Source organism: Dreissena polymorpha, chromosome 9 (assembly GCF_020536995.1).
Source record: "Dreissena polymorpha isolate Duluth1 chromosome 9, UMN_Dpol_1.0, whole genome shotgun sequence".
Taxonomy (NCBI): Eukaryota; Metazoa; Mollusca; class Bivalvia; order Myida; family Dreissenidae; genus Dreissena; species Dreissena polymorpha.
In genome coordinates this window covers 4,552,443-4,782,597 of record NC_068363.1, presented here as the reverse complement: position 1 = coordinate 4,782,597, position 230,155 = coordinate 4,552,443, and the positions used below count along the sequence as shown (strand labels likewise).

The 230,155-nt window shown below is 36.0% G+C and overlaps 5 protein-coding genes across 11 annotated transcripts; 1 reads left to right on the top strand and 4 right to left on the bottom strand.

The window, feature by feature from the left end:
- Nucleotides 1-29,876: 29,876 nt before the first annotated feature.
- LOC127844909 (uncharacterized) lies at nt 29,877-101,370 on the top strand. The gene is made up of 13 exons (XM_052375455.1): nt 29,877-30,574; nt 52,891-52,959; nt 56,244-56,356; nt 56,954-57,108; nt 57,446-57,630; nt 58,491-58,690; nt 60,151-60,319; nt 61,393-61,422; nt 66,755-66,919; nt 67,428-67,637; nt 69,296-69,436; nt 69,774-69,962; nt 101,125-101,370. The coding sequence occupies exons 1-13, from the start codon at nt 30,565-30,567 to the stop codon at nt 101,244-101,246; spliced, it is 1,758 nt and encodes a 585-aa protein (XP_052231415.1). The 5' UTR covers nt 29,877-30,564; the 3' UTR covers nt 101,247-101,370.
- Nucleotides 71,141-104,189, bottom strand: LOC127844910 (uncharacterized). 6 transcript variants are annotated; one of them, XM_052375459.1, is made up of 3 exons: nt 103,683-104,182; nt 72,564-72,794; nt 71,141-71,997 (listed from the first exon to the last, which is right to left on the bottom strand). In XM_052375459.1, exons 1-3 carry the CDS (start codon nt 103,948-103,950, stop codon nt 71,747-71,749), a joined length of 750 nt encoding a protein of 249 aa, XP_052231419.1. In that variant the 5' UTR covers nt 103,951-104,182; the 3' UTR covers nt 71,141-71,746. The 6 variants fall into 6 exon arrangements, with proteins under 6 accessions (XP_052231419.1, XP_052231417.1, XP_052231418.1 ...); XM_052375457.1 differs by lacking the exon at nt 103,683-104,182 and adding an exon at nt 80,398-80,935; XM_052375458.1 differs by lacking the exon at nt 103,683-104,182 and adding an exon at nt 73,041-73,471.
- A 15,839-nt stretch (nt 104,190-120,028) lies between these two features.
- LOC127844052 (zinc finger protein 341-like) lies at nt 120,029-134,775 on the bottom strand. Its single transcript, XM_052374020.1, is given in 13 exon segments — nt 120,029-121,688; nt 123,868-124,068; nt 124,639-124,799; nt 125,085-125,281; nt 126,574-126,750; nt 126,752-126,768; nt 127,290-127,416; nt 128,038-128,261; nt 128,723-128,987; nt 130,170-130,295; nt 131,442-131,641; nt 132,301-132,384; nt 134,639-134,775. Coding segments are annotated over 13 exon segments (3,063 nt in total). The 5' UTR covers nt 134,670-134,775; the 3' UTR covers nt 120,029-120,435.
- A 1,468-nt stretch (nt 134,776-136,243) lies between these two features.
- LOC127844051 (serine/threonine-protein kinase Nek11-like) lies at nt 136,244-171,925 on the bottom strand. Of its 2 annotated transcripts, XM_052374018.1 has the most exons (14): nt 171,293-171,925; nt 170,906-171,071; nt 167,556-167,704; nt 166,797-166,958; nt 163,239-163,388; nt 162,237-162,315; nt 159,509-159,597; nt 157,171-157,299; nt 156,268-156,343; nt 152,490-152,592; nt 150,749-150,952; nt 149,496-149,735; nt 144,404-144,485; nt 136,244-143,870 (listed from the first exon to the last, which is right to left on the bottom strand). In XM_052374018.1, exons 1-14 carry the CDS (start codon nt 171,454-171,456, stop codon nt 143,669-143,671), a joined length of 1,995 nt encoding a protein of 664 aa, XP_052229978.1. In that variant the 5' UTR covers nt 171,457-171,925; the 3' UTR covers nt 136,244-143,668. The 2 variants fall into 2 exon arrangements, with proteins under 2 accessions (XP_052229978.1, XP_052229979.1); XM_052374019.1 differs by lacking the exon at nt 150,749-150,952.
- Nucleotides 171,926-212,419: 40,494 nt separating this feature from the next.
- On the bottom strand, nt 212,420-216,166 carry LOC127845694 (uncharacterized). Its single transcript, XM_052376779.1, has 2 exons — nt 214,143-216,166; nt 212,420-213,552 (listed from the first exon to the last, which is right to left on the bottom strand). Exons 1-2 carry the CDS (start codon nt 216,115-216,117, stop codon nt 213,395-213,397), a joined length of 2,133 nt encoding a protein of 710 aa, XP_052232739.1. The 5' UTR covers nt 216,118-216,166; the 3' UTR covers nt 212,420-213,394.
- Between the last annotated feature and the right edge of the window lie 13,989 nt (nt 216,167-230,155).

Here is a 230,155-nt window from a genome sequence, read left to right as displayed (position 1 = left end):
ACGAGAATTAATCATGTCGTTATTTACTTCGATATTTCGTTCGTGCTCGTTCTTGTAACACACTACAGTTAGTCAGTGGTTTGGATATGAGTAAATTTATAACAACAAGATTCAATTCCTATTACCAATTTATATCGCGATGTGCACAAGGACATTTAAATTGATCGGGTAATGCATTAAAAGCATTCTTAATTGCGTCAACAGCAGTTAAAATGCAATACTTAACCTTCGACGAATGGCCCATTAATCGAACCATTCGTTTATGTTATCACTAACCAAGCCTTTTATCAGGGAATTAAGAAACACAGATATTAATTTGTGTTCAGTATGTTTTGCGTATTTCATCATTAAGGTCACGTAACGCAAACAGACTGTGGAAGCCGTAGCAATGTACCAGCACCCGCTGAGCCACCAAGTATGTGTCAAAGAGGCCCCCCGGTGAGGTTACAGCGGAAGCCGGTTCATTAACATCGATTTGCTTTTATGGCACTTAGTGGTATATAGGCATCTTTTATCTAAAACAATTCTACCATTAGTTGAAAACGTTAGCCTAAAATACAAGTAAAACATGCCGATACTCAATATAGTGCATGGTGGGTATTTGATGTTATTACAGTTGTAGAATGATACAAGCGTACAGGAATTCTTTTCGACTAGAAGCATAACCGAAAACTTTAAAGATGCAATAAATAGTAATGTTCTGTTTACTATGCAGTCATGGCATTTAAAACGTGTATAACTATTGTGATTTTCAGTACAAATTTTCAGCAAAATAGTTGAGCCTCGCTCTGTGAAATGGGATTTAATGTATTTGCGTAAACTGTCGTCCCATATTAGCCTGAGCATTCCGCATAGGCTAATCAGGAACGACACTTTTTGCTTTTATGGTATTTTTCGTTTGAAGAAAGTCTCTTCACAGCAAAATCTAGTTACGTCGGAAAGAATCGTCCCATATTATCCTGTACGAATTGCACATGCTAATCGTGGACGACACTTTACGCACGTGCATTCTACCCAGTATTGACAGAGCACGGCTAATTTATAGTTCCAAAGTTAAAACAATAAAAATATTATTTTTGTTGTCACCTAACTGAAAAAGATCAGATTGAAAACTGTTTTGTTTTTCTTCGATCGTAAATGAAAATATTCCTTTTAATAAATAGTTTAGTAAATACGGCACAAAATACAGCATCAACAACATACACACAACTCGTGTTATGCTTTATATTATGACAATTTTGTCAACATCAATAATATGAAGTGCTTATTGATGTACAGTAAACAGTGTTTAGACGGCCATTACAAGTACAATTGTACAGAACAACTTTGCATATCACGCTTATATTTGTGTGTCTCACAATAGGAGTATATTTCACCGTAACAGACACAAACAACGTGTACATTTTGACTATCAAACGCTAAATGCAGAAATACTCTTCGTATTTAATTGGCGAAGCCATGTTATATGATACTGCATTATTTTCCATATTGTGTCAGCTTCATATCCAGGACAGTCGGTCATTTGTTCAATGTGAATGTTTAATTAAGTAACGCAAATATTAACAAAATACAGGCTAGCTACGTGTTGTCATGTTACTTAAATGTGTCAATTAGGATGAGAATAGTATTCGGTTATAGAATATTTTACACTGCTTCTTACCCCGTATGATGCGATACCGGGTAATAACTGTATGTTGGGGCATAGCTATGTTCTCGCCCAACAATAAATATATGACCAAATATCATATCGTGTAGGGTCAGTAATATCCATGTTACTTATATTTCAATTGGTTAACTTTCATTTAATGATACCGTTCATAAAATGTTATAGTGTTGCTTCTTTAATGGAACTCAAACATACAAACCATTTTACTAAAAATCCATAAATTATGAGTGTTCTTGATACTCCCTTATAGGTTTAAACACATTAGTGTTTTTAATTGACAGTTCAAAGTCGATGACATAACCTTTATTCACGCATGGTCGTTGGGTTATGTTGTGCAGCACCGTGCAATTAGATAAAATGTACATTTAAACATGTTTAAGCTCAACAGCATCGAAAGCCGATATCTTATCTGAAACCTTTCGAGCCGCGGGAAAAAAACCCAGAACAGAACCTGGTGTATATTGAGATATTGAGAAAGTTCCCTGTTAATGTATCGAACACGAGGCCTACTTACAAGTACATGACCTCAAAGTAAACGGCAAAACGACGGCCACTGCGTCCGATAACTTAAGAACCTCGTGCGGGTAATTTGATTTCTTTCTTTCTGGGTATCTGGAGATTGACTTTAATTTCACAGCATCCTCTTGGTTATTCCACTGAACAATGGAGACCACTTAATCGATGCTGTAATCAAAACGCCAAACAGCTTTTAAACCTTAACCTTTAAGTCGAGATTTTTATTTAGAAGCGCCTGTCGTTTGAACCCGGAGCTCTGAACCGTCCTTACAATATGACTATATCAACCTTATTAAGAATAAGAACGGAATCCTTTGGTTCAATATGAATATTCAATAGGTTTTTGGTGCTTATATATCAATACAATTATCACGTAGGATGAAGAAATCGTTAGTTAACTGAACGTATAGAATAGATTTTGATCAGAATATAATGTTTTAAGAATATGACGTTAGCTATATGTGAAGAACGGTGTAATTATGAAGGCGGTAATAAAGAACTCTTTTTGAAACATTATAGCGTTGACCTTGTTTTGGCGTAAGTAATCACAAAAACAATTTAATATCCATAAAAGTAATTGCTCTACCGCTCTATAATAAAAATGGCACTTGTTTTTACTAAAATTGATTAATATAATGGCATGGAAGTTGAGAGAAAGACTTCAGTCAATAAAATCTAACTAGTGTGAGCACGGTTTTATAGATGTAAAAAGAACACAACAACAATTACTGGGAAAAAAATGGTAGCTAAGGTGCCCTTCGTAATTAGCATTTCAAACTATGCTATCATGAAGTATGAGACGTCATGGAAAGAAGTTTTTGTAATGGAATTTTAACTACATGTACTGTATGTACATATAAACATTAAACAACACTGCTTCAATAAATACTTGAGCCAAAGTGCGCACTTGTTAACGTAACGCTATGCACATTTTTATATTTAAATATTTAACATAAGATATGAAGATGCTGTATTTTATCCGTTTTCGATTGACCTTTATCAAATGTTCACTCTTAGAAATTTGAAGAAATAAAGACCAGCTTAGGTCCATGATCTTTTTCCTGTCTGAGCTAATTTTTCTGGCAACTTATAACGAATAACTGGACATATCAATACATATTTTTTAAATAAAAACTCACGTTAAATAATCAGTTAAACAACGCATTTTTGCAAAAATCAAAAGCTTTAGTTTTATTCGTAGAGGAAAACACAAATACGCTTTTAAACTAGTTTCACAGCTATATCACTTAAATGTTCAAGGAACTTTTCAAACAAAAGTAAAAAGTGTCATTTTTCATATTTATATTACATGTGTGAGTGTTCAATCGGGAAAGTTCCTTGTATGTTGGGAAACTATGATTGATTTACGTCCAATAAATCCAAGTGGCTATCAAAGGCATTCAATTTTCGCGCATTGAACCGTATTGTCACCTGCTGACACCATGCTATATTATCTGGAAAAGCTTCTTCATTCGCTTCAGTTTAACCCCCGACGCACAACAGATACGCAGATATAGGCAGTTGACTCGGTTAGTGCCTGAGTGGCTTTTATAAAGAAGTGGTTTGCTTTGGCTTTGGAGACTTAGTTACAGTGATCTGCTGGACGTTTATTCAATAATGCTAAACCTCTATATTAAAATGCATGTCATCGTGCTAATGGCGTTCCTATCGCGATCTCTGTGTGCTATTTTCCAAAAACTGGGTTCAAATGGTGAGCCAGATTTTCGGAATTTTTCTAAATCTCTCGAACTTGTGGTTAAACATGAACTGCTATGCTCAAGAGCGTGTTTAATGACTGCCGAATGTGACATGCTGGCATTCAACAGAGCAAATCGCACGTGCATCATTGGTACCAACACCACAGAGATATCGTTTACACCATCATTGGTAGAAACGGCTTGGCGCGTTTATGAGGTATCTATTACAACAACTACACAACTCCGACAACTCCTCTTCCTCCGCCTCCTCCTCCTCCTCCTCCTCCTCCTCCTCCTCCTCCTACTACTACTACTACTACTACTACTACTACTACTACTACTACTACTACTACAACAACTACTACTACTACTACTACTACTACTACTACTACTACTACTACTACTACTACTACTACTACTACTACTACTACTACCACTACTACTTTTACGACTATATTCAAACTTACGTTTTCAAAATTGAACTATTTTTATTGAAATTATGTATTTCTGGATATCAAGGCGTATGTGAGCAATATGAACTGATTCACATTCACTGTTTCCTGTTCGATTGCCTTGTTTTCAAACATTTCGAACATTTGCGAATCAGAAACAACTTTTCTTAATTTTGTCAATTTACCAAAACGTGAAAAGGCCCCTTTAAAGGAAGTTCATCATTTGAAAACAATGCAATCGAACAGGAAACAGTGAATGTGACTCAGTTAACCATGCTCTAAAATATCCGTTATATGCTTCCTTTGACCATTTAAAAGCCTGAAATTTTTAAAGCGGTGCAAAGCGAAACGATTTAATAATTTGGAGAGTTCTGTTGAGGTTATATTTTGTGAAAGTACGATGATTGCTTATATAAAGTATAAAATACTTTCTAAATTGTATGAGCACGGATGGCCGAGTGGTCTAAATGGTAGATTTTTACTCCAGGACTCCAGGGGTCAGTGGTTCTAGCTCCGTTGAGGGTTACTTTTTTTTCTTTTTTTAAATAGTATTCTTTTTTTACTGGATCTTTGTAGATACAATGTTTACATTTATCAATATAATGACAAACGTCAATACATGCCAAAATCTGTGAAAAGGCCTCTTTAAGTGGTCATCAGTTTGTGATAGTTGCATATAAATATGATATGTTTCATAAGTTCGTTCAATATCTAAATTCGACATGGCTTTTTTATTTGTGAAAACGTATCATTACAAGTGAAGCTGTGATTTACATTTGGTGCGCTGCTACTAGAATATGTTCCTATGTTTCGATAAATGATGCATACTAAACAATTTTGTGTTTCCTTCTGCTGTTTAAAAAGTTTAACTGACTTATGAGTAGAAATTAATATTCTTTTATGTTTTCCTGCATTGAGATAACAACAGTTATTTGCTTTAACTTTATTTATTCCAAGTGTTACACCTCATTTACTACCATATATGCATATATACTCAATTTATGTTAAACTTTATACCAAAGACAGCTTTCTATATCCATACTTAAGTTCATAAGAGTGCAATTTGTAAGAAAATTTCTATGAAACAAATAAGGAAACAATATTGAGGGCTGGCAATTTTGAATTGGTGGTTATCTCCCTTGTGTGAGCAAGTGTTTGTTTTTTCTTTGAAAGTAAAAATATAAGAATGCAATAGGATTTATTAAGTTTAGTGTTGGAAAGTTGGTGATAATAAAATGAGTGATATTGTTTCATGGATACTGGAGGGTGACACACAAGGTAGGAACATAAATAATTAGTTATAAATGAAGAAAACAAAACCTTATTTAAAAAATTTGAAACATTGTTTATACACTATTCAAAAACGATATGGCAACACAGACAACTCAGTCAACGGAGCCAAGTGAAAGCTTCCTAGAAAAGTCAGAAGTATCTGATAGACACCAATAATGTGATAGTCAAGATAGTCAAGACAATACCAAACGCAAATACATAAGCAGTGTTAGAGAACATAAACTTAGTATAAGTGAACCAAAGCTGAAAGCAAAAAACAAGCAAAGAAAAAGGCAAAACACGAAAAACAGAAAGTAGAAGATACCAAAGATACAGAAAACATTAACATTGTTGATATCTCAAAACAATTGAGAGAAATAAATGTCAAGCTGTCCAAAGTGATGCTTAAGGATGACAGCTCTCTAAAAAATATGATAAAAACAATTGTAGGAAAAATGAAAAATAGCCTTCTTTACAGAATCGAACTGCTTGAACATAAACTGTTCGATTTCAAAAAACGGAAAATGATAATCTTTAGAAGGATATAGACAATTTGCAGAAAGAGCTTGTTTTTGAAAAGGGATCAAAGAAACAGATCATGTTGGAGTTAACAAAAGAAAAAGAGTCAAACAAAGAAACTCTCGATGACCTTTAACAATACAGTCGAATTTACAATCTAGTTTTTCATGGCCTTCCTGATCAAGATAAAGCCGAAACAACAGACGTAACCATTAAATTAGTAGTAGAAACCATCAAAAAGCATACTGGAATCGAACTTGGTGAATCTGAAATCGATTAAGGGCATAGGCTTGGAAGATTTGAAAATGGCAAGAGCAGACCAGCTGTTATAAAATTCATTTCTAGATCTAAGAAAATCCAAATTCTTAAAATTAACAAGCAACCCAAACAAGTTAAAATCTATGCAAGCGAACACCTAACACAGTTAAACCAAACAGTTTTCAACTCAATCCGCTTCAAGAAAAAAGACACTTTATAATCAGTATGGAGTAGAAGCGAAAAGATTTTCTACAAGAGCCGGTACGGAAGCATCCACAGGGTCCTTTATAAGGATTATTATTTTTGGCTTAGTCTACCATGGTCATAGACATAACAATTACAAACGTTCCTACCTTACTTGGGAAAGTATACTATCATTAACTATTGTCCATTAATCAAGGTGCAATGAAGACGAAGGATTAGTGGTCATTCAAGGATTAGTGGCCATTCAAACTACCATGACAATCAAAAGCACAATACAATACAGTGTATTAACAAGTAAGCTATTAACAAAAGCATGTGTAAACAATGCAAAGCAAAACAATTTAAATGCATGTTTTATATCGGTGCATATGTTTGAAAACACTCTTAAAGGAAAACACCATTGACTAGTGTTACATGTTATGCGCCATGCATTATCTTTCTATATGTACTATTATAAACAAGGTGTACTGAAAGGTTATAAACACTTCTGGTTGCTAAAATCACTTTCACATTAGAAACAAGCCAAATGTACTGTATATAAATACGTATTTACATTTTTGTAATGCAGTCAAATACTCTAAAACGATGTATTTGTCTCTTGCTATTTTAGCTTTCGTAGGAAAAGATGAATCCAATAAATCAAGTGTTACCACTATCCTTGACAGTGGTCCTTATATCGTATAAGGACAACTCTTGTGTTTAAACTGTTAAAATATTAGCATTACATGCAAAGACCCACACGTGACAAATGAATCATTAAATCTAAAATGAATGGGAAGTAAACATTTGTCCCTCTATGTACATTGTTTTATCATGATAGAGGTTTTTCCCTAACCCGTTATGTTAAATTGAAAAGATGAAACTGAATATACTATACATTTTTTCTCTGATATCAAGTGACAATGCTGGTCAATATATGTATCCCGGAAAAAGCATTTTTTTTGGAAAAAAAAACACTTATCTGCTGGTACAAATAAACATGACCCATTTATAATCCTTTCAAAATCACACACCGTATCAACCGTTATAATTTAAAGTAAGCTATCATTGGTTGATTTAATGGACCAGCGTTGTTTGTACCGGGGTGATTAGTGGGTTTTTCTAAACTTGTGCTTTTCCGGGATAGATCTATTAAATAATTAAAAACGAATTCATAGAATTTGGCTTTTTTTAGAACGCAATTGATAGCTCGTTAGTGAAATGGTTAGAAATGTGTGTCTTTATTATTGAATACTTAGACATGTCTTACAAATGGGTTAAATAATCATTTTTCATTAACCGTCTAAAAACATATAAAAGTGCAAAAACTATTTTAAAAAATTGTTGTTGACAATACCGTAAATAATGAACATGAATTACACTAAAGCAAAACATATGAATAATTATTAATGTATAAAAGTATACTATGTTAGACAGTTACACATAAGAATGCATATGATTATAAAACAATTATTATACACAAAGCAAAATTGTAATTAATTAATGGATCAACTCTGTAAACTGTTTTAAGTGTTCAATTCGGTTGATTTCTTTGGTAATTTAATTGTTATTTATTGCATTTAATGTTATTTCTATTGTTTTTCAAGCAACATAATATTTCCTATTGATGGATCAACTCTGTAAACTATATTAAGTGTGTAATTCTGTTGTTTGCCTTGGGAATTTAACTGTTATTTACTGCAATTAATGTTATTTCTATAACTTTACTATGTAATACATAGACGTTTGAAGAGGCTGTAAATTTGCTGCACACATAAAAAGCATGTGGGCAAAGTAGGAAATGTCGAAGCATTACTGTATTTGTTGTATCATACTTCCAGTAGCTCATACAAAATGCATGTACAATTTGACGTGTATGCCTATGTCTATATATGTACGGTATTTGCAGTTTAATACTTAACACTTTTGGAAATCGCATAGTCAAATTATATAGTATATTTAAATAGCAAACAAGACAAAGCAGTTATATTGATATTAAATGTTGTTTTATATTTATCTTAGGAACATTAAATATACATTTAATTCTACCGCTATATTTGTATGGGCAGACGAATATAACACAAAAAGTCTAACTTACGAAATCTATCATTTGTTTGATCATGTTGTATCATACTACCAGTAGCTGATACAAAATGCATGTACAATTTGACGTTTATGCATATGTCTATATATGTGCGGTATTTGCAGTTGAATACTTTTAACTCTTTTAAAAGTATATTTCCTAATTAAATTAAATAGTATCTTTGAATAGCAAGCAAGACAGAGCAGTTATATTGACATTAAATATTGTTTTATAGTTATCTTAAGAACATAAAACATACATTTAATTTTGCTGCCATATTTGTATGGGCAAACGAATATAATCCAAAAAGCCTCACTTACGATGCAATCTAGCATTTGTTTGATCATGTTGTATCATACTACCAGTAGCGCATACAAAAAACATTTAAAATTTGACGTGTATGCCTATGTCAAAATTTGTACTGTATTTGCAGTTGAATACTTTTTAACACTTTTGGATATCGCCTAATAATATGATATAGTATATTTGAATAGCAAGCAAGACAGAGCAGTTATATTGATATTAAATATTGTTTTATATTTATCGTAAGAACATAAAATATACTTTAATATTGCTGCCATATTTGTATGGGCAGATGAATATAACCCAAAAAATTGTTTTAATTACGCAATCCTTCATTTTAAGAATACTCACTTTGAACAAAAAGCAACAATAAATCAATGTAACCATGTAACTATTGTAAACTATATGCATGTCATAAATACCTGTGCATGCAGTGTTTTAATTGCCTTTTTGTATTACTTTTTGTTTGTGTTGTGTTTTTTTCTGTGTAAATGTGTTTGCACATATCTTTATTAACGATGCACACTTATTGTTCACCATTACTTGAACTCACCTCTCTGTATCTACCTGAAATAAGACTACCTTTCCAACAATTTCTAACATCTATCAGGCAGGAGCTATGATTTTCTCTCGTTTTTTGTTTGTTTGTTTTTTTCTAAACTATGTGATATTTCTTTTTACTTCATTTCTATGGAATATTTATCTTTTTGTATCCCTAATTTTTGTTTTCTATTTTTCTTTGTATGTATGGACATCTTATATCTTATAACAGAGACCAACTGGATATATTTTAAAATAGAAACTTACTGGACAAACACACACAAATTATCATTTACATCAACATCCATCTCTTTAAATGATTAAATTATGTACTTTGAATGCAAAAGGGCTAAACAATAAAGACATACGCACACAAATCTTCAAATGGTTACACCAAAAAGGATATGCCTATTACAAAAAAGTCACTTGACACAGTCTTTAGCACAAACCTTAAAAGATGAATGGGACGGAGACATCTATCTCAGTGGACAACATACTCATAAACAAGGCATTGCCTTTCTGATAAAAAATAATAAAGGGATCACAGTCGATAACTTTAACGAAATAATAATTGGCAGACAAGCAAGTAAAGATATCAAAATACACGTAACACAATTAACATTAGTCAACGTTTACGGCCCTAACTTAGATGATTCCACATTTTACAAAACAGTACAATCCTTTATAATTAATAACCAAGATAAAAACATTATAGTCGGTGGTGATTTCAATACTGTTCTTAACCCATTATTAGATAAAAAGAAGGGAAACCTTTATACGCATCCTAAAAATAGAAACATTTTGAATAACATTATTGAAAACTACAATATGATATACATCTGGCGTACAGTAAATCCAAACGAAAGCAAATTCACCTGGCACTCAAACACAAAACCAACAATATTTTGTAGATAAGACTATTTTTTTTATAATCTGAGTCACTTTGCAACATTATTGACACATGTAGTATAAAACCAGTATTTATGACTGACCACTCTCTAGTTGAACTTAAACTACACAAAATACAACCTGAAAGAGGCCCAGGATACTTTAAAATTAATAATAGCGTCTTATTAGATACACAATATCAAACACAAATAAAACAAGAAATATTCAATACAATTCAAAATAATAAAGATGCAAATCCAAACAACCTACGGGAAGTAATTAAAGGAAATTTACGTAATACAACAATTAGATACACATCATTTAAACATAAAAAAACACACTTGAAACTGAAACCATCAAAATCATTGAAACACTTAAAAAACAATTACCTGAAACAAACACAAACGATACCAAGGCCATATAAAATGAAATTACATCAAACAAACAAGTATTAGAAGGAATTTATCATACACAAATGCTAAATGGAATAATACTACGAGCACGTGCACAGCATGTTGAACACAATGAAAAAAAATACAAAATACTTCGCAAACATCGAAAAACATAAAAGTGAACAAAAAAAATTAGTAGTCAATGGCGGAGATATAACAAACGGAACACAAATCCCAGATGAACAACGTTTATTTTTCGAAACCCTCTATAAACGAAACATGTTGAAAATAACACCCTTTTTAAAAATACACATCATGCTCTAAATCAAGAGGAAAACCTACTGTGCGATGGATTACTTAATGAATATGAATGTGGATTAGCACTAAAGGAAACGCAAAATAACATTAGTCCAGGATCTGATGGTATAACAATCGAATTTTATAAAATATTCTGGAATGATATTAAAACACATTTAATTAATTCACTGAACTATTCATTTAACAACGAAAACTTAACTACGCTACAAAAACAAGGTATAATAGCACTCATTCCAAAACCTGGAAAAAACTTAGAATCCTTATCATACTGGCGCCCGATTAGTTTACTGAACAATGATTATAAAATTGCAACTAAAAGTATATCAAACATAATTAAAAAATATATTACCATCAATCATTTCAAGATCTCATCTGGTTTCATTAAAGGACGTTACTTTGGTGAAAACGTACGTCTGATACAAGAATGCATAAATTATTTCAACCAACCAAATAATTCTGGCCTAATTTTCTTTGCAGACTTCGAAAAGGCTTTCGATTCACTAGACCATTCGTTGATGTTCTCTTGCTTAGAAAATATGAATTTCGATGAAAGTCTAATTAAATTGGTTAAGCTATTTTATACCGATATTAGCAGTATACTTATACTTATAAACAATGGCTTTTTCTCAAACAGTTTTAACATCGAACGAGCGGAAAGGCAAGGATGTCCACTCTCATCCTCGCGGTGTATTGTATGCATCGAGTATCTATCACACTTTATCCAATCAAATAAACATATAAGGGGAATATCGCTAGAACCTGACGAAGAAATTTAGCAGTCCCTTTTTGCTGACGATGCAACTTATTTTTTAAATGACAGTAGTTTCTCGTTCAATAATCTTATAGAATAGCTAACCATTTTTGGAATGGCATCGGGTCTTTAACTGAACAAAAGTAAATGCACTGTGCTACGAGTAGGTAAATTTAAACAAAGTAATATTCATCTTAAAAAAGAAGTGAAATTCAACTGAACATCAGATGAAGCAACAACGTTACGAATAACCTTTACAAACAATGAAAATGAAACAATTCTAATAAACATATTGCCTTAATTACAAAAATTCAAAAAATTGTTTAAAATCATGGCAGCATCGTAAACTTACACTTATCGGAAAAAACACCGTGTTGAAAACGTTGCACTCCCTAAATTAATTTATACACTAACAGTTCTCCAACCCACAAAATGATATTATTGAAGATATTAAATCAGAAATATTTAATTTCATATGGGACAATAAACCTGATAAAATTAAGCGAACTCAATTTATTCAATCAGTAGAATATGGAGGTATCAGACTTACGGATATAGATTCATTCCTGAATGCAATCAAATGCAGTTGCGTTAAATTATATTTAGATAATATCAATACAAGTAAATGGTAATTATTCTACCAGAAAATTCTTAAAACATATGGTGACTCTTTACTTTTGAATAATATCGACAATTATATCTTAGATGAAACTTCAACCAAAAACATATTTCAATCGAATGTTCTATCGGCATGGTGTAAAGTTACTCATAATTTAGAAACCAAAATAAACAGTAAAATATTCTTTGGAACAATAAAGACATTACTTCTAGCAATAAAACGTTTTTTCTATAAACATTGGTTCGAACGAAACATAAAATATGTAGATCAATTGTACGACTACAGAATAAACGACTTCTATTCTTTTGATAACTTAATATGCTTTATATTCGTAATACCCACAAGTAATTTCCTGATGTACATTGATCTAATGTATACCAATACATATTAAAGCTGTTACCAATATAAATAACACACCATGTACTCTAATTGAAAAACAAAACAAAACGAACAAACTATTTTACACACTTCAAATTAAAAACCCTGCCGAAATCTCTAAAGCTCAAACTAAATGGCAAAACATTCTTAGAGAAAAAGAATTTAATTGGAAACAAATATTTGTCACGCCATATAGATCAACTACTGATAGCACACTGAGAAATGTTCAATATGAATACATCCAGAGAATCATAGCTACAAATAAATATCTTTTTAAGTGCAACCTATCTAACACAAATCTATGTGATATGTGTAGTGAACGTATTGTAACAATAGAACACCTTTTCTGGGAGTGTAAACATACTCAATCTCTATGGAATCAATTGACAATCTTTCTAGAGAAACAACAAATAAATGTTAAACTGTCTCTCTAAGACATCAGTTTAGGTGTAAATACTTTCAAAATACAAGAGGTTAATAACGCTGTGAATTACATAATTATATTAATGAAATATTTTATATTCAGCATAAAATACAGAAAACAAACGCCGACAATGAACTGTTTTATCAATTATTTAAAACTGAAGATTCAAATAGAAAAAGAAATAGCCCTAAACAATGATACACTTCATATATTTGAACTAAATGGAAACACATTAAACTTTCATAAACAAGTCCAGTATGTTTTCTACCAACTTAATGCAACTCATTCCTTATTCTTAACTATTCTGCTATTTTTCTTTTATTATTGCATAAACTCTATCTATAATGCCCTCTGGCGGGGTGCAGAAACTTGGCAAAAGGAGGGCTTAAACGAGAGAAAACGTGTATTAACAATGCGATTCACGTGCCTTTCAAGCCCTGTTATGTGTTTTTCATATCCATAATCTGGTCCACGCGCAGTTACTTCCCTTCTCCAGCCTTCGACGACTTTCCAAGCATAAATGGGGAACTGAATAAGCACCAGTTTCCTCATGCATGCAGGGATAATGACTATTTCAATCCACTTTTCAAGTTATACCATCTGCACTCTCTTGACAACAGCTTTATGTTATTGGCAACGTCAATGAAGTTAAGGTTATTTACTCAACACTTTCAATAGACTATGCTGTAAATGTAAGTGTTTATGTACCTTCAACGTTCCTTCTGTGAATTCCAAAATAATTCCTCATTTCTTACTTTGCGCGGCTGTATTTCAACTGTGCATTAATCCACTGTTTAAACACATTTTAAATCGAAAACTGCCTATCCGAAGGGAAAGGCTCGTCATTTCGGATGATGACCGAGTGAGGCATATGTAAAACACAACCTTTAACTGTATTGAAATAATCGAATTTTTTTTGTCGATGTCGAATGAACAAAACATATTGATTGCACTGTTATTTAAAATTATGTTGGTATGTGTGATTTGTTTATGCAATAATAGCGAAAATACACATTTTCTCGGACATGATCATCTGCGGGCGCTCTCATAATCCGTTCCTGCCCTCGTGCTGCGCACTCGGGCAGGAACGGATTTTTCGAGCGCCCGCAGATGATCATGCCCTCGAAAACGTGTATTATCCCTATAAAGAAAAACACCTATCACAAACAACCAAAGGAAAAATACATATTAACCATTTTTGTTTTTAATCAGAAGGAAACCACAAGGTCAAAAAGTATATATTAGCATATCTTGTATAACATGTTTGAACATTATTGCTGCTACATGTTATCACTTTGTTTTATTATCATATACATGTATACATCGTATGTTTTATATTGAATAAAATATATAAAAAACTGTGAATGTCAAAGAATCCTTAATTGTTCGGGTGTTTTCTTGTATCTTAAACGTTCATTTTGGATACAATATACCATTGCATTCGGAAACATGCAAGAAAAAAACAGAAACAAACGGAGTATTAAATTTCTAAAACCTTAAATAAAATACGTGTTTGATTACTTACACTAAAGCTATGTTTTAACAAGAAATTATATCCTCGTTATACTTCTGCAATATCATAATCCCTATATATTAATGTCCCTGTAAGTTCGTTCTTGTATTTGCAGTTGCTGTGTGACCCTCCGATGGTAAAATTCCGGCACGCATGCTACTACAGATCCAAGTCCGGTCGCCAATGGTTAGATGCCAAGTCAGTGTGCGAAACTATGGGGGCGCATCTTCTAGTGGTCAACGATGCCGCGGAGAATGACTTCATATACAATGTACTCTTTGGGGACTGGCCCACGTTTGCTATTTTTACCGGCGGATTTCGACTTGTGGAAGAGTCGACTTACAAATGGATAACCGGTGAGCCTTGGACATTTGCCAACTGGTATCCAATCGAACCGTCGTTTGAGGTATGGAACACAGGTGAAAAAGAACAATGCATGTGCATAACAGGCCAATACAACTGGACGGATATTCCATGCAACCAGACTCGGGTGTTTGTCTGTGAATTATAAGTACCATGTTATCAGAAAAAAAAGCAACAACAACAGTTCATCCATTGCATAATTTTATGCAATTGAACGAACACATTTTTACAAACAAACGCTTACAATTTGTCAGTGTTCGAAATTTGCATTCGAAATAAATAGCCCGTCTGGCTTTGAACATTACCAATGTTGATAGTTCAAACTTAAAAAAGTGAAAGTGAAAGAGGGCTTTCGGATTCAAAAATACGATTTTAGCATATTTTTATCACATAATTGATGACGGTGGAAAGCGTTGTAAATACGACATTCGTCTTTGCTGCGGGCATTTTCACCAGTCAGCTTTGTTAACGATACCTCTTTGGACAATTATACCGTTATTCTCCGGAGATCAGCGAGATGATCTGATAGCATGCCACGACTAGGTGCGCAGTGACGTTTTCTAATGGTATCCACGCGTTTAGAAGTTGTTGATGTTTGTTGCGTAGTATTATCGAAAAATAACCCCGTCATAATATTTTGGTCAACACCATTGTTATTTTCGTTGATGTTTGGTTATTCCGTTTTATTTTCACTCACAATTGCCAACAGGTGAGTGTGAATTTCGAAGGAAAATAAAAGATATGAATGAAAATCTATTGATGACATTTTATTAGATGTAAATGCAGTGTTCAATGTTAGGGGATTTGATAGTTTAATGGAAAATTTTCAATTTCAGATGTGTATTTTTTAATGCTTCAAACGTAAATGATCACAAAGTTAAAAACGTAACCGTTTGATATCGGCATGTGTTATTCCAGTTTAACATTTGTGGTTTTCAAATAATATTTTACCTCCATTTCATTTGTTTGTACAGTTGCACGAGTATATTCACAACAAAAACGCTGCAATTATAATTTAACAATATTACTTCTATGAACAATAAATCCGCTTTAACGCTGACACAACATTTTTTCTAGTACAGAATAGTATAAAAACATAATGCATGTGGACGTTCGGTAGCAATAGCAGTTGATATAGAGAATTGACTTGTATTTTAGGAAACTTTAATTAATCCGTTGTGTTGACGAAAGTTTGTAATAATAATATGTCATTTTTAGTTTTGTTAAGGCCATTTTTTTATCTTAAAGTCTATTTTAAATAGTTATTTGTTTCAGGGGTAATATTGTATTGGGTTCAAATGATTTATTGAATTTATTGAACTGTTTATTTTGGTTTCAAACTTTTGTTTGATTTTTTCTAAATTGATGTCATACAGAATTCCAAAACTTAACAGATGTTGCTTCAGATATCAATATGTATTGTCTCTATGTATCTAGTAATAAAATTGATAGCGCTTATCAGTATTAAATAATGTAAATCAAAGATTTATTTTCAGTCCAAAACATTTTGAGAACTCATGTAACATGTCTTTTGCATTATTAATAGATGATTACATGCCGTCAATTAGTAAAGAGGTGCCATCAGTAAATTTGGTTGTTTTGTTTTCTATGTGATTGTTTATATGCTATACATGTTTGCTATCTCTTATTATGCATTAGTTTCGGCATATAAAATAAAACGGTAGCGCTTATCTGGTCATCTAGAAGACATCTAGAAGACAGCCCATTACCATGCAGAAGAACTCTGACAAAACTCCATTCATTTTAACAGAATCACGGTTCAGTATCAGAACATGGATACTCACGAGCGACACAATGGGCCAAACTTAAAATATTTAAATCTTGTTTTTATTAATTGGACAGACAAACTATCAACTACCTTTTCATATTCAATTATCATTAGTAGTTTATGTACATGATTATCGTTTTAATATTTGATGACGTCTTTGAGTAATCTAGTGTTCTTACCAATAAATGTTCATTTCGGAAACAAGTTTTATATTAGGACTTATAATATCAAGAACTGTTTAAGGCTTAAGCAATCTCCACATACGAAAGTTAATAAATAACATTTAATAGCGTAAAACGTTTCAAGTTTTTAAAAAAAATAGCATTTTTTGGTCTTTGGGATGCACGCTATTAGTCCATGTGTTTGAGTTATGTACATTGCAATTATGTTCCTATCATAATTGATTCCTTTAACTGCAAATTGAGTTTTCCTAGTCCAAAGAACTTCACAGAAATCTGCGGTTAAACCGTCTGAACCAGGAACACTTGTCGTTAGTATTTTTAAGAAGCAACTTAATTCATTTATCACATGCTATACCCTGTTTCCCATGTAATACAACCATAACATATTATTTTTTTTATTACACATGTGTAATACAACATTTTAAAGCGTTTTCATTGGCTTAGTTTTCGTTTATTGACCAATCGTATTTTGTTATTTTGCTGAAATGACGTTGCAAAGTCAAATGACGTCGTGAAATGTAAACAACATTCGGGATTTATCATTTTGTTTTCGTAAATATTTATTTAATTTGCTCATTTAAAAGCATGTGATAAAAAGATCTGACACTCGTTGTCATATCATACTATACTTTATTAAACTCGTCCAGGAAATTCGTTAGTAAGCTCGCCACAGGCTCGCTTACTAACAAAATTCCTAAACTCGTTTAATAAAATATGGTATGATATGACAACTCGTGCCAGATCCTTTATTTATGAAAAGTTTCCTTCTAAAGAGTTGAGATTGTGTTATGATTGTTTTGGGTACATTTATATATGCTTATTGTGTATTTATCTTTTTTCGTGAAATCGACGTCATGCTCTGGCATATTGAATATGACGTTTAGTTTTCGAGAAACCTATTGACTATGATGGTATACAATGGACACATAATGGACACCAATGAATTTCATAGACGACCCTTTCAGTCGATATTCATCAATTATATTTTTAATTCGATTTCTATTTAGATTTGCGTGTGATTACAGAGGACTGAATCTCATTACAATATAATAATATCAAAAGAATAAAAGCTGAACCTTTAAATTAAATATGAACATTCAAACGGTTTTCTATGCGTTTATAGCAATACGGGAATAAACAATAAAAACAACCACACAAATGATCCTTTGTCAAAGTTAATAAAGTAATCTTCTACAAGAATAGCTTTCAATCTTAATTCAATGTATTTAGAATAAACATATATCGAACGGTATAATTATAAAGAAATTATTAATTCACTCTTTTAAACACAACATCGTTGACCCAGCTTTGGTGTAAGCAATCAGAAAACCTTTTTAAAATATATCACAAAAACCGCGTTAACGCTCTATAATCAAAACGGCAATTTTCTGTATTGCAATTTTTTAAAGGCATGCAAGTTAAGAAATAAGCTTTCAGTTCATATATGGGCATGTTTAATATAAGTCAGTCAGGAAAACCAGCATTTAATATAAAAGAAGTAACTAAGGTACTATCAGTTCTGAACATGTCCAAGCACGTCATCGAGAAAGATGTCTTTTCTTATTAAATTTACAACATGTTCTATCGAAACACTCAACAGCCACGCTTTCTCAATACATACCTGTGTAAAAATGCACACGTGTAAAATGGTAAATGAACATGTATTTATTTGTATATTTAACATATGATATAAAGACGCTGTATTGTATAAGCTTGCCACCAGAGAGATTAAATACCCTTTCTCAGATTTGTGTTTCTGCCTATTAAAAATAAATGTGTTGTAAAAGTAAGACGTTGCATTTGAAGCTCGACTTTTCTATAAAATAAAGAAGAAAGTTTGGCCGTTGCTTTTTGCTAAATTGAACGAATAACTAGACACGAGATTATTTAAAAACATTGTAACACACAGTAAATCAACTTTGTTTTTCTATTATTTTGTTTGAAAACATTAATTTATTCCGAAAACGTCAATAGACTTTTAATATATTTATAGATGCAAACACCAATACGCTTTTAATCATAAATTGGGACGCCATGATTGACTTTCGTCCAGTAAGACCAATAAGCAATAAAAAAGGCTCTCAATAGACGCTATTTGAACCGTATTGTCACATGCTGTCACCATTAACTATATTCTTGAAAAAAGCTCAAATCGATCAACTTTTGTTATCACCGACGTTTAACAGATATGCGAATACAGAGTATTAACTCAGTAAGATTAGATTAGTTTTGGATACAGCCTGCCTGACTGACAATTAATTAAATAACTATAAGAACAGCAAAAACTAACATAGAAATTGATACATATTTGTATTTTACCTATATGTTTCATTATGTCATTTACATTTTTATAAAAATGTTTATATACAGGGACACTATTATAATAATAATAATAATTAGTATTATTATTATTATTATTATTATTATTATTTTTATTATTATTAGTAGTAGTAGTAGTAGTAGTAGTAGTAGTAGTAGTAGTAGTAGTAGAAGTAGTAGTAGTAGTAGTAGTAGTAGTAGCAGCAGCAGCAGCAACAGTAGTAGTAGTAGTAGTAGTAGTAGTAGTAGTAGTAGTAGTCGTAGTAGTAGTAGTAGTAGTAGTAGTAGTAGTAGTAGTAGTAGCAGCAGCAGCAGCAGCAGCAGCAGCAGCAGCAGCAGCAGCAGCAGCAGCAGTAGCAGTAGCAGTATTAGTAGTAGTAATTATACTTAATTATATTAATTATACTTAATTAATTATTATTATTATTATTATTATTATTATTGTTATTATTATTATTATTATTATTATTATTTATTTATTTATTTATTTATTTTTCTGTTTTTATACAAAAATCCTTGAACAAAATAACAAAGTTCCATTCGGTGTGGAAAAGTTCATAAGTACAAGTGTGCTGTACTGGCGCGCCACCTAGCAGGAGATGTTGCACGAAGACCAGGACTGGGAAGAGGTCGCCGATCACCACAAATTCGTACAAATACGTGCCGTTCGCCAGTTAAGGGGAGTATTTCTATTGCGTACCATTTGGGTCGAAAGAACAGAATTGTACTTCGCCGTACAGTTTTTACCGACCCGTGAGTGTTAGCCAATAAGAATTCGCCTTACATCTGTTGCTTTTAGAGATATTTGACATTGAACATTATTATTATTATTTATAGCAAAATATGCGTCTATCGACCGCTAACTCATAGATATTGTGCGTATTAATTAAACATCAGTATTATTATTTTTTATACCAAACTATGCGACCATCGACCGCTAACTCATTGATATTGTGCGTATTTATTGTACATTATTATTAGTAGTAGTATTTATACCAACATATGCGACTATCGACCGCTAACTCATAGATATTGTGCTTATTTATTGACCTGGCGTGGCGGAATTAACCTCTGACTTATGCAAATTATGGTTAGTACAAAATACGACCAAACCGGGGAGGTCATTATAAATTATTAATCCCGTAATCGTTTAGTAACTGTTTGGTTACCGTTGGGAATTTCCTACAGAGTAATGCGCTGAACCGTGATACTCAGCCCCGCATGGTCAATAAATACTCACCATTTGCTGGATAATTTGAATTTTAAAAAAGTTAACCTTCAATCTTCTTCAAATTTGTATACAATCTATTTCAATGCATTAAATCCTTGAAACCTCTATGTTTTTGCAATTTTGATATTTTATTAATTTTGTCATCAATTAAAAAAGATATTTCAAACATTTATTAAAAATAAATCTGAAGGAAAAGCGGCTCAAGAGACGAGTGTTTTGATTGGCTGTTCAGAAAATTTGTACGTCGAAGAACAAACACGTACGTCGAAGTACAAATTGTACTTCGACGTACAAATATATACTTCGAAGTGTATTGCATATGTGTACGTTGACGTACATTTTTTGTACTTCGACGTACAAATTGTACGTGTCGAAGTACTATTCTCTTTTTACCTAGTAGGTCTTGTTGACTTTCAACTCAAATAGTACGTCATAGATAAGGGCATATGGGAACTACAAAACGTTATATATCCTGACGGGTTAAATCGCAAAACATCTTTTTTCCTCTTATTATAAATCAATATTTAATTAATTTGAAAAATCACTTTCAGGAAAAACCTGTATGTTTGTAACAGCTCATGCATACTCACAGAAATTTCAAAATCTACCCGCATAGCACAACATTCTTCAAGTAATACACACATAATAAGATAATACAAGTGATTCAACCGAGATTATAGAAAACATCTCGAATGATCGTTAGATCAAAAACATTCATTATATTATCACGGACACTTAGGCCAGCATTTTTTTATTATCTGTTTTACGGGAGCGACCGACCCTATTTTTCGACAAATACAAATAAAAATAAAAGTCACTTTAGTTTTTTTTATTTACATTTCTCCCGCAGACCGAGTATTTTATCCAAAACTAGAAAAATAATTGCGCAGATTGCCGAAAGTATTGTTCAAAATTTGTTTATAATACGGGTTGTTACGTTGTGCCAATTCGACTTGTAAAGGGTCAGCGATTTTCATTGGCTATTGCAGCCAATACCACACGCTATTAGCCAATCGGTGAGTATTTAACAAATGATTTTCATATTGCATTTCCGAAATGGCGGACATAAACATCAACGAGACAAATGTAGCATATTTTAAAATCAAATTAACTAAAAACGGAGCAAAAACAATTTCAATTAGAAATGATAATCTTCAGAACACCATTGTTGACATCATGCCCATATTATGTGATACGAAATTCAAAATAATAATGAGTTTTTGCAGATGATGCAGAGGTGTCGCCATCGATAACTTTCGGTGTGTTAAAAAGTTTTGGGTATGTTTAATAAATATGCGTATTTATTAAAATGCATATCCTGTAATATTTTTATAGATAAAAATCAACATCCCGAAAATGTCCAAGAAGTACTACTTAACGTTTCTTTATTATGAACATGAGGACTGAACCACAGGTACTTGCATCAATAATCCCATTCCCCACCCACCCATATAAATTCTTAATTTAGAAAAAAAAGTATGCAACACAGCTTCTGAACAAAATAACATTGGGTCCCGATGTTCGTATGTCCGTCAAAGTCACAAGAAAGTTTTATTTATTTTTCTTGACATTATTTTTCAAAAATGAGTTATTATTTAGCCGAAATATGATGTTTTCTATCAACTGTAAATAATGTTTTCATACTGCAAGATTTGTACTGCAAGGAATGCAAATAAATTTATCACACCTCAGGCCCTGTTGATAAATGTGCTAAGTGCCCTCGTTTGGCCGTTTTTGGGGCCGAAATTCGGCCCCATTCCCACCTTAAAATAGTATACTTTTTTCCCCTATTTCACCTAAAAATTCCCCCCTCCAAAACAAACAAAAAAAATTTTTTTTTACTTTTATACCTTTGTTGCCAGCTGGTATCTTGCTTTAAAACTTTGATTAAATGTATATTTATGTAAATTACATTAAAATAGAACAATATTAAGTGTTGAATGATTGGTGAAAAGATCTTGTAAAATTCCCCTTTTCGCCGAAAACGACGTGAAATCCCCCCCCCCCTCTAAGGGCCCCGGCCCCAATCCCCCAAAGTGTAGCAAGGGCCCTGGTGCTCAATCGGCTCTTTGTATTTGTTCCAAGGGTTATTATTATCTTCACATTTATATAGCTCTCTCTGTTTATTATTATATATCCAAAACATGTTATTGCTGTTTCTCCTTTAAATAATACAGACAACACATTCCATAGAAATTTTCATTTGAACTTAAACTTGGAAAAAGAGAGGAACAAAATAATATGTGCAAAAGTTTACACCATTTTATTTTGACAATACTGTGAGTCTTTTACGAAATTTTTAAAATAAAATACTATTTCAAAATATACAATTACATAGTACAAAAGTTGTGTTCTATATATAATTAATCTTGCGAGTAAGTTATAAACAGTCAGTAGAGTAATTCTACTAGAACAATTTAAATCCTTGCTACATGTGCTATTTAATTCTTTACACGGCTTTCACTTAAGAAAATGGTCAATGAAATAAATCTATGTTTCTATGTATTTTGTGTCTTTTACCTCAATATTTTGTTTAGGCTAATGTGAAGCCAATGGACATGATACAAAACTTACGAAGATTACCGCCATACAATGTCACATACAAAATAATTATCACCTAACCCATGCGTTTTGAGAGAATAATATTGTTTAACTCTTTATTATATAAGTAAATATTAAGCATGTGAAACAAGGACGGGTTATTTTTAACTCCAAATGTATGATTTGATCACACCTAGAAGAAGAAAACACTAACATGTTACACACCAAATATTGAACCCCTGACCCTTACGGTGTCTGTGTTGTTAGGGATTATCAAAGACATGAATCTATATAAATCAGTTGACCCCTGAAGCGCAAACAGTTTTGACCACGGAGACATGCTTTGAGGAAACTTAGCAAAAACCACTATATGGTTGGCATGCAACGCAACAAACCAAAGGGCCTTGCGGTTTTAGAGAATGATTATATTATTTATATTTATAAGCAAAACAGTAACCCCTAGGGAGTGCAAATTTTCTGCATGATTTGAACAAACTTCAAAGAGAACCTCATAACAATGTTACACACCAAATATTGTAGTCATGCCTCTTGTGTTCACTTTACATATGTAAACACTATAAATCTCTCTGAATATAAAAGGAAATGCAGCACATGTTTTTATAAATCTATAACTCACGGTTTCTTTAATAAAAAATATTCACATTTCATGTACTAGAACTTTCACTGCACAAAGTTTGGATCAAGATCAATTCAAGCACAGTCTGATCAGGATCCAAAGTGTTTGCTTAACATCTTTAGAAGTACTGACTGAATGACTATTATGTTGAACAGTTTGGATCCTGATCAGACTGCTCTTTTGGAGCCAAAACGGTCGCAATCGCCCTAAGGTCCAATTTCCTGTTATGTCGCTCATTTATCTCATGATTGATACAAATTATCATGATTTAGTCTGTTGTATATTAAATAGTATTTTTTAGTGTGCATATTCCATCCATGGATGAAAGTTACAAAGTTGGTTGTTATTTAAAGCTATTAAACAATTTAAAAAAGTTTTCAATTCTTTTTTATTTAAGTCAAATGCATGCTATATTTGTTAGTAGTAGTTGTATATTTTATTAAAGTGACGCATAGTACATAAATATTATTGGTATTTACAGCAATATTACGATATGTATATATATGTATATATATATATATATATATGTACAAACATTGTACTACCCAGCCATATAAATTGCTTACGAGTAACTGAGTTGACATGTTATCGGTGAAGTCATAAAATCACATCAAAATAGTGCAGGAAAGATCACGATAATAAAAAAAGAGTTAAATTGTTTAAAGTATAAACATGGATAGTTTATATCAATAACTTCTGTTCATTATAAACAGGTGGACTTAAAATATTAGTATTGCAAGTTCATATAGAAATAACTAATATTATTTACATAGGTTATATAATTTACATAATGGTTTGTTTTAATTTATGTCGGATACATATAATGCTTCCTGATCGTTTCATATAGCAATCTTGAATAAACAATGCAGATTTATAAATAAGTCGTTTATCAGTCAGCATACATGCTAGCCTCTCGCTATACGGGATGGTAGTTATGTTTGGTTTAATATTTGATATACAGTTATAAAATGATAATCTTAAAACAAGGTAGAAAGGACATAAAAACATACATATGATTAACACTCAACAAAAGTTTAACGATCACTATAATACACTACACACCTGGCGTGGTTAATGTTCTCTATTGAAGCAATATAGTATAAGTATAATACATGCGAAAGGTGCTTTTACATATAAATATATAAAAAATATGTTTACTATTATTATAAAAAGCTTCTACAGCAGTGTAATGAGATATATAAAACACTTTAAGGTTTATGCAAGTATACATAAGGTTAAATTGGCTTAATTTTAAATTTTCAAAAATAAAAAAATAATCAGTTTAGACATTTTTTATTTTTATTTTTTTGTAGACTGCTCACTTTTCATGATTTTATTTTTATCTTTATTTATCCCCCCCCCCCCAACTCATTTTTTTTTTTTTAATTTCCCGTAAAACAAATAAAAAAAATGCTGGCCTTACTTGTGAATAAATATACATCGATATTTTGTTTATGTCTTCGAGATTAAGAAAATATGTTATTCTTCTAATGTACGTAGTTTTTTATATAAAATATTTTCAAAAGAGTTTTATTTTTCATCGTCACAAGGACATTTTTTGCAAATGCATTAAGCCCGGATTCCCAGAGCGCGGCTAAAAATAAAATTATGCAACGGCGCTCAAAAAATGCGCGTTGCCTCGTTCCCCTACACAAAGTAGCGATTTCGTAGCTCAGCACATATACTGTCTTATATATATTAGGTTTTTAAGGGATTGAAGCATCATATTAGCAACAATCTGCCGCGTGTTTGCGAAGTTTGAAATACCGGTAGTTTTAATTAAAAAGTGAAATATAAGTAGAAATTGCTTTTAATGGATTCCCGATTGACGATTGTACATCAATGGCCCTTTATAAAAAAAACTTGAACTATAAACTGAACATTTCATAAACATAAAGTGACGTTTTGACTGGTTAGAAATTGGTTTGGCATTCCGAAGTACGTAAAAAGTAAGTTTTTCAAGTAATTTGAAGTGCCTAAGAGAGTTTGTGGATTAAGAAACTCTTACTCTCATCTTAAAACAATTTAGGCCTTTAATTGCACTAGTTATTTTTCATATACAAAAAAATGGAAATGTCCCAAAACAAAATCATTCTAAAACGCTGGATGACAAAAAAATGGCTTTAAAACATGGTAGTTAATGTTGTATTATAAAATGCACGTGTTCACTGCTTTGAAACGTTTTGCCGTTCGATTCGCGATAATACGTAACACCGGAATTTATTTATAGTTGTGAAACAAATTACCTTATTTAAATCGTTGTTTATACACTCTTTACTTCATTCCGTGGAAATTTTACAGTTTACGGCTGCACAGTAAATGCTCATTACAGACATTTATATTAGCAAAGAACTTCCTAATTTTCATATTATTAGTATAAAAGTATAAAAGGCGTGTTTACATATTACGTTAAAATACTTAAATTATTACACGCGCCCTTGATTAAAATGTATAAATAAAACAGTTTCCCAGTTAAGACTGGTGTTCATTATTTCACTGATTCCGTAGACAGACCAACAGTTAAACAAATGCTTTCAAATGATTATTTTATGTAATTATAGAAATCCAACTCAATGTTCATTTCAAACATCTAGGATTATGGGATACTCATAGAAAGTGGTAAAAATTGGAATGAGATTTCCTGGCGCCATGTCAGATGGGGCGCTCAATCCTAATGATTCTCTTGTTAACGTATGTCTATCAGTGAACATTTGCTGCTGTTCACAAATTACATTTTATTTATGGTAATTACAACTTCATCTCAGTGTTAAGTATAGAAATACACGCATAGACAGACATTAATAACAGACTCCTACAATCTCCTTAGTGTAAAAACTCAATAAGTGCTTGTTTTGTTTTTTACTTGTTCTATTTAGTGTATTTTTTGGCTCTAAGATGTCAAACCTCATGTTAATTGGTTCATAGTCCTTATCATAGTGACATGCAATATCATTTGGTTGTCTAGACTTTTTACCAAGTCGTTTAGGATGCAGACCGTAATTCTCTTGTATCGCTGGTGTGCTAAACGCTGTTGTTAACCGTTCATAATGCATTTATAAAATAGGGTCAATAAAACCAATATGGTTACGCTAATTGTTGTAATGGTGGAATTTTATGTTTTCTTTTAGGTAATATTTAAAAAAAATGCAATTTTATTGCATGTATTTTTATTTAAAAAATATATCTTTCATGTGTCCTGTCCCGTCTGGGCGTATATTGTTTTTTTCTGCCTCTCAAACTTCATTAAAATCTTATTTTGCTTGCATTAAATATGTATTAACAATGTTGTGTTATCGGATTACAACTTGTTGTTACAGCGGGACGGATATTGTCTCGCGCCGTCAAAAATGGATTCCTTTTCTTCGATTTCCAATTGGTATGTCAAAAGACGGCTCAACTAGGGGAGACAAACATTTAGTAGAAAGTGGACGTATACAACAATGTTATTTCCCTTTAAAACATATTTTGGAGGAGCCTTGTGTGATGTTCTTTTCCAAAAAGAGTTAACAATGAGTACAGGTCTCGCACTACTGTTAACGGCCTCGGGCTGGCGGGGTCCGGATTCAAACCGACTTCACGAACCAATAATGAAACTTACTGAGCTAACTGGAGTCAGCCAATGACACTTTTCAATACATGCCAACGTATAAAAGCCGCTAAAACTGAACCTCCCCCCAAAGATTTGAAGTTCAAATCTTACGCAGGTTAGTGCATTTTTTATTTTATTGAAATTTCTCACTTTGATAAAAATAAATCCATTTATGTGACGAGGAAAACTTTCCTTATCTGACAATGTATGTCTCCACAACTGAGAAGAGCGAATGGATAAGCCTTTGTGCGAGATACAATTTTAATTTGTGAATTCATTTCGTATAGTTTTATGTATTTTGTACATGACTAAATAGTCAGTGTTTGCATAAGAGCGAAGCGTTGTGTCGTCGTCGTTGTTTTTGTTGATGTTTTTTCAAAAGACAATCAGGATAAATAAGTTACCTTGAATTTTACTTTCACTCTGGCTTCTAACATATTATCAGATATGAATAAATTAAGAACGCAGTTTTATTATTAAAAAACAGCGCCATTTTAGTTCATCGAAACAAATGCAATATAATGATGCGTGGACAAATATTGCGGTTCATGGCTCGCAACATAAACCAAGATAGAAATAAATTAGGAATGCTGATATATAACAACACGCAAAACAACTTTCTTCTATCAAAAGAACTTAAAGTTATCAACAAAATCAAAAATTAAGAAAACTATTCCGTCAAAAAAATAGTATAGTCATTGCTAGAAGTTCCACTATATGAAAGCATATCACATTTATAATATCGGTGAATCGGATTTAAAAGAAAATGTTTATTCTGTATTATACTTACCATTGATTTTAATTTAAAGGGACCTTTTCACAGATTTTTGGCATGTATTGAAGTTTGTCATTACATTCTTTATTATGATAAATGTAAGCATTGGATCTTAAAAGTTCCAGTAAAAAAACAAGAATAAAATAAAAGAAAGAAAAAAAGTATTGTATTTTGTCAATTTCCCAAAACTCGAAAAGGCCCCTTTAATTGACATGAAAATTAAGCTGACTGCAGCCCATACCACAATTTCCATCAAGGGATGTAATTGGTCAAAATTACGTTCGCGTTGATGAGCAATATTAATGTCGTTCGGATTTTCTCGGTAACAGGGCTATCCCAGTAATATAAGTATATGGAGTGTGTAATGTACGGTATGTGTTTAACCCATTTATTCCTAGTGGACTCTCCCATCCTTCTAAATTGGATCAATTTATTTCCAAAATTAGGGATGTCTAGTATACTTTTTTCGATATTTAGAATATTTCTTACAGAAATTCTTTTAAGCAAACAGCGCAGACCCTGAGAAAAGCCGCATCATGCGGCGTCTCATCTGGGTCTACGCTGTTTGCCAATGCCTTTTTTCTAGACGCTAGGTATAAATGGGTTAAGGTAAAACGGTCACTATTTATCGCAAGTGTTTCAAACACGACGGTGAACTTTTGGGAAAAAATAACATTAAACTAATCAGATTTTTTAAATACTGTAACAAAACAGGAATGTTTGATTATAGAGCGTTCATGACTATATGGACAATTTCTTTGTTTTGTTTTTCTTTATTTATTTAAATTACAAATACTAAAAATATACAGCGTGTTCGTTGCGAATAAGTTTGATAAGTCACATAACCGTCGTACATCATCCTTTTGATACACTATACATCGTTCTAAAAAAATAATTCATGTACTTACGTATAGCTTTATGGTAATAAAGTTGTATATGTACATGAATTTGAATACTGATTAGACTATATATTGGCCGTGCTCTGTGAAAAGGGGGTTTAATACATGTGTGTAAAGTGTCTTACAAGATTCGCCTGTGCAGTCCGCACAACCGAATCAGGGACGACACTTTCCGCCTGTGCGATATTTTTCTCTTAAAGAAAGTTTCTTCATCGCAGAAATCCAGTTTAGGCGGAAAGTGTCGCCCCCGATTAATCTATGCGAACTGTACAGGCTAATCCGGGACGACACTTTACGCACATTCATTAAAGCCACTTTTCACAGAGCGCGGTTCAATTATAATTTACACCGAATTTTATTTTAACAGGTCAAACTTACACCTTTTTTGTTTTCCAAAAAAAAAAGGAAAATCACTACAGTCATGTGTGTTTTTGCGTGCCTAAACATCATTTAAAATTCTTACATCTATCTTAATTTGTGATCTCTGCAATAATCAAAGTTTTCGGTTATTAGTAAGCGTTATCGTATGGCATGTATCAATAAATCCGTTGATACGCAATGACGGCACGTTAGATAACCGCATCCCCTTGGCATGTGACCACGCCCACCGAGATAACCGCAAGGTCTCCTTCATAATTGGGGTCGGCTCTAAGGAAAATGACTTGATTACCCTGGCGAACGTAGATCAAATTTAGTTGATCGTGGCACAAACTGTTCGAGTGGTTCGTGCTAATTACTGAAAAAGAAAAACGTCTTTATCTTCAGAATCTTAATAGAGTTCGGTCTTTAAAAATTAGCGGAACAGTTGTTTAACGGATTACACGGATAAAAACATCATTTCACAACTGCCAAATATTTTCGAAAACTATTAAAGACCGCATGTGATGTACGTTTTTACACAATTTATGTGCTTTGCTTTTTTGTTATTTCCATTCGAAACATCCTGTGAAATAATCGCGTTCGTGTTTTACAACGTAATTACTCTTGTCAAACGTAGCAACCCCCACGTGCAATCCGCATGTGTTGATTGGCTACTGAGTTGTAAAGCTCGTCAACGATTGGTCGCCGCGATACCCGAAGCAACATACAGCTCGGATACGGGGAAGCAAGAAAGCACGTGGATTTTCGTGCTTTAAAACTGCCTGTATCCTCCGAACCAGCAGATACCCTATGATCATGGCAACATAAATTCAAGAAACGTATTATATTGTTGTCAACGATGTTAGGGTGCTTAAAGTACAATAAGAACGCCCGTAAGCTCTTGTGATCAAACAATGGGTTCTTTACAAGGGGCTTAAGCTCTTTATGTGTAATGTGCCCAAAGGACTCATTAATCTTTATGCATTTGCTTGATTGAACTGTGGAACTCCAAGTGTAACATGTGTCTGAGGATTGCGCAATAAATACAGCATAGCCCTGTGAAAGTTTTACACGTGTTTTCTCATTTCATCTGAATAAGAGGACATTATGCGACTAGGTGAGTAAATTATTTACATATTTTGAAGAAAACCAATAGGCAAACATTGATCATGGATTATTGATTGTTAGTTAGTACACGTGTTTGTTTCGTACTGTTAATTTTATCGTACTTATCTTCCCAGGATTTTTTTATTACAAGAAAAAAAACACGTTTGAATGCCTTTGAATAAGATATTTGAAGAAAAAAGGGATAAACAAGTGCCTTTCAAATTCAATCTATTAAATCATTCATATTGATGGAATCTAGTTCTAATAAAGAATATAGTGAGCTCTAGTCAATCACCATCAGCACTGCTGGAAGCAAATCTCGTGTTGATCAGTGCTAACATTCATAGGTCTATACGAACTCTAGTGTATCCCCATTTACAGCGATATAAGCGAGCTTAGTGAAGCATGGAAAACACTGTTGCAACGCGTTGAGCTCAACAGCTCTATGTATGAGACCAAATGCTTATTGAAACCAGCGAATACTAGTACACTGTTCCATGTTAGTAGTTTACCGAGAAGAGTTTTGACTAAAATGTATGAATAGCGAACTGGGAAAACTATGTTGCCAGTGTGGCTTATAAAGACTTTTCGACTGTGGGTTAAGCAAGCTAAGCTTTTATCATTGCTTGGAACCTCGCTCGTAGAAAAAGGGGCTTTTTGTATGTACACAAATTCCGCACAGGCTAATCTGGGACGACAGTTTAAGCCTAGTATGGATTTTTAATTAGAAGAGACTTACTTTAAACGAAAGATTCCATGAAAGCGGAAAGTGTCGTCCCTGTGAAAGCGGAAAGTGTCGTCCCTGTGAAAGCGGAAAGTGTCGTCCCTGTGAAAGCGGAAAGTGTCGTCCCTGATTTTCTCAGAGCGAAGCTCATTTCACTCACGATCACCGTCTAGTTAATTTACCAAGTCAAGTATTGCCAAAATAATCGAATAGTTTATATTTCGTAATTTCCTGAGACCGATATCTTAAAATATGTTTTATTAGCAATTGTCTTTCGATGATCAAGACATCGTAATCCTAGATGGCCATTTACGCCACGGGATTCCGTGCTTAATTCCGCGCGTCCAAGTCCTAATTTATTTCATGAGAACCGCAAATCCGCCAAATATTTATGCGCAACGATTAACCGCTGTAAATATTACTATAATATGCGCGTCAGTTTGTTTTCATTACTACAGCAGATGTTAACGGTTCGAAAACAAATATTCGAACTTGTTGCGCGTTGTTTATTGAGCCATTTGTACGGTCTATCTTTTAAAAGAGCCATTCGAGAAACATTTAGCATAAAGTTTTACAACAACAAAAGCCTTGATGCGCTACATTTTCGTTAAGGGAATTAGCATAATTTGATCCAATAATGATCTGCTTGCATACAAAACGTCTTCGCGTTTATTTACGTTTAACGTATCGTTATTATTCTTAAACCTTCTATATTCTTTACGCACATACATTAAACTCCCTTTTCACAGATCACGGCTAAAATTTACAAAATTATATTTATTCACGTGAGATTTTTTCTAATATCCCACGCTTCAATATAATATCACTGTATTTATATACTTTCTTAATTTTGAAATCGTTGGACTTTTATAATTTTTCAGAATTTGTTTTTTATTTCTATTTACAGCTTAAATGGAAATGAGTCGTCATTTGTTTGAGGCAAAAAAGTAAAAGAAAACGACGTCAAATCCCGTCGTTGTTAGTCACTTAAGTATAATGTATAAACAATTTAGTCTAAATATGTCGACAACGAACACTATTTAAAATGTAGCATTAATGTACTATATTACGCCGGCTTGTGAAACTAACTGACAAATATCGGAGGATAATCTAAATTATCACATTCCATTATTGTGTAACATATTCATTATCCGTGTTATACTAACGGACAAACATGATTATGCCTGAGTTATTTATTTAAAAAAGTACGTTTACATTACTGCGTTAATTTATGTCAGTATTGATTACGTTTAATAGAGATGCAAAGTCTAGTTAAGGAATATTACTCGTTCGATAATAATAAAAATAACTGACAACCTTAATACCCATTGGATTTTAAAAGAAAAAATATTTCATAATACGATATCACAACAACTTATGCGCAACAATCACCTACGTGTACTGTAAATATCAGGAATTGAAACAGGAATGCAAATGAAAGCCAAATGCTTATCAGTTTTAAAGGTTTTTATTCTACGATATCGTACTATTTTAACATTATGAATAAAGCAACTAAAACCATTTCCAATCATCAGTATTTTGTCGGTTATCATAGAAAACGTAAACGAATCTTGTGTTTATGCATTTTAAAGGGCCACATATCTTTATGGATCAATATATAGAGTGTTTATTGCCGGCTTGTCTTCGATTTAGTTTTCAGACAATAATATGTTTCTGTTTGAAATGCATTATGTATCGTTTGTGTGTTTCTGTTGTAAGTGTGCATGCTTGGTATAGGTGGCCTTCGATGCCGTCAAGAGATGCAGTTGGTTGTATGGACTTTGTATTATTCTGCTTATAATATACACTGGTAGAGAAAATCTCACAATATCTCTGCGGGACTGGGTGTTTTCAATGGAAAAATATCTGCAAAACAGTTTGTGCAACCTTTTATAGTACAAATCAATACAAAATGTATTTTAGACAAAAGTCGCTGAGAAAAAAATCTCATATTGTTCTCAACTTATTATTTACTATAACAAATGCAGTGGTCTGAGCGACACGAGCCTTTTTTCCAAAAATAAGGCCACGGAAATGACGAAAGAATGCTGAACAATCAATCTGTAAATTACCAACAATCACTATTTGCATTTCTAAGTAACTGATAACATCGCATGCACCTAGTGCTTTCTCCACGCGCCTCTCTTCCGCGTGCAGTCAAGTGTGGATTGATGGACGCAGCGTGTGCACGGTCAATGCATGGGTCAGTCTCTAATGACCAAGTGTCCGTTTCAAACGTGTTCTTAATGAGTGTGAAATTGTGAGCAACGGAATGTTGTGTATTCATGTCTTCTGGGTCATCAGACGATAATGCAGTACTGAAGTTGTACAATCATTTGCATTTTATTTTTCAAAGTGCCAGAAAACATGTTGTTTCCAAAAGCATTATTAAGTTAACTTAACCTATATCGTTTGTATCATAGTATTAATCAACTCACCAATATGCCCCCCGTAATAAGTGTTTCATATTTATATCGATCAATATCAAAAATCCGCACAGGCTAATCAGGGACGACATTTTCCGCCTAAACTTGACTTTTTCTAAGAAGGGACTTTCTTGAAACGAAAAATATCATAAAAGCGGACAGTGTTGTCACTGATTAGCCTATACGGACTTCACAGGCTAATCTAGGACGACACTTTACGCACATGCATTTAAACCCTTTTTCACAGAGCACGACCCATTTATAAAACGTACCTAGTATGTTTGTTTGTATTTTGTTGGCCAGGAGAGTTGTTTTTTCTGTTTGAAATTATGGCATACATTCTTTTATAGCTCTATCACAAGTTTGTAGAACATTTTCATTTTTTTTAATGTTGACGTGCATTCTTTGGTTTATAAGAATTTGTCCAGGCGAAATAATAAATACAGGACGGCCTTGTAATAATGCACTGACTCAGTATCCTCCAAACGTATTTTAAAACGAATGGCATTTTAAGACAATACTGCAAAATTTAGGTTATGGTCTCATTCGAGTATAGCATGCAGATCTCAGCCAAAATATCACGGAATACTTGATACTAATATATATTACTAATATAAAACGATTATTATGCAAATGCAAGTCCAAGACATAATTGGTTCCTTACATAATATCTGTAGATATAATCTAGTTCTGAGAATCGGCAATACTTCTCCTTTGTGTCTTTATGTAACGACATATAGAGTATACTCTTACATAGCTTTGCACAATTGGATGCATTATAAATATTGGATTCACGCCATGTGATTTTCCAATGTTTGCCAACGATTTACTCTATTCACATACATTTTCACAATTATTTTGAGTCACTGTCGAAATTAATAACGTGGTATCGGAAACAACAAATAAACTACCAATCATGTGCCGCAAAACGCGTATTGGCTTTATATAGCTATTGTTCCTGTTCAAAAGACAATAATTTAAAGAACAATTGAAAATATGTAAAGACATAAGAAGAGTGAAGTTAGCTACGCTATACATAATGCTTCTTAAGAGAATGTCATCGGCGAAAAAAAATACAAATTCGTAAAACAACAATAACATCTTCTTGCTAACAACACTTTAGTATGATTTTTGGTCAAAAAGTAGGGTACTTAGATTTTATTCACGCTAGTTATTAAAGTTGATGCTTTTATGACTCCGAAGTGATGTTCTCTTTGGTTTTTCTTTCCCATCGAGTGGTCTTTAAGTGTAAAACTGCAGATTATTTAACAGCGAGTGCAGATGTCTGCAAAGTCATGCAAGTAGAAGATACTCATCGTGAGAGAATATAAAACCCAAACATGTCTACAATCGTTCCTCGAAGATGATTGCCGAAAGAATGGTTGGCATTTTAAAGTTATAAATGGTACATTACATTCGGCATCTTTGATTGGTCTTTTATAGGTCGGATGGGTTTGGGCGGCGGTTCTTGAGCACGTGATGTGCGCACTTAAGCACTTTGTAAAGTAATATAGTGCGCATTGACGGCAAAATAACAGTGCTATTATGTAAGTTCTGAGTTTTATGTCAGCTAAGAGCTACCATACCCATGAATGCATATGCAATAAACAGTTTTTCGTACTGATATGTAAGATTTATGCAAGTATATAATTACTAGAACAAACGCGCTTAGCGATATAAACTTACCGTTATAGTATGTTAGGCATATGTGAGAAGAAAAAACTGCGAACAATGTTTGCAATTCTAATAAATTACATAGGCAACCTGTTTTGATTAATATGATTGTATCAATGATTAATGCGTTCGTATCTTCGCTCCTATACGAAAACATTATAGTCTTATACTGAAATGATACTTAAATTACAACGACTTGGAAAGTCAATTTGAAGTTATGTTTGTGCCCTATGTTTAATTCAAACAGCATTATATTGCTGTCTACTATCTTCTTTCAATGAAATGTCTCAACTTATAACTGATACAAAATATAAAGTATACATATATACACAGCTAAGGTACACATAAATTTGATTTAATATGTTTATATCTGATTAAATGTGTGCGGCTCATGTTTATAATGTTATCATAAATTGCAGATATGGTATTTTGATATATACAAATCTTCGACTATTTTAGTTACGCATTCCCCAAACTCGAGTATATAAACGCCAATGACGCGATGTTTCAACAGACCTTTACCAAATACCGTTCCATTCCACTATGCCATCACCTTCTGCATATTTGAGATGGCATCCACCTGCTTTCATCGCTCTGAAATGTCTTTTTAATGGACTTTCCACTTCAATGTTCGTTTTGTGTTGAGTGGGTTGTAATAACGAAATAATCTTCATGTACACCATTGTTGTTTCTCAATATCTCCATGCGCGCAATTAAAATACATAACGTTCTTATAATGAGTCATGTGTTGTTAACCCATTTATGCCTAGTGGACTCTCCCATCCTTTAAAATTGGATCAATTTATTTCCAAAATTAGGGGTGTCAAGTATATTTATTTCTATATTTAGAATATTTCATAAAGAAATTCATTCAAGCAAACAGCGCAGACCCAGATGAGACGCCGCTTTATGCTCATCTGGGTCTACGCTGTTTGCAATGTCCTTTTTTCTGGACGCTAGGCATGAACGGATTAAGTACGCCATCGATATGCACATTTGTGTTCTGTCTCTTTGTATTTTCATTGGTAATTTCATACAAACGGTTTTAGTTTCGTTCGTTGAATTTGACAAAGCTCGCTTCAAAACGACTTTGTTTAGTATCCTGACAATATCTACAATACATGTTTCGAAGCAACTCTTCGGAGCAACTTGATTCAATATGGAACGAAATTTAAAAGTAAGCTAATAGCAAATTGAGGAGTCAGACGACCACGCCAGAGGAGTCGAAATGCTATAACTGAACTGCTCATTTGCATCTCTATAGATAGTAATATGGTGTGTGGAAGCAAACGGGAGAACGGTTATAGAGATTATGGCATTTTGCTGCCGATGCCGTTTCGATTACAATGTTCACCTGTCGCGCTAATATTTGCGTTTATTTTTACATTTATCTTTAATATACTTTATGGCATACGTGAATTCAAGTATAATCTAATTATAATCCAATTTAGTTTCCATTTATTTATCTTTATCAAATAATCACGGATCTGTCTATGCGTTAATATTTATTTATGCGTACTCACTCCGCAATAGACGGAGTCGTATGATGACTGAGCATGTTTCTAAATGTGTTGATGCAATGAAGAACGCTCCAATCTTCCAACCATTTGTGGCTTGTTCTGAGAAAACGGGGCATAATGCATGGGCGTAAAGTGTCGTCCAAGATTAGCATGTGCAGTATGCACAGGCTAATCAGGGACGACACTTTCCGCTTTTATGACATTTTTCGTTTAAATGAAGTCTCTTCTAAGCAAAAATTTCAATTTAGGCGGAAAGTGTCGTCCCTTAATGCATTCAGCCCAGTTGTCTTAGAACACGACTCGTTTACACTGCTCATATAAATAGTTTTGTATCAGAGATGGAATTATTTTCTTGGATCTGACATGACAAACACTATTTAAATAATTCATAAATATCTAAACAACCATTGGTCTTTATAAAATTATTAAAATTATGTAAGACTTTGTATGTAATCTGTGCTATCCATTACGACTATACCAGAGCCTTTATCAGCAGGCCGAATGACAATTTCATCGTCGTTAAGAAGTTCTTTCAGAGCGTATTCTTCAGATTTACTCATATTGAGCTTAAACCTTCTTTTGAGACCATTGATGATGTCATGCAAAACCCGGTCCCTTCAGAAGGGATTGCAACCTGCAAGACATTTTAGTACACAAGAAACACAATAGGATGTTCTTCCGGAAGCCCAACATGAGCGGGCCCTGTGGGGCGCAGAGGTGCGCCATTTGCCCGTACATGATGACGGCGGACTACTTCACAGATCCCAGCGGCAGAAAGTACAGCGTGAGATACAATGTTGATTGCAAATCATCCAATGTTGTGTACGCGGTCAACTGTCGTCGCTGTCGCAAGTACGTGTATGTGGGAGAGACCGGCGGAACTCTGTATCAGCGACATCTGTTGAATCTGTCGCGTATTCGCACACAGCACAGCGACCCGGTAGCTGAACATTTCTACACAGACGGACACTCCATGGACGATTTTCAAATAATGGGACTTGAAAAACTAAACGGGTCGGACGAGTATCGCAAGACCATTGAGCAATTATGGAAGGCAAAACTAAGGACATACCGACCATATGGCATCAACGTGCAAGAATAAACAGACATGAAAGGGCGCGAAAACAACGTTGACGCCGGAAATGCACGACGTCATATCCGTACATATTTGAAACATCTTGAAATAAAAAATGGCCGCTGATGAAGACCGTGAGGTCGAAAGCTTCGGCACAAAATAATACAGCGTTTTTGTTTAAATACAACAAGGCTAATAGTGACTTTGTTATATATATATATATATATATATACACACACACACGTATTGAGCAGTTCATGTCAATGTGGTTTAATTAGTTGTACGTATGTTTTAACATGACATCAACAATAATTCAACAGAAAATCATTATAAAATATGTTTTCTCGTAACACGATGATGAATATTAAAATCTAAGTCTAAATCGACCCGCGACTACCATGCATATTACTCTTAGGAACGGGACGATGGGTCTGGCCTCTTTATCGTGCCAATGATGACACTATCAGACCCAGTCTGGGGCACGGGATTTAAACACATCCGGGGTATTCAGGCGCTGTATTAAGTGGATAGTATGCGCGATAGGTGTTATTTGAAACTGTTGATAGTGGATAAGTGCAATTAAATTGGTGTTTGGTTGCTATTCGTTAGGTCAGTAGAGTCAAACGTTTAATTACATGGTCATCGCATCGATATCCATATCAACAAGAGATAACAACACTCAAACACGTCGCATTTTATTATTGTTGTCGCTGATGAAGGTGGGAGCAGACAACGACGCTTCCTGGCGTATAAGAATTGAGATTGGATAATCCGGAAACTTCTCGAGCCAGAGCTGAAAGTGAAATTGATAACATTAAGCATCAGGAACCCGAAGTGAAAGACGATCTCTTGTTGGTGCGGTCGAAAAAAAAGAGGAACATTTTAGTTATTGATAATATTATAAACATACTGAAACAAAAAGAAATTTAATAAAAGAATGGTCAATCCGTTAATAAAAAATTATCCAGGGCATTGTGAAAGCCATGACCAGTCCAACCGAAATGCCCTAACGTTTTAGAATCTTCATTGAATTATTTGAGAATCTGTGTTCACCATTAATAACCATTGAATTATCTTTAGTCCTGTTAAAATAACAAATTGTTCGTCAGAATGCACGAACTTCGGTTTCAGATTTCTTGAATATCAGTAGAGTATTATTCGTCTATATATTTTAAGAATCGAACATTTTCCGGTCATATTTGGTTCAAGTTGAACATCTATACTATGCTGATCAGAATGGGATTTGTTTTATTGTATTGTTTTTTCCAGTAGTAATAAAATGATTACTTGCACATAGACAAATCAACGAGTATTTAATAATATTGAACATTTTACTCTGCACATGGATTATTCATTTTAATGGTAAAACTAAATTACCACTTCCTGAGTGTGAATGGTATGCGGAATCGAGTGTAAATGTTATTTCTTACAGAAAATAAATAAATAAGCGTAGAGGTGTAGTGTGGGTGTAGTTTTGTACATAAAAATCGAATACAGCGACTGTGTTACAGTGGATAAGATATTATTTTGATACGATAATCTGGGTGAAACGATATTTACATTTTCATCAGTCTGAAGATATTTATTTAGCAGGAGTAGAATATTATCAATGTTGATTTGATTAACCTATTACAACTTGATATTTGTTTATCTTAACCTCGTGGACATGTATTTTTAGCGTTTGACTTAATCCCAGATAAAAAGGATAACATTATCTTTGGCAAGTCAATTAAGTCAGATTTCGATAATGATGAATATCTTTCTGTTGGGTTTTGAATTCGAGTTTTGTATACATGTATATTTGCACACGTAAACGTTGAAATATATTGTTTTCGATCAAAAAAGCTATGTAAATATATGCACATAATTATCTTATATGTTTTCACGGGGTTACACATCTGATATTGTATTTGATCATGTTACGCGAAACATGTATGTGTTTAAATAAGATAATAAAATTAATATATTTAATCTCGAATATTGAATTGAAAAGTTTGGACAACAAATTTCATTAACCGTTAAACATTTAAAGCCACACAACTTATTTGGCATAGTAAATTTAAGTATAAATAAGAAACATATTTTATCTATGCCAATTAGAATATATCTGGTGGTAACAAAGTCGAAATCCGTCCTTTTTTGCGCTTTTAAACTTAAAAATAATCGCGTTTGTCGAAATGGACGTATACGTACAGAAATCCTACTTTCGGTTTTAAAAGCGGTACCGTTTGAAAAATAACACATTACTTGCTAACTAGGCTATAGATTTAATTTTAAATATGCCAATTACAATATATCTGGTGGTTAAAAGGTACAAACCCGTATTTTATGCGCTTTAAAACTTAAAAATAATCGCGTTTGCCGACGTATACGTATAGAAATCCTACTTTCTGTTTTAAAAGCGGTACCGTTTGAAAAATAATAACTTACTCTCTAACTAGGCTATAGATTTAATGACAATTTTTCACACTTTAAAATTGCATCTATGTGTATTGATTAACATGTATTTCATTTCAAGGTCAGAGGCAAAGCGTGTGGCTTTAAAACAAAACTGACACGATATGTAAGACGGGATGTTAATTTAAATAATCGTTTCATCTTTGAATCTTGCGCTACAAATAGACGCGCGTAAATTACAAGTGAATGACACTATCCCGCTTGAAAGTTTTATTTCTTGCTTTTAAGATGCTGTACCGAAGCCATCTTACGCCCTTGGTAGCCGATTCCTCTGTTTTCGTGCCAGCTTGTGCGATAATAAAAAGGTTATCGACACAATAATAAAATACGATGTTAATCAATATATTACGGTTAGGTATTCTTTTAGTTTTCACTTATTCTTGGGGTCAGCTTCGATACCGAGAGATAATGTTCTCATCGTCAACAGGGGTGAAAGTGTGGCTGTTATTATATTCGCCTCAGTATACGCGATATGACAGCAAACATAATTTCGTTTATACGCTATACATAACACATGTCGTGATAACTCTTATTCCACTTTTACATATCTGTTTTTGAACAAAAGAAGAGTTTTTATAAAATTGAAGTTTCGATAAAATAATTGACGATTTCGCTCCTTCATTTCTTAAGTTTAACCCATTCCAATGTTTTTCTCAGAAAGTCATTTTAAATTGGAGTCCACTTTCCGATGTGAAAACAATTTCTCATAATCACACACAAGTCAAGGGCAACGACTTGATGAAGGTTAAAAAACTAAAAAAAAATTACGTTATGATCGACTTTTGCAATATACTTTAACATCCGAAATCTCTATAGTCCTTTTCCCGCCATGTTTCCATTCGATATCGCAGTTGACTTCCGTGCGCATAACTGCACAGGCTAACCTAGTTTCCAGTATATCGGAGCGATATTAACCCACAATAAACATGATAATTCTTGAAAGTTCTTGGCAGGATACAACTTCATATCTCGCGATAGTCGCGAATACGTATCGTTTTATTTTCTTCGAGCCAAACGATCGGAAAAGGCGACATGTTCTGATTGTGGCCATTTATCTTCTGGTGTTAATCTCTGCATTTGAGACGATAACGCCCAATTCAGTCGCATTAGCTTTTTGTGTGCAGATCAGTAATCATTTCAAACTAAGCGCGTCTATGATCTTGAGCTTATCTGTGTCCCAGATATTATTTTTGTAATTGATTTCAATTGACGATATACTTAATTTGCGTTTCATACGCATTATAGATAAGAGGCGAAGTTGCGCTTGTAGTGATAATGATTGATGGTGATAGTGTAGTGGGGGAAGATTAAAAAAAACATTTTTTATGATAATGACACCCAAGATGATAACTATTGAAGAAGAAGTAGTATAAGTGTCAATAGAAGAATTATTCGTATTATTATTTTATTTTATTTTTCAATTATTATTATCATTATACTCCTAACCTAACGGTTTCACCGGAGGTGACTTATGGTTTGCGCCCTGTGTGTCCGTCAGTCCGTGAGTCTGTCAGTCCGTGAGTCTGTCACACTTCTCTCTATCCTGCGATAACTTTAAAAGTTCTTAATATTTTTTCATGAAACTTGAAACATGGATATATTGCAATATGGACATTATGCATGTCATTTCATTTTGTTCCTACGTCAAAAATTCTGGTTGCTATGGCAACAAATATATATTAAAAAATAATTATGACAATGGTGGAGCCGGTAGGGGACATAGATTGCTTGGCAATAGTCTTGTTATTATTGTTATTATTATCATTTATTTATTTTTTTATTATTATTATTTTATTTTGGAATAGGACCGCGAATAATATAATGAAGGCGATAACAGCGACTATGGTAATATATTGTATCATTATAATTATGATAATGATGTTTGGATATAAAACATGTAATATAATATTACATCGGAAATAATGTCTCTAACCAACAAACAACGTGGTAAAGTCATCAATCTGCTCTAACAGCGCGTAAAGAAAAGTTATACAATGTTGGGAATGAATAACACGAAAATACAAATGATAAAATATGTTGGCATTAACACCTCTGACAAAATGACAGATCCGCTTCAATTTCTTCAAGAGTCTCGGTGAAAAAAAGGTCTATTAACAAGTACTTAGATGCGTTTTTTGCCTTTAGATTGTTTTCATAAAAAAGCAGGAGTTGGCACTGCTTAAAAGACGTCTTTATTTTCGTCGTTCAACGCATGAGTTCGACCGAAACTTCTGATGAGCACCTAAGGTGCGTTGATGAATCTATTTGTAGACTAGGAAACGCTGGGAACATTTCGCTGGCAAACTTGTGTAGAGAGAGAAGTTTTTTATGACCTCACAACTTTACATTTTCAACTGCCAATTATCAGTAATCAGTAGCCGATTCTAGTAAATAACACTGGGTATTTCACATGATTTACAAAATTCTGATTTGACCAAAAATTATTTGAAAACAAGGGCTCGATAGCAAAATTATGTGTTTAGAAGCCTGTTTACTACAATTGGTCAAGAAAAGAATGGAAAAATATACAAAGCAGTCCGCACAGGCTATTAAGGGACGACACTTTCCGCCTAAACTTGATTTTCGGTAAGGAGGGACTTCCTTGACACTAAAAAAGCAATAAAAGCGGAAAGTGTCGTCCCTGATTAGCCTGTGCAGGACTGCACAGGCTAATCTGGGACGACACTTTACGCACATGCATTTTGTCCAGTTTTCTCAGAACACGACTCATACATTCTCATTGTTATCATTATAATAGTATTACGTTTCAACTAATGTATTTCTGGGATCAATCAAAGATCAAGGCTAACAGTGCCAATGGTATTTTATATATTATAATATTAAAGCTTCTAAAGAAGATTTTTTACTTGAGTTGAGGATTGCTCAGTGAATTTTTTCCAATATCTACACTTCACACATTCAACATCTGTAAATACCATAGAAACGTCCGTAATACCCAAACACACATATTGCATTATATTGAAATATTAGTTAAATATATTTTAATTATTTTATGTGTTTCATATTATATTTGATATTTTATATTATGTATGATATATTATATTTTATACTTTATTATATATAATTAGATAATATATTATATTGTATTTTCAATAACAATATGCATATTTTACTCTGTGTTGTTGTAGTTTTTGTGGGTGTTCATTTGTTATTGTATACATGTAAAGTTATTGCCATTTTGATCTTTCTAAAGACTCTAACCCATAATTTAACAGTTTTGGTAAAATGAAAAAAAAATGTGTGTGTGTGTACCGTTATATTTTACATACTATGTCATGAATTTGTTTAAATTAAGAAATGTAGTGCTGGTATTATCAAATAGTATCGTATTATTATTTTGATAATGCGGAAAAATCATCGACAGCATTTTTTAAATAACAACGAGTTGAACCGGAAATTGCATGAAATATTTTCTTGAATTTCAAAATCACGTGTAAAATCTCTATCTCGTTCTTATCACGTCCATCATAGCTTAGATATTCATCTGGACAATATATATGTATAACTCCACCTTGCCGGGACCTTATCTTATTATTTATTTGTTTGTTCTCGCGGAGTTAAGACTTCGATAAGATCTAATGCTGTCCATTTACCAGACTCCGGCGTCTGTCGGTGTCCAAAATAGCCTCCATACATCAAGATTCTCGTGCACAGGGTGACCTTGGGGCCGTTCAGTCCATCTAGCACCACCGTAAGTATGGTGCAACAATTGTACCAAAAGATCACATAAAGACGCTTAACACGAAGATCAAATTCACATTATATTAATCCGCTTATTGCTTCTTAGTAAAATACCACATTACATAGATGGAAGGAAATAAAATGGTCGGTTTGACGATTGAACCGTCAATATAAGAACATGCATATAATTATGTATGTTTGCATTCTGAAATCATTAATGTGTTTATTTTTTTGTGAACGTGTACATTTTGAAAAAAAGCGTATTTACAAAGTCAGGCGCGAATGTAGAACAAAATTGACAGCTCAATGCACCGTTAAACTATTGCTTACACTATTTTACTTTTGGCACACATAGTAAGCAACCACACTGCCAAACAAGCTGACCCACGTGGCACACCATACCACGTGTTGTGAAAAGGAAGCGTCTTGACCGCGTTTTATCTGTGATGAATTTCACCCATCCGAGAAAATCAAAGTTAATGGAATCCTTATCTTATAAAGTGGCCATTTTTCACAATTTATGCCTCATCATTATTTTTGGATGACACCCACCTGTCAAAAATATATAATTGTATTAATGATTTTTTTTTGGTTTAGTGGTGTACACACAAAATGAATCCCGTATACCACTGAGCTTTTCAGTTGATCTTATCTGCTTCCGATATCCGGAAAATACAAACTACTTTGGTTCATTGTCAAACACGTAATTGGTTCAAAAGGCAAGCGCATAAATGCAACAACAATAATGCAACGACCGGGTTGGTTTTTGTTGTTGTTGTCGTTTTTTCCGTCGTGTAATGCATGTATAACAAATATCCCTCAATACAATCTCACGATGAAATCCTCTCGAATACCAATTCACGTAAAGAAAAATAAACGGTTAATATGATCCTCAAAACTGCAGGTTCGAGTAAACTGTTTTAAGCCATTCATTCGCCGTATAAATGATTGATGACCCTGGATAAGTGCAGCAGAGTAAGCGATGCCGTTTGCTGTGAATCTCACAGCTAATGTAGCGTCTCTTCAGTTCTAAAATAAATTCCTGCCAAGATTTAATATAGTTTATCTCAAAACAGCCATATATCTGTCTAAAAGCACTTGTATACAAACGAAAGTGATCTGATCGCTCAAACCAAAGGTAGCGTAAGCTCCATTTTGGGCTCTGTTTAACATGTTTTTCCGTTTCGTCTTTCGCAAGTGTCACAAGGGTGATCATTCGAAATAGCGAACTCTCCGCTTCTTACACGTTTAATGAAGGACACACGTTCAAATGTCTAAAATGTTATATTAATTAATAACTGGGGTGTCGAATTAAATCGTTATGTTCTTGGTAAACTGGGTTCTGCTTCTATTAATTAGCTCGTGTATGGGATATTGAAAACTACTTATAAGAATATTGTTTACTATCATGATGTGATTTCTGAAAGCAGCCTGTTAACGTGAACACGTCAAACGGTTTAATTGTGAATTGCTTCAGTGTTGTCTGCCTTTTTTGTTGATTCGAATTTTGATTATAATGCTTGCATAGAACGATAAATGTACATTCTTAAAATATTATATCGGTCGTTCTTTTAGTCTAAGCCTCGCCTTATAATTAAATTACGCAATGGTAGGGCAGTAACCTGTTATTTAATCCATTTATGCCTAGTGGACTCTCCCATCTTTCTAAATTGGAATACTTTTAGGGAATTAGGGATGTCAATTATATTTATTTCTATATTTAGAATATTTCTTACAGAAATTCCTTTAAGCAAATGCGCAGACCCAGATGAGACGCCACATCATGCGGCGTCCCATCTGGGTCTACTTTTTTGCCAAGGCTTTATTTTCTAGACACTAGGCATAAATGTGTTAATATGTATCATTACACTACATAGATATCTGCCCGATAAATGGGTCTGATATTATGTTGTATATCAATTCAACAGGGTTTATATCAGTCCGTGTTTAAAGTTAGTTGTTATTACTCGGAATCACTTATATACAGTCGTCATTTTTGGTAAAATAGAATCAGATTTACCAATACAAACAAGTTGATACAAATAAGTTATATATTTTTTTACACGTTTAGCAAAAAAAACCACAGCAAACACATTTTATACAAATATATAGGGAAAGTGATCACAACATCATTTTACACGTCAAACGTCATACAACATATTCATTCCAGCTGTATGCAGCGTCGTGGCGATTATAGATAATCATTACTTTTAAAATGGTGACGTATATGGGTTTAAAAGAAAATTAGCAAAAATGAACAATTCGAGTTTGCAGATTTATAAAAACAAACATGTTACACATGTTTAGCTCGTATTTTATAAAGGCGATTTACTGACGCTTATTGAAGTTTTTTTTCTTGAAATGTTCATTGTTGTTTGATAATTAATCGGATATTATATCCGATGCCACGTTTTACTCAGTGAAAATATCTATCCAGTAATTTCTATTTGTTCCACATGGGGCAATCGTCCACTGAATACAATATATAATAGATCCATGCGTCTAGAATCCTTAATTGCTTTTACTTTTTGAAATTACCTCATGCTAGTTTTTGCTCAAATGTCGTTTATCACGGGATGAGAGCTTGAGTTTTATGTCTCTCGCTCACTCCATGGCTGATACAAAATGTCTGAATTATTGCTCTTTAACTTCACGATTATACTTCGCCGTACATGATTAGACTCTTAATAGTTTAAGCAAGACGATTCGTTTATAAAAATGTACAACACTACTGTAAATGAGTTGATACATTGAACAACACTTCACATGTAATGGCAACGAAAGGCACGTGCGGAACATCTCGCGCTGCGGGGTATGGCGCATGCGCAAAGCCCAGTTAATGCGCAGTAATTGGGAAATATAGCTGTAAAAAAATAAAATAATTCATCTTTAAAGAAGTAAATCACACAGGATAAAACTCAAGATCAAATTACACCATTCCAGTTATTTCTTATTAATTTCGGATTTAGCTGACGGTTTAAACCTTTTTAATAGCGTACTTGTGTTCTTAACACTAGTGGACCCATAAATCGCTTCAAGCATTTAATATCATTGTTAGGCATTATGATAAATTAGTTTCATTGAGTAATATAAATATAAATATAACAATCCATAAGTACAGATAAAATAATAAGACATGTTTATAGAATGTCGACACTTTTGTATCAATGACTCTACACACAGTACTAGTATAGCGAATATTAATAAAATCAGTTCTCGCATATGTCAAACCATTTTCCATTTCTCTTACTTAATTTGCACAGCATTTGACACGAACTAAATGCATCTCTTGCAGCGTGCATCATTATTTATCACACATGCGAAACGAGCACTGTCTAACAGCAGCTATTAAAGCTCTTAAACGCATATGACTCGAACATAAGAAAAGACAATAAGGTGTTCAGGTCGTTCATCGGTACTTAACTAATTTCATAATCTTTTCCGCGGGATTATGGTCGACAAGAGCGTTTATGCTGTCTGACTTAAAAGGTGTATGGGTATCAGAGAGGCCCCGGGAGGCGGATGTGAAGAGGGCGGGGGACGCTCGTGCAAATGAAATACCTGGTTAACTGCTGAGAATTCAAAACATATGTGCGGTCTCAAGTAATGCAAGTTGCACATCAATAATTGTGTAAGTTCGAGTTCCATGCAGACAATGTGCATATCGCGCAAACATGCACCGAAGTATCCTGTATATACTAGAAATTCAATAATGGATATTTACAAATACTTATTAATACGTGTTATTTAAGTCTAATAATGTTTTTACCCAACCATTTACTGATCCGCTTTACCCTACTAAAATACTTAAATTTATTTTATGGGCGACTCTTCTGTTCGTGCTTGCAACAATATAGTAATTACTTGAATCGAACTATATGTGTCTTGTTCTGAGAAAACTGGGCATAATGCATGTGCGTATAGTGTCGTCCGAGATTAGCCTGTGCAGTCCGCACAGGCCAATCAGGGACGACACTTTCCGCATAAACTTGATTTTCGGTAAAAAAGGAATTTCCCTTTAAACGAAAAATACCATTAAAGCGGAAAGTGTCGTCCCTGATTAGCCTGGACTGCACAGACTAATCTGAGACGACGATTTAAGCACATGCATTTTGCCCGGTTTTCTCAGAACAAGACACATATTATAATGGATAGTGCTAAATTTCAGTGATGGATAACAGTTTCCAATGTTGATCTCACTTCGCGGCTAGCAAAAACAGTTTGCCACTGCCTTTTTCCACTAAGTAGGTTTCTTAAATGATTTGCTGATTACTCTTGTCCACGATGGGAATGATAAAATAGCTGAAAATCGGAGATTCTGACACATGATTTATTGACTAAAAACTTCTTTCAACAGAAACTGAAGCACCGTTTACATCTACGCCCGTTTTGTTTCCTCAACTTGTCAAGTGCGCATGAGCCACATATATCACGCGGTGAATAAAAATGCAATTTGCCAAGGAAAATGATGCAAACAATTATTCTACCGTACGAACACATTTCTCGTGGTAAATTACGGAAAATGGACAGGCGTCTTTATTTACATGTTAATCATTGTTCGGCTCGTGTTTTACGTGTAAAAGAGTGCATGTAAAACATTCTATACCGACTTGGAGCCTATCCGCCATGTGCTTTGGTCATTAAGGAGTCCCGGGGGAGAATTACAATGGAATTAACAGCGAAAGTTAATTGAAAGGACTAGGCGGAACGGATTGTGGGCTTCGACTGAAATCTAAAACATCTCGCGATCGTTTAAACTGTTTGCAAAACTATCAAAACTCTGATCTTACAACCCGGATCGTCACGTCATATCACCTCTGGAAAGAAGAAATCAGTTAGCAAATAAGATATGACATTCGATTAAGCGGTTGAAAATAAAGAAGAAGCCAAACTGCTTATCATATGACATTTTAATGCGAGATATCGTTACATTTTGATGCGCGGTATCATACTATGATATACTGAAGTGCAAGAAAGTCACACTTATCTTAGTAAATTTTACAACAGTGTCCCTCATGTTTTATTAATATTTTCTTGCCAAACAATAATGCCGTTGGAACCTCACTGGGGTATCGAGGATTGTATTCTAGAAGTGACTTACCATTCATTGAACGCATGAACAATTAGCACGTTTTGGGTTCGAACCTACGCTGAAAAGCGCATACGTTTCATAAATCATTGAATACACGTTTCAAGTGTTATGTGCATACATCCTATAAACGTTTATGTACGTGATATGCCCAGTAATTTTAATTATGAATGTGATAGGTGCTTGCATAATTATGCATCACAAGCATAGCTAACATCATTTAACAGTTTTGCACAAGAGTGTTAAATGTAAATAAACGTAAATAATTTGAAGATTGCACTAACCAACACGTGTTCAAATATTGCATATGGAAAGTTAAGTCTGTGTATTTTAATACCATTTTGTTGCTCGAATTTGCATCATTCTAAACTTTATTTTTTAAATAATGTGAATGCCGAGGTATGTCAAAACACTTTGAAAAATACTTCAAATGGTTCAAATCACTTCTCACCGGGGATGCTTTCTACGGAATATCTGACAGCGGGTTTTCTTTGCTGCTTTGCATAACTGCAAGAATAATTGACCAAAACCTGATCACAACAATATCGTCAATATCAAAATTAAACATGCATATAATGATAGTTTATTTTAAATAAGAAGTTTTAGTTCGCATATAGGTCTTGACGAATGAAAGGCTCCTCCCGGCTACCATGCATGGGCGAACCTGTTGTTTTGTCATACTGACGCAACAAACGTATATGCTTTATATCCCTATGCATTGTTTTGCTGAAGCAAAGCGAGTGATTGTTTGTCAACATTTGTGTGCAACAAAAGTGTACGTGTTTGTTTGTTTGTTTGTGCTTTTTTTTGCTTAGGCGGTAGTCCATACTTTTAAGCTTTAGCACAACAAAACTGTATGCTTGTGTTCCTTCTTGTGTTTTTTTAGCTCACCTGAGCACAAAGTGCTCATGGTGAGCTTTTGTGATCGCCTTTGTCCGTCGTCCGTCGTGCGTCGTACGTTGTCCGTTGTGCGTTGTGCGGCGTCAACATTTGCCTTATTAACTCTGTAGAGGCCACATTTATTGTCTAATCTTCATGAAATTTAGGCAGAAGGTTGGTCTCAATAATATCTTGGATGAGTTCGAAAATGGGTATATTTGCTTGAAAAAAATGGCTGCAAAGGGGCGGGGCATTTTTCCTTATATGGCTATATATGGCTATAGTAAAATCTTGTTAACACTCTACAGGCAACATTTATTGTCTGATCTTCATGAAACTTGGTCAGAAGATTCACCCCCAATAACATCTTGAACGAGTTCGAAAATGATGCCAGTTGGTTGAAAACATGGCCGCCAGGGGGCGGGTAATTTATCCTTATATGGCTATAGTAAAACCTTGTTAACATTCTAGAGGCACTCATTTATTTCCCGATCTTCATGAAACTTGCTCAGAAGATTTGTCCCAATGATATATTGGATGAGTTCAGAAATGGTAACCTATGCTTGAAAAACATGGCTGCCAAGGGGCGGGGCATTTTTAACCAGGTTTTCCGAAGGAAAAACTGGTTATTAGATTGGCGAATGTCGGCGGGCGGGCAATCTGGTGGGCTGGCGGGCGGGCGGAACAAGCTTGTCCGGGTCGTAACTTTGTCGTTCATAGTGAGATATTAAAATCATGTGGCACATTTGTTCACCATGATTAGACGGTGATGTCGCGCGAAAGAATTACGTCGATATCTCCAAGGTTAATGTCACACTTTGAGTTCATAGGTCAATAATGGCCATAAATGAGCTTGTCCGTGCCATAACGTTGTCATTCGTTGTGAGATTTTAAAATCATTTGGCACATTTGTTCACCATCATTGAACGGTGTGTCGCGCGACATAATTACGCCAATATATGTAAGGTCAAGGTCGCCACGACTAAAAATAGATTGATTTTGAACAAGGGGATAACTTTGTACAATCAGTAACAATGCACATTGTTGAGTTGGTCTCCCTTTATCAGACTTTTTTTCAAATTGAAATTAAGGTCGCCACAAGTAAAAATAGATTAAATCTTACACAAGGGGGTAACAATGCAAATTTTGAGTTGTCTCCCTTTGTCAGACTCTTTTTTTTTCAAATTAAAAACCTGGTTTTGTGACAATTTTGTCCCTTGTTCCTAATTTGGCTATATATGGCTATAGTTAGAATCTTGTTAACAATCTAGAGGCCACATTTATTGCCCAATCTTCATGAAACTTGGTCAGAAGATTCATCCTAATAATATCTTGGACGAGTTCGAAAATGATGCCTGTTGGTTGAAAAACATGGCCGCCAGGGAGCGGGGCATTTTTCCTTATATGGCTATAGTAAAACCTTGTTGACACTCTAGAGGCCACATTTATTTTCCGATTTTCATGAAACTTGGTCAGAAGATTTGCCCCAATGATATCATGGATGAGTTTGAAAATGGTTTTGCTTGAAAAATATGGCTTCCAAGGGGCGGGACATTTTTCCTTATATGGCTATATATGGCAATAGTAAAATCTTGTTAACACTCTAGAGGCCCACATTTATTTCCAATCTTCATGAAACTTGGTCAGAAGATTCATCCCAATAATATCTTGGACGAGTTCAGAAACGATGCTCTTTGTTTGAAAAACATGGCCTGCCAGGGGGCGGGGCATTTTTCCTTATATGGCTATAGTAAAACCTTGTTAACACTCTAGAGGCCACATTTATTTTCCGATCTTCATGAAATATGGTCAGGAGATTTGCCCCAATGATATCATGGATGAGTTCGAAAATGGTTACGTTTGCTTGAAAAACATGGCTGCCAAGGGGCGGGGCATTTTTCCTAATATGGCTATAGTAAAATCTTGTTAACACTCTAGAGGCCACATTTATAGTCCGATCTTCATGAAACTCCGTCAGACAATTCATCCCAATAACATATTGGACGAGTTCAAAAATGATGCCGGTTAGTTGAAAAACATGGCCACCACGGGCGGGGCATTTTTACTTATAAAGGCTTAAGCTATATATGGCTTTAGTAAACGGGGCATTTTTACTTATAAAGCTATATATGGCTTTAGTAAAAACTTGTTAAGACTCTAGAGGCCACATTTATTGTCCAATCTTCATGAAATTTGGTCAGAAGATAAGTCTCAATGATACCTTGGATGAGGTGAAAATAATAATGTCTGCTTGAAAAACATGGCTTCCAAGGGGCGGGGCATTTTTCCTTATATGGCTATAGTAAAATCTTGTTAAAACTCTACAGGCCACATTTACTGTCCGATCTTCATGAAACTTGGTCAGAAGATTCATCCCAATAATATATTGAAAGAGTTCAAAAATGATGCCGGTTAGTTGAAAAACATGGCTGCCAGGGAGCAGGGCATTTTTCCTAATATGGCTATAGTAAAACCTTGTTTACACTCTAGAGGCCACATTTATTTTCCGATCTTCCTGGACTTTGTCAGAAGATTTGTCCCAATAATATCTTGTTATCTCAGGTGAGCGACTTTAGGCCTTTCAGGCCCTCTTGTTTACAGATGCGTGTTCATCACTATAAAAAAATCTACTTCAGGAAGACTATGTGTTTGTTTTTTTGTTTTCCTTACTTGTGCAGAACTGCTGTCAATATACTGGTGTGTTTAAGACGAAGCAGGCCATTGCTTTTAGACAGTCTGGTGCAACAAAACTGTATGCTTGCTTTCTTTCCTATTTGCAGAAGCGGGCCCCTTGTTTATCAGCCTCCTGGTGGCATGTATCACTGCCCTGCAGAATGGGATCGATCATGGTGAGCAATTGCACGTGTTGAAATATTCTAATAAATCTTAATTAGATACACTCATATTCTAATAAATCTTAATTAGATACAATCACAATTATGCAATTTACTTACTACATTTCAAGTTTCATCCGACACGTACGTTTAGACAGAATACGATTCAAACTCACGTAACGACCGAATATAGAAACGCAAGATTATATACAAATTTTGGAATATTTATTGGTTCATCAAAATATTTATAGAATCTTTACCGGAAATTACGTGTTAAGTTCAGCTTCTTATTGCTGCATGTATATCACTCGCAGTGAAAATGTTGATTACATTTTATCAATACCCTTAAACGCAATCGTGAACGTATTTCATCCTTTCAACGCTCAAAGGCAAGCGTGGATCTGCGGTACTTATACTTAACGCATAGCTTGGAGATTTTCATAGCCCATGCCTCGTTTTCGTTCTCGTTATTTTTGTCATTGACTTCGCCATTATGCGATTTAATAGTGTAATCGCATTTTATATTTGCATTTTAGCATAATTATTAACGAATACCCCGTCTGCTTATAACGGACGACACTTTGCAACAACAACAACAACAACAAAAACATTTATTCAGCAATTAAGCTTATCGCGCTCATAGCCTCCATTATATATGCATTATACAATTTATAAGTAATGGTAGAAGAAAGAGGTTGGACGATTGTGTTATGAACTGATTAACATGGTAAGTTATGAAGGGAATAAATAATTGCAACTAATATTGCAACTGTACATCTTATATTAATAGTTTACTTACAAGACATACAATTAGAAGAATTTGCATCAATCCCAGTTTTTCCCACAACACGGCTCTATGACTTTCCACAACACGGCTCTATGACTTATCCGTTTGTCGGATATGTCAATTACAAGAAAATCGGTAGCAGGTTTGAAGCAGATCTAATCCATTAGTCTGTTAGCGATCAAATTTATCAACATGTCTTACTACGTCCCAGACAGTTGGCGGGATTTTTATAAAAATTATAAATATACATAATAAAGCTGAGGGTAATTGCGCTTCGGAACTTAATTACGGCAACAAGCTCTCATAATAAATAACCACTCGTATAAAATGCCCAATGCATGTTGAATAAGCAAACACACCAAGCGTATACATGTGCACATCTGGCTCAAGGGAAGTTCGTAAAAATATTTAGCATGCATAAAAGTCCATTAAACTGTCAATTTATCTCTATTAACGTCTACGCTTGAAAACAGTATTCACTTCACAAGCCATGAAATGAAAAGTATTCACACACACATCATATTAAACATCTGTCTGCAAAAAATATTGAACGACAACTAGAAAAAAGTGCGTTAATTCGTAAACACTTTCTTGTCCTGTATGATCGTCTTCTAATTCATTAGTTAAAACAAACACACGAGATAACAGCTTTGTGTGTTTGTACTGGTTCTCGGAAATGCCCACAGTCAAAATTAAAAAAAAAATGGTATGGTGTTTTAAGAAATTAATTGTATAATTGTGATGACAAATAACAATTGAATATTTTTGTATAATTATACAATTATTTGTTACCGGTATTTAAATGGGATAAGTACAATGTATAGTGGTCATATGTTCTTGCATTTTAAATACTAAGTTCGGTTTGTTGGTTTGTTATTATACGTAGTATCATTGAATTTAATGTACTTGAATAAGTTACTTGATGGCAAAACGTCTAAAAACTCACATCTTTAAAGTTGTGCCTGTTATATTACTTAATAAATAAATAAAAAATAAGTTCTTAATATTTGGATCTCCCAGATGAAATACAAATATATGATGAAGAAAGTCATTATGTACCTGTAATGACACACCTGTCTACGTATTTGCAATTCGAACTGTTGCCATAATGACTACGTTGATTGAAGCCGTCTACAGTTACCAGCCCCATTCATAGTTCTTTGATAGACATTAAACAGCATTGCTGTGTATGTGTGCTCATTTGTCAAATGCTTTCCGCGAGTCAATTAAATGTTCATTTAATGCTGCCACAGTTGAAGTGGGTAAGGCCCACGGTCTAGCTCGCAATCAAAGAACTTCTTGTAATCTTGATAGACACATGGGGAGCATTTCATAAGCTAAATAACAGAATCATTGGTCTCAAATTGTTCTTTGGTGCCGGCTGCTAAGTGGTGTATAACAAAACTTGAGTGTGCTGAATTGTTAATTTTGCGTTATTATTATAATTATATGTTTTTCTTCAAAAACATTAGTCTTTTATGTGAAATGTGTGACACGATGTAGCATCTTGCATATTTGATGAGTGTTTTATACTTTTTGATAATAAAAACATTTGCAAACAATATCAACATTAACATGCAAACAATATCAACATTAACACTATCTATCATGAATCGCCTTGGTCTTCACATTTGACGTCACAAATGAAAAAGCATTTCGATTATGTCTGTCTGTTACTGTACCAGGGTGCAGATTCAACGGGGTTTTCATGAGTTTACACACGGGCTTGTAAGAATATACACACACCGTTTAGAACTTTATTTTTGCAAATATCTCAAGTTATTGAAATCCATGTGCAGAAATCACATTTAAGGTCATACAAAACAGTTTTTTCTTTCAGTTTGTGCCGATATCTGAAGATTTAAGAATACATTCTAGAATACGTCTGAAATCGATGGCAAAATTTGACGTTGCGTGCTGCATAACCGTTTAAATGAATTCTGTATATATCGAATTTTTGTGCAAGAACACATGCTTAGTAAATAAAGCAATTCTGATGTATTTCACATTGCCATGACTGCATATTTTTTATTATTTTGCGCCCAAGTTGATATTCTTAAGAAAAATTGACTCAAAAAGTTATTTGAAATAAAGCACCACTTACCGTTGTGTTTACATCCATTAAAGTTAAAACTGGGAATCCCACAAAGTCAAGTGATCCCGCACCCTGTGTACTTTATTGGAAACGTTTTATTATGTGTGCGTGTGTGAAATAAAGTCCCAAACGGTTTATTACTATCATCATGGCTTAAGCGATACAAAAAGCCACACATTCTCACACATATGAAACATGCACAGCATTTCAGAAGATGCTTTTAAAATTATATTTTATATAAAATTTTAATGCCATATGACTGAATCGCAACAATTGACATGCATATCATATATTGCTAGCTTTCTAATTTACTTTAAGTTTGATTAACATAGACCTTCATACAATGCCCATGTTTCTTTTCCTTGCAATGGTGTATCCCGTCTCTATTTTGTGTCAGTGTATTCATACGTATTGCAGGTATAACAATGTGTCGCCAGGAGTCGCGGGGTACAGGTGTCACCATCAAGGTCGAGAAGGGAGACTTCGGGAAAATTGCCTCCGAGGGGTATCCCACTAATTTTTCAACGACGGTACATGTTTATTTTTTAAATCACGGAGCGAATGTTACAAGCTTAATGATGAAACAAGCGGTTCTTTTTTACAGATAGTTTGGGGAAAAACACATTTCGAAAGCTATAATCTGTATAAAAAAGGTATGATAAAATAAGTATATGTGTACCTTTTGTTTAAAGAGGACTATCAGACTTTTTTGTTTAAGAATATCATTAATATACAGCATTCGATGTTTTTATTTTCTCAGTTGTGTCAAACATGGTAAGAAGCACTATTAACCCTTTACCACTTAGAAAGTATGTTGACGCATGTTTAGTCCCTTAGAAAGTTAAATTTAAGTAAAGGCCTTTCTTACTAGATTTAAGTTGTAAAGCTTTCTTAGCCAACCCTTAGATATTGATGAGTAGCAAACAGCATAAAACCTGAACAGACTGCGAGTTACTCGCATGCTGTTCTGGTTTTATGCTATTTGCACATAGCCATTTTCACGTTGCTTCTGATGGAAACTTGTATGTACTCGATTAAATTATGTATCGGACCCAGAGTAATTAAATACACATTTAACAACCAGTAATTAAATAATAATTATCGAAAATGTAAACATTTTGTCCCAGGTGTACCACGGTCATCTCTGCAATGTGGAGTTACAAGCTTGCAGCACGTGCAAAATACGCCTCAAATTTCTCGCAGTGAGGTTCCCCGCGTGTGAGGTACCGCTCCCTCTCGCGGGGACACAGTCAATCGGCCCTCGCAGCGTCTGTCTCATCGGGTACGTGCTTAATAATGTGTATTTCGAGAATCCGTTTTGTGTGGTGCGTGTTTGGCCGTGCACTATTGCCTATAGGTAACGTTAATTATGCACTGTTACCTATTGGTGTCTTATATTAAGTAAGAGAAGAGAACATTCGATCTTACTAGTGTTGTGTTATATCTTCGTTTTCTACATAAAATTGAATTAATATAATGGTGATCCTATGTCCAGTGTGCTTCTTTTTTTCAAATTATGCAATAAGTAGATTTGCATGCAGCAATATATCATTTTCATGAAAAAAAAACTTTTAATAAAAATATTGGTTTAAAAATACTGTTGACGTCGTCAAATTTAGTTGTGACCACCTCCGCATGTTTGAAGCCGACCAGCCGTACCACAGCGCGACTGAGCGAAACTACTTTTCTGACGCAGAATCCTCCCTTTATGAAACTATTTCGTCTCGTGTAGTGATACAACATTGCATGTCAAACAGTACGGCGGAAGACGGAAAACGTTTTCTCATCGAGTACGAGGTAATTGGTACGTGCTTTAGACATTCTTACACATTAATACTTCTTCCATTTAATGTAAAATTAATGATCATTTAATAAAGATTTTTTTTTTATTGAAAAGTACAGGACATGCAAATCTTAAGTTTGGAAACAACACTAAATTTTTTTTTAATTAAAATATTTCTTAACACGGAGAAGATAATCAGCCCGAAGTTGTGTGACATAACATGTGGAGCAAAAGCTTAACAAGCGCCTTTAGCTACTAAAATGATTACAACGATTTGATTGACAACTAATCCGAAATATCAGTTCATGTCATTCTCATAAATTGTCGTGCTCTTGGAGAAAATTGCCCGAAGTTCGCATTAAAGGGGCCTTTTCACAGATTTTGGAATGTATTGAAGTTTGTCATTAAATGCTTTATATTGATAAATGTTAACATTGGACCTAAAAAGCTCCAGTATAAAAGCAAGAATAAAATTTATGAAAAAATAAAAAAGTAACCCTCAACAGGGCTCAAACCACTGACCCCTGGAGTCCTGGAGTAAAAGTCTACCACTAAGGCCACTTGGCCATCCGTGCTCATGCAATGATGTGTTTTTTATACAACAACAGAACTCTCCAAATAATTCAATCGTTTCGCGTTGCAACGCTTTATAATTTTCAGGTTTTTAAATCGTCAGAAGACGCATATAATGGGTATTTTAGAGCATGGTAAATGTTCAGTTTATTGTTTCTTCACAAATATCACAACTACAAAGAAAATTTGCGATCCTGAGACAAAATTTTTTTTTTGTCAATTTAACAAAACGTGAAAAAGCCCCTTTAATCATTTTGTGATGGTCACATAAGTTCGCTGTCATACAATTAGTGCTGTCTGTTTTGCAGATAAAATTCAGATCATATCAGGGACAGTAACTGCTCCACTCTACAGCGTCTCCAATGGTGTGATTACCTCCCCTAACTTTCCGCACGGTTACGCGCTGAACGGCGAGACTTTCACTTACATGATTCAGAATCTGGACCCGTATGGGCACGTGCAACTCGTCTTCGACGACTGGGACTTGGCAGAGGAAAGTCATATCCAGGTAAAACATCGTTACAATGCGGCCATGCGATGGTGGTTAACCATATGAATTTCGTTGAAGGCTTTGCAGTCCGATAGTTTTCTCGTGTCTTAAAAAGGATATTATTCTTCAAAAGTGTGGAAAATGAGGTCACATTCTTTACAAATCATACTCATTATTTCCTCATATAATGTGTGAAGTATGTGATCACATTCTTATGGTGATATGCGTTAAAGCATATTATCATTTGATCCTGACGCTCGTTACTGGACGATCGCATTTTGCCAATAACCATCAAGTTCAACATCAAAACACTGATAGCGGTAGAAAGACAGCGGTAGAAAGACAGTTGACGAGAAAAGACACTAAAAGCACGTGAATTATGATTGTGTTATTAATTGAGGAATCAATAGGCTTCATTAAAGCCAGCATGTTCATTAGATCATGTGTACAAAGTAAATTTCACACATCGTCATTATTCAATTCAGTTTAATTACTTGATTGAGGCGCGTGTATTGTTCCATGCTTTTAGACACAGTGATCTTGCTATCATTTTGTTGAGTACAGCAAAGTTAATAGTTGTGTGTATGCTCATTCATGGCCTTACGAGATGTATGTAAATTTGATTAAATATCTTTATTTTTATTTTTATACCACAATCCCTTTCCATTGGTTAATGCAAATATAAATGAAAATCGAATGCATTTTAATAACAAAATCAAATACGTTATGTAGTTAAGCACAGTTTAAGCAAGCATGCTAGCTGTTAATTAATATTGTTGCAATATTCTGTATTAAGAATGATAAGAAACCCTATAAATGGCTGCTGTACCAACTCTGACCATTCTTTGTATTATGTGGTATTATTTGTAACACTATATAAACATATGAAACCAACGTTTAATATCGGCACATAGGTTAAAACAGCATAATTATCGACACCAATGAGTCGATTTCTCTTTCAAAGTCTGTTTACAAGCAACAAACGAGAAATTTCATTCTCTGAATTGTAGCGTAATATATCCAAAGTGATTTGAGATTTCCCTCAAGTACTCTACCTAAGACACCAATTTAATTACATTCAAAACCTGATGAGGAGAATTGGATTTTTTTATTCTTATTTATACGCAAATAGCATCTGCCAATCGGACGTAGAATAAAGAGATTAATAGTTTAGCTCTAAGTCCAAACTATTCGTATATTTATGGCGTTTAGATATCATCGATAACCAAAAATTTGCAGTTGCAAAAGTTTTAAAAAATGAAGATCCCTCAAGAGAGATTTCCGTTAAGCACAACTAACGGTAATCAGTTTGGCTTGCGAAAACACGTTTTCCTTAGTTTTGCATACTTTCAAATGCGACCAATTAGATCCTGTTCTTCGCAAATAAAATTTCGTTTTGTGAAAAATTATGATTAAATATGTTCCTTGCGAACTAGAGTTAGCTGATATTGTCACAGTTCACGTTCGTTCTGTTGCAGGTGTATGATGATTTATCGGGTAAAAACATCGCGACAATTTTCGGCAAACGGAAGCGTCCCACGATCTTGTCGAACGCCAATACTCTTGTGCTCGTGTTTAACGCAGGAAAGGACAAGTGCGTGTACTGTAACCACATCGGCTTTAAAGCGACCTACACCTTTGTATCAGGTATATTCTGTTGTGACTTAAAGTGCTGAAATATACTCAAGAAAAATCGCTTTTAAAAGCTAACAAAACGAAAAAAACTGTATTATAAATATAATTTTGCATTCCATGCTCTTTTGTTTTAATTGTTTTGGGATAACAAATGAATTGGTGTAAAAACATCATTATTTGTATGCAGATTTTTGCGACATTTTAATTCTAAGATTATCTCTATCAAAAAACAATTTATCAAAGTACAAGTTTGTAACATATATTGACAAGTACATGATTGTGCAGTCGATGGGTTGTCCATTCAACACAAATTCAACACGTATTCGAATCATCAAAGGGTTGCCGTTTAACAGTATCTTTTTTCGACACAAAAAAAGTAAATCAAAATTAGGCGTTTCCGTTGGACATAACACGCGATGCTTACTGATTCAAATATAGTAGAATGTGTAACATTCTGACCATAAAGGCGAATTTTGTTAAGGCAGTTGAACTCTGAGTATATGATCTATATCACTGTAGTAAGGAATGTATAGGCAGTTTTACAAACGAAATCACAACAACCGATAAACAACACTCCTTGTTTGTTAGAATCGTTAAAATCAAGTACTGTGCTTATATGCTTGTATATGCTTTTAAAGTGTATGGGGATAAGGCTGGTTTCTCTATGGCTTCCCTGCTAAACATTTTAAAGACCGAATTAACTTGTGGCCGGTTTGAGTTGTTTTTCATTATTTTTCCCTGAACTTGTTTCTTTACCTACATTACTGGTGCGTAATGAGCCGTTCTAGACGGGAAAAACAATAAGAAAACAGTTTGACAAATCAAACTAAATCATAAACAGAAAAGAAGAAAGGAATTTTATAAACAATATTTGTACATAATTGAACGAAATTGTTCTTCAATCAGAGTTGCAATAGTACATAAACGCGTTATCACCAAATTATAATGATATCTGAACGTACATGTGTGCAATACATAAAGAAACTTGTTTAGTGCTGCTCAGTGATACAGTTACCTTTAAATACTTATACGTAAACTTAAAAAAAAGTGTTTCATTATATTTATAATGCTTTTTATCAATGCAGATGACACGTGGACACAGCGACCAAGAACAGGTAAGAAATCTCAATACATGTGTTTCTCTAAGTGTGTATTTGTGATGAATATTATTAGATAGACACATGATTATTTCTGCCGATTGTAATTCGGTTTTGTAACTAACAAATTTACAAGCATATTTATCGATGAACACCCAGGTCCCTAAATACGATAAGAAGTTATAATGTTTACATTTATCAATATAAAGCATTTCATGACAAACTTCAAAACATGCCAAAATCTGTGAAAAGGCCTCTTTAACTCAAGGTAAAAAAACGAATATAAAAAATCGATGCTAAAGGCTTTACTCGTTAAACATTGATAACTCTGCAGAGGTGTTGTCCTTGACGGATGGGTGTCGTAGCATGTTTTATCTTACTGGCTTTAAACGTTCACTAAAGAAATAGCAGCCGCTTGCAGTAAGTATTTACGTACGCGAAGTTACAGTTTTATTTAGTTTGAATATATTGTAGTCCGCATATATTTCGTTTATTATTACGCGGTACGGTAAATGCTCAAACGTTGGGCAGTCAAAATACTGGTTTTGTTACATATAAACGTATATCGAAATTAAGATCAATGTCGTTTATTTTATGTAGATGTTCTTATAGTGGTTTTTTTAATTTGTTTAAAAACACATTATTCTATGAATTAGTTTACTCACAGGGCATTGTGTTGGTCATAATATATTTGTAATCGTTGTTTTGTATCAGCTTTTATATTAAAGGACACAATGCGAGAATTCAAACAGCACATGCAGTTTTGAGATAACTAAAACTGTTTACAATTTGAAAAATATTCCTTCTCAATATGTGTGGTTCATCCATTGCAAATCAAATATATATTGCCAGTGTTGCCTAAAATAAACATAGTAAACACGCGTTCTTGTAAATCAAAAATATTTGAACAAAAGGTACTGTGTTGTAGAACGAAGCGAATTCTGCGTAACGACGTATTTCATAAATAAAAAAATTTACGCAAACGCCCAAAACATGTCATGGATGTTTACAATGCTGTCGTGATACATCACGTTACCTGCACGAAGTCTACAAATATTCCAGTTGATAAAGTACAGACTTACCGGCGTGTACATATATAAATTGCATAGTTCGTAGTAACAAAGTTAACGCCAACCATGCACCTTCAGAAGAAGAGTTTGTGCCTGATTTTGCACGTGATTGTCGCCACGTGTGCACGAGAACCTTCGAGTCCGGTTTGCTCGAAATACGACTATGCAGAGCGTTTACTAGAAAGAGTCCTTAGAAACGGTTTGGCTTTAGAAACCACTCTCAATGAAATACTGAAAACGAACGCCAAAGTTGTAGATGCGTTAAAACAGTTAGAAGATGAAAAAGCGGAAGCGAAGTCAACGTTGGCAGTTATGGAAAAGAAACAAATCGATATGGAATCAAGACTGAGGGATTTTGTTAACAATGCATCTCATTTTATAAATTTGACATTAGCTGCAAATGTTGATGCAATCATCGACGCTTCATCTTTATTAAAAGAAAATGCAACAATGACGGTGCAGCAACTCGTTAACGAAGTCCAAATCCTCAAGGGTACGTACAACAATCAGGTTTATATCACGCACCTGTGTGCTATAGGTGATTTTTCATGTAATGTTCAATGTCTTGCAAGATCGCGCGGCCAATTTAGTTTTCTCTCAAAAAATATAATATAAGTGCATACAGATTCAAATATATTATATTTGTTTATTTCGTAATCAACTCGTATTTACTATTAACAATTTAGACAAACACTGTTTTATACTCTTATGAGCGGAATCGTCATAGTAATGAAATGCATGGATAAATTGAGGATTTTTGTTGTTACGTTTGGCGTATGGTCTAATTTTAATTCACGAGAGTTTATAGAAACAATATGTGAACGAGTGTATTGAAAATATAATCTTTTTCTACAAACACGACTTAAATAAATATAAAAGTAACGGTCCTGTAACTCAATCATTTCGGCTAGTCGGGCCTGGATGGAATTGTAGTCGACAAACATTTCACGGTGATACAATTATGATATAGGTTAAAAATATCTCGATGAATTCAACTTTAAAGAGACACAAACCGTTAAAAGTTTTAAAATATCACGTCTTAATAAAAGGGAACAAGGCTTCATTGTAAGCAGTGTTACATCATATCCGTGAATTGATAATACGATCCCTCATTGAAATGTGTGATTATTGCGGGCTTAAATATACCTTTCCTGTTCATGCTTAACTTTGGAAAAATACGCGTTCACCTCTTAACAAATAACGCCGGTCCATTTGATCCACCAATGATAGGTTAATTAAAATTAGCAGGGCTGATATATTGTTTTGAAAGGATTAAACATGGTTTGGCATTGTTTTGGTCAGCGGATAGGTGGGGTTTACATTCAAAAGCCCGTTTATTTCCGGATGCCAATACTTCTGTTCGACTCTTATCAACGAAATGTATCGAATAATAATTTTCAGCAATTTGCAAAAATAAAGTATAATTCCCCAGCATAGAATGTTATCCACATTTCATAATAACGGCAGAAACATATTATATAGACGCAGGAAATATGAGCTGATTTATTGCGTGTCTATATCTAGGGCAAAAACCGTTTGTATGCAAATTGAAAAAAAAACTTACTTGATAATCAGTTGGAGACCAAACAGCCACGTTAGCATGAGTTATTTTGATTTATTGGGATTCCGTCATTAAGAAATACAGTGTTGTGGCATGGCTAAAAAAATATCCAAACGTTTAATATTGAAAAAAACATTTCGTAAATATATATTTGTCATTTGTCAGTTAATTAGAAATAACTGTTGCATTCTTCATTATTGTATAATCAAAATCAATTATTTTAAATCAATTCATTAGTTTACAGGATAAATTTATATATACCATTTAAGAGCTATTATATACTTTTCATATTCACATAACGTTAACAGTTTTTGTAAAGATCATAAGTTCTTTTTTTTTTCAGATCAGATAAAACTCCCACCAATCTACTTCCTTGCACGCCTTTCGTCCAACACAGATTTATCAAGTAACCAGGATGTAGTCTTCCCGACAGTGGAGGTCAACGAAGGTCAAGGTTATGATCCTGCAACTGGAAAGTTCACAGCCTTCGTCTCCGGAATGTATATATTCTCGGTCCAATACTGACCTCAATATAGTAGACGTACTCAGCTTGAAATCGTTCACCAAGACAAGACAATACAGAGGTCTTCTCACATAGATCAAAACGGAAATTATGTATGTGTGACTATGCAGGCATCTACATTGGTTGCCATGGGAGACGAGGTCTGGGTTCGTGCTACGTATATGAGCTCGTTGTATACAGATTAAGAATTGTACACGGCATTTTCTGGCACATTAATTCATGTATAACCAAAATATGCAGGCAACTGCAATTCGTGAATTAGGCGATTCCTGTATGTGCCTTCTTCGAAATAAAGTTCTCTATGTTGTCTATGTTCCGACTCTATGGAAATGTTTTAATATGATAACAAATATCTGATATCTATCAATGCTCTTTCTGTTGATTGAATAAGGACATCTGTAAAATGTTATACAAAGTACATGTATGTATAATAAATTTTAAGCACTTCCTGCTGTTTACTGTAGTATTTTTTATCTATGTTTTTCGTATTTGGATTTGTTGATGTTTTCAACTAAAGTTGATAAATAACTTATCATAATAATACAAAACACACTGAACATATATTCAAAAAGAGAAATATCTATGTGCTTTTGTGATGAAAGTTTAAATCACCACTTTTGTTATTTGCGTAGTTTTGTTAAACAATAGTTCTGTATTATAGTTTTAAGCGTTTAGATTTGTAAATATGTTACATGTACATATTTATGTTTGTTTATGTTTAAGTATATATCGAAATGTCAATATAAATGTCTGAACAACCTGTTTGTGCTGAAAATGATATCATTTCTACATGTCCTTCGTTTTGAATTCGGAGCTAGGTTTTGCTATTACAACTATTTATTCAATGCTTGATAATGAATATTTCATAGTGAAATAACCGCCCGTCAGGTTTGATAACCGTTATTATGATATGCATTGATCGCACTCAACAATCCGATTCGGATACAAACCATAACGTGACAATTCTGGAAATAAGAAATTGCATTATAATATAATACGGGTTATAACAGGGCGTGTAAAATGTATGTTTGCCACTTGCCGTGTTTACCTCTCCGCTCATTGACGGTACATATGAGTCGCGTTCTGAGAAAACTGGGCATAACGCATGTGCGCAAAGTGTCGTCCCAGATTAGCCTGTGCAGTCCGCACAGGCTAATCAGGGACGACACTTTTCGCCTTAACTTGATTTTTGATAAGGAGGGACTTCCTTGAAACCAAAAATATTATAAAAGCGGAAAGTGTCGTCCCTGATAAGCCTGTGCGGACTGCACAGGCTAATCTGGGGCGACACTTTACGCACATGCATTAAACCCAGTTTTCTCAGAACGCGACACATACCGTCTACATTCCGGTACCACCACATTACTATAAAATATTCGGCGCCATCAATAGTTCATTGAAAGAGGATGAAATGCAGGTACATATTCTTTTATCATTGTTTTGCTCAATAAATATTGATGCAAACGCAATCGTCGAAATTTCGATTTCATCAATGGTTTTTTTTTGTTAACTTTGTGAATTGTACGCTGGTAAATGCAGAAAGTGTTTTCGTTTTTTTAGTTATCCATTATTTTTTGCTATATTTATCGTTATGCAATCAAATTATCGGTGCTTTCCAGATTTCATTCGAGGAGTATGCAAAATGACATACAAATTCACTTGGCAAACTTAACTTGATAAAGTATATGCATAATTAAAACAGCTTGAGGCATAGTCCATCCAACATACTTTTTGACGATGCAACACTAACTCGTTTGGTTGTTTCTTCGTCAATTTAAGTGTGTGTATACTATTTTAATATTATTTATACTTAAATTGCGTTATTTTTTAGCGGTCTTTAAAAGTATGTGTCGGAGAGCGATTATCACATGGTCAATTTGGTTGTCATTCATTCAAGTCTTTATAAGTAAATGTCAGAATGTCGTTGATTTTATCCAAATAAAAAAGGAGCTCACATCCTATTGCGGTAATGTGGAGCAAATTCTTACAAACTATAGAATGTTTGTATATTTTGTTTAAATCTGAAGTCATATATTTTTCAACCTGTTCCTAAATGTAACTCAGCCTTTTACATAAGACTGAAACTTTGGTAACACAGCAAAACAACCTCATTTTATTGCAATTATAGGGACAAATAATACCGACTGTACATGTAAACAGAAAGATTTAAAGATTTAAATATAAAATGCTTCTTAGACTGCAGCGACACCTACCGGCTGGAGACGGGCGGCGTGATCGAATTCCGGACAGACCCGAGCGCCTTGCCGCAGTGGTACGACTGCGTGTGGACCCTGAAGAGAGTCATGACCAGCTTTCCGGACGCCGTCATGCTCAGAATCGAGGCTGTTAAACTGGGCAAAGGTGCGGACACTTATGGTCTTCGATACATTTAAAATGTGGCCCAAGTTGTTAAATGACCATATTTTATTTTCTTACGCACATCGATTTAGAATTTCCATGTGAAAAATTGTACTAAACAAAATAAGACTAAGTGTTATATTCTCTCCTAACGAAATGTATTGCCTAACGAAATGTAAGTCCATGAAATAAAGAAAAAAATCAAACTTCAAAAAATGGTGAATGGTGAAAACAACGGTTTAATTATTAAACAAACCAAGTCGTGTTAATCAGTAAAATACATTAACTTTGGAAAATTGAAAAAAAACAACATTTGTTTCGCGAAACGATTGAATGATTTTGAGTGTGTGTTTCCCTTAAAATATTTCCTCGAACAAGTCCCTTAAATGTACTTTTTCCCATATACACACATTGCATTTCTCAAACTTCTTGAATATGTAATTCTCACATACTGTTTTCAATGCTTTGTAAATCAAGCGCATCAAATTTGCCTCTTTGATCGTTCTGGCAGGTTGGCAGGAAAGTGGAGTGAACTCTCTTGAAATATACGAAGGAGTTACCTCCCTTGGCACAATGATAAAAAAATACACTACGGACAATTTCACCGCGGGCGATATGCTGTACAGCAGCGGCGAAGGCCTCTACATCCGGTTGAAAGGCGTCTTCAATATGGCTGATATTCTTAAGATAGTATTTACCGGTGTGAATAATTACACAAACAGTAAGTAGAGTATAATAGTTATATTTTCTGAAAAAGCATGCGCATAGACATACTTATACGCACATAGTTTATTATTGAATCAAACTGAATTTCTACAGATTATAAGGTGAGTGTTGGAAAGAGATGGAAGATTGGCTCGAGACTTGCCGAGCGCGGAAATTTAAAGTGCCTATAATGATAAACTTTATCTGTGTTCAATATCAACAACATACTCTAAACAAAAATAACTGTTGCTACCCAGTTTAAGCGCTGCTGTTTTGTTTGATTAGAATTAACTTCAACGTGATTGTTCACATGAAAATACTTAGTGCTTTGTTGGTTAACAATTGATTCACGTGCATTATGAACACATCCGGTCATGTTATCTAATGCGTATTAGAGTGATATTATGCGCATCTAACAGTATATGCTATGTTTATAGTTGTCTATCGCAAGCGTTGTTTATTTTTGGTGTTTTCACTTCATATACACTTATATTTGTTAATGCAGCATCAACATACTAAATTAATATCCCGGAAAGAGAAAAATAATGCATTTGAATATCAGTTTGACAACTGATCATACATGTACGATGTGAATCTTTATTAGTTTTAGTGCAGATTCGTTCATACGAAACAAAGGCACAATTTTGTTTTACGGATAATTTTAATGTCCTGCAACGATATCAATTCATACGACACAGGAACAATAACTCCGATCCTGGTAAAAAGACAGTTCCGCTCGGCTTAAAGGACTGAGACAGTCATGTAAAATATCGAATATAATAAATTTTTAATAAACAACTGGTTGCAAGATGAGTTGCAGATATTTGATCAGTTACCAAATTTTAACTAACTCTTTTGACTTGTTAATTCTTTTCAGCTCAATTCAACAGTGAAAAATGCGCATAATATCCCTTTAACATTCAGGTGTAGTTATTGTATATTTAAAGGGGCCTTTTCACAGATTTTGGCATGTATGGAAGTTTGTCATTAAATGCTTTATATTGATAAATGTAAACATTGGATCTAAAAAGCTCAAGTAAAAAAAACAAGTATTAAATTAAAGAAAGAAAAAAAGTAACTTTCAATTGGGCTCGAACCTCTGACCCCTGGAGTAAAGGTCTATAGCTTTGACCACTCGGCCATCCATGCTTATACAATGAGTGATGTATTTTATACTTTATGTAAGCAATCCTCGTTGTATTACACAATATAACGACAACAACAGAACTCTCCAAATTATTCAATCGTTTCGCGTTGCAACGCTTTATAATTTTTAGGTTTTTAAATCGTCAAAAGATGCATATAATGGATATTGTAAAGCATGGTAAATGTTCATTAATACCGTTTCCACACAAATATCATAACTTCAACGAAAATTTGCGAATCTGTCAATTTACCAAAACGTGAAAAGGCCACTTTAACCCATTTCTGCCTAGCGTCTAGAAAAAGGCCTTGTCAAACAGCGTAGACCCAGATGAGACGCCGCATCATGCGGCGTCTCATCAGGGTCTGCGCTGTTTGCTTAAAGGAATTTCTGTCAGACATATTCTAAATATAGAAATAAAATAAATGTACTAGACATCCCTAATTTTGGAAATGAATTTATCCAATTTAGAAGGATGGGAGAATCCACTAGTCATAAATGATATAATAACCTGCATTTCGCCCCTGCAGACGGATGCCCGGTGCTGGCGGGATTCCTCTGTGACAACCACTGGTGTATCCATGACGACCTAACGTGTGACGGAGTCAACCACTGCGGCGACAATTCGGACGAGAACCCCGTATTCACCTGCCCCAGGTTTGAACACATAAGTAAGTGTGGCACTGTTTACGTATCGTGTAATTAATTTAAAAGCGTATGTATCTGTATTAATATTTAAAATATTGAAATAGCGCACTCGAAGGAAAAATATATATATATATATATATATATATATATATATATATATATATATATATATATATATATATATATATATATATGTAATATATATCAAAAACGCAATATCGATAAGTGTTTGTTGGAGGATAGTTTTTCGAGACAATGTCATTTATTGTTTACTTAGGGGGTAAATACTAGTGCCTGATAAGGATTCCGACATAAAAGTGTTTTAATCGATGTTCATTGAGACCTTCCTTATAATTCCAGTTTCATCAAAAAAGTTTCAAACTCGGGATAAACACAAATATGTCACGCAGCAAATGCCGTTGCTAACGACTACTGAGATATCGTGTTTTGGCCGGTTCCGTTGCCATGACGACTCCGGATGTATTGACACGAGACTCACGTGCGACAAAATTGCGCATTGCAAAGACCAGTCCGACGAGAGGGGTTGTGGTAAGCAGCAAATATATGTTATGCTCAAATAAAAAAAAAGCTTACATGTATGCAATCCATCGTGAATATCTTTAAGTTACATTTACGTCGACAGTAAGTTTGTTTATATTGCCGCTTGTGGACTACATGGTAAAAAAAACATATTCTTTAAGAATCTATGTACGTTGAAATGATGACAATACATGTATATATTTATTGGTACGTAAAGATGATACAATGCAATATCTTCGGAATATAACAAATTTGAATTTCAATCACTTTTATTTAGCTTTTTAACTTTTTCAAGACCGATATAAGAACATACTGTTTTTTTATTGTTTATATTGAACATATAACATACTACCGAAAAGAAATATTGATTTATTATATGGTTCTTATGTCCACTTCTCATTAGACGGAATCATAGACAGTTGCTTGAGTAACACAAGCCAGCCGGTTATATCCGCGGCCTCTTTTTTTCATGCAGTGCTTTGATTATTTTTTTCGTTTCAGCTCTATACATCTTCAAAAGTAAGGCGTGGAGACCTGGTCATCAAACATTTCCATTCAACGTCTCACTATATGTTTATGTATTGCTTTCTGTGTTATTAAATGTTTTGATTGCTTATTGGTAAACGATGACGCAGTGTTATTTATTGATTAATTATTTTTGTGATAATAAATTTATTGATGTGTTTACATAATATTGTGTTTGTCTCTATCCTATATCAGGACGTGGTATAAATATGTTTTTGGTTACTCATCGTAGTTTTTACAAATCAAACATAAATTTTGTGTACGTACATGTCAAAACTAGCAAACACACATATACAAATACATATATAATAAATATATGAAAGGGGTCAATGTTATAATTTAACGGGCGGAATCTTTCTCTATGTAATGCAGCTCGCGATGACTATCACGTATTGTGTTTGTGAGTGTTTGTCAAGTAGGTTTGTCACTTTTCATTAATCAATTTTATATCCATTTTAAATGATATGTGCGTATCAAAAATGGTACATAAGAATTTTACAAATAAAACACATTGAAAAGCCTTTCATCTACTTCAATTCCAAGAACTGTGACATCGTTTCCAATTGTATTAGTGGTCAATTTCTATATAAACATTCTCAGAATAAGTCGTTGATTTAAAAGCCATAGAGAAACAGCAGCTTATGAAAAGAACAACAATATGGTACGAAAAACATAATTTATTCGAGTATTATCCAATAAAATACGTCATTGATAAATATATACAAAGTTGTATAAAAATGGAGATTCAAACGCTCGTGGTATCAAAGCAGCAAGCATTATAACAATTGCAATGTAAAATGTATGAACTTGCGTTCATAAGATTGAATTCACTGTAAATGACGACATGTCCTTTAAACCCTCCCCAAAATGTTTATGCAAATATTTTGCACATTATTATCAAAGCAGGTATAATTTAATATACATTTTCAATTTTCGCACTAAAATATAATCATCTTTACATACATTTTATTTCAATATATGTTTCGAAAAAAGTTTCAATATCTTCATGTAAATGTAAGTATGGTTAGTGCTGAATGATACTAATTTAAAAATAAATAAAAACCAACAACAACATTAACACCCTGATCAATGAATGGAGGAAAAAATGACGATGGCTGCACCAATATCACATCTCATGATCACGAAAGTTACGAATTAAAAAGATTGTTTAAATTAGAAAAACGGTAAAAATAAACTTAAAGACTTTTCTTAAATTTCGCCGAGACAGGTATGATTCATTCGTAAAAACCGCTAAAATAATATGTTCATCACCCAATTATAATTTTGTTATCAAACTCGACACACTCTCTCTTGACCGGATGAAAAACGGACGTAATTTTGTCGCCCTTACACTCCATCTGCAGCGTCACGCGCTCTTCGTCACAGGTGACGTAATACGGCGACCATTCGCGGCCGGCCCAGGCGTTCAAGCCGTCTGGAAGTCCGGAGCAGGATGCGTGACGTACGGAACACGGGACACAGTGAGACGCCCCCGAACACTGGTTTGCTTCGTAATCGCCTGGTTCAAAATAAGGATCATGCTAAATATTCAGGGGAACCTTGAATATGAACCGTGCTCTGTGAAAAAAGGGGTTCAATGCATGCGCGTAAAGTGTCGTCCCAGATTAGCATGTGAAGTCCGCACAGGCCAATCAGGGACGACACTTTCCGCCTTAACTGGATTTTTGCTTAGAAGAGACTTTCTGAAAACGAAAAATACCATAAACGCGGAATGTGTCGTCCATGATTAGCCTATGCGGACTGCACAGGCTAATCTGAGACGACATTTTGCGCACATGCATTAAACCCCTTTTTCACAGAGCACCACCCATACCTAAAGGCTACCTAAATGTTTTGTTATAAATTCAACCCTGTCATATTCTTATGTTACTGACTTTGTTATTGATAAAATTATATGTAAACTAATGAGATGATAAAGATGTGAAGTGTTCTATGAAATTTGAATACATGTACATATGTGTATAGGACATACGGACAATCAGAAATTATCAATTACGGCGGGTATCACTGGAATCAGATAAACATAGAGATTGTAAATTGCGACAATCAACGAATTTCACTCACATGGGCTTTTAGGCACAGTTTGTCCGATAGTGCAGACGATATCTTTGAACGGTTCGCATTTCCCGGATTTCTTGTCAAACAGCAACGGATACGGACACTCCCTTGTTTCCATGGTTGCGTTTCCGGAGGGCAGCTGGACGCATTCGGAGTATTTTGCACAGTTGCTCACATCGGGTTCAGTTGTTCCCGGCTTGCACGGAGATGTACGCTTCCCATTGTCAACCGTTGAACCTGGAAAAATCATAATTGAAACAAATACGTATGGTTTCAACTACACATGTCTGTTATCATACTGATAAATAGTTTCTTCTACATAAAATGGTTCTTCAGTGGTCAATTAGTACTAGTTAAAGATTGAAAAAAAACATGTTATGCACTGAGGTCATAAAAAGCCACTACGGTTAAGTCATATTGACTTGTATACCGTTATTACAAGCTGAGCCATGGTAATCACATTCAACTCAATAAAGTACTTACAGTCATCGAGCTCGGAACCGATGGGAACGCAGTCAGTGAGTCCCGCTCCAATGACCATCCCGTCGGGACACGTGTATGTCATCCGCCGGCCCAGGAGGCACATTAGCGCAGTCGAGCAGTCGTCTGCACTGCGCCTCCACTTGATAGCGCTCCCGGCCGACTTTCCCGGCGAGCAAGCGTCGTCGGTATCTTGACCGTTTATTCGCACTGTTGTCAAAAGTAGTAACATAGCGGCCGCGGCAATTTCAAGTACGTTGAGTCCCATCATATTTTATATTTCAATAAAGAGTAAGGCGATGATAAAATGAATAAATTCTGATTAAACAAAGATTCTTAAGTGTTATAATAGTTTGTCGTTTAGTGGTGGTTGTTGGTGATCAATATGTCCGTACTTAAAAATCCTTCTCCTTGTCCCCTTTATATACTCCATATCGTCCCTCCTGATAATACTCTAGAACACGCAAAGTCCCACTTTCTGTCACTCCTGCGTGGAAAACAAGGTGTGCATGAGTTTGATTGGAAAGGATGTGACGTCAGAGTGCAAACTTTGAACGGGCGAGGGTGTATTGCATCAACTTGTCCTGACTTAATGTGCGAAGAATGCTAATCAAATGATAACTACAGTGGCGTATCTAGTTTTGATTTAAAATTCATAATAACCGCCTACAGAATAAACGGAACGAAGAGAAGACCTTTGCTTATAAATCAACATTTTGTTAAAAATGTTTTATTACATATACTATATGAGGATTTGAAGAGTTTTTAGAACTAAGCTGCATATGTTTGATTCGGGTGCGCTGATTAAAGATACGCCCTTGGTTCAATATCGGCAGTATACCTAGTTACTGAAATATGTGTTTAGGAATCGGCTACCTAATGACTACGGGTATGCGTGATGCACCGATTATATACAATTTTGAAACGTGCTCTACTCCCAGGAATGCATCACTAATGGACCCGTGATACAAATTGCGTCGTTAATATCGGCATTATGACCCCTCGCGAAAGGATTACATTGGCATGGGGTTAATCAAGACATGAATGTTGCATAGCCAAAATTAGCCATGTCACCCTGCAATCACGATGATGTTAAATTTCTCGGTATTCATGCCAAGAATACCAAGCGTCTGGGGGTGCCGATCGTTCCGAAGAAAAAAAAATCATCGACTTTACGTATGGAGTAACGCATTTTCCACACAGTTGATTACAGAACAATGACATTTGTATCAATCGATTTTATTCTTAGAAAAAAAACGAAAATTATTAACATCACTAATTTTAACAGAGATATAGGTTGATGAAGTTACTCGGAAAATAGTCTAAGGTTCTCGCATACAACTTCCCATGATTAAAATGTATTTGAAAACATTGAAGCGGTTATAAGATTATCCTTTGCACGGTAGTTTGGTAGAATTTAAGATTTAAATCTTTACATATATTCGTATGAAATGCTTATTATATTGAAACTTTATTTGAAAGATATATTACTAATGCAGACGCCGTATCGCACGAAAATCTTTTGTTAAAAAACTCTGGTGGTTACATTAACCCATTTATGCCTAGCGTCTAGAAAAAAGGCCTTGGCAAACAGCGTAGACCCACATGAGACGCCGCATGATGCGGCGTCTCATCATGGTCTGCGATGTTTGCTTAAAGGAATTTTTAAAATAAATATTCTAAATATAGAAAAAAATATACTAGACATCCCTAATTTTGGAGATAAATTGAACCAAGGATGGGAGAGTCCACAAGGCATAAATGTGTTAATCGCCGTTATTAAGATCGGCGGCGGCTAAGTAATTTGTACTACTAAGGGCATGTATGCCATCAATTTTGTGATACCGCTTCTAGAAACGAACGAACGGATGGATGGAAACGCTACATTAATCTAGTCATATCAGGAATATGAGCGGTTGGAACTAGTCTCAAGTATTCATATATCAACATCAAAAGCCCAGATCCGTACATGCATTTGCTTCCGCTTACTAATTTTAGTACGTTTACTACTGGTTTTTGATAAAATACTTGTATATTACGTGCTTAATCCTTTTCATTGAACTTTATTATCAGCGTATGGTCAACACACCGGGAGTTATTTATCAAATGAACGCGGTAGTATAGTTGCGGATGATACTATCGCTAAATGGTACGAGTTGACCTCCACACTCTCCCTTGTACCCATGCCCTCTGTTTATACTAGCATGACGGCTTGAATAACTGAACTTTATTTTTATTCAATGTTTAATGCGAATGTACATTACGTCGCGCTCAGTACTGGCGTAAAGTTTCCTTACTTAAGGTGCATTTTTAGCCGTTGACTCTTGATTCTTTGTGGCAGTTATTCTTCCGAATTTTAAAGCTAACATATCAAAACACGCAGAATTGATTTATCTTTTCGACGAGATAAGTATTGTTTTGGAGACATTTTGCAGGACAACTAGATTTCTTATTAAACTGAAACATCCTTTATCTATTTACAATTACTGTTTAATTGACGATTTTATCTTAAGTTATTAAAGAGATTTTATAAATGAAAGTGTAATGTTTGTAACAACTATGCGAGGCAAACACTATGTGGTGAGATCATATGAGCCGCGTTCTGAGAAAACTGGGCTTAATGCATGTGCGTAAAGTGTCGTCCCAGATTTGCCTGTGCAGTACGCACAGGCTTATCAGTGACGACACTTTCCGCTTTTGTGGTATTTTTTGTTTCAAGGAAGTCCCTCCTTACCGAAAATCAAGTTAAGGCGGAAAGTGTCGTCCCTGATTAGCCTGTGCGGACTGCACAGGCTAATCTGGGACGACACTTTACGCACATACATGCCATTATGCCCAGTTTTCTCAGAACACGACCCATCTTAATTATCTTGATTATCTGCACTGTCTTGATTAGTAATGCCTCGGTCACACTGTCACGAATCATGCCGAAGAATGAGCTACTATTCAATCGGCTACGAATGACTACGAAATTGTCAAAATTCGTAGGCCGCTACGATTTCCGTACGGAGCACAACGAATTTACCATCAAAATGTTGGAAAACGAACAAGGAAAGGTACGGACCTCTACTAATCGACGCGATTTAGTACGGAGCGCCACGAATCGGTACGATCAAAGTACGAATCCGCTACGGTCTGGTACGATTAAGTACGATGCTACGCGAATCAGTACGATCTTATTACGGATCCGCTACGGTCTAGTACGGCTAAGTACGAACTAGAACGGTCCGCTACGAAGCAGTGGGAAATGCAACGGACTGGTACGGACAGGTAGGAACGATCTACGATTGAACATTGCGCCCACAGCCTCTTGTATTATCATACACAAAATGCCTTCCAAAAAGAGAACATGCAAGCAGCAGCAACAGCGCGTAACAGAAATAATGAAATCAGCCGTGTCTGGGGAAGAGTCTACCTCCGCCATCCAAAACCAAGAGCCGGGTCGTCTTAAAAGCTAGTCTCTTTTCCACCACTTCCTTTTTCATCTCTGGCCAGATAAAGTATGTAATCATTGATGTACACCTATAGATTATGCTTAGGCAAGTATGATGAATTTTGTATTTTATTATGTCGGCTATTAATTTAACAATTATTAAATCATGTAAAAAAGCAAGATTCAAAAGGCATATGAGGCAGACACTTACCTGCAAATAAAAAAATGGATTACTAGTAAGTTCAAATTCTAATATTTTCAAAATACGTAACATTTGCACAAAGATATACTAGTTATACGATATTGAATCATTATTACCTCTGTGCATATCTTCAAGCAGCTCTACTACGGCCTCTGCATTTTGTGCCATATCAATATCCAAGTGTAACAAATTTATCGCAAACGCAATTTGCTGGCAGTTCATGATTGTGAACTCAACAAATACAAGTACGGTTGCTTTATAATTTCAATGATGTATTTTAGTAGCAATTTATTGTATTCATATATATATATCAAAAACGCAATATCGATAAGTGTTTGTTGGAGGATAGTTTTTCGAGACAATGTCATTTATTGTTTACTTAGGGGGTAATTACTAGTGCCTGATAAGGATTCCGACATAAAAGTGTTTTAATCGATGTTCATTGAGACCTTCCTTATAATTCCAGTTTCATCAAAAAAGTTTCAAACTCGGGATAAACACAAATATGTCACGCAGCAAATGCCGTTGCTAACGACTACTGAGATATCGTGTTTTGGCCGGTTTCGTTGCCATGACGACTCCGGATGTATTGACACGAGACTCACGTGCGACAAAATTGCGCATTGCAAAGACCAGTCTGACGAGAGGGGTTGTGGTAAGCAGCAAATATATGTTATGCTCAAATAAAAAAAAGCTTACATGTATGCAATCCATCGTGAATATCTTTAAGTTACATTTACGTCGACAGTAAGTTTGTTTATATTGCCGCTTGTGGACTACATGGTAAAAAAACATATTCTTTAAGAATCTATGTACTTTGAAATGATGACAATACATGTATATATTTATTGGTACGTAAAGATGATACAATGCAATATCTTCGGAATATAACAAATTTGAATTTCAATCACTTTTATTTAGCTTTTTAACTTTTTCAAGACCGATATAAGAACATACTGTTTTTTTGTTGTTTATATTGAACATATAACATACTACCGAAAAGAAATATTGATTTATTATATGGTTCTTATGTCCACTTCTCATTAGACGGAATCATAGACAGTTGCTTGAGTAACACAAGCCAGCCGGTTATATCCGCGGCCTCTTTTCTTTCATGCAGTGCTTTGATTATTTTTTTCGTTTCAGCTCTATACATCTTCAAAAGTAAGGCGTGGAGACCTGGTCATCAAACATTTCCATTCAACGTCTCACTATATGTTTATGTATTGCTTTCTGTGTTATTAAATGTTTTTGTTGCTTATTGGTAAACGATGACGCAGTGTTATTTATTGATTAATTATTTTTGTGATAATAAATTTATTGATGTGTTTACATAATATTGTGTTTGTCTCTATCCTATATCAGACGTGGTATAAATATGTTTTTGGTTACTCATCGTAGTTTTTAACAAATCAAACATAAATTTTGTGTACGTACATGTCAAAACTAGCAAACACACATATACAAATACATATATAATAAATATATGAAAGGGGTCAATGTTATAATTTAACGGGCGGAATCTTTCTCTATGTAATGCAGCTCGCGATGACTATCACGTATTGTGTTTGTGAGTGTTTGTCAAGTAGGTTTGTCACTTTTCATTAATCAATTTTATATCCATTTTAAATGATATGTGCGTATCAAAAATGGTACATAAGAATTTTACAAGTAAAACACATTGAAAAGCCTTTCATCTACTTCAATTCCAAGAACTGTGACATCGTTTCCAATTGTATTAGTGGTCAATTTCTATATAAAACATTCTCAGAATAAGTCGTTGATTTAAAAGCCATAGAGAAACAGCAGCTTATAAAAAGAACAACATTATGGTACGAAAAACATAATTTATTCGAGTATTATCCAATAAAATACGTCATTGATAAATATATACAAAGTTGTATAAAAATGGAGATTCAAACGCTCGTGGTATCAAAGCAGCAAGCATTATAACAATTGCAATGTAAAATGTATGAACTTGCGTTCATAAGATTGAATTCACTGTAAATGACGACATGTCCTTTAAACCCTCCCCAAAATGTTTATGCAAATATTTTGCAAATTATTATCAAAGCAGGTATGATTTAATATACATTTTCAATTTTCGCACTTAAATATAATCATCTTTACATACATTTTATTTCAATATATGTTTCGAAAAAAGTTTCAATATCTTCATGTAAATGTAAGTATGGTTAGTGCTGAATGATACTAATTAAAAAATAAATAAAAACCAACAATAACATTAACACCCTGATCAATGAATGGAGGAAAAAATGACGATGGCTGCACCAATATCACATCTCATGATCACGAAAGTTACGAATTAAAAAGATTGTTTAAATTAGAAAAACGGTAAAAATAAACTTAAAGACTTTTCTTAAATTTCGCCGAGACAGGTATGATTCATTCGTAAAAACCGCTAAAATAATATGTTCATCACCCAATTATAATTTTGTTATCAAACTCGACACACTCTCTCTTGACCGGATGAAAAACGGACGTAATTTTGTCGCCCTTACACTCCATCTGCAGCGTCACGCGCTCTTCGTCACAGGTGACGTAATACGGCGACCATTCGCGGCCGGCCCAGGCCCAAGCCGTCTGGAAGTCCGGAGCAGGATGCGTGACGTACGGAACACGGGACACAGTGAGACGCCCCCGAACACTGGTTTGCTTCGTAATCGCCTGGTTCAAAATAAGGATCATGCTAAATATTCAGGGGAACCTTGAATATGAACCGTGCTCTGTGAAAAAGGGGTTCAATGCATGCGCGTAAAGTGTCGTCCCAGATTAGCATGTGAAGTCCGCACAGGCCAATCAGGGACGACACTTTCCGCCTTAACTGGATTTTTGCATAGAAGAGACTTTCTGAAAACGAAAAATACCATAAACGCGGAATGTGTCGTCCATGATTAGCCTATGCAGACTGCACAGGCTAATCTGAGACGACATTTTGCGCACATGCATTAAACCCCTTTTTCACAGAGCACGACCCATACCTAAAGGCTATGTTTTGTTATAAATTCAACCCTGTCATATTCTTATGTTACTGACTTTGTTATTGATACAATTATATATAAACTAATGAGATGATAAAGATGTGAAGTGTTCTATGAAATTTGAATACATGTACATATGTGTATAGGACATACGGACAATCAGAAATGATAAATTACGGCGGGTATCACTGGAATCAGATAAACATAGAGATTGTAAATTGCGACAATCAACGAATTTCACTCACATGGGCTTTTAGGCACAGTTTGTCCGATAGTGCAGACGATATCTTTGAACGGTTCGCATTTCCCGGATTTCTTGTCAAACAGCAACGGATACGGACACTCCCTTGTTTCCATGGTTGCGTTTCCGGAGGGCAGCTGGACGCATTCGGAGTATTTTGCACAGTTGCTCACATCGGGTTCAGTTGTTCCCGGCTTGCACGGAGATGTACGCTTCCCATTGTCAACCGTTGAACCTGGAAAAATCATAATTGAAACAAATACGTATGGTTTCAACTACACATGTCTGTTATCATACTGATAAATAGTTTCTTCTACATAAAATGGTTCTTCAGTGGTCAATTAGTACTAGTCAAAGATTGAAAAAAAAACATGTTATGCACTGAGGTCATAAAAAGCCACTACGGTTAAGTCATATTGACTTGTATACCGTTATTACAAGCTGAGCCATGGTAATCACATTCAACTCAATAAAGTACTTACAGTCATCGAGCTCGGAACCGATGGGAACGCAGTCAGTGAGTCCCGCTCCAATGACCATCCCGTCGGGACACGTGTATGTCACCCGCCGGCCCAGGAGGCACATTAGCGCAGTCGAGCAGTCGTCTGCACTGCGCCTCCACTTGATAGCGCTCCCGGCCGACTTTCCCGGCGAGCAAGCGTCGTCGGTATCTTGACCGTTTATTCGCACTGTTGTCAAAAGTAGTAACATAGCGGCCGCGGCAATTTCAAGTACGTTGAGTCCCATCATATTTTATATTTCAATAAAGAGTAAGGCGATGATAAAATGAATAAATTCTGATTAAACAAAGATTCTTAAGTGTTATAATAGTTTGTCGTTTAGTGGTGGTTGTTGGTGATCAATATGTCCGTACTTAAAAATCCTTCTCCTTGTCCCCTTTATATACTCCATATCGTCCCTCCTGATAACACTCTAGAACACGCAAAGTCCCACTTTCTGTCACTCCTGCGTGGAAAACAAGGTGTGCATGAGTTTGATTGGAAAGGATGTGACGTCAGAGTGCAAACTTTGAACGGGCGAGGGTGTATTGCATCAACTTGTCCTGACTTAATGTGCGAAGAATGCTAATCAAATGATAACTACAGTGGCGTATCTAGTTTTGATTTAAAATTCATAATAACCGCCTACAGAATAAACGGAACGAAGAGAAGACCTTTGCTTATAAATCAACATTTTGTTAAATATGTTTTATTACATATACTATATGAGGATTTGAAGAGTTTTTAGAACTAAGCTGCATATGTTTGATTCGGGTGCGCTGATTAAAGATACGCCCTTGGTTCAATATCGGCAGTATACCTAGTTACTGAAATATGTGTTTAGGAATCGGCTACCTAATGACTACGGGTATGCGTGATGCACCGATTATATACAATTTTGAAACGTGCTCTACTCCCAGGAATGCATCACTAATGGACCCGTGATACAAATTGCGTCGTTAATATCGGCATTTTGACCCCTCGCGAAAGGATTACATTGGCATGGGGTTAATCAAGACATGAATGTTGCATAGCCAAAATTAGCCATGTCACCCTGCAATCACGATGATGTTAAATTTCTCGGTATTCATGCCAAGAATACCAAGCGTCTGGGGGTGCCGATCGTTCCGAAGAAAAAAAAATCATCGACTTTACGTATGGAGTAACGCATTTTCCACACAGTTGATTACAGAACAATGACATTTGTATCAATCGATTTTATTCTTAGAAAAAAAACGAAAATTATTAACATCACTAATTTTAACAGAGATATAGGTTGATGAAGTTACTCGGAAAATAGTCTAAGGTTCTCGCATACAACTTCCCATGATTAAAATGTATTTGAAAACATTGAAGCGGTTATAAGATTATCCTTTGCACGGTAGTTTGGTAGAATTTAAGATTTAAATCTTTACATATATACGTATGAAATGCTTATTATATTGAAACTTTATTTGAAAGATATATTACTAATGCAGACGCCGTATCGCACGAAAATCTTTTGTTAAAAAACTCTGGTGGTTACATTAACCCATTTATGCCTAGCGTCTAGAAAAAAGGCCTTGGCAAACAGCGTAGACCCACATGAGACGCCGCATGATGCGGCGTCTCATCAGGGTCTGCGATGTTTGCTTAAAGGAATTTTTAAAATAAATATTCTAAATATAGAAAAAAATATACTAGACATCCCTAATTTTGGAGATAAATTGAACCAAGGATGGGAGAGTCCACAAGGCATAAATGTGTTAATCGCCGTTATTAAGATCGGCGGCGGCTAAGTAATTTGTACTACTAAGGGCATGTATGCCATCAATTTTGTGATACCGCTTCTAGAAACGAACGAACGGATGGATGGAAACGCTACATTAATCTAGTCATATCAGGAATATGAGCGGTTGGAACTAGTCTCAAGTATTCATATATCAACATCAAAAGCCCAGATCCGTACATGCATTTGCTTCCGCTTACTAATTTTAGTACGTTTACTACTGGTTTTTGATAAAATACTTGTATATTACGTGCTTAATCCTTTTCATTGAACTTTATTATCAGCGTATGGTCAACACACCGGGAGTTATTTATCAAATGAACGCGGTAGTATAGTTGCGGATGATACTATCGCTAAATGGTACGAGTTGACCTCCACACTCTCCCTTGTACCCATGCCCTCTGTTTATACTAGCATGACGGCTTGAATAACTGAACTTTATTTTTATTCAATGTTTAATGCGAATGTACATTACGTCGCGCTCAGTACTGGCGTAAAGTTACCTTACTTAAGGTGCATTTTTAGCCGTTGACTCTTGATTCTTTGTGGCAGTTATTCTTCCGAATTTTAAAGCTAACATATCAAAACACGCAGAATTGATTTATCTTTTCGACGAGATAAGTATTGCTTTGGAGACATGTTGCAGGACAACTAGATTTCTTATTAAACTGAAACATCCTTTATCTATTTACAATTACTGTTTAATTGACGATTTTATCTTAAGTTATTAAAGAGATTTTATAAATGAAAGTGTAATGTTTGTAACAACTATGCGAGGCAAACACTATGTGGTGAGATCATATGAGCCGCGTTCTGAGAAAACTGGGCTTAATGCATGTGCGTAAAGTGTCGTCCCAGATTTGCCTGTGCAGTACGCACAGGCTTATCAGTGACGACACTTTCCGCTTTTGTGGTATTTTTTGTTTCAAGGAAGTCCCTCCTTACCGAAAATCAAGTTAAGGCGGAAAGTGTCGTCCCTGATTAGCCTGTGCGGACTGCACAGGCTAATCTGGGACGACACTTTACGCACATACATGCCATTATGCCCAGTTTTCTCAGAACACGACCCATCTTAATTATCTTGATTATCTGCACTGTCTTGATTAGTAATGCCTCGGTCACACTGTCACGAATCATGCCGAAGAATGAGCTACTATTCAATCGGCTACGAATGACTACGAAATTGTCAAAATTCGTAGGCCGCTACGATTTCCGTACGGAGCACAACGAATTTACCATCAAAATGTTGGAAAACGAACAAGGAAAGGTACGGACCTCTACTAATCGACGCGATTTAGTACGGAGCGCCACGAATCGGTACGATCAAAGTACGAATCCGCTACGGTCTGGTACGATTAAGTACGATGCTACGCGAATCAGTACGATCTTATTACGGATCCGCTACGGTCTAGTACGGCTAAGTACGAACTAGAACGGTCCGCTACGAAGCAGTGGGAAATGCAACGGACTGGTACGGACAGGTAGGAACGATCTACGATTGAACATTGCGCCCACAGCCTCTTGTATTATCATACACAAAATGCCTTCCAAAAAGAGAACATGCAAGCAGCAGCAACAGCGCGTAACAGAAATAATGAAATCAGCAGTGTCTGGGGAAGAGTCTACCTCCGCCATCCAAAACCAAGAGCCGGGTCGTCTTAAAAGCTAGTCTCTTTTCCACCACTTCCTTTTTCATCTCTGGCCAGATAAAGTATGTAATCATTGATGTACACCTATAGATTATGCTTAGGCAAGTATGATGAATTTTGTATTTTATTATGTCGGCTATTAATTTAACAATTATTAAATCATGTAAAAAAGCAAGATTCAAAAGGCATATGAGGCAGACACTTACCTGCAAATAAAAAAATGGATTACTAGTAAGTTCAAATTCTAATATTTTCAAAATACGTAACATTTGCACAAAGATATACTAGTTATACGATATTGAATCATTATTACCTCTGTGCATATCTTCAAGCAGCTCTACTACGGCCTCTGCATTTTGTGCCATATCAATATCCAAGTGTAACAAATTTATCGCAAACGCAATTTGCTGGCAGTTCATGATTGTGAACTCAACAAATACAAGTACGGTTGCTTTATAATTTCAATGATGTATTTTAGTAGCAATTTATTGTATTCATATATATATCAAAAACGCAATATCGATAAGTGTTTGTTGGAGGATAGTTTTTCGAGACAATGTCATTTATTGTTTACTTAGGGGGTAATTACTAGTGCCTGATAAGGATTCCGACATAAAAGTGTTTTAATCGATGTTCATTGAGACCTTCCTTATAATTCCAGTTTCATCAAAAAAGTTTCAAACTCGGGATAAACACAAATATGTCACGCAGCAAATGCCGTTGCTAACGACTACTGAGATATCGTGTTTTGGCCGGTTTCGTTGCCATGACGACTCCGGATGTATTGACACGAGACTCACGTGCGACAAAATTGCGCATTGCAAAGACCAGTCTGACGAGAGGGGTTGTGGTAAGCAGCAAATATATGTTATGCTCAAATAAAAAAAAGCTTACATGTATGCAATCCATCGTGAATATCTTTAAGTTACATTTACGTCGACAGTAAGTTTGTTTATATTGCCGCTTGTGGACTACATGGTAAAAAAACATATTCTTTAAGAATCTATGTACTTTGAAATGATGACAATACATGTATATATTTATTGGTACGTAAAGATGATACAATGCAATATCTTCGGAATATAACAAATTTGAATTTCAATCACTTTTATTTAGCTTTTTAACTTTTTCAAGACCGATATAAGAACATACTGTATTTTTGTTGTTTATATTGAACATATAACATACTACCGAAAAGAAATATTGATTTATTATATGGTTCTTATGTCCACTTCTCATTAGACGGAATCATAGACAGTTGCTTGAGTAACACAAGCCAGCCGGTTATATCCGCGGCCTCTTTTCTTTCATGCAGTGCTTTGATTATTTTTTTCGTTTCAGCTCTATACATCTTCAAAAGTAAGGCGTGGAGACCTGGTCATCAAACATTTCCATTCAACGTCTCACTATATGTTTATGTATTGCTTTCTGTGTTATTAAATGTTTTGATTGCTTATTGGTAAACGATGACGCAGTGTTATTTATTGATTAATTATTTTTGTGATAATAAATTTATTGATGTGTTTACATAATATTGTGTTTGTCTCTATCCTATATCAGACGTGGTATAAATATGTTTTTGGTTACTCATCGTAGTTTTTAACAAATCAAACATAAATTTTGTGTACGTACATGTCAAACCTAGCAAACACACATATACAAATACATATATAATAAATATATGAAAGGGGTCAATGTTATAATTTAACGGGCGGAATCTTTCTCTATGTAATGCAGCTCGCGATGACTATCACGTATTGTGTTTGTGAGTGTTTGTCAAGTAGGTTTGTCACTTTTCATTAATCAATTTTATATCCATTTTAAATGATATGTGCGTATCAAAAATGGTACATAAGAATTTTACAAGTAAAACACATTGAAAAGCCTTTCATCTACTTCAATTCCAAGAACTGTGACATCGTTTCCAATTGTATTAGTGGTCAATTTCTATATAAAACATTCTCAGAATAAGTCGTTGATTTAAAAGCCATAGAGAAACAGCAGCTTATGAAAAGAACAACATTATGGTACGAAAAACATAATTTATTCGAGTATTATCCAATAAAATACGTCATTGATAAATATATACAAAGTTGTATAAAAATGGAGATTCAAACGCTCGTGGTATCAAAGCAGCAAGCATTATAACAATTGCAATGTAAAATGTATGAACTTGCGTTCATAAGATTGAATTCACTGTAAATGACGACATGTCCTTTAAACCCTCCCCAAAATGTTTATGCAAATATTTTGCACATTATTATCAAAGCAGGTATGATTTAATATACATTTTCAATTTTCGCACTTAAATATAATCATCTTTACATACATTTTATTTCAATATATGTTTCGAAAAAAGTTTCAATATCTTCATGTAAATGTAAGTATGGTTAGTGCTGAATGATACTAATTAAAAAATAAATAAAAACCAACAATAACATTAACACCCTGATCAATGAATGTAGGAAAAAATGACGATGGCTGCACCAATATCACATCTCATGATCACGAAAGTTACGAATTAAAAAGATTGTTTAAATTAGAAAAACGGTAAAAATAAACTTAAAGACTTTTCTTAAATTTCGCCGAGACAGGTATGATTCATTCGTAAAAACCTCTAAAATAATATGTTCATCACCCAATTATAATTTTGTTATCAAACTCGACACACTCTCTCTTGACCGGATGAAAAACGGACGTAATTTTGTCGCCCTTACACTCCATCTGCAGCGTCACGCGCTCTTCGTCACAGGTGACGTAATACGGCGACCATTCGCGGCCGGCCCAGGCCCAAGCCGTCTGGAAGTCCGGAGCAGGATGCGTGACGTACGGAACACGGGACACAGTGAGACGCCCCCGAACACTGGTTTGCTTCGTAATCGCCTGGTTCAAAATAAGGATCATGCTAAATATTCAGGGGAACCTTGAATATGAACCGTGCTCTGTGAAAAAGGGGTTCAATGCATGCGCGTAAAGTGTCGTCCCAGATTAGCATGTGAAGTCCGCACAGGCCAATCAGGGACGACACTTTCCGCCTTAACTGGATTTTTGCTTAGAAGAGACTTTCTGAAAACGAAAAATACCATAAACGCGGAATGTGTCGTCCATGATTAGCCTATGCGGACTGCACAGGCTAATCTGAGACAACATTTTGCGCACATGCATTAAACCCCTTTTTCACAGAGCACCACCCATACCTAAAGGCTATGTTTTGTTATAAATTCAACCCTGTTATATTCTTATGTTACTGACTTTGTTATTGATACAATTATATATAAACTAATGAGATGATAAAGATGTGAAGTGTTCTATGAAATTTGAATACATGTACATATGTGTATAGGACATACGGACAATCAGAAATGATAAATTACGGCGGGTATCACTGGAATCAGATAAACATAGAGATTGTAAATTGCGACAGTCAACGAATTTCACTCACATGGGCTTTTAGGCACAGTTTGTCCGATAGTGCAGACGATATCTTTGAACGGTTCGCATTTCCCGGATTTCTTGTCAAACAGCAACGGATACGGACACTCCCTTGTTTCCATGGTTGCGTTTCCGGAGGGCAGCTGGACGCATTCGGAGTATTTTGCACAGTTGCTCACATCGGGTTCAGTTGTTCCCGGCTTGCACGGAGATGTACGCTTCCCATTGTCAACCGTTGAACCTGGAAAAATCATAATTGAAACAAATACGTATGGTTTCAACTACACATGTCTGTTATCATACTGATAAATAGTTTCTTCTACATAAAATGGTTCTTCAGTGGTCAATTAGTACTAGTTAAAGATTGAAAAAAAACATGTTATGCACTGAGGTCATAAAAAGCCACTACGGTTAAGTCATATTGACTTGTATACCGTTATTACGAGCTGAGCCATGGTAATCACATTCAACTCAATAAAGTACTTACAGTCATCGAGCTCGGAACCGATGGGAACGCAGTCGGTGAGCAGAGGGCCAGATAAGATGCGTATTTGCGTAAAATACGCATGAAAAAAATGAAAATACACATTACTTTAAAATTTGTTGAGTAAAACAACTCCTAGCTAAATTCGGATTACGCATCATATGCAATTTCTAGGCGTATAAGCCGCGTATACATGCACCTTAATTAATGTAAATATGAATGGCTCCCGTCCTTGTGTCCACACTGGTAAAAACGTAGTGAAATCACCATCTATGTATAGACTGTGGTTCCCGACCTAATTTACTCCACAGTCAGAACGGTATCATTTCATTTTGACCCACGATAAAGGCCGATGTTGACACAAGGGGCTCCCCGCTGCAATGTTGAGAATCAATATACGCTTATGGTGAAAACATTTTACATCACATTCGCTAAAACCCGAATCGCCCAACTTCAAGCATATGATATTTACTATCACTTCATCTCGTGTGGCACTATGGAAAAACCTTTTTCTTCACTCACTTTTTAAATGACAGCCGAAATACACATATAATAAACAAGTTTTACGGATACTACCCGCTTACCATTCAGATAACGTGACTAAGCACATGTTTAACCTGTTAGATATATTGAAATCCAGTATAAAATCAATAAATCCACTTGAATCAAAATGTAATGCGAAAACTTGCTGCTTGCTTGTTTTTCATATGAGTAGTAATGGCGATCCAGTTAAAAATGGTCGATTTATTAAGTAGCTTGCCAAATCAAGACTGAAAAAGAGATTAATGGCTGCCTGTAAGCCAAGGGCAAAAAAAAGAACAAGAGGGCCATGATGGCCCTGAATCGTTCACCTGACTAACCTTGCTACATCAACTTAAATTTTATCAGACCTATATACAATCCCAAGCCAGATTTCATTAATTAATACATTCTGACAAAATTTCATTAAGACGTGATGAAAACTGTGACATCTTTCATCTACACAAGGTTTTACTAGAATTGGCCCGGTGACCTAATTTTTTACCCCAGATGACCCAAATACAATCCCAACCCAGATTTCATCAAGATTAACATTCTGGCCAAATTTCATAAAGATTGGATGAAAACTGTGACCTCTACTGTCTACAAAAGATTTTTTAAACTTTGACAGTGACCTAGTTTTTGACCCTAGATGACCCAAATTCAATCCCAACCCAGATTTTAACAAGCAAATTTGTTGAATTGATATCCCCTGCCAATATGCTTCTTGATACAAAACGGTTATATTTGACATCAGTGTTTTTTTTCAGGTTGGGGGAAAGGGGTCGGGTCCCCTGAGGGGGGGGGGAAATATGCGCGTAAAAGGGGAAAAAGGGGAAATTTCAATGCTTAGCAAGTAACAGAACAAAATCAAGTTTTTGTACAATAATTCACCATACATAAAGACAAAAACATTATTCCAACTCTTTTTTATCAACATGTTATGTTTATGTTAAGTTCAACATTTCTTTGCTTTTCTGCGAATTTGTCAATTATTCTGATGACCTCCTCTTCACCAAGTCTCTCCGTGTGCAGACATAGTCTTATCAGGGACTCAAGTGTAGCTTCCCCAAGCCTGTTTTGTGTGGTGTACAAAGCAAGTTAAATGAGGCATTGATTAAAATTGAATTACACTTCTGAGAGGACATTTTTTTTTTACATATTTTGGGGAAAAATATATACTCTAGAGATGGGGGAATGGGGCTGAATAACGCCGAATATTTCATCCCAAAAAAACACTGGACACTGAAAAAAGCATTTTTTCAAGATACAAAGGGCCATAACTCCGTAATTAACAAATGGTGTACAATGTCATTTGGCGTGCATCATCCTCTTATCCATATATATACTCATACCAAGTTTCAATGAAATCCGCCAGAGCACTTCCAAGATATGGCTCCGGACACACACAAAAAGCATTTTTTCAAGATACAAAGGGCCATAACTCCGTTATTTACATATGGTTTACAATGCCATTTGGCGTGCATCATCCTCTTATCCATATATATATATATATACTCATACCAAGTTTCAATGAAATCCGCCAAAGCACTTCCAAGATATGGCTCCGGACGGACGGAAAGACGGACGGATGGAAAGACGGACGGACGGACAACGCCAAAACAATATCCCTCGGCCTATGGCGGGGGATAACAAGACAAACATTCTGACCATATTTCATTAAGATCTTATGAAAACTGTGACCTCTATTGTCTACACAAGGTTTTTTTTATGATTTGACCTAGAGACCTAGTTTTTGACCGCAGATGACCCAAATACAACCCCAACCCAGATTTCATGAAGATAAACATTCAGACCAAATTTCATAAAGATGGGATGAAAACTGTGACCTCTATTGTCTACAGAAGGTTTTTTATTATTTGACCTAGTTACCTAGTTTTTTACCCCAGATGACCCAAATACAATCCCAACTCAGATTTCATCAGGATAAACATTTTGACCAAATTTCATAAAGAATTGATGAAAACTGTGACCTCTATTGTCTACACAAGGTTTTTCTATTGTCTTCACAAGGTTTTTCTATTATTTGACATAGTGACCTAGTTTTTGACCCCAGATGACCCAAATACAACCCCAACCCAGATTTCATCGAGATAAACATTCTGACCAAATTTCATAAAGATTGGATGAAAACTGTGACCTCTATTGTCTACACAAGGTTTTTCTATTATTTGACCTAGCAACCTAGTTTTTTATCCCAGATGACCCAAATACAATCCCAACCCAGATTTCATCAAGATAAATATTCTGACCAAATTTCATACAGATTGAATGAAAACTGTGACCTCTATTGTCTACACAAGGTTTTACTATTGTCTACATAAGGTTTTTCTATTATTTGATCTAGTGACCTAGTTTTTGACCCCAGATGACCCAAATACAATCCCAACCCAGATTTTATCAAGATAAACATTCTGACCAAATTTAATAAACATTGGATGAAAACTGTGACCTCTATTGTCTACACAAGGTTTTTCTATTATTTGACCAAGTGACCTAGTTTTTGACCTCAGATGACCCAAATACTATCCCAACCCAGATTTCATCAAGATAATTATTTGGACCAAATTTCATTTAGATTGGATGAAAACTGTGACCTCTACAGTCTACACAAACAAATTTGTTGACGGACGGACGCACATACGCAAGCACACACAACGGACGCCGGACATCACACAGTCACACAAGCTCACCATGTCACTTTGTGACAGGTGAGCTAAAAACTGTTAAATAAAACATAAGTTTGCTTAATTGTGTACATGACTGCTTGTTATAGTGAGTTAACACTACATGTACAATTAATTATTAATTCTGATCTTTTGAACATAAATACTCATTAAAATTATCGAAGTTTGATTTTTACTCATCAATTAAAAATTTCATGAGTGAAATACCCCTCTGCTGAAAAAATTATCTGGAGCTCTGTCGGTGAGTCCCGCTCCAATGACGATCCCGTTGGGACACGTGTATGTAACCCGCCGGCCCAGGAGGCACATAAGCGCAGTCGAGCAGTCGTCTGCACTGCGCTTCCACTTGATAGCGCTCCCGGCCGCCTTTCCCGGCGAGCAAGCGTCGTCGGTATCTTGACCGTTTATTCGCACTGTTGTCAAAAGTAGTAACATAGCGGCCGCGGCCATTTCAAGTACGTTGAGTCCCATCATATTTTATATTTCAATAAAGAGTAAGGCGATGATAAAATGAATAAATTCTGATTAAACAAAGATTCTTAAGTGTTATAATAGTTTGTCGTTTAGTGGTGGTTGTTGGTGATCCATATGTCCGTACTTAAAAATCCTTCTCCTTGTCCCCTTTATATACTCCATATCGTCCCTCCTGATAACACTCTAGAACACGCAAAGTTCCACTTTCTGTCACTTCTGCGTGGAAAACAAGGTGTGCATGAGTTTGATTGGAAAGGATGTGACGTCAGAGTGCAAACTTTGAACGGGCGAGGGTGTATTGCATCAACTTGTCCTGACTTAATGTGCGAAGAATGCTAATCAAATGATAACTACAGTGGCGTATCTAGTTTTGATTTAAAATTCATAATAACCGCCTACAGAATAAACGGAACGAAGAGAAGACCTTTGCTTATAAATCAACATTTTGTTAAATATGTTTTATTACATATACTATATGAGGATTTGAAGAGTTTTTAGAACTAAGCTGTATATGTTTGATTCGGGTGCGCTGATTAAAGATACGCCCTTGGTTCAATATCGGCAGTATACCTAGTTACTGAAATATGTGTTTAGGAATCGGCTACCTAATGACTACGGGTATGCGTGATGCACCGGTTATATACAATTTTGAAACGTGCTCTACTCCCAGAAATGCATCACTAATGGACCCGTGATACAAATTGCGTCGTTAATATCGGCATTATGACCCCTCGCGAAAGGATTACATTGGCATGGGGTTAATCAAGACATGAATGTTGCATAGCCAAAATTAGCCATGTCACCCTGCAATCACGATGATGTTAAATTTCTCGGTATTCATGCCAAGAATACCAAGCGTCTGGGGGTGCCGATCGTTCCGAAGAAAAAAAAAATCATCGACTTTACGTATGGAGTAACGCATTTTCCACACAGTTGATTACAGAACAATGACATTTGTATCAATCGATTTTATTCTTAGAAAAAAAACGAAAATTATTAACATCACTAATTTTAACAGAGATATAGGTTGATGAAGTTACTCGGAAAATAGTCTAAGGTTCTCGCATACAACTTCACATGATTAAAATGTATTTGAAAACATTGAAGCGGTTATAAGATTATCCTTTGCACGGTAGTTTGGTAGAATTTAAGATTTAAATCTTAACATATATACGTATGAAATGCTTATTATATTGAAACTTTATTTGAAAGATATATTACTAATGCAGTCGCCGTATCGCACGAAAATCTTTTGTTAAAAAACTCTGGTGGTTACATTAACCCATTTATGCCTAGCGTCTAGAAAAAAGGCCTTGGCAAACAGCGTAGACCCAGATGAGACGCCGCATGATGCGGCGTCTCATCAGGGTTTGCGATGTTTGCTGTAAGGAATTTTTGAAAGAAATATTCTAAATATAGAAAAAAATATACTAGACATCCCTAATTTTGGAGATAAATTGAACCAATTTAGAAGGATGGGAGAGTCCACAAGGCATACATGTGTTAATCGCCGTTATTAAGATCGGCGGCGGCTAAGTAATTTGTACTACTAAGGGCATGTATGCAGTCAATTTTGTGATACCGCTTCTAGAAACGAACGAACGGATGGATGGAAACGCTACATTAATCTAGTCATATCAGGAGTATGAGCGGTTGGAACTAGTCTCAAGTATTCATATATCAACATCGAAAGCCCAGATATGTACATGCATTTGCTTCCGCTTACTAATTTTAGTACGTTTACTACTGGTTTTTGATAAAATACTTGTATATTACGTGCTTAATCCTTTTCATTGAACTTTATTATCAGCGTATGGTCAACACACCGGGAGTTATTTATCAAATGAACGCGGTAGTATAGTTGCGGATGATACTATCGCTAAATGGTACGAGTTGACCTCCACACTCTCCCTTGTACCCATGCCCTCTGTTTATACTAGCATGACGGCTTGAATAACTGAACTTTATTTTTATTCAATGTTTAATGCGAATGTACATTACGTCGCGCTCAGTACTGGCGTAAAGTTACCTTACTTAAGGTGCATTTTTAGCCGTTGACTCTTGATTCTTTGTGGCAGTTATTCTTCCGAATTTTAAAGCTAACATATCATAACACGCAGAATTGATTTATCTTTTCGACGAGATAAGTATTGTTTTGGAGACATGTTGCAGGACAACTAGATTTCTTATTAAACTGAAACATCCTTTATCTATTTACAATTACTGTTTAATTGACGATTTTATCTTAAGTTATTAAAGAGATTTTATAAATGAAAGTGTAATGTTTGTAACAACTATGCGAGGCAAACACTATGTGGTGAGATCATATGAGCCGCGTTCTGAGAAAACTGGGCTTAATGCATGTGCGTTAAGTGTCGTCCCAGATTTGCCTGTGCAGTACGCACAGGCTTATCAGTGACGACACTTTCCGCTTTTGTGGTATTTTTTGTTTCAAGGAAGCCCCTCCTTACCGCAAATCAGGTAAAGGCGGAAAGTGTCGTCCCTGATTAGCCTGTGCGGACTGCACAGGCTAATCTGGGACGACACTTTACGCACATACATGCCATTATGCCCAGTTTTCTCAGAACACGACCCATCTTAATTATCTTGATTATCTGCACTGTCTTGATTAGTAATGCCTCGGTCACACTGTCACGAATCATGCCGAAGAATGAGCTACGATTCAATCGGCTACGAATGACTACGAAATTGTCAAAATTCGTAGGCCGCTACGATTTCCGTACGGAGCACAACGAATTTACCATCAAAATGTTGGAAAACGAACAAGGAAAGGTACGGACCTCTACTTATCGACGCGATTTAGTACGGAGCGCCACGAATCGGTACGATCAAAGTACGAATCCGCTACGGTCTGGTACGATTAAGTACGATGCTACGCGAATCAGTACGATCTTATTACGTATCCGCTACGGTCTAGTACGGCTAAGTACGAACTAGAACGGTCCGCTACGAAGCAGTGGGAAATGCAACGGACTGGTACGGACAGGTAGGAATGATCTACGATTGAACATTGCGCCCACAGCCTCTTGTATTATCATACACAAAATGCCTTCCAAAAAGAGAACATGCAAGCAGCAGCAACAGCGCGTAACAGAAATAATGAAATCAGCCGTGTCTGGGGAAGAGTCTACCTCCGCCATCCAAAACCAAGAGCCGGGTCGTCTTAAAAGCCAGTCTCTTTTCCACCACTTCCTTTTTCTTCTCTGGCCAGATAAAGTATGTAATCATTAATGTACACCTATAGATTATGCTTAGGCAAGAATGATGAATTTTGTATTTTATTATGTCGGCTATTAATTTAACAATTATTAAATCATGTAAAAAAGCAAGATTCAAAAGGCATATGAGGCAGACACTTACCTGCAAATAAAAAAAATGGATTACTAGTAAGTTCAAATTCTAATATTTTCAAAATACGTAACATTTGCACAAAGATATACTAGTTATACGATATTGAATCATTATTACCTCTGTGCATATCTTCAAGCAGCTCTACTACGGCCTCTGCATTTTGTGCCATATCAATATCCAAGTGTAACAAATTTATCGCAAACGCAATTTGCTGGCAGTTCATGATTGTGAACTCAACAAATACAAGTACGGTTGCTTTATAATTTCAATGATGTATTTTAGTAGCAATTTATTGTATTCATATATACATTGTTATATATATATATATATATATATATATATATATATATATATATATATATATATATATATATATATATATATATATATATATATATATATATATATATATATATATATATATATATATCAAAAACGCAATATCGATAAGTGTTTGTTGGAGGATAGTTTTTCGAGACAATGTCATTTATTGTTTACTTAGGGGGTAATTACTAGTGCCTGATAAGGATCCCGACATAAAAGTGTTTTAATCGATGTTCATTGAGACCTTCCTTATAATTCCAGTTTCATCAAAAAAGTTTCAAACTCGGGATAAACACAAATATGTCACGCAGCAAATGCCGTTGCTAACGACCACTGAGATATCGTGTTTTGGCCGGTTTCGTTGCCATGACGACTCCGGATGTATTGACACGAGACTCACGTGCGACAAAATTGCGCATTGCAAAGACCAGTCCGACGAGAGGGGTTGTGGTAAGCAGCAAATATATGTTATGCTCAAATAAAAAAAGCTTACATGTATGCAATTCATCATGAATATCTTTAAGTTATACATTACGTCGACAGTAAGTTTGTTTATATTGCCGCTTGTGGACTACATGGTAAAAAAAAATCATATTCTTTAAGAATCTATGTACGTTTGAAATGATGACAATACATGTATATATTTATTGGTACGTAAAGATGATACAATGCAATATCTTCGGAATATAACAAATTTGAATTTTAATCTCTGTTATTTAGGTGCGGTGAAGTTGGCTCGCCGTTCGACGTTCGACATTAGCTCAACATTCAAATTACCGAACGTCGAGCTGGCTCGGCATTCCAGCTCGACATTCAGTTCGGCATTCGAATATAGTGTTGTATGCTTATTTTCGAATGTCGAGCTTGCTCGGCATTCCAGCTCGACATTCAGTTCGGCATTCGCATACATTGTTGTATGCTTATTTTCGAATGTCGAGCTGGCTCGGCATTCCAGCTCGACATTCAGTTCGACATTCGGATATAGTGTTGTACAATTTTTTTTGAATGTCGAGCTGGCTCGGCATTCCAGCTCGACATTCAGGTCGGCATTCGCAAATAGTGTTGTATGCTTATTTTCGAATGTCGAGCTGGCTCGGCATTCCAGCTCGACATTCAGTTCGGCAATCGCATATAGTGGTGTATGCCTATTTTCGAATGTCGAGCTGGCTCGGCATTCCAGCTCGCCATTCAGTTCGACATTCGTATATAGTGTTGTACAATTTTGTTTTTGAATGTCGAGCTGGCTCGGCATTCCAGCTCGACATTCAGTTCGACATTCGTACATAGTGTTGTACAATAATTTTTGAAAGACGAGCTGGCTCGGCATTCCAGCTCGTCATTCAGTTCGACATTCGTATATAGTGTTGTACAATTTTTATTTGAATGTCGAGCTGGCTCGGCATTCCAGCTCGACATTCAGTTCGGAAATCGCATATAGTTTTGTATGCTTATTTTCGAATGTCGAGCTGGCTCGGCATTCCAGCTCGACATTCAGTTCGGCATTCGCATATAGTGTTATATGCTTAATTTCGAATGTCGAGTTGGCTCGGCATTCCAACTCGACATTCAGTTCGACATTGGGAGATAAGGTTGTACAATAATTTTTGAATGACGAGCTGGCTCGGCATTCCAGCTCGACATTCAGTTCGACATTCGGATATACTTTTGTACATTTTTTTAATGTCGAGCTAGCTCGGCATTCCAGCTGGACATTCAGATCGACATTCGGATATACTGTTGTAAAATAATTTTTGAATGACGAGCTGGCTCGGCATTCCAGCTCGACATTCAGTTCGGCATTCGCATATAGTGTTGTATGCTTATTTTCGAATGTCGAGCTGGCTCGGCATTCCAGCTCGACTTTCAGTTCGGCATTCGCATATAGTGTTGTATGCTTATTTTCGAATATCGAACTGGCTCGGCATTCCAGCTCGACATTCAGTTCGGCATTCGCATACAGTGTTGTATGCTTATTTTCGAATGTCGAGCTGGCTCGGCATTCCAGCTCGACATTCAGTTCGGCATTCGCATACAGTGTTGTATGCTTATTTTTGAATGTCGAGCTGGCTCGGCATTACAGCTCGACATTCAGTTACACATTTGGATATAGTGTTGTACAATTTTTTTTAATGTCGAGCTTGCTCGGCATTCCAGCTCGACATTCAGTTCGGCATTCGAAAATAGTGTTGTATGCTTATTTTCGAATGTCGAGCTGGCTCGGAATTCCAGCTCGACATTCAGTTCGGCATTCGCATATAGTGTTGTATGCTTATTTTCGAATGTCGAGCTGGCTCGGCATACCAGCTCGACATTCAGTTCGACATTCGTATATAGTGTTGTACATTTTTTTAAATGTCGAGCTGGTTCGGCATTCCAGCTCGACATTCAGTTCGACATTCGGATATAGTGTTGTGCAATATTTTTTGAATGACGAGCTGTCTCGGCATTCCAGCTCGACATTCAGTTCGACATTCGGAGATAGTATTGTATGCTTATTTTCGAATGTCGAGCAGGCTCGGCATTCCAGCTCGACATTCAGTTCGGTATTCGCATACAGTGTTGTATGCTTATTTTTGAATGACTAGCTGGCTCGGCATTCCAGCTCGACATTCAGTTGGACATTCGGAGAAAGTGATGTCCGATAATTTTTGAATGACGAGCTGGTTCGGCGTTCCAGCTCGACATTCAGTTCGACATTCCGATATACTATTGTTCATTTTTTTTAATGACGAGCTGGCTCGGCATTCCAGCTCGACATTCAGTTCGGCATTCGCATATAGTGTTGTATGCTTATTTTTGAATGACGAGCTGGCTCGGCATTCCAGCTCGACATTCAGTTCGGCATTCGCATACAGTGTTGTATGTTTATTTTTGAATGACGAGCTGGCTCGGCATTCCAGCTCGACATTCAGTTCGGCATTCGCTTACAGTGTTGTATGCTTATTTTTGAATGACGAGCTGGCTCAGCATTCCAGCTCGACATTCAGTTCGACATTCGGATATAGTGTTGTACAATAATTTTTGAATGACGAGCTGGCTCGGCATTCCAGCTCGACATTCAGTTCGACATTCGGAGATAGTGTTGTACAATAATTTTTGAATGACGAGCTGGCTCGGCATTCCAGCTCGACATTCAGTTCGACATTCGGAGAAAGTGTTGTACAATAATTTTTGAATGACGAGCTGGCTCGGCATTCGAGCTCGACATTCAGTTCGACATTCGAAGATAGTGTTGTAAAATAATTTTTGAATGACGAGCTGGCTCGGCATTCCAGCTCGACATTCAGTTCGGCATTCGCATATAGTGTTCTATGCATATTTTCGAATGTCGAGCTGGCTCGGCATTCCAGCTCGACATTCAGTTCGGCATTCGCATATAGTATTGTACAATAATTTTTAAATGTCGAGCTGACCGATGGACGACCAACCGATGACCGACGGACATTGACAGACAATCGACGATCGATGGACGGCAAACAGTTGGACGAGGGACGACCGATTGATGACCGATGGACGACCGAAGGTTGGGCGAGGGACGACACATGACGAACGACTGTTGGACGAGGGATAACAGATGGACGACTGACAGACGGATAAGGGACGACCGATGGACAACCAACGGACGGACAAGGGCATATGATGGACGACCGATGTACGGGCAACAGTTGGACGAGGGACGACCGATGGACGACCGATCGACGAGGGACGACCGATGGACGACCGACGGTTGAGCGAGGGATGTCATATGGACGAACGACGGTTGGATGAGGGACGACCGATTGACGACCGAGAGTCGACCGTTGGACGACGGTTGGACGACCGATGGACGAACTATGGACGACCGACGGTTGGGCGAGGAACGTCATATGGACGAACGACGGTTGGACGAGGGACGACCGATGGACGACCGATGGACAACCGATGGACGACCGACTGTTGGGCGAGGGCCGACCGATGTATAACCGACGGCCGTCCATATGTCGTCCCTCTTCTAACCGTCGGATGTGCAACGGTCGTCCCTTGTCCAACCGTCGGCCGTCCATCGGTCGTCCCCCGCCAATTTAGAAACTATAGACAAAAAATCAAAAATGGTAATAATTATAATAATGATAATACTAATGGTGGTGATAATAATGGCAATGATGATATTGATGGTTAAGTTGATGTTGGTGATTAATATGATGCTGGAGTTAATGATGATGATGATAGCAATACTAATTATGGTTATAATAGGTCAAAATCTATACACTTAACGAAAGATATATACATATATATAATATATATATAGATATAGGTGCATCCAGAGCATTCCATCTTTCTGGCGACCGAGGTCAGAGAGGTCAACTAGTGGAGTTGTGTGTGAATGTCATAGTTCATTTACCGGTCATCGCTGCCTCTTTCACGACTACCTTATGTGCTGACCACCCCAGTGACCTTTCAGGGGAAAATAATTTAATTTTCAAAGTAGGTCAAATTTATCCAATTTTCGCCGAAGATTCACTATTATACACCAGTCCACGGTGGCCAATTAGACTATATCGTTTACTGCTATATAAAGGAGAATTATTTTACAATAATAAAAAATGAAAATCATATTAGATCCCTTATAATATAAAATAGATAAATGTGATTAGGTGTATCTTTCGTTAAGTGTATCCGAATGTCGAACTGAATGTCTAGCTGGAATGCCAAACCAGCTCGTCATTCAAAAAGTATTGATCAACACTATCTCCGAATGTCAAAATGAATGTCGAGCTGGAATGCCGAGCCAGCTCGACATTCGAAAATAAGCATACAACACTATATGCGAATGCCGAACTGAATGTGGAGCTGGAATGCCGAGCAAGCTCGACATTCGAAAATAAGCATACAACACTATTTGCGAATGCCGAACTGAATGTCGAGCTGGATTGCCGAGCCAGCTCGACATTCAAAAATTATTGTACAACACTATATCCGAATGTCGAACTGAATGTCGAGCTGGAATGCCGAGCCTGCTCGTCATTCAAAAATTATTGTACAACACTTTCTCCGAATGTCGAACTGAATGTCGAGCTGGAATGCCGAGCCAGCTCGGCATTCGAAAAGTATTGTACAACATTATCTCCGAATGTCGAACTGAATGTCGAGCTGGAATGCCGAGCCAGCGCGTCACTCAAAAATTATTGTACAACACTATATCCGAATGTCGAACTGAATGTCGAGCTGGAATGCCGAGCCTGCTCGTCATTCAAAAATTATTGTACAACACTTTCTTCGAATGTCGAACTGAATGTCGAGCTGGAATGCCGAGCCAGCTCGGAATTCGAAAAGTATTGTTTAACATTATCTCCGAATGTCGAACTGAATGTCGAGCTGGAATGCCGAGCCAGCTCGACATTCGAAAATAAGCATACAACACTATTTGCGAATGCCGAACTGAATGTCGAGCTGGAATGCCGAGCCAGCTCGTCATTCAAAAAAAAATTGTACAACACTATATCCGAATGTCTAACTGAATGTCGAGCTTGAATGCCGAGCCAGCTCGACATTAAAAAATAAGCATACAACACTGTGTGCGAATGCCGAACTGAATGTCGAGATGGAATGCCGAGCCAGCTCGACATTCGAAAATAAAAATACAACACTATATGCGAATGCCGAACTGAATGTCGAGCTGGAATGCCGAGCCAGCTCGACATTCGGTAATTTGAATGTTGAACTAATGTCGAACGGCGAACGGTGAGCCAACTTCACGCACCTCTGTTATTTAGCTTTTTAACTTTTTCAAGACCGATATAAGAACATCCTGTTTTTTTATTGTTTATATTGAACATATAACATACTACCGAAAAGAAATATTGATTTATTATATGGTTCTTATGTCCACTTCTCATTAGACGGAATCATAGACAGTTGCTTGAGTAACACAAGCCAACCGGTTATATCCGCGGCCTCTTTTCTTTCATGAAGTGCTTTGATTATTTTTTTTCGTTTCAGCTCTATACATCTTCAAAAGTAAGGCGTGGAGACCTGGTCATCAAACATTTCCATTCAACGTCTCACTATATGTTTATGTATTGCTTTCTGTGTTATTAAATGTTTTTGTTGCTTATTGGTAAACGATGACGCAGTGTTATTTATTGATTAATTATTTTTGTGATAATAAATTTATTGATGTGTTTACATAATATTGTGTTTGTCTCTATCCTATATCAGACGTGGTATAAATATGTTTTTGGTTACTCATCGTAGTTTTTAACAAATCAAACATAAATTTTGTGTACGTACATGTCAAAACTAGCAAACACACATATACAAATACATATATAATACATATATGTAAGGGGTCAATGTTATAATTTAACGGGCGGAATCTTTCTTGCTGTAATGCTGCTCGCGATGACTATCACGTATTGTGTTTGTGAGTGTTTGTCAAGTAGGTTTGTCACTTTTCATTAATACATTTTATATCCATATCGTAAATGGTATTTGCGTATCAAAAATGGTACATAAGAATCTTACAAATAAAACACATTGAACAACCTTTCATCTACTTCAATTCCAAGAACTGTGACATCGTTTCCAATTGTATTAGTGGTCAATTTCTATATAAAACATTCTTAGAATAAGTCGTTGATTTAAAGGCCATAGTGGAACAACAGCAAATGAAAAGAACGACAATATGGTACGAAAAACATAATTTATTCGAGTATTATCCAATAAAATACGTCATTGATAAATATATACAAAGTTGTATAAAAATGGAGATTCAAACGCTCGTGGTATCAAAGCAGCAAGCATTATAACAATTGCAATGTAAAATGGATGAACTTGCGTTCATAAGATTGAATTCACTGTAAATGACAACATGTCCTTTAAACCCTCCCCGAAATGTATATGCAATTAATTCGCACAGTATTATCAAAGCAGGTATGATTTAATATACATTTTCCATTTTCGCCATAAAATTAAATCATCTTAATATACATTTTATTTCAATATCTTCATGTAAGTGTAAGAATGGTTAGTGCTGAATGATAATAATTAAAAAAATTAATAAAAATCAACAACAACATTAACACCCTGATCAATGAATGGAGGGAAAATGGCGATGACTGCAACAACATCACATCTCATTACCAAGAAAGTTGCGAATTAAAAAGATTGTTTAAATTAGAAAGCGGCTAAAATAAACTCAAAGACTTTTCTTAAATTTCGCCGAGACAGGTATGATTCATTCGTAAAAAAAGCTCAAATAATATTTTCATCGCCCAAATATAATTTTGTTGTCAAACTCGACACACTCTTTCTTGACCGGATGAAAAACGGACGTAATTTTGTCGCCCTTACACTCCATCTGCATCGTCACGCGCTCTTCGTCACAGATGACGTAATACGGCGACCATTCGCGACCGGCCCAGGCGTTCAAGCCGTCCGGAAGTCCGGAGCAGGATGCGTGACGTACGGAACACGGGACACAGTGAGACGCCCCCGAACACTGGTTTGCTTCGTAATCGCCTGGTTTAGAATAAGGATCATGCTCAGTATTCAGGGGAACATTATATATGAGCAGTGCTCTGTGAAAAATGGATTTAATGCACGTGCGTAAAGTGTCGTCCCAGATTAGCCTGTGCAGTCCGCACAGGCCAATCAGAGACGACACTTTCCGCCTTAACTGGATTTTTGCTTAGAAGAGACTTTCTGAAAACGAAAAATACCATAAACGCGGAATGTGTCGTCCATGATTAGCCTATGCGGACTGCACAGGTTAATCTGAGACAACATTTTGCGCACATGCATTAAACCCCTTTTTCACAGAGCACCACCCATACCTTTAGGCTATGTTTTGTTATAAATTCAACCCTGTCATAATCTTATGTTACTGGCTTTTATATTGATAAAATTATATATAAACTAATGAGATGATAAAGATGTGAAGTGTTCTATGAAATTTGAATACATGTACATATGTGTATAGGACATACGGACGATCAGAAAAGATAAATTACGGCGGGTATCACTGGAATCAGATAAACATAGAGATTGTAAATTGCGACAATCACCGAATTTTACTTACATGGGCTTTTCGGCACAGTTTGCCCGCTAGTGCAGACGATATCTTTGAACGGTTCGCATTTCCTTGATTTCTTGTCAAACAGCAAGGGGTACGGACACTCCATTGTTTCCATTGTTGCGTTTCCGGAGGGCAGTTGGACGCATTCGGAGTATTTTGCGCAGTTGCTCATATCGGGTTCAGTTGTTCCCGGCTTGCACGGAGATGTACGCTTCCCGTTGCCAACCGTTGAACCTGGAAAAATCATAATTGAAACAAATACGTATGGTTTCAACTACACATGTATGTTGTATTACTGATAAATAGTTTCTTCTTAATATTGAGGTTCTCCACTGGTCAATTACTACAAGTTAAGGATTGAAAAAAAAACATGTTATGCACTGAGGTAATAAAAGCCACTGCGGTAAAGTCATTTTTGCTTGTATTACCGTTATTACAAGCTGAGCCATGGTAATTACATTCAACTCAATAAAGTACTTACAGTCATCGAGCTTGGAACCGATGGGAACGCAGTCGGTGAGTCCCGCTCCAATGACCATCCCGTCGGGACATGTGTATGTCACTCGCCGGCCCAGAAGGCACATCACCGCAGTCGAGCAGTCGTCTGAACTCCGCCTCCACGTGATAGCGCTCCCGGCCGCCTTTCCCGGCGAGCAAGCGTCGTCGGTATCTTGACCGTTTATTCGCACTGTTGTCAAAAGTAGTAACATAGCGGCCGCGGCAATTTCAAGTACGTTGAGTCCCATCATATTTTATATTTCAATATAGAGTAAGATAATAATTAAATTAATTTATTCTGATTAAACAAATAAGTGTTATAAAAGTTTTGCCGTTTAGTGGTGGCAGTCGGTGATCCTGATGTCCGTTCTTAAAAATCCTTCTCCTTGTCCCCTTTATACTCCATATCGTAACTCCTGATAACACTCTAGAACACGCAAAGTCCCACATTTTGTCACTCCTGCGTGGAAAACAAGGTGTGCATGAATGTGATTGGAAAGGATGTGACGTCAGAGTGCAAACTTTGAACGGGCGAGGGTGCATTGCATCAACTTGTCCTGACTTAATGTTCGAAGAATGCTAATCAAATGATAACTACAGTGGCGTATCTAGTTTTGATTCAAAACTCAGAATTCAGAATTACCGACTTCAGAATGAGCCGAACGAAATGACACCACACCGTTACTCATAACTATTTCATAAATCAACATTTTGTGAAATAGGTTTTATTACATATACTATATGAGTATTTAAAGATTTTTTTACCTCCAAAACATGTACATATTTAATTCGGGTGCGCCGATTAAAGATACGCCATTGGTTCAATATCGGCACTATATCTAGTTACTGAAATATGTGTTTAGGAATTGGCTACCTAATGACTTCGGGTATGCGTGTTGTCAAACACAATTTTGAAACGTGCTCTACTCCTAGGAATGCATCAGTAATGGACCCGTGATACAAATTGCGTCGTTAATATCGACATTATGACCCCACGGAAAAGTATAACCTTGGCTTGGCGTTAATCAAGACATGCATGTTGCAAAGCAAAAATCAGCCTTGTCACCATCCAATCACGATGATGTTAAATTTCTCTGTATTCGTATCAAGAAAACCCAGCGTCTGGGGGTGCCGATCGTTCCGAGGAAAAAAATCATCGTCTTTACGAATGGAGTAACGCATTTTTCACATATTTGGCAACAGAACAATGACATTTGTATCCATCGATTTTATTCTTAGAAAAAAAAAACGAAAATTATTAACATCACTAATTTTAACAGAGATATAGGTTGATGAATGTACTCGGGAAATAGTCTAAGGTTCTCGCATACAACTTCCCATGATTAAAATGTATTTGAAAACTTTGAAGCGGTTATAAGATTATCCTTTGCACGGTTGTTTGGTAGAATTTAAGATTTAAATCTAAACATATATACGTATGAAATGCTTATAACATTCAAACTTTATTTGAAATATATATTACTAATGTAGACGCCGTATCGCACGAAAATCTTTTGTTAAAAAACTCTGGTCGTTACATTAATGGCCGTTATTAACTCATTTATGCCTAGCGTCTAGAAAAAGGCCTTGGCAAACAGCGTAGACCCAGATGAGACGCCGCATGATGAGGCGTCTCATCAGGGTCTGCGCTGTTTTCTTGAAGGAATTTCTGTAAGAAATATTCTAAATATAGAAATGAATATACTAGACATCCCTAATTTTGGAAATAAATTGATCCAATTTAGAAGTATGGGAGAGTCCACTAGGCTTAAATGGGTTAAGATCGGCGGAGGCTAGGTAATTTGTTCTGTTAAGGACATGTATGCAATCAATCTTTGTGATACCGCTTCTAGAAACGATCGACCTGTCCAATACAGTTTAGAAAACCGTCCGGGACGGTTTCCTGGCGTAAATTATAGTAAAGCTTAGGTTTTGAAGAGGAGTCAATCAACAAATCAGAATCTGACATAATTAAGGATTGCAACACTTTGTTGATATACCATTGAAAAGAACAAATAATTTCAAACCAATTAAAAGTGCAAATAACAAGTATAGAAGAAAAATCATTAAATGCTTTCTTGTCATTGCCAGAATTTAAAAACAAATAAACGAAAGAGACTAATTAAATTTAATTGCTGTTCGGTCCAGTATATTTTTATCACAAAGTTAAACAAACTATTATTAAAAAACAGTATTTCTTTAACTTATTCAGAACATTTTCAATCTCCGGCTTTGCTTGCGGTATTTTTGCAAATTGTTACTTGAAAAATAATTTCCTTTTGAAAAAAAAATACTACTGTCCAGCAATAATACCGTATCGGACAGTTTAAACCGTCCCGGACGGTTAATGCGCACGAACGGTCAAAAACTTTCCTAAACCGTCCCGGACGGTTTGTAAATTGTCCGGGACGGTTTACAAACTGTCCGAAACGGTTTATAAACCGTCCGAGACGGTTAAGAATAGTTTTGGACCAGTTCGTACACCATACATATCAGGGGTATGAGCGGTTGGAACTCGTCTCAAGTATTCATATATTCAACATCGAAAGCACAGATCCGTGCATGCATTTGCTTTGGCTAACTAATATATTAGTAAGTACGTTTACTATTGGTACTTGTATATTACATGCTGAATCCTGTTCATTGAACTTTTTTTATCAGCGTAGGGTCAACACACCGGGGGTTATTTATCAAATGAACCCGGTAGTATAGTGGCGGATGATACAATCGCTAGATGGTACGAGTCTACCTCCACAAGGCGCGTCACTAACCCGAACTCACACGAGTACCCGTGCCCTCTGTTTATACTAGCATGACGGCTTGAATAACTGAACTTTATTATTATTCCATGTTTACTGCGAATGTAAAGCACTTAAATATGTCGGTCGACAAAATGTCGCCCCACAAACCTGATAGCACCATTTTTATGTTATCCGCTAATGTCATCCGATTCTGACCGAATCGTGAAATACAAACGCATTGTCTTAAGATGAGACTTTGTACTATGTATAAAAACATAAACATTGGGGTGTTCGACTATAAGTAAATCTTCGCGCGCAGAACTTCGCTCTTGGGTTGATATATAATTGAAAATATAATGTCGCTCTCTGACAATGTAATATTTATAAGAACACTACCTGAAGAACGAAAACACGGGAAAAAATCTAAAAATATAATACAGCTGACCAACACGCCCCCCTCCCCCGCTTAACGAATCAAAACAACGCAAGTTAAACTTACATCTACTACAGAATCTCTCTATATATCGTGCTTTGTGAAAAGGGGTTAAATGCATGTGCGTAAAGATTCGTCCCAGATTAGCCTGTGCAATCCGCACAAGCTTATCAGGGACGACACTTTCTGCCTTAACTTGATTTTTGCTAAGGAAAGACTCTTTAAACGAATAAAGAGCGGAAAGTGTCGTCCCTGATTAGCCTGTGGGACTGAACATGCTAATCTCGGACGACACTTTACGTACATGCATCAAACCCCCTTTTCACACGGCACTGCCCATTTCTATCGTCTAGATAGTGGTCATACGGGACTATTCTAGTATAATGCATTTAGATCTACTGCGTTAACATCCAGCATGGAGTGTGAAACAATTAAGTGGGATGCTGAATCGATAGCAGGTACTGTTTTTGATGCAACCCAAGTTGATTAAACAAATTGAAATAAGAATACATACACGTCAATTTATTTGACAGCAAAATATACTGTGTATACTTACATAAAAATATGTTACTACAATTGTCAAGTACAAAAATAAATAGACGAACGATAGTTATAATTACTACATGAAAAGTGTTTCTTCTTCATGGTTTCCAGAGATTTCCCCCATGCATTTTTAGTTTTATATAGCTATATCGGATTGTAGTAGAAAAAAACCTATTCAAAGAAAATATGTATATGAGGAAACAACACTGATACCTGAAAGCGCGATTTAAGAGAATATTGAATTTAAAAATGTAAGATCAACGTGAAAAACAATTACTGAGCGTATATTATTTTAGCAGTTTTGTAACCGAAGTCTTCACCATCCCAATTGTGGCATCATTGTCATGGATTCATACGAACGTACCATATATTTATTCATAAAACTGCCTACATGTGGTTATGGCCGGTATGATATATTCGGTATATATGTAGGCAAATATTTAAAAAAAAATCATTAACAAAAAATAAATAACAGCACTGTGTGCTAAAGAAGCGATACATCAAATTGCATAAAGATAAATAAAACAAGCACGATATTAGCTGAATATTATTGTCAAACCAAATCCTTATTGATGCACAAATTCAAAATCTGGACATCAATGCACCCGTGCGCGTTCGATATTGTATACAAGTTAGCATCGGGTTTACCAGTATCTACATAAAGGTGGCTGTGGCATGCGTCTCATCGTTCAAAGAGGTCATATTACACGGCTGAGGACCCTCAAAACGATCCGTCAGAGGGGCCCGAGGGGACGGCACCGGAGTAAGGGTCGCCACCGCCGCTCCAAGCTGCTTTCGATGTCTCTCCACATTCATGATGTTGTCATAGCCCTCCATTATGTCCTGCATGTCGTCTCTGAAAGTCGCCCTGTCCAGCTCCTGCAGCACTGACCGGATGTAGTTGTCATTCTCCAAGGAGTTACACATGTTTTCGATATCGCCTTCTTCTTCCTCAGCTCTGTCCTCGAGTTCATAAATCTCCGCGATTGGGCTCGTTGGTTCTTCATCAGAAACCCGACTAGTGTAAGTCATATCTAAGTAATTTCCGTGCGTCTCTGTCGGACGGGTAGTCGCTTCATATTCGGACTTGTAGACGGGAACACAGGCTCGCGGACGCGAAACATTTGGGCCATTCAATTGAGAAATTTCGTTTTCGTACTTTGCGAAACGAACATAGACAGTTGGGGAATTATCTGCACTTTTAGACGCTACGGTGATGGTGTAAATGTTGTCAGGTCTGGGCGACTCCGCTACCTGGTTACCAGACGTTTCTAGCGCGAGTGTTGACATCTTGTTAGCGTCATCGTTAAGATTCGCTCCTCCACTGACGGAGTACTTGCTCTTTAGTCGACCACATCTCCAACCCGTGCTGTAGACGGACACACACTTTGTTACGATGGAAAGGATAACCCGAAAGATCAAAAGGGCGACTAGTATCCATATACTGTAATGCATAAGAAATTGTTCAAAGCCTGAGCTAACGACTTCGACAATACGTTCATTTTGTTCGACAACATCGCCGACAGCTTGTGTACCGTGAGCATGGTCGTGGCCTTCGTGATCATGATCATCGTTGCGATCATTATGGGCTATTCCATTGTCGCCACTATTTTCGCGAAACATATCGCCATTGTTATGACTATGTTTATGGTCATGCTCGTGTTTTTTCGTCTTCTCATCTTCATTCACTAAAACCTCCCAAGCATTAAGGGGCTTTTTCGTCGCTAGGTCGTCGCCGACGAGTATTCCCGAAGAGGCGTTCTCGATTCCTTCAAACGGGTCCTCGAAATGTTGGGTGATGTAATATTCTGCTGTTTCGCTCAAGGTGGTCTGGTTTCCAGACGCTGCCAGAAGCTCCAAGAAGCCTTTCTTCAATTTGCTTTCAATGAATGGAAAAACAATGTCTTTGAACGCTTTATCTTCCTTCAGAGCTTTGGACTTAATCAGTCTGTATTCATCAGCGGTCCACGGTACGCACTTTTCAACAGTCACATTGCAGTAGAGGTACGGCGTACCACAGTCGAGGATGTCATGGTTGCACCAAGGCCTCTCGTCGAACAAGATGTTTTCCTCGAAGACGTCGCTGCTGCCGTCGCTGGCGAATAGGTTCCCCAGACCGAGCGGCGAGTATTTGTGGTGCCTCGACTGACCGTAAAACTGGTCCCAGTCCAGTTCCGGGTCGATCCCTAGCGAGCGCTGCAGCGCTCGGAACTCAGCCCACACCAGGCTAACAAACGAGTGATACGGGTAGAAGATGGGGTCATCCGTCGCTGTTTCGATGATCTTCATTTCGCCGCCAATCCAGTGGTGCACCCGATTGTGAATAAACTCGAAGATGAGCTCCATGTCTTTTCCCGCGCTTGGGTAGCTGATGTTTGACACGTGCTCCTGCTCGAGCAATCGCGATATGTTGCGGTCATCAAGAGGCGCGTAGATTGAACCCACTGTGCGGTACAGGCGTCCCTGCTGCACACTCCAGTCTGCAAAAAATGACACATTTCTTTGACGAGTTAAGATGCAGGATTATCCAAAATGATGTAGGTCTTCTCACACTTCACAATTTGCATTATTTAAGAGGAAACATGTATAGAAAGAATTATTATAAAGTTTATCAACACAAAATCAAGAATAAATAATAAAACTTACGAAAAATGGCCTCTTTAAAATTTTACATCACAAATGATTTGTCGATATTTTTGTTTGTTGTATATCAAAACCATACTGCACCGTAGATGACATCACGTAATCCCAACTTATCCCATGTACATATATACCGGTAAATATAAATATCAGATGCACCTTTAAAGGCGCCCGTGACGACATATCCGTCCCCATTCCCCATGAAGTCCTCGCTGAAGAGGCTCGTGTCACGAGGGACGCTCAGGGCCGCATCCAGGGTGCAGTCCCAGTAGGGCATGGTCAAGTTCGGGGCCTTCTCTCGCAGAGCGTTCTCCGCACTACAACCGGAAGCAATAAGTCCATGTGAGCATTATTATGGGTCGTGGCCAGTTTTGAGGAGAGGAGCATGGTTTTAAAACACTTTGTAGAAGAATGCTATTTAATGTAAAATACCGATAAGTCTAGACAAGACAATTAAGTTCGTAATTAAAAGCCGCAGGCCCATAACACAGTATACAGACATGTACATTATACGTACATGAATGAGTTGTGAATAGTTTTATGTTTTTACTTTTCGCATTAATATATATATATATATATATATATACATGTATATGTAAATAATGCAATTATCTTCATTGTCAGATCATTTTTCGTTTTAATCAGATTAATTAAATCGATTTCTTCTCTGTTTCCACTATACAAAGAAAAAGGTGAATGTTACGTTCTTCGTGAAATTCAGAACAATTAAAAAATTCAATTCGTTGTCAATGACACAAGTGTTTTATACATTTGGACAATGTGTACAATGTGCACGCTTTTTGTTTCGAAATATTTTAAGAAATATTCGTTGATTTTGAGTGTTATTTGGCTTTGTTTGTATCGAAGGATGATATATATTGCATAATCACACCCTTACGGTGTAAGGACAATACCAGCAAGCTTGAAGGTTTTATCTTAAAACGTGTAACCATGCTGCTATAGAATGTCATGCTGAAAAAATGGACATATGTTTTAAACGTAGGGGGGGGGGGGGTAAAAATCGCACAGATACAACGTAATATAAGAAGGACAATCCCTTTAAGTTTGACTGTATAGCGTTGAGTATAGTATATTGAGTTTAGTATATGGTGAGTCTAGTTTGAGACAAACAGACAGAAAGAATGACCGACCGACCGACGGAGGGACGAACGGACGGCCGCGCGGGCGGGCGGGCGGGCGGGCGGGCGACGGGGCCCGCGGACGGAAAGACAGCAAAAAAAGAAAACATATAAACAGACACACGATTATGGAGATTCAAGTGTACCATATTAATATTGTAATGGGTGGATATACTAACGGTTATTCATAAAATTCCGATGAACAATTGGAACATGGTCTTCAAAATATACTGAGCCAAAATGAATTTCATTAATACCCTGTTTTATGTCAAGTCACATAAAAAATGCCCTTAATGCTTCCAACATCCAACATCCTAGAGAAGACCACAATGGCTACTTCCGCATAGAAAATAAAAAGAAAACGGATGAAGAATGACGCTCGGCACTGATTTTCACACACATTATGTTATAATTGCAATGAACAACATACACACCGACATGCGATACACAATCAATATCCCCCAGACCAAAGTGGCCATGTACTCACATGAGGGTGTAGACCCGATGCCAGCCGAGGAAGCCCGTGCCGCGATGTGCGCTACTCCGAGTCTCCTTCCGGGCATGTAGGGACGCGAGGAGGTCATACTTGTTCGGCAGCACGGACTGCGTGTAGGTAATAGATAGATAGGTATTTGACGAATATCAACAAATGAATAAATGAATGAATGAATGAATGAATAGATACATAAATAAGTAAACAAAAAAAGGAAATAAGTGAATAAATAAATAAAGAAAGAAAGAAAGAAATACAGAAATAAATAAATAAATAAATAAATAAATAAATAAATAAATAAATAAATAAATACATAAATAAAAAAATAAATAAATAAATAAATAAATAAATAAATACATAAATAAATAAATAAATAAATAAATAAATAAATAAATAAATAAATAAATTAATTAATTAATTAATTAATAAATAAATACATAAATACATAAATAAATAAATAAAAAAATAACAAAAAATATTGCATGCTATATTTAATATATTTATAACACATGTAATGGTGTATCCTTAAATAAACTCTTACTTTCGCAGAAGACTAATATAGTTATTGCTCGTGTGTTACAATATCAGGCGATAATGTTCATATATTCTTGTGTACTCAGTATACTTAACTGATCGTTTTACGTACTTTCACCCTATAGGACAATGCACATGTACGTCTATGTATAACTTAAGGCGTCGAGAAACTTAAATTGTTGCTTTGAAGTGTATTTTTGTTTATTGTAATGTTTCACAGCTATATTGTAAAATGCGTTATGGTGTTTCGATTTCTCTGAGGTCTAACCGCGCCGAAGATCCTACGTGTGAGGACCCGCAGTGTACCCAGCAGCCCTGCTGGACCGCTATACTAAGCGAAAGATTTGATGACTTGTGAATCATAGAGGTCTGCAATTTCCAGCTCTTTATATCTTATGATTTTTTTGTATAGCTGTCTTACACTGCCTTTGACCTTCATCGACCTTCATCAACAGTCAATATATGTTGGACAAATGTCAAGCCATAAGATCCGAATGACTGCAATTCTACTACTGCATGGTCACGATTGAATGTAGAACGCGAAGCTATCGTTTCTCATCGGTTCTCATATTGAAAACATGAGCAGGTACAACAGTTCCACACTCAACTCTTCAAATCAATAGATTGTGTGCTTGTCCTTTTACAGAGGCCAGAACATATATACCGGAACACATAGGCTATGTTCATACTGGTACTCAAAGGCTATGTTCATACTGGAACACATAGGTATGTTCATACCGGAACTCACAGGCTATGTTCATACCGGGCTTAATAGGCTATGTTAATATCGGAACTCACAGGCTATGTTCATACTGGTACTCATAGGCTATGTTAATATCGGAACACACAGGCTATGTTCATACCGGTCCTCATAGGCTATGTTAATACTGGTACTGCTAGGCAATGTTCACACCGGTACTCATAGGCTATGTTCATACTGGTACTCATATGCTGTGTTCATACTGGTAATGCTAGGCCGGGCTTAATAGGCTATGTTCATACCGGAACTCACAGGCTATGTTCATACTGGTACTCATAGGCTATGTTAAGATCGGAATTCACAGGCTATGTTCATACCGTTATTCATATATGTTCATATATGTTCATACCCGTACTCATGGGCTATGTTAATACCGGAACTCACCGGAACACACAGGCTATGTTCATACCGGTCCTCATAGGCTATGTTAATACTGGTACTGCTAGGCAATGTTCACACCGGTACTCATAGGCTATGTTCATACTGGTACTCATATGCTGTGTTCATACTGGTAATGCTAGGCTATGTTCACACCGGTACTTAAGGCTATGTTAATACCGGAACTGACAGGCTATGTTCATACCGGTCCTCATAGGCTATGTTAATACTGGTACTGCTAGGCAATGTTCACACCGGTACTTATAGGCTATGTTCATACTGGTACTCATATGCTGTGTTCATACTGGTAATGCTAAGCTATGTTCATACCGGTACTCATAGGCTATGTTAATACCGGAACTGACAGGCTATGTTCATACCGGTCCTCATAGGCTATGTTAATACTGGTACTGCTAGGCAATGTTCACACCGGTACTCATAGGCTATGTTCATACTGGTTTTCATATGTCATGTTCATACTGGTATTCATATGTTATGTTCATACTGGTACTGCTAGGCTATGTTCATACTGGTACTGCTAGGCTATGTTCATACTGGTACTCATAGGCTATGTTCATACCGAAACTCATAGGCTATGTTCATGCTAGTACACATATGCTCTGTTCATACCGGTACACATAGGCTATGTTCATACCGGTATTCATATGATATGTTCATACATGAATATGTTATGTTCATACTGGTACTGCTAGGCTATGTTCATACTGGTACACATAGGCTATGTTCATACTGGTACACATAGGCTATATTCATACTGGTATTCATAGGATATGATCATACTGGTACACATAGGCTATGTTCATACCGGAAAGCATAGGGTATGTTCATACTGGTACTGCTAGGCTATGTTCACACCTGTATTCATAGGCTATGTAAATACTGGTACTGCTAGGCAATGTTCACAGCGGTACTCATAGGCTATGTTCATTCTGGTACTGATAGGCAATGTTCACGCCGGTACTCATAGGCTATGTTCATACTGGTACTGCAAGGCAATGTTCACACCGGTACTCAAAAATTATGTTCATACTGGTACTGCTAGGCAATGTTCACGCCGGTACGCATAAGCTATGTTCATACCGGTACTCATATGCTATGTTCATACCAGTACGCATAGACTATGTTCATACCGGTACTCATATGCTATGCTCATACCAGTACGCATAGGCTATGTTCATACCGGTACGCATAGGTTATGTTCATACCAGTACGCATAGGCGATGTTCATACCGGTACGCATAGGCTGTGTTCATATTTGTACTGCTAGGCTATATTCACACCGGTACTCATAGGCTATGTTCATACTGGTACTCATATGCTATGTTCACACCGGTACTCGTGACTATGTTAATACTGGTACTGCTAGGCCATGTTCACGTCGGTACTCTCAGGCTATGTTCATACCGGAACTCATATGTTATGTTCATACCGGTACGCAAAGGCTATGTTCATACCGGTACTCATATGCTATGTTCATACCAGTACGCATAGGCTATGTTCATACCGGTACGCATAGGCTATGCTCATACTGGTACTGCTAGACAATGTTCACACCGGTACTCATAGGCTATGTTCATACTGGTACTCATAGGCTATGTTCATACCGGTACGCATAGGCTATGTTTATACTGGTACTTAAGGCTATGTTCATACCGATACTCATAGGCTATGTTCATACTGGTACTCATAGGCTATGTTCATACCGGTACGCCTAGGCTATGTTCATACTGGTACTGCTAGGCAATGTTCACACCGGTACTCATAGGCTATGTTCATACTGGTACTGCTAGGCAATGATCACACCGGTACGCATAGGGTATGTTCATACTGGTACTGCTAGGCTATATCACACCGGTACTCATAGGCTATATTCATACTGGTACTGCTAGACAATATTCACACCGGTACTTATAGGCTATGTTCATACTGGTACTGCTAGGCAATGTTCACACCGGTACGCAAAAGCTATGTTCACACCTGTACGCATAGGCTATGTTCATACTGGTACTGCTAGACAATATTCACACCGGTACTCATAGGCTATGTTCATACTTGTACTGCTAGGCAATGTTCACACCGGTACGCAAAAGCTATGTTCACACCTGTACGCATAGGCTATGTTCATACTGGTACTGCTAGACTATGTTCCCATCGGTACTCATAGGCTATGTTCACGACGGTACGCATAGGCTATGTTCATTCCGGTACTTATCATCTCACCGTCATTCTGTATGGACATTTGTTCATTGAGGCCAGAATGGGCTGTCGACATTTGCCCGTTTGAAAATAATATCACAGTCTGACTTCAAGATTTCAATTTTCAGAAAGTATCGTGGTAAGATTACCATTTACAAGACGCAATCAGATATACATGTGTAATACAAAACTGCGTTCATGAAATACTATCGTACCGTAATTTGAATCGCAAAGAAAAAACAAATGTTGGATACATAATATGCCATATAAGGACACACAATATAACCTGATTTAGTATCATCTATATTTACGTATCCAATAATACACTTTGAGTGTACTTGAACATATTTACCGGTATACGTCATGTATTTTTCTTTAATGCAAATTCCATCATATGTATTCGTGTATAAAAGCGCATAGGAAATGCAACATGTACTAAGCATTAATGTATGAACTGTGTGTGAAATAATAATAATCATATAAATATACAATACACTACGAAAAAAAAAAATCATGCGATGGATAAGCGACTTTAAACTGAAAAACTACATTTCAATAATTGTTTCCACATCAAAATTGTTTTTTTCCTGTACTGACAAACAACAAAAACACATAAATGGTCAAGCCCTTCGATTAATTAATTTATTTTTTATGAACATCTACCGGTTTCATGCTGTTGTTGTTGTTCAATGTATAAGTTTCAGTCAACAGTGTGGACAATACGGGGAGTAATTAATCCAGCCGAGTATTATCGGTATACCTCAGCCTAGTTCCTTCATCAGAATGGGGTCGAATAGCGACACTAAAGCAAAAAGCATGACCAATCAAAACAGTAAGACATTTTCTGTACATACCGTGTCGTTTTTAAGCGCAACAAAGGCCTGATGAAAAGTGTTTCGCTGCTCCTCGGTCAACATCCGGTACTCCCGCCTCACCCGGGGCTCCCGGGGTATGTAGAATAGCGTGTCAATCCATGCCTGGTCCTGAGGACGGATCGGAAAATTCACCCCTACCTCCACGGCGGCCGTCTTGACAACCAGCATTATGGGTAACCATAGCAACAACATGTCTACAGCGATTCCTGTCCTTCTAAAAGGTCAAGTGCTATCGTGAGCTCTCTGGTTATATTAACCCTTTTCCACTAAGAAGCAGTAAACATGGCTTTCGCAAGTCTGTTCAGGTTTTATGCTGTTTGCTGCTCATCTTAGTATCTAAGGCTTGGAAATGAAGCCTTTACAACTTGAATTTAGTAAGAAGCAGAGGGGGTAATCACGTGATAGTCAAGATGGCGACGTCCATGCCGAGACGGTTATTTTTCGCCGTTTTATACCCTTTATTACTTTTGTTTATTTTTTAAATGACGATCACATACCAGCCATATCAGTAAAAAGGTGATTAGCGTTTATTTCGTATTTAAATTCGCTTTATATCTCGACTTTACTCCCCGCAAATTTTCATAGCGGAGACCTAACTAGATCATCCCGCTAAGAAATTTCGCAGCGAGTAAAGTCGAGATATAGAGCGAATAATACTAAGAAATAAAAGCCAGTAACTTTCTTCCTAATATGGCTGGAAAGTGAGCGGAATTAAAAAATAATGCAAGTAATACAGGGTATAAAACGACGAAAAAATACCTGCCTCGGCATGGACGTTGCCATCTTGTTTGTCACGTGATTATCCCCTCTGAGAAGGGTCTTTAATTATATTAAACTTTCTATGGGACTACAAATGCATCAATATACGTATCTAAGTGGGAAAGGGTTAACGAGCATCCTGTTCATGATATCTTCTAGTAAGTATACAGTACAGAAAAATGTAAATAACACATCCTTTAAAACAAATCCGCTGAAAAGTATTTAGAAATTAAGATGAACGCGTAAGAGGACTTTAATGACAAAAAAGTATTTTATGCCCATGGTATCTCTGAGAGTTCCGATGGTATTGTGAACATACCTAGTAAATCAAGTTGCCCACCCAAAATAAAAACGATTTCGTGATAACATTTGTCGCAATTCGTTACTTTTAATTTTGCGCCGATCTTTTGTCTAAGAATATAAAGAATCGGCATATAAAAATACAGATTAAAAATACGCCACTGAAATGCTAAGTGACGTCATTTTGTGTTTAAGAGTTTAAAAATGTTAATAAACGTAAAACGCAAAGTATAATGAAATAATGGTCGACATATAAATTATAATAATCGTATCATCAATAAAAATTTCAATTAACCATATCGACAGAAAATCAGCCATAATCATTATCATACTTAAATTCAGCAAAATAATAATGGACATGATTGAAATTCTATAAACTTCAAAAATTCCAGGATAGATATATCAAACGTTTGAGAGTTGGGCGGTTTGCTCACCTTTGAAATAAAAGTTTTTTGTAAATCCAGATGGTAAATTTCTGATCTTCAGATAATGTTCGTAGCTGTTGTCACTTTAAACTTAGTCTGCTTCTAATAGTCCAACGTATGCTTCTAATGACATTTTTCCAAGCAACAAATGCTCACACATTACTGCCAAATTTAAGAAGAGACAAGCTTCGAATAACAATAATTTTTATGTTTAGTCTCACAAACGTTGGTTTAGTAACTGTTCAAATAACTGTTGCCCGGGGCGCATATCTGTATCTTCCGGTATGAACGCGAACGTAACGTCATCGCGTAGTGTATTGGCTACTTTAATTAAATTTGCCTCAGGTGTTGAAATTGATTTCGAACATATTACATTACCAAACACCTATCAACACTCATATAACCCGATGTTACATGGTGTGTATTGAGATGGGAAGGTTATTCTCTGTGAATTTTTTTTACAAATTGCTTGGCCTTTAGAAATCAAATTCGAAAGGCGTAATGTAATAACTTATAAAAGATATTTATTGTTGTAACATTGATTTTGGGCAAAAACAAACGATCACATTTATAGTTAAATAATGCACCATTATAAGTATTTTATAGTGGATCAATTTACGTACATACGTCGAAAGAATTTAAATGAAATAGAACATTGTTTTGATATATTAAAAGTTGTGTGCGTAGTCTTGTGTTTATTGTTTAATCCATATATATGTATTCGTAACTTTTATATTTTATTGATTCAAGAGATATTATTCAATTATTAAACCCTGACCTAAAATGAAATGCCTGTATGTGCACGTGATAAGAGATATTTTAAAATTGCATACCCTATGATGTTGACCTTAAATAGTATACATGTCTTATTTTACCATCAAATAAATTGCACACATCATTAAGTGACCGTGGATCAAATCGTCATTTACATGAGTGGAAATAAATTGCATGTTAAATGTCCCTGCGACATTGACCTAACTCCTCAACTTCTATGCGACTCCTTTCCTCCCAAGTTACCGGCATACTAATTCAAATGATCTTATAGGAAAACGTTCTATATATATCATGCGGAAATTTCAATTTTACAAACTCCTGTGGCTTGGAAATCTTAACTCAAAATCGAAAATATTCATTTCCTCCGAAGTAACCATCATCCCAATTAAAACGATCGAATGTCAACGTATTTACTAAATACAATGGCAAATCATTTGTCTTAATTCATTCACAAGAACCTATGACCATAACCTGTTGACCTCACAATCGATAGGTGTCTTCATTTTATCCACGGTATAGCAATTTGACATGATCGTAGCTGGAAGCGTTCTCTAGAAATAGCGCGGAAAGGACATGATCTCATTTTATGTTGCAAGCCCCTGGGACCTTAAATGTTGAACTTACAAATCGATGAGAGGGTTAGTTTCCTATTAAAAAAATAACCATCATATGAGCCTTGTTCTGATAAAACTGGGACTAATGCTATGCGTAAAGTGTCATCCCAGATTAGCTTGCGCAGTCCGCACAGGCTAATCAGGGACGATACTTTCCGATTTTATGTTTAAATGAAGTCTCTTCTTCGCAAAAATCCAATTTAGGCGGAAAGTGTCGTCCCTGATTAGCCTGTGCGAACTGCACAGGCTTATCTGGGATGACACTTTGCGCACATGCATTATGCCCAGTTTTCTCAGAACACGACTCATATCAATTTGCATGAGCATGGGTCAAAGCGATAAGTAGATAGACTGCAGAAGACGAAGCGGACTACGGAGACTTCGGATCGACAGACCGATCCAAGGTGCAGGTGAAAATGTTTATATCTGATCAGGTCTAAAAAAACAGGGTGTAATGCATGAGCGTAACGTATTAATCCAGAATAGCCTATGAAGTCCGCACATGCTAATCAGGGACGACACCTTCCACCTAGATTGGATCCTCGTTTTGATAAAGAGACATAAAGTCAATAACAGCGGTTAATTCAGACTTCACAGACTTATTTGGGACACAACTTCGCGCATATGCATTAAGCCCAGTTTTCCCAGAGACAGGCTCATTTTGATTAAAAATCTATAAAAAGATCAAAATAAGAACAACACTGTAGATAATTATAATTTATTGAGTTATATTGTCGCAATATCTAATTATTTATTAATATCATTAGGTTTGTAATGGTCATGCAATTCATTTTAAAATCTAAAAACATTAAACATATTTGTTTTCGATGTTCAAAATGCAAGCTAATGCTGTCCTATTGGAGCTATAACTTATGATCACGATGCTATGTACCGGTAAATCTGAATTTCTGATTATTTCTTTCGTGGTATATCCAAATGTCGTAATGAAAACAAACTTTAGTACAGTTACTGTTTGGTCATGAAAACACCATAACCAGTTTAATTATATCCAAAAGTATAGCTTATGTCATTGGTAATTTAAAAAGTACCTACAATTGAACACAAATCAATTATTAGATAAAATAAGGTATTTTACAAAAAAAAACACGTTTTACATGTTTTCTGTTTCAGGAACTAAAATTTCTACATTGGAGTTGATAAGGTTCTCTGAGCCTTGCAGGACAGTTTCCTCCGTGTCATAATCACCAATAGTCTCATACGCTTGCTCCGAGTTGGCATCATACACCTGCTCTGTGTTCTCATAACCCTGCTCTGAGTTGACATTATCATCCCGAACATTAACCTCTGTGTTGCAGACCAGCGTCTGGTCACTAGACACGGTGACAATATCAACAGGGATATCTATAACATCGTGCTGCGATACATTAATTTTACCAAGCTGGTCACCTTCGTTCACTGTCAAGGTCATTGGCTGACCATCAACAATTTGTATGGGATGAAAAGCGCCCCGCTGAATTTCAAAGTGACCAGATGGCAAAGAATGGTGGAACTGAAACTGTCCATTAAAGTCAGCTGTCGGGATAAGTTGCGCCTGAATTTCACTGCCATCACAGCCATTGGTGGTAGTCAACTGGACTGTGATGTACTGTTCTACTAAGGACATCGGTACTATATTTGCGGGCGGGGTCTTCACAAAACACTCAGACTTGTTCCGTTTTGGTTTCTGTATATCCGTGCCAGGGACCGACTGCAGAATGATATAATTCCCCTGGCTTGTGGCTATTGTCATGTGTTCTGTACCGTGTATTTCCTTATCTTTAATAGATAATGTGTTCTGACCATCAAACAGGCCATCATTCTTTTTAGTAGCGCCAGATATTGTTTTCACACTTGAACGACTGTTTATTTGCTTAGTTTTCTCATTTTTCATAAGCTTTAGTTGCTTTGCCTTCATAATAGTTTTATGAGACTTTTTCAGAATGCCTCGTCTGCCTCTGACTAATTGATCTACATAAGAGCGAACATTTTCTTTCACTGTAGTGGCATTAATTTCTTCACCATTGCCTTCCTCCACCACATTTTCACCATCTGTTTGTTCAACTTTCACAATTTTTCTTGGTCTCCCCGGTTTACGTTTTACCCTCCTAGTCCTAAACATCTGTCTGGAAACGGGCTTGTCTGGGTCACACTTGTGTTCTTTCAGCAGCTTCATGCGAAAAAACCCACGATTGCACTTCTCGCATTTGAAAGCATACTCTCCCCTGTGGCCACGCATATGTTCGTTGTATTGAGGCTTTCGCTTGAACTCTCGTGCACAGATCTTGCAGGTCCAGGGTTTGGTGAGGCTGTGAGAATACAGGTGTGCCTTCAGCTTGTCTGGCCTGTTAAACTCCTTAGTACAGCCTGAAAGCGTCAAGACATCGGTATTTATACCTCAGAAATGAATGTATAGCATGCAAGGGTCAAGACATAGGTATTAGGCTCAGGGGCCAGGGCTCAACATTAACAGTTGTCCTATTGCCCCTGGCAAGTAAAAGTTGGGTCTGGGCAAGTTATTTTTTAATCTAGTTGTCTGCCCGGGCAAGTGCAAAAAAGAACAAAGAGCATTTTATTAAGACTTTAATTGCTTTAATAATTTTGTTAAATGTGCAAACATAAAAAGGGTTTTGAGGTGTATTATTTTGAACTTTATTTAAAAATATGAGGTTTTCAATTAATGTGATAGTTCATGTTTGGGCAAGTGGCTTTACGTTCAGGGCAAGTAGATTTTCGAAGTACTTGCCCAGTAGGGAAAGTTGGTTTTTAGGTTAATGTTGAGCCCTGCAGACATGAATGTTTAGCATGCAAGGGTCAAGACATGGGCATTAACACCTCAGACATGAATGTATAGCATGCAAGGGTTGAGAAATTGGTATTGACACCTCAGACATGAATGTATAGCATGCAAGGGCCAAGACATGGGTATTAACACATCAGACATGAATGTATAGCATGCAAGGGTCAAGACATTGGTATTAACACCTCAGAGATAAATGTACAGCATAAAAGGGTCAAGACATGGGTACTAACACCTCAGACATGAATGTATAGCATGCAAGGGTCAAGACATTGGTACTAACACCTCAGAGATAAATGTACAGCATAAAAGGGTCAAGACATGGGTATTAACACCTCAGACATGAATGTAGAGCACGCAAGGGTCAAGACATTGGTATTAACACCTCAGAGATAAATGTACAGTATAAAAGGGTCAAGACATGGGTATTAACACATCAGACATGATTGTAGAGCACGCAAGGGTCAAGACATGGGTATCAACACCTCAGAAATAAATGTACTGCATAAAAGGGTCAAGACATGGGTATTAACACCCCAGACACGAATATATAGCATGCAAGGGTCAAGACATGGGTATTAACACCCCAGACATGAATATATAGCATGCAAGGGTAAAGACATGGGTATTAATACCCCAGACATGAATGTATAGCATGCAAGGGTAAAGACATGGGTATTAACACCTCAGACATGTATGTAGAGCACGCAAGGGTCAAGACATGGGTATTAACACCTAGGACATGAATAAAGAGCCTGCAGTCAAAACATTAGTATTTACAACGCAGACATAAATGAACATCCAGCAAGCCTCTCAACATTTGTATGAACATTATGTTCTCAGTGTTCAGTCAACGACAGAAATTTCACAAAATGATTCTTAGGAGAAATTTTTTCCTAATTGAAATATTAAGATGAATCTTTTTCAAAAATGCAGTATTTTATGCTTGAAAAAAGTCTCTTAGCAACATCTACTTGTTTTAAACATTTATATGTAAAAATACATCTACATGAAATAGCCAAACACCTAAAGAAGTGTGTACTTGACAGAATTTCCGGAGGTTTTACCTGAGAGGCTTTGTGAATTATTTAAGACTAGGAGCAAAAATAACTTTTAATCTTAATATTTAGTCATTAGTGAAAACTCTTAAATATTTAAAACAACAAAATATTATATGTTCATCTTTTTAAAATCACAGCAACACATCAACTGTTACAAATGGTACATTCTACCAGTGCTAGTGGTATATGGACAGAATGTATGAATTTAATAAATTGAACATCAACCACTCAATGTTCAAATTATTAATATTTGAATATATAGTATTTATGCAAGATTACATACAAATGATAGACATTCTGTAAACTGTCAGATAGAAGATAGCATGTCACGTAAACACTTTGAGAACAATGCTGATGATTCAATGGCAGACTGCAGAAGCCTGAATAAGCTCTCTCCACTATCAGACAAGATTATGCATAACATGATGATTGTGTATCTTATTTCATAAATCATATGGATATGTTAAAAAAAATTCTGTAATAGAAAGTAGAATCTGTTGTGTTTGTTTTGAGTCAGTTTTCAAAATAACATGGAAGTAAAAGATTAATCTTAAAAACAATTAAATTATTTAGTTGTCTGATGTTTATCATACATAAATAGACATTGCTAATTGAAATGCTTTTTTCATTTATCAAACATATAATAACTTTAATAAAACAACAACAACATGTTTAATGACCGTACCACAAAGTGCCTTAAAGGGGCACTTGTATTTGCACATTTTTTCATGAATGAGTAGGTGGCGCTTCAGCTTATCCTTGCGATTGAAGCTCGCCATGCACTGGTCACAGGACCAAGGTTTCAGGCCTGTGTGTATCAGGGTGTGGGTGCGCAGGTAGTGGTCCGTCTTGAAACACTTCTTGCAGGTTGGGCACTGATGTAGGTCTGGAACAGGGTCAAGGTCATAGTGGTCGGATCTTCATTGACCAAGCTGACTTTTTATGGGTTTATATTTCAGAGTTAATTATTTACAACAAATGGTTGAATGATAAATTTTATTAAATCCTTGGAAAATAATAACACCTTGGCCAAACAGAAAGGCTGCTTTGATGTATGTAAAACTGTCTACAAATAGTCAGTTGAGTGACGAAAAACCAAGATGCTGGATCAATGGTTCCACTTTCAAATTGATTCAATGGCGAAAAAAGTGTACGCAAATTCAGTGAACATTATTTTCTTTTTTAATCATGGCATGCCAGGCTCACATTTATCACTATCACTAACTAATATTCTTTTTTTTTTCAATGGCAATTTGTAATGATCCTTTAGTTTAACCTAAGTATTATTAATGAAAATATATGGGATAGAGCCCATTCTGAATGCTTTTAGCACAAATAATGTGCGCTTTCAACCGTTTTGAAATATAACAAGAACTAGTTAATTATTTTTCTTTATAATAACCTATTAAAATCTAAACATTAACACAAACATATTTCCAATAGAAGAACTTCTTACTCTCAGTTCCGTGAGTGATGAGGTGTTTGCGTAGGAACCTCTCGCTGGCACACTTCTTGCCACAGTGGGGGCACACGTGGTTGTGAGTCTCCGTTGCTAGGTGGTTGCTAAGGGCCTCCGGACTGGCATACTTGTTGAAACACAGGGTGCACTGGTAGTGTCTGCAATAGAATGACACAATCTGGGCTGGGACGTCCTGTGGAAGTCAAGCAGCCTACAGTCTTTAAAGAGTGATCACAATTAATCTCTTTCGTCTGAAAATTCAAAAGAAGGAAACTTTCCACCTTATCTAGATTTCCTTTAAATGAACAATATAATAAAGGCAAAAGGTGTCATTCAGAATAGCATGTACGTACTGCAAACCTAATCTTGAAAACACATGACATGTATTAAGCACACTTCTTCTAGAACAAGGCTAAACCATCCACCCCGGAAGGAGCACCTACTTTGGACCAGTTTTTCCCGGGTTGTCAAAGAAACTGTGTGAGTACTGGTGCGTGCCAAGCTCATACAAGGTGTTGAAGACCTCGTTGCACTGGTGACAGCGGTACGTGAGCTCATCGTTGTGGCTCTCCACGTGCTCCAGGAAGGCCTCCATATCCTTGAACGTGGCACTGCACTCCTTCTTCACACACCGGTACACCTGATAGAACCAGGTGTGATTTTTTAGACCTGATGTATTTTATGCCTTTCCTACAAACCCTGACATCCTTCCAACTGTCACACAACCATTTGAGCTGTTAACTAACTCAGGCAGGGGTTTCTTTAAAACCTGGGTTTGAGCAGAGAAGGGGGAGGGGTTTGGGGGCGGGTCTAGTTTTATCAGCCAGCTACTTTGATCTAGATTTTTAACCAAAACTGTCAAAATTTTGAAGCTTTGTATAAATGATTTTTTTAAAATCCTCTGCCTATTTTTAAACTAAAATGTAATGGTTCACAAGATTATTTAAACCGCTGTGTCTATATAGGTTTGATTACTTTAGTCAAATACTTTTGAGTAACATGTAACAAGTCACAAGATGTCATTTTTATGCTACAACTAGAATTGTGTCCATAGGGTGTGGATGGACACGTCATGTCACTGGACACAGAAATAGGTGTATAAAAAATATTAATCAACACTGCATAGTTATGACATGTAATCTTGTTATGATGACAACATTTGCCAATTTATCTCAGAATCACGTTATGCACAATAGAGAAATAGACACAAAGTCATACACACCAGTATCACCAAACAAGTACATGTACTATGACCAAACACCAAATATCCACTGTGACCTTGACCTTTAAGTGTTGTTTGTTTTGATACATCATAATGCCTGGGAACAATAGAAAGGCCATTACTGTGTCTATGCAAGAAAAAGACTGAACTAAACTATAATTTGCCTCAATAGTAACTAAGAATACACAGATGTCACATGGGGAAATATGTAGCAGAATAATGTACCTTTTACAACTTTTTACATCATGTTATAGGATCTCTTAGTTGATAATGGACATAATTAAAACACCTTTTATTGTACGATGATCAAAATCACAGCTTGATATAATAAAGGACCATTTCTGGAAGTTAAGATTTTGTTTGTTGAAAAGAAATGGAGAAGGACGGAGGGAGGGACATATATCCAGACAAGCATTCACAGGAATTCTAGTATACCTCCCTTTACAGGGTCTATAAATAAGTGGTAGCACAAGTTTATATCCAAATAAATATGTTTATAAAAAAATTCACAACATAATGTAGCAACATGCTTAAATTTTCCTCCCAAGTTATTTGAAAATATTTCAATTTTAAATAAAGTTATTGCCTAGACTAGAGTCTGACCATGTGTACATAACCGGCGACAAGGTAAACTCAATATGCCCTCAGTCATTGACGGAAGAGTGCATAAATAATGTTCCTTTTTTAATTGCACCAAATAGTAAGTTTACCTGTATGTTTTTATGATTAACCATGTGTGATTTCAGCTGCAAATAAGTCTTGAATTTCTCTGGACAGTACTGGCACATGAAGGAGTTGTCTATTACGACTTTCACTTTGAAATTTTGCTTGCCTCCCTTGTATTGCTTGTTGTCTCCCTTGGCATCAGTGACAATAATAGCATTGTCATCTGAGGCCTGTGAAGTCTGCAAGTATACAAGCTCATTTTATTGAGTGATGCTTTCAACATTATTGTGTATCCACTGTACCACAATTTTTTTGTAGCCAGTGTACTTCACCACATCATACATATATTTAAAACATACTGGCCATACATCTACTAAATATAAATTTGCACAGAAAGTTTTAAATTTGTTAACTGCAACATTAAACATGAACTAAGTCTTATAATATTTACATGTATGCATACGCAAGAAAAAGCCTTTTAACCCGTAATAGTTTGCAGACTATGAATTATTATTCGTCTAAACCCCATCCTGCCCAGAGGCAACGTGAAATGGCTATATGCACACAGCATTAAACCAAAACAGCCTGAGAGTAACTTGCAGTCTGTTCAGGTTTTATGCTGTTTTGTTTGCTGCTTATCTTAGAGTTGAAAACGAAGCATTTAAAACTTGAATCTAGTTATTTGATTTTCTTAAGGACCATAAACATGTCAAAATGTGTAGGTAGTACAGGGTTAAATAGCAACAAAAGGACAACATACCTGACTGATTTCCACGATCCTGAGTCTGTTCCTCTGCCTGCTCAGAGGTCCCATCCTCCTCTGACACTGGAACCAGTATCGGTGGGGGCTGGTTGGGGAGGGTGGAGCCTGGGCCGGTAGGCCACACCTTCAAACATATCAAATAAGCCATGTTATGGTAAAACTGGGCTAAATGCATGTGTGTAAAGTGTTGTTCGAGATTAGCCTGTGCAGTCCGCACAGGCTATTCAGGGACGACACTTCAGTTTACATTTTTATGGATTCATTTGCTTAAAGGATGTCTTTTCTTTAAAAATGTCAGTGTATGTCGAAAGTGTCCCTGATTAGCCTGTTCAGACCAAAAAAAGCTAATCTAGAATGATACCTTACCCAAATGCATTAAGCCCAGTTTTCCTATAACAAAGCTAAAATGTCATTAAGACATAAACAAGTAATTTATACTAAGAATCTTAAAACATGCTTTTCTTGCCTAAGGAAATGGAATGTTAAAATTCCTTTTAATTAAATTATTGCTTGTTTTGTTGAGGAAAAAGGTATAAATGGTAAAGGACAAATACAATAAATTAATATAAGTACATTTTAAGGAGAATATGGTATATGTTATAGTTCCTTCTGAAATAAACATGCATTAGTCAGTTAAATTAATCCATAACAGACTCAATACACACAAAAACTTCAAATACTAAACAAAATGTGTAACTAGTATTAGAAACATTGGCAGCTCCCTGCCCTAGGGACTCTAGCATACCTTGTGAGTTGACATATGTTTCTTTACGTTGGATTTCTGGGCAAAGGCTCGTCCGCACACCACACACTGGAATGGTTTTTCCCCTGTGTGGGAGCGCACATGCTGCTGCAGATCAAACTTCTTCTTGAAGATCTTGCTGCAGTACGTGCATGACAGCTGTTTCTTTGCCTCTTCCTGCAATGCCTGCTGATCGCTGCTTAAAATACCTTTGTTTGCCTTTTTACCTAAAATATAAATACATTTGATACACATATTTTTTGCCTTAAGTACTTGGATTACTCAATAGTTTTCACTGTTCTTTGACATGGTTCAAACTTGCTTTATAATGAGCCCAAGGGACTTCTGATCTGATACATAACAATCATGAGCTAAGAATATAGTGCCACCGAGGACAACTTTTGAAACACCATGTTCTTTAAGATTTTGTCTATAAACAAAGCATGCATATCACAGCTCTTTATATGCTTTTTTGCTTGAGTTTTTTACCACCTAAGTCTTATAACGATTTTCATTGAACCCAAAATAAAAATTGGACACAAGAAAACTATTTGAATTATGTTGGTGTTAAATTGATCAATCAAAAATGTAATTCCATGTAATTCTTACCCCCCCCCCCCCCCCAGGATAAGAATTTTAAACAATTGCTTAAATGGAACCTCAAATACACATTAAATTCAAATTTAACCTGGCCTAGATGGCGTTGGCTTCACTATTTGTATCTGCTGTGTCTTTTGCTCAGGGAGAGCAGTTGCTATGGTGATTTGCTGCTGGGGCTGCACAAGGGCATGCAGGTTGCCCATGGAGACAGGAGTGGAGAATGCGGAGCCACTGGAGGCGCACAGGGACGTGGTGGGCTGGATGGCACTCTGCAAAAAGGTTACATTGGTGGGGCGCTGACCCAGCTGGCTCAGAAAGGGGCCGCCAGACTGAACTGTACTGCCTGCTGGAGCCTTCAAAAGTAGTGAGTATACAGTGACTTTCATACATATTTCATGGGAAAGATTGTATGCATAATTGTTTGTATGCAAACAACAAATGAAACAAACATTAAGGAAAACAAACAATATAATTGGTTAATCATTTTAAAAATAATTAAAAAAAAAAAAATTGGAATACTTTACTTATTTTTCAAGTAAGGTTGATAAGAGATTTTTTTATAGAGTGTTTTGGCAGTGGAGTCTTTAATCGCCAAAAAATAGGCAAAACATAATACAATGCAAGACAATACAATACAGTAGTAATTAGCATGAGTGTAAGAAAGTAATAAATTCAAGTCTATACATAAATGCAAACCCCCATTTCAAAATGTTCAAATCTAGTATGGTTTACAGGCTTTTGATTTTCTGAATCGTATGACACACATGTCCAATCTTATGTATATTCCTACCACCATGATCAAGCAGAAGTGCATTTCAACCTCTGTATTCAAGCATTTGACACATTTTTAATTCTTTGTTTAAACTTATATCATATTTTATCCTCTATGTTTCAGGTAATTTCACATGTCTACCTCTGTGTTCAAGCTTTTGCCAAAGTTCCACTATTAAGTAACTTTTTAACATTACTGATCGAACTAATGCCACATGTTTATCTATTTGTTCAAGGTAATGTCAAGCACCCCTGTGTTACATTTTCCACACCTGGGTTCAAGCTAATGTCATGTTAAAACCTCTAATTTCAAGCTAATGTCATATTAACACCTCTAGCTTCAAGCTAATGCCACATCAAAACCTCTAGCTTTAAGCTTATGTCACATTATAACCTCTAGCTTCAAACTAATGCCATATAATAACCTCTAGCTTCAAGCTTATGTCACATTAAAACCTCTATCTTCTAGCTAATGTCATATCAAAACCTCTAGCTTCAAGCTTTTGCCACATTAAAACCTCTAGCTTCAAGCTAATGCCACATTAAAACCTCTAGCTTCAAGCTAATGTCAAATTAAAACCTCTAGCTTCCAGCTGATGTCACATTTTGAATCCTTGCTATAAGCTTATGTCACATTTTGAATCATTGGATTCAAACTTATGTCAAATTTCAACCACTAGGTTCAAGCATAATGTCTAATTTCAAAATCTATGCTCAAAATAATGGAGCATTTCAACCCCGGTGTTCAAGCCAAAACAACGTACCAGATGAATGGTAGATCCCTGCATGAGGCCAGTCTGAGTGAGGTCTGCAAAGGAGATCACCTGATCATCAGCCAGCATCACATTCTGGGTCAGCTGAGGCAGGGATCCATGGGAACCATACGCTGCCTGGAACAGGATTTAATTAGCAAATGAGTCCCTCTCTGAGAAAACAGGGCTTAATACAGGTGTGTAGTTTCATCACAGATTAGCCTGTGCAGTGGGAGCACTTTCGGGCTAACCTTGATGTTTGCTAAGAAGAGACTCTCTTTAAAATAAAACTACTATAAAAGCAGGAGTGTTGTCCCTGATAAGCCTGTGCTGACTGCACAGGCTAATCTAGAATGGCACTTTACCCACATGAATTAAGCCCTGTTTTGTCAGAGTGAAGCTCATGATCTAATATAAGATCTGTAAACAGTGATAGAAATGTGGTGGGCCATTTTCAGTTTTCCAATTAGTAAAGGCAGGACTTGAACTAGGATTCAAATCGCACGTCACGACTCTTGAGCTTCCATTTCAAGAGTAAAATTTGCTTATTTAATGTCTGTACCCGATGTTATGTGTAAAATGATATTTTGTAAACATTAACGTTAAATTTTCAAATTATAGACTGTATCTTTTCTAAATGAGATGTACCTACTTATTAAGTTTCAAGTGGAAACCTATTTTAGTTTTAAGGATTGTTTAAAAACAATAAAATAAGAGCGCTTTTTGAGTTGTGGTTCTTGAGCACTGCATATCCCCTTACATCAGATCTACCAACCTATTTAGTTTCAATACTCCTTGTAGTTTCTTGCTTCTGACAAAATTGAAGTTTACAAATTGTCAAAGAGATATACCAGTAATTAATGGGCCATAATTACAAATGTCAGGCAAAATTTTGCTGGTCATTAAACTTGGACTTCATTTTATGCAAATGAACATGCTCAGAAAGTCTAGTGACAATCTCATGAAAACTGGTTGAATGAGAGAGAATAAAACTTGTTAAAAACAGAGCCGTACTCTGTAAAAAGGGGGTTAAATGCATGTGGATAAAGTTTCCTCCCAGATTAACATGTGCAGTCTACACAGGCTAATCAGGGAAAACACCTTCAGCTTAAACTAGATTTTTGCAAAGAAGAGACTTTCTGTTAATGAAAAATACCATAAAAGCAAAAGTGTCGTGCCTGATTAGCCTGTACGGACAGCACAGGTTAATCTGGGACGACACTTTATCCACATGCATTAAACCCCTTTTTCACAGAGAATGACCCATATTTATAGCATCCTAACCTGTGAAAGACCACTCCTGACTCCATTCTGCAACCCAATGGTCTGGAATGCACTAAGCCCCTGTAGAATGGTGTTATTATGGATGATAGGGCGTGGGGCTGGCAGACCAACACAACGCTCTTGCTTGTGAGAGCAGAAAGAATTCAGGGAGGTAAACTGCTTCTTGCATTTTCCACACTGGAATATATCGTCTTCCTCCACTGCAATATCAATAGAGGAATGAACAGATTTGTTAACCCTTTGCATGCTGGGAAATTTGTCGTCTGCTAAAATGTTGTCTGCTGAATTTTTAAAATTAGCATTTTCTTCGATTTTTTTCAAAGAATACTATCAGAATAGCAAACAGTTTGGATCCTGATGAGACGCCACGTTCTGTGGCGTCTCATCTGGATCCAAACTGTTTGCAAAGGCCTTCAAAATTCGGTTCCCGCACTGAAAGGGTTAATGTCATTAAAATACAGTAACACAAGCTCTAATCTGTACAAGCTTATCAAAGTTCTTGGACAAATTACATGTAATTAACAATCAAGAATGCCATGTGCCATTCTTCTTTGCAACTTCCATAATCATTGCATATCCAGAGAACATATAATAAGTACTAAATGATTTTGATCAATCTTATTATTTTGAAAATGGGCATAAGAAATCTAGATTAACCTCATTATTAATATATAATGAATGTGTCATTATATTGTTTTGGAGAAACAAGAACAATGGAAGTGTAATTTTAGACGTCTGATATGAGTGTACAAATGTATATAAATCAAGACAGTGCAATAGTATTATTTGCAAAACAAATGCTCCTATAATTAGGATTTATAATGTAACCAACTTTGGACATTACTATCAGACTACAAACCTTGAACAGTGTTTGCATCTTGAATCACCTGTGTATCTAAAATGGACTGAATTGCAGACTGATTTTCAATGTTGGTAATTCCACCTGTAGAGAAAATAAAAATGTGAGATTATGAAAATTAGAGACAGCTGAACATAAATAATTAATAATTACAGACCAAAAATTAACAAGATGCGTTTGTGAAACACAATGTCCCCCTATATGACGTTTGACCTTGTAGGATGACCTTGACCTTGTAGGATGACCTTGACCTTTCACCACTCAAAATGTGCAGCTCCATGAGATACACATGCATTTCAAATATAAAACGGCTAGCTTCAATATTGCAGAAGTGACATTACATGAGCAATTTTGACCCATATATTTGACCTTGAAGGAAGACCTTGACCTTTCACCACTACATATGTGCAGCTCCATGAGATACACATGCATGCCAAATATCAAGTTGCTATCTTCAATATTGCAAAAGTATTCAGAAAATTAGCCATTTGGGCCACATATATTTGACCTCTGACCTTGAAGGATGACCTTGACCTTGACGTTTCACCACTCAAAATGTGCAGCTCCATATGATACACATGCATGCCAAATATCAAGTTGCTATCTTCAATATTGCAAAAGTACTCATAAAATGAGCGATTTTGGCCACATATATTTGACATCTGACCTTGAAGGATGACCTTGACCTTTCACCACTCAAAATGTGCAGCTCCATGAGATACACATGCATGTCAAATATCAAGTTGCTATCTTGAATATTGAAATACTGCAAAAGTGTACATTAAATGAGCAATTTTGACCCATATATTTGACCTTTGACCTTGAAGGATGACCTTGACCTTGACCTTTCACCACTCAAAATGTGCAGCTCCATGAGATACATAAGCATGCCAAATATCAAGTTGCTATCTTCAATATTGCAAAAGTTATTGCAAATGTTAAAGTTGGCGCAAACCAACCAACCAACCAACAGACAGGGCAAAAACAATATGTCCCCCACTACTATAGTGGGGGACATAAAAATTATATAACTTTTCAATGTACATGATATTTAGCTTTCACAACATATGCCGATTTTAATAAGTGTAATTAAATTTGAATCTCAAACAGCTCATTTATATGACTAGTAGTGCTACAATAAACAGTATAGGGTAGAACTTAGAGTTTAGAATTTATTTTTAAGATGAAATGTGACACTAAATGAATAGTTTCACACAGGTTAAAGTGGAAGATGCTGTATCAGTTTATGTCCAGCATAGTCTGCAAGTCTATTGATTTTGACTATGTGCATATTCATTTGAATTATAATTTTCAACCAAAGTTGTCAGATCTATTCTTTAAGTCTTAACGTAAAGATCTGGCATCTGCATAATTATGTATGCACACATGATCAGTGATAAAAACTACCTGAATTAACCTAACCAGTTATAAGTGTAGTGATTTATGGTCACTTCCAACAGCCTTGCTGTTGGGCTAGCTCTTTAGCCATGCGGTAAGTGTCTGACTATCACTCTGGAGGTGGTGGGTTAAATCCCCCTTCAGAGCTCAGTTTTTTTCACTTAAATGGCGCCAAGGCAAATGATTCAGAAAGTGAGTGTGAGCTGTTTAATGGTTTCTGGGTGGGCCATGCCATTGTGGATGCAAGACATGCTGTAGTGGGCGTGTCTGGGCCTTGAACATTAAGAGGGAGAAGAGTGTAGTGACTTATGGTCACTTCCAACAGCCTTGATGTTGGGATAGCTCTTTAGCGACACAGTAAGAGTGTCTGACTACCACTCTGGAGGTCGCGGGTTCAATCCATCATCGGAGCTCAGGATTTTTCACTTTATAACATACTTGACAACCAGTTACTAGTAACTAAGACTCGATCGGTCATTGTCGGCGTGGGTACTACATACATGTAACCCGGGTACTCTTAAGTATACTTAAATGTAACCCGGAGTATCGACTGCACAAAAGGTAAACAGTGTCGAGGTCATGACTTGACCACACGTGTTTAAGTTGTTTATGGAAATTCCGTGTTGAGTTTCACTCCCCAGTTTGAGGGTTGTTAACGGTCTAACTCATAATTTATATCAATTAAAAATGTTATTTTTATCATAACGGCTCTGATTTTCTATTATAATAATTAATACAAAAGGTGCATAAATGTAACACGAAACAAACATGCGTAAACAATTTTTATTTGAAATATAAATTTTGGACGTAACCAAATGGCCGCCATTTTGATAGCGTTCAATGTCGTTCCAACAGCCAAATGCTACAATGTGTACACATTGAAGTTTATTTCATCTGTAAGAAAATAATACATAATTATATAAATCAACAGGTAAATTACCCGTTAAAGTGTCGATGTATTGATGCGACATGCTTTAATGTTTGACATGCACAAGTCGTTCGTTTATTTCGATGAGCGCCATAGATTCCACAGGGGAGATAACATGAACAGCCGGCAGTACCGTTCGTTTTCCGTGAACGATCGTTACATTTCCCGCCAATATGTCAAAAGTGTTGTGGGTTACACGACACTTACGCTCACGATGTCATGTTAATGTACGTCCGTAAATAAAGCAATTTACCAGAAACGGCTCCCATGAGTTGGACAAGGATTTCCAGTCTATGGATTTTGAAGAAAAGAAATAACACAAAAGCAAATGCGAGTATATGAAGCAGATAGCCAATACTTTAACTGCTTGCGGATTTCCTGCATAAAATCTTGTGTCGTAGAATTGATCTTGAGCCTAGAGACAGCAGAGACGCCGGAGCTGGGGCGACAGGAGCGGCGGTCGCCGCCCAAATATTTTCGGCAAAAATGAAATTTCGGCAAAGACCTTTTCATTTCATTTAATACCCGTATATATTTGAAAATATCTTTACCACGTGGCAAGGTTATCACGCTTGAATTAATTCGCGGTTATGACACATGTATTGTTGATTGTCATCACCCGTCCGCGGTAATGTACGTGTCAATTATTTTGTTAATTGATCGGTCTCTTTTATAACGATAATCCTTTTATTCTTGAGTAATTAAACCTGGGAATCTGTATGATCTAAGCCTTTGCTTCTTTTTATTAATATAAAGGAAAGTTTGACATGAAACAAATGCGCCGATATCCAATAGTCCTTAATTATCACAAAGTTAAAAATACATCAAGATACCTGAATTAATTTGAAATAACAAAAGTAAATCGATAATTCTAAAAAACATACTTAATGTTTTTTTTAACACTTTTTTGTGTCATTTTAATATGTTCACTCCAAACCAACCAACGAATTTCAAATTTCCAAAACGGAATTTCGGGAAAAAAATCCCGAAGATAGTTCTTTTAACCCATATGATCCCTATTGTTGTGTCGCCTGCTACAAAGTACAAACTGCAACATATATGGTCACTTCTCCATCGTCTGTCTGTCTGTCACAACTTTTGTCATGCAGAATATGACTGTAATAGACATGTTTAAGGTCAGGTATCAGGCATAAAAACGCAGCAGAATGCGCCATTTGATGCTTAAATTTGAAAAAAGTCCGAGGGAGGCCCGTCCCCACCAACGGGAGGGGGATACACCCTCCTATACCCACCCCCTCCGCCGCCCAAATGTCAATTTGCTTCCGATGCCCCTGACTGACACCCTGTCTCACCAAAGTAGCAGTTTAATTTTAAAATCAATACAGGTAGGACAAAAGTGAAGGGTTGCTTTATTATACATGAATATCGACTTAGTGCTGTTACCTTGACTTTGAAAGAAAGCATTTTTCCGCGCGAAAATTTTCGACCATGTTATTCAATTGACTGAAAATCAATCTATGCAAAACAAACTTGTGATCTACACAAAGTTAAGACACAAACCAGCTGTGATGTTCCCAAAATATGATATTTTTTCAAACGTTTAACAACATTTACATGTTTTAACACGTTTGAAACATATACAACACAACTCACGTGCGAGTTAAAGTTCTTTTAATGTAAATATACATATGCATATCGTTAAATGACACATTCTGAAATATCACAAATGCAAAAAAATAAGTTACCATGGGTAACACACAAACAATAAAAAAGGTAAAAAATATAAGCAGTTTTAATGCACATTGATATGTCAACAAACCAACATGAATGTCAAACACTTTTAAAATTAATTAATCGGTACACGAATGCTACACTACACAATCTCTAAACAATATGTTCATAGAGTTAATTGTACCATAGGAAACAGTTTTAAGATATAGACATGATTTGTTAATATGAAAATAAGGGAGTGTTTAATGGTCGTCTAAAAATCTTACTAAAATTTTGATGCCGTATGGTTTTTATTAACTTTTTTTTTCATTCTTCATTTTATTATACATACAAACATACATACATGCATACATTTCTATACCTAACATCACACAGTTTTATATTTATAATTAGTAGTTAGTAAAAACAATAAATATAATGAACAATGTTTACTTTTGACCGGGACTACATTATGTTTGTCCCATCTCTTAATTTAGATAATTGTAAAATTCAACACTGACAATGCACTTTTTTACTATAACATACAGACCATAATTTTCAACAGCTGCATTACAACAAAGACAGCAATATTGCACGTCTTATCTGAAAAGTCTGTGCTAATAATGAACTGATTTCAGAAACACAACACCATACTGCCAAAGTAACCTTCTAATAAGTTTGTTTATACTAAAATGTTATGTCTTATTGACAAAATGATATATTTTGAGAAGTTCACATAATTATTTCACATACATAACACAAATTGCATGTTAACCTATAGTGGTTAGAATTGTAAAACAGATTTTTTTCAATTGGTGTTAAATTTGTTGATGTCATTCTTATTGAAAATGTGTTTATGACTATTTTTTCCAGAAACAATTTACAAGGAAATGCAAAATGACAATACATGTATATGTCAGGCCAACTTTAAGGTTAATCCCCTTTTGCTATAATTTCCGCCAAGAGATATATATTTATTTATTTATATATACATGAAGATATAAAATCTGAAAATGCAAAAGAAGAATATAATTATATTGAATCAATGACACATAACATGATCTTCTAATCTCTATATGACAGTACCCCTTTGATTACCACATAATGAAATGATGCATGTCTGACAGTATCTAACAGAATGATTTTTTGATAGAAAATGTACTGATATTTACTGATTTGTACATTTTTTGTATTTGTTCTACAATAAAATAGCTATCTAAAATAGTTTTCATTACACTTAACAAAACATTAAACAGAAACAAATAATAACAATTCAAACTGAGCATAATACAAAGGCAAAGTGTTGTAACAAACATAGACATTTAGTAGAAAACATAAACGAGCACAAATCTAATGGTTAATTCTAACAATTGCATATTAAATGCAGAAAAAACACCTGAACAACATAACATAATTATTAAAAATATTTATGTCAATGAAATGTGAATATGAAGTGCCGCATAATCGACAACACTGTGCAAAACTGAATCTTTAGTAGACAAAGAAATAGAGAAGAAAAGTTTAAGCCCAACAATACATGTAATCAATTATAGTGTTTGGACTTATATAATACAATTAGACAAATAAGACAATATCAGCCCACATTTTTCTACAATTATAAAAATAAGTGGAGACAGATGAATAATGGTTAATTGGATGTATTTCATGAATACGAAAACCACAACATAACACAACGTCACTATAAAACAAGACTGTTGTGTTGAACACAAACTATGAGGCAACCATTAATATACAGTCATGATAAATAACTCAGAGGTGGAAAACGTGGTTACAAGATTTTTAAACAAGAAACCGTCTGAGACGGGTGATGCTCCCCAAAGGGTTTTTTGTCACAATATTGCACTATATATTCAGATAAAAGGAAACGTCTTGAGGGGCATTACTTTGGACAAAATAATACGATGGATGGTTTAGCAACTTAAAAAATTCAAAGGGCCATATCTCCCTAAATAAATCATCTAACCAGAACCCACAAATAACATGCGCATCTCCTCAAGGTAGTTAAGCTTCCCATAAAGCTTCATTGAATTCCAGTCAGTAGTTGGGGGTACAAGAATTGCACTATATGTACAGTCTATAGAAAATTTCAAAGGGCCATAACTCTGTGAAAAATCATCTGACCAAAACCGGCTGATAATATACACATCTCCTCTTGGTAGTGAAGCTTCCCATAAAGTTTAATTGAATTCCGGTAATTAATTGCTGAGTAATAGCCCGGACAAAAATTGTGCACACACGGACACACGCACGGACAGACAAAGCGGCGACTATATGCTCCCCCCAAAAAAATTTGGGGGAGCATAATAAACCTAAACATATTTTTGCAAAGTTTCTCACAAGTACATTTTTTTGGTTCACCAAGATATATCTGAAACCTTTTACACTTTGTCAACATAAAGGAATTATAAAATTGATTTGTCGCATTGCATCACTTTTTATTACAGTCATTAAAGGATATGAAACAAGACTATTGCCAAGCAATATAAGTCCCCTACGGGTGAAACTCCACCATTTTCAGCAATATTGCAAGTCTATTGTTTGCCATAGCAACCAAAAGTCTTGACGTAGGAACAAAATGAAATGACAAGCATAAGCTTCATATTGTCATCTTACCATGTTTCAAGTTTCATGAAAAAATATGAAGAACTTTTAAAGTTATTGCAGGATTCAGAAAAGTGTGACAGACAGAACGCATACCATAAGTCCCCTCCGGTTTCACCCGTAGGGGACAATAATACTGTTATATTGTACAAGTCCAGTAGACACTATATACTGCTATCAGACAAAGAACGAAACATTACAGTGTCATTATGCATTTGTATTATAATTTTAATACTTAAGATTCTGCCGCTTTTGTGAGCAGCAGTACTTATACTACACAACAGAACTACAATGAGGTAACTCTGTATTGACAGACTATCAATGAGTTTCTAACAGGCTTCAATGATTGTCCTTTATTCACACTAATGCTATCCCAACTAATTTTGGAAATAAAAATGACAGTAAATAACCATTGTCTATATTTTGCAAACTACCTGTAATTATGAAATACTTACAGAACACATGAAACTAAATGATGTAATTAAATACTTGTTGAAAAATAACAGGGCTGTTTGTAAAACATGCATGCCCCCCGAATGGGCTGTCAGTTGTAGTGGCTGCCATTGTGTGAATACGTTTTTTGTCGCTGTGAACTTGACCTTTGACCTAGTGACCTTAAAATCAATATGGGTCATCTGCCAGTCAAGATCAATGTACCTATGAAGTTTCATGATTCTAGGCGTAAGCATTCTTGAGTTATCATCCGGCAACCATTTTACTATTTAGAGTCACTGTGACCTTGACCTTTGACCTAGTGACCTGAAAATCAAAAGGGGTCATCTGCCAGTCATGATCAATGTCCCTATGAAGTTTCATGATCCTAGGCATAAGCATTCTTGAGTTATCATCTGGAAACCATTTAACTGTTTCAAGTCACTGTGACCTTTGACCCAGTGACCTGAAAATCAATTGGGGTCATCTGCCAGTCATGATCAATGTACCTATGACGTTTCATGATCCTAGGCGTTAGCATTCATGAGCTATCATCCGGAAACCATTTAACTGTTTTGAGTCACTGTGACCTTGACCTTTGACCTAGTGACCTGAAAATCAATAGGGGTCATCTGCCAGTCATGATCAATGTACCTATGAAGTTTCATGATCCTAGGCATAAGGGTTGTTGAGTTATAATCGGGAAACCATTTTACTATTTCGAATCACTGTGACCTTGACCTTTGACCTAGTGACCTGAAAATCAATAGGGGTCATCTGCCAGTCATGATCAATGTACCTATGAAGTTTCATGAACCTAAGCGTAAGCATTCTTGAGTTATCATCCGGAAACTGTTTTACTGTTTAGAGTCACTGTGACCTTGACCTTTGACCTAGTGACCTGAAAATCTATAGGGGTCACCTGCCAATCATGATCAATGCACCTATGAAGTTTCATTATCCTAGGCCTAGGCGTTCTTGAGTTATCATCCGGAAACCATCTAGTGGACGGACCGACCGACAGACCGACATGTGCAAAACAATATACCCCCTCTTCTTCGAAGGGGGGCATAACAAGTTGATAGTACATTGTATATATAATTATTTCCAAACCAGTTTTTGCGCACTGAAAAACAAAAAACTGGTTGGCTCAAATAAACTTTTGGGACAGCGCTAGCCCTGGTAGATAGACCCCACGACACCAGTACATAATATAATCTGCAAATGTGGTCCTTTGGAAGCATAAACTGCATCAAAGAACGAGTCACTGTGACCCTGACCTTTGACCTAGTGACCTCAAAATCAATAGGGGTCATCTGCCAGTCATGATCAGTGTACTTATTAAGTTTCATGATCCTAGGCGTAAGCGTTCTTGAGTTATCATCCGGAAACCATCTGGTGGACGGACGGACAGACCGACCGACATGTGCAAAACAATATACCCCCTCTTCTTCGAAGGGGGTCATAATAAAGGTAAAATTGCTAGAATCTAATGATAAGTGGACACTTTTGTATAATTACATGTCATGCTGCTTATTGCTTTAGATAAGAGATTAAACATCAAACTGATGCATGTATGAGCTTGGAATTCGACCTTGATAGTAGCAAACTAAAATGTTCAGCGTCATGAAGTAACATCATAATATCAAAATGTCAAATTTATACAAAATACAATGACTTATGAAAATTCATGAAAATCAGTGTCCGATGACTAATTTGGTTTCACAGTAATTATTACTACTACTGTTGTAATCACTCCCTTAGCATGATGTTACACAGTTTCTAATTAAACAAGAGTTCCGCAATCCAAGACATATGCCCCAAAACGGGGCTTTGAACTAGTGACCCTGACTTGAATAGGAGTCATTTACTGTCCTAAGGCCAATGCACATGTGAAGTATCAATCCAATCTGTCAATTTGTTTACGAGTTATTGATCGTAAATGATTTTCACATTTATTGTGACATTGACCTTTGACCTAGTGACCCCCAATTTCAATAGGGGTCATCTACTGTCCAAGGCCAATGCACATGGAAAGTATCAAGCCAAGTCATTGTTGCAAACGATATTCCCACATATTGTGACAGTGACCATGACCTTTGACCAAGTGAACCCAATTATTTTAGGGGTAATCTACTGTCTAAGTCCAATGCACATGAGAAATATCAAGCCAATCTGTCAATTCATTGACGAGTTATTGACCAGAGACCATTTTCATGCGTATTGTGACAGTGACCTTTGACCTAGTGACCCAAAATTTCAAGAGGTCATCAACTGTCCAAGGCCAATGTACATGTGAAGTATCAAGCCAATCGGTCTATTCGTTGACGCATTATTGATCAGAAACAAACTGGTATACCGACCGACCAACACATAGCAAAACAATATACCCCCTCTTCTTCGAAAGGGGGCATACAAAGTTGTATATTTTCTATAATGCATAACACAAGATGATTAAAATTAGATGTGCAACATTTCATATTGAAAGGAACAATGCCTGCAAGATATTTATTTTTTTCTTTTCAAAGTGTAGGAGAACGTATGCAGAAACGTTTTTGACAGACAGATGGGTGGGTCGGGAAGTATTATTTGATTCAATTTACTGGTATTCAGAAAACGAAATGCTGTACAGTAAGGAAGTGAGAATGTGATCCTTTGACAGACAAACATGATACCTCATGTGATTTGAATTATAGGCAATGAATGTCCCATTTTGGAAATAAGCTTTCATAGTGACACTACCAAAACAGCAACAGGTCACTATCGAATCATACAATTTATACATTATTTCTACAATACTCGCTGCCCAACATGCTAATTAAAACACAGCAAACTTGACAAGAAATGACAAACAACTGATCACTTAGTCAACACAAAAGCTGTTGGCGAGCATATTCTGTAATTATACATTGGCCCCTGTCCAACTTGCTGCACCAAATGCACCAAAATGAAGAGCATTTTTCAGAAACAAATATGATCAAACTTTAAATAAAGTTTGAATTTTGGAATATAACATTCTTCTTATTACAATTAAATCCAATAATATTTAAGTAAAGACTTCATAAGTTCATAATCAGTTGTAAATAAGTTACGTTATGAAAATGTTTATGTACAAATGGATTAAAATCCTGAAGATGTTCCTGGAATATATCTTCAGCCTAACTAGTATAATTACACGAAATTTTTTAACAAACACACACACACAATTTGTGTCAGAATATTTTGATACTGAAAAATATTCCCAAAAGACAGTGTTTGAACATGCACAGTGACACTGACAATGTACCACTGCAGCAATATGGGGATATTCCTGAGTATAACGAAACATGTCCGATGTTTTCATAAATTAAACTAAAATCAATTGTAGTGATTATGATTTGGTTGCTCTTAATATGCGATTTATAACTCAAAATATGGTGCAATACAATTGGAGTCTATTTTGTCACACTTCGTCTATAACCAAATTACATTGCATTTAAACAATATAACAGCCCACTTACTTCTTGCATTCATCTGCCAGATTATATAACCATCACTGGGTAGTAAAAATACAGCTGTGTCACCAAATCATTGCAAATTATGATGAATGACTACTGTCAAAAAATTTAGAGTCATTAATTGTAAGTGAAAATACAGGTGTCCGAAAAATAGGAGTTACAAAAAATAATTATTTTGGCTCGAAAAAGGTTTTCACAGATCTTGAGTGTCCAAAACCTCTTGGTAATACTTAAATAAATGATCCCAAACTCAACACTTTCCTTCCAAACTTATTTAAGCCACACACAGGAAGTGGTAAAACCAGAAACAATTCACAAAAGACAAATAATATAACACAATACCTGTCAAACTTCTAACAATGAGCCTCTCTCTGGAAACAATCTGGAATGCAGACTGCACAAGCTAATCTGGTAGAACACTTTACCCTTATACATTAACCCTTTCCCACTCAGAAGCAAAGTGAAAATGTGCAAACAGCATAGAACCAGAACAGCCTGCAAGTAACTCACAGTCTGTTCAGGTTTAATGCTGTTTTCTGCTCATTAATATCTAAGGGTTGGAAATGAAGCCTTTAAAAATTGAATCTAGTAAGAAAGGTCTTTACTAAATTTAACTTTCTAAGGGACTAAAATGCTTCAAAATACCTATCTAAGTGGTAAAGGGTTAAATACGTATCTAAGTAGAAAAGGGTTAAATATGTATCTAAGTGGTAAAGGGTTAAATATGTATCTAAGTGGTAAAGGATTAAATATGTATCTAAGTGGTAAAGGGTTCAGAAAAGTTTTCCAAGAGGGATGCTCTAATGAACCATGTCAAGTTCTACGTGAGCCCCTGTCCCACTTGCTCCTCTAAAAAGAGCAGCTGGTCCACGAGAAAGCAGTCACTGGGGTTCTTGACAAACTCTCGCAGCCCCTGCATGATGTCCTCTTCTGTAGCCTCGGTAGCTCGCTCGTAGCGAGCCGTCTTCAGATAGTTGTACGCCTTTTCAAAGCCCTCCGCCCCCAGCATCTTCTCACACTCACTGAGTACTTAGGTGAAGGACCTCAATACCAGAGTTTTATGAACATTTTCCAAGCAACTACAATAATAAATACTAGTATACGAGTCCCAACGTGTGAAAATAAAATGAGTCCCCAGCCAATTGTATGAGTATAGGACCCTGGATGCCCTCCAAAACGAAACGCTGCAATACACCTTTGCATAACATTTGCACATTGTTGCTGGAAGCATCTTTTTTTTTAGGTGCCCACAGTTCGCAAAGTGCTTAATTTCTGTACGGGCTGTGATTTAAACATGCTTTTTTTACCCAGGAAATTCAATGAAACTCCAAGAATATTTTTTGATGAAGCAAAGGCCATGCTCTCTTTTTAAACGTTAGAGTTCATTTTTACAACAAGAAAAATTACCTACATGTAATGAATTATGTATGAAAATTGTAAATACATAATACCAAGTTCAATCAGTTTTGATTTAATCAAAATGTAAATAAATTTTGACACACAACCATTCATTATGCACACATATTTCAACATATATTTTTACAACAAAGGATACACTCTGAGGTTTCTTATTTTATTTTCCCTAGCAACTGGCCCAAATGCTCCTGCATCTTCATCAGCCAATGTCAAGGTACCCTCTGAAAAAGTAGTAGTTGTCCAACCTTTTATAAATGTATAGACTTCTTTATTTGTTAAAAGAATATTACAATTTGTTTAAGCCAAATACTGAATTTTATAGTTTTCATATCAACCATATGAGTTTAATAAAGCATTAAACAAGAGCACCGCATAGCGGGTGCCAACGCTCGGCTGTAGGTGCAGTTTTGAATAAATGAAGGATTGTCAGAAAAAAAGCCCTTTGATTTTAGAGCCTATGTTAAAGTTTTATATTATAGGTCACAGTGACCTTGACCTTTGACCAAGTGACCCAAAAATGGGTGTGGCGTGTAGACCTGATGAAGGCACTTTGATTTTAGAGCCTATGTTTAAGTTTTATATAAGAGCTCACAGTGACCTTGACCTTTGATCTAGTGACCCAAAAAAGTGTGTGGCGTGTAGAACTCATCAAGGTGCATGTACAAATGACGTTTCAAAGTTGTGGGTGGAAGAACTTATGTTTTAGAGCTTATGTTAAAGTTTTATATAAGAGGTCACAGTGACCTTGACCTTTGACCTAGTGACCCAAAAATGGTAGTGGCATGTAGAACTCATCAAGGTGCATCTACATATGAAGTTTCAAAGTTGTAGGTGGAAGCACTTTGATTTTAGAGCCAATGTTAAGGTTTTAGCACTGAGGACGGTGGACGATGAGCTGGCTATGACACACCTCCAGTTTTCTCCGAAAACAGCCGATCTAATAAAATGAAGCCTGGACTTTTTTATCACAAAACTAAAATCTAAAACATCTCAATCAAGTATGAAATTCTTGTTAGTATTTTACATTTCTACATTCGATTCTGTCAAACCATGTATGTTTGTCAGCATGTTGACTATTTCGTCAACAATAACTTCACCAATTTCTGATTTTGAAAAAAAAGTGATTTGTAATATACTTTGGTGGGAAGAGGGGTCACTTGGAAAATGACTTGCACAAGGTTGGCCCTCTTTATCACATGCCATTCAACTACACCCCGGTAGTCCATTCTAATAAGGTTAAAGTTACTGTCCCGTCTTTTTGCATCCCAATTAGTTAGTACATTGTAATGAATAGAGGATAACAAGAGCACCGCCTTGCGGGTGCAGACCGCTCATCTATTTTCTTTTTAAAGGTGAAGGGACTCTCAATTTCAATCACAAAGGAAGAAGGGGTGGAGTGAAGAGGGGTGTATAGTGTGGGGGTGAGGACATTTATAACATTATCTTCCAAAAATGCGAAAAAAATGCAAAAAAAAATTAATTTTTTTTCTGGGGTGGGCGGGGGGGTATGGGTGGGTGGGGGGGTGGGTGGGGGGAGGGGATTCTTGGGAGCGATGGTTGGACAGTATTTCAAAAATAAAATAATAAAAATAAATATTTGTGTTTTTGAACCGTTTAAAAAAAAAAATTGGGGGTGGGGGGGGGGTGGGGTGGGGTGGGGGGTATAGTGTAAGGGTGTGGTGATCATTTGTGGGATGATCTTAAAAAAAAAAAAAAAAAAATGCGTTTGTGATAAACAATGTCCCCCTATATGATGTTTGACCTTGAAGGATGACCTTGACCCTTCAGCACTCAAAATGTGCAGCCCCATGAGATACACATGCATTTCAAATATAAAATTGCTAGCTTCAATATTGCAGAAGTGACATTACATGAGCATTTTTGACCCATATATTTGACCTTGAAGGATGACCTCGACCTTGACCTTTCACCACTCAAAATGTGCAGCTCCATGAGATACACATGCTTGCCAAATATCAAGTTGCTATCTTCAATATTGCAAAAGTATTCATAAAATAAGCGATTTTGGCCACATATATTTGACCCCTGACCTTGAAGGATGACCTTGACCTTGACCTTTCACCACTCAAAATGAGCAGCTCCATGAGATACACATGCATGCCCAATATCAAGTTGCTATCTTCAAGATTGCAAAAGTATTCATAAAATAAGCGATTCAGGCCACATATATTTGACCTCTGACCTTAAAGGATGACCTTAACCTTTCACCACTCAAAATGTGCAGCTCCATGAGATACACATGCATGCCAAATATCAAGTTGCTATCAACAATATTGCAAAAGTATTCATAAAATGAGCAATTTTGGCCAAATATATTTTACCTCTGACCATGAAGGATGACCTTGACCTTGACCTTTCACCACTCAAAATGTGCAGCTCCATGAGATACACATGCATGCCAAATATCAAGTTGCTATATTCAATATAGCAAAAGTTATTGCAAAATGTTAAAGTTGGCGCAAACCAACCAACCAACAGACCAACCAACAGACAGGGCAAAAACAATATGTCCCCCACTACTATAGTGGGGGACATAAAAATTGGGGGGGGGGGGGGGGGATTCGGGAGGGGGGGAGAGGGCACGGGGGATGGTTTGAGTGAAGTCTATTGTGGTATGTCAGGTAAGAGTAGTTTTGTCAAAGTATCAATCAAATCTAATCATAAATAAAGAAGTTAAGGCAATTTTAGCAAAGTTTAATAATTTGACCTTGAGAGTCAAGGTCATTCAAAGGTCAAGGTAAAATTCAACTTGCCAGGTACAGTAACCTCATGATAGCATGAAAGTATTTGAAGTTTGAAAGCAATAGCCTTGATACTTTAGAAGTAAAGTGGATCGAAACACAAAATTTCACCATATATTCAAAGTTACTAAGTCAAAAAAGGGCCATAATTCCGTAAAAATGACAACCAGAGTTATGCAACTTGTCCTTTTACTGTACCCTTGTGATAGTTTGCAAGTGTTCCAAGTATGAAAGCAATATCTATGATACTTTAAGGGTATAAGTGGACCAAAACACAAAACTTAACCAAATTTTCAATTTTCTAAGTATAAAGGGCCCATAATTCCGTCCAAATGCCAGTCAGAGTTACATAACTTTGCCTGCACAGTCCCTTATGATAGTTAATAAGTGTTGCAAGTATGAGAGCAATAGCTTTGATACTGTAGTAATAAAGTGGACCTAAACACAAAACTTAACCAAATTTTCAATTTTCTAAGTATAAAAAGGGCACATAATTCTGTCAAAATGCCAGTCAGAGTTACATAACTTTGCCTGCACAGTCCCCTTATGATAGTTAGTAAGTGTTGCAAGTATGAAAGCAATAGCTTTGATACTTAAGGAATAAAATGGACCTAAACACAAAACTTAACCAAAATTTTCTATTTTCTAAGTATACAAAGGGCACATAATTCTGTCAAAATGCACGCCAGAGTTATCTAACTTTGCCTGCCCAGTCCCCCCATGATAGTAAGTAAGTGTACCAAGTTTGAATGCAATAGCATTGATACTTTCTGAGAAAAGTGGACCTAAACGCAAAACTTAACCGGACACCAACGCTGACGCCGACGCCAAGGTGACGACGATAGCTCATATTTTTTTTCCAAAAAATAGATGAGCTAAAAAGGAGTGAATGACTGTTAACCAGTGTTTGAAGCGACAAATTGTTTAATTTCTGTGTAAAAATGCACAGAAACTATTTTAATAAGGTGTTGATCACACATTGTCATCTTTTTATTGCGTTTATATATTGTCTTTCATCCTCTGCATGTTGGCTCATTTAACTTGCAATACCCCTGAACAACACAATCCAAACAATGGCTAATAAAGTTGTGAACAACAAGATGTGTTTGTGAAACACAATGTCCCCCTTTATGATGTTTGACCTTGTAGGATGGCCTTGACCTTGACTCTTCACCACTCAAAATGTGCAGCTCCATGAGATACACATGCATTTAAAATATCAAATTTCTAGCTTCAATATTGCAGAAGTGACATTACATGAGCAATTTTGACCCATATATTTGACCTTGAAGGATGACCTTGACCTTTCACCACTAAAAATGTGCAGCTCCATGAGATACACATGCATGCCAAATATCAAGTTGCTATCTTCAATATTGCAAAAGTATTCATAAATTTTGCGATTTGGGCCACATATATTTGACCTCTGACCTTGAAGGATGACCTTGACCTTGACCTTTCACCACTCAAAATGTGCAGCTCCATGAGATACACATGCATGCCAAATATCAAGTTGCTATCTTCAATATTGCAAAAGTACTCATAAAATGAGCGATTTTGGTCACATATATTTGACATCTGACCTTGAAGGATGACCTTGACCTTGACCTTTCACCACTCAAATTGTGCAGCTACATGAGATACACATGCATGCCAAATATCAAGTTGCTATCTTGAATATTGAAATACTGCAAAAGTGTACATTAAATGAGCGATTTTGACCCATATATATGACCTTTGACCTTGAAGGATGACCTTGACCTTTCACCACTCAAAATGTGCAGCTCCATGAGATACATATGCATGCCAAATATCAAGTTCCTATCTTCAATATTGCAAAAGTTATTGCAAATGTTAAAGTTTGCGCAAACCAACCAACAGACCAACAGACAGGGCAAAAACAATATGTCCCCCACTACTATAGTGGGGGACATAAAAACACTTATCCTAACTATTCTACCTTAACAAAGTCAACGCTTTTGATACAGCTTTACCACATTACCATTTTTAGGAATTGTTGATTGTCAGTATCTACATTAGAATGTATTTCCTTTTTGGTAATATCTGGATTTATCTTGATTGCAAAACAGACGCAGGATGTGTGCATTTGTGCACAGATTACGTTGAATATTATTGTCTTTATTCCTATTTAGTTGTTTTTATTTTATCATAGGACATAATTATTTGTTACAAACTTGAATTGGTAAATGAGTTTACTGAAAAATCTACAAAAGTTAATGTTTGGTAAATAATAAAGGTTTGGCACTTAAAAGTTTCCTTCCAAAACCATATTGTAATTTTTCAATTTAAAATAACGTTATTGATCCATCACTGTGCCAAAACAACAGCTTGATATCTGAGCCCTTTCTTGCATTAACCCCCTTGTCTAGCATGTATTGCATATTATAATACCCTGTACCTGTATAATTGCCCTTGTCAAGCATGTATAGCATGCAATAAACCCTGTACCTGCATCATCTCCCTTGTCTAGTACGTATTGCATGCGATAATACAAGTCCTGCTCATCATCTTTCTTCAATGTGTCATCTTGCGACCCAAACAGAATGTCGTCATCGTCATCACCATTGTCGTACTCGGGTTTTCTAGGTATCACAGTTTCAGAAGCCTCGTCCTCTTGGTCAGAGGATGTAAAATCATCCTCAAACTGGGAGTAATACGTGTTTGCGAGTTCATCATTATCTGGAATCCCTAGGAAATAAAAATTACCTACAAATACTTATGAATAATAATAACATAATTTTGATTTTATTTATGTTTATATGAACATATCATTTGCTGAAACTGTCTTAATAAGCCACTGAAGTGGTCATGAGTACTGCATATAACTATGCTTGTAATTTGCTCTTAAAATACTATTTTCCTTTTTCAGTAAAAGTGCCAAGTTGACGATTCCTTTATTAATCCTTTCCCACTCAGCTGCAAAGTGAAAATGGCTATGTGCAAACAGCATAAAACCAGAACAGCCTGCAAGTAAATTTCAGCCTGTTCAGGTTTTATGCTGTTTGCTGCTGATCAGTATCTAAGGGTTGGAAATAAAGCCTTTAAAACTTGAATCTAGTAAGAAAGGTCTTAAATTTAATAAAACTTTCTAAGGTACTACAAATGTGTCAAAAATGTATGTAAGTGGTAAAGGTTTAAATAAAATATTAATTTATATCGTCATTAAAGCATTACTTGAACAACAGATTATCTTTAATAACAAACTGGTAAAAAATAAGCAAAATAATCTACAAGTATTTTTTTAATTAAAAAATAAACACACAAAAACACTTTAAATTCATGTGAACCCAACACAAAATAATGGAAATAAACAAAATTTCCATTATATGACAAGAAACTATGGTTAAAATATACAACTGTTAAGATATTTACCTAAAAAAATAATTTAGAATTTTAGAATTGTGTTACTTGTTCCTTGTGTGTGGAAGGGCAGTTTAACAGCAGATTACTATTATATACTTAATTACATTTTTGAAAACCTTGCAAAGTTTAACAGTTTTTACAGGTACTGTACAGGTGAATAATAAAACAATTGTATAATCTCATACTGTATTTAGTAAGGAAGAAACAAGAGAATGTCAAAAACAAGCAAACATAGGAAATACATGTACTAGTTAAGGGTCAAACACAAGATCTGAGAGAAACAAAAGTGATGACAATGAAAATGGAAACACTTTCAATAATCGTTCCCCACAACTTACCATCTTCAAAATCAAGTGACGAATTTTCTTTGTCATACACCATTTTATCTTTTAAAGGTTTAATAGGTTGATCATCAATGTTTGGCGATGTATGTTGCAAGTATTTAGCCAGCGATGGGCCACCGGCAGTGTTTAAAGGCTTATATTTAACAGTTTGTTCCTGCTCATCATCAGAAATGTTCTCCGTTTGTGGATAAAGAACCACTGAAGACAGAACAATGCATGCATGAATGGGTACATGAATATGAGGAAAATTAATGATACAAAGAGAGGGGTGGTATTAATGTAAGTGAAGGTCAGGTGCAAGGGCACTCTTTACCAAGTACATGTACATTCCTATCAAACAAAACCGAACTTGTAGTTTTTTGTAAGGGATCAAATGGATAGTCTTTTTTATATTGATACACATAATGCCTTAAATTTGTTTATGAATTCATTTAGGTTAATACAGATTTAATGCAGTAAAAAGCCTATGATTTACCCACATATTCAAACAAAACTTGCCTTTTGTGCAAGACAATAAAGGATAAGCATTCTCCTTAATAAAAGAAGACAAATATAATAAAACAACAACTTTCTATTCATAGATAACACATACAAAAAACAACCCTTTTTTAAAATCTGCACACTTAGAATTTATTTTATAAAACCAAAATAAACAATAAACAAGGGACAAAATTGTCACAAAACCAGGTTTTCATTGTGAAAAAAAAATCTGATAAAGGGAGAAAACTCAAACTGAACTTTTGAAATGAACAAACAAAATTAACCCCCTTTGTAAGTTTTTTTTTTTAAATCTATTTTTAGTCGTGGCGACCTTGACATTGGAGATATTGACGTGATTCTTTTGTGCGACACACCGTCCCATGATGGTGAACAAATGTGCCAAATGATTTTAAAATCTCACGATGAATGACATAGTTATGGCCAGGACAAGCTCATTTATGGCCATTTTTGACCTTTGAACTCAAAGTGTGACCTTGACCTTGGAGATATCGATGTAATTATTTCGCGCGACACACTGTCCAATGATGGTGAACAAATGTGCCAAATGATTTTAAAATCTGACAATGCACGACATAGTTATGGCCCGGACAAGCTTGTTCCGCCCGCCCGCCAGCCAGCCCGCATTCGCCAATCTAATAACCAGTTTTTTCCTTCGGAAAACCTGGTTAATAATGAAGTAGGATAATGATTTTTTTAATGCAGCCATCTTGATTTACATCAACTCTCATTTTGCAAAGAAATACTTTTTTTCCAATGTTAAGTCACATAGAGCTAAGGAGCAAAATCACATGGAACCGAAATTAACAATTATTAATGCAGTCAGAGATCATTTTACAAACAAGTCTCAAATAAAGCCATTTAGCTTTCCATCAACAGCCATTCCCATGATGTTGTAAATCACACAGACCAGAAGGTAAGTCTAAAGTTCATTCCAACTTTGAGGTATGGAGGAGATATCATGAATCGCCAAAACATATTCCATAACTTAATTAACACAATTGTAGATACCAAATTTTGAATACTTCATTTTAGCATCAATAATATTGGATAGAAAATGTAAACCAAAATTTATTAAAAAATAAAACATAACGCATTACATTAATATCTTTATAAGCTTGTTTCACAAATTAAAGATATCACATGTTCATCATGCAAAGTCCTATGGTAAGAATGTGAATTCAGTGCAGTTTAGCTCTGTAACCCAAGGGAAGAAAAACACAGCATTAAGACTCACTCGGTGCTGATCGCGTACCAAAGTCCTTACGGGGCACACCTCGAACTGTGAGTGCATTCTGGAGCTCGCTTCCCTCCCCTGCCCCTCCCTGCCATACAGGGATCTGAAAACAAGAACAAGCACTGTTCCTGTGTTATGTCTTCTCATTAGCCTTGCTCCGGGAAAACCAGGCTTTATGAGTATGCATAACTGGTCCTTCCTGATTAGCCTGTGTAGTCTGCCTTTATGGTATTTTTCATTTAAAGGAAGTCTCTTCTTAGCGAAAATCCAGTAAGGTGCAACATTTTGTGCCATATAAGCCTGTGCTGACTGCACATGCTAATTCTGGAGGACACTTAACTCTTTCAGTGCTGGAACCGGATTTTGAAGGCCTTTGCAAACAATTTGGATCCAGATGAGACGCCACAGAACGTGGCGTCTCATCAGGATCCAAACTGTTTGCTATTCTAATAGTATTCTTTGAAAAAATTGAAAAAAATGCTAATTTTAGAAATTCAGCAGACAATATTTTAGCAGACAACAAATTTCCCAGCATGCAAAGGGTTGACGTACATGCATAAATCCAAGTTTTTCCAAGAGCGAGACTTATATACTCAGAAATGACCTGAGCTAACTTACTCAGGGGTGAACTCAACAGCTGTCAAATGTTTGGATGAAATAGTTGGAAAAAAAAATATGTAGGTATTTTAAGTTGTGTTTTAATTCAAAATAAATTATCATGCAGTCATTGAAATTTAGATGTAAATCTACAAGCAAGTGGGGCTAGTAATATGGGAATTTGAACTAGCCCGAGTCAGATTTTACTAGCCCAAACATTTTTGTTAAAAATGCAGATAAACATAACATAAAACATCCAAAGAAGCATTCATTTATTCAATCTTTAGAATACAATACAACTCTCTTATTAATTTCATCCTCATCCAAGTCAGCTTCCTCTTCATCTGAGCCAGCCTCTTTCGGATCCTGAAATAAGAAGAAATTAATTTCACACACGGATTTCAATTTAATCACAATTATAAATATATACATTAAGTTTAGGTAAAAAATTAGCAGAAATGTATCCCATATATCCATGTGAAAGAGAGAGCAAACCTGAACCACCAGAAAATATATAAGCAATTTAGTGCCAGGTTATTCTACAAAAAGCCAGTTGACAAATGCGTCAATCCCACTTACCTCAGATTCGCATTCCTCAACGACGTACTTCAATGACAACTGTTCGGCCATTACTCTCTGTGTCCCGAACGAAACGCAAAAGATTTATTTTACATAATAATAATCCGGGAACCACAAAACCATGCGCTTTATGCGCAGTAATCCAATTATCGGCTGATTGCCCAGCACGTGCGCGCAGTGTGTTAAAACATAAGCAGCTGTTGATTTAAGCGGCTCAAAACTTTGTTTACAAATATTGAAAATGAAATTCGAACTCGTTTTGTTAAATGAATTGTACAAGCACGTCAGGCTTGTAATATTGGATTTCCTACAAGCCCGAATTTAAAAAAACTAGTTTTTTGCTGTCGGACTAGTGCGAATTTCGACGACTGATCATGCAAAAAAGATTTCAAAATGTTTAAGAAATAACAATGTGCTTGTTATGTTACTTGGTTATTGATATCAAGGAAACAGGCTTCTAGCTTAAGAGATTGTTTGATTATTGAACAACTGAGCAGAGTTCAGTGTTAATTATTTAATGCATGTTTTAATTATTGTATTCATTATTATTAAACATATCATTTCTGCCAGTTTAAGCTATTGTAATAAATAAAGACAGACTCAAAATTAGAATACCTTAAAATGTTTATTTTGAATTACATGATGGTAAAATTGCCCAAGTATACATAATACACTTCAACACCGTTATTTCGAACACCAATAATCCGAAGTCACCGTTATTTCGAAGTATTTTTCGGGTCCCAATTGTGGTTCTTCTTTGTTCAAAGTAAATTTTTATTGTTAATCCGAACTTCGTTAAACCGAAGAAATCATTAATTCGAATAGATTCTGTCGGTCCCAACACTATAATTCGCACCTTATTATCAATCTTTAATCCGAAGGCAAAACTGCAAAACACTGAGCGTAATTTCACACCTATGTCGTCTGCGCGTTGCGTGTCAAAAGCTGATAATTACACCTTTGTCGTGTGCGCGTAGCATGTTAATTTTATAATGTGGTCAAAAGCCGACGACAAGGCCGACAACACAAGAATGACCATGATATCTAATCAACGTGTAACCATATGCATCAACGACGTAAGGTTTTTCTGCGGGCAAACATGGGTGGAAGTCAGTTCTTCAATTTCATTGACAAATTGGAGAAATGTGTTACACGCGTCAAGTTTACTGCTGCTAAGGCCGGTGTTCAGAGAGACATCGCGTCTTATTAAAAAAAAAAAAGTTAATTTATTTCCGAAAATGTATTTATATGTATTTACTTGTATGATGTGCTTCTCATGATATTTTATTTGTTCTATAATTTGAGAAAAATAAAAAGAAGAAAAAGAATCGTTTTATTCCTCTGTTTGTTACAAGAAGAAATCTATTGCTATTTGACTAGTTTGCGTTTTTAGTAAAACAATTATTAAAAGTACAGTGTGGCCGAAGCATGTGAATTCCACAACGTTTTATTGTTTACAGAATCAAAGAAGTCGTCTGATTAATGTTTATTTCGAATTATCGCTAATCCAAAGTTTTTTTAACGGTCCCGACAACTTCGAAATAACGTTGTTGAAGTGTACATAACTTTGTCATAAATTACAAGTCAATACAAGAGCTTGTCACAGAAGTGCAAAATCCCCGCCGATATGTGTTTGCTTGTATGACAACATTTGTTTTAGAGAGTAGAATAATATTTGTAAAAACAAATAAAGGGAGATAATTCATTATGCTCCGGACAAAAATTTACTTTGAAATTAAATAAAGGGAGATAATTCAAACACTAAGGTAGATAGAGTTATGGTTCTTATTCACTGCACTTCTCCTACTTGCCATCTGTTTATATTTGAAGTCTCAAGTAAATCCCTTCACTAGATTTAGAGTTATGCTCCGGACAAAAATTTACTTTGAAATTATATAAAAGGGGAGATAGTTTAAAAACTAAGGTAGATGGAGCTTTGGTTCTTGGTCACTGCACTTCTCCTAGTTGCCATCTGTTTATATTTCAAGTTTCAAGTAAATCCCTTTAGTAGATTTAGAATTATGCTCCGGACAAAAATTTACTTTAAAGTTATATAAAAGGGGAGATAATTCAAAAACTAAGGTAGATAGAGTTATGGTTCTTAGTCACTGCACTTTTCCTTCTTGCAATCTGTTAATATTTTAAATTTCAAGTAAATCTCTTCAGTAGATTTAGAGTTATGCTCCGGACAAAAATTTACTTAAAAATTATATAAAAAGGGAGATAATTAAAAAAACTAAGGTAGATAGAGTTGTGGTTCTTGGTCACTGCACTTCTCCTAGTTTCCATCTGTTTATTTTTCAAGTTTCAAGTAAATCCCTTTAGTATATTAAGAGTTTTGCTCCGGACAAAAATTGACTTTAAAGTTATATAAAACGGGAGATAATTCAAAAACTAAGGTAGATAGAGTTATGGTTCTTGGCCACTGCACTTCTTCTAGTTGCCATCTGGTTATATTCTAAGTTTAAAGTAAATCCATTGAATAGATTTGAAGTTATGCTCCGGACAAAGTTTCGGCCGGACAGACAGACGGACAGGACCAATTACTATATCCCCTCCGAATTTTTTTTCGGCGGGGATAAAAATAATGAGCACTACTTACTGACTGTTGATGGAGAGTTTCTTGTATTCTTTTCTTACGTTTGTTATTTTCTTCCAATTGAACACGTGTTAGTTTACTGTAAAAGCAATAAACACTTCTTTATCACTTCAGATAATATCAAATTGATTTCCTGTAGAATCACTTGAATGTGAGGATTACAACTTTTACTTTTTTCAAACCGCAAGCACAATTATGCTATCTTAAATGTGCGCATAATAATATTTTCGATGTAACGCTAGACCTGGTGATATGCCTATAAAATGCCACATTATGACACTTTGTTAATTGCATTAAATACATGGACCGGTTGGTACTGCATTAGGTACCTAAATGGAATGGGTCCCTTTCCCCAATCCTGGATATCAGGGGTCTTATGAATTGTAGACCTCAAACAATTTGTCCTACATCAACTCAAACTTACACGTTTCTGTTTATTGAACAACTTCTTAAAGTTATGTTCAATATTAGGTATGCAAAATCTTTATAAAAAATATCAACTTGCTTAAACAGTGAATAGTTACATTCAAATTTAATATTTAGTTGCCCATAATGCATGTATAATTTAGATCCCCCCCCCCTGTCATATATGAGCCTTGTTCTGAGAAAACTGGGCAAAACTCATGTGCGTAAAGTGTTGTCCCAGATTAGCCTGTGCAGTTTGCACACGCTAATCAAGGACGACACTTTCTGCTTTTATGACATTTTTTTGTTTACATGAAGCCTCTTCTTAGCAAAAATCCAATTTAGGTGGAAAGTCACTTCCCTGATTAGCCTGTGCGGACTGCACAGGCTAATCTGGGAGGACACTTTACGCACATGCATTAAGCCCAATATTCTCAGAACAAGATACATATATGTAATGACTGAATGACTGCGAAATGAAACAAGCCATGGATGTACAACCTGAGTCGCTCAGCCTCTTTATCTGCCAATAACTGCTTCTTCAGGCGGAACCGTTCTCTCGGGGGCAAGTTTTTAAACTTCACCTCATCCTCGTTCTTTCTAAGATCATCCAGTCTTGATTTTTCTTTCCTAAAACATTTCTTAAGTTTATTGACAACTAATTATGCCTCAAGTGTTGTGTTTCTTTAAGTTATGGCAAAGTCTGAAATGTTTCTCTTTTTTTGCGAAGATGAGTGCAATTCTGCTATGTTTGTTGTGTTTAATGAAGACAAATGCATACTAGAACTTGTCAAAGAAGCAACAAAATTCTTCCAACACCGCATGTAATCATATGAATATTATATGTACACAGATGTAACAATATGGACCCTGGGGCATTATTTGAACAAAGTTTGAAGAAAACCACAATACAATGTGATATACCAAATATTAGACCTTTAAGTCGTGTGGTTTCAAAGCACAAAGCAAGTCTGTATATAGTATTTGATCAAATTGCTGTGTCAAGTTTTATAACCCAAGAGTAACAATTTAAAAAAGCTAAGTAGAGAGCCTATATATTGTGTTACATATCAAATATATGGATGCAGTTTAAGAAATGTACAGTCAAACCTGAAAACAGCGGTCAGTCAAGAGAAATGACCAAAGTGACCGTTGTCCACAGGTGACCGTTGTTTTTGGATCACAATTTTAAGATGGTTGATCAGTTTGTAGTATTGCTACCTCGTTACCCCACCAAGTCGTTTGCAAACAGTGTAAAACAAAGGCTCATTCATTCAGTAAATAAAGCTTGTCAAGTGCCATGGACGTCACGTCCGAACAAGTCTAAAAGCGGATTCGCTGTCATAAACCGATAGTACAGTGTAACTGTACAGTTCTCATTCAAAGAAGAAGACGCAAACATTTTGTTAAAATCTATTTCTGGAAATAGAAAAACTCATTTTCAATTTCAGCTTTTTTTAACATGAACAAATCCTCTTTCATAAATGCCTTAAGTTTGTTATAAATGTTGCAAATCAGTCCATGTTTTGCCTTTAAAGCCGATCACTAATCCTCTTATCGCCTTCTTAAAAAAACACTCGCCAGCTTAATGTTGTTTTTAACACTTATTCAGCGATAAAGATCAATTGACTTTGTCACGTGTTCATGCGTTATGCCTGCAGACGATAATTGCTATTAATACACATTGTTATTGTCAATTTCACCTGTTTCATGCAATCAAAATGCAAATTTAATAATAATGGTGAGACAATTTTACTTACCAGTCATGGATACACCCATAATTATCCCCGGAAAACAAACCCTCTCAACAACCTTTTATTTGTGTACTCGTGGCGGACAGCTTTTATAATATCAAAGGCAATAACCACTATCAGATGCTTTACCCACAAAATAGACGGACAAATGATGTGCTGTGTTTTTAATTTTCACAATTCGAGATGACTGACGCGTGACCGTTGTTTTCAATTTAAACATGAATTTCGGAGTGGAATATAGTGGCCGTTGGCCATTATTGACAGGTGACCGTTATTTTCAAGTGTAATATAGTGATTTTCGTCGGGGGGAATCCAGACTGACCGTTGTCTGCAGGTGACCGTTATTCTCAGATGATGTTAGGTCAGTTTCAACTGTATATTTGTTTCTCATAACATCTGTACTAACAACAGGAGCGCTCTAGATAATTCTACCATTTTGATAGCATTTTCACCAAACTTATAGACCACAAAGACATTTGTAATAAAAGCGTTCACTTGATATTGTGCAAATAACATATTACAAGTTCTTTGACATTTAATCTGTTAAACTCAAAATCAATAAATGTCTTCCCCTCCTGCCTTAAGTAACCTTCATACCAGTAAAGATGGTGGTAGGTATAAGCATTCTCTAGGAATAGTGTGGAATCAAATTTAACAAGCAAATGTGACCCTGACCTTTGACCTGTTGATCTTAAAATCCATAGGTGTCTTTTTTTTCCATGTATTCACCATGAGTTCAAGATACCATGCACATACATCTTTCAGGTTAAAATCTCTTTTGCCTTTACCTCAAAATCAATAGGTGTTTTTCTTTCCTCATAAGAAATCATCAAAACGATTTTTAGGATAATTTTATAAATGGTTCTCTTAATATTTAGCGCAAATCAGATGGTGTATGGATCAACAGACATTCGAAAAAAAGACCAGACAGACATGTGCAAAGCAATATACCCTTTTCCCAAGGGTGGGCATAATTTAAGATTTCATTCACTTAAGAGGGTATGCAACATCAAATCTTAATATGAACACAACAACTAAGTTATAGCACGAGGATAACTGTAACAAGGCATTGATACCCTACTCACAATGCATTGGCAATCTCAGTAGCATGGTTCCCAGCATTATTGGTGTCATGTGTGTTTCTGTGTTTGGCTTGATACTCCTCTGACATTTTCTGAAGAAAAGAAATTGTTTGTCATTATGTTAGCTCCCATGTAAATGTTGATCACATCAGAGATGCTAAAAACTTTAAATGCCACTTGTGCTAACGGCTATGAGCTTATGGATAAAGACATTTGACAGCAACACATAAAATTATGTGTTTGTTAAAAACAAACTAATAAATAGTTCAAATACTTTGCAATTGTTTGATTAGTATGTTCTTTGTTAAATTGATGCCAACAATTAAATTAATTTGCTGAAAAGTAAAGTTATCAGGCTTTAACTCAAGTAGCAATTGAAGTTTTTATATTTCCTGCCCTGTGTATACAGGTCTATTCTTTGCATTACAGTATAAAACCATAATCTTCATATAAAATGTATAATGTTGTATAAAAAGTAAAGAAAAAGCATCAAAAGGTAACTTAATCCATATAAAACTTTTTCTGATTTTTGATAAATATATACAGCAATATGTGGCCTAGTTGAAAGCTTCACACATTCATTTTTGTTTCAGACTATAGAAATCTCATTTAAGCCACAACAACAATCATTGCCCTACAGCACTCATCTGAGAGTTCACCAACAATTGAACATTAACCTGGTGATCTAGTTCTTGATCCAAACTCAGTTATATTCACCATGTTTCAAGTTTCATAAAAAGTTTGTCTTAATTGTGTTTTTAAATGGGTGGCAAGAACTTTCTAAGATTTGTATAAGTGAACCAAATTGTTTACCCTTGTGACCCAGATTTAAACACCACCTAGATATTTTCAATTATTCTGACCAAATTTCCTCAAGATTGAGTCATAAATGTAGCAAAGAGTGATAATACGTTTTTCTAAAATTTGACCTAGTGACCTAATTTTTGATCTCATGACCCAGATTCAAATTTGGCACATTGCCAAGTTGAACATTCTAAGTTTCATCAAGAATGAGTCATTAAAGTAGCTTCAAAGTTTTTGTCAGATTTGACCTTGTGGCCTAGATTTGTGACGTACATAACCAACATTCAAACCAGGAATAGATATTAGTTTGAATGTGAGTGACCCATATTCTAACTTGGCCTTGATAAAAAACTGAGGTAATAAGGTTTTTCTGAGAACTGATCTTTTTTATCCATGTGACCAAGAGTTAAACTTGGCATCATGTCAAAATAAACATAGGATACCACAAAAGCTCACTGTAAGCAATTCATACTTGGGTAGCTGAAAAAAGCCATGCATATGATAAATACATTATTCATATGGTAGATATGTTTAAAACCTAGTTTTACATTTAGATCTGTCTACAGCAAAAAATAGCCATGCAAAGGCAGGAAAGTACTGAGGAAGCAGGAGAACTTTACATAGCACCACAACTCTAGGTGATACTCTTCTATAGCGTACCTTTATCAGAGGTCTGTCCTAAAAAGTAACTTTTGATTCAACTCTGAATCAAGCCGATGCAACATTTAAAATTACACTTTTAAAACATGATTTCACATTGCATTTATAGAAATGACTTATTTTTATTTATGAAAGAATTTAAGCTCAAAACTTAATCTTCAACCCCTTAAATGAATACAATATGCATGCAATGGAAGAACAAATTGTCACAAGTAGGCATTCATCTGCAACCATGTACAAATATTTGTCTGCTGCATTGCTAACACAAATTAACAAATCATACTAACTGAACAGCCAAAAATAGCACGATCAATCATGAAAATTTCCAGTATATATTACTAGAAGCCTGTCTGTAAAATATCATTAATGCTTGAAATTACATGTACCTATTAGATAAGCTTCAACATTTACATTGCATTGCTTGACCTTTGCCCAAGCATTTACACACCTTCCCATAAGAGGACATCTGTATGAATTATTGTAATATTGCATGATGAAATATCAAGTTACAGTCTGGACAACTTATTTGATGGCTAATTGTTACCTATGACATTTTAGTGTGACCTTGACTTTGGAGATAGGGAGACCAATAGTTACATGTGACACACTGCCTCAACATGGTCAAAACGTGTGGTAAATAACTAAAGATGAATGATAAAGTTACAGTCCAGAAAAGCTCTTGAAATGTCAAAGTTGGCTTCCACCTTTATGTTTGACTTTGACAGAGACAACATGTGACACATTGTTTGGTCATTTAATGAATAAATTATTTCAAAATAGCATGATGATGAAATAAAGTCCGGACAAGCTGCATCATGGATAATTTTGAACTTTGACCTCTAAGTGTGATATTGACCTTTGAGGAAGGGAGAAGGGTGTTAAAAGTACACAGTCATATGATTACAGATATTTGTAAAAGCTACAAGGCTTTTTTTCCTTCTTCAGCAATGGCCTTATGAGGCCCCTCCCCCAAGAGAAATGCCCTTCCATAAAGAGATTTTTTTTTTTAAAGGATGCATTTTCCCCCAATTTCAAGTTTATTTGGGAAATTGTTTCCCCTTCCTCAGTTTTGTATGTAGTTTTTTCCCCAAAATGGAAGGCCAAGCCCTTTCCTACAATCAAGAAAAAAGCCCTGAGCCCTAGTAAAGTATAACCACGAATTACAGAGTTACACTCCAGTAAAGCTTGAACGCTTGCACAAGCACAAACACTGGACCGTTGTGACTGCTCAAAGATGAATATCCATGTTTCTGCAAGCTCAACTTACAGCCAAGTGGCCTGAGATCAGTGGAATCTTTAGAAGCTCTGTTGCTGTGGGTCGCTTATCCTGCTCCTTTTTCAACATCCTAAAATAAAACAATTAGAACAGTGCAGTTTCTAGCAAAGTTATAGCGTATATTAAATTATTTTAAGATTAATTTGGTCAGCAATTGCTGGGGAAATGTATTAAACAGTTGTGAAATGATTTGTAAGAGATATAATAATTAAGTATTTAAAGAGGAGGACATACTAGTAATTACTTTTTATTATGACAGGTTTTCCCCAATTTCTCTCCTTGCTTGTTAACTGTTGATTTTTTAAAGGAATATCAACAGCATGACAAGAATATCATTGAAACTGATGGATGCTCCCCAATGATGCTTTGTCGATATATGGGTTGGGTGGGAAAAACAGTGTGACCTTGAGAAAATCTATTATTAGCCTCAGTGACCTTGACCCCAGTGACCTCAAACCTCATCAAAAGGTAGAGGTCCATGCAAGATACCTACATGCCAAATATGTAAGAGATCAGTAAAATATTGAAGGCGCTATGAGAATCTGTAACAAAACTTTGACGGAAAAAAGTCTGTTAATAGTCTCTGTGACCTTGGCGTCAGTTACCTCAAACCTCATCAAAAGGTAGAGGTCGATGCACGGTACCTACATGCCAAATATGTAAAGAGATGGGTAAAATATTGAAGGCGCTATGAGAATCTGTAACAAGTGTGACAAAAAAAATCTATTATTAACCTCAGTGACCTTGACCCCAGTGACCTCAAACCTCATCAAAAGGTAGAGGTCCATGCAAGGTACCTTAATGCCAAATATGTAAGAGAACGGTAAAATATTGAAGGCGCTATGAGAAACTGTAACAAAATTGTGATGGAAGTTAGCATAAAAATACTGGTCAGTGCTTGTGAGTGGCGAGAAAAACCTACAATATAGATAGCTTGGTTGATTCCACAAGTAAAAATATCCAAAACTTTCAAGACAAAACAAAAATACCTACAATTTAAAAATATCGCTAAGTTCTCTTGAGTATTTCGATGGTAACTCTGGTGGGTCACCTTCTACTATTTTGTACATCACAGACATCAAGCTCTTGCCATCAAATGCATGGTCCAACGCACACATCTCATACAGTATACACCCTATTGACCTGAAGTCAAACAAAATTTATCTAACAAGAAACATCACAAATGCCACAAAACCAGGACCTTTATTTACAAAACCATTCTTAGGCTTAAGATTAAATGCTTGAAGCCAATAAACATGCGTTCGTTTTTGTTTTTTTATAAATATGCAAGGTTTTTATTTCATAAACAAATTGTTCTAAATGATAAATTGTGTAGTTCAAATAGTTATATTTCCATGTCCTATTGAACTGTACAATACTAATATTTTATCAAATATTTTTAATTTAAGTTTAAGGTAAGTTGATGAACATGGACCCATATTTTCAATGACGAACTTATTAATTTGATTTAAATATTGTGTAATTCAATGTTTTGTCAACCTATCAGCTATATGCACACATAATTTCAGTGCAATACCTCCAACAAACTCTTGTTATTGAAGGGAAACCTTTAATCTATTTTTATTAACATTGATCTTGACCCAACTAGCAACAAATGGAATCCCAAGCTATGTATGGTCCCAGTGGTGTAATGGATATGGTGTCCGCCTCGAGACCGGGAGGTCAGGGGTATGATCACCACTGTGGGAGCGTTCTTTGAATCTCCCCCAAAGACACCAATTAATGTTTCTGCCCAGGAAACTGACTCGAGAGCATTTATATAAGACTTAGGCTTTAGATGCAATCAATCTAAAATAAATAGGCTACAACTTAGCTATGTATGCAATATAGCCTAACATCACACACAATTTCAAAACAACCTCTTTCCAAACTCTCAGTATTTGGGTCGTTCTCTGTGAAAAGGAGGTTTAATGCAAGTGCAGAAAGCGTCGTCCCAGAATAGCCTGTGCAGTCTGCACAGGCTTATAAGGAATGACACTCTCTGCCTAAACTGGATTTTTGCTAAGAAAAAGAGGATATATGTTCATGTCAGTGTAAGATCGTTTGTTATTTCACGAGTGATCATAGAAAATATATTTTCACGAACAAATTTTCTGTTTCTTTTATGCCCCTTTTTCAAGAAAATAATTAATACATGTAGCTGTTTCCATTGCACTGAAAAGTTACCCTTTTCTCCCGTGGCATGCCTCAATACATTTCAAAACACAAAATGATGTCATTAGTGTGACTAAATGACATCGAAAAATATAACAAGAGCACCGCCTTGCGGGTGCAGACCGCTCATCTATTTTCTTTTTAAAGGCGAAGGGACTCTCATTTTCAATCACAAAGGAGGGAGGGGTGGAGTGAAGAGGGGTGCATTGTGTGGGGGTGTGGACATTTATTACATTATCTTCCAAAAATGCGAAAAAAAAGGAAAAAAAAAATCGGGGGGAGGGGGGGGATTCTTGGGTGCGATGGTTGGACGGTATTTCAAACATAAAATAATAAAAATAAATATTTGTGTTTTTTAACCGTTTCAAAAAAACAAATGGGGGGGGTGAGGTGGGGGGGTATAGTGTGAGGGTGTGGTGGTAATTTGTGAGATGATCCTAAAAAAAAAAAAAAAAAAAAAAAAAAAATTTAGGGGGGGGGGGGGGGGGGGAGATTCGGGTGGGGGAGGGGGGTGGGGGATTCTTGGGTGCGATGGTTGGACTGTATTTCAAACATAAAATAATCAAAATAAATAGTTTTGTTTTTTAACCGTTTAAAAAAAAATAATTTGGGGAGGGGGTGGAGTGGGGGGGGGGGGGGGGGGTATAGTGTGAGGGTGTGGTGGTCATTTGTGAGATGATCTTAAAAAAAAAAAAAAAAAAATAGGGGGGGGATTCGGGGGGGGGGGGGGGGGGGAAGGGGGTGTCACGGGCGATGGTTTGGGTGGAGTCTATTGTGGTATGTCAGGTAAGAGTAGTTTTGTCAAAGTATCAATCAATTCTATTCATAAATAAAGAAGTTATGGCAATTTTAGCAAAATTTAATAATTTGACCTTGAGAGTCAAGGTCATTCAAAGGTCAAGGTAAAATTCAACTTGCCAGGTACAGTAACCTCATGATAGCATGAAAGTATTTGAAGTTTGAATCAATAGCCTTGATACTTAAGAAGTAAAGTGGATCGAAACAAAAAATTTAACCATATATTCAAAGTTACTAAGTCAAAAAAGGGCCATAATTCCGTAAAAATGACATCCAGAGTTATGCAACTTGTCCTTTTACTGTACCCTTATGATAGTTTGCGAGTGTTCCAAGTATGAAAGCAATATCTATGATACTTTAGGGGTAAAGTGGACCAAAACACAAAACTTAACCAAACTTTCAATTTTCTAAGTATAAAGGGCCCATAATTCCGTCCAAATGCCAGTCAGAGTTACATAACTTTGCCTGCACAGTCCCCTTACGATAGTTAATAAGTGTTGCAAGTATGAAAGCAATAGCGTTGATACTGTAGGAATAAAGTGGACCTAAACACAAAACATAACCAAATTTTCAATTTTCTAATTATAAAAAGGGCACATAATTCTGTCAAAATGCCAGTCAGAGTTACATTACTTTGCCTGCACAGTCCCCTTATGATAGTTAGTAAGTGTTGCAAGTATGAAAGCAATAGCTTTGATACTTAAGGAATAAAATGGACCTAAACACAAAACTTAACCAAAATTTTCAATTTTCTAAGTATAAAAAGGGCACATAATTCTGTCAAAAATGCACGCCAGAGTTATCTAAGTTTGCCTGCCCAGTCCCCTCATGATAGTAAGTAAGTGTACCAAGTTTGAATGCAATAGCATTGATACTTTCTGAAAAAAGTGGACCTAAATGCAAAACTTAACCAAAATTTTCAATTTTCTAAGTATAAAAAGGGCACATAATTCAGTCAAAATGCACGCCAGAGTTATCTAACTTTGCCTGCCCAGTCCCCTCATGATAGTAAGTAAGTGTACCAAGTTTGAATGCAATAGCATTGATACTTTCTGAGAAAAGTGGACCTAAACGCAAAACTTAACCGGACGCCGACGCCAAGGTGATGACAATAGCTCATAATTCTTTTTCAAAAAATAGATGAGCTAAAAAGGAGTTCCGATAATTTATTATTTTCTCCGGTGAAAATAACAATATGTTATTTCACTGCTGTTATTTCACTGCAGAAATGTCATATTGTATCATAAGGTATAAAAGAAGAGACTTTTTTTAAACAAAAAAAAATCATAAAGGCAGAAAGTATTAAAATATTAAATATACAAATTGTTCTAGCCTAGAGCTTTTCACTATGTTTCTTCTACATAGTGTGTTACTATTTTTTATTACAATTATAAGTTAATATTCATTTTAAATTTGATACAACAATGTTATTTACATTCTTATTTAAGACCATAACAAAATACCACAATTAAGTTAAATAATTGTATTTCAATTACACATGCACTGGGTTACTGAGACTTTTGCAGCAAAACAGAACTGCTATTCATCATGAAAAAAAAACAATGATACATGTATTACCATACATCCGACTTGGAGTTATAGCCTTCATGTTTGAGCACCTCTGGACTCATGTAATATGGAGTACCAGTAAAAGTTGAGGCTAAATCTGTGGTACCCATCAAGATGCGTGATATACCAAAATCACCTATTTTTACTATATTCTTTTTAAGGAAAATGTTTCTGAAAAAAAGAGAGAGAACACGTATCAGTTAAAATTCTGATATTTTTTTTTACATTTCTCTTTCTTTATAACACATTAACTGCAAAATGACACATTACTGGGAATGCCATTATAACATAAAGGATTATATTTCAGAGTGACTTATAATAATATAAGTTTTGTTGTCCTTAGAGGTTAGCAAGTGCTTATTAATTGAGGGTGGTCAAAAATTATTGGTAATGTAATAATTATCAAATTAAGAATAGGAAACAAAAATCCAATTGAATCTATTTAGCTTATAGGGAACGTGCATGATAACTTCAGTTCTTTCTTGAAATTTAGCCCTAACCCATACAACAAAAATAAACAGTTGCTATATTTTAATTAATTTAGTACACTTAACACAAGCCTTTAAAATTCTACAGCCCTTTTAAGGAAACAAAGACAACAAATGGCAATTAAAGACATTGAGACAGCACCTAAATTTACAATTGACCTGAAATGCACATCTCGTTCATTTGTAGTAAAGTGGCAAACTACGTGAATGGCAATGATGAAATTATTTTCCCCTGTATTCTATCAAATACATGTTCCTGAAAAACTACATTTAAACCCACCTAGTTTTAAGGTCCCTGTGAAGGACTCTTCTACTATGCATGTAATGGACTGCTAATAACAGCTGGACAAACCAATCCATTACAGTTTTCTCATCAAATAGTTTCTTGTTCTTCTTGTAGTCAGCTATCTTCATGTCAAGATCACCTCCCTAATACAAAACAAGATAGATATGCATGTATGTTACCAACACACACAATTTCAAAACAATATTCCATAAAAACTCAAGCTATTGAACTGAAAAAGCTTTCCTATGTTTAGAAACAATACCCTATAGCATAATACATCCATCAAAACTCAAGCAATTGAGCGAAAGACTGTTTTTATTTTTAGCAACAGTGACCTTGATCATTATCCTGACTGGCCCCAAATGCAAACCCAATATTTCTGAAATTTGTGAACAACATCCACCCACAAAAAATATCCTCGAATTAACATTGATCACAACAAGGGCTGTTTGTAAAACATGCATGCCCCCCATATGGGCTGTCCGTTGTAGTGGCAGCCATTGTGTGAATACGTTTTTTGTCACTGTGACCTTGACCTTTGACCTAGTGACCTGAAAATCAATAGTGGTCATCTGCGAGTCACGATCAATGTACCTATGAAGTGTCATGATCCTAGGCAAAAGCGTTCTTGAGTTATCATCCGAAAATCATTTTACTATTTCGGGTCACCGTGACCTTGACCTTTGACCTCAAAATCAATAGGGGTCATCTGCGAGTCATGATCAATCTACCTATGAAGTTTCATGATCCTAGGCATATGCGTTCTTGAGTTATCATTCGAAAACCATTTTACTATTTTGGGTCACCGTGACCTTGACCTTTGACCTAGTGACCTCAAAATCAATAGGGGTCATCTGCGAGTCTTGATCAATCTACCCATGAAGTTTCATGATCCTAGGCGTATGCATTCTTGAGTTTTCATCCGGAAACCATTTTACTATTTCAGGTCACCGTGACCTTGACCTTTGACCTAGTGACCTCAAAATCAATAGGGGTCATCTGCGAGTCATAATCAATCTACCTATGAAGTTTCATGATCCTAGGCGTATGCGTTCTTGAGTTATCATCCGGACCACCTGGTGGACGGACCGACATACCGACCGACCGACATGAGCAAAGCAATATACCCCCTCTTCTTCGAAGGGGGGCATAAAAATGACCCTGGCACCTTCAACATCAATGAAATCCGCTTATGCATGGAAGATACTCATCCCTACACAGTAAGGTTTTATAGAGAAAAACACATTAACAGAATTCATAATATGCATAACATCCAAGTTATTCTTAGTACAATGTAAAAACCAACAGGATATGTAACAAAACAAAAACAAGCAGTTATCTATATTTTGTATGAAAATGTCAGCACAAAAAGTGGGGATTTCCCAACAGAGAACTTTCTTTATGCTTTACTATAGTCTATACAAAACAGATCATCAAGCAGTTTTCCACAAGATTACTTTTATATACAAAATAAGCGGCAAGCCTCTTATACTTCTTATATACAATAGCTAGACATGCTCCTCACATACATGATACCTTTTAAAGGTAAAATTGTATTCAAATATTAATACTTAACAGGGCTAATCAAGCAACAGATTACATTCTAATTTTTATGACTGAAAATATTTGAACCCAATGATACAATATACATCTTTATACTTTTAAGGGGTGTTGCGGCAGTTTATTAAACCTAGGATATATTTATGGCAACACTGATGATGCTATTATCACAACCAATATTTTTGTTATCAGTATCATCAGAAATTACCGATATGGTTCATAATACAATTGTCAGTGGTTCGATCCCTGGTGAGGTTAACTTTTTTTAACTTTGTTTTTCTTTCTTTAATTTCATTCTTGTTTAATACTGGAGCTATTTAGTCCTGTTGTTTACATTTATCAATTTTAAGCATATAATCACAAACTTCAAAACATGCCAAAATCTGTGAACAAGTACATGTAAGTTATTAATGATTAAGGTCGAGTTTGATACTGTACGGTATTATGTTTGCAGGGATCGACAAATTGTTTTTCAGCAACTTGCCCTGCAGGGCGAGTAGCAAAGAATTTTTCACTTGCCCTGCTGAAATATATACTTGCCCTGCAATTTATTGAAAAAAATCAGTAACTAATATGTTTTATTGTGATTTTCTTTCGGTTATAAAATAGAACTGCTAGTGTTAACTCATGAACTTCAATAAAGTTAATAAACTGTTTTAATACACTTTTAACTTTTTTGTTTTTTATTTAGCGCAGTGTGCAATAATCAACATCTGGTTAATTTTAAATCGCCCACTAAACGTTGTTTTGTTTGGCAAAAATGTTTTAACAAATTTGATATTTTAATATTTTCAGCCAGAAATGCCACTCGCCCTGCTGGACAAGCGCTGCCGGAATATTCACTCATCCGCAGCAGATTTCTACTCGTAATTACGAGCGGGCGAGTGGATTTGTCGATCCATGGTTTGTGATTAAATATTGTGTTTTTTTTTATTAATGTCTTTTGGCAAGCTGTTGTGATCCCAGTTAAGATTGTAAACAATTTCTAATGTTTATGCATATTTCTAACAATCTATGTACCGGTACTTGTTTTTTTTTTCATATTGCTGTATTTTATGAAATTTGACGTAGACTATAGGGATAATTTAAACAAAAATTATCTGCTAAAAATGCGGTGACCCCCTTTTTTATTTGTGTTTTATGATGACAATACGTAGATTTATGTTGTTACAATAGTAAACAAATGACAGTTTATTTGGGGCGACATAAAAATAATAAAAAATAAATTTCTTAAAATTTAACTTGTGTACTCATTTTATTGATTGTGTCTGGTTTAATTAACTGGTATATGATGTATCTTAGCTTATATAATATCTACATGTTGCCAATTTCATAGGTTATTAATTATTTTTACACAATTAGAGATTTTTCAGTTTTATTGAAAAAGTACATGTTATATAATGGTGAATAAAATCAAAACAAGAGCGGTGACCCTATGTTTTTATTTCATTTTTATTATAGGATTTGTATACATATCTTAAATATAAATTTTGGACAAAATCTATCAGATGGAAAAAAATCAGCAAACTGCAACTACACCCCTTAAATGCTTTTATGTTAAGTCAAACTTGGTATTAACCACGTCAATCGTCATCATTATCCATGTAAAACATATTTTCAATTACATAGTCATCAGTGGAAGCCTGTATAAATTGGAACACTGGATTTACTTTTCTTGGTTCTATGTCTATTCTTCAGTCGTAAGTCTAAGAATGGGTTGGTGAATGGGGTCCCAGGACTAATCAACCAACATGTGTGGACACTGCCAATTAACAAATACCAACCTCACAATATTCTGTGACAATACAGAATGATTCGCCATCTATAAAGCTGTCATGAAACTGCACAATACTTGGATGGTCCAGCTGACGCAGAAGTCTGGCTTCATGCATTGCATCAACAGTCTCATCTGGTTGCAAATCACCAACTGAGATTTCTTTTAAAACTTTTCTGCAACGAAAACAAATGTTTTAAAACCGAGCAAACAATCACTATTTCCCTCACATGACTGTATAAAAAGAATGTTTAAGGTAAAATAATTTACTAATAAAACCAAAATGTAGAAAAATGGTATTTGATAATGGCAACTCTTTTTAATTAAATATCTCCCGTCCTTATTTTTCTACCCCTTACTGTCAGATTTCTATGATAGACACTGTTAAATTACTTACAGGCTACCATCTTGGTCTGTTGACTTGTGTCGCAGATCTTTACACAGAAAAGCTGTCCCAAAGTTCCCTTTCCCAAGTTTCTTCACTAGCTGGTAGCGATTCGCCCATATTTTGTTTGAACTCTTTGTTTTCTGACTTGCCTGTTTTACTTTTGAAATATTCATTTTGATAACCAACAGATTTGCAAAAAATGGATGAAAACTTTTAGCCAAACTTTTATTCTGCAAATTGGAATAAGGCCAAACTACCCCTATATTAACAATGCAAACACCAGCACAACACTGTCACCGTAATAAATTGATGAAAAGAAATGCTTTTAGCAACCCTGACATTAAATCGGCAAATTTTTCTTTGGTAATGTTATCATCTAGTTCCATCATTTTAAGTTCCCATAAAACGTAACAGTCACAGTTGCTGACGCCATTTATATTTTGGCGTCCTTTGTTACCGGGAAACTGTGGCCTTTGAAACTGTGTCGGACGTTTTAAAAGATACTCAATTGGGGTAGTTGCATTATTACGTAAACTTAAATTACATTGTACATGCAACATTAAACGGATATGGTTTTTCCTTGGATTTGCACGATTTTACATGATTTCTGACAGTTTGCACCTGGTCGTCAACGCGCATGCGCATGATGTATTTCTAGCCTTAATAACATATTGTTTTATAATTCTTGAAATATGTCGGTTAAATGTTACTCTCTTTATCTAAATTATCCGGGTATATGAATCTGGGTCTGGATAGTTAGTTTCGTTGCAGAGCTTTACAGCGTCGGCGCAACGGTAGAGAGGGTGGAGGGTGGTTTGTCCCACTCTAGGATAGTTGACTTGAAGCTGTCAACTGTTTGGGCGCTAACTGCACTTTATTGAAGTTTATTCCACTTGATTATAGTCTTTCCAAAAATGAGTTCTAATGTTGCGTAATTGTGCAGTGAATTGGCACTGAATTGGCACTGAATTGGTTACCGGTATTTATAGAATTATTTTCAACAATATTGCCGACCTTATACTCTAACTGTAGTTATGAAGTCGTGTTTAGGCATGGCTGGCACCAGCCCCTCAACCACCTTATGGACTATGATCGATCTGCTTGCCTTCCTTTTTTGGAGTATAGAGATCCTCATACGAGTCTTGTTCTGAGAAAACTGGGCATAATGCACATGTAAGTAAAGTGTCGTCCCAGATTAGCATGTGCAGTCCGCACAGGCTAATGAGGGACGACACTTTCCGCCTAAATTGGATTTTTGCTAAGAAGAGACTTCATTTAAGCGAAAAATGTCATACAAGCGGAAAGTGTCGTCCCTGATAAGCCTGTGCGGACTGCACAGGCTAATCTGGGACGACACTTTACGCACATGCATTATGCCCAGTTTTCTCAGAACACGACTCATATCTTCTGCCATTCTAGAGACACAGCCTGGTCTTCTGTTGGTATAGTCAGCTTTGATAAATCACTCTGCCCTTTTTTGCTTATTTCGGTGTTTGAGATAGGCTGTTTTACGACAGGATTCAGGGCAGTGTTTCAAATACCGTCTAAGATGCCAAGAGTGGAATTCGCTTTTTTCGTGACCTTGCTTACGTTAGAGCTCCAATTTTACTATTCAGATATTGTAACGCCGATATATGGATTTTCTGTAACTTTTTGGAGGAAGTGATTTGCTAACCAGTAAAATTTTCTTGATTGGTTTATTATCAGGATGTGTTGGTTCAGACTTCTAGTTGGTTTAGTTCTTGCTGTAGAATACCATGGTCATGGTGACTTCGCAAATAGATCAGTTAATGCATTTTCCAAAATGGCTTTGCTTACAACTAAATTGCTTTCCAGTTGTACAAAAAAATGAATTTTATGTTCATTTTTAGAGACATGCAGAACTTGCTATACTTTTATATTGCTTATTTAGGGATCACCGCATATAACTACCGGTAATCTGATTTATTTAATAATTATGAACTCCCTGTATCGTTTTAGCAAAAGTTCCAGTTGATGATGTAAACCCCAAAATACGTTCAAAAATATACATAAACCAAACAACAACAAAAAATACTTCAGTTAATTATCTAACGATTTGTTTGCATTCACACCAGAGGAAGTTTGTAAACGTTTCAATATATTTCTTGCACATACAATTATTTTAATGTTTGCATTAACTTATAATAGCCAATGAGGATTGCTTACGATTAATTCTGTTTTACGTGCATGGACTGGTGGTTAACGGATAAATATTTTGCCAAGTTTCCAAGTTTATTTATTTCAAGCTCATTTCATGCATAACATGACAGTGTGAGCAAAAGTTACACAAACATAAATTAAAAAATACATAGTTGAAGGGGCCATTACATAGCAAACTAAACAAAAAAAAACATTTAAAGGGAGAGAATGTTTAGAAGTTAAGCATCAATCACATGGGGGTAACAACATACACTATTTGATTGTATAGAAAAACAACACCAGAAAAATATAAGTTCTAAATTAAAACTGTTTCAATATTTCCTTAATGAACATACATAGTTTTCTGTAATTACTGTTAGTATGATAATCGATGGACATTAACAATTTAAATTTAATAGTATTAGGTCTTGTGTAATATTTTTTATCAATAAAACGTTTTCTTAGATCTTTAAGGGCATTACATTCAAGTAAATAATGGAATTCATCACCAATGTGATTATTGGAGTTACATAAATTACACAGTCTTTGGTTTGATTCTATTCCGTACCAACTTCCAGTTTCGACAGGTAACCTGTTATTTCTTGTCCGAATTTGTATAATGTATTTTAAAAATTTATCTGGAGTTTTAACAAGGTATGATTCGAACCCAAATGTGTCTTTAATTAGCCTATAATTACTGCATTTACTAGAATTATGTATATCTGAGTACCATTCATTAATAAACAGATCTGAAAGTTTTTGTTTCACGCTTTGAATGAGCCAGGTGCAATTCGGAAAATCATGAGACTGCCAAATATTCATCATTCCGCATTTAACAAAAATGTTTCGGATGCACTCTATCCAGTCAAATTTAGCATTTTCTATTGCATGTATATTAAATAAGGTGTTGTAGATTTGATATGACAATTTAAAACACAATGGATGGACCAATTTAGACCAAAAGGAAATCATTCTAGTTTCAATGTCAATTTGGAGGGGCTTTACTCCAGTTTCTCCGTATATAATGCAAGATGCCGTACTGGCTTTAACCCCTAATATAATTTTCAGAAACTTCAACTGAACTTTTTCTAATATATAATTATTTCCAAACCCCCAACATTCACAACCGTACAAAAGAATAGGTTTAATCATCTTATTAAAAAGATCAATTTTCATATCTATTTGTAAAGCGAGGTTATTGCATTTATTAATCAGACAGTACATAGCTTTTGTTGCCTGTTCGGCTAGATTCTTTTTGGTCTGGAAAAAAGAGCCACTGCTATTGAATAAAATACCGAGGTATTTATAATTTCTAACAACTTCAATGGGATGATCTTTATAGTAGAATACATAATTTGATGGTCTACCTTTACTAAAAATTACAATTTTTGACTTGTCTATGTTAACAGTTAGTTTCCATGTGTCACAATATTGGGAATACACATTTAAACAATTTTGAAGATCGTTAGCTGACTCTGCTACACTAACAGTATCGTCAGCGTACAGCAAAAAAAATAGTTTGAAAAAATTTAACATATCGTTTTCATTTGACTGAACATGAAAATTTATTCCGTCTACATCACTGCTATTATTGAAATATGAATGTAGGTCATTCAAAAAGAAGGAAAATAGTATGGGGGATAAATTTTCTCCTTGACTTACCCCAACTGAACATGAAAAATAGTTAGATTTTTCGCCATTACACATGATACATGATTTTGCGTTGTTGTACATATTCTTGACAATATTTAAGAACTTTCCATTTATACTGTACTTGCCTAACTTATACCACAATAATGACCTATTAATCGTATCGAATGCAGCCTTTAAATCGATAAATGCACAAAACAGTTTTTTCTTTTGAGTTCTAAGAATGTTAATCAGCGCATATAAGACAAACATATTGTCAGCTGTTGAAAAATGTTTACGGAAACCCGCTTGATGCTTATCAATAAGGTCATATTTCAAAATAAATTTTTCTAAACGTATGTTTAAGACTGAAGTGAATAATTTACTCACACAGCTCAACAGAGTGATTGGTCTATAGTTAGAAGGATCGTTTTCAGAACCTTTATTTTTAAAAATTGGAATAATAAGCCCAATGGTCCAATTGCTAGGTACTATACCAGATTTAAATACTAAGTTAAATAATTTTACATATACATCTTTCATAATTGGAAAGGATGCTTTAATGTGCTCATTCAAAATATTATCAATGCCGCATGCTTTGTTATTTTTTAGCAAATTTATACAGTGCTCGATTTTTTCGCATGTTATCTCGGCATTAAGTAAATCGTTATTATAAACGGTAGATGGCTGTGATTCATCGCTAGTGAAATCAAAGACAGTGTCGTCGGCATTTACAGTTTTAAAATGGTTTTCCAGCAAGGCAATATTTGCTTTTACCGTATTGTGTTTTTTGCCTGAAATAGTTTTCCAGAATACTCTGGGGTTAGTGTTTTTCAGGGATTTAATTTTTTGAGCATTTTTCTTTTTAAATGTGTAATAACATTGTTTAATGGTTTTCTTGTATATTTTACTTGTACTTTTAATATTAAGGCGATGCGCTTCAGATTTCTTAGTCTTGTATACATATTTGGCACGGTGAAAATTTGTCCGGGCTTCTTTACAATTTCGGTCGAACCATTTGGGCTCGTTGCTATACTTTGATTTATTTACATGTTTATGAGTGCCGAAGCTGTTTTTACAACTGTTTTGATAAACAGAATCAATTTTGGAGACTATATGGTCCATGTCATTAATTGAATAAGTATCCGCGTTTTCAAAAGCTTCGAGATCCCGGATGATGTCATTGACATTTAAAGTATTTATATTTTCTACAAATGCATTACATTTATCATGATCCCACAATTTCACGTTTTCATAGATATTTTTATTATTATTATTATTATTATTATTATTATTGTTGTTGTTGTTATTATCTTTATCATTATCATTATTACTAATAGCATTATAAACATCACCGACATTTGCATCAGCAACAATACAATTCTCACAAACATCAACCTTTTCAAAGACATTTAAACATATACATGTATTGTTAACAGTGACAATATCCCTGTTATGATAATTTGGAAATTCGAACAACCATAGAAACGGGGTTGTGCACATCTGAAAGTAATGGGCAAAAATCTAAAACTTCTATATTGATTATATGCTTAAATAGCGTAGGAGAGCTGACAAAATAGTCTATGCTGCTTGAATTTTTACAAGTGAATTTACCCATAAAGTCACCTTTTGTTCTACCATTTAATATGAACCGTCGGTTTCGTTGTAAGAAATTTATTAACTTGTAGCCAAAACCATTTGCCGCTTTATCTTGGTTATTTCGAGTAATAGTCATACTTGCTTCTAAAAATAGTTTCTCATCGCATATTAAATCATTGTACATGTCATCTAAGTGTAATTCGCAAAAAATATCATGATCTGGTTTAACATAATCTGCTAGCTGTTTTGTACGACTATTCCAATCACCAAACATGCATATATTACTGTATTTATCTCTAAAATTACCAATTTCTATCTGGATATCGGAAAACGGATCATCGTTTACATACACAGAGTTCTCAGGCGGTACATATACAACACCGCACAGTATATCCTCGTTTTAGTAAAATGTTTAGAGATTTTAAACTACAATACAAATTTACTGCTTGACTGTATAATTGTGACATGTTTACAGATTGTGTTTTTAACAGCGAGACATATCCCGCCTGATTTACGTACTGAGAATTCTTTTCTGTTTTTAAAATGCATTTTAAATCCATCTAATTCTAAATCATCATAATCGTCAGTTTTTGTTTCCTGTAAACCAATAATATCGTAATTGCATAGAAATGAACAAAACTCTGGACAAAGCTGTTTCGATCTCAGTCCGCAAACGTTCAACGAGAGAAATTGTAATCCTCTCACACCGTGTTCATTGTTATGTAAAGTACATCGGTTCTCTCCCTGTGTATCCTATTGCACAGTTGAGTTGAGCTGAGAACATTGTGTGTTACATGGCTCGAGTTGCTCGGGGATCTCGGGCAGTTGTACAGGGGCGGTGGAAGACGTTGACTCGCTATCTTGCTCCCGAGGCCTTTTCAGTTCCGTTTCGTACAGAGGGGATCGGGGCGAACGTCCAATCAGCGGCCTGCGCCTTTGAGGGGTATCTACGTTGCCACTGTTGAATATTTCAAACCTATTTTGTCCTCTGAAATCAATCGGCACTTTCGGTTGTTGTTTCCATTGAGCATAAGGCATTGGCTGGGTGGTTTGTTGAAGGTATGGCTTTTCGTTTGTTGCCCGCGATTTTGGCTTCGGTGCTTCAAGCGACCCAGTGTCTAAATTGTACACCTTGTTTCCTATGTACAGGTTATCACGCACTAGGTTGCACTTAAGTTTATTAAAGGGATCACTTTTATATTGTCTCATTATCGGTAATAGTCGTCTTCGGCGTTCCTCTATTTCTGGTGGAAACTGTTTATTGATATAGCAGCCTGACTTCGTTTGGTTAAGTAGAATACCCGCTCTTCGAATCTTTTCCCGATCATTAAAGTTTTCAAATTTTGCCAGATATTTAATAGTGATTCTTATATTGGTACTTTTTTCCTGATAACACTTATTTAATATAACATGAATATGAATTAGTTCTAGATCTAGAATAAGTTTTTATTGAACTCAAGCTAGCTTGTCACTCATTATATTTCTTTTCTTCAAATAAGGGTAACCCAAATGATACATGCTAGAAATACATGACAACGACGAACTGGTATATCTAGAAGTTACCATATGTATGTACAGATACATAACATGACGTAACATGCCTCACCATCAACCAGTTATATATTTCTTTGTATTGTGTTATATGTGGAATGATGAGCATATTGCCTTTTTCCTGAATAAAGCATATCTATCTTATCTTAATTCATATGAACTGTATACCATGGCCAAGACTTACTAGACCGATATGATATGTGTGCTTACTACTTCCAAATCTACATGTACCATATTGGTATCGTTTTATTGCTCACTGCAACATACACAAATAATAATTCAATATTATGGAAATATTTATAGATGTGCCATATCGTAGAGTCCATTATTTGTTCAACACAACATTTAGGTTATCCTAATTTTTTAGTTTGACTTAAACAGATTATTTTACTTTAAATGTGTACATCTAGTTACACCATTGTATATATGGCACCGTGGTCGCGTACGTTAACCCTCGACGTGTGTGTAGAAAAGACCGTGTGTATTACAACCCCACACTATTATCACGGTGCCTAACCAATACGGCGCATAATACTCGAACCATTAGTACTTTTCCGGATAATACGCGAAACGGCAACGGATCATATCGGAAAATAAACAAGGTAAAATGCAGGATGCGCCTAGCATTGGAAGTGAAATTGGCCACAAAACCTTGTTAAAATGCCAAATACTATTGCTCGCGGAACATTCTGGTGATTCAGCTAATGGTTTACTTCAAAATTCGTTATGAAAATACAACATGTTATCAAAACGAACGAAAACAAATGAATCATACCTACCTCATAGTCATGAAATAGTTTAAAATACTTGCTTTTTTGTAACTGGTGAGAAAAAAACATATAATATTACTACTTTACATTGTTATTATAATAATTCAGAATTATATATAATGAAATTGTAGGAAATTACTAGCAACTTCAAAAACGTGAGAATTTGCGTTTTAAAAGGGTCGCATATTGATTTCACGGCCACCGGATAACACACAAAACCACAATATACTGGCACCGGATAAATTCCGGAAACACCACACTGGATAATACACGAAATCGATTGATACATATACAGATTATTACGTGCTTTTTAGCATGTTTTATAAACAACATATGCTCACATCGTATGTTAAACGTTTTATATAGTACTTGAAGTTGGTGACGAATTTTGAACTACCGGTGTGGCTGCGATTTCCAGTCATGAGCTTGTAACTGAAAGATATTCATAACGACATGCGTATATAGGTTTCTAGATTGTGAGACAAAAAACGTACCGTAATTATTAAACGCAGATATTTGTTACGCGTATTATTTCTTGTAAGAAAAGCTTATGATCTGAACTTCATGGTTATGCACAATAGACATTAAAGCACCCATGAAATGACATTTCACTAGTACCACCTTTCGTATATTTAAATTCCAATTAACCGCTAGGCGTATTTACATTTTACGTTGATTCTTAGGAGATGGCTGCATTAATGTAAATTGTTTGGGTGTAATTTTTTTTTTTTTTACAGAAATCATGCATTTGATTCACCATCGAAGCGCGGAGAGCGGCAACAAAAATCTAAACGGTCCGATATAAGTAAACCGCATGAAGTCGCAAAGGGCTGTTTACCAATACGCTGCCACCACAAATGTGGTGAATCGAAGCTTAGATTCTGCCGCCAATCACTCGTTTTGGCATAACATTGAAGGACAATAGGATAGTGTAAATTTTATTCTGTCAACCTAAAAAGAGACATTGAAGCTAACTTAATTAGGTTGAGTCAAGTCGAACCTGCAACTACCACATTAGGAGACCAAACTGTTCAACACGGAATAGAACGAACTATGTTTGACACTGTAGTAAACAATTGTATTCAGTACAATGTTTTAGTTCATTCATGCTTGCATGGTTTATACAAAAAGTTCATTACTTAACAAACACTTCAAGAATGTGTCTTTTAAAGTAATAGACATACAAGTTTTAAACGTATAACTACAAAACTCAACATGTTTTGTACAAATCAAATTCAATTAATGTTAAACTTTACCTCAAATCATAGACTTTTGCCACGTAGTGAAACTCTTTTGTTAATCGAATCAAATCTTTGTTTCAACATTTTTATAAAATTAATTAATTAAAATTAATTATATATAGAGAGAAATGAATACGCTTTTATTAAAATTTTTAAGAGTTCATAACATTAATTTTAAAATTAGGTCATATAACATTAAAAGTTGTCTGACATGGTAACAATTATGTACATTGTAAACATGACAAGATACGGCATATCATATATTTATGTTGATTTATTTTTAATTGATATGAACACTGTCTCCTTACAGAAATTAGAAAATAATTATGTAACTAGACAAATACAGGATTCAAATAAGTAGTACACTGTATACTACTGTAGGCGCAGCTTTATATTTTCATAAGATTGATAAATGATACGGCCTATTCACATGCACATAATCAATTACATATTTCCAAACATTATTGAAGAATAAAACAAGAGCACCGCCTTGCGGGTGCAGACCGCTCATCTATTTTCTTTTTAAAGGTGAAGGGACTCTCATTTTCAATCACAAAGGAGGGAGGGGTGGAGTGAAGAGGGGTGTATAGTGTGGGGTTGTGGACATTTATTACATTATCTTCCAAAAAAGCGAAAAAAAAAATTCGGGGGCGGGGGGGGGGGGGTGGGGGGTGGGGGTTGGGGGTGGGGGGAAGGGCGATGGGGGGGGGGGGATTTTTTGGGTGCGATGGTTGGACGGTATTTCAAACATAACCGTTTAAAAAAAAATTGGGGGGGGGGGTGGGGTATAGTGTGAGGGTGTGGTGGTAATTTGTGAGATGATCTTAAAAAAAAATAAAAAAAAATAATAAAAAATAAAAAAATTGGGGGGGGGGGTGTGGGGTGGGGGGGTGGGGTGGGGGTATAGTGTGAGGGTGTGGTGGTCATTTGTGAGATGATCTTAAAAAAAAAATAGGGGGGGGGAGGGGGAGGTGGGGGGGGGGAGGGGGGGGAGGGGGGGAGGGTGGGGGAGGGCACGGGGGACGGCTTGGGTGGAGTCTATTGTGGTATGTCAGGTAAGAGTAGTTTCGTCAAAGTATCAATCAAATCTAATCATAAATAAAGAAGTTATGGCAATTTTAGCAAAATTTAATAATTTGACCTTGAGAGTCAAGGTCATTCAAAGGTCAAGGTAAAATTCAACTTGCCAGGTACAGTAACCTCATGATAGCATGAAAGTATTTGAAGTTTGAAAGCAATAGCCTTGATACTTAAGAAGTAAAGTGGATTGAAACACCAAATTTAACCATATATTAAAAGTTACTAAGTCAAAAAAGGGCCATAATTCCGTAACAATGACAACCAGAGTTATGCAACTTGTCCTTTTACTGTACCCTTATGATAGTTTTTGAGTGTTCCAAGTATGAAAGCAATATCTATGATACTTTAGGGGTAAAGTGGACCAAAACATAAATCTTAACCAAATTTTCAATTTTCTAAGTATAAAGGGCCCATAATTCCGTCCAAATGCCAGTCAGAGTTACATAACTTTGCCTGCACGGTCCCCTTATGATAGTTAATAAGTGTTGCAAGTATGAAAGCAATAGCTTTGATACTGTAGGAATAAAGTGGACCTAAACACAAAACTTAACCAAAATTTTCAATTTTCTAAGTATAAAAAGGGCACATAATTCTGTCAAAATGCATGCCAGAGTTATCTAACTTTGCCTGCCCAGTCCCCTTATGATAGTAAGTAAGTGTAACAAGTTTGAATGCAATAGCATTGATACTCACTGAGAAAAGTGGACCTAAACGCAAAACTAAACCAAAATTTTCAATTTTCTAAGTATAAAAAGGGCACATAATTCTGTCAAAATGCACGCCAGAGTTATCTAACTTTGCCTGCCCAGTCCCCTCATGATAGTAAGTAAGTGTACCAAGTTTGAATGCAATAGCATTGATACTTTCTGAGAAAAGTGGACCTAAACGCAAAACTTAACCGGACGCCAACGCCAACGCCGACGCCGACGCCGACGCCAAGGTGATGACAATAGCTCATAATTTTTTTTCAAAAAATAGATGAGCTAAAAATCACATTTCGTTAGAAAAATATTGCATTATCAAGAGATACAGGTTTAAACAACTTTGTTTTACATTCAAATAAATTCTTATACAAAGAATATATATCGACCTCATATTTATAGGTGTAAGTTGCATATGACCTTTGACCACGAAATATACATGCAACCATATCATTGAAGCGAGGGATACGTGTCTGCCTACTGCTGCTTATATTTGTTTGAAGTTTAAACAGTGAAAGCTGTGAAAAGGTATACTGTGTTGCAAGCTGTGAAAAAGTATACCATGTTGTTATAGCACTTAAAGAGGGACAATCCTCAAAATGATAACAGACAGTCGGACAAAGGTTGTGACAAGTAAGCAAAAATGGGTTATTACCGAGAGGCCACAACTGGTCTATGACTGTATAAAAAAAGAAAAATCAGTGCCCGATTTAGGTTTCCTTACATAGTTCAATAAAATTCAACTGATTTTCAAATGATAATTTTGGGTACCCCGGTATACTTACAGGTACCCTATCTTTTCAAACTTAACCCATTCAGCAACAGTTTAACGTTAATGTTACCAATGTGTCAGACCAGGGCCTTGATTTTGAAATCTAGGACATGCATGGTCAGATTATGTAATTAAAAATTATACAGTTTTTCAAACACATACAAATGTAAACATGTATCTGTAACTAATGTAGATGTTATAAATGGTAAAATGCACTAAGTCAGAAGGCATTTGGCTTTTCTGCTGGTGCGTTGGCACACCTGGTGGCTCGGTTGCAATGGTTTGATGGACTGCTTGGATGTGTAGTTACATTATATACAGTATATCAAACTGTATTATTTCAAATACGTTTGCATATTGTATACTTATATTGATAATATTTACCAAATGTATGTATATGAATGATAACTTGACTGATATCATTTAAATGATACTGAAATCATGACAGTAATTTATACTGATAATTATTTAATGTATGTTGCTTCATACAATCATGTACATCTTTTTCAAATGAGATCATACTGTAACTTCAGTGATGAATTTCAGTGAATTAAATTAAATCCAAAATGTAAGTCACTCCCATCTCTCTCCCGCAGCGCGCATACCTAAAGGTCCTGCTGTGTACATATGGATCCAGATCCAAAAATATTATACATAATAATTATGTATCATGTTGTTTAGAGGGGATGCTTTTCCCTCTGTTGTATTAATGTATTGTTTTACTTCTTTAATCAGTGTGTTTAAAGATATATAAACATAGCTCTAGGGTCAGAGCTTCAGGCAATGAATATTTGACCCCTTGATCTTTTTTTCTAATGGATATTTTACCTTTTTTAAATCACTTTTATATGAAGCCCTTACAAGATCTCAAATGTATATCTCTTTTCTCTGGCACCCTGGTCATCTCCAGTTGATCACCTATCAAACATATGCAGAAAGGTTCATTATATGTAATGGTTAAATGATATACTTCAGAAAAAAATGGACATCCTTTTCACATGAAAATTTAACTTTCACAGTCATGGAAAAAGAGCCTGCACAACACAGCAAAAACAACGCGTTGACAGGTTGTCATTGTTGACAGTTCTACTTCCACTTTCACTTTGTGATATCAAACTATTAACAATTATGTGGCTGAGAAAAATATCGCCATTGCTTATTTAATATATTTTCTGTACATTTCTTCAGCAAATTTTCATTAATACACGATTTTCTTCGTTGATTCAAACATTCCTGACAGACTTAATTTTTGTCATACCCAATTTGTTTTTCGTACCCAATTTTCATTTCGTACTCAAATTTTTTTCGTTCCCAATTTTTTTTCGTACCCAATTTTTTTTTGTACCCACATTTTTTTCCTACCCAATTTTTTGTTGCATAGATTTTTCGTACCCAAAATTGTTGTACCCAATTTTTTTTTCGTACCCACATACACAATTGTGGTGATGTAGATAACTTAAATTGATGCTTTTATATCCATCCTCTTCAAAAGCATCGTCACACCAGTACTGTCAGTACTTTGATTCATCTTCATGATTGTTGCAGTCCACCTAAAACAATAAACTATCCACTCCAGACTCAACATTGTATCTGTCTGCATTACTAGGGGGAACAGTTACAGATAAAAACACACATCTCTCCTGCTTCTCTTCAGTCTCTGCAGTTTCAAACCCACAAAAAAACATCGGTCGGTCGTGACATTCTGAAATAAATTATCATAATTATAGAAATTGACATGTGCTAGTGTTCCGACGTCATGGGATTGAGCCTATCAACTGGCAGACATGTCCTCCGTGGTTACTTTACACATGCCATGGGCATAGCAGTTAAGCAAAGCAGGATAAATTGTTCCAATAAAGTTTAAAGTTAATGATACTCAGAAATTGTACAATTACTCAATCCACTGCTATTTCCTATCCAAGAAATATATCGAACAGTAGCCCTAAGTCCATTGAATTATCTCATCAACTGAGACTATACTTACCATATTTTATCTCGATCTTCAAAGTCAGATGTTAGGGCACTGAAGTCTGAAACAAAAATAATACAGTAATGAGTGAATTATGAAATAAAAACTTTTGTATGTTAAACATGCATCGTGTACAAATAAAAGAGATAATAAATTAATCCAAAATCGACAAATCCTTAACTATGTGTGCATTTGAAGAGCGCAATTGTAAACAAGGGAAGTATCACGATTGGGGAAGTATCTCTTAATCTAAACCATAAGTTACACACAACGTATTTCACCTAATATTAAATATAATAATCAATTATAATTATAATCACACAAAAGTAAACATAAAAGGCGAAAAAATACTAATACTACGACAACAATCATATTTTACAATTAACACTGCTGAACTGGCCTTAAAACTTTCTTTTTCAAACTGTTATCGAATCGTGTATATAAATGTTATATTAAAACAATCAACGGGTTCTTATATCTTATAAATATTATTGCTGAATCGGTCGTTCAACAATAGCACGGGTTCTTCATCAGATTTTTAAAAAACCGTTATCATGTGTAACCTTAAATGCCTAGTTGTAATAACCTTTTTCAGTGTAGGGTCAATACATTTTCATGCGTTAAGACAGTGGTCTGAGGGACGAGAAGTAACAGACCCATTTCATTTAACAATATAAAATAAAGAAATTATTTAAATGATTACCATTTCAGCAGAATCCAATACATTCTTTTAACGTGCCAAACATGTTCTTAAATTTATAAGTCTCGGCTATTATCCGGTGCCTACTTCATGCATTATCCGGTGCCAGCAATCGACATATAAAACAACTTGTTTTTCTACAACTTAAACCGTCACTCATCATGGTAATGATTTCACAAGAATAATGCGGCCTTTTTCATCAGGAAAATAGCTCAGAAGTTTGAAATTCATTGTTTATATGGACCAATATCTGCATTTTACTTTTGTTTCCACAGGTTTTGTTCCTAATCTTTTGGGCAATGTAGGTTCCCACTGCAAATTGACGTTTTTAGATGGTCGCTTAGCGACCGTCTAAGGTGGTTTAGTCTAAAATTCAGGTCGATACGCCTTAGCTACTAGGAGCCCAATACCCGCTTACTACGCGTATCCGCGCGAGAAAGAGTTGTATAATTTATGCAAGAGGTTTGAGTTCTCCAATTATTTTCATTCACAAATAAAAAACATTATATTTATATCGTGTTAAATGCAATAGTTTCGAACGGTGCTTTGATAGAAAAGAATCAATAAACAATGATCGTATTGTACGTGTCGCGGAGGAGATTGTTTATGAATGAATAAAATAGTCCACTTTCTGCAGCGTCTTTATGACGTTGTATTTTTGCTCAGTCCATTCATAATATTAGGCTATTAATAGACGGCCTGTCGATAAACAAAGGAAAGTTCACGGGCGATAACAACGCAATAGGTTACGCTCTCACATACACCTCAATGACGTAGTACAGGTCATTCGTAAATTGAGGCTTTTACTAGATTCGGGAAAAAGTTTACGCTTATTTATATTCTCAATTTATAAAAGTATAACATAAGTTCAACAATAACTTCAGCGATACGATAGACAAAAACAAAAAATGTTTCATAATCGCTAAACCCGAATATAACAAACAATTTATAATAATTATACGAATGACCTGTTTCGTAACCTCGTTCATGCTACTACAGCGGGTATTTCTGGAAAACGTTCTTTGGTTCTCAACAGATAGCGGCGATCTTTTGTATTTACGGGTGGTAGCAACGCATTAGTAGAAGGTTAGTAGAAGGTTTAGCTTGTTTATAATCACAGTTATCAATACATAGACAGTTTGATATGAGTTCATCAGTTACTACAGGCATACTATAAGCAACCTCGAAAATGCTTTATAATCGCTAAAACCGAAAACAACTAAATATATTTTATTAAATATATTTATAACAATAAATATCTCTTAAAAATGTAGTCGGCGTATACGCTGACTTTGAAATAAAGTTTGCAATTTACTTTTCTAAATAAATAAATACAATTAAACACAAGTTAAACTTTTGTGTTGTGTTTTTCACGTGTATGTTGCATATTCACCGCATGAAATGTGTGTTAACCTTGTAAAACCACACATTAGTGTGAGTAGATAAAAAATATACTACGGGAGAGCACTTTATATGTGTCCTCATATGCCTTGTTATGAGTATCTTTCTTCACTATCGAAATATATCGTATGTTGATATTTGATTTAAACGCAGTTTTCTTTCGACACATTTAAATCACACGTCCATAGCGCCGTCATGCGAAAATGGGTCTTATGCGTTTTGGCAAGCGTTTGTTAAACCCAACATGTGCATTTGCGCAGTCAGACGATAGGCGATGCTGTTCGCTATAAAATCACTCAATATGTTATGTTTCTCCTTACCAGACGGAGAGATAGCTGAGTGGGCTATTTATGTGATGGGCGCATATGGAATAAGACCCATTTTCGCATGACGAGGGTCATTACAAATCTCATTGCGAATTGAAAATACCACATTTAAGAACAATGCTTTTTGATACAAAATAGAATTCAAAATAGCAAACTTGTTAATAATGGTAGCCTATTCACACATTTAGGAATGATTTCTAGACGTGCTGACCAAGTACGGCAAACATTGTGGTATGATAATAAAACGATTTTCTCTTATCGTGACACTATACTATTTCGCTAATGATTGTTTTCTCATCTTGGAGGCGAAAGTGAAATTCTGCGAGATGGATAGTAACGCGTAATTGTAACAGGGCCACAATTTGTGTCGTTTGAGCATACAGAGAGTAGTCCGAAATTCCTTACACTGAACAGTGCTACATCTTTTGAATTGAGCACATACGCAGTGATGTAGCAAAAATTCAGAGGTTGTATCTCGAATCAGCATATTTCATATTCGAAAATATTCATGCGTGTCTGTTGGCGTTATGTAAAAGTCACTAAGATGAAAACTGAGTAAAACAGCTACGCCTAAAAAGCGCATTAGTTCTCTATACCTATGTTTATGTCAGCGTTGTTGACACCGTGTGAACTGCTCGGGTAACAAGTAAAGCATAAACAGCAATGTGTATATACTTTTATTACTCCACATACAAGATACGAAGATTATTGTATATTTTGAATTTGTATATGGTATAAAAAATCAAAAGTTTTGTACACGGAACTTTCATTATGAATTTATATTCTTGGTTAGATAGTTATTTGATATTCCAAAAATATTCCTTTAATATGATGGTGACTGAAAATTTTCTTTATATTAAGTTCTCATTACCATTTTCATCTAACTTTCTATGCTTTCAGAACGTCCAAAAAGCCATGTTGTTTTTATTTTGTCTTAGTTATTTCTATGAAATAATAAGGATGATAAAAAGTGCACACAAAACTCGACCCGTGCGCTATGACACACACTTTATAAATTTTAATGGCGTGTGATCGTTTCAAACTTGCGATTGATTTTGAAAAATGAATTGCGTGTTAAATTATGCAATAGCGAACATCTTCAGTGCCTTCAGCGCTTTGATATTATAGAGCGAACGCTATACACACTAGTTGTTACTGAGCAAGAGTATACAATTTACTGAATGAATGTCTTAATTGTTCCTTTAAATATTGGTTTGGTGAAAATGTTAACTTAAAAAAAAGAAAATCGAAAATAAAAGAACACACCTCAAAACAGTCAATATTTTCTGATATGATCGGATGCCGTTTCAGGTATTAGCTGTAAACGCACAAATATTTCCAATAGTATCCGTATTGGTTAGGCACCGTGATTATGTTATTCACGATTATTAACTTCGAACGCTTTCGGACTAGAGTTGGTAAGATGTGGAGAGAATTAGTACAGTATATTTAAAGGCATCTGTTTGATATCGTTAAGTGATCTCAGTGAATTCTTGGTGACAAATGTTACATATTTGAATCTCTAGCCCATGTAGGAATGCACGTGGCTGTGCGGTCAGCGCAGTGGTAGGCGCCGGGCTCAATTCTATGTCTCGGATCACGTGAGTATGGTCGGTGGTAACCAGATCAAGCCGTTTCCTGTTTCCTCCTATATCATAATACCGAACATAAATCTGTTCGTTTAAATTAATAGCTGGATAGTTCACCTTCAATTTAATATGTAGGAGTATAGTGACATATTCTTGGTCCTCAAAAAAATGCAAACTTAGTCATCATACATTTCGAAATAAAAAAATATGAATACCTTGGTGACTGCAGCTTTATCAGTTGGTTCAATATTCCCGTATAGTGATTGAGGGTTCACATTCAAATTTGAGTCGAATGTAAATTTTAAAAGCACTTATATTGAACATCGAATGGTATATGTGTGGCATCGCATATGTAGTAAGAAATTAAAAATAAATGAGTCGTGCTCTGTGAAAAGGGGGTTTAATGCATTTGCGTAAAGTATCGTCCCAGATTAGCCTGTGCAATCCACACAGGTTACTTAGGGACGACACTTTCCGCATAAACTGGATTTTTGCTAAGGAGAGATTTTGTTTGAACAGAAAATATCAACAAAGCGGAAAGTGTCGTACCTGATTAGCCACAGAGCACGGCTCCAATAATGATTCGCGATAGTGATTACTGATAAGTGTAGCAATATACATGCACATCACAATTTCATCATTCAGAATAGTGTAGCACAAGTGTTGTGTATTTTGAATTGTGAAGCAAAAAACATGCAAACAGCCCAGTGAAAACTTTTAATAAAAAACTCATTTTATTATTAATTCGCACGATGCGCTTTTAAATTAACACACAAAATAAGGCAAGGCGGACGTATTTCGTCAAACTTCGTTTACAATACAAACGGTTATATATGACAGAAATGAGCTTTACAACAAAATATGCATAAAAAACATAAACAGAAAATATAGCACATACACACTCATAGCAAGTGAGTTCAAATATACACAACGTGAACCATGAGGTGCACAAGCTGGAGGTCCTTTAATAATGGCAATGAACCAACGTCCAAAAAAGAGGCACACAACACATTTAGCAAACAAGACACACACAAACATTTAACAAGAGGGACATGATGGCACTGTATCGCTCCACTGTTTTTATCACTCTGGATCAGCAGACGATTTATTTCATAAATCAATCTCTGGGTTAATGGTCGCCATCTTTCGAACTACTTTCAAAAGTACACGACAACAATAACAGTAGGAGACAATTTTAATTGCGAAAAGTTGAAAAATTGAGTACATGTGTCACGGTTGTTGAGTGGAATAGTGTTATTTTCAACTGTGTACGAAGCATTTGAACTGGTAGTGGAATAACCGAATTGTTGGTGGAAATGGAATTTAGAAATATATCTAGTAATTCATCATCGTGTAGAATTATCATCAGCATCATTTCTGTGGAACATTGCAATATTCAAAATACAAGTGTTTCATAGCTATGGTGCTTTTGACATAGTTCACTAACCATCAAGACTGAAATGATTCATGCACACAGGTAAAGTAAATAATTGAATTTGTGCAGAATGTTTATTTTTTACAAATTATTATTTAATTTGACCCATTTATTTTAGATAGATTGCACTTAAACTCAAAGTCTAAAGCTTAGTAAGACACTTAAGCCAGTTTTCTGAGAAGAAACAATACTTGTTCAGAGTATAGCAGGCTCATGCGGCCTCTGGTGTATTTATTTTGCCTCGGCCTTTAACCTGGGTCGCTTTGATTTCAGGTGTTTAGCCCCCATATCAACAAGGCTCTCGACCCTATATGTAGTTATTCATATTGTTTAAAGATTTTGAGAACCCTCACTCGGTGCCAGTGGGGATAAAACAGGGACCTTCTTATAGCTAGATGAATGCATCAAATATGCCAGCAACACTTTATAATCAATAACTTTATAATTGATGATTCTGTTCTTTTAACTACATGTTTGTACATTACTAATTTACCAAAACAATGTGAAACACATTTTTATGCCCCCAAAGGAGGTCATATAGTGATCGCACTGTCCGTCTGTCTATCCGTCACACTTTGCATTTAGGTTTCGAAAAAATGCTCATAACTTCTATGTCGCTTCAGATGTAACATTCATATTTGATATGCATGTTTTTTTTGTGTATATGGACAAGGCCTTCCCATACACACACACATTTTGACCCCTTTGACCTTAAACTTAGGGTCAGCGTTTACGTTTTGAAAAATGCTCATAACTTCTATTAAAGCGTTTATCGGGGGCGTATGTCATCCTACGGAGACAGCTCTTGTTTTTGCTACTGTCGTCTGCACAAACCATGATATATCTGCATATATGCATCCAACCAAATCAGTAAAACTATTTGTCACTTAATTACAGCAAACTTATTGCATGTTAACTTTTTAACAATATATATATATATATATAATATATAACAGACCTTGAAAAAAATACACATCAAACTTCAAATTGTTTTAGTAAATTATAGGCTTTAATTGGTATTGTGAAATTGACACCACTCATGCATGCGACTATACAATTATACAACTATGAGACACATTATTTATGAGAAATTCCAATACATCAACATATCGTCTCAGATTTAAGGCAGATTATCTGGTGCTTTTTTGCTGCCATTTTTACTATTACACATTTTTTCGTTTTATGTTATGATGCATTGATCTTGTTTCTAAATAAACCAAGCAATCATGTTAAACTTTTGAAGAAAGATGTTGTCTGATAAATATAGAAAATACAATCACTACAAAGTGAACAAAATTCAGTTGAATACTGTGACCAACGAAGATTTGCCAAAGAGCAATTCAGATCATGATTTAAATTAAATACAAGTAATATGAAAGTCTGCCTATTGGATCCCAGTTAAGACTTATTTGTCAAATATTCACATTAATTTTCCATTAGCCATGTAGAATTGGGGACTAAATACCATCAAGTCATGTAAAAAGGAGCAGGGTATAGCACGCTGCTATTGATCTCTTGAGCTTTCACATGAATTTTACGGGTATTTTTCATACAACAAATGATATTATATAGTGTAATGATAAAGCATTATGAGCACAAATTATATCTCTTACTAGTTGTGCAAAAATCATTTAAGTGACACATTTCAAAAGAAAATTTATATAAAAAGGTATTATTAATTGTTAACACGTTATAAAAGGTTATTTCAATTCACTCAAGCATTTAATTACAAGAACAAGTGCATTTTATGTCCATTACAATACATGTAACAGTATTGGCATTGTATTTATCTGCATTTGATGTGCATTTAATACACTTAAAAATGCAGACAAGACACACTTCTAACAGAAACAAATGTATTTTTTTCTGCATTTTTCCAGCATTAATACTCTTCAAGTGTATTTTTTATCATCCCAAATACACTTTACCAGGAAAAAGGTATGTTAAAATGCATTTTTAGTTTGTTTTAAGTATATTTTCAAATGCATTAAGACACTCTTTTTTTTGCAAAAAATGTTGAACAAAAACTTGAAAATATTTAATATACTAAAGTGTAGTAATAATTAAGGTTTTGTATGAGCATCAAAAACAGTGTCAAATTCATACCAGCGCCTATTTAGTAGCAGAAGGCCTTATATGGTCTACTTGTGGTACAAATAATGCATTTTGTATAATACAACATACATAAATTAAAAAATATAGCTGCCCATACAGTTCAATACAAGGTTCAATAAACTACACTATGCAAAGTTGAAATATGACATCAAGCTTGGAATAATCTTTTCAATAATGAATAATATGCTGTTTTAATTTATAAGTGAAATAGACACTTGCATATAAAAACTGATTTTACATCAAAACTAAATGTTTAATTTGATTTTTAGCTCCACTGGCCATAGGTCCTGTGTCCATCGTGCGTCCGTGCATTAACTTTTCCTTTAAACATCTTCTTCTCCTAAATTACTGGTCCAATTCTGATGAAATTTCTTAGAAATGTTCCTGGGGTGAACCTCTTTCAAATTTGTTCAAAATATGCCCCTGGGGTCAAATTTGACTCTGCCCTGGGGGTCACAAAATTGAAAATTTGCTTATATAAGGCCTATTTTTGAAAACTTTCAAAATCTCCCGTCCATAACCATTGGGCCTAGGGCTATCAAATTTGGTTTGTAGAGACATCTAATAGTCCTCTACCAAATTTGTTCAAATTATGCCCCTGAGTTCAAATTTGACCCTGCCCCGGGGGTCACAAAATTGAACATATGCTTATATAGGGTATATTTTGTGAAAACTTTACAAATCTTCTCGTCCATAACCATTGGGCCTAGGGCTACCAAATTTGGTATGTAGTGGCATGTAATAGTTCTCTACCAAGTTTGTTCAAATTATGCCCCTTGGGTCAAACTTGACCCTGCCCGGGGTCACAAAAGTGAACATACGCTTATATGGGGCATATTTTGTGAAAACTTTTAAAATCTTGTTGTCCATAGCCATTGGGCCTAGGGCTACCAAATTTGGTATGTAATGACATCTAATAAACCTCTACCAAATTTGTTCGAATAATGCCTCTGGGGTCAACTTTGACCCTGCCCTGGGGGGTCACAAAATTGAATAAACGCTTATAAAGCGCCTATTTTGTGAAATCTTTAAAAATCTTCTTGTCGAAAACCATTTGGACTATGGCTACCAAATTTGGTATGCAGTAATATCTTATAGTCCTCTACCAAGTTTGTTCAAATTATGACCTTTGGGTCAAATTTGATCCTGACCCGCAGGTCACAAAAGTGAACATTATATACGCTTATATCTTACTTATTTTGTGAAAACTTGAAAAATATTCTTGTCCTTACTTCTATGACCTAGGGCTACCACATTTTGTATGTAGTGAGATATAGTAGTCCTCTACAAAGTTTGCTCAAATTATGCCCCTGGGGTTAAATTTGACCCAGCCCAAAAGGTCACAAAACTGTACATGTGCTTAAATAGGGCCTATATTTAAGTATTTGCACATGCAGAGAAATTTGTTTCAGCCTTTTTTTCAGCAGTGGAGCGATACAGGGCCATCATGGCCCTCTTGTTTAAATACTCAAAAAATGAAACCGTGTTCATGCTTGCATGAACACAGTTTATAAATGCTGTCAGAATTATAAAATATGCAATTACTATAAATACAAATGCCAGGGAAAAGTGCTTTTTGTACTAAAAAATTCGAATGAATATTACAATAAAACATTCTGAATACTTTAGTATGTAATTAACAGTTTTGTCTGAGAAAATCACTAAATTTTATATATTTTTTCAAATTCACATAAATCATATTTCAAAAACACATAATTACTTCAAATCCTTTCACACAATACTGAAAAAAATGCACAGTTTCTGATTGTTATTGATTCTTTATTAATTTATACATGTACCATTTTTTTTATCTTGATGCATCCTCAATTGTATTATGCACATCTTAATCTGTTTTAACCATTATAATATAAAGATTAAGGCTGACTCAGTAAAATAATAATCCATGATTTCTGCAGTACTTGCAGACAAACTAGGAATACTGCTGTGATATTAGCTATCTATCTAATGGGATATTAATTTGGCTTCAATAGAAACAAATCAAAGCATACACATGTATATTCAACTTAAATTGATTGACCATCGATAAAAAGATATTATAATATATGTATATATATATATATATATATATATATATATCCTTGTAAAACTAAAAATTAAATATATATGTTTCTATTACATCATTTAGGACTTTTATTTTCAGACAAAGTAGAGTGAAGCTTAAAACAGTATCCAATTGTAACAGTCAATTTTGGGAAAATCAACCTTATAATTATTTTCTGTTTTAGTCAATGTCATAATTGGTATAAAATGTATATTGAACTGGAAGTTTTCTTTATTTTAAATGATAACATTTGCTTGGTCAGCCATAATTGTCACAATCAAGTGGTCTTTTTACACTGTAGTTTTCTCACTGACTATGGGTTTGTTCTGAGAATGAGCCACACTTAGTATCGTTGGGGAGATGAGTTGTCAATTTTATGTTTATCAGTCTTTCATAATCCAGTATACCTGTAAAAAGGGAATTTGTAACTAATAATCACACAATATACACAATTAAAATTGTATGCATTTAGATTTATTTAGTACTGCACATTAATCATTTTCCAAAAATGTGTAGCAACATTATATTATATAATGCTGCAATACTAAAGTTAATTACTAATTAAAGGTCGCTGATGTGTAATGGATGTGGTGTCCACCTAATGATCTGGAGGTCACTGGTTTGATCCCCAGTGTGGGAGCATTCTTAAGAAATCTCCAAGAGACACCCATGTACTGGTTCTAGGCCCAGGAAACGAACTCCAGAGCTTTTCACATACATGTACGTAGTAAGTTATTTAAATTTAATCGAACTAAAAATGGGTTAAAACTAACAACTGAAACCCTTATTAATATATTTTGTTTTGAATCAAGCAAATGTGGAAATTCATTAAAAATAATGAGTAAAATTTAAAGATTCTACTTTAAAGTAATCATGATAATTTAGATTATTTTCAGACTATTTAATGATGATAATGATACAATTATTTATTCCCTAAATGATAAAAATACAACATGTAATGTTAATTTATGAAAAAAACGTTTAGTTTTATCAATATCATGGTAATTACAACTAGATACAGGCAATTAGATCAGAAACGTGAATTAATTATATTAATGAACAACGCAGACATTTGTAGTGATTTATGGTCACTATTTGATTAACGTTCTATACATGACCTGTCATAAAAGGTATTTTTTAGCCAGTACTACAATCGGCAATGATAGTCTGTATTGCATACATATTCCAACGTCTATTATCGATTCGCTTCCTCAAACTGAACAAATGTTTAATGTTTACATCGCGAAACGTAATGCATCCAGTTTCACTTTCGGTTTGGTTGGTTTTGTAAACACCGTAATTTCATCTTAAAAATTGGATGATAGGGTGATTAAATAATAATGGAAGAGTAAATCACTTGGATAATAGGTCAAAATGCAACTCAAATGAACGTTAATAGTGCTCTTAATATCAAAGTTTCGGTAAAAAGTTTGGCGCTAGTTCAACGCGCATCGTATACAGCCTCATAACAATAAACTGACAACCTTTTGGGTAGTAAAGTAGTAGTACAAGGCAATATGGCGACCGTTAGCCACGAGGCCTATCTTACGGAGAAATCCGAGATAGCCGATGTATCACGATTGTGTTTTTATGCGAAAAAAAAACGTGCAATGCGCATGGGTTGAAATGTACTCAAGCATGTGACTTTCTCTTTCTATCCCTCGTCCCACTGGGCGCTTAAAAGTTGGAAGGGTGAGCTTTTTTATATACGGAAAAAGTTACTACCGTGTTAACTAAACAGACTAAAAAGCCCGGGAATTGTTGCACAGGTCTTTTGCTTATAACGTAGGTACATTTATCTCTCCAAAAGACATTTATCTCTCACATAAGACGTCGTTTAATACCCGGGTTAAGGTTCATGTAGAGGCTTCATTTTGAAAAATGTGGGACCCCAAGCATTGAACTCAAATTTGACTAAAGGAAGAGTGCCACGTTGAAAATGTATACATATATGCTTTAAAGGAGGTTTTTCCTTCCAACTGCTACCAATTTTGTACATCAACGTATCATACCATCCACAAAATCAATCAAAATACAAAGCGGTTTTAACACTAAAATATACATTATTTTCAAAAATCTGAATCATGTTTATTTAACGTATTTCGGTGGAAAAGTATAGCACTAGTGAATAATATCGACATTGACGAGGGCAAGTTACGCTTAAATAGTAAAAAAGTTTACATATCTATAAATATCAAAACTCGAACACATGTCATTTCATCACCATGGGGGCAGCCATTTTTAAATTAATAAACTAGAAAGAAACATGCTAAATACTCACTCATCGCCTAATTGACATTCCAAACGGTTGACGATGACAAATGCATTGGATTGTAATCTTTCCGTTGATGTTTGCAAACTGCACGATCAGACCTCATAAACACTCAAAAAAATAACAATGTAAAAAGCATTTCACCAATGTTTACAATTGTTGTCGAATCACTGTACTTATATTATTGCGCATAAAATAGTACGCTTACAGACTGACAGAAAGATCGATACGTAACTCCGTTAAATTCATCACGGTATACTATTCTATGGATAATATATAATAACACATCGCTTTAACAATCTAAAAGGAGAAATAATTCATTTAAACAAAGTTTTTAACAACGAAAGTGAAAACAACGGAAGTTAGATGGATATTCTGTGAGATGCACTTCGGCTCCAGAAAAACAATACAAATAAACTAAAAAAGACGTGTGAGGGACAATTTTCAGCTGGAAAATATTTGAAATAGGGTAAGTGATGATATCTCTATGTGGTCATTTCTGTTATTGAGTGCGATCTCTTGCTGATTTCTGTCAATAGTTGTTTTACTAGTTGCGAACCAACTGTCAAAATAAGTTTGTGTTTTCTCAGGTATGTGTATACACATACCCGGTTTTCTCACCACTGCACGTGGTTTCGACCGATTTGTTTTGCACGTTTTTCTACGGAGCACAGCGATGGCCACGCTTTCAAAATGGGTGGAAGGAATCGAAATATAAAATCACTCGGTTTGCCAATTTCTTTATATTCCTTTACAATTTTATATGTCGTCTGCAGTCTATTTTAATTTGAGATGGTTTAAATTTGCAATTTGGTTGAGAGGTAAATAACAAAATTGTTAAGCCTTTGAAATTGAATTGTGAATCTTATTATCCACCATACCTGGATTTTTAAAAAGTTGTTACGTTTTAGTTATTTTTAGAACTTTGTTTAGGAAATTTATCCAAAACAGGCAGTTGAATAAAAACTCATTTGTTGTTTTATGACGATAATTTTCTGTGAAATGTTGCTAACTTGACCTTGTTTATGTATATAGCTTTGTTTTTATTCAACTTAAGGTAGTGCATATCCTTCCTAACTTTAGATTGAGATTTTGTAAATTAGTGTAAAAATGTATGGGTTTTAAACCAAAATATGAATAAAGCACACAAATATTGAATGTCAAAAATGTGTTTATGTTATTCTATCAGTCTTTAGCTTTAAAATGATATATAGTTTGACCATATTGTACCACATTGAATGAAGAAAAACCAAAGCGAAGTTTTAATGAATTTTAGCCCCCCCCCCCCCCTCATGAACCTTAACGTTAAAGCATGCTAAGGGCCCTCTTCAAGACCGTTACGTCACATCATCAGGACCAAGGACCATTCGTCGCTGGAAGTGTATAAACTGTGTGTGACTTGGTGTATAAACACTGACAATATTGATTATTTCTCATGACGCATGGCGGTGTGGTGAGCTGTACATTTTATTATTGATTAGTCAGTTTATTTATTTGATAATATTTGATATATACTATTGTTCACTTTATATCATTAATTTTTTAATTAATGTAAATGTAAATTTTTGTTCAACCTTGGTTAAAGATTTTTGTTTCAATGCACTAACCATAGGTTGTCCCGTTTAACATACGCCCCTGCATTTGTGTAAACTGTGTTTTCGCTGTCACTAATCCGGTTTCAATAACAATAGAAGTACATTAAGTAGTACAATACAGACAGGTGGGCACGTAGATAGCTCAGGTGCTAGTTTAAAGGTCATAATTTGGGATCAAGACAATCAATAAATTTGATGCCCAATTATAAAAAAGTTTCAACCCATGTAAAATCAAAATTGCCCTTAGTTGTTTCAAACTTACAAAAATTTGAAACAACGCTCACTCATAGTACTTTTATAAATAGGAAATCGTTAAAATCGAGTTATTTCTTACTGAAATAAGACTGATCATCTAATTTCATTGGGAAATACTGGTTTGCGTTTAAGCCTTGCAAGGTAAAATAATCGCGTCGATTTACCGCGTATTCGACCGAAGAAAAAATAAATCGATGTAGCAATTTAAAAGCGTACACATTCGGTTTGTGGACAGTGCTTTTAAATAATCGATTTCTTTGATAACGGGTAAAGAAGTCACGCAATAATTGATTGCGTATATACTATATTCGTTGGTAGGAAAAATAGTAATTGCGTTGCGGGTTACACTTGACACTACGTAAAAGTGACCAGTGTAATTTTCGGACCGGAAATAGGGTATCGAATCTGTTACAGATAGCGATTTAGTTGTATGGTACATAGTATTCAAGAATTGTGTGATTGCATATGTATGGTTGTACGTGTGTGAGAGTGTATTTGTAAATAGTTGTACGTGTGTGAGAGTGTATTTGTAAATAGTTTAATCAAATTGTTTTGTTCAATTGTTTCATAAATACGCATCTATATGTGTTATTATTATAATTAAATAAGATTAATTCATCAATTAAATCATAATTTGTGAATTAATTTCACTGAATTTATTTTAATTGTTTGTAGACATTTATTTAGATTTTTGTTGAGTTTGATAAAACTTTAACATTTATTTTGACTTTAGTTTAATCTTATTTACAGTAATTGTTTATTAATTAAGTGATTATTAAATAGAGAACTAATAAAGAGAAATAAATAGTTGAACATTTAATAATATTCCTATTTTTTGGTAATTCAATAATTGAATGAATGTGTACAATTTTTTGTTATTGTATTGTGTTATATGAAATGTAGGGTTACTATTATACATAGGTGTTAAAATTGAATTATATGTATTGGTCACTATTGCAGTTAGTGATTTAGTGTTGTATTACATGTATATTGTACATTTTTTAGTTGAAAAGAAAGGCAACTGTTATGAATTGTGAATTTGAAGGTTGATGACATTGAAGTGTGTGTTTTACAAAGTGTTATTAAAGAAAAGTGCGTACGACTGAAGTGAAATAGTCACTGGGAGAATAGTTTTAATTGTGAATTGTTGCATTGAAAGTAATATTAACGACAAGTGATTAATATTACTGATTGACATTATGAAATTGAATCTAGAGTGAGTGAAGTTGAACAAATACTAATTACATACTAGTTTTGAATGAATTGTTTTGTGTTGTAAAGTGCAAAGAATATTGTGAAGAGAAGTGAATTAAAGAGAAGACTTTGATATCTGCATATGGTTCGGATCAATATTATAACTTAGTGCTTAGTGTGAAATTAGTGTGAGTGTGAATATAACTATTTGAAAATGGATTCTGATAGAGAATTAAGGAGACAAAGAAAGGAGAAACATAAAGAACAACAAACATTAAAGGATCAAGAGTTGAAAAGTCAAAAGGACATTGAAATGCTGAATCAAATAAAGGAACGAGACTCAAAGATTCGTGAAATTCAGCGACAAAGAGATGAATTGATAAAGATGAGAATAGAAAACAAAACAGCCCAACATGGCGATGTGAATGATGCAAATGATGTTAAGCATAAACAATTAAGAAGAGAAACTGTTGGAGAAAGATTACAGCACAACTGTAAAGAAATGGAACATGAAAGGAGGACTGAACTTGACCATGATAATGATGTTGATGGTGCTGTTGGATTAACTGTTGGATTTAAGACTGATGATTACCATGGCAACGATTATGAAAGTGACATGGATTCAATAGATGAGGAACTTAGTTGGTTGACTAAGAAGATGGAGGAAACATTCCAGATACATGCTGATTCTGAGGACAGAATTTTTAAAGAGGGGGTGCGGTGCAGTACTGAAACACTTACACCATCTGAATGTCACGAATGTGAACATGACCACAAAAGTGACATTGATGAAATTACAAGTGATGAAGATGATGGTGAAAAAGCACTTAAAGCTGAAATAAAAGCAATGAAGCTTCAACAGATGAAATTAAAAGAGGAACTTCATCTGAAAGAGAAAGCAAAAAGATTCAAGGAACAAGAATTATTGAAAGAAACAAGTCGTAAACAGAAAGAAGAAAGAATAAGGAAATTGAAACGAACAAAACAAGAATTGCAAGAAGATATTATGGAGACACGGAGCACAATTACGTCATTAGACGAGGCATTGGAACATGAAGATATACATCACCGACACAAATATAAAAGAAATGAGGAACGAAGAGTGCTTCCTAATCCAACATTAATGTTGAAACCGAGTGTTCCTAAATTTTCGGACCCAACTTAATTTAGAGGATGGAAAATAGAAATCGAAAGTATGATTCGGTCAGAAATTTACCAGAAAGACATACTGAAACAGTGCGTAAGAAATGCGATATCTGGAGAACCAAGAAAAGTTTTATCAACATTGAAAGCCACAGCAACCTTAGAAAACATTTTGTCAACGATGGAAAGTAATTTCGGTGATGTAAAAAGCGGACAAAGTATAATGGAAGAATTTTATCAAGCCAGACAAAATAAAGACGAAGACATAACATCATGGGGTATACGAATTGAAGAAATGATTCAAAGAGCTTTAGAAAAGGGCGAAATACAAGAAAACAAGAAGGATGAAATACTGAGAACAAAGTATTGGAAATACTTGAGAAACTCTGAATTAAAGAATGCCACTAGAGTGTTCTTTGAAAACTCTCTCACATTTGAAGAGTTACGGAAACGAGTGAGAAAAGAAGAACAGGAAATGACAGTATCACAAGAGAGAAAAGAACATACCAAACAAATCAATACAATGCAACTAGATCAACAATTTAGAATATTGAATGATCTAACAGAGAAATTACAAAGTATGCAAAAACAACTAGATGTATTGACACAGGAGAAAGTAGCAAGGAAGGACAATATAAGTGAAATTGTGACAAGGGATTACAATAGATATGATAATAAACCACAATCCGGAAATAGGAGAACGTTTTCACGAGGCAGAGGTTACTCCGGAAACAGAGGACCATATAGAGGCAGACGACCTTTTCCGCAAGATGTTTATCATAGAGACAGCAACTCTCAACATCATTTAAACGGGAATCAGCTCTAATTGATGGGGTCAATGAGGGCTGTGAAGATACCACTATCCCCAAACAGAAACCAGTGGAAAACATTTTTAGTAGAATGGTAGGCGATGCTAACCTATCTACTATTACCATTAACGGAAAAGAGACAACCGCGCTTATTGACAGTGGGTCGCAGGTCAGTGTTGTAACTGAAAACTTTTACACCAAAATGACACTAAAGCTAGAACTGATGTCAATGAAAGAATTCGATCTTGAACTAAAAGCAGCTAATGGCACCAACATTCCATATTCTGGATATATACAGGCAACGATTAGAAGCGAAATTTTTTATATGAAAATGGAAACAATTCTTCTTGTTGCACCGGTTAGCGAGAGTCATGGAAGTGCTCATGTCATTATTGGCACAAACGTTATTAGACATATGAAAGACATGTGCAGTGATGAATGTCCGGATGATAAATGGAAAGCGGCTTTTCATGCAATACATTTAAACATCGGCAAAGTACTTGCAACCAAAGACATAATTTTGCAGCCAAATGAAACCAGGACAGTTGTAGGTCTTCTGCGTAAACTTCACAACACTGAAGCAGCAGTAACAGAACAATGCCAAATTGACAGTCATGGGGCATTGGTATGTCCAAGAGTTGTATCCATAAATACTCGTGGAAGAACTGCGAGGGTACCTGTGAGATTGTGCAACATATCTGCAAGACCTGTAAAGATAAGAGCAAAACAAGAACTGTGTGAATTACAGGAAGTGAAAGTTCTGCGTGAAGCTCCAATACTGCAACCATCAAGCGCAACCATATCAACTGTCAATACTGAAACAGAAAACAAAACAAAACTAGAGGACATGAAAAATGAATATGATGTTGATCTCGACGGAGCTGATTTAAGTCCGGAACAAAAGCAAGAGGTATACAAGTTGTTTAGAAAATGGGATACAGTGTTTCCAAAATCAAAATTTGACATCGGACACACAACCGCAGTTAAGCACTCCATCAAACTTACAAATCCAGAACCTTTTAAAGAGCCTTTTCGACGAGTTCCCCCAGCTCTTTTCAATGAAGTCCGAGAACATCTCAAAGATATGTTAGAAATGGGAGCTATACAAGAATCTCAAAGTCCATGGTCATCGAATTGTGTAATCGTCAGGAAAAAAGATGGAACCATACGATTTTGTATAGATTTTAGAAAACTAAATGCAAACACCAAGAAAGGTAGTAATGCAATACCAAAAATTGAGGACACACTTCATCTGTTAGCAGGATCATGGTACTTTTCAAAGTTGGACTTGAAATGTGGATACTGGCAGGTGGAGTTAGATGAAGAGGACAAGGAAAAGACAGCGTTTCAAGTGGGTGGACTAGGGTTTTATCAATGTAACCGCCTTCCATTCGGACTTTGCAACGCCCCCGCAACCTTTCAAAGATTGATGGAACGCTGTATGTGCGATTTAAATCTTAGAGATTGCCTCATTTATTTGGATGACATCATTATTTTTTCCAAATATGTCAATACCATGATTGCAAGACTAGACCAAGTGTTCTGTCGTTTGGCTGAATATAACCTCAAGATCAAACCATCAAAATGTGAGCTTTTCAAGACAAGAATCACTTACCTCGGCTATGTTGTATCAGCAGATGGCATAGAAGCAGATCCGGTCAAAATAGAAGCAGTAAAAAATTGGCCAACCCCAAAGTCTGTGAAACAAGTACGCCAATTTCTCGGCTTTGTTGGCTATTATCGGCGATTCATCAAAGGGTTCGCTTCCATTGCAAGGCCATTAAATAACCTGCTGATAGGCCATCCGACTAAACGTACAACACAAAGAAACAACAAAGCAATAAAACCAGTTCCATTTCAATGGGGATCCGACCAACAGACTGCTTTTGAGGAGTTAAAGAAACAGCTTACCAATCCACCTATTTTAGGCTATGCAGACTATACATTGCCGTTTATTCTGCACACAGATGCCTCCTCAAAGGGATTGGGTGCTGTACTTTATCAACGCCAAGACGGCCACGAAAAGGTCATAGCCTATGCAAGCCGTTCACTTAAACCGTCAGAGAAGCATTATCCTGCGCACAAGTTGGAATTTTTAGCGTTAAAATGGTCAATGACGGAAAAGTTTCACGACTATCTTTACGGCGCGGAAGTTGAGGTTATAACGGACAATAACCCACTTCCCTACGTGCTAACGAGTGCTAAGTTGGACGCGACAGGGCAACGATGGCTTGCTGCGTTATCAAACTACACCTTTACGACACGTTATCGGGCCGTTAAAAACTACCCCGACGCAGATGGGTTAAGCAGGGTGGTAGTGCAACCAGAAACAATAGCTGCTATAACCACTGCCGTAACAGCAGGGATTGAACAAGCGCCCTACTGTTTCAGTACATCCGCACCTGTAAAAGACAAACCTGAGTCTTGTGATCAAGTTCCAGAAGATGTCTTGCAAACATACGCCCTGAGTTCTCACAATTGGAGAAAGTCACAGCTGGCCGACCCAGTAATTTCCAAGGTTATTCATAAATTACAAGTTGGCACAAGACCATCTGTATCATCTTCCTCAGACTCATGTACCGGTGTTTTGAAATATAGCAGACACTGGCCCAGTCTTGAGTTGAAGGATGGGGTTTTATACCGAAGAACTAAGATATGTGAGCAGGAGTACAGCCAATTAGTTTTGCCAGAAGCATAACGGGAGATAGTGCTTTCAAGCCTGCATGATGACCTCGGCCACCAAGGACGTGATCGGACACTATCATTATTCGAACAAAGATTCTTTTGGCCTGGCATGGAAAGCTTTGTAAAAGACAAGATCAGTAATTGCGCCCGATGCATAAGAAGCAAAATTCCAGCCGAAATTAGTTCTCTTGTGAACAATACAACCTCATCACCAATGGAGCTTGTTTGCATAGACTTCTTGAGTTTAGAAAAATCAAAAGGTGGATACGAGCATATTTTGGTTATCACCGATCATTTTACGCGATATGCGCAGGCGTTTCCAACGACAAATCAGACAGCAAGAACAACAGCGAAAGTTTTGTTTGAGAAGTTTTTTGTGCATTACGGCTTTCCGGCGCGTTTACACAGTGATCAAGGTACCAATTTTATGTCTGGCCTTATAAGCGAACTGTGAAGGTTAGCTGGAATTGAACAATCAAGAACAACTCCATATCACCCTATGGGTAATGGGATGACAGAGAGATTGAACCAGACACTGCTGCACATGTTGTCCACACTCGAGGAGGACAAGAAATCCGACTGGAAGTCGTATGTTGCACCGATGGTTCATGCGTACAACAGCGCAATTCATACCAGTACTGGTTATTCGCCTTACTACTTAATGTTCGGACGTCACCCAAGGTTAGCGATCGACGCACTACTTGATTTACCGTCGAACGATAATGGGACGGTGTTCCAGAATGAGTACAGCCGCAAACTTCGCGACAGATTGGCGACTGCGTATAGTCGTGCGAAAGAGAACGCATTTCAAAATGCAGAGAAAAGTAAGAGGGTATATGACACTAAAGCTAGAGCCACTAAAATCATTCCAGGTGATTTGGTTTTAGTAAGAAATGTGACTCAACGCGGGAAACAGAAAATCGCTGACAAGTGGGAAGATGTGCCATATGTGGTAATTGACCAGCCAAATACTGAAATTCCCGTGTATGACGTCAAGAAGGATCAACCTCACTCTAAACGTTTACGTCGTGTCCACAGAAACTTGTTGCTGCCATTGGGAATAACGGAGCAACATCAAAATAAAGAGCAAAAAGCTCCGAGATACGTTATACCGCAACGACGGACACAATCACGTGACAACTATGACGACGGTAGTGTACGTCGCTCGAACCGCCAACGTAAAGCGCCGAACTTCTACGTTGCGGGTTCGTGTTATATATGAACGGTAAAGACTAACAGTGATATGATAATGTGAAGTGTTTGCTAATAGACAGAAGTGTGGCATAAGTAAAAGTTATTTTAAAAAAATGATGAAAATATGTGTCTTTATAAAAATTGCCATATATTGTACTTAAATGTTTGTATAATAAAATTTATGATGGATACGTACCATTTGTTTGTATTATTACGAACAAAAATGTGCAAGTTATTGTACTTGAATGTTTTATAATAAAACTTATGATTGATACCATGTGTTTGTGTTATTGCAAACTTTGGAAGTAGTAACGTGATGAACGTATATGTTTTATCACCGCGAGTTCTATAAATTTATAGAACATATATAAATTAATGTCGAGACGACATTTCTAAAGCAGGGGGAATATGTCACAGGGTATAAATTCATATTTATCGTTAGTAAGTTGTTATTCATGTCGAGTAGTTTTAGGTAGCTCTGATATAAAGTCTGTAGTCTTAGTTATTTTATAGTTAGCATATAGTTGAATTTAACCTAATTTAGCACGTGCACGTAACAACCAATCATACACTTTCCCTCCTTTATTCAGTTGTTTGCTGAAGGTTGCTTCAGACAGCCATTCAATCTTTGATTGAAACATTATATTATTTGTGTAGGACATTTTATAGTCCTGCAGGTAACTTATTTGAATCTTTTGTTTATTTTATCTGTCAATTGATTGTATTGTTATTTAAGACATCTGACGGTTACGGTTGTGTTTATTAGTTATTTATTAAAATAACTTATTGCGAGTAATATTCACACCGCCATGCACTGCTAGTCATTATTAATGTGTATTTCATTTGAATGCATACATATATTATCTTGATTATATACCTAATTGCATGTATCCATTGTTTCTATTTTAGATACCTTTATCGATCTATTAAAACTTTAAACCTCGATTGATTCGATAGTTTGTCGTCGAACCCAAAGTACGCAAATTGCGCGTAGCTAGGCCGGCAACAGGTAGGAGGGTTAAGATGGGGGGTATAATGTGGTGTGTGGTCATTTATAAGACGGTCTTTCAAAAATAAAAATTAGATGATCTTTCAAAAATAAAAAAGGAAAAAAAATGGGGGGGGGGGAGTTGGAGGGGGGGCAGGGATTCTGGGTTGGGTGTGGGGTATTTTTTGGGTGGAATCCATTGTGGTATTCAGGTAAAAAAAATTTGTCAAAGTATTAATAAAATCTCATCATAAATAAAGAAGTTATGGCAATTTAAGCAAAATGTTTAATTATCTAAGTGTGAAAGGTCAATTATCTAAGTGTAAAAGGGGTCATAATTATGTCAAAATAATTTATACAGAGGTCTGCTCGTGTTGATAGGTTGGGGTCATGTTGGTAAACAAGTATGCAAAATATAAAAGCAATATATCAAAGGATATAGGAAATATTTGGGGTAGTACTCATAGTTTAACATAGATTTATCAATAATATGCACATTCTAAGTATAAAAGGGGCAATAATTCTGTCAAAATGCTTGATACAGTTGTATGCTCTTGTTTATAGGTTGGGGTAATGATGGTATACAAGTATGCAAAATATGAAAGCAATATGTCAAGGGACATTGAAAATATTTGGGTTAGTACGCAAACTTTAACATTTGCTGCATATTCTTTGTGGAAAAGGGGCCATAATTATGACAAAATGCTTGATAGAGTTGTCTGCTCTTGTTTATAGGTTGGGTCATATTGATAAACAAGTATGCAAAATTTAAAAGCAATATGTCAATGGATATAGGAAATATTTGGGGTAGTATTCAAAGTTTAACATAGATTTATCAATAAGATGCATATTCTAAGTATAAAAGGGGCAATAATTCTGTCAAAATGCTTCATACAGTTATATGCTATTGTTCATAGGTTGGGGTCATGTTGGTAAAATATGCAAAATATGAAAGCACTATGTCAAGGGACAATGAAAATAATCAGGGTAGTACGAAATCTTTAACATTTGCACGCTTACGCTAACGGAAACGGAAACGGCGCGATAACGTCGTCGGCGGGGTGAGTAGGATAGCTCCACTATATATTTTTTATATATAAAAGTCGATCTAATAAAAAAAAATGCTTGATAGAGTTGTCTGCTATTGTTTATAGGTTGGGGTCATGTTGGTAAACAAGTATGCAAAATATAATAGCAATATGTCAAGGGGCAATGAAAATAATTTGGGTAGTACGAAAACTTTAACATTTGCACGCTAACGCTAACGGAAACGGAAACGCCGACGCCGGGGTGAGTAGGATAGCTCCACTATATATATTTCATATATAATAGTCGAGCTAATAAAATGGTCAGAAATATATATGGATCGTTGAGCAATTGACAATCATATCCACAAGTCATGAGTCACGATTCACAAATGGAACAATGAATCATTAGTAATTAAAAAAGAGCATAAACGATAGTAAAGGTTCGTGGGAGGGATAAAATTCATTAAAACTTTGCTTTGGTTTTTCTTCATTCAATGTGGTACAATATGGTCAAACTATATATCATCTTAAAGGTAAAGACGAATAGAATAACATAAACACATTTTTGACCTTCAATTTTTTTTTTTGCTGTATTCATATTTTTGTTTAAAACCAATACATTTTTACACTAATTTACAAAATCTCAATCTAAAATTAGGAAGGGTATGTACGACCGTAAGTTGAATACATTCAAAGCTATATACATATACAAGGTCAAGTTGGCAACATTTCACAGAAAATTATTGTCAGAAAACAACAAATGAGTTATTTTTCAACTGCATTTTTTTTGATAATTTTCCTAAACAAAGTTCTAAAAATAACTAAACTGAACTACTTTTTAAAAATCCAGTTATGGTGAATAATAAGAGTCTTCATTGTATTTCAAGGGCTTAATAATTTTGCTATAACCAAATGGAAAATTTTAAACCATCTCTAATTGAAAGAAATTGCAGACGACATATACAATTGCAAATAAATATAAAGAAATAGGTTTGGCTGGGTAGAAATCTTTGTGATAAGAGGAGATATTGCTCATAAATAACAAGATTTTATGAGTTTTGTGCAGACGACTCTAGAAAGCATAGTTTTACATAGAAATACACAGCTAGGTATCATGGTTTTTTCTTTCTACCTTCCTGAAAAACTACTGTCCTTGTACCGTTTTGAATAATGTGTTCCTTTTGGCAAATCGACTCTTTTTATACATTTGTATATCGATTCCTTCTAGCCATTTTGAAAGCTTTGCACTCGCTGTGCTCCGTAGAAAAACGTGCATTACAAATCGGTCGAAATCACGTGAAGTAGTAAGAAAACGTGGTATGTGTATACACATACCTGAGTAAACACATCATTTTTTGACATTTGGGTCGCGACTAGTAAAACAACTGATAACATTAATCAAGAAGAGATCGCGCTTAATAACAGAAATGATCACACAGAGATATAATCACTTACCCCATTTCAAATATTTTTCAGCTGAAAATTTCCCCCCACACGTCTTTTTTTAGTGTATTTGTATTGTTTTTCTGGAGCCGAAGTGCATCTCACAGAATATTCATCCGAATTCCGTTGTTTTCATTGTCATTAAAAACTCCGTTTAAAAGAATTATATTTACATTTAGGTTGTTGAAGCGAATTATTATTATATATTATCAATAAAATAGTATACCGTGATGAATTGAACGGAGTTTCGTATCGATCAGTCAGTCTGTAAGCGTACTATTTTGTGCGCAATAATACAAGTGCATGTGATTCGACAACAATTGTAAACATTGGTGAAATGCTTCTTACAAAGTTATTTTTTGGAGTGTTTATGAGGTCTGATCATTCAGTTTGCACTCATCAACGAAAAGATTACAATTCAATGCATTTGTCATCGTCAACCGTTTGGAAGGTCAATTAGGCGATGAGTGAGTATTTAGCATGTTTCTTTCTATTTTATTAATTTAAAAATGGCTGCCCCCATCGTCAAAAAATGACATGTGTTCGAGTTTTGATATTTCTAGATATGTAAACTTTTTTTACTATTTAAGTGTAACTTGCCCTCATCAATGTCGATATTATTAACTAGTTATATAATTTTCCGCCGAAATACGTTGAAAAAACACCATTTATATTTTTGAAAATAATGTCTATTTTTGTGTTAAAATCGTTTTGTATTTTGATTGATTATGTCGATGGTATGAGACGTTCCTGCACAAAATTGGTAGCAGTTTGAAGGAAAACCATCCTTTTAATAATATATATACTTTTTCAATGTGGCACTCTTCGTTTAGTCAAATTTGAGTTCAATGCTAGGGGTCCCACATTTTTCAAACTGAAGCCTCTACATGAACCTTAAGAACATTGGACTTCATTAATTCCAACACCTTCTCTTGGATACAAAGTCTGAGTTTACCATGCAACATCATATATTGACTTTTCTTGAAATAATTATGTTCATGGAAGTTGTGTTTTAAAAATCAATAAGATATTATTAAACTGGTTTAAACACTACAAAAAAACATGAAATTAACATGTCATCCAAATTTTTTTTATCCGGATATATAATCACTTTTGACATATTAAAATAAAACCCGACTTTTTTCAGTTTATAAGAAAAACATTCATAACACTTTTTCTTAGTTCAATTCCTTTGTAAGCAGTCACCATCTGATCTAAAACGGCAGTAAATGACAGGGTTTTATCTCACGTTTACAAGATGTTGTTGTTGTTGTTGGTGGTGGTGGTGGTCACAGCCACACGGCCGCAGTAATATCCCTTGGTAAACGTCATATGTTCAGTTTTGTGACCCTCGGGGCAGGGTCAGATTTGAGCCCAGGGGAATAATTTGAACAAATTTGGAAGAGGACTATTAGATATCACTACACACCAAATTTAGTAGCCCTAGGCTTTATAATTATGAACAAGATTTTTAAAGTTTGCACAAAATAGGCCTTATTTAAGCATATGTTCATTTTTGTGACCCCCAGGGCAGGGTCAAATTTGTCCCCAGGGGCATAATTTGAACAAACTAAGTAGAGAACTATTAGATGTCACTAAATACCGAATTTGGTAGAAATAGACCCAATGGTTATGGACAAGACGATTTTTAAAGTTTGCACAAAATGGGCCCAATATAAGCATATGTTCAATTTTGTGACCCCTGGGGAACGGTCAACTTTGATCCAAGGGGCTTAATTTGAACAAACTTGGTAGAGGACTATAAGATGTCATTACATACTAAATTTGGAAGCCCTATGCAATACGGTTATGGACAAGACGATTTTTAAAGTTTGCACAAAATAGACCTTATATAAGCAAATTTTCAATTTTTTGACCCCCGGGGCAGGGTCAAATTTGACCCCAGGGGCATAATTTGAAGAAACTTGGTAGAGGACTATAAGATGTCACTACATACCACATTTGGTAGCCCTAGGCCCAATGGTAATGGATGAAAGATTTTTAAAGTTTTCACAAAAGAGGCCTGATATAAGCAAATTTTCAATTTTTTGACCCCCCCCCCCGGGGCAGGGTCAAAGTTGACCCCAGGGGGATAATTTGAAGAAACTTGGTAGAGGACTATACGATGTCACGACTTACCAAATTTTGTAGCCCTAGACCCAACGGTTATGGACGATAAGATTTTTAAAGTTTTCACAAAATAGGTCTGATAAAAGCAAATTTTCATTTTTTTGACCCCCCGGGACAGGGTCAATTTGACCCCAGGGGCATAATTTGAAGAAACTTGGTAGAGGACTATACGATGTCACTACATACCAAATTGTGTAGCCCTAGACCCAATGGTTATGGACGATAAGATTTTTAAAGTTTTCACAAAATAGGCCTTATATAAGCAAATTTTCAATTGTCTGACCCCCAGGGCAGGGTCAAATTTGACCCCAGGGGCAAAATTTTAAGAAACTTGGTAGAGGACTATAAGATGTCACTAGATACCAAATTTGGTAGGCCTAGGCCCAATGGTTATGGACGAGAAGATTTTAAAGTTTTCACAAAATAGGCCTTATATAAGCAAATTTTTAATTTTTTGACCCCCCGGGGCAGGCTCAAATTTGACCCCAGTGGCATAATTTAAAGAAATTTGAAAGAGGTTCACCCCAGGAATATTCCTGAGAAATTTCATCCGAATTGGACCAGTAGTTAGGGAGAAGAAGATGTTTAAAGAAAAAGTTAACGCACGGACGCACGCACGCACGACGGACACAGGACCATGACATAAGCCCGTTCTCCATAGGGCGACTTGTCGACAACGAAAGTCCCCGCGTCGTTTGAAGTTCATTATGTCAGCAGCACAGTAAAATATCATATCGGAACAAACTGCGAAGATTGCTTGAAAACGATAGTCTCTCAAATCGAAGATCCATGATTAATAAAGTAAGTTAAGGTAGTGCACCCGTAATGGATACCTATCCAAATATAATCGAATCTATTATTTTCTTATTCAGCATCATTGCACTGAATTACATGCACATTTTTAGGAAGTATTTCCATGCAATTTAAAAAAAAATATACTGATTTTTTCAAAACCACCCCCACACTCGGCTTTTGTCCAGTTTATGTGCACCCCTGGGGTATGTGAAAGTTCCATAATCCATCCAGATTTCCAAATATAGACATGCAGTTGGTGTGTACAGATGCAGTAAAGGTGTTTACAGTTTAAACAAGATGAACAAAGTTTTCTTTTACAGACATTTATTTTTTATAATTTGTTATTTATGGAAGAGCGCCATGAAATGTAAGTGGTTTCAGGCAAGTAGAAATTTGGTTGGTTTAAAACAAAGTGTCATAAAATTAAAAATAGTGTCATTTAAGCATTTTTTTTAACTTAGCTTTTATAGATACACTATATACAGCAAAAATACCAAGAAGTAGACAGATTCACCGCTTACTGTTTGAAATAAAAATAAAAATGCAACATGCATGGTTCGTATTTTTCAGCAGTAAATCACCCAATTTAGCCATAACGTTGCTTTAATTTTAAAAATTGAAGAATGTGCATAAAATTTGCAACATAATTAACAATAAACATAGCTTATATGCCATATTCAATCAAATTACGTTAGAAAAGAAATAAAACGCGTCGCAAAAAAAGTTTACGTCGTCGGCAAGATGCGAACCTGCGAGGGAATATCCCAAAAGATTTCTAGTCTATCGCCTTAACCACTAGGCTACGGCACCTAATATTAAGCTCTTCATCCTTCGAAGAAATCGCGGGAAATCATTAGGGGTGCGCTACCTTAATAGATCTCTTACTAAAAAAATCAAATGCGTATGCATACCAGCCGAATCAACAATACGTAGGTATTATCTTACTATTGTTTATTTACATAATCAACTTATGTTTAATTGTGTTTTCTTATTCTAGACTGTTATGTATTAAAATCAAAATACGTAATTTCGTGAAATGTTTCAACAGGTTTGCCATTAAAACTCACCGAATCAGACAATTTTTAACTTAAAAATCCTTAAAATGATGTAGTGGGCTATAAAACATTGTCGCAGTAACCTAATTAACCACCTAATTAAATTAAACTCAATTAAGTACCCATTATTTATTATGATGATTTATTATTTACAAATATCGATGCACTGCGCAAAGAAAGCACGTGGTAATAGTACTCGTGACGCACCAACAGGAACTTATTTCGTCAGTCGTGAGTTTTAAAATAATCAATCGAGTTGTGCGAAGCTCCAAACCGATATAAAAAAAATTCCCCACTCTGAGGCGCTATTTGTCATACTTAATTTAGTCGTTTGGCGCATACACCCCATCACTGTCAACATTTCATTTCGATTTCTTATGTTCTTGCTCGAAAGAAATAACATAAAGCCCACAGGCAAACACACTTTAACCGGTGAACTCTACAAATCTGTTCTCGACAGTATATACGCCATTAAGACAAATTGCCACCAAGCGACTGGGCGGGAGGCAGGGCTGGCGCGCCTTGTGTCTGCACGGGGAACACGACATCGCGAGCTGACACGCTCTGTTGAGGCGACAGCCATCTGAAAATAGTATATACACTTGAAATAAAAACATTACTTCGACACAGAAATGATTGAGCTTTCTACTAACAAGGCACGGAATGAGAATCGCTTAAATATATAAACATCGGTGTGTCTTGGTGTGTCTTTTAAATAAATCGGACTAACGCCATATTGGTTAAATCCATACGTATCAGATCTCCAATTCGCTGTATATTCGCCGATAACGAACTTCTATCAATAAACTAAGTTGCGGGCATTACATAAATTATAATAATTTCTCTTCTTACCCGGAAGGCTTTCTTCACTGTTAATACATTGCATGTTATTGACTCTTTAATGTGTAGTATATTTGCATTTAAGTCTCTGATTTAGCTAATCCTGTGGTTATGAAAACGTGTCGCTTGCTGATCAAAAGAATCCGTATAAAAAATCAGTTGTAAACTAATTAAAGATCATATATTCAAGGCTTCTATACACATTAACACCTACGTCATGTATAAACATCACGAATCCAAAGATAATGTTATGACTTCATATGATTACAAGGAATGTTTACTGTTACGCTATATTTAACAGAATACATGTATCACATGTCCGTTCGTACAAACCTCTAAAAGCAATCATGTCCGGCGCTCGTTGTGGCGACTGTGACAGGAAGTCGCTGAAGCGTTCCTGATTGAACAATCTATTCGATGAGGTAGGTGCTGTGAATGTGGACAGCCGTTCCTGTCGCGTGTTGACAACGGCGGGTTGGCTTAACGGAGTTGCAATGTTCCACGGCGTGGTTTGAGATAGATGAAATTGGCGGAGCGATTGCTGTGGTACCGGGTGTTGTTGACGCCGGTGTAGCTGACCTGCTGGCCTGCTTGTTGCGCTACTTAAGTTTAAAGTTCTGATATTCGGAATTCGTGTCGCACTGACCGCTGCTTGAATAGCTGGTAAAGAGATTTCCTGTTTGGGATCAGGCCGACGGCTTTTAGCACGTATAATAGTTATTCTCGGTGAAGTTTTAATAAGCGGCTTTGTGAATTTAGCGCTTTCGTTTTTATCATTTTGTGATTTAGACACAGCTTGTGGGCCAGTAGGGGGAAGAAGAGATGGTGGCGGAAGAAGACGAGTGGAATGGGAATGAGAATGGGGGAACTGAGGAGGAGGCGAATTAATACCAGGAATCTTCTCCTGAAAATGACCATCAAACGACTCTCTTAATTGTGGTGTGTTAAATATATTTTTAGAACCATGAACGCTTCTTTGTATGCTTTCGTCCCACGGCCAATGGCCCGAGTAATCACAGTAAAACGTAATGAAGTGGAAAGGAGCCTCTTCAGGAAGCTCATCCGGTCCGCTGGCACTCCAACGCATGTTAACAGCTTCCGCGTAATTGTGGCCATATTGTTTCGGTTCGTCTTCCGTGACGCGAATGACGCCGGAACAGGGCCTAGACTTTGGCGGAGACACGGTTATGTCGAGACAAAAAGGGCGACACGTGCGCCCGCAGTAATCGAAAGCTGTCACTATCACATCAGTGTGATTAGATTCTGGTGATTTCACACCTAAGTAAGTCGTCGCAGACGACAGAGCATGTCTTTGATCAAGAATGGTAAAATCCTTGTATTTGCCGTAATAGTTCAGACCATTAGACTCAATAAATATTTTTCTTGCTGCCGAACTTGTTATTTTACAGTTCGGATACGCAGCCAGATGATGACTTATGTTCTTATCGATAGATATTGTAGAAAACACGTCTGTATTCCGGACGGGCTCATTATTTAACACCGGGTATGCCTTGTAATTCGAGAACTCGGGAGGTCTCTGCAACACTATTTTCACAGGTATATATACCCATTTCCGCACATCACAGTGTAGATTAATCGAGAAGCTGTTCTGTACAGCACGAGTCATTTGCGCCTCCACGCAAAGCTCGCTGGGTCGCTCCGTTTCACTGTTCAGCTCCTCGCGAGACAAACTCACGCACACGGGGTACGCTCTGGACGCGTCACAGCGGAGAAACTTTGAAATACACGTCGGGTGCGTCCTTGTGCAGACGGGCGATGGGTCGTATTTGACAAGATCCGCGAACACGTTACTTAGAGCATCGATGTTTCTAAGGTCCCCGAACCCAAGTGGGGCATCCGGAGCGTGCTGGTGTTCGCCCCAATCGATATCAGGATAGTCCGTTTCGGGATCAATGCCTACCATTTTCTGACGCGTTCGGAACTCCTCCCATAAATAATCTACGAACGCGTGGTGCATATAAAACACCGGGTCCTCGCAGCTTTGACTCAGGTCGTCCATGTTTCCACCAATCCACGCATGGACCGTGTTGTGCTGCAATTCTAAGTTATTTTGTTTTGGAGCTCGCGGATTGGATATATCCGCTGTTCTGTTTTGCGAGAGCACACCGTGTATTCCCTCGTTAGTCATTAGAGAACCGGAAACCCCGATGTTTCTCATAAGAATGGAATCCGATGTATGTGCCTTGAAGTTTGCAAAGGGTCCCGTGGTCACAAAGCCGTCCCCGTTGCCTAGGAACTTTTCCGACCAGATGATAGACTTTGTAGGGTCGTCCATTTCTGCGTCCATGTTCGACGCCCAGTATGGGATGGACACGGACGGGTCTTTTAAGCGTAAAGCTGTCTCAAATCTGCAAATATGTGCACTGAATAATGTCACTTGATGATATTAAATTAAACTAGCAAAATGTTAACGAATTAACCATGTTTGAACGATTAAGATTTACCGTATACCTTACACTGTAAAATATTCTTCAAATGTTGCTCAATAAAAAACACAATACTAGAAACCATGTTAATTGTTAACCTATTGGTAACATTACAATAAACAAAATACTAGAAACCATGTTAATTGTTAACCTATAACATTACAGACAAGTCATAATAAGGTAAGCATTAGTTCTATATTGTCTGAGGGTTCAATTTTATAGACGTGAAAACTCTAATGAAACGGATACATCGTATGCCCATGTATCAACACTAGTTACTTCCACACAACTCTATGCACACACGCAGCAAGATTTAATAGCAGAAAACGGAGCTCGGATTGTAAAAAGCGAAGATAATAGTGCTAAGAAAGATAATAGTGCTAAGAAAACGGATGCTTACATAAGCAGGAGCACGCGATGCCAGCCGAGGAACGCCGCACCGAAATGAGCCATGGAAATGATTTCCCCTGCGTGCAACTCCGCCACTGCTGAGTACACATCCGGCTCCAGCGTCTGATGGAAAAAAGGACAGAGATAATTACTGCAGGGCCAATGTTTATTTACCTCTTCAAAATTGAGGACATACATCTATGGTTGCTCTTGATATGACAATATGCAATAAATGGAAAGCGATGAAGACCGGGCTGACTAATTGAATGCTTTCCGCATTACCGGTATGCTAATATCCCTTTCTCTCATAGTATCGGTCCTCCTCATAGTGGCGTGCCTTTAACGAAAACCCTTCAAGAAGTGCTGGAAAGTTAATGCATTTTTTCAATTTTTTAGATGTTGAAATTTATTTATGGTAATCCATGACTATTAGGACGATCATTCTCATGATTTCAGGTGTTCGTTGGAAAGTAGGCCATGTTTATTCCAGGGTAATGCCATGATTCTAAATAACGTAACACACAATTATGTTGGTTTGTTTATGGATTAATTGTAGCTTTGTCAATTGTTCTATATGCCGCTTATTTTTTTAATAAATATATTTAAAGAACAACATTATCAAGAGTTTTGTTTTTCTATTTAATTACATGTACTTTTTTTAGAACAAGCACATGCGCATAGTAACAAGTATTAGCAACCAATCAATAGGGCCGATACTATGAGACAATTGAAAATGAAACAGATAACTGCAGGGAGCTAAGTGTAGCCAGTATTTTGGCCGATATACAGGCAGTTTTCGTTGTGATGACCAAGAATACACATTTAACTATAGATTGACATATAACACCTGCGTGTTTTTGTATTTTATCACAACGGATAGACATGTTACTGTGAGAATAGAGCCTTCATTAATATACACTTTTTAATTAAAATGAAGCCAGAACAAAGAATGAAATAAAATGCGTATGTATAGTAAGTCACCTTCTGTTGTAATAGGGTATAAATAGATTATTGTAAACAAAAGGGCTTCGATTAACAGACAAAATATATTTTTTTATACAATACATAAATAAACGAGAACATTATTGCGTTTAAAAGCAAATACATACTTTGTCCTCTTTTAGCTCTTTGATAGCCTTATGGAATCGCTCTCTCTCGTCGTCCGTCATCATCCGGTACTCTTTCCGTATCCTTGGAAACCGGTCACGTTCCGGATCCACGGCGAGCTGAAGCAGACGGTCGAGGTAGTCACGTGTCTGTCTAGTCGCGTTGTGTCCCATCTGCTCCGACATCTGCCACATGACACGCTGCATGCATTCCCAGAATATCTGCTCGCCTGAGATAGAACCAAAATATACCGTAGATTAATTTAATTTCGTTTGCATGGAATTTATTGGAAACATAAAATCTGGCATTTTCGTTTGATCTTAAATTCGTTCATTATTTTTAAGCGTTCTTTGTACAGTTTATTTCGTGGTTGTGAGGACATACGAAAATCCGACGAATAATATTGGTTTAACAATAGTTACAACCATTTATCACGTACTGCTGTTAATTCTCGGATAGGTAAATAACATTCGGAATTAATACATGTGTTTTCATATGATTTGACAGATAGTTATAATTATTGAAAAGACTGCATTCAGGATCTGAACATTTGTGTTGTTTATTGTCTTCGTTTGGTAATTTATGATTTATCATTGTTTTCTTCGTCGTCTTTAAACGGTTAGCGTGTATTATGTTAGGCGAAACCATATATCTTTCACGACGATCATCCAACTTATAAGGTGTATATTTATTTCAAGAATCCACAGAGAGTGGTAGAAAATACGGATATCGAAAAAGCTATAACAAATAAAAAATACACACCCGGGATGTCCGAAACGTTGTGCTTTCTTTTAGCGCCATCGAAATGTGCCTTCAAGCCGTCCGGCATCGGTATCTGTTGAATCATGAGAGAGGCAAAGTGGACCATACCTATAAATATCACCAAGCATGACAGGGCCGTGGGCATCTGGAAAAGAGACACAACAAACTAAGTTATATCGCAAAGCATACTAACGCTGTGGTTATCTGGAAATGAGTGTCAATAAAGTCAGTTATATCACCACACATGCCAGGAACGTGGGTATCTGAAATGAAGTCACACCAAACTGAATAATATCACATAGTATGGAAGGGCGTGGGCGTCTGAAAAGGAGACACAACACAGTAAGTGATACCACCAAGCTTGACAGATTCAACGCATCTGAAAAGTAGACACACGCAAATCTAAGTGCTATCAGCATAATTTGAAAGGGCAGTGGGAATCTCAAAAGGAGTCATAGCAGACTACCGGTAACATCGTCGGACAACACCGGTCTATTCATTACGTACGTTACTCTCCATTCCTATATTAGCGGAGCGTTATCAGCAGCCGTGGGTATCCGACGATGTACCGGTAAGTGCTTTCACCAAGCATGGCAGGGTCGTGGGCCCTGTTTGAAACGGACTACCCTCTGGCGAGCAATACCAGCACTTTTATAATATTCTTCCTAAAGGTTTTAGAGCAATCCATTTTAATATATGGGTTTCAATAAAATATATGGTTTTATTGGTAAAAGAACATTCGATCTTATTAAACAGACAACATATGCAGTGAAAATAACAAACACGCTATTGTTTTATCAACAGCATCAGTCAACCGGATACAGTTACTTCAGATGACAAAGATAAATGCATATTAAATGTTTTTAAAAAGCTCATTTACCAGAACATGTCAACAAACTATGAATAAGCAACAGCAGCGCACAAAGTGTAACAGTTTTCCCCATCATTCCAAAAAAGTATTTTCCACGTCATTGTTATTTATTTTTGTTATAGATTCGCAGGTTTTTATTTTGAATTGTCCCAAATATAGAATACAAATGGACATGTGTTGCTTTTGACGAATGATCAAACATTTCTCCCATTCATTGCCATTGAAGAAGTATATTGTTTCAATCCTTGATAAGATACTCTGATTTTGTGTCTTGTGATATTTGAGTAATCGACTTTTATACTTTAAATTGCCCGCGATTTTTTTTAAATCGGGCAACTAATAAAAATATGTTAGACTTCGATAAATAAATATCTTCATTATACCTTGACCAGCTTTGCTGACATGGTCACATATGCCGTTTTGAACAAAAAATGCACTAATCATTTTTTATTTTAGAAAAGCAGTGTCCACTATTTATCCGCTTTAATAAGCGATTCTGTGTATGCTGGGTTAAATAACGGATTTATTGTTTGTTTTTTAAATTTATGTGATGTGTTTTTCTAACTTCGTGTTTTTGTTCTGTATGATTATTAGTATTTATTTCATAAATACAATCCATACCTCTGGTTTTCTTGTGTTTACAAGGAATCCTCAACTCTGTCCATGCGCCGCAGTTTAAAAGGGACAAACACAATCCTGTGAACTTTATTTCGTTACTTCATCACAGGGTACGCAATTAAATAATATCCCTGTCAGATAAGTGCGTGTCCATATATATGATATCGTCGTTCTTTTACATGACTGTAACGTGGTTTGCTGTAATTTTTATTACTGTTTCCTTACCTTACAATTTTCAAAACAAATAAGCTGGCGACAGAAACTCGCGAATGAACAACCTGGTGAATTTTTAAATATTTTTCTTATACGCTTGTCCAAAATGTTTGAAAATGTCTCGTGCTAATTAGAGGTTTAATGGTGATGTGTTAACAGAGAAGAAGTAAAAATGACAATTCAGTCATTAGTGATGACAATACGGTTGAGAATTTGATAAGTCTACGATCTACCGGTTGATAAGTCGTAAATTTCTGCCATTCATTAATACGTCTTTTTACACGTACTTTTATGAAATGAACGCGGAAGAGCAGCAAGACACTATATGCTATTCAGGAACAGTTATATAACATATGCTAAAATGTGTATGCATATATTTGAGCCGCGGTTTGGGAAAGAGGAGTTTAATACATGTGCCGCCCCAGATTAGCCTGTACAGACGGCACAGGCTAATAAGGGTCGAAATTTTCCACCCAGATTAGTTTTTTGCTATGAAGAGAATTTTTTTAAACGAAAAATACCATACTAGCGGAAAGTGTCGTCCCTCATTAGCCTGTGTGGACTGCACATGTTAATATGGGGCGACACTTAAAAGAGAAGGCATTAAACCCCATTTTCACACAGCACGGCTCATGTACATTAAATATTGTTTTTATTATACTGGCATTATCCCTTTGATAATAGATGATGGGTTGACTGTAAAAAAAGTTATGATGCAATGTGCAAACCAAAGCAACACGTTAACACCTCAAATACTTTAGTAGTAAATCAATTAAAAACGAACTACCCTACTTTGTTCATGTTATAATATAAATACAAAATAGGAACGATTTAGGCTTCTACTGCAATTTATATCGTACTTATCTGTATTATAAGACAATGGCAAGCATGTGACTTATGCGTTGACCTTCATTAATATAACTCAATTTGAAATCTAGATGCTTATTTTGGAAGTTTTTTTAACGTCGATTGTTTGTTAATTGTCGTTCACAGAAAGATTATTGTTGCACTGATCTTAAAACCAATAACACACAGTCACGTACAATCATCAGATGTTGAAATGCGCCGTCAACAGGTAGGGCCATAATACATGTCTCAATGTGACTCACATTATTCATCCGGCAATGCATGCCCATTTTAAGTTGGGATTGTTTAAAAAAATAACACGATGCAAAAAGCATCGTCATGAATGTAAAAGTACTATTAATACCTATATGTATTATTCGTCGAATCACGACATGTTTGGTTAAAAAAACAACATTATAACACCACACAATCATTCTCTTAACGACTTTCTCTGTCCCTCTAAAGTTTTAATCACGAGTTGACAATACGTTCATGTGCAAATATTGACAGTTTATACTTAGTTATAACACCCATAAATGAGCTAGAGCAGTTTCATTTTTATGTTCCTGCTTATGTGTTAATCGCCACGATGTTACTGGCTCTGAATGGCGTAAGTCGTCAACATACCAGTACATGTATTAATTCTTTCAAATTATAGGAACTTGTTCACATATTTTAGTATATATAAAAATGTCATTAAATATGTTTAGTAACACATCTATAATGTTTTGTAATAGTCTTAACTAATAATAATTGCATTAAAAAGATTTTCAAAGGAACACTAACAGTATCTTAGCACTTTTCACATGCTCCAAGTTATCGATTATTTACCGATTTCGAATGAATTCAATAAATAAAACAATATTTTATCAATTGTTTTAGCCAGGAGTGTTACTTTGATTGTTTAAACATTATTTATTAATGTTTGAATCAATAATTATGAAAATCGTATTTTTTTGCAAACGGCGAACTTGTTCTGGCTACCATAACTTTAAATGTCGCTTTTTATGATTTTTGACTGGCGCGACTTTAGATCTGTCAATACTATGTAAACTGTTCGCTGAATATTCTTTAGCTATACAGGCCTGTCAATACTATATTAACTGTTTGCTGAAGTTTCTTTAGCTATACAGGTCTGTCAATACTATATAAACTGTTTGCTGAAGTTTCTTTAGCGAACGGCTACAAATCTCGTTAACAAACTAATGTTGACCACCATATGCATCGTAAATAAAGTTTTTTACTTCAAAAATTGTTTTCAGTGCAAATTACGAAATATCAACTTTTGCGGTGAACATTACGAAATGCCTTGTTTATATAAACCGTCAGTCATCTACATAGACAATCAATTACCGACATAGTATACAACTACAGTTGATTTTGCGAGGTGAAGTAATTATCATTGAGGTAAGGATTTTATAAAATATAAGCCGCGTTCTGAAAAAACTGGGCTTAATGCATGTGCGTAAAGTGTCATCCCAGATTAGCCTGTGCAGTCCGCACAGGCTAATCAGGGACGACACTTTCCGCCTAAACTTGATTTTCGGTAAGGAGGGACTTCCTTGAAACTAAAAATACCATAAAAGCGGAAAGTGTCGTCCCTGATTAGCATGTGCGGACTGCACATACTAATCTGGGATGACACTTTACGCACATGCTTAAGCCCAGTTTTCTCAGAATGCGGCTCATATTATGCATAGCGACAATTGTTTATAAACGGAATATGGTGATAGATTTGACACCAAACACAGATTTTATTGCCGTGTAAACTTATCTATAAGCAATATAAAAAGTTATAAGAAACTGTTGTTTTTTTAAGGAAATATTGTTTTAACATTTTACATAAACAAATAAAAAATGCATGTAGACCTAAACAAATTTTTTTCATAAAAGCGTCCAATTATATTTATCATAATTGTATTTCAGATAAATAAAAATGATTCTCAGCTATCTGAAATTTCAAGTGCTTATCATCGCGTGTCTATACGGATGCGATTGTATTTCGATTCCAACTTCACAATCGACGTCAATGGCTACTTCATCAACGACAGCAGCGTCACAAACGCCGACAGGTCCTATATCAGATCCGCCGAATATTTTCGAATCCGCTGTATTTCTGTGCGGTGACCGTGTCTTCAAAGATGCACTGGCGATGTTGTTCCCGCCGTCCGACCTTTCAGAACCAAACATAATTAATGCTACTTTGGCAGCTGAGGTCCAACGACAGAGCTTAGACCTATTCTGTGGCCGATTATCCGAGTATTCATTCTGTGTAAGATTCATGCTAAAATACAGTAAACGCCATGTAGATATTCTCGTTAAACAATATATCAACGTGGACATGTTCACCTCGGCGTTGAGATTGTACTGCGCCAACAAAGACCTGATTGCGAGCCAGTTCCACTGTACCCTGGTCAGAGTTAGGGACGCCAAGAACAGCTGCCCTCTGGGTGGAATTTATGGCATCATGCAAAGTGTTGCCATGGCAGAAGGGAGCACTAAAGCCGAGTATTGCTCAGCCGTGGACAAATCCATATACTGTCGGGTGAACACACAGCTACGTCCGTGCAATGGCACCTACGCCGATGTTATGGATGAAGTGTATAACAAGTTAACGCAGGGGTACTGTGCACAGTAATGTATTTCCATATTCGTACGACGAGGAAAAACTGAAACGTCAACTGCAAAAACTCCAAAAAGAAACAATTGTATCTCCAAACGCCTGGGATTACAGCTGCAACCTATGTAAAAACAATAAGTACATTTTAAATCGATTGAAAATAAATAGAAACATGTATGTGTTACAGTTCTATTTATTAAGCAATATTATTAGTGTGTCCTTTTTAAAACTATTCAATACTGTAGTCTGTTAATCTTCAATAAATTGGTTACCTAACAATGGCTTTAAACGAGTTACTAAATAATGCTGATAATATGTACCACTTCACATATGTTGATGATTTTAGGTCGAGTTGCACAGGTGGCATAGATCTGCTTTAATAGTTTATCGTGCTAATGTAAACATTTGCTTTATCACATCTGAGTTCGGTCTGTATTAAATGCATGCGTGTCTTCATAGTTATGACAAGCTTAACAAGGACATAGTGTTTGACCTTGTGGTGAACTTGCTGGTGAAATACATTCGTATTATGTGACACCGTATTTACTCTCGAATCCTATTGACTGACGTCGAATATGACATTACTGCGGCATGATAGTGCCCACAGAGCATCTGTTGAGCCACCACCTTTCCTTACAGCTTCTCATGCTGACCCAGAGGTTCCAGCCATGCAGTTCCCTTCAGTGGTCGTTGTCCATATATTTATGGAGGATTTGTTCATCCATTGCACACCCAGAGGTTCCAGCCATGCATTTCCCTTCAGTGGTCGTTGTCCACATATTCCTGGAGGATTCATTCATCCGTTTGGTCGTCTACATCAAAGGGACACTTTGATACAGACACGAGGTGGAATCTCATATGCATGTGGAGGTTTAGCCTATTCTGCCCTGTCGGAATATAATCGCCTGATCTAGTCTAGACAGTTGATTGTATCTGTCATGTGGCGATTTTTTTAAACGGCAAATGACGATGGCATTCACTTCCTCTGGACTGACTCAGTTCTCCTCTTGGTCGTCTTCCGCTCCCAGCTTTGCAATTGTTTATGCCTGTCCCAGCATTTATAAGAGTGAATATGGTCAATAAATAGACTCGTTTGGCTGTTTTGTTTCCTCACATTTGCAATACACAGGTATGTTGTTTGATTCCGTCAACAATGTTTAAAATAATGCTTTAATATACATGAATATTATATATCGGACATTTTTCTGCAATTTACCACTTCATGAATCTTCTAAATCTTTTAATGCATTTAAGTTATCAGGGAAGGGCTTGATACTTTTAATTAGATTTATAGATCACAGAAGTGTCAAGGTGCCAAAATGTGTTAATTATAAACAAGATATAGCGTTAAAACATCGATGCATATGTGTAAAGCAAGCATATAATGAATACCTAATTAACTTATTTGCGTTTGCATTATACTGTATTGACCATCAGTGCGACCTTTCAAAGGTAATTCAATGCCGATATGACTGGTACCAAAATACAAACATGTCGGAATACGATTACAATCCTGAGAGTCAATTCCGTTAAAAATGAGCGTGTATCAATAGGCAACAAGTTGTATGGTTGAAAAGCTTGATTGATCGCTGAGCGAATTGGTTATACATTTTATAATCTATCAACATATGCTTGAGTTTTTTTTTAAGAATTGGGCATTGTTATTTAGCGACAATTGTATTGAACGATGTTAGCATAATGTTGCATTATTTATGCAAATGCAATGAAGATGTGAATAGTTTATACGTTCATGTATTCATATACGATATAAGTCCGTGCGCTTATACGAACACGCAAATGTTCATATTTAATAACCCATTTATGCCTAGTGAACTCTCCCATCCTTCTAAATTGGTTCAATTTATTTCCAAAATTGGGAATGTCTAGTATATTTTTTTCCATATTTAGAATATTTCTTACAGAAATTCCTTTAAGCAAACAGCGCAGACCCTGATGAGACGCCGCATCATGCGGCGTCTCATCTGCGTCTAAGCTGTTTGCAAAGGCCTTTTTTCTGGGTTGAGCAATAGTTGATTTAATATACAATAACGTGTAACGCAGAAAGCAAAATTCCAAACAAAAATGTTTTACCTTGTGAATCGTGTTATGTAATTTAATCTTATTTCATGATAGCTAAGTGAAGAATTGAAGTCTCTTTTCTTGATAGCGGTCCATGTTGCTAAAGCATTCAACACAGTAGTCCATGGGAAATATGTGGTTTTCCTTTAAAACACTTTCACATTTGTCACGTGTTACATGTAAGGCAGCACAATCGACGCGAAAAACGCTGGCGTCTAACGCATGACTTTCTACGCGTTACTGACCGGACTGATACTTGCCCGTTGGTGACAAGCGTTCAGCAAGCGTTCAAGGGATCACGATCATTAGACTCGTTAAATATGATCGTTTACATCGATCAAAACCACACCGTCAACGTTACAACGGAGAGCAGATATAAATAAACTACACGAACATTGTTGTTAGCTTTTTTGCGTTTTTGTCCTTTGATTTTGGCTCATTAAGTTAACCTATTGAATCTAAACGTCAGTCTGAATTAATTACAGCTTTAACGTCTCAATGTTAGTGACGCGATATTTAGTTCCGACTGCAAAACCCATGCACAGCGTAGCCATGCATTTCGATATTGTAAGTTTACAATACTTGCCCTTTAGAAACTGCAATTATGTAGTTAAATGTGCGCGCTTGCAAATTTACTGTATAAGTTTTGCCGATAATAACAAAATCATATGCATGTTATAACGATAGCGTAATTAAACGTATTGTTAATTAAAAAAAAATCCAAAGTCTATTTAGCAAATTCAATATACCGCCCAGGAAACCCGAAACCTTGTGAGCAGTGTACAACAATTGGAGCAGTGTTCGGTATTTTACCATTTTGTATAGGGTAAGTAAGTTTTACACTGCTCACAATGTTTCGGGTTTCCTGGGATGATATATGAGCTCATTGCAATCGGAGTGGTGCAGAGTGAGATGAAGCGCGATGCAGTGCGGGTGATATGGGGCGATGTGATGACTCGCAGTGGAGTGGGATGAAGCGCGATGCAGTGTGGTGGGGTATGGTGCGATGTGCTGACTCGCAGTGGAGTGAGATGAAGCGCGGTGCAGTGCGGTGGAGTATGGGGGCGATGTGATGACACGCAGTGGAGTGAGATGAAGCGCGATGCAGTGTGGTGGGGGTATGGTGCAATGTGCTGACTCGCAGTGGAGTGATATGAAGCGCGGTGCAGAGTATGGGGGCGATGTGATGACACGCAGTGGAGTGAGATGAAGCGCGATGCTGTGCGGTTGAGTATGGGGCGATGTGATGACTCGCAGTGGAGTGGGATGAAGCGCGGTGCAGTGTGGTGGGGTATGGTGCGATGTGCTGACTCGCAGTGGAGTGAGATGAAGCGCGGTGCAGTGCGGTGGGGTATAGTGCGATGTGCTGACTCGCAGTGGAGTGAGATGAAGCGCGGTGCAGTGCTGTGGAGTATGGAGGCGATGTGATGACACGCAATGGAGTGAGATGAAGCGCGATGCAGTGCGGTTGAGTATGGGGCGATGTGATGACTCGCAGTGGAGTGGGTTGAAGCGCGATGCAGTGTGGTGGGGTATGGTGCGATGTGCTGACTCGCAGTGGAGTGAGATGAAGCGCGGTGCGGTGCGGTGGAGTATAGGGCGATGTGATGACACGCAGTGGAGTGAGATGAAGCGCGATGCAGTGCGGTTGAGTATGGGGCGATGTGATGACTCGCAGTGGAATGGGATGAAGCGCGATGCAGTGTGGTGGGGCATGGTGCGATGTGATGACTCGCAGTGGAGTGGGATGAAGCGCGATGCAGTGTGGTGGGGTATGGTGCGATGTGATGCGCGCAGTGGAGTGAGATGAAGCGCGGTGCAGTGCGGTGGGGTATGGTGCGATGTGATGCGCGCAGTGGAGTGAGATGAAGCGCGGTGAAGGTAAGGTGCGATGTGATGACTCGCAGTGTAGTGAGATTAAGCGCGGTGCAATGCGGTGGGGTATTGTGCGATGTGATGCGCGCAGTGGAGTAAGATGAAGCGCGGTGCAGTGCGGTGGGTATGGTGCGATGTGAAGACTCGCAGTGGAGTGAGATGAAGCGCGGTGCAGTGCGGTGGGGTATGGTGCGATTTGATGACTCGCAGTGGAGTGAGATGAAGCGCGGTGCAGTGCGGTGGGGTATGGTGCGATTTGATGACTCGCAATGGAGTGAGATGAAGCATGGTGCAGTGTGGTGGGGTATGGTGCGATGTGAAGACTCGCAGTGGAGTGAGATGAAGCGCGGTGCAGTGCGGTGGGGTATGGTGCGATTTGATGACTCGCAGTGGAGTGAGATGAAGCGCGGTGCAGTTCGGTGGGGTATGGTGCGATGTGATGCGCGCAGTGGAGTGAGATGAAGCGCGGTGCAGTTCGGTGGGGTATGGTGCGATGTGATGACTCGCAATGGAGTGAGATGAAGCTCGGTGCAGTGTGGTGGGGTATTGTGCGATGTGATGACTCGCAGTGGAGTAAGATGAAGCGCGATGCAGTGCGGTTGAGTATGGGGCGATGTGATGACTCGCAGTGGAATGGGATGAAGCGCGGTGCAGTGCGGTAGAGTATGGTGCGATGTGATGACTCGCATTGGAGTGAGATGAAGCATGGTGCAGTGCGGTGGGGTATGGTGCGATGTGATGACTCGCATTGGAGTGAGATGAAGCATGGTGCAGTGTGGTGGGGTATGGTGCGATGTGATGACTCGCAGTGGAATGGGATGAAGCGCGGTGCAGTGCGATGGAGTATGGGGCGATGTGTTGACTCGCAGTGGAGTGAGATAAAGCGCGGTGCAGTGCGGTGGGGTACTGTGCGATGTGATGCGCGCAGTGGAGTGAGATGAAGCGCGATGCAGTGCGGTCGGGTATGGTGCGATGTGATGCGCGCAGTGGAGTGAGATGTGAAGACTCGCAGTGAAGTGAGATGAAGCGCGGTGCAGTGCGGTGGGGTATGGTGCGATTTGATGACTCGCAGTGGAGTGAGATGAAGCGCGGTGCAGTTCGATGGGGTATGGTGCGATGTGATGCGCGCAGTGGAGTGAGATGAAGCGCGGTGCAGTGCGGTGGAGTATGGGGCGATGTTATGACTCGCAGTGGAGTGAGATAAAGCGCGGTGCAATGCGGTGGGGTATTGTGCGATGTGATGCGCGCAGTGGAGTGAGATAAAGCGCGGTGCAGTGCGGTGGGGTATTGTGCGATGTGATGCGCGCAGTGGAGTGAGATGAAGCGCGGTGCAGTGCGGTGGGGTGTGGTGCGATGTGATGCGCGCAGTGGAGTGAGATGAAGCGCGGTGCAGTGCGGTGGGGTATGGTGCGATGTGCTGACTCGCAGTGTAGAGAGATGAAGCGCGGTGACGTGCGGTGGGGTATGGTGCGATGTGCTGACTCGCAGTGGAGTGAGATGAAGCGCGGTGCAGTGCGGTGGGGGTATGGTGCGATGTGATGACTCGCAGTGGAGTGAGATGAAGCGTGGTGCAGTGCGGTGGGGTTTAGTGCGATGTGTTGACTCGCAGTGGAGTGAGATGAAGCGCGGTGAAGGTATGGTGCGATGTGTTGATTCGCAGTGGAGTGATATGCGCTGCGGTACAGTGTGGTGGAGTATGTCGCGATGTGTTGACTCGCAGTGGAGTGAGATGAGGCGCGGTGCAGTTCGGTGGGGTATGGTGCGATGTGATGACTCGACTCACTTGAGTGTAATGTGCTGCGGTGCAGTGCAATTGGATATACTTCGGTACTCTGTGGGCTTCAGTGTATCGCGGCGGGATATGTTGCGATGCCCTTCCATGGAATAACTTGCATTGGAGTGATATGTCCTGCGGTGAAGTTAGGTGTGTTGTGGTCTGGTACCCTTTACTGTTATTGGTTGCTGTGTTGTGAGATGAGGTGCGGTGAAGTGGCGATGGAGCGGTACAGTTGACTGGAATTGTTGTCTGTGGAGTGCTATGAGGGGTGGTACAATAGTTTGGATGTTTTTCGTAACTCTATCATTGGATGGTTTGCTGCGGAGTGAGATGCAATGCAGTATGGTAAGGAAAGATTTTGCACTCATCATAAGGACGGTTCGATGTGTAGCAAGTTGAGTCACGGTGCGGTACGTTGTGATAAGGTGCGTTGCTCTTCAATGTATACGCTTGCTATGGTGGGGGTGACATTCTATGCATAACGATGGTATACGATTCCATTAACTGAGATGACTTGCGATGACAGAAATGAGGCGCGAAGCTCAGCGGTAGGAGTTGTGCGGTGTCCTTTTCTGGGATGATTTGCTGTGGGCAGAGATGCTATGATGTGTGCTCAGCGAAGTGCGGTGTGATATTGGGTTTTGTACCGGTAGTTAAGTTCAGTGTTTTTCGATTGCATAATTCTCATGGTCTCAATTTCAGTTGGATTGCGATGAATAGCAAAACACACAAAACAAACAA

Excerpts from the sequence above, each read along its gene's own strand:
- LOC127845694 (XM_052376779.1), bottom strand. The coding sequence starts at position 216,117 with ATGGACGCAGAAATGGACGACCCTACAAAGTCTATCATCTGGTCGGAA. Across the intron at positions 213,553-214,142 it reads GGACATGATTGCTTTTAGAG|ATGGCTGTCGCCTCAACAGA; the intron begins GTTTGTACGAAC and ends TACTATTTTCAG.
- LOC127844910 (XM_052375456.1), bottom strand. The coding sequence starts at position 103,950 with ATGATGGGACTCAACGTACTTGAAATTGCCGCGGCCGCTATGTTACTA. Across the intron at positions 103,436-103,682 it reads CGGTTCCAAGCTCGATGACT|GTTCAACGGTTGGCAACGGG; the intron begins GTAAGTACTTTA and ends TGATTTTTCCAG. Across the intron at positions 102,646-103,204 it reads AACTGTGCCGAAAAGCCCAT|GCGATTACGAAGCAAACCAG; the intron begins GTAAGTAAAATT and ends ATTCTAAACCAG.
- LOC127844909 (XM_052375455.1), top strand. Across the intron at positions 57,631-58,490 it reads CATCGAGTACGAGGTAATTG|ATAAAATTCAGATCATATCA; the intron begins GTACGTGCTTTA and ends TCTGTTTTGCAG. Across the intron at positions 66,920-67,427 it reads GGCTGTTAAACTGGGCAAAG|GTTGGCAGGAAAGTGGAGTG; the intron begins GTGCGGACACTT and ends TCGTTCTGGCAG.
- LOC127844051 (XM_052374018.1), bottom strand. The coding sequence starts at position 171,456 with ATGAATATTTCAAAAGTAAAACAGGCAAGTCAGAAAACAAAGAGTTCA. Across the intron at positions 150,953-152,489 it reads TGGTACGCGATCAGCACCGA|TGGTTCTTTATCCACAAACG; the intron begins GTGAGTCTTAAT and ends TTCTGTCTTCAG. Across the intron at positions 143,871-144,403 it reads AAAATAAGAAACCTCAGAGT|TGAGTGTGAGAAGATGCTGG; the intron begins GTATCCTTTGTT and ends CTAAGTACTCAG.